This window comes from Oryctolagus cuniculus, chromosome 5, assembly GCF_964237555.1.
Source record: "Oryctolagus cuniculus chromosome 5, mOryCun1.1, whole genome shotgun sequence".
NCBI lineage: Eukaryota > Metazoa > Chordata > Mammalia > Lagomorpha > Leporidae > Oryctolagus > Oryctolagus cuniculus.
Window position 1 is genome coordinate 129,147,192 of NC_091436.1, and position 281,688 is coordinate 129,428,879.

A 281,688-nucleotide genomic window follows, 5' to 3' on the forward strand; every position below is an offset into this window, starting at 1 on the left:
CAGAGATGGGAGAAAGGTTCTCCATCCCTCCTTTAATGGATGGGTGAGTTCTCCTTGGTGGGATAAAAGACACTTCCTCCTTTAGGAAAGAATGAGGAACGGATGATTGTGAGAGCAGTTTTGTCGCTCCCCCTCTTCGTGGAGGAACGACACTAAACCCTGCCTAGGCTTCATATCCGAGTCACGGCACCATTATGTCGCTCCCCCTCTTCGTGGAGGAATGACACAGGACCCTGCACTGTTCTTTTGTCTGCTCGGCCCTCCCCGGGTTTGCTGCTGGTTCTTCCCGGGTTGGCTACTGTCCCTTCCACCTCTGTGGAAGGGCGGTTCCCCCTAGCCACTTTCCCCACTTCCGCGGGGGAGCGGCACACCGCCGGCCGGCTCTCTCGGGGGCTGCACAGGTGTTCCTTCAGATAGATGTTCCCCTTAGATGTTCCTGGTGCATGTTGTCTCTCTCCTCCTTTATAGTCCTCTTCCGCCAATCCCAACTCTGCTACCCACACGCCGAGTACGCTGCTCTCCTCCAATCAGGAGCAGGTCCTACAGTTTATTGGTTGAACTGGAGGCAGCTGTATAGAAGCTGTTTCCCTTCTCAGCGCCATATTGTGGGAGAGCAGATGCATAGAATAAGTCTTAATTCCAGTAACTTAGTCTAGTCCGGGTTGCTCCCCACAAGTTTGACTTTTGATGGGGTTGAGGGGATCTATGTCTGGTAAGTGGAGTCCTCAGCAGTAAAGAGAAGCTTTGGCATCTACAGGGAGGAAGCTGGGGTGATGCAATGGTATTGAGAGAAGTTGGGTGAGGGGTTAGCACAAACACTGTGGAGAGCAAGAAGAGGAGATTCCCAAGTCCCAGTCCCCAAGCTGGTAAAGAGCAGGAGGAGATGTGAGACCCCCAACTCCAGCTCTAGTTCAGTATTTGGCTTTTCTGCCTTGGGCTCAGCTGTAGAGGAGAGAGCACTGGAAAAAAGATGCATGGACCAAGGTGGAGGGTTCCAGGATGTGTGTGCCGGATGGACAGGAGGTAAGGACATTGGAGGTTACATAAAGTATAGTGGGTATGCCATTCCTTGGGAGCTCGATCTCAAAACAAGAGGGGAGAGAACACTGAAAATGGAGTGAAGGACATAATATTTGCTTAGATTAGTAGAGTGGCTTTGTAATCTGCTCCGTGGATATAGTCCACAGAGCAGCTTTAATTCTAGACTGGCCACTTCCTGTCTTTTCTGCACACTCCTCCATCTTCCTCTTAGTTGTCCTTTTTAGCAGGGCCCAATGTGATTGCCCAAGTACACCTGCAACCCCTTTCCTCCCCCCAAGTGGCTTCAAATTCAATCTACACTCAGAATAGAAATTATTTTGTATTACATGCTATTTGGAATTCTACAAGCTTCCTCTTCTCTCCCATTGACAGAGGCAATCAAACCCAAGTTATATTTGATCTTAAATAGCAGGTATAATCACATCAACTGAGCAAAACCATTTGCTCTCGCATCCCTCACATTAACATAAGGGGTGGTGGTGAAGTAAGTGATTCTAAAGTTCGTGTCCAACTCTGATGATGTTCTGAGCCTTCAAGTTCCAGCAACTGCTGTGGCTCAACCAAGTCCAGCCTAGCAGCCCACCCAAGTCAGGTTCAGCACCAAGGCCAGCACACAGCTGACTGAGCAGCCGCTAGAAAAGGGCATACGCTAGGGCAGCCTTCCAGGACGTGGATGCAAAACTTGTTTTAACCTCTCTGGACCCAAAGTCTCAGGAGAACTGTGTAATTAACCTGGGTCAGGCCTGCAGATTCTTGCTGCCCATAGCTGGCCAGATAGGCAGAGTGGTGTGAAATTGTTGACAGCCCAGGGAAAGAGGAGAATCATAATGAGATTTATGGACTGGGTTTTCCCTCCCTGCCCTGCTTATTCCACTCCTCAACCAGTTCCACCAATTCCTGGTGGTTTATTTCCAGTGATATGTGGCTGCCTGTCTCAGGAGGGAATGGCAGCTGAACTAAGAGTAGAGAGACATGTGTGGCTCCAGCCCAGCTCTGCCAGATGGGATGCTGTGCAGGTGACCTCTTTCCATGGGACATAATTTATTCAGGAGATGACTGAGCCATGTGAGTTCTAATGTTCCAGGTAGAGTTCCTTCCTAAAGCCGGACTTGAGATTAGGATTCACGAGCAAGTAGTTAATTTGGGAGGTGGGTCCAGCAAGCACCAGCAGGGGACTAGAGAAGCAAGGTGGGAGCAGAAGCCAACACTGGTGGGCAGATGACCAGTGCACCACGGTGAACAAATAGTGTTCCTTCCCACTGGGAGCTTCCAGGAGACCATGCGGTATTGTGTTCCAGAGTGATCACACGTGAAGGATGCTGAGATCACTAATCACCAAACTCCCATTCATCATGGGCTGGCAACTTCTCCAGCACTTGCAGCATTTTCTACATGTGAGCCAAGCAAGTCCTTACCACCAGAGAAAGCCCTCAGGCAGGGAGATGCAGGTGCTCGCAATAACAGACTCTGAGCAGGCACAGAACTGGTGAGTGCTAAGGGGATACAGGCAGGGCACTGAGAGCATCCGCCATGCATATTTAACATTCTCGAAAATTCTATGGTTTGCTATAGTCCAAAGAAGGTAAGGAGAATCATCTGCTTTGGAAAGGCGTGTGGGGAAAGACCAATCTTATTCTGAAGCCGAAAACCTACACATTCTGAAGATGTTTCCTAGACTAAAAAGGCAGAAAACTTGTATTATTGTCTCAGTTCCCTTATTACTAAGGACAAATGATTCAACCTCTGTGAACTTTGCTTTCCATACTGCAAAGAGTGAATACTAGTAGCACCTGGAAGAGGTGTTGTAATAGCTAAGTGTAGTGGACAAGTGTGAAAACGAAGGAAGCAGGGGCTGGAAGTATGGGAACAGTCTGATTTCTCCTGTAGGTTGGCCCTGGCCCATGTTACAGTATAGAAAGAGGAATAAGACACTGGAACTGGATCTGGATCAGCTTCTAGTGAGGTGACCAATGTGACTGAGGGACACACTAGAGGAAGTTTGTGATGCTGAGAGGACACTGCGTCCTTGGGGAGGGCAAACTCCTGGCTCTAGGTGAGGCCCCTGGCTTGAAAAATCAGACATTAAACTAGAAGGTGATCAGGGAAGGTAAGCAGACAGATCCACAGAAAAGGAATCAAGAAATTTGTATAGCACGCTCCATGAGAGTACCAGCAGGAAAACAAAAAATATGTCATGACCTATGGTGAAAAAAATGGAAATCTAATGGTCACGTGTGTAGGATCCATTTTAGAAACTTGACTCAGTCTGCAGCAGCAGCCCTCGCAGCAATATTCATTCCAAGGCATACTTGATGGAAGCAGCTCTGTGGTATGTAAACTAAGGCTATCCTTGGTGAAAACTGTCATTGCTTGGGAATCAGATTCATGCAGGAAGATGATTCATAATCACTCATAATCACCTCTTTCATTAGAAAATAATGTCAAGATAGGGAGAAGGGATTCCATGCCTTTCAATCACATGTATAGACTTGCAGAAACCCTAAGAAATTGGGGACTTGATGGAAAGACCTAGAAGAGATCCTCTATCAGGGTGATCTCTTGGATGAAAGGGAAGCATTTGGGGATTCACAAATAGATCTGTTTTCAGGGTGTACAGTATTGGGAATGAATGCCCAAAGCTTCAGATCCACAAGAACAGACAACAGAAGAGGAGTAATGGGATGCCAAGTGGTGAGTTGGCAGAGGAGAAAGAGTGAAACAAAGAACTAGGAGTGGAAAATGAAGAATTTTAGTATTGAACAAGAAATGAAGGAGTCTTGTGTGTAGACCTCTGGTCAGGAGGGAGCAGTGACCAGCGTTGAGCCAGTTTTGTTGCAATTACTGAAAATGATTCTGTTTGCAACCCAGGGCATGCTTTGTTGGTCCTGCCACCCCAGCAGCAAGCTAGCCCAAGTGTCTCTGTGCTGGAGTCAGACTTTATCCCACTCTCACCATAATGTGTTGTGATGAACAATCCAACTTCATCTCTTCCAGGATCTCTGTCACTAAGCAGCCACCCTCACCACAGATGGCAGCTGGGGACAAAGAATGAAGTTAAGAAGAGAGATTCTGTGTTGAGGGGGGTGAGGTTTGGGGGAGGCCACCAAAGTGGAGAGATGCCGAGAAGCGGGGAGAGAGGGAATATTTTGGGAAAGAAGGAAGTCAAGGATGAAAGGGGCATAAAAAGAAGGGTTATGATGCAGAATAGGAGGGGGAAGCTTTGCCAGTCAAGTGCCTCCTGTGGTCCCATGATGGATGAGCAGAGAGATTGTTGCTCTACTTGGTGATGTGCTATGTAGCACACAGACAGAGGACTGACCACAATACCAAGAAAACTGTGCATGAAAACCCACGTAGCTGGCCCAGGAGACTGACACCTGCCCAAGGTTGGCATCCATCTGCCCCACTGTATGAGAACACAAAATGAGCCCTCTCATCTGTCCTTCTCCCACATTCAGCCACACACCTTTATTGGGGCACTTACCACCATAGTATAGTTAGCTGCCTACCTGTCAGTCTTCCCAGTGAAACTAGAACTGCCTTGAAGGCAGCTGATTTATCCTATGTATTGTTTATCTTTGAGAAAACTAAGATCTCCTTGGAATGCAATGAATTCTTTGAAAGTTTAGGAGTAAACAAATTCTTTGTGGGGCAGGTGGTGTGGTACGTTGGGCTAAGTCTCTGCTTGCATTGCTGGTATCCCCTATCAAAAACCAGGTCTGAGTTCAGGATGCTCTGCTTCTAATCCAGCTTCCTGCTAAGGTACCTGGGAAGGCAGCAGATGATGGACCAAATGCTTGTACCACCGCCATCCATGTGGGAGAGCAGGATAGAGTTCCAGGTTCCTGGCTTTGGCCTGGCCCAGACTTGGCTGTTGTGACCATTTGGATAGTGAACATTGATGGAAGATCTCACTCTTTTCTCTCTCTCTTTCTCTCCCCTTCTCCTACCCCATACCTCATTCTCCTCCTCCTTCCTCTCTGTCACTGTACCTTTCAAGTAAATAAATCTTTAAAATGCCAGGTTCTAGTCCCGATTTTTCCTCTTCCAGTCCAGCTCTCTGCTGTGTCCTGGGAGGGCAGTGGAGGATGGCCCAAGTGCTTGTGCCCCTGCACCTGCATGGGAGACCAGGAAGAAGCACCTGGCTCCTGGCTTCAAATCGGTGCAGCGCTGGTTGTAGCGGCCATTTAGGGAATGAACCAACGGAAGGAAGACCTTTCTCTCTGTCTCTCTCTCTCACTGTCTACAACTCTACCTGTCAAATAAATTTTAAAAAATGATTTGTGTGCAAAGATGCTGGATGTATGTATTGCACAGATGTGAGGGGAGTGGTGCTGTAAGGGCAGAGAGGTCCTGGTAGAAAGAAGAGAAAATCCAGAAAGAGAGAGAGGTGTTAGATTTATGTCAGACTCCTGTGACTACTGCAAAATAGCCAGTGCAATGCATGTCAAAATGCATGTGTGTCCCAGGCCTATAGATCTAGAACTCCGCAAATAGACCTGGGAATACACATGTTCTGGCCCTGCACAGGTGGCTCTGCTAGTTTAGTGGGTCTGAGAACCACTGTCTAGGGGTTTGGGTACATCTGGAACAAGTTTTGGCTTTGCAATGGAAAAAAGCAGAGGTCCAGAGGGGAAACTGGCCTTCCCCAAGACCAAGCCCAATGAGAGCAGGATCCGCAGCTTGGGGGTTATCATTCAGGCTTTTCCCATTAGCAACCTGGGTGGCCCTGTCTCAATATTCCCCGGAGATATAATAAGGCTTCCGGGGGAGCGCCGGGCGCTGTCCAGCACCTCGCGCCCCTGAAGCTCGCCTGCCTGCAGCAGGGCCAGCCCCCGCGTGGCGCCGCGCGGCGGTAACTTGGGCGATGGTGGGCGGCCCGCAGTGCGGACTGCGGCAGTGCTCGCCTGCAGTGCCCCCCGCCCCGCCCTCTGCACCGCAGCTGGCGGATCCTGCAGCCGCTGCCGCGCAGGGCCATCTCCCGCGGCGGCGCCTTACCCAACTTGAGGCTGGTTATAAATGACTACAGCGTGGAGATGGTGACCCTGTCCCTGGCACATTAGTTCGCTGCTCGGTGATCGATTCCCTTGTTGAGGGACCGCACAGGCAGAGGAAGTGGATTAAAATATAATGTATTGCCCTGAAATGTAACACGAAGCCATACATAATATTCAGCCAAATCTGCATATCCACACACCCCGCCTTTTAATTTCTCCCAGAAGTTCCCACCGGGCCTCTCTCATTGTTAAGCGTCTATCTGCCGGACAAAGAAACTTAATGATTGAGAGGCTAGAAGGACCTTCCTCATGTCATCTAATCCAGCTCCCAAGAACAAGGAAATCCTGAGGGGCTAATTCTTCCACCCTTGAACTTGGTGTAGGGTATAGGAAGCAGGCTGATGAAGACCTGTGGTGTGGCTTGCATTTTTCTGTCTTGTGTTCTTCAGGCTCTCTCTCTGCTGCCCTCGACTCTACCCCACCCCCACCCCGCAGATTTTCGGGTCTCAGCAACAAACCCCGCCCACTCCTCTGTTGTCTCCAGCGTCCCTGTGGCTTGACAAGGAGCCCAGCTGGTAGGGGATAATGTGACATAAATCCAGAGGCTTGCAATGGTGGTGGGACAGGTACCCGGGAAAAGAACTCAGTGCCTTGAAAAGAATGACAGCCAACGAATCCTATTTAATTTGATGGCGCAATGAATATTTAAAGTTGTATAAAGACATACAGGAAAGCAATCAGGCTTATTCAGGCATGTGCTCCACAAAGCAGAGTAGGCTCCCCATACGCTGGCAAAGTGGGGATGGGAGATGGAGGATACTGGTGGAGGTGGGCGACACACATATAAATAGTCCCTAATCTTCCCAGCCTTTGTATTGAGGTGAAAAGAGCTTACTAATGCAATTCAAGAAGAAAGGTGGGGAGGAGGGTGTCCTCTCAGACAATTATCATAACGTGCTGACACCTTAAACAGTTCCTTTTAAACACTGAATTTCTAATATCATTGCTTTGGGGATTATAATACTGAGACATGAATCCCCTGGCAAATGATTCAGGAACCATATACGCTGTGTGATAAAGGCACCTGCCACAGAAACAAGAGGGGACATAGAGCTCCGGCTTGTGTGCAGAAAGCCTAACAGTGCCTCCACACCCTTGTGCAGAGTGGGGTCATTGGAAACCTCTCAAACTGCCACTTGGAAGGCAGTTCACCCATTATAAACACGGTTGGGATGTTTTCATTGTGTATCAACCGTTATGTCAGATCCTGGTGTCAGAACTGGGTGAGACACAACTTCTGCCTTCATAAAGCTTTCCATCTTCTTAGGGAGACAAGTATGTATGCACACAATACCAGGATGCTAGTCCAGCACAGGACAAAGACAAGAGAACAAGCTAAGGGCTCACGGGGCACAGGTCAGGGAATTTATTAGAGCCGCTTGTGAGGGTAGAGCAAGGCTTTGTATTAGTCATGGTGACAGTCGCTGGCATTGCATGGCTGCTGTCTCTTCAGCATCCACGCTTTTCCGCCTGAATTGTTACCCCGAATGCTTGAGACTTGACACCCGAGGGTTTTTCTTGGCCAAAGGAGCCAATTGTGCTGGAGAGTTAATGTCCCCAGAAGCCCTCAACCAGTGACAGATGGCAAATAGGCAGATAAATGCCTTGAGGAAGGCGACCGTGGGGGACAACCTGGGGAGCAGCTCTCACTGAAGCCACTGTGGGATGCCCCCCTCCTGGTAACACACCCCATCCTGGGTCACCTCCCAAAAAACACTGCTACTCGGATCCTTGTCTAAACATATGCTGCTGGAGGAACCCAAACCAGCTCACTACCAAAAGCCACTGTTTACTACGAGTCAACCATGACAAGGACTGAGCTCATTTTTACTCTATTTCTAATCTTTGCAACAGTCCAGCTCACAGGAAAAGTTAGAGCCCTCGAACAAATTACGTTCCTGAGATTCTATCAGTAATTGTTCTCTTCCTCTCCCCTGAGCCACTCCCACGGTGAAGGAAACAAGGACCCTTTGAAAGGGTGCTAACTATGACAGCCCGTCTCTCTCTTGGGAAGCAGTGCACTGACACACTCGCACGTGAGACTGGCTGCATGCTTTCAGGTGGTGCAAACCCCTCTTAGAGTCACCCATGGGGTCCAGATCAGGAAAGGCTTTTAAGAAGGAATAAGAATTTCAGAAACAGAGGTTGGTACCCATTTCTGGGGTTTGGGGAAGAGTAGGAAAACCATGAAAGGGAGAGGGCTCAGGAACAAGCAGCAGGGAGAGGGGGCGACAAACATGTCACAGGCTGAGCAGGGTCAGCAGAAGCAGTGGGAGGCAGAGGATGGACCCGCGTGACATGAGGGTGAGTAAGAGCATTTGCTCTGCCTGACAACCCTCACGCCCCAGGATGCTCCAGACCTGGCTCAGAGTGTGGAGTCCCTCTTTGGCCCCAGCCATACACTCGTGCTCTGAACCCTTGCTCCCCCTCCTCCTTTTCACCCAGTGCCCACCAGCTGCAAGACTTTCATCGGCACCTCTGCTTCAGGCGTTCCCACGTCCAATCACATCTCATGCTTTGCTCTCACGTGATGATGTCTTATCTGGAACACAGAAGCAACTTTAGATATTTCAGACAGAGATGTTCAGTACAAGGCATTTGTATCGAAGGTGTTGGTTGGATTTAAAAAAAAATCTATAAGGAAAAGACGGGTGACTTTAAAAAGTTGCCGCTGACCCTAGCGCTGAAGGAGCAGTAAGCAGAAAGCACTGTACTCCACATCTCAGAATCCAGCACCTGCTGCCCCAGGCAGATTCACTGTTGAAACTAAACAGAAGTCCAGGACCCTGAGCCCCTGCAGGTGCCACTCTCAGAAGCAGAGAATTACGGTCACCTTCTTTGTGCTTTCCAGTCTCGTGTAAGTGCTTCCTGTAAGTAGATCCTGTGAAGAATCCAGCCGGCATGGGAGTTTCAGAAGAGTTCTTGGGCATTCAAACCGATGTGGTACCAGGGAGAGGGGGAACAGGCAGGTGGGAGTCTCCTGCCAGCAGCCAGCATTCCACAAAACCTGGCCTCAAGTTCTCATTTGCTCTGGCCACGCAATTCTTTTTTTAAAAGAGTATTTATTTGGAAGGCAGAGTGATAGAGAGAGAAAGAGATCTTACAGCTACTGGTTCACTCCCCAAGTGGACACAACAGACAGGGCTGGGCCAGACCAAAGCCAGGAGCCTGGAATTCCATCTTGGTCTCCCACATGGGTAGCAGGGTCCCAAGCACTTGGCCATCTTCTGCTGCTTTCCCAGGTGCATCAGCAGGGAGCTGGAGCAGGAGAGCAGTTGGACTTGAACTGTTGGTTGAACTTGGGATGCCAGCATTGCAGGCAGAGGCTTCATCTGCTCTCCACAATCAATGCCAACCCCCCAGGGCCACTAATTCTTATCCTCCCATATTTTATTCTGTATCTACTGGTACCCCTTGTCCCCTTATGAACAAGACCACTGGCTTCCTGTCCAGTGACCTCTGCCAATCCTCACTCACCTGCTGACCCAGGACCCACAGGCCGTCTCTCAGGTCACTGCATACTGAGTGCATCCCCACTCCCTCCGCACGAGCCCTAAGTCCTGGAGCACAGACACTTGGTCATTTCTGTTACAGACAGCAAGACAAAGTCCCGTGAGGGCCTTGAGTTCCCACCACAACATGCCGAGAACAACAGGCCTCCCTCCACCTGGAGCATCTGTGCTCAGCCTTGCAGACTGCCCGTCTCACCCCAGCGGCTGCTGCACCCCCCCTCTGTCCTCCAATCCCACTTCCTCGCCCCCTGTGTCTCAGCTTACGAGATCCAGGCCACCACCAAGTACCTCTGTCCTCTCCTTTCCTTTTCTTCCTTTCTTCTAGTCTCTGAGAAAGATCTTTTTCTCCTCCAGGGCTCATGCCTGAGCTTCCCTGCCCACCTCTTTAAAGAACTGCTTCCCCCTCTCCCTCTCCCTCTCCCTCTCCCTCTCCCTCTCCCTCTCCCTCTCCCTCTCCCTCTCCCTCTCCCTCTCCCTCTCTCCACTGGCTGTCTTACTCTGGTGTACTCCCAGTATTTCCCACCCCCAAGAAAGTGTTCCCTTCACTCTGATTTCTTCTGAGTTTCCATCCCACCTTCCACCCTCCTTTCACAGCTAAACTTCTCAAAAAAGTATTATACACTCTCCGCCTCTACTTCCGCGCCTCCCACTCAGCCCCAACCACGAGCAATCTGGTTCCCACGCCCATAGCGCTGCAGAAATTGCTCTCTTAAAGGCCACCGATGACCTGCAAATTGCCAAACCCGGCAGCTCTGTCTACCAGTCATCATCATCCCCCCAGACCTGCTCCCCTGGCAGGTCAAGCACACTACGTAAGCACATTCTGAGCCAGGGGCCCAGCTGGTGTGCCGCGGCTCACGTGTGGGCTGTGGATTGGTCACAAGCTGGGCTGGGCTGCACCATTCAGACACATGGGCGATCAAAATACAGAAATACTCTGTGCCACTTCTCCAGCCCCCGTGTGTCCCAAACCCCCACCGTCGAGCCCCAAGATGGGGCTGCCTCATTTTGTGACAACGAGACAGAAACATGTGTGGTGTGGCAGCGATTTCTGCTGCAATGGTCGGCACCTGTGCCAGTTAGTATGTTCACTGTCACCGCTGCTTCTTGCTGTGCTGAAGTGGTGATCCCTTTAGTACTTGGAACAGCCACACGGAGTCACAGGAGCCTGGTGAAGATCCGCCTCTCTATTCACCCCCCACTACCATTCTCTATGTGAGCCTTGCCATGCAACACCTGGAAAGCAAAGTGGCAAGCACTCTCTCCTTCAACTCCCCTGTGTGTTCTTCTTTACCTCTTATGTATCGTCTTTAACTAACAGAGTGCCTGAACCCAGCCGAGCCACAATTCTCCCTGTCTGCACCATGGAGCTAACCAGTTTCTGCTTTGCAGGAAGGAGTGCAGGCAAGATGTGTGAAAGGGTTAGGGCAGGGCTATGCATGGAGAGAAGGCAAACGGATGTTCCTAATCCACACCTCCCTCTCAACCTACACTTTCTCCACTGGGGACTTCCTCTAAAACTTTTCTCTCTTGGGACTAGCACTGTGGTGTAGTAGGCTAAGCCTCTGCCTCTGGCACTGACATCTCACATGGGTGCCGGTTCAAGTCCCAGTTGCTCCACTTCCAATCCAGCTTCCTGCTGATGCACTTGGGAAAGAGGTGGAAGATGGCCTAAGTCCTTGGGCCCCTGCACTCACATGGCAGACCCGGAAGAAGCTCCTGGCTCCTAGTGAACCAGCAGATGGAAGACCTCTCTGTCTTCCTCTCTCTGCTTGTAGCTCTGCCTCTCAAATAAATAAGTAAATCTTCCAAAAAAAAAAAAAACACAACAACTTTCCTCTCCATCCTGCTCCTGACCACCTCTCCAGACTCATTGCTCGAAGTATGTCCTGGTCAAGAGGCCCTGGGTGCTCCTAGGCTCTCAAGCTGTACACACTCAGCGTGAAGCTCATCATTCCCCACTTCCCCTCCGACTTCTTCTTGTCTTCCTTGTCTCCCCCAAAGACAGCAACCACCCTCCTCATCTTCAACCCCCTCTTCGAGCCACCTCTGGGGTCCCCTCCCTTCTGCTCTCACATCCACCTCCGTCCACTGTTACCTGGCCACTGCTCTCCTCTTACACAGACTCTCCAAGAAGCTCAGGACGGCTTGCCGGCTCTTCAGTTCCTTCTCACAGCAGTTCAAGCAGCAACCCCCCACGCAGATCTGTCCAGAGCTCTGCAGTGCTGCCCAGTCACCCGCAGAAAGGGATCTGCACGTTATCTACCTCCTCTGCCTTCTTATTTTCCACTCCTCTAATCATCTAGAAACAACAACCCACGTTCTGAAGTCAGTTATGTCATTGAAACCTCCCCCCTTCCCTATGTAGTGCACCTGCAGGCACCTTACAGGTGAGCGACTTGGATGTCAACCCCGACGGCCCAGAGTCAGAGCCCCTGTTTCTAACCACTGTGTTTTCAGTGCTGTGTATTGGTCACACCAGAAAGCTCCCTTGTCCCCACACTGCTTTGCTATCCTGCCTCCTTGTCTTTACCTGTGCGCTCACCTCCCCCTGGACTGCCAGCTCTCCTGTCTCACTACTTGCCAGAATGCTATCCAACCTTGGGCCTATGCTGTGGCATAGTGGGTTAAGCCACTGTCTGTGAACCAGCATTCCATGTTGGAGTGTGAGTTTGAGTCCTGTCTCTCTGCCTCCAGTCCAGCTCCCTGCTAATGCACCTGGGAGTGCAGTGGAAGACAGCCGAGGTACTTAGGTCTCTGCCATCCAGGTGGGAGACTGGGATGGAGTTCCTGGCCCCTGGCTGTTGTGGCCATTTGGGGAGTTAACCAGCAGATGGAAGATCTCGCTCTCGTTCTCTCTTTCTCTGTATGTCACTCTGCCTTTCAAGTATATATATACACATATATATCCTTTAAAAAGATATATATGTATATTCTTTTTAAGAAAAGAATGGTTACCCATCCATCATGTGTTGGTCATCAATCAAGGCCTCCTTGAAGTCTTCTCTGATTTCTCTGCTCATAGGTGATCTCTCTGTTCTGGAAATTTCCCCTGACTTCTTATTTTTCCCTTGCTCTCCTGGACTTTAGCCATTTGGATACATGACCGGTCAGCTCTAGCAGAGCGTAGGATGGGATCACAGCTGATCTTTCCCTTAATCCTTCTCACAAAGGCACTTTTATTAGATGAAATTGAATTATCATCCTGCTTGGGACCAGGCTTTGGGTTGGTTTCTGCTCGGCTCTCCAAGTCCCTTTGAAAGAAAAGCCAAGGACTTGATTAAGGAACGGAAAGGACTCTGGAGTCAGTCAATTCTTGCTGCAATAAATCTCTTGGGTGAAGGGTGCTAAGGCAGGGACATAAATGACGCGAGCTGTGCCTCCACAGTTGACTGGATTATAAAACAAACCGCACACTTATGACTGTATGTTCCAAACAATACATAAAAGGAGGCCGAGATGGGGGAAGGAAGAGACTGAGAGCTGCGACGAAAGGGGAGGCGTTCGCTCTGCCCATTTCGGAGACGGAGACAGTAATTTTCCCTGTATTGATTCTCCTTGAATACATTTCCTCCCCAAGCAGTCCGTTCTAGCCAGGCTCCGGGGCTGGAGCATCAGGATTAGAACTAAGGCTGTGCTACCTGCCACCCACAGACCTCCTGGGTTCCCTAGGTCTTGATTCCCAGATCTGGCCAGCGTGGAGAAGAGCAGTACTCACCTCATAGGGTTTCCGTGAGCATCCAGGGCGATGATCCCGCTTCAGGGCGGAGAGGAGGGGCTGGCACAGAGTCCCGGGGCTCTGCTCTCCCTGTGACACGGCTGCTGGAGGAGCCGCTGGACTGGGCAAGCCCTGGGAGGCCTGTGGGGAGCGCCCCGCAGAGCTGAGAGCTGGGCTCCTTCCCACATTTGCATGGGCCCTGGTCATTGCCCTCTGTGTTCTCTGCTTCAAAGTCACCCTTAAAACTTGAGAGTAACCACAGGAGGCAGCAAGCCGGGGAAGCCGATGGACCCTGTTGTCTTAAGTCCTGCTTCAAACTCTTCTCTGTACTGTTTTTCATCGGATCTCAGAGACCATTTGGCTCCAATTGTCCTATCTTAGAGCTGGAGAAACTGAGGCCCAGGAAGAAGAGCTGCCCACAGCCACACTAAAGAACCCCAAACTGCTTGTTTGCTTGCTTTCTAGATTTATTTATTTATTTGAAAGTCAGGGTTACATAGAGAGAAGGAGAGCCAGAGAGAGAGATAGAGGGGGGGTGTCTTCCATCCTTTGGTTCACTCCCCAATTGGCTGCAACAGCTGGTACTGCCAGGAGCCAGGAGCTTCCTCCGGGTTTTCTCATGTGGGTGCAGGGGCCCAAGGACTTGGGCCATCTTCCACTGCTTTCCCAGGCTACAGCAGAGAGCTGGGTCGGAGTGGAGCAGCGGGGACTAGAACTGGGGCCCATATGGGATGCTGGCACTGCAGGCAGCGGCCTCACCCACTATACCACAGCGCTCTCCCCTCTTGCAGTGTTGCTATCACAGTGATGCCAACTCCCAGGTCTGTGCAGTGGTCGGTGTGGACGGTCTCCACAAAGCCAGTCTTAATGGCCTTGGCCTTCTCTTTCCCCGGGGGTTCGCGGCACTCCAGGCTGCACCAGGTCATTTTGCACTCACTGGCCTCGAGGCTCATGCTGGGAAGGATGCCTTGTTTGTGCACAGGAAGGGTCCTGGGACGTGGACTCAGAGATCTGGCTTGAAATCACGGTGCCTGCTTTGGACTCAGCATCTTTAACTGTAACGAATTGTAATGAACAAGGTCAAGGTCAGGGGAGGCACAGCACCAAGGCTGGTGAGCCTTTCTCTCCAGGAGGAGGCACTGCCCTCTGCCTCCTCTTCTCCCTTCCGGTCCTTAACAAAGCACTAGGTGGTTGGCTGGCGCCGCGGCTCACTAGGCTAATCCTCCACCTGCGGCACCGACACACCGGGTTCTAGTCCCGGTCGGAGCGCCGGATTCTGTCCCGGTTGCCCCTCTTCCAGTCCAGCCCTCTGCTGTGGCCAGGGAGTGCAGTGGAGGATGGCCCAAGTGCTTGGGCCCTGCACCCCATGGGAGACCAGGATAAGTACCTGGCTCCTGCCATCGGATCAGCGCAGTGTGCTGGCTGCAGTGCACCGGCCACAGCAGCCATTGGAGGGTGTGGCAAAGGAAGACCTTTCTCTCTGTCTCTCTCTCACTGTCCACTCTGCCTGTCAAAAAAAAAAAAAAAAAAAAAAAAGCACTAGGTGGTACACAGAGAGACTCAGTGAAGACTGCTCCATTGACGGATCATGATATCCCAGGATTAGCGGGTGCCTGGACACATAAGGAACCCACCCCGGACTGGGGTCTGGGCCAAGAGAATGAGGCTGGGAAGGGAGCCCATTGGGCTTGGGGGAGGGGATGAGGTAACAGAGGGCTTGGGGTGAAAGCAAAGTGCATTTAGAAAACAAAGCCGGGCTAATGGCTGTAGGTGGTGTTACTCCTGGGTTGAGGAATCTGGGAATACATGTGCATACTAATAGGAATTTATTTTGGCTGCTTGTTACCCTAGCATTCAGGGAGGGAGGAGGGGAAGAGGACCTGGCAGAATGATAAGATCTCACCTTGCACCTCCAGAAAGGGCACCCCAGGGCTAGCCTGTGCTCCCATGACACAGCTGTCCAAAGTTGGCAAGGCCTATGGGACAACCTGGGAGTAGGATGGCCTTGTGTCCCTGGGGAAGTTGAGTGACTGCAGCGCTAAGAATTTAGGACTCCCAGCTCCCAATCCAGGGGACAGAATCAGCGGGAGACCCTGAGGCCTACAAGACTGTGTCCTAGGGTCTCTTGTTTTTCATAGGCTTTAATTCATTTAGTTGAGAGACCAAAAGACAAAAGGAAAGAGAGATGGTTCGGTTTGTGTGTGTGTGTGGAAAGGGAGGGAGGGAGGAAGGGAGAGAGAGAGAGGGAGGAGAGAGAGAGAGAGAGAGAATGATATTTCATTCATTGGTTCACTTCCCAAATGCCTGCAATGTCCAGGGCTGGACCAGGCCAGGCCAGAAGCCAGGAACTCCATCCAGGTCTCCCATGTGTGTGGCAAAGACCCTAGCATTCGAGCCATCACTGCCTGTCTCAGGAAGCTGGAATCAAGAAACCAAACTGTGGCTCAAACCCAGGCACCCTGACATGGACGCAGACCTCCCCAGCAGCGTCTTAACTGCCAGGCTAAGTGCCTGTGCTCCAGGGTTTGTCTTGTTCTCCTGGTGCATGAAGCCAGTCTTGGGGCCAAGGGGGCTCCGAGAAGCCACTCGCACATCGCGGGGTCACAGAGAGCACCCCTTCTTTCATGAGCACTTTCTGCAGTCCTGGACCCCTCACTGATTTGTTTATTTATTTATTTACTTATATTTTTATTTTAAAGGCAGAGCAGTGTGTGTGTGTGCCTGTGCACACACACAGGGGGAGAGAGAGAGAGAGAGAGAGAGATCTTCCATCTGCTAGTTCACTCCCCGAATGCCCTCGACTTCTGGGGCTGGGGCAGGCCAAAGTCACAAGCTGTCCTGAACCAGGAAGCCCGCCCATATCTCCCAGGTCAGAGCTGCCATGTCAAGTGCTGCCTTCCTGGAAGTGGAGGCGACCCCTAACCCCAAGCATTCCAAAAGGGGAGCCACTGAGCATGCTGTGTCACCACTTTCCCCACCAGCGCTTTTCAACGAATCTCCTCTCTTTTCTACACTCAGTGGACTCGGACGAAAGTGGTTGCCCATCAGTTATCAAGGCCCAGGCCAAGTCTGCCTCTTGTCCCTCGGCTGAGACCCTGTCTCCCTCCAAACCCTCCTGGGAACTCTTTTTGGATACTCAGATGCTGCGATCTAATTCCTCTCTGCTGTATTCCCAGCAGAAAGCCAAGGGATACGGAAGGGGGAATGGGAGGAGGGGTGATGAGGAGGGTCCGGGAGAGCAGGTGTGGGCTTGGAGTGGGGGATGGGGAGACCTTGGACATTCTTCACATTGAATTCCTGGATTCACAATGGAGTATGGCGAGTGCCCTTCATGTTCAGCCTGAAGCACGAGGCAGCAGAGACCCGGGAGGGCATGTGAAAATATCCCTAAGCACCTGCTGGGAGCTCTCTGGGAATCATTTTTCTGCTCTGCACTTGAATGCCTCAGCTCTAAAATGGAAACAAAGAAGTCCATGCCCAGAGCATGGGGGAGTCCAGCCTGGGCACTGAGAGAGGCGAGAGAGGCACGGGCAAAGATTCAGGAAGTTCAGCACAGGGTCCTTAGATAAATGAAACTGGAGAAGACCTCCATGCCCACCATTACAATGGTGTGGGTGCAAATGCTTTCTCTCATATAGAGTGATGGGGTCACTTCTTCCTGGAGTCCTGGCTCTCCTCTGTGGTGCCAGCAGCCAGTACCACACCAGTGTGGGCCCTCTGGGCTTGCTCAAGGAGCCCAAACTCCCACGATCCGGGATCCAGGTGCAGACTATCTTCTGGGCAGTTTTCCGTGGTAAACGGTGACAGCAAACTGGTTTTCTCTTGGCCTCCCAAGATGCATTTGGGTCTTCACCCTTTTCCACCTGCTGTGGTTCCTCAGGGAGAAAGCACCCAGTCTGGCCCCCTAGAGGGGAAGGGGCTTGTTGCATTGCTCTCCAGCACAACGCCAGGTGAGCATTCAGGCCACCTGATACCCAGCCTGGGGCTGAGGCTGCTTGCATTGAGGCAAGTGTAATTAGAAAAATAGACCAGTGGTTTTCAGAAGTGCCCATGATCCAGGTGCTGGCTCCTCACTGCAATTTGGGAAAACTTCCTGGCCAGGGGAAACACATACCCCACGCGGATGCCTATGTCCCCCCTCCCCTCCCCCTTCCCTTCCCATCTTTTCACACCCCCCTCGTCTCTCAGTCTTCTTGTTTCTCTTCCCTTCTTTCAGCTCGCATTTGGCATCTGCCTCTCTTTGCTTGAGTAGGCTCCCTTCTTCCCAGGGAAGCCCACACCAGGACACCTGGAACTCCTTCCTGGAGGCATCTTTCTTCCCCTCAGGGGTTCAGGAGGGCCTGTCTTCAAGGATCTGCAGTTTTCCTGGAGAGGGCGCCAGCACAGGGGGACCAGCTGCCTGGACTTCTACACAGAGGCAGCACCCGTGTGAACGGAGAGGACACAGGGTCTGGTGCTAAGGATGTGTCCAGTGGAGCCTGGACTGCACATGCTGCCTGTGCCTCCCTGTGGGTGACCGGGGCAGGTGCTTGGGATGCAGTAGCAGAGGGGACCAGAGGGGGTCTGAGCCAGGCTCCCTGGCCCTGGATTTTCCAGCTGCACTGCCAGCAGCAGTCTTGAACATTCGGTTCCTGCAGCCGGAGAGGGGAAAGCGCTTCTCCGAGCACAGGAAGGCAAAGCTCCGGTCCACCTTTTCCCGGAGCTGGAGATGACCCCAGGGGGCAGAGGGGATAAGCCAGACAGGCGCGCCCTGGTGCAGACCCAGGACTCCCGATTCTAAGGCCACAGTCTGCTTCCAGGAGAGGCTCCACTGCCTACCACGTGCTTTGGACAAGTCACTTTGCTGGGCTGTAGTTTCCTTCCGTGTCAAATGGGAGCTCCGCGAAGAGCAGACAGCGCGAGTCCTGAGGGCGCTGTGCAAACACTCGGCGCCACTGCACATCTCCTGGGCTCTTGGAATATTCAGGACGAGTGAAAGTACGGGCGCCTCCCGCCGGCGCACCCTTTCGTGGGGGCCCCGGCTAGAGGGCAGGATCCGGAGCTGGGCTCCAGGGCTGGGTGGGCGCCATCCTCCCAGCCCCCACGCGCAGCCTGGGGCGGGCGCGGTCGGCTTTTCCTCCGGCAGGCGGCGGACTGACGGATGCGCGGCGCGCTCCGCACGTGAGGCAGCAGCACCCGCGCGGGCTGCGGCGGCGCAGCCCAGGCCGCCCGGCTCGCCTGGCGCAGGGCTGCCCGTGTCACCGGGCCGCAGAGCCCGGCCCTCCCGGTTCCCGGGGCTCACGACCCGTCTGCCGCCCTCCCTGCCCGCAGCCTCCACCCATCCCCGCCCCCACCCCGCCGGCCCCGCGCCACTGCTGCCAGCACCGCGGATCCCTCGGGCGCCGGCGGCCGCGGTGTGGGTGTCGGTCGGCGCGGAAGCGGGTGCGCTCGGCGGCGGGCCGGGTGGCGGGCGCGCGGCTGGCTCAGGGGTCCTGCAGCTCCGCGGGCCGCCGCTGGGGGCTGCCGCGCCGGGGAGCTCGGCGGGGACGGCGCGCACGGCCACCGGGCTCCTGGGCGCCTCCGGCCGGGGGCTTTCTCCACCGCTGGCCCTGCGCTGCCTCTTGCAGCCGGTGCGGCTCCCTCCAGGATCCTGGCGTGTGATCGCTCTGCGTGTGCGTGTGTGTGTGTGCGTGTGAGAGAGGGGAGAGAGAGCGGGAGAGCGCGCGCGCGTGTGTGCGCGCGCGGGGGGCAGCGTGCATGCAGCGAGTGCGGGGGAGTGTGTTTGTGTGTGTGCATGTGGGTGTGAGTGCCTGGCTCCTTCTCACTCCCTCTCCCTCTACACACACACACACACACACACACACCCCGCCAGGCTCGTCTGAACTTGAAGGCGCCCCACATTCTACGATGCCGGAGGTTCCCGGGAATGCCCGTGGGTCTTCGATCTGGTAGATCCTCTCGGCGTCTTCCTCGGGGAGAGATGATCTTTTCTTTCCTTTTTTAAAAATCTGGACGCGAAGAGAACAAGTTGTGCTTCCCCCTGCTCCTCGCTAAATGCCATGGATATAACTGAATAAGCCGCTCAGGGCTCTCCCCGCGTGGACGTCCGTGGCCACCATCTGCCTGCCTTCGCCGGAGCCGGAGGGCTTAGCTCCAGACTGTGGCGGGCGCGGAAGGATGCGCGGCCGAGCCGGGGAGCCCGGGCGCCCCGCCGAGCCGGCCTCGGAGCCCCGCAGCCGGGGGTAGATGCTGCCTCGCCCAGGTGAGTGGCCGCCGCCGCGGCTCCGCGATCCCGGGCAACCGCGCGAGCTGGGCGCGGGGCTGGACGCGCCCGAGGGAACGGGGAACTTTGCATCCCCTTTCTTTTTCACTTGACGACTCCCCTCGTCTTTGGGGGCTCCTGCCGACACCCGCTTGTCTTCTGGCCATTCGTATCACGAGAGGTTTCCTCTTGCTTTCTGATTTTTGATAGCGGGGGTGAAAAATCTGGCGGGGAGCGCGGGACGAGTGGGTCCGCGCGAGGCCGGGGAGCCGGCGGGAGAGGCGCGAGCCACGGGCGGATGGAGAACTTTGCTGCCAGACCACTCTGTTGCACCCGCGAGGCCTGCTGGAGCCATGGCTGGGGGCTCCCTGCGAGCTCTGCGCGCTGGGTGGGGTGCGCTAGCGCCAAGTGCGGCGGGGCCCACTCGGCACCGAGGGAGGGCAGGCCGGCAGGGTTGCAGTTTGGGGCGGCGGGCAAGGCAGGCTCAGGGAGCCGATCCTGGCCTCAGGCAGATCGCAGGGACATGGCGAGGAGGGTGGGTTGTGTGTGCAGCGTGGGGCATCAGAATGGCATGATGAAGCAATATGGAAACTGGCATCAGGCATGCCCGAGTTGATAGGTCTCCGTCTGCTACCCATCCCTGCCCTGGTTCTCAGGTTGGCCTGGGCAGGGAGGAGGGAGAGAGGCAAAGGCAGGCAGTGCCCGCCCGCCTGGCATGGACCTTCCCAGGCAGTACCCTGCCCACCTAGCCGGCAGCTCCGTACAAAGGACACAGCCAGTGAGTTTGAGGAGCAGGGGCAGAGCCTAGAGAGAGACAGTGAGGCTAGAGAGAGAGGAGGGAGCCTGCGCACAGACCGCAGAGGGAGTGAGCCAGTCGGATGCCAAGTGCACCCAGACAGCCTCACACAGACAGACAGACAGCCACCTGCAGGGAGAGGAAGCTAGTCCCAGCCTGCATTCTGAGCTGGAGTTACCGGCATGGCTGTAGATGCTGACCCTCTGCCCTGGCCACAGCAGAGTGTGTGTGTGTGTGTGTGTGCGTGCGTGAGCACGCGTGTGTTTCCCAGGGAGGAGGCAGCTGTGGTTTCCATGGCCTGATTGGCTTTGCCGGGCCTGGGGAGGGGGCGGCTTTAGAAAATTGACCCTCACGGCTGGGGAGGAGCTGAGCTAGGGAGGAAAATGCCATTCCCTGGGATGTGAAGTTCCTGGGAACAGTGGGCTGGGTTTTAGGTGGGCGGCTGCACAGAGTGGGGGCCGTCTTGGAATTCCTAGTGGGGTGCTGAGGTCGGGATGGTGGTGAAAGGAGAGAAGAGGAAACGGGGCGCTGGGGGTGTGCCCTTGGCTGGCCGCCGCCCTGGGTGAAGAACCATGCTGCCTCCGGACCCCAGGGCGTGGGTCTTGCTTGTGGGGTGTGATCGGAGGCCAAAGGGTGGTGCCGGGAGGACGAGGAGCCCCCGGAGGCCTACACGGGGAGCCCTCTGCCTCTGCAGACCAGGCCAGCTGCCCTGGGCTCTCCTGCTGACGCTGGCCTGTCGTCCCTCCCTAACGACTGAGGCTAGGAGTGCACAGTTCCACCTCCCGGCCTCCTCACTTGCTTCTTTTTGCTCCTTTGGAGTTTCTGGTCTAATTCCCACCCAGGAATGTAATTTCTTAGTGTCCTGGCCTCCCCCTGGGGAACGCAAACGGCAAACTCGGCATTTCCGTGAGCAGCCTTGGGCAGAGCGGCTCAGGAGGAGGTCGGCTCCCAGCTCTGTCTCTGTCCAGCGGCAGCGGCAGGTGCCTGCTGGTTGGTCGCAGGCTCAGACTCAGCCTCGCAGGCCCAGAAATGTGAGACACTGGGGAGGCAGCTGGGCAGGGAGCTCCTGGGAGGCCAGGCTAAGGGGGTGGGGGGGGTGAGGGAGGAGGATGGGGGAGGCTGGATGGGGTGAGAAATGCAGACCTGTGGGTGGGGCCACAGAGAACCCTGCAGCCTCTGGCCACCCAAACCCTGGTTTGGCTCCACTGCAGTTCCAAAGTAAAATCAAGGACCCAGGCACTCTGGCTTCCATCTGCCAGCTTGCCAAGGTCCTCCTGCCCGCGGGCTGGAGCAGGTTCTCTCTCCTCATTGCTGGTGGTGGCCAGCAGGGTACAGAAGCTTCCATGCGCCTGGCTTACTCGGAGACACTGGAGAAAAGAGTTGGAAATACGGTTGTTTTCGGAAAGTCTCCAGTCCTGAGTACAATTGTTGGCAACTGGAGATTTCACAGCCTGACGGGGAAGGTTGCTAGACTGAAAGCAGAGATACGGAGCAAAACACCGCCTGTGATGGCCAAGTGGAATTGGACCGTGAACAAGAGCAACAGGGATTTGTGTGTTTCACAATGTGTCTTTGGGCAGGGCTGGCGTTTCAGGGGCTGGTGCATTTGAAGGGCTGGTGTTGTCATATAACGGAGTAAAACTTGAACTTGGAGGGTCTGGGTTCAAATGCAGTCTTCCACATCTTTGTGGGTTATCTGCTCACAGCTTCACGTTCTTTTCTGGTGGAATGAAATAACAGTGTGTGCCCCACAGCAGTGATGTGACCTGGCCTTTCTCTGTCTCCAAGCCCCTTGGGGGAGTGGGAGAGGCCTCTGGAGACAGGGGGAACGGTACGCCCAGCTCCCCCGGCCCAGGGAGCTGCTGGGAGGGTGCGATGCCATGGTGTGTGTAAGCTGACCATGAAAAGACCCCAGGAAGCCCTCCAGGAAGTTTTGAGAATCGACAGTCAAGAAGCAAACTTCACCTCTGGGCCCTGGCACCTGCTCCTCCCCCCTTGTTTGCTCTGACTTTTTACAGCCTTGTACATTTGCTCAGGTCGGTTCTGTGTCACAGGTGTCACTTGTCACCCTTTCCAGCCTAGGGCTCGAGTGTGAAATCTCCCCCAAAATCCAGCCGGCCCTCTTTCTCACTCTTCCCCTTCCTCTTCTGAGAATGGAGTGACTGTGTACAGCCCCGCCTGGGGCCTGAACCTGGGCCTGTCAGTGGAGCTGGAGAGGGGCTCAGACCCCCTCCCTGGGTGTTTAACAGGTGCTGTAACCAGGGAACTAACTGCATCATGATGGACAGGCCTACCACAAGGTGTTTCTTAGGGAGCAGGGATTCAGGTCTGAGGATAAACAGGGAGGGTAGCCTCGTCCAGCCTGCTCAGGGTGAGGGTAGTCAGCAGGGCTTCTTGGAGGAAGTGGTGATTTTAGGATCAGTAAAAGCCCACTGAAACCAATTAAAAGTGAGTCTTATTTTCTCATAAATTTTCAGAGGACCATGGGGATTAGGGGAATTTAAGAGGTAGGCTGGATATTGTTTTCATTTTTTTTAAAAAGATTTATCTGTCTATTTATTTATTTGAAAGGCAGAATTACAGAGAGAAAAAGGACAGAGAGAAAGGTCTTCCATCCACTGGTTCACTCCCCAAATGGCCCAAACCGCTGGGACTGGGCCAGGCTAAAGCCAGGAGCCAGGAGCTTCTTATAGGTCTCATGTGGGCGCAGGGGCTCAGGCACTTGCACCATCTTCCACTGCTTTCCCAGGCACGTTAGCAGGGAGCTGTATTGGAAGTAGAGCAGCCGGGACTTGAACTGATGTCCATATGGGATGCCGGCATTGCCGGCAGCAGCTTTATCTGCTAAGCCATAGCACCAGCCCCAGACCGGAGAGTCTAAGGCATGTTTTCAGGGCCACTCCTTCAAGCAGTTTCTTGATTCTGATTGTGTGTAGGCATACTGCTAAGAGATCCACAGGAATATATCCGTGAGTTCTCCCACTGTTGTAAACTGGCCAGGGCCTCTCTTCACTTACAGACAAGGAAACTGGGGTTCAGGGCAGCTGGGTACTTGCCAGTAGCTCCCACATGGCCAATGTGTCACTGACCCTCGTGGCTGTCTCCCTTCAAAGCTCACACTTGTGGACTGCTGCTGGCCCCGAGGGGCTCACTGGCAGGTGTCTGAGATGGGCACCTCTCTCAGCCCCTTCTGGACCCTGGGCCTGGCTGGGGAGGCCACAGCAGAGCTTCTACCAGAGGTACCTTGCCCAACAATCCTTTCTTTGGGCAGCCCCACCCGCCCTGCTACTCATGACCACGAGCTTCAAAGCCCTGTTGAGTGGTCACACGCCCTCTCCAAACCAGCCTGAGAGTGGGATGATGGAGTGAGCACTGGACTTCGAGTCAGGGGAGCCAGCCCTGCCCCCTGTGTGATGGGAGCTGGAGCCAGCTGGCCAGTGCTTGGTTTCTTTAATGGAGCAGGACGCCAGTGTTTCTCCCAGGGTGGCATCCTCTGGGCAGGTGCCTCCTAGAGGGAGAGGCCTTTTAGCACTCAGGGTGACAAGTGTGACCCTTTCCTCACTTAAGACCAAGTCACTAAAACGTCACGGGGGATAGTCCCCAGGTGGGGGCTTCCGTGTGTCAGTTTTGTATGGGACTGCAGTGAACAGGGAACAGGCCTGACAGCCTGCCTGGGTGCTGAAGAACCTTCAGGGCTGTGGGTGTGAAGCGTGCTGGTTCAGCGGCTGCTTGGGATGCCCACACCCCGTCCGGGAGCTCTGGCTCCCTGTTCCAGCTTCCGGCTAACGCACACCCTGGGAGGCAGCAGGTGATGGCTCAGACGTGGGGGTCTCTGCTGCCCATGTGGGACTCCAGATTGACATGGGGCTCCTGGCATATGTGGGAGACCCAGAGGGAGTTCCTGGCTCCTGCCTTTGTGTTTGGGGAGTGAACCAGCAGCTGGGAGATCTCTCTCTATCTCTCCCTGTCTTTCATATGGAAAAAAGAGTGTTTCATTATATTAACAACAACAACAAAAAACTTGCAGGAGAGGGGCACGCCTTCCAACTGGCTGGGTAGGAAGGGGCACACCGGCACAGGTGGACTTTGCTGTTGTAAGCAGGTGGCTGTCACGGAAGGAAAGGGTGTAGGGGAGGGAGAGGGCGCTGTCCTTAGGCCAGTGCTTCCCGCCTTTTCTTCTCTGTTGCTCCTTTGGTTGAGGCTTGTTGGAGAATTTTTTCCCCCCTAATCACAGCCTGAAATTTTAATACCACAGAGAACCACTATCTCTCTATATACTGAATGTATATCTGCATTTTATACCAAAACGAAGGGGTGTGTGTATGTGTGTGTGTGTGTGGTCTCCACGAACAACTTTGAGCCCCTATTGGGGTCAGTATGGCCCCCGTTGGGAATGAGTGCCTTGGGGGTAACCTACTCGGGTTAGGAGAGGAGGAGTGAAGAGGGAGAATCAGGGAGAAGGTGAGGAAGGCAGATTCGCTCGCACCTGCTACCCCAGAGCTGTCCGTGGACCAGCAGGCTCGGCATCACTTGGGAGCAGGTTACTCCCGGGCCTGCTGGATAGGAATCTCTGTTTCATCAAGCTGGGCGGGGGGTAGGTTGGACACAAGGCCCGTCTCTGCATGGAAGGTCAAAGAAGAGGAGATAAGGAGCCAAGGACTGGAGATAACCGTGTTCTGGCTCACCTGGCGTGTGAAACTGTCAAGTTCAAATACAGCAGGCAAGTTAAAATCACAACACAGTCCCCCCGCATCCTAATTTATCAGTTTGCATTCTCTCTATGCTATTTCTGTGCATTGCAACTGGAGGTTGTATAGGAGGCGTGGGGGTCCTGCAGAGGACACCCAAGGCTGTGACAACAGAAAGCGGGACACCTAGATCTGGAAGGGCTGGGCCTGTACTTGCTTGAACATCCCCAAGGGTCAAGGGTAAAGGGGACTGGGCCAGCCACAGCTGTAGAGATAAGACATGGTGTTAGGCTGTGTCTAGCCACATGAACCAACCAAACCGTACACCTGTAATTCATCAGCCTTCCTGGGATGGTCTTCAGTGCCTCCCAGGTCTCCCTGGTGGCTGGCCAGTATTAATGGGGCAGCTGTGAAACCTAGGAGATGACGAAGCCCCCCAGCCTGGCTGTTCGGAGCTTAGTGCACTTACTCTGGGCTGGCAGGAGCTAAGGTGCGGTCCTTGGGCCCACACATGTCACAGCGGAGAGCCGAGCCTTGCTGTCAACCTCTCCCCTCTCTGTGTCGCTCCCAGGTCCTCTTCCCTCACATGTCTCTTCCTCCAGCCAGCTGGAGGGAGGTGCAGTCTCTCCCTCGTGCTTCAACCATGGTCTCTAAGACGCCTCCTTGGGAATTGAAACCTACTTGGTCTCCCTTTTCTCCTTCCCCGGGCCTCACTTCCCACCCCTTATCTCCAGTCCTGGTTCTCTGCTTCCCAGCCGGTCTGTCCGAGTCCGCTTCCCTAGCAAGGCCACTCTGCTTAGGCAAGGTGAGGAGAGGAGCTCACTGCATTCAGTCGGGGATGATCAGGGAGGCTGTGGCTTCAGGATGAATGAGACGCTGCTGTTACACAACTCTGTCTGGTCCCCCAGATGTGTCATTTGGTCATTCAGCCTGCAGGCCTTGGAGAAGGTTGGGGAGTGAGCCAGGCTCAAGCTAGGCCTTAGGGCTTGGTATCTGATGAGAGAGAGAGAGAGAGAGAGAGAGATATGTAGCGACCCCAAAAGGATGACGGCAGTGAGAATAAACTCTTGGAAGCCCCTAGAGAGGACCACCAAGGATCTCAAGATGAGGCCCCGTTATTCCGAAAAGGTATTGAGGAATCCTGGATGGACAAAGCTGATCCCTTGACTCCATACCCCTGTCGTGATGCCACTCAAATACCCAGAAAGGACCTGGGCAGAGGAGAGGGAAGACGGATGGGGCCCCCGGGTCATGGAGATCGAAGATTAGAGAGCCTGCTACCGCACAAGGCCCCCTGGCTGGGGTGCAGAGGAAGCTGGGGTGCACCCTCCTTGCAGCCCTGCCAGGATCTGCTCAGTGACTCTGAGCAGCCCCTGCCCCTCCCTGCTCTCACCTGTGGAGCAGGGCCTTTCCCAGCTCGGAGAGTTGACCCTTGGATTTGCCAGTTCACAGACCAGCCTCAGAGATGCTTCTGCTGAGTCATCTAGGCTTGGGAGTGACTTGGCTGGAGTCCCCCTACTGAACACCTACTGCGTGCCAGTGCTGTGAGGAGGCATTGTGTCTCCAGTCCATGTGTACACACAGCCTTCGGATGTACTGGTCATTGGATTTATTCTCCTGCATTTTTGGAACCCCTTCTGTGGACTCTAGGACTTGGTGGGGTCAGGGGGTGGTTGGTGTGTGTGTGTGTGTGTGTATGTGTGTGTGTGTGCACTCAGGTTCAGCAGGTCACATATGATTAAACCTTAAAGTAAAACTGACAGTGGTGATGGTAATGGGGGTGGTGGTGACAATGCTGATGGTAGTGGTGATGGTGATGGTGGTGATGGCAGTGGCAGTGATGGTGATGATGTATCATGATAGTGATGGTTGTGTTGTGATGATGTATCATGACAGTGGTGGTGGTGATGGTGGTGGTAGTGGTGATCATGGCAGTGGTGGTGACGATGCTGATGACAGTGGTGATGGTGATGGTGGAGGTGGTGACAATGATGATAGTGGTGGTGATGGTGGGGCAGTAGTGGTGATGATGCTGATGATAGTGATGATGGTGGTGATGGTGATGGTGGTGGTGATGGTGGTGGTGATGGTGATGATGGTGGTGGTGGTGGTGATGATGGTGGTGACAGTGGTGATGGTGGTGACAGTGGTGATGGTGGTGGTGGCGATGGTGATGGTTGTGGTGGTGATGATGGTGGTGATGGTGGTGGTGGTGGTGATGGTGATGGTGGTGGTGGCGATGGTGATGGTTGTGGTGGTGATGATGATGGTGGTGATGATGGTGGTGGTGGCGATGGTGATGGTAGTGATGGTGGTGGTGATGGTGGTAATGGTGATGGTGGTGATGGTGCTGATGGTGACGGTGGTGATGGTGGTGGTGGCGATGGTGATGGTGGTGATGATGATGATGGTGGTGATGGTGGCGATGGTGATGGTGGTGGTGGAGATGGTGATGATTGTGGTGGCGATGATGATGATGGTGGTGATAGTGGTGGTGGTGGCGATGGTGGTAGCAATGGTGATGGTGGTGGTGGCGATGGTGATGGTGATGGTGGTGATGATGATGATGGTGGTGATGGTGGTGGTGATGGTGATGGTGACAGTGGTGATGGTGGTGAAGCTCACTTGAGACAGACTCAGAAGTTGTCTCCTCTGATCCCTTCGCCTATCCTCCCCCTGCTAAGCTGATATTTTACCCTCTCACCCAAATGGAAACTGATGGGATGAAGAGATTGAGGTCATGGCCCCAACTTAAGGGCAGCTGGCCCTCAAGGGACCATTTAATCTTCCTCCTGGCTTGGGTACTTGCGTCACAAGGCTGATCTGGGGGGGAAGGGGCGTGGAGGGGAGAGACCCTAGAATAGACATAAGTCCTGGAGCCTCTGCCCAGAGCCACAGCCGCTAAGCCCTTGATGAATGAGGCCCTTTGCAGAGAGCACAATTCCTGAGGCCCACAGGAGTGACAGCCTGGGATGACACTGCTGGCAGGGGACTGTGATGGCAGGACAGAGCAGCTGACAGTGGACAGGGTCGTCTCCTATGCTTGAGAAGCCATTGTCTGATGAGGGATGGCCTGCCCTTGTCCCTGGGGAGCCTGCGTCTGAGGAGCAGGATGGAGCAGGCACACAGGGCACAGTCTTAGGGAACAGTGAGGCACTCACACGCGTGGATGGATGGACAGGGAGCGGGTGTGCCTGGGCCCCCGATGTCAGGCCTACACTGTGCTCTGTTTTCCTGGAGTGGAGAACCTGAGTAGGTTACGCTCTTTGAGCCTCAGTTTCCTCATCTGTAAAATGGGAATAGTGATGGTTGTTGGCGGAATTAAATGAATTAGCCTCTAAATGTGCTTGGAGCAGAACCCGAAGCACAGTGAACATGAGGTAAGTGTGGTCTGTTAGTAGTAGTGGAGGGAACTGCAGAATTTTCCTAACCCCAGTGAGGGATGGCCAGGGACCTGCCTTCCCAATGCGCCTTTCAAACAACGACCTCTTCAAGTGCCCCCCCCCCCCATCTGTGGGGACGTCGTGATTCCCTTGGGGTTGCATTTGACCTTTCCAGCCGTCCTCTTAGGCAGGCAGGGTGGCCCGTGGGACAGTAGCCTTTTTGCCTGAGGGTGAGCATGGGCACACAGAGGGTTGCTTTTATTGATTTGTTCATCTGTTTGCGTCATGCCTCCCAGCCACGCCGTGAGCTTACAGGGGCGCTGGAGCACAGGGTTTTGAGCGACCGCGGCTGACGATGGACTGGGGACTGGGCTTCCCTCCTGGGCCCTAGATATGTGGGGGTCAGATTGCTGAGGAAACAAGCCACGCATTGGGGCATTGGGGGAGAATCTACGTTGTGTTCCAGGCCCGCAGGCCGAGGCGGGGCCTCCTCAGAAGGCGGGCTGTGTGCATACAGCGGCCGGGCCGCAGGGCCTGGCTCACCTAGAGCTTTGAGACGTTGTCAGGATGCTCCTGGGTGAGGGGGGCTGGTAGTGCGCCCTGGGAGGCAAGGGTGCCACAGGGGCCACTCAGGAGGGGACAAAGAGATAGGCAGCCCGGACGGGAGCCTTCTGTCCAGGAACGGGGTGCAGGGAGAAGGCCGGAAACCTCCCCAGGGGCTTGAGTCCTGCCCCCAGCAGCCCTAACAGCCTTGTCCCAGGGCTGCTCTCCAAGGTTTGGGTTTGAAGGAGCTGGAAAAGCATTTGGTCCAGGACCCAGGAGAGGGATGAGGACCCCCAGCAGGGAGAACTCAGATGCAAAGGAGGCATGCGTGTGAAGTTGGAGCTTCCACTCAGGAGCTGGGGTGCAGGCGTGGATCCTGGGCCGGTGTCTGGCACAGGACGTGCAGTGATGAAGGGAGGCAGCTATGTGACCCTGGGAAGGAGACAGGAGTCAGGGAGGCAGTGAAGGCTGGAAGGAGGAAGCAGGAGGAGCCCCAGGAGGAGAGCTGGGGAGGGACTGGACGGGTGCCCAGGCCCCCTGGTTGTTCCCGGGACAGAGCCAGCCCAGCCCAGAATCCCTCTCTCCAGCGGGAGAAGTCAAGGCCCCAAGCTCATTGCAGAATCCATTCTGTAAATCTCAGGCCATGTAAATACAGCGCATAATTTGGAGGCACTGCAGGTACCTGCGGCTCTAGGCGAAAGCCCAGGCAGGAAGAGCGAGCCGAGGATCATGCGTTACAGGGAAGGCTGGCGAGGTGAGTGATCTGCGGCCCGGCCGCCCTGCTGCTCCCCGGCGCTGGGCTGATGGTTCCTGTATATTGGCTTTTAAAGCACAGCACAGCATTGATTCCCTGCTCCTTCACTTGAGCGTACCCCTCTCTGTCCTGTCTCTCTCGTCTGTTTGTCTTGTCGCTCACTCTCCGTTGGCTTTTGAGGCAAGCTGTTACCCATATCGTGGTCCCTATGGTGTTATGTTTACATTGCACCCCTTCCCCATCCGTGGCATTTCATGTACTTGATGGCCCTGCTTGTCACCACCCTCATCTGTGCGCCCAGGGCAGCGAGGACTTGTCTCTGTTCCAAGTGAGGGAGCTACAGCTGCAGAAGCCCAGGTAGTGACCAGGTGGTGCTTGGGTGACACCGTTTCTGACTGCGGGAGTGACTGCTCCCAGCTTCTGTTCTTTCATAAGCAGCTAGCTGGTGCTCACTTGTGATCCTGGGTGGTGGATGCTCTTAGTGGTTCCTTTTTTTTTTTTTTTTTTTGGACAGGCAGAGTGGACAGTGAGAGAGAGAGACAGAGAGAAAAACCTTCCTTTTTGCCATTGGTTCACCCCCCAATGGCTGCTGCAGCTGGCGCGCTGTGGCCGGCGCACCACGCTGATCCGAAGCCAGGAGCCAGGTGCTTCTCCTGGTCTCCCATGGGGTGCAGGGCCCAAGCACTTGGGCCATCCTCCACTGCACTCCCTGGCCACAGCAGAAAGCTGGCCTGGATGAGGGGCAACCGGGACAGAATCCGGCGCCCTAACCGAGACTAGAACCCGGTGTGCCGGTGCTGCAGGTGGAGGATTAGCCTAGTGAGCCGCAGCGCCGGCCAGTGGTTCCTTTACATTTGAGGAAATGGAGGCCCGAGTGGTGCTTGTCCATGGTCACTAGCTTGGGCTCAGGCCTGAGCAGCCAGTTTTGAGCCCGCACCCTTAACCACGTCCATGCTGTCACACGCTGTGACCCCTGAGCTGGGGCGGGATGGGGTGGCTTCCTGGATCTCTGTATAATTCCATTGCACTCAAGGGACGCTGTGGCAGTAGGAAGTCCCCCAGAGCAGGCAGCGGTGCTCCTCTGGGCCCAACAGCCTCTGTTGTGTCCCCGGAGTGAGGCTGAAGGGCAGGTGCAGGGTTGTGGTGGGAGCCCTGGCTGGGGGGTTCAGGTGCTGGCTGCCCTCCTTTCCCGTGTCTATGGAAGGAAGCTGCTGTCCCAGCTCCTGCGAGTCTCCCTCAGCTCTGCCTTTGTGTATTACCCATGCCCTTTGGTCAGAAGCAAAGTTGCTTGGGGTTCAGGCCCCTCTCTCAGCTGGCCTGGCTCCCAGGGCCTCTGCACGCTTTGTGGGGTGCAGCCCTGTCCTCCCTGGCGGCCGGTGGTGAGGAATCCCTGCTGAGTGCTGCCCTCTGTGGCCCCACCTGAGGCTCCTGAGCCCGAGCAGATGTTTGCGGGGGACACTGGTGCAGGCTGCATGGGCGTAAGGCACCCTGCCTCTCCTGGCTCACCTGCCCCCCGCCCCCCATTCTAAGAACGCGCTGCTGTGGCTTCAGTCCCAGCCATATTGTGCAGCTTGCCATGGCCTAGGTGCTCATGGCCCTGTCCCCAGGGCTAACTCATGGGGAAGGGGAGGTGGACAGTCTAGGGGACAGTCAGCGCTTGTATGTTGGCAGAAGCCTAGCACAATAAATGAAACCCAGGACCCAGACAGCCTGGGCTCAAATATCGGCCATTCCACTGAGGAGTTGTGTGACCCTGGGCAAGGTGTTTGCCTTTCTGAGCCTCAGTTTCCCCTTCTGTAAAGCAGGGCTTATGTCAGTACCTAATGGATAGGGTTGTTGTTTGTATCAAGGGAGCCAACATTCATAACATGCTGCCTGGGCCAGCATATGGTGTATATTACGCGAGTGTTTCCTGGTGCCGTAATTTATGTGCAATCCCTCATTTTGTCTCTTTGCAAAGTAGGTGCTCCCTCCCTTTATGGAGATGTGAACCTGAGCTCGAAACAGCCATGCACTCTGTCCCAGGTCTGCAGTGACCACCTGTCCTGGCACCGAGGGGGTTTCTGGGGTGCAAGACTTGTCATGTTAGGAAGATTCCAGGCCAACTGGATAAACTGTTCACTCTACCCAGGTCACCCAGCAAAGGCGTGGCTGAGCCAGGATCTGAGCCCTCTGGTGTCCGGGCCGTGGCCCTGCCCTCTCGGGACACTCCTCCGGGGTGGTGCTGCTCCTGGGCGCCCACACTTTGGGAGCAGGTTTCTGTCTTATCTCACTGGTCCATCAGGCACTCTTGTTCACATTATGCCCAGCAAGAAACTGAGACACAGAGGAAAAGTAACTCAGGGTCACTGCCCAGGCCACCTGACATCAGCGTCCCACACCCCTGTCCCCTCTGCTACAGGACCCCCAGCCCTGGCTTCCAGATCTCCTTACACAGGCGTGGTCTCATATCTTCAGCTCCTTGGCCCGTGGAGTAGTCAGGGCAGGTATTGTATCCTGGTTTTAAAAAGTTTTATTTTTTTAATTAAAAAAGATTTTAAGGGGTCAGGTGTTGTGGCTCAGTGGGTTAAACTGCAGCTCGGACGCCCCCGCCCATATGGAAGTGCTGGTTCAAGTGCCGGCTGCTCCACTTCTGACCCAGCTTCCTGCTAATGCACCCTGGGAGGCAGCAGATGACGGCTCAAGTGCTTGGGCTCCTGCCACTCATATGGGAGACCCAGATGGAGCTTCCAGTTCCTGGTTGTGGCCTTGCCCAGCCCTGGCTGTTGTGGGCATGGGCTTTTGGAGAGTGAACCAGCAGAGGAAGCTCTCTCTCTCTTTCTTTTTATTTATTTACTTATTTTTGAAGATTTATTTATTTATTTGAAAGAGTTACACACACACACACACACAGAGAGAGAGAGAGAGAGAGCGAGAGAGAGGTCTTCCATCCACTGGTTCATTTCCCAGATGGCCGCAACAGCCAGGAGCCAGAAGCCAGGAGCTTCTTCCAGGTCTCCCATGGGGGTGCAGGGGCCCAAGGACTTGGGTCATCTTCTACTGCTATCCCAGGCCATAGCAGAGAGCTGGATTGGAAGTGGAGCAGCCGGGTCTTGAACCAGCACCCATATGGGATGCCGGAACTTCAGGCCAGGGTGTTAACCCCCTGCGCCACAGCGCTGACCCCTCTCTCTTTCTATCTCTCTGTCACTCGTCTTTCAAGCAAACAAAAATGAATAATGAACATTAAAAAACTTATTAGAGAGACATACAGAAAGAGGAGAGAGAGAACTCCCATCTACAGGTTCACTCCCCTGTTGCCTGCAGTAGCCAGGGCTGGGAGACGGGAACACAATCACAATCCAGGCTTCGCGTGTGGGTGGCAGGGACCAAGGCACTTGAGCCATTACTGCTGCCTGCAGGGTGCACAGGAGCAGGGGGCTGGAGTGGGAAGTGGAGTCAGAGCTTGAACCAGGCACTGGGATATGGGATGTGGGTGTCCCGGGCAGCCACACGCCCGCCCCGTTATCCCTGAAGATCAGAGAGTCTGGCTTCCTCTGCTAACGCCACGCAGCTTGCGAGTGACAAGAACAGGATGGCGGCTCCTCAGGGACTCTCAGCCGGAGTTCTCTGGGTGTCCTTGTTTGACAAATGGGCAGCGCCTCTCCCCCGATCCTGTCCCAGTTCCTGTGCAGGCGTGAGGTCTCAGTCCACCTTCCCTGGGTCAGCTCTGCAGCAGGCAGGTATGGGGGGAGGGGGCGTGGCCCTCCCCGTGCTCAGGCCATATCAGCTGTCCTGACCGGGTCCCGCCTGCTCCCAACAGGGACCCCAGCTCCACACTAGCGCTGTCTGTGGCCATCCAGGGCTCCCTCCTCCCAGCGGCTGGAGACTAAATGCTGAACAGGCTGCATTTTCCTGGCCAGGCAGCCCAGACGCTATTAATGCCAGGCTTGCTTCTAAAGCAACTAAATAAAAGAATTGGAAAGGACACGGACAAGAGTCTATAAATTCTGAACAATGTTCAGGAAAGTGGCCTGGGCTCCAGGGCCTATAAAACCCAGGCTGCCTGCTGGGTCGGGGCGATTTACGGGCCCCTCCTCTGCTGCGGGGTCTCCTGTCCATCAAGCCCCCATCCAGAAGGTTCTTTTTCTCTTTAATTCCCACTTCCACAGTCCTTAGCATAGCAGGGTTGTCTTCGGGCCACTCCTAGGGAGGAGTCACTTTCCCATTGAACAGATGGGAAAATGGAGGCACAGGATGGGTTTGTGAATTGGATAGTGAGCCAGCTGCCCTGATGCTGGCCTGACAGCGCTCACTGATGTCTCGCTGTCCTGTGCTTTGATGCGTATCGATGCGTGTTCTCACCTCTGCAGCCCTTTTGCAGTGAGGACGCTGAGGGTCTTGGCGGCTTGCTCAGGAGCACACAGCTGGCAAGTGGCAGGGCAGGGATCTGCAGCCTGGTGCTACAGGTGAAACACCCACTGGCTGAGGGGAGCCCGTGGTGCGTCTCTTCCCAGGGGACTGAGGGCTCCTCGGTTGCAGGCGCTCTGTGCTCTGGGCAGCTGCAGTCCATCCGGAGAGGCAGCCCAGGGGCTGTGAAGGCCGGCTGAGTGGTGCCATGGGTGGAGAGAGCCCTGGCCTGAGGGTCTGGAAACCCAGATGCCCTGCCCAGCTCCACCACCCAGAGCCAGGTGACCTGGTGCCCTTTACGGTGTCCCCCACACCCCGCTTGGCCTCTGCCTTCCCCTGGTTTGGCGGGAGGTGGGCACCACGTGGCATCCGTGGGCACCACGTGGCTTCAGTGCCAGACCTGGCCCTATCTTCACTGTCAGAAGTCCAGAGCAGCGGCCAGTGCTGTACTGCCCTCTAAATACTGTTGCCACCTACAACAGCCAGCACCAGTGGGAATCCAGGGTTCCCGCCACGGCTCCCCGCTCCCTGTGTGTCGGCCTGATGAGGTTTGCTGTGGTGGAAGGCAGGCACGGGGCCTGGCTGTCATGAATTATTTGCAGCTCAGTGCTGCTTTCCCATTGGGGTGGGGCTGGGTGCCAAGTCTCCCTTTTCTGACCAAGTCTGTGAGGAACCCAGGTCTGTGAAGCCCTGGGTGCTCCCGGCCTGGCCAGCCTCGCCTGCCTCCATTCAGCTCCCTTGCAGTGAGTGGAGGTTTGCCGAGTGTCGGGGATCATTGCTTGACTGACAAGGACCTGTTAGACTGGGTTCTTGCCCTTAACGGGATTCCTGCATGATGGAGAGGCAGCGAGGTAGGCAGGTGACTGCAGTGTGCCGTGGAGGTGGTGCACAGCTGGAGGTGAGTGACATGGAGAGCTTCCGGGGGAGGCAGTTTCTCCCCGCCTCCATGCCTCTGGTTAAATATTGGCGGCAGCCTCCTGCAGGGCCTCTTGGGGTTCTGTGCCCCCTCTTACGCAGACACTTTGCTGGAGATGCGCTCAGCATGAACTCCGAACTCTTCGGGTAGCCTGCACCACGCTGGCCCCACCCCTCTGCTTGTCTGCTTCTGTCCCTCCTCTGTGCCCGCTCCTGGGGCTTTGGACGTTCTAGAACACACCACGCTCTTCCCCATCACCTGGCCTTTGCATTTTCTGGACCCTGGCCTGGCTCCTTCTCAGCCTCTGAGTGACACCCAGGCTAAGGTCGGCCTCCCTGCTGCTCTCAGGGCGGCTCGCCCCGCCGCAGGTCGCTTTTGGGACTCTGTGCTTGCTTGTCCGTTGGCTGTTCCTCTCTGGCAGTCAGTGAGCAGTGTGCAGGCTGTGCTGGGGAAGGGGCGGGGTGGGGGGCAGCAGGTGAAGGCGCAGACTCTGTTGCTTGCATTGCCTGCATGCAGGTCTCCTGGTACCACTCACCAGCTGTGTGTCTCTGTGGAGGTGGCTTTGCCTCTCTGTGTCCCTCTTTCCGGTGCCTGCCCCCTAGAAGTGTGGCTTGGTCACTTGAGCTAATACTCACATCTATTTTTTTGTAAATATTTATTTATTTGAAAGGCAGAGTTACAGAGTTGGGGGGGGGAGAGGGAGAGAGAGAGCGAGAGAGAATCTTCCATTTGCTGGTTCACTCCCCAAATGGCAACAGCCGGGGCTTGGTTAGGCTGAAGCCAGGAGCCAGGCGCTTCCTCTGGGTCTCCCACGTGGGTGCAGGGGCTCAAGCACTTGGGCTATCTTCCAATGCTTTCCCAGGCCATTAGCAGGGAGCTGGATCAGAAGCAGGACAGCCAGGACAGGAGCCAGTGCCCATATGGGATGCTGACACCGCAGGAGGCAGCTTCGCCCGCTACGCCACAGGGCCGGCCCTTACTTGTGTGTATTAAAACAGCGTCTGGTTTATGACAGGTATTCAGTCAATATCAGCTATCATTATTATTTTTATATCCAGTGCTTAGAAAGGTGCCTGACTCCATCAATATTTGATGATTGACAAAGACACCCGGTGGAAACTTCAAGATAGAGGGACAGGGCTGGTTAAAGAGAAAACAGTGGCTGTCAGCCCTGGCTTCCCCACAGAGTCCCCGGTGGCGGGGGTGGGGGGGGCTTTAGCGATGCCAGTCTCTGAGCCTCACCCCAACAGAGTCTGACTTAATGGATTGGGGTCGCCTGTTATTGGAGTGTGTTTTTTTTAAAAGGGAGAGAGAGAGAGAGAGAGAGAGAGAGAGATGTTTTCCATCCGCTGATTCATTCCCCAAATGGCTACAACAGCCAGGGCTGGGCCAGGCTGCAGCCAGGAGCCCAAAATTCCATCCAGGTCTCCCACATGGGTGGCAGGGCCCCAGTCCTCTGGCCCTCTTCCACTGACTTCCCAGGTGCATTAGCAGGAAGCTGGATCAGATGTAGAGCAGCCGGGAATCAAACCAGCACTCCAATATGAGAACGTGGCGGTGCAAGCAGTGGCTTAACCCACCAAGCCACAGCACTGGCCTCCAGATCAGTTTTCAAGCTCCCGCTGGATTCTGCTTCCAGGGTCAAGAAGCACAGGTGTGGGGAGGGCAGCCATTGCCAGTCAGGAGAACACCGTGTGGCTGGGAATACCCTCCTGGATGAAGTGGTTCTGAGTGGAGGGAGTGGAGGGTGGGGCTGGGGCAGAGGAGTTGAAGGGCAGCGCAGGGAGGCAGGTGCAGGCCAGGGTGGAGCCTGCGCGCCCTGTCAGGGAGCTTAGGCTTGGGGGGGAAGCCAGTGGGGAACCTGGAAGGTGCTTAAGCCGGGAATGACACGGTCCAGCGATTTGCCTTTAAGGAAATTGGCTGTGGCGGCTGAGTGGAGATGGATTCCTGTGAGTGAAATTGCAGGCGAGGAGCTCAGAGTGCAGAGGCCTCTGCACAGCGAGGGCAGAGCAGGGCCTGGCTTGTACGTGCAAGGCCCCTAGCAGGTCTGCAGCTGAGCAGCACAATCCGCCCCACGGCGTCTGAACAGAGCAACCCGAGCAGTGCGGCACCAGCCCGCGGGGCCCTGGGCTGACACAACCCCATCGCGGCCTGACCTCTGCCAGCCTGGGACTTGGGGAGCACGCTCCAGTCCATGGTCTTCTGCCCCCAGCTGGTGGTTTCAACCTAGAAATTGCACCCTGCACCCCAGGCGCACCAAGACCCAGTGCCTCGATTGTACCCACCGCTCCTGGGTGCAGGCTGCTCCTCCCTCCGGGGCTGCTGTTCCAGCAGTAGCAGCTGAGGCATTTGCTCCATCTCCTCCCGGATCCCAGGGGAGACCCGTGCTTCCTGGTGCTCCCCCCATTAGTCCCCTGCCACCAATCCTTTTCCCTCTGATTGTTCCCTTGCCCTCCCACGTGTGTGTGGGTCTCCCAGCTGCCTTCATGTGGCGGGGCTCTTGACAAGTGACCCGTGTCCTTCCTGCTGCACCCCACGGTGTGTGTGCTGTCCCTCTGAGAGAATATGCAGGGGTGCTCCAAGCTGGGTCTGCTGCCCCCGGCAGGGAGGTCTTGCGCAAGTCCTCTGTCTTAGTCTCCTTGTCAGTGAGCATGGGGGTGGCACCACAGAGACAATTCTTTCTGTATTTCTTTTTTTTTTTTTAAATATTTTATTTATTTATTTGAGAAGTACATTTAGAGACAGAGATAGGGAGAGGCAGAGAGAGGTCTTCTATCTGCTGGTTCACTCCCCAGATGGCCACAATGGCTGGAGTTGAGCCAATCTGAAGACAGGAGCCTGGAGCTTCTTCTGGGTCTCCCACATGGGTGCAGGGGCCCAAGGACTTGGGGCATCTTCTGCTGCTTTCCCAGGCCATAGCAGGGAGCTGGATTGGAAGTGAAGCAGCCAGGACTCGAACTGGTGCCCTTATGGGATGCTGGTGTTGCAGGCAGAGACTTAGCCTACCATGCCACAGTGCAGGCTGCAAGACAATTCTAGACCAGCGACACCAGCAGTGACAACAGGTTGAGTTGGCTGTCCAGTTGAGCGGACACAATAGGCTTTGATTTAACGCTGCTTCTTAGCGTTAGAGGAGGACGTGAGAGAGCCAGGACACAAGCTCACGCAGCATCTTCATCTTCGTCTTCATCTTGTGGGGAGGCCCAGAGCTCCCTGCCCGAGCCACGTGGGGCGTGTGGGCTGCTGTGGACAGCAGCAGAGATGTGTGGGTGTCTCCTGGTACAGAGAGGATGCAGCCTCATTCTTGGCTGCTCTGTCTCCTGGGAGAGATGCACACTGGCAGGGCAGGGGGTCCCAGTATGCAGAGCAAACGCCCCCATCTGCGGCTGTGAGTGTTGTGTGCGGTGTCGAAGGACGGCGGGGGCATTTTCTAGGGAGGCCTGGGCTTGGGCTGCTGCCTGTACACATTTCTCTAGCAGGAGCGCATTCAGTAGACTGCTGTCACCTAACAAAGGCAGGAACCGATTCACAAGAGAGGGGGGAGAGGAGGGAGAAACCGCAGACCACGTGCAAAGAGTGGATCTCATTTCCCCATTTGGGCTAAACGGGGCATCGGGCGGCTGGCAAGGCGGTGGGTCTGGACCTGGCGGTTCTTGAGCCCGCTGTCGGGGGCCTCCCAGGACATAGCACCAGCACTGGGTTTTCCAGAGAAGCCTCCGCAGCTCACCCGAGGTGGGGGCAGGGGATGTCCCTGCAAGGTGCCTGCCCCGGCCGGCCACCTCCCTGGCCCCTCCACTTCAGGAAGCCAAGCCCGCCCCTTCCCCCTTGGAGTTGCTGAAGGTGGGGCCGCCGTGGGACAGAGTGACTACAGACATGCACGGTGCAGATCAGCAGTGACATGCCCGAGTGCAGATGTGTTCCCGGTCAGTGCTCAGTGCATGTTCCGGCTGCCACCACTCTCCCCATCCCATGGCCCCGCCCCATCGCCTGGAGTCCTGCGTGTCTCCCGGAGCTGAGATTCCTAAGGGGCAGGAGGGGGATGGGGATGTGGAGGGGAAGCCAGGAATCAGGAGGGCTTCCGCATGCTGGGGTGGATGAAGTGAAGTGGTCAGGCTGCTCCTTTTGTGCCCCTGAAGGGCTGGAGTTGAGGGGCTTCTTTGTGCTTCATCTTCTGCCTGCAGCAACAGTTCGAAGCCCCTCTTCCCCAGGTATTTCATCCCATTGGCTGCGGGCCGGCTGTGCCCCCCAATTTTGCTTTCTTAGTTTTGCCTCCGTGCAAGAGCAAGGGCACCCTTTGTCCCTCCCCGCTGGACCTCAGGGAGGAGCACCTGTGCAGGACGCTACCTACCTCAGGGGGCTTCCCCCCACCCCCCTTTTCTCCAGGAAGCTGGGTGAGCTCAGGGAGGAGCCTCAGAGCCTGACCTGGGATCCTGGCTGTCCCAGGGTCTCACACTGTGACCTTGATCGAGCGTCTGTCTACTCTTCTGTTTGCTCACTTGAAAAATCAGAAGACAGGGGCTGGCACTGTGGTACAGCGGGTTAACACCCTGGCCTGAAGCGCCAGCATCCCATTTGGGCGCCGGTTTGAGATCCGGCTGCTCCACTTCCAATCCAGCTCTCTGCTATGGCCTGGGAAAACAGTAAGAGATGGCCCAAGTGTTTGGGCTCCTGCACCCATGTGAGAGACCCAGAAGAAGCTCCTGGCTCCTGGCTTCGGATTGGCGCAGTTCCAGCCATTGCGGCCAACTGGGGAGTGAACCAGTGGATGGAAGACCTCTCTTTCTGTCTCTACCTCTCTCTGTAACTCTTTCAAATAAATAAAAAAATAAATCTTAAAAAAAAATCAGAAGACATGGGAGCCTCAGACATAATATCCCAAGGGCTCTAAGGAAGCGGGCACCTCTTCCTACTGCAGACACCCTCTGTGTGTTTCTCTTTTGGGGCACTCTCAGAGTGGGGGAGGTGGGGGGAGGCCTACAGTGATTCTTCCCTGGCTCACAGGTGCCTCTCTCAGTGGTCCTGGCTGCCTTCAGGGCTGGAAGAGCAGTGCATCCCCTGACCCTGGGTCGAACACTCCGAGCTGGGGGGAGCCGAGGAACTCCAGGTCCGTCTTGGTGAGGCTTCTGTTTGCACTCTGTGTCCTGACCGTGTGCTCTGAGGCTGGGTCTCCAACAGCCGGCGGTCTGGTCCTGTCTGACTCCACCAGCGGGTCGTGTGTGCATGGGGATGCTTTGTGCACTTGTGCCCCGGGGACGGTGAGGACTGCAGCCGCGGGGGAGGCTGGGGCGCCCGATGGTGGGGTTAGGGCTGGGGCAATGAGACAGCGCAGGAGATTTGTGCTTTCCACATTTCTGAACACTCACGTGACTCGCACTGTGGAAAATGGATTGGATGATGCAAGAGCAGGTAGACAGAGACTGGTTGAGACTAGTCTGGACTAGTTCCGGAAAGAAGCAACCCTGGCTTGGATTGTGGCCATGGTGGAAATGGAGAGGTGTGGGCTGGTGCCGGAGCTACTTAGGTGGTCAGATGGACAGGCTGGATGAAGCCTGCATCCTGCTGGGGGAGCTGTGAATGAGATAAATCATCCACGGTGAGCCTCCGGTTTCTGTCTTGGGCAGCTGGTTGGAGGGTTCAAGTACGAGCTCCGCGAGGGCCGGCACCGCTCCCCAAGCAGCACCTGAACACACAGTAGGTCCTCAGTAAACCTTGGCTGTCTGATGGCTGGCTGTTGGTTGCAAGCATGGCAGAAGCTGCCTATGACAAGCGTTGGACTCCTCTGCCGGACGCTCAACGTGGTTGGGACCAGTCCACAGGTGGCTCAGGGCTGGGGGCTTGGACTCAGACCCAGACAACCTCAGTTTGAATCCCAAGGCTTTCCTTTCCTGGCTGCACAATTCGGGGGAAGTGACTGAACTTCCCTGAGCCTCAATATGTTTACCTCTAAAATGGGGATAAAAAGAATGGTTCCCTTACAGGGGCGCTATGCCGAGTCAATGAGAGAATGCCGTAGAGCACCCAACCCGGGGTCTGAGCACACTGGGTGGGTGCGCCCAGCAGTGGTCGCTTAAAACAATGCATCACTTGTATGTGGAATGCCAGCACCCGGGGCACCCTGAGGGTGGTCCTAGGAGTGCTGGGTGGGCGAGGACGAGAGTAAAGGGGCTGGTGTCCATGGCAACCGTGGTGCTCTCCAGGCAGAGACGCTATTGAAGTCTTTGGGGACAGGGCTGGAGACTGCCGGGAGACTGGCCCTCCTTGCACATCCTGATCTCTCTTCTTGTTTCTTGGTCGTCCAGGAGATGAGGCCGCTTGTGACACGGCCTCAGGCTCCTGGGCACCGAGGGAGAGGTGGATGACTGGGGATGCGGCTGTCTCCCGATCTACCTTCTCCTTGGCTCCGTCTCAGCTTAGTCACAAAGAAATGTGTTTTAAAAATAGCAACAGGTGAGGAGCATCCATATGGAACCCCCTGAACGCCACCGCTCCCCTAGTGGGCTTTGCACCGAGATGAGTGACAGGAAGCCCCGGCGGCGGCGGCGGCTGCTCCCTGTGCCTTTCCTACCTGTGACTGAAAGTGAAGACTCGGCAAGCTAAGCGCCCCAAGGCGGCTCGGAGGAAGAGGCGAGGGAGCCTGTGGGCCCAGCCGCTGTCTCCCTGCTGCCATCTGGATGTGGCCGGCCTGGAGTGAGCCGCGTAAGCCGCAGGCCTGGAGCAGTTGCCCGCGTGCAGAGAGGCGGATCTTCCCAGAGCAGCCCAGGGACAGGGGACGTCTGTGGATAGCACGCAGGTGTGCAGGCTGCACACACAGCCAGGCTCTCAACACCGCCCTTCAGCTCAGAGGCAACCTTCAGGAAGACAAAGGCGGGGCTGAAGCCAGGGAGTGGGCAGCCAGCTCGTCAGCGAAACCCAGATGTAGCTCTCAGGGAGAAGGCCCAGGACACGCTTGCACACACACACACACACATGCACACGCTGACTCTCCCGCCCTGCACGCTGGGGCGCATGCTCACCTGCAACAGCCAGGGGCCAGCCCCGACTGGGGCTCGTGTGCTTGGCTGCGTGTGCCTTTGTGTGTACAATGGAAGCTTACCAGTCAATTTCGAGGAATGTCTTCACTTCCAGGCGGTGACGGAAATAGACCAGGTTTCTTTTCAGGGCTCTCTCGTGCTGGTTAACACGTGCAATATGTGTGTGTGTGTGTGTGTGCTGGCTGCGCCAGGAGGCTCTATTCCTGCTGTGTCTCCTGTGGCTCGGGGTCCTTCCAGCTTCGGGGGCAAGCGGAGGGGCGCTCCTGTGTGCACCTGCTCTGGCTGCAATCACAGGGCCCTGGCCCTCTCTCCAGGCAGACCCCATCTCCTTTTGGGGATGTGAAAGTAGGACTCTCTCTTTTTTTCATAAAGATTTATTTTATTTATTTGGAATACAGAGTTACAGTTACAGTTATTTATTTAGAAGACAGAGAGAGGTAGAGACAGAGAGAGAGGTCTTCCATCCACTGGTTCACTCCCCAGATGGCTGCAAAGGCCAGAGCTGTGCCAATCTGAAGCCAGGAGCCAGGAGCTTCTTTTGGGACCCCCAAGCAGGTATAGGGGCCCAAGCACTTGGGCCATCTTCTACTGCTTTCCCAGGCCACAGCAGAGAGCTGGATCAGAAGAGGAGCAGCCAGGACTCAAACCGGCATCCATATGGGATGCCGGCGCTTCAGACCAGAGCTTTAACCTGCTGTGCCACAGTGCCGGCCCCATGAAAGTAGGACTCTTGTCTCTTCTCATCCCTGTCCCCCCACCCACTTGCATTCACCTGGCCGGTTCCTCAGCTCCTGCTCCTCCAACCCCAGAAGGCTTCCTGGGGCCCTTGAGGTGTACTTGTACTGCCCAGAGCCCTCCACTATGCAAACTGGCCTGCCCCTCACCACCACCTCCAGGAAGTCTTCTGTGATTATTCCAGCTCAGCCTTGCCCATAGCTTCCCATGTACCCATGAGCTGTACCCCTCATCTATCTCTTTTCACTGGTTATTGGAAAATATTTATTTATTTGAAAGAGTTATATAGAGAGAAACAGAAATGAGATTTTCCATCTGCTGGTTCACTCCCTAGATGGCTGCAACAGCCAGGGCTGAACCAAGCTGGAGCCGGGAGCTTCATCTGGGCCTCCCACGTGAATGTGGGGGCCCAGGCACTTGGGCCATCCTCTGCTGCTTTTCCCAGGCCATTAGCAGGGAGCTGGATAGGAGGTGGAGCAGCCAGGACACAAACAGGAGCCTGTCTGGGATGCCGGCATCTCAGGCGGCGGTTTTAGCTGCTATACCAGGACAGCGGCCTCTTATCTACTGATTTTAAAATAATCATTCTGTATCACTTTCCTGAGGCCGTAGCTGGACTGTCACCTTCAAGGGAACAGATGTATCCTCTCTGGTCCCAGCTGTGTTCATTGGCTCATTCATTCATTCTTCAGATGCTTCTTGAATAGCTGTTAGGTCCCCAGGGCCATGCAGGTGAGCAAGATGCATGGTTTCCCGCCGCGGGGCTCCTGGCTTCTAGGTGCCCATGGTGGAGGGCAGGTTCCTGGGGCCCCTGGGCGTGGAAGTCTGAGCTGGAGCTGGGCCTGCTGCCCCCCGTCCGTCTCCTGCAGCCCCTCAGTAGCACATCCCTGCGGGAACTCCCGCTCTGTTCCTTCCTCTCCCGCCACGGTTCCACGCGCGTTGAGCCGGAGCTCTTGTTTCTCTGCCATTTGAAAAGCAGCGTCCCTCGCCGTCTGTCAGCCTCTCCTTCTGAGTGGCGTCCTCACCACCCCTCCCCCGCAGAGCTGGAAGCCCAAGGAAGTCACTGGGGAAGCCCACGGCTTCCTAGTACTCCGAGAACTGGCGGGGCCTCCTGCGGCCAGTCCCAGGCGGAGGAGCATCAGCTGTCTCTGGGTCAGTCCCACACCAGCCATCGGCAAAATGAAGGCCACTGCAGAAAGCCCACAGGGTCCCCTCTGGCCTTGACCTTCCGTGTGAGGGCTAGGTCCAGGTCTGTCCTTTCCATTCTTCCACTGCCTGTGGTGCTGAGTGGAGGATGGTGCCACCCCGAGGCCAAGCGTCCCTTAGCCTGTGTGGGCACCCACGTCTCGGCTGCATCATTAGAGTGGGAGTGAGCATGAGGCAGTCGGGGTACGGTAGCTTCGAGGTGATCTGGAGCTCCCACATTCCTTGTTGTCAGACTTTTTCACCAGAAGTAGATTTTCACCAGACCGCCAGGTACACACGCAGGCGGGTGCAAGGCGTGAGTGGCGGGCCCCGCAGCCTTGCTCAGCGCCGTGGCCTCTCCCTAGTCTCGTTGGCACTGTTCTGTTCTGTGAAGCGTGCTGGTCTTGACCCACTCGTGGGTGGTGAGCTGCGGTTTGATCGGCACCATCCGGACGCGTGGCAGGTGCGGTTTGACGGCTGCGCAGAGCACGTGTGTTCCAGTGCAGGTTAGTTAGGGAAGCGACGCCTGCCGGAGCAGCTTCGGTATGAGCTGTGCAGGCAGAGCCTTTCCCAGGGCAGCGGGCCGGCACTGCCTGCCAAGGGGTCACGCTCTCCCCCTGCCTCCCCTGCCCGAGGACTTCCCTGAGGCTCCCTGGCTTCCCAGGCCCCCAGCTGGGCCAGGGATGATGTCTCACGTGTTGTAGCACCCTGTGCCTGGCCACAGGTGGGGCTCCTGGAGCCAGGAGTGTGGTTTCTGGTGTGTGTGGGGGATGTGAATGGTGGCCCATCCTGGTGGCCAGGGCGCTGTCCTGGACACCTGCAGGCATCATGGTGTACAGGCTGGGCCAGCGCGCGCCTCTCAGCCTGGGTCCTGTGGAGTCCACAGACACCTGTTTAGCACCTCTCGTACTGGGTGAGACGTGAAGGCCCCAGGAGTGAATATTCCTGAAAACCAATGCTCCCTGAGCAAGCCCTGCTCTCCAGGAGCTGGGGATCTGGGGCGAAGGAGTGAGGGTACGGACAGATGGTTAAAGCGCTCCTTGCCATGGGCAGGCCCACTCAGGGAAAACGTGGGAGGGGGAGGCGGCCGCTGCACGCCAGCTGCTCCCCTCCAGCGGGATTAGCTAGCAGAGCAGAGCAGGAGATTTGTCGATAGGCCTCGGGGAGCCCCTCCAGGCTGGGGAGCGCCAGGGGCAGACTCAGAGCCGTGAGCATGGGGAGGCGTGCAGGAAGGGCCGGAGGAGGAGCCACGTCCTGCCCTGGTTCTCCTAAGGAGCTCTGATCCCTCGCTGATCTCAGAAACTGGACAGACCCTCAGGGTTGAAAGTCCGGGGATTAGCCGGGTATTAGCACTGGGGTCCCAGGGCCTCCCCACCCCCACCTCCGCCCAACTCCCAACCTGGGCCAGGCCATGCTGAGGCCTGGGACAGTCCTGGGGCACTGCGGATTTCCAGGGGCAGGGGTCCAATCCAGGGAGGATTCATGGTGGCCACGGAGTCATCAGATGGTAGGCTGAGCGCCGTGGCACGGTAACGGCTTTCTGTAGGCAGCCTCACAGCCTGCTCCTCGAACATAGAGGAGGACCCTCCCCTCCAAGCCCTCCTGACAAATGCAGACACCCAGGATGGCAGCCTCCCACCCCCACCCCCACCCATTCCACTTGCCCCCGGCATCATCAGGGGCTTCATCTCTCGCGGACCTGACCCTCCACGCCCCAACATACACTCCCTTTCATGCCTCCCTTTGATCCAGGGGCGTGGGTGTGGGTCTCGCTGTGTTCACAGCTCACGCCCCAGGCCGCCTGGGCAGCCTCCCCTGTGGGCTCCCCTCCCTTCCATCCTACAGCCTGATCCTCCTGCAAGTAGGACGCCAGCATCCCTTGCTCCCTGCACAGTGCGGCAGGCGGGCGCATGGCGCTGTGGGTCCCGAGCTGCCTCTGCCGACTGTGACACCTTGGGCAGCTACATCTCTGTGCTGCTGTTTCCCCTTCTTAGGATGGAGGTGCCAACCATGCTACCCAGCCCACAGTGGTTTTGGGGGCACTTGAGTGACAGAATGCCACCAAGTGTGACAGCTGATGTGACCTCAGGACAACCCTCACCTCACGTGGTCAGGACGCCTCCTCCCGGTCCTCGCTGCCCGCCCTGCCTTCCTGTGACACTTGCGGGTCCCTCTCCCTCTCAGCTCACTGACTTCTCAGTTTTACTTGTTTATTTTCACCTGAGACAAACCCAGTGCGAGATGTCCCACCCAGCAGTTCGCTTCCCAAATGCACGCCAAAGCCAGGAGCTGGGAACTCAGTCCGGGTCTCCCATGCCGGGGGTATGCTCTGGAGTGCCTGGGCCACCATCTGCTGCCTCCCAGGGGTGTGCATTAGCAGGAAGCTGGACTGGAAGCAGAGCTGGCACTCGAACCCGGCTACACCTGAATGGGATGTGGGTGTCCAAAGAGGTGACTTAACTGCTGTGCCAAATGCCCGCTCGAGGTCCCTGACCTTAAAGCCCCAGGGCACGGTGTCCATGCCCCCTCCCCACCCCACATGCCTCGGCCAGGGGCAGCTCCTCTTTGCCAGACATGGCAGTGGTCAGGAGTGGGGCACAGGCCCTTATCAGGGCACAGGGACCCAGAACTTCCCGGATACAGCCAGGACATCTGGCTGCTCCGGCCCCTGCCGTGGCCTCTGGACTCCTGGTCTGGTGCTCACTGGAGGGGCTGGGCTGAAGGAGGAAGCACTGGACAGTACACACTCCCGGAGCAGCCTATAGAAAAAGGCTTCCATGAAGCAACGTTGTCAGCAATCGCTGTCCGTTACACAGAACTTCCTGCTCCCCGGCTCCCTAATGTCAACCCCTCCACAGTGCCGAGGAGGTAGGTATTAGAGGCGCTGCTTAACACACGAGGCACAGAAAGGCTGAGAAACCTGCCTGGGGTCACACAGCAGGGCCAAAACCTGCACACTCAGTAATCTCAGGTCTGTAGGAGCGTCTCTGAGCCTTTGCATGCGATGGCGTGGGTCCCGTGCGTGGTACCCCTGCTGCCTCACTTCCTTCCCTAGGTGGGTCTCACTTCCATCTTCTTGTTCTTTTCAGGATGTATTGTCCAAAATCGAGTTAGGAGCGTACTATTTTAGATGTTCAAAGAATTGTGCAATTAGCAAATAGAGAAGTTTTAAAAATACAATTATTTTAAAAATCTGTGCAATTAAATAGTCCCGTTACAAAGAAAAATAGCTGACATGTCTACCGAGGCTTCAGTGTGTGCAGAGGCCAGTCCTCTCTGGGGGAAGCTTGTGAAGGCATTGGTTCACAGCGAGGCCTCGGGAACTCGGGAAGCACAGACCCAGGTGCTGAGGTCAGGTGCACAGGCGAGATCCTTGCACTTGGGAAGATTAGTGTGATGGAGATGCAGTCGGCTTAATGAGCCAATGGACAAACAGTGCCTTCCTAGCTATGGAAAGGAATTTGTGAGTGTATCAAAGACCCCCCAAGGCAACCTGTGTGGACCGGGGCGGGGGGTGGGGGGCTCAGGGAAGACTGTCCTCTGAGAGGGACGCAGAGACGTCATGAGACGAAGTGAGTAGGAGAAGAAAATTCGGTGCCTCTAGTTCACTGCCTTCGTTTGTTTCTGCTTCTTTCATTCCAAGTTTGAAATGCAGTGAAAGGAATTTTCTCAAAGAAGTATCTGGAAATGTAGGAACTAAGCTCCAATAGCTCCAATACTGGGGGAAAAATGAGAGCATTTTTATCAACATCATCATGAAGTGGGCGTTGGGAGCATATGCACCCAGATCTTAGTCACTTTTCTACTTCTTAACTGACTGCCGTCAAGGATGTCTGTGTGTCTTCCCGCATCCTTGTCTCCCCGCCTCTTTGCTGAACACCGACATGCACCTGCTAGAATCATTGCAAGAATCCCAGGAAATCGTATATTTATCAAGTTTAGCTTTTGGCACATACCCAGTGCTCCGAGTGCCCACATAGCCCCTTCTGTTTACATAGTCCCTATCATTGGGAGTCATTTTATTAAAAAAAGATTAATTTATTTGAAAGGAAGAGTTACAGAGAGAGAGAGAGAGAGGTCTTCCATCTTCTGGTTCACTCTCCAAATGGCTGCAATGGCTGGAGCTGGGCCAATCCGAAGCCAGGAGCCCAGAGCTTCATCCAGGTCTCCCATGTGGGTGTAGGGGCCCAAGCACTTGGGCCATCTTCTGCTGATTTCCCAGGTTATTAGCAAGGAGCTGGATGAGAAGTGGAGCAGCCAGGACTTGAACTGGTGCCCATATGGGCTGCCGGCACTGCAAGTGATGGTTTAACCCACTGTACCCCATTAGGTAATCTTGACTAAAGAACATACAGCAACAGGCTTTCTAAAATTAGATGTGCAGTATCAATATCAATCAATGGAAAGGCTTTAAAAAATATAGATGCATAGGCCCCATCCCAGGAGATCTTAACTTGGAAGAAGCCCAGACTCTGCAGTTGTCAGGTTTTCCGAGTATTTCCGATCATGTGCTGAATTGCTCACTGACATCTTTCTTTGTTGATGGCCCTCTGGCCTCAAGGTCAAGGCCCATCTCTCAGCCGGGGCCTCTGGAGCCTCCCTGACGCTCACCCAGTGGGTCCATCCTCAGATCCCCAATGCCTTGCGTCTTCTCTCTTCCCGCGCTGTCCAGGCTGAAGACAGGCGGCGGCCACTTTGGCCCCTCTCGGACCCCCTGCCGCTCTGCCTCCTCAACTCACCTTGCTCTGCTGCCCTGCACGCATGATCTCTGAGCAGGCTGGGACAGCATCTCTGCTGCTCAAATGCCAGGCCCTTGGGGACAGGCTAATTCGTGCCCTGTGTTTCCTTGGAGCCTCCAAAGCAGGACATGTGCTAGACCCATGGAAGCCTCCTGAGCCTTGGTAGGTGACGGAGTCATCTCCCCTGCAGCACCTCTGTCCTGAGCTCACAGAGCCCTCAGGGTGCCAGGCTGGGGCCTTCACAGAGTGATGAGGCCTGCAGGTGGGGGTGGCTGGGAGCCCAGGCAGGCACCTGGCCGTGGAGTGTGGATTATGATCTTGGTTACTATTTGGTCTCTTGCTCTTACAAAGCTCATAGTCTGAAGAGGCATGGATTAGGCAAAATCAAAGGATGCTTTGGGCTGGATTTGTGTCTTGGGGGAGCCAAGCATTGGTGGCCGTAGGGGTGGGGAGAACTGGGTGGGGGGGGTCACTCGTGCAGGGAAACAGGTGTGGAAGAAATCACCCATTCAAAAGACGGTCCAGGGCATCCGCAGGTGCAGGAGTACATGTGTGTGAGTGTGTGTGTGTAAGAGAGAGAAAGAGAGAGAGGGCGGGAGGGGCCTGGTTCTAGTTCCCTGCACACTAACTAGCTGTGTGACCTGGTGCCCACCACCTGCACCCTCTTCTGTACTCACTCACCACCCCGGGGACCAGAAGTGTCGCCTGCTCAGAATAGTGCTCCAATGGTGGCGTCACCTGCAGAACCAGCTGTGGGTGGATCCTTCTGTGGCTGATCTCACAGTGGCGGCACCAGCGTCCCTTCCTCTACTATTCACAGAGGTGGGGCCCACACCCACCCTCAGCACAGCCAGGGTGCCAGGGCCTTCCCTTAGACACAGCTGGGTCCTGGTGGGCCGCGCAAGTGCCAGGTGGAAAAATTTCCCTGTGGTACGCGAGGGAACCTGGGAGGCCTCCTGATGCCCACGGTACCTCCCGGCTGCTCCAGACCCCAATTCAGAACCACAAAGGCCCATTCCAGACCCACCAGCCGGAGGGGCCCTTCCAGGTGGCTCAGGTGGGGTGACTGGGGTTTGAGGGGAGCAGGTGTGCTGACAGTGAGGGCCAAGGTGGCCAGAACGTGCCTGGAGCAGAGTGCATGCTGGGTGCGTTATTGTTATCATTGAGGTTATCCTGATCTTATTATGTCTCTGATTGGGAGCTTCCAGTCGGAAACGGACTTAGATGTTAGCAAAAAGACAGATGTAGAGCCAGTGCTGTGGCATGGCAGGTAAAGCCTCCACCTGCAGTGCCGGCATCCCATACGAGCACTAGTTTGCGTCCCGGCTGCTCCACTTCAGATCCAGCTCCCTGCTGCTGCACGTGAGAAAGCAGCCGAAGATGGCCCAGGTGCCCCTGCCACCCTCGGGGGAGACCTGGATGGAGTTCCAGCCTCCTGGCTTCAGCCTGGCCCAGCCTGGCTGTTGGGGCCATTTGGGGAGTTAAACAGCAGATGGAAGGTCTCTCTCTCTCTCTCTCTGTATGTGTGTGTGTCTCCCTCTCTCTGTAACTTTGCCTTTCAAATGAGTAAATAAATCTTAAGGAAAAAAGGAGAGAGAGAGAGGAAGGTTGGTGAATCTCAGCAAGCATCATCGGAGAAGGAACTGTACGGACGGAGCATGGGCTTGTCAGGGTCATGGGTGGGTGGAGGGGCTATGCACCAGCCCCATGGTTGGCTCACCTCTCCCCTGTGCAGGAGGGTTTCCTGGGGTGGGGCACGGGAGGTTCTTGGGCTCTTTGGGAGGATGGGAAAGCAGAGGCTGGGAGCTGGGCTCAGTTCAGACAGCTGCAGAAGGCGAGGATGCGCGGTGAGAATGGAGGCTCCTCTCAGCGCACAGCAAGGGGCTGTGACTGGCCACTGCTCTGGCTCTGACCTCCCGGATGGGGCTCAGACGGCCCACCAATGCCCGCCCCCGCCCCCAGCCCTCATGATCGATACTTCTGAGAAAGGTTTCCTGCCTGCTGCCGGCTCAGGTTCACATGTGGCCAGCAGAAGAGGAGGAGGAGGAGGAGGAGGGTCTCCCCACCTCCCACTCCCACTCCCACTCCCCAGGGAGCTGAGCTCATCTCCGGCCCAGCCCTGCCCTCACCCCAGCCCTTGGCCGCACCCTGGGGACCAAGCCTTCAGTCCTCACCAGGGTGACCTCATTGCTGTGGCTGCTTCTGGGTGGGGGGCGGGAAGAAGTTGCAGTGCCTCCCCCTGGCTCCGCAGCCTGCCCTTGCTGATTGCCAGGGCGCAGGCAGCATAGGGGCCCCCCATGGAGCCCTGAGAGTGCTTTTCCTTACACTGGCCTTTCTGAACCTGGGCAAGGGGGTCCAGCGAGCTGACGGAATCCACTGTAGAGGGAAGGATGGAGCTGTGTTCGATGCCAGGAGGAAGTTTCCACCAGCGGCCGCGTGCATGGCATAGGCCTTTTAAGAAAGTACATTATAATGAATTATACATCGTGGAAAGGCTTTGTTAGAAACCGAAGCCGCCCGTACCGCCCGCTTTGGCTCTGGAAACCAATGTGCTCGTAGCTTGTTTCGCCGTGGGTTGACTTTTCCACCGGTCGGGGCACAGACGCAACTCAGATGGGAGCTGTGTAGGCAAAACCGGGACCAGAGTGCTCTTTTGGAGTGGGAGAGCAGAGAGAGAGGGGGGATTAGAGAGCGGCCCTCCCTTTGTCTCCTTGGGCCTTGGCGGGCTGACCTGGGTAAGGGGTGGCGGTTTAGCTGGGGCCGTCAGTGGTTCGAGGAACAGAGTTCTGCAGAGGGATGGTGTGCAGGGCTGAGTGGCTCTGGGCCCCCCCTTGACCTTGATTCCTGGTTGCTCTTGGGAAACAAGCAAGCAAAGGATGAAAGCAGCTTTCTTCTTGGCCTCCTCCTGTGCCCGTGCGTCCGCGTATCTCTCGGCCCATCCACCACCCCTGCCCCCCAGCCGTGCAGCCATCCCTCCGTTCACCCACCCACCCCTCTATCCATGCCCCAGTCCAGTTGGCTTCCCACTCGCTCCTGGGTAGAACCAAAGCTGCAGAAGGCGGCTTTTTTGGGAGGTGCAGGGCAAGGCAGCCCCCAGCAGGGTGTGAGGTCTATGGGCAGAGGCCTCCAGGGTTGAGCGGGTCTCCACTGGCTGCCTATGGGTCCAGTTAGCACTGCTGTACTCAGAACGCCGGCAGCCCGGGCTCGGGCACACTCTGTTGCTGCCGTGCAGCCCACAGACCGTTCCTCTCCCCTTGCAGGAGCAGGAGCAGGAGCAGGAGCTTCTCCCCAGGCGGGGGTCATGGACGGCCAGTCGGGGAGGGGGATGCTGGGGGTGGAGTGAGGCCTCTCTCTGAAGTCTGTGAGAGTTGATGAGAAGAGAGGGCTGCCGGCAGCCACGGGAGACCCAGAGGCCGTTCTGTATCCGTGAGCCACAGGGCCAGAGGACATCAGTGACCCTGGGTGAGCAGCACAGGCTGTGGTCCTAGCATGCCCGAGCCTCTAGCTCCTGACCAGAAACGTGCCCTCCACCTATGCTGCTGGAATGAGACCCATGTTGCCACCTGTCAGGCTACTTACGGAGGTGCTGCACGAGCGTGCTCCATCTTCGGCACGTCACACGAGCTGACCGGTCTCACCTGTCGCTCACTTGTGTATGATTACTGAGCATTTGCAATGTGCTGGCTCTGATCGGAGAGCAGGATGCAGGATGACCTTGTTCTCTTAGGCCTCCCCAAGCAGGACACGGGGAGCGAATCCTCTCCTGGAGGTGCACAGAGTGTGAGAAGTCTGTCCCTTGTCCTCTGAGCATGGCGTTTCCCGGCTCCCTCGGCTGTGCAGTGTGGGACGTGGCTCCTCCCCGTGGAGAGCATCGGTCACTTCTGATGTGACTCTGTTTCCACTGCTGCTTTGGGTCCCTCGACTGTTGCTCTCTCTCTCTCTCTCTCTCTTTTTTTTTGGCCTGTGTAGGTTTTGTTGACTATTTTTTTTTCAAATCACAATTGTGTTGATCTCATCACCACCTTGTTTAATAATTCAGCATACACTGGTTGATATTTACCATAGGCAAATCTCTTTAAATAGTCAGGAAGCAGAGATGGGCCAAGCCATCTAGAGGTTTCTGTCTCTTAGGGATGTGAGTTAATTAGAAGCTAGAAATGGCTGCGTAAGCAACGGGTGAGGGAGAGCCGATGAGAAGGGCCATGATGGTTCCTGGTGTCGAGGCACACACCTGCACCGAGAACAGGAAACCATCAGACAGACTCCAGAAAGTGTAGTTCTCAACGACTCAGTGAATAGCTGAGTGTATTAACGCCGTGATTAAGCGTGCGATTTTTACTGATTAAGATAGATGAGAATAGGGTGAGAGCACTCCAGCCTAGAATTATGCTAGTCAAGACAACTCATAGCACATGATGGGAACTGTTTTTTTTTTTTTTAAAGGCTACTTACAAAGATTGGAAAGAATATGCAAATATAAAAAATAGTGGGTGATTAGAGTGTGAGTGTTTTTCCTTTCTTCCTTTTTAGAACCCTTTGAATGATATTTTGCTTTGGATTTTTTTTTAAAAAGTGGGAAAGGAAAGAGACATGAGTTTGAGTCGTCAGTCACCTGGGTTTCGGGTTGGAATGATCAGATCTTTTTAGCCCTGGACATGATTTGGCACCAGTCTACCCCTTTTGTTCATAGTCTGCTCGTTCCCTGGGACTTTCCTCTTTTTCCCTGCATGAAGTCCCCCGTGGCTCTCTGCTCAGCTACCTGTGTAAGAAGTCCTGGTTTCCACAGGCCACAGGTCACAGGTCACAGGGAGCAGACATGAAAACAGGTTTTAATATGGGCCGGGGGGAGCGTCCTTGGGCCAGCAGCACTGGCATCACCCAGGAGCTTCTTAGAAGGAGAAATCCCAGGGCCCTGCCCCAGGCCTACTAGGTCTATCCTGGCATTTTAACCAGATCCCCAGGCCATCTGTACGCACCCCAGGATTCCAAAACCACTGTTCTAGAACCGGAGTCTTCCAGCTCGAGACTGTGTCAGAACCACCTGGCAGACTTCGGAAAGCAAGGTCTGCCGGGTGTCCTTCAGTGTTTCTAATTCAGCGGTCCTGGGTGGGACCTGGGAAGTGGCAACCCTAACAGGTTTCCAGGCCGCAGGTTGGAGACCATGCTTGGAGAACCACTGCACTGGAAATTGGAGCAAAAAGCCCTGGGCTCCCGTGCGGGAACAGTGTGGGAGTCGTGTGTGCCCTCCTTGAGGAATCGGATTATTGCATATGAGTGGCTCATGTGGCTTTTTTTTTTTTTTAAGACTGACTTATTTATTTGAAAGGCAGAGGCGAGAGAGAGAGAGAGAGAGAGGTCTTCCATCCGCTGGTTCACTCCCCAGATGGCCTCAATGGTCGGGGCTGCGCTGATTTGAAGCCAGGAGCCAGGAGATTTTCCCAGGTCTCCCATGCAGGTGCAGGGGCCCAAGGCTTTAAGCCATCTTCTACTGCTTTCCTAGGCCATAGCAGAGAGCTGGATCGGAAGTGGAGCAGCCGGGACTCGAACCGGCACCCATAAGGGATGCCGGCACTGCAGATCGGGCTTTAATCTCTTGCGCCACAGCACCAGCCCCCTCACGGGGCTCTTTATTTTCTTTGGGCTTCAACTTCCTCATCAATAAAATGGGTCTGTTGATCTTGATAGAGGTGAATCCCTTTCCTTCCACCTGTGATCTTTCTTAACAGTCGGTTCTGTTGTGTTTGTACCCCCCCCTCCCGGGGATCAGAGTGATTGTGTGTCTAAGGTAGTCTAGAGAATGTTCTGTGAGTTCTCCAGTCACTGCACTGCTGGACCAGGTTCACTACCGTGTGGCGTGTTAGCATCACGGCCTTTGCAGCTGAGTCCTGGAATCAGTCCTCAGTGGCCACGCCTGCTCATCCATCCAAGGGGATCTTGTGCTTGCTTCTCTCAACACATTTATTAGTCACTGTCTCTGCTCGCGGGAGATAAACGACACAGAAAATAATGGGGTCATCAACTCAAACCAGCTCGAGCAATTGAGAGTGTCCCCTGGCCCGTGCGTTTGAAGAGCCTGGCAGTAATGTAGACTTTGGGTGTTGAGTGAGCAGGCCTGGGGCTCCTTTCCTCCTTGGCTGGCTGTGCCCCGTGCCCTGTACGATGGCTTTGTCCTTCTCTGGGGGACTTCCTTTCTGGCCTCGTGTCCACCTACCCTGCTTTCACGAAGAACGTCGTGAGTTCTCGGAACATGGGTTCTATTGTTCAGTGCGGTGCCCGCCATGGCCTAGGATAGACCCTGGCCTGTGGGCGGCCTTTGTAAATCGGGCACACTCTTACACCCCATAGGCACTCTCAGAAGTGCCTCACCAGCCTGCGAGGCACTCACCTACGCCTAAGGGAGACCTCGTGGAGTTTCACGTGGTCGCTGCATGAAGTTCCCAGCCCCGCATGTGTCAGTTCCGTGAGTCCTCGTCATCCTGTCCAGATACAACTCCGTATGTTTCAGACACTGATGTATTAAATGCTAAGTGTTTGACACCTCAATATACCCAGCATGCATTAGTGGAGATGGAATATGAGAATTGCAAAACCAAAGCAAAACAAACAAACAACAAAAACAAATAAAACCAGACCCTTCCCCCTTGGAAAATGGTGGTACAGGACAGCTGTGTGGTGGCTGCTGGTCTGGGGTCCGTAGCATTTTTTTTTCTGGCCATAGGAGGCTTTCCCTTGTCCATCATCCTTCCTGCACGCCTCCGAGATGGATGTTGGAGAGGACCTCTCCTCCGTGCTGTGTTGGCAGAGCCCTCTTGTTGGACGGGGCTGGGAACCCCATGCAGTTATCTCATCCAGTTGGGGACTGCCTCAAGGTTTGAGCAATCAAAGGCCATTGTCAGCCAGGCTTGACAATGTAACTCTCTGTAAAGACCTTAGATTTCCTGTCTGTTTACTTCTCAGTCAATACCATGTGCCAATAACTGCAGCCAAGACATATTGCTGAGTCAGTCTTAAGTCACGGGCTCGTATCCTAGCAACAGACCTCTGCTCATTCCCCATCCCCAGCCGAGCGTCAGAGCATCTGCCCCCATGTGGGGCTGTACTAGCGGCCTCTGCTTGGGGGCAGAGAGGCACCACCCATCCGCCCTTTGCTCCCTGGCTGCCCCCAGCGCTATCCTCCCAACAGAAGGCCTTGCCCTCCTTGTGGGAAGGAAGTCTATCTCAACAGATGTTTGCGTGGTCTGGGATTCACACCTCCCGCTATTCCCAAGCTTGTGTTCCACTGTGGTTCCCACCACGACCTTTTTGCGTGCAGGAAGCAGCGTCACTTTTCCATCCCTCCCAGGCACCGCGTTAACATAATCTCAGGGAATTTGGATCACAGGCGCTGGGAGGCAGTAATAGCCCCTCTCAGCACAGCCGTATTTCCTTATCTGTCTGCTCTCAATGGGCCACTTTTAACCCAAGGCTGTCTTTTTATGGTGAGACCTTCCATTTTATAGAAGACCATAGAAGCAATCAACTTACTTGACTGTGCCAAGTTTTCGTGCCTGCCATCCACTCATCCGTTGGGCGCGTGGCCTGAGACCTCAGGAGAGCAAGGCTGCGGCTGAGCCGCCTGCCTCGCTATTGTGGCATGAGTGTGGCCAATTTGCCAGATTGTGGGAGTGACAGCCTTGCTGCTAGTCTGGTCGACATTTTTGTACAAATAAGGAGAAGCCTAATTTGCAAGTCACTTTCCTGCCATTTGCTAGAAAATCGTCTTATAAATATACAAATCTGTAATGACTGTGCATGTCAGTGATGGCCCGGCGGCCCCGAGGAGCGGCCGCTGTGTGGTTTGCTGCCTAACCCTTTGGCTTGGTTGTATGGACCCCTGCCTGCCACCGTAGGAGCAGTTATATCAGCATCCCACTGCTGGTACCAGATTCCCAATCCACGGGATGCAATTGATTACAAATTGATGAAAATCTAATTTGTTCTGATTTTTTTCAATGCGTGCTACTGGCTTGTGTGACAAAGTGGCGTGGCTCTGTTTCCCTGCTCGCTGCAAGCTGGCTCTCCCTGGGCCGGCCTGCGTCATGGGAGTGAGATGCTGCAGCAGGGGCAGGCTGTGTGTCTAGGGCAGGCGTTCCACGGGAGAGGGAAGCCTTCTCCCAGCAGTCTTGGAAGGAGTCCTGAGTTTCATTCTGATTGCACCTGCTTGGGTCAGGGGCTCCTCTGTTAGCCAGGCACTGTGGCCTGCGGTGTTAAATGCACTGGTTAGATCTAGCCAAGGTGGAGTCAACTTCCCGGAAGTACTGAACTTGCCACAATGAAACCAGAGTGTTTGGGGAGATAGCCCCGTGTCCTCATGAGCTAGCACACTGATGGTTGCCGTTGGTTAAGGCCCGCTGTGTGCACTGACTCCGCACAATAGCCTATATGTAGGTATTGGCTTCAGCCCTCATGTTGCACCCATGTAAAAATAGGTGAGAAAACTGAGGTTCTTACCTAAGCCACATGGCTGGGAATCCTTAGTACAAGACTGGGCCCAGTGTCTGCCAGCCCTTAGCAAGAGCACTGCTTTCTGGCTTCCTCTCGTGGAACCTGTGTAGTGGTGAGGGTCGTGTCAGGAAGCAGATGGCATGCTCTGCTGAGTCATTTCATTATTATTATTATCATTATTTTAATTTCCATTTTATTTGGAAAAATCTTTGATCTGCTTGTTTACTCCTCAAATGCCCGCAACAACCAGGGCTGGGCTAGACCAAAAATGCACATGTGGAATTCCATCCAAGTCTCCCCCGTGAATGGCAGAGGGCCAAGTCCGTGACCCCTCATGCACATCTGCAGGAATCTGGCTCAGAAGTGCAGTACCTGGGAGTGAAACCCAGGCCCTCCTTTATGGAATGCAGGCGTCCCATGGGGTGACTGAAGTCACTGTGCCGAAAGTCTGCCTCACAGATGAGTTATTTTTAAAAAGAACAAATTAGGGCCGGTGCTGTGGCATAGCAGGTAAAACTGCAGCCTGCAGTGCCACCATCCCATATGGGCACCAGTTCAAGTCCTGGCTGCTGCACTTCCGATCCATCTCTCTGCTATGGCCTGGGATAGCAGTAGAAGATGACCCAAATCCTTGGGCCCCTGCACCCGCGTGGGAGACCTGGAGGAAGCTTCTGGTTCCTGACTTCGGATTGGCGCAGCCCCAGCCATTGCGGCCAGTTGGGGAGTGAACCAGCAGATGGAGGACTCCTCTCTCTCTCTTGCTGCCTCTCCTTCTCTCTGTGTGTAATTCTGACTTTCAAAATAAACAAATAAATCTTTAAAAAAATAAAAAGAACAAATTATGAAGGTGTGGGCATGGCATAGGGAAGCCACAGGGTGGGCAGTGGGATACCCCGGGGCAGTGGCACTGGGGAGCTGTTATCTCCCTTGACTTGTAGGGATGGAGGGACCAGCATGAGAGCATTCGGGCAGTAGCCAAACAGGAAGGCCAACAGGAAGGCCACCTTTGCTTGGAGCCTGGGAGAAAGACATAGCCCACACTCATTCTCCCTTCCTCCTCCCATCTCTTGCTGGTCTTCCCCGTCGGCCTCACTGACCGGCCTCGTTGGCTGTGGTCAGGGTGGGGAAGGGTGGGTGGTGGGTCTGGAAGGTGTGGTATGTGGAGGAGGTGCTAGGAGGTAGGAGCATCGATGTTGTTTTCGGCCACTTACTGACATTAATCAAGACTTGGTTTATTGCCATTTCTTAAATCAGAAAACTATGGTAGCCCATTGGGTCACCGCTTTACCAAGTAGCTTCTAGATTTACCTGTCCTTTGTAACCGCAGAAAGGCAGAACTGGTGCGAAGCTCATTTGACAAATGAAGAAACGCAGACCCAGGGCGGGGAAGCAGGTGTCGTGGGAGGGGTGGCCCAGGTTGCAGAGTCGGGGCTGCTCCAGTTCAACCGCTGACTCTGCCACGCGCTCTGGGGCTGCAGGCCTGGCCCCAGTTTCCAGCCCAAGAGTGGGGTGACCCTTGTGTCTGCCGTGCACAGATGGAGCGGCGGTGAGGTCAGCCGCTTAGTGGCTCCAGGTCACCAGGTGTGGAAGCTGCAGAGCTGCGGTTGCATCCTCGTCACCTGGCTCGGTGGCTGTCTCCTTCTCATCAGGCTGTGTCACACCATCAGGGCTTCTCTCGGGCTCCTCACCGGCGTTGGCGCCTCGCTGGGCTGCTCAGAGCAGGGCTCAGCAGAGCTTACGAGGCTGTAAGGGTACCAGGGGTCACTGGGATTACTCTTCCTCCTTGTTGCCAAGGAAGACGGAGCCCTTAGTTACAGCACAGAGGCTTTGCATGGACCTTTAAGAACGAGTGGACATGTCAGAGCTGCCCCCGCCTGTTTGTGCCGTGCCCCCTGTGCTGCTGGGAGTCAAGGCCACGGCATCGCCCCCGACCCTCAGATCGACCCCCTCTCCCTTCCCTCTCTCCTCCCTCGTCCCCTAGCGGAGCTGTGAGCCTCAGAGACAGCCACGGGGCCAGTTCCTCTCTCCGGAGCACCCTGCTGTGCAGACGCTGCTCAGCTGAGTATGTTCCTTGGTTGCCTGGGCTGAACTATTTTCGTTCAACAAAGAGTTATTGGCTGCTTCCCTGGGCAGGCACGATTCTTGGGGCTGAAGGTACAACCTGGGGAAGCAAAAAAGCAAAGAAAAAGGAAACAGTGGACAAGAGTTCCTTCCTCAGCGGCCCTAGATTTTAAGACACTGCTCTGCTCATGGGTCACGGCGGGCAGGCAGCACCCTTGAACTCTGCCTGGCTCCCCACGGCCGACCCTGGGCCTCGTCTTCGGCGCCTGCCCTCTGCCTCCCTTCTTCCTCTCTTTTCCTCTCCCCAGCTGCACAGCTGTGCATCCCTGCCTTCTTCTCCCTTCCGCCTCTCTCCCACCTTCCCATCACCCACCCGACCCCCTCCACCTGCCGCCTCCTCCTCCTCGGCCCATCCCTGTGTGTCCCTCCCTCTCCCAGCCCCTCCCATCCCCCCCAAGCCTGCCATGCCCCTGCCACAGACAGGAACCCACTTAACATGCTCCTGGGGCTGCTCCAATGCTGCGAGCAGGAGTTGGGGGAATACAGATCATTCAATCAATTCATTTTCAATAACGGGAGCTTGTGCGCTCACCCTTATTTGCCAATGACATGTTGTCGTTGTGGCTCAGCGAGCCTGCGGCTGCCTGCCTTGCATTGTGAGCGAGCGAGCGATCTTGCAAGGGGAGCCACAGCACTGCAGGGCCCTGCCCTGTCCGCCACTCTGCCTGCATCCTGTGTCAGGGGCCGGTAGGGTACGGCCCTCCAGACCCCCAGGGCCTCTCTCACTACTCGCTTCTCCAGCATGAGAGGACCAGGACCCGTGTTGCCTGGTCAGCTTCCAAAGGAAGGAAGTGCTAAGGGCCTCTGTGACTCTGCTTTGCACGCGTGAAGCAGCTCCCGTGCTCTCTCAAGGGTATGCTAGCTGCCTTCTGACCTTAAACAGTACAGACTGGCTTGGCGGGGGTGGGGCAGGTTCCCCGGGGTGTTACAGAGAAGATGGAAGAGCAGGATCTGAACGCAGGAGCTGTGCCTCTGCCCGTTACCCCACCCTGCCCCGCTGGCAGCATTGTGCACCTGGCCTTGTCCTCATCACCACTGCCCCTGTTTGCTGCCACCCCCGCTTTGCAGAGATGCAGGTTTGGAGTCCACTGAGGGAAGCAACTTGACATCCTGCATGGAGCTGGCCTCTCACTCTGCACCCTGAAAATGCGGGTTCCTCCGGCTGTGCTGGCCTGGGGGGCTGAGCCTGCCCCCTAAACCAGCAGGCTTGGAGGAGGGCGGGGGGAGGGGGCAGGCTGCTTGCTGCCGATCCTCCGTGGAGCACGCTTGGGCTGGTTTCCGTCCTCTCCTTTCATTGGCGGCTCTGAATTAATGCCTTCCAGGCTCTTTCTGGCTCCCATGTTCTGAATCTGGGGCCCAGGAGGGGAAGTGTGAACTTACCAACCTCTGGGGACAAGGGTGTGTAGCCACACAGGTGCCCAGTCCGGGCCCTGCTGGGGAAGGCAGGAACACACATGGCTGTCACCTCAAATCCCCTGGTAAAGGTTCAGCCACAGGAAACTCCAGGCCTGGGGCTCGGGGCGCCAGGCAGGCTTTTATCACAGCTTCACACTGATGCTGAGAGGCCGTGCGAAATCTAGAAACGAGGGAGGGTCTAAGCGGCGCCCTCTTGGGGTGGACAAGGCCCTCTGCTGACTGATGTAGGGGGTCAGGGCGGTCCCTGTGCTCAGGGAATGTGGATCTGAGCCCCGAGCTAGGGCTGCTGTGCACACATGTGCTCTGCCTCCCCTCCCCCTCTTCTCTTTTCCTCTCAGCTGTGCAGGTTGAATAGGCCTTTGCAGGCTTGGGGAGGGCTGGCTGAGTGTGTCCTGGCTGCAAGTCCCTGGCCAGGCCAGCATCCCAGAGTGGCTAGCACCGATCTGTGCCAGTCCCTCGAAGGAAGCTGGAGGCCAGCAGGGTGCTTCCCTAGGATGTGACAAGGACCGGGTGAGGAGCGTGCCAGGCCCAAGTTCCTTGTGCCTTGCCAGGTCTTTGAGAACCTGGCTGCAGGCACTGGCCACACCAAGGTCAAGGTCAGGAGACCCTCAACAGGGGCCCTGTGTTTCAGGAGGGCAGGGAATGGAGAGCCCGAGAGGAGGCAAGGACCCAGGGGGAGACCCTTTCCGGCCTGCTGCGGGGACGCTGGTCTCAGAGCAAAGGAAGCTCCTTGTCGCCTGCAGCTGCTTCCCGCCTGGGACGTGACCCATAATTCTAATCCCTTTCCTTTGATTCTCTCTGCAAAAAGCAGCAGCACTCCAGCTAGACTTGGAGCTGAATAGGAGCACCATGCCAAGCTTAAGAGATTTATAAACACGGTGAAAAATCACTGGCTTGCTTTCCGACAGCTTGCTTCCCTAGGTGCGTGGAGGGAGGAGGGAGGGGAGGACGGCGGAAGGAGGGTGGTGGGAGTCAGATTGGGGGTGGGGAGGATACAGATGTGCAGGACACCTGGGGTGTGTATGGACCTGGAGCCAGCTGGATATAAGCCAAGAATGACTCAGCTGCCAAAAAGCATCTGGTGACAGTGAGCCGGGGACATATGCATAGGTGTGCAGACATCATTTTCGTGTGTCCCAGGCTGCCTTCGGAAAGGGTTTATGGGACTGGTGTCAGCCGAGAAGCCAGAGTGAGAAGCGACGGTCCCCGTGGCTTCTGCACTGGTGAATCCGGGACCAAAGGCGCAGGGGAGGGGTCCTTGCCTTGGGGCGAGAACAGATGTGCGGCTTTGCAACGTGCCTGGTCCTGTCAGAAGGACTGCCGACAAGATGAATCCAGTACCAGTACGCTGCAGCTTCCACGGCTGGCCGGGGCTCCGGAAGTCGGCAGATCAGGCTCTTGCTTTGGGACTGGTTTACAGATGAAAAACATCTACGTGGTGAGACGAGGGACTGGCGATCGGGTGGCTGATCCTGAGCACCTGATCATTTTGCAACCCTGCATCTAACCGGAGGTGCTTTGGTGTTAGATGCCCTTGGATACGTGGCTCCGGGGAGTAGCTGCTCCTGCTGCGTGTGCAGGCTCCCAGGGCCTCCACCCAGCTGAGAGCAGCTAGGGAAAAGGCCCCCGAGGGAGACGCCCCCTTTGGGCAGAGCCAAGACCAGTCCAAGATCCAGCTCTACCTGTTGAGAGAGGAAGCAGGTCTGGGCGCAGAGAGGGAGATGCAGAATCTTCCTGTGTCACCCAGCCCGGCTCAGAGGCCGGGTGGCAGGGTCCCTGCTGGTGCGCCCTCTCCAGGGACAGCAGCAAGGAAGCCCAGTCCCCTTGGGCTGCTGGTGGGGATGCCGGGCCCCCGAGGGCTCGGTGGTCTGCAGATGTTCTCCAGCTCACTCGGGAAGCCTCTCCCATGTTTCACCGCAGCGCCTCCCACCCACCCATATGCTGGCCACCCCCAGCTCCTTCCTCCACCTCCTCGCCCAGCACTGCCTGGGCTGCATCCTTAATGACCTCCTGCAGCCAGCACTTCTCAGGGCGCAGGTCTCCTAATTGGAAAACTCACAGCCTGCATCCCGGGGAAAGGCACCCCCAGCCCCAGGGCCTTGGCTGTCCTCTCGGTTCGTGTTAGAAGCGACGCAAGTGCACCTGCAGTGTGCACCCAGCCCCAGGCAGCAGCCCACCCAGACATGGAGTGTGTGTGCATATGCTGTGTGTGCCAAGGTGTGTGTGTGTATGTGTGTGTGTGTGTGTGGTGGAAGCCCTGAGTGTGGCTGAGAGGATAGGCACAGGGGCCAAGCATGGGGGTGTGCACCTGTCCGTGGCATTGGTGTGTGTGTGTGTGTGTGTGTGCGGGTCCGTGCATGGCCTCAGCTGCACATTTGCATCATTTGTCGTTATGTGTATGCCCTCGGGCCCCTCTGGGCTCCAGGCACAGTTGGGTGCCTGTCTGCCGCTCGGCATGCTGCTACTGCAGGGTCTGATGGATGCATGGTTTGAATGACGTTGTCAGAAGCTCTGACCCGGAAGCCAAGTGTGGGCATGTGTCTCTGGGGGAGGGGCTGTTGCAGGACTGGGAGTGGGGGTGGCTGCTCTGACAGAGCCAAACTTCCCAGCCTCTTCTGAGAGTGAGGACAGGCACACTTGCAGCAGGTGGGACCTGTCATTCACACCTGTGCTTGGCCCTTCTGGGACCTTGCCAGTGGCCTCTGTGTCCCCCGGGCCCTGCCCCACACCACAGGCCTTCCCTCTGGCTTCTTCATTCTCGGGGCAGGCAGAGGAGGTTCCTGGGGTCCCTTCAGTGCCATCAGCATCCCAGTGTCTGCCTCCGGCATTCCCCCAGCCCCAGCCACTTTCTGTTTTGGATCTTGTGCACACTTACCCTCGGCCCCATCATCCCTGACCCCTGAGATTAGGGGGAGCAAAGGCATCAGGGAGCTCGCAGCTGTGCCCGAGGGGACACATTCTGCCTGGCACAGCTGTGAGATCCTGGCAACAGGGCCCTGGGTTAGCCTGCTCCGCCTCTGCCTCTTGTGGGCCAGGAGGTGAGTGCATAAATGGCCAGGTGTCCAGGCATACCCCTGCGATGGCCAGGGAGATGTCACAACACACAGCCTGTCGGGGAGAGTATTCGGGGTGCAGTCTGTGCGGCAGCATCACTCAGGGGGGTCTGGGCCAGGCCCAATGGGGCCACTTACCCCAGTGAGCCTGCAGTCTGTGGCTGTCTAGCCTGGGACAGGGGGCTGGGGCCTGTGGTTGCACTGGTGATGTGGGATGCCTGGCAGAGTGAGGGCCCACCCCGTGTCTGCTGTTGCAGACTCGGAAAGACGGTGGCCTGCAGGGCACAGCACAGCCAGGGCCCACAAGCCCCTGGCTTCCTTTCCTGGGGAGAAACCCCATTCCCTCCTGACCCCAGTGGCCTCCTGTGGCCCAGAAGCTTGTCTCCTGTGGGCTGGCGTTGTGGTGCATTGGGCTAAACCACAGCGTAGATGCCAGCATCCTCTATCAGGGAGCCGGTTTTGAGTCCCGGCTGCTCCACTTCCCATCCAGCTCTCTGCTATGGCCTGGGAAAGCAGTGGAAGATGGCCCAAGTCCTTGGGCCCCTGCACCCATGTGGGAGACTTAAACGAAGCTCCAGGCTCCTGGCTTCAGACTGGCTCAGCTCTGGTCATTGTAGCCATCTGGGGAGTGACCCAGTAGATGGAAGATTGATCTCTCTACCACTCTGCCTTTCAAATAAGCAAATATGTTATTTTTTTTTAAAGAAGTTTTCCTCCCTGGGCATCCTGCTGGGCTCCGGCCTCTGGGCAGTGTGTATGCACCTGTGTCCCCAGGACTGGCTCAGTCACCGGTGAGCTGCCCTCCCACCAGAAAGGAAAGGAAACCTGACATTCTGCAGAAGGTACTGCCCTGTGCTCCCCTCTCATGGTGAGAACACCAGCGTGTTTCTCTCCAAACAAGCCCGCGGCACACACATCCGGCGGCCCCTAGAGCTGACACCTCCCTTCCCCATGCTACTGCTTGTAGCAGATCCACAAAGAAAGCCACACAACCCCAAAGCTCTCCGGCTACCTCCTCCTGGCCAGCCAGGCTCCAGGTCCCTGTGTGAGGGGGAAAGGATGGGCAGATCCTGAGGGTCTGGGGCTAGGGGTACAGAGGGAAGGCACTGGATGCTCTATGACAGCCTGGGATCTGAGGGGAGCTTAGGTGCCACTGCTCATCTTACAGAAGGCACTTGGGGAGACCCCCAGAGGCCCGGGCTGACCCTGATACACCTGGCAGGCCCTAGTGGGCAATGTTTATGTAACACTGGGAAAGCACCTGGGACTATTCCATGCACTTCGCTTGTAGGGGCCCCATCAGATGCGTGCAGGACATGCATTCCCCTCATATACCCAATGAGGAAACTGAGGCACCGGGCCCTTGGGAGTCTTGCCCAAGCTCACACGGCTGGTGAGTGGTAGTTGGTGTCCAGACCCACACCAGACCCAGCTCCTGGTCTCTCTGTGACCTGTGGCCACGCCAGGACACGACCTGTCCCCTGACCTGCACTTTCTCCACTGAATGAGCTTGGCCACATTTCTTTTCTTTTTTCTTTTTCTTTTTGACAGGCAGAGTGGACAGTGAGAGAGAGAGAGAGACAGAGAGAAAAGTCTTCCTTTTTCTGTTGGTTCACCCCACAATGGCCGCTGCGGCCCGCGTACCACACTGATCCGAAGCCAGGAGCCAGGTGCTTCTCCTGGTCTCCCATGCGGGTGCAGGGCCCAAGGACTTGGGCCATCCTCCACTGCACTCCCAGGCCACAGCAGAGAGCTGGCCTGGAAGAGGAGCAACCGGGACAGAATTCGGTGCCCCGACCGGGACTAGAACCTGGGGTGCCAGTGCCACAGGCGGAGGATTAGCCTATTGAGGCGTGGCGCCGGCCAAGCTTGGCCACATTTCAAGCATTGCAGCCCCTGTTCCCTCCTGGCTGCTGTGAGAGCAGCCCACAGAGGTGCTGGACAAGGGCGAGGAGCCAGAGAAACCAAGTCAGGAATTGCTCCATCCATGACTCGCCCACGGTCCCGCAGTGAGGCCCAAGACTGACCTTGAACTGAAACCCTGGCTGCTCCCACCCACCTGAAGCCGCTGCACCCACATGGATGTCGGGAATCTCTGTTTGCCCTTTGCTCACTACATAGAGAGGTACCCGCCGTTGCTACTGGGCTACCCAGGGCCGGGGGCCCCTGAATCCTGCGTGTGTGTGTGTGTGTCTTAGGTCTTCCTCCCACCCTGAAACCAGATGGATGGGGTTCTGCTCTCTGCTGTGTCCACAGCTCTGGGGGCTGCACCTGGCCCACACTGGGTGCTCCAGAGGCTGTTTGTTGAGAAGAAAGGGATGAGTCTGAACCAGAGGCTTCCCAAGGCTGCTGGGTGGCGGTTTTCTCCGCCACCGAGAATGCCCTGTCTGTATTTATTCTGTATTCTCCAAACACTTCGTGCCGGCTTTCCCTGTGCCCTTGTCAGTGGCTGTCAGGGAAGAGACAGGAAGATGATGAAGCTGGGGAAACAGTGCCTCTGGGGCAGTGTCGGCAGGATGGGGGGCGGTGACCCCAAAAAGGGAAGGCAAGCGAGAAGTAGCCACGGCTGCGCCCCCTCTGATGTCTGGCCCCGGGGGAGTGGGCACGGGCCGGGGAGGGTAGGAGTTGGGGTGTGAACGAAGTGTGTCCTGAGAGACGGAGGAGCCTGCACTGAGCCGCAGGCTTCCAGGCCCAGGGCGGGGGGTGTGAACAGGGTCAGCCCCAAGCCCCAGCACTAAGGGAGCGCCACAGAAGTCACAGGCCGAGGAGATTTCTTCCTGCGATGTTGTGACCAGTAAGGCGGTGTGAGCGTGTCTGCTGGCCTGCAGCAGACAGCCTCTCCCCTCACCCTTGTCCCAGTCCTGACACAGATGGGGCAGACACAGGGGCCCAGGAACAGACAAGACGCCCCTTGGGAGGTGCCAGTGGAGCGCTGGGATTGGGCTTTGCTGTAGTTGGGGGTGGCTGTGCGTGCGAGAACTCAGAGGCCATTTGCTCGTTGCTGTGGGAAGGGGGACTGAGGCTGAGCAGTGAGGTTTTTTTTCCTCTGTTTAAATCGGCCGTCTCTGCCTCTGATTGCACCCAGTGAGCTTGTGATAATTCACATTGGGGTACGGGAATCCCAAGCTGGGTGGGGCGGCCTCCTCCCTTGGAGGGAGCTGTCGTAGGCATGGGTGGGTGGCCGGGGCCCTGCAGTAGGGGGTGCAGCAGAGTGGGAGGCCTGGGGCTTCCTGTCACCCACCCAGCCCCAGCCCCCCTCCTCCCTGCTGTCTCCCCGGGAGCCCCTCACTTCCTGCCCTTCCTCAGAGCATTTAATGTCCAGGGCCCACTGCGTCCTAAGGATGCTGAACAAGCCATGTGTCTCCGGGTACCCTTCCCAGGAATAGCAAAGAAGGGACTGGAAGAGGCAGTCCCCTCGGCATCCTGCGGCAGGGCCGAGAGGGGCGGTGGGGGGAGGGTCCTCAGACCTGAGCAGGCTGGGCTGGAGACCAGGAGAAGTGCAGGAGCTCCCTGGGCCCAGTGCACCCCACCTCCCGTCTCTGCCGGCTCCTCGGGCCTCGTAGCTGTGACTGGTCAGGGAGATGAAGGGGTGGGGGTGGGCAGTGGCCCAGCCCCTCCCCAGTGACCTCTGCTCTCCACCATCCCCAACACCAAGGGAGGCCCTTGGTTCCTACTCTGCCAAGGCCTTGGGGGTGGGGGTGGTGCCAGGCCAGCTCTTGGCCCCCGCAGTGGGGAGCCACCCACACACAGGGAACGAGCCATCTGGGGTGGCTCCTGATTGGAGTCAGGCAGAGATGGTAGAAGTGGTCAGGAGTGTTTCCTGGAGGAAGGCGCACTGGAGTTGGGCCGTCTGACACGTGCCCTTGACGCACTTTCTGGCCCGGGTTTCTGCAGTTGGGCCTGGTTCTGACCATGGTTGGTGTGACATGGTGGGGGCATACCCAGATCCTGTTATGGCCATGTGGCTATGCTCTGTTGTGGGCCCATGAGTGAGGGGCTGTGTGCACAGGGACCGCTCTCCTGGGAGAACATTCTTTCACAAATATTCGTTTTTTTTTAAAGATTTTTTTACTTATTTGAAAGGCAGAGTTATACAGAGAGAGGAGAGGCAGAGAGAGAGTGAGAGAAAGAAAGAGAGAGAGAGTTCTTCCATCCACTGGTTCACTCCCCAGATGGCCACAACGGCCGGAGCCGCGCCTATCCAAAGCCGGGAGCCAGGAGCTTCTTCTGGGTCTCCCACGTGGGTGCAGGGGCCCAAGGACTTGGGCCATCTTATACTGCTTTCCCAGGCCATAGCAGAGAGCTGGATGGGAAGTGGAGCAGCCGGGTCTCGAACCAGCACCCGTATGGGATGCCGGCACTTCAGGCCAGGGCGTTAACCTGATGTGCCACAGCACCGGCCCCTCCACAAATACTCCTGAGGGCCAGGCACTGTTCTCAGTGTCCCATGGCTGCCCTTAGGGAGGAGGACCTTGCCAGCCGCTGCGATAGCCATAGCAGTGTTCTGAGGTAGTGCAGTCCCCATCTCTGCGAGACGTCTGGGATACGGCATTGTAATAGCACCCACCTCGCAGTGCTATTGTGAGGTTTGCAGAAGTCGGCACACGAACCCCGGAGACAGAGGCCGGCACGGGGTGGCACTCAGCAAATAGTACTGTTGACATCACCGGGGCCCTGCCTGTGCCCTTCTCCCTGGGGGCTCCTGCCTCAGGGTCAGTCCAGGCCCTGCAGGTCCCACCCAGTCTGCCTGGAGGTTTGTGGCTGCCCTCCGTCGGGTCTCTAGGTCCCCTGGACGAAGCTGCTCCAGGGCAGCCCTCCTGTGGCTCCCAGGGCCGGGGCTCCAGTGCCCAGCCACAGCCCCTTGTGAGTCCTCCCCGGGAACAGGCCCCTCTCTTCTTCCTCATCCTCCACCTTCTCTGCGGGTGTCCCAGGCCCTCAGCCTCATCACGGATTCCTTCCATTACCTAACTCGACTCCTCTTAGGAAACTGCTGCCTTCCTTCTGTGGCTCCCCGAGGACGGGGCTGTGCCTCCCCCCTCAGACTGGGGCTCCCCGAGGACGGGGCTGTGCTTCCACCCTCAGACTGGGGCTCCCCGAGGACGGGGCTGTGCTTCCACCCTCAGACTGGGGCTCCCCGAGGATGGGGCTGTGCCTCTGCTCTCAGACTGCAGTTCCCCGAGGATGGGGCTGAGCCTCCTCCCTCAGACCAGAAGCTGGCGAGGCCCTGCCCGTCTCCCAGACTCTGGCCCAGGCCCTGCCACATAGGCTCCTGCGCCACCCCGAGAGTGGCCACAGCGGCCAGCCACTGACCTGAGCCTCCTGTGCTCCCACCCTCCCTGCGACTCCCCCCAGGGCCTGCGGTGTCTTCCTGAGAGCCCCAGTTAGGCCAGCCCATCTGCTGCTCCCGCATCGCTGAGCCAGCGGCAAAACCAGGTCACCTCCCTCTCCTTGTCTTTCTCCTCGGCCCCTTTCCCTAATTGAATTATTTTCCTCTGCATAGTGCACGGCAGCGGCCACAGACGGGGCTTCTCAGAGACCAGCGGGTGAGGAGATGGTGCCCGCCCACACCCGCCCTGCAGTAGGGTCCCGACCCGCAGAGCCGGAGGAGCTGACCGCGACGGGGGAGGACAGGCCTGCCTGTCCCGACCCCAGGCACTTCTTGTCCACCCAGGGGCCACCAGGGCAGCATGGGGGTGGTCCCAGCCCTGCTGCTGCCTCTGCTATGGAGCTTCGGGTCCGGGTCACAGCCGGCTGAGCGCTCGCTCTCCCTAGGTGTTCAGGATGCAGCTGCTTGCCTGCTGCCCGGGGGGAGCAGTCCTGAGCTTTGTGACCTTGACGCTGAGAGTCCCGCAGCCTCCCGAGGGCTTCCCGCAGTCAGGCAGCTGCCAGTCCCATCACAGCTCTGCTGCCCTCACTCTGGGCCTCAGGCACCCCGTCTGTGAAATGGGAGAGTGGTGCAGCCATTCGCTGGTTCCCACGAGGGTTGGCTCCAGGACCCACTAAAACCCCTGGGTGTTCTTGTCCCTTATATAAAATGCCATGCAGTTCACGTGTAACTGACACCCACTGTCTCATATATTTTATTATTTCTTAAGATTTATTTATTCCAAAAGCAGAGTTACAGAAAGAGAAAGGGAGAGAAAGAGTGAGATGGAGCATGGAAGAGACATAAAGAGAGCTCTTCCATTCCCTGGTTCACTTTCCAAATGGCTACAACAGCCAGGACTGGGCTAAGCCGAGCCAGGAGCCAGGAACTCCATCAGGTCTCCCACGTGGATGCAGGGGCCCAAGCACTTGAGTCATCCTCCGATGCTTTCCCAGAGGCATTAGCAGGAAGCCGGATGGCACGTGGCACAGCCGGGATTCAAACTGGTACTCTGCTATGGGATGCCGGCTTAACCCACTGGGCCGCCATGCCCCGTGTACTTTATGCTCCTCCTGTTTACTTTAAGTCATCTCTAGATCACTTACAACACTTTAAACGGAACTTGTTACACTGTACCCCTCAGCGAATAATTACAAGCAAAACCTCTGTAGGTGATACATACAGATGCATTTTTCCCCAGTCGCTCCCGTATGGGAGCCGTGGAAGCCCCAGAGGCAGACGGAGCAGGTATGGAGGCCCGGCTGTGCTTCCTGCCTGGGGAACACACCTGTTTCTAAGACAGCTGCAGGGTACCAGAGGTCTTGCCTCTGCTGGTCCTCTCCTCAGATGCCCACAGTACCCAGGACGGAAGCTGGAGCCGGGATCTCCATGTAGGTCTCTCACACAGGTGGCAGAGGTCCAAGTCCTTGAGCCATTGCTTGCTGCCACCCAGGGTGTGCAATAGCAGGAAGCTGGAATCAGAGCAGTGCAGGGACTCCAACCCAGGCACCCTGATATGAGATGCTGGCATCTTAACCACTGAGCCAAATGCCCATTCCCAGAACACTCTCAATCTCGCTCTCGCTCTCTCTCTCTCTGTGTGTGTGTGTGTTTTGAGTGACAGAGGGGTAAAGTAGAAAACATCCCACTCAGATACTTTTTAGAGCAGGGAACAGATTTTTTTTAAAAAAAATGCCATTGGTACAACAAGTAATAGAAAATGTATTTTCGTTCTGTATTTCATCCAGTTAAGGGAAAGAAAAAGGAAGGAGGTGGAGAAAAGAGGAGAGGGAAACAGGGAAACAAACAACATAAAATAGAGACTCGGAGGGTGCAGGAAGATGCCCGGGGAGGCCAGGGCCACCCCCTCGCCACATTGTCACAGCCTCCGCAGCCTTGCTCTCGGTCCTGGACCCGCAGGCCGGGCATCTAAGCTGAGCACGGAAGGAGCAAGCCGAGGCTGGGGACCCTCGAGGGGGCCTTGCTGGTGTCAGCACCGCGCCTGGGGCTCGAGGCCCAGGACTGACAGGGCTCCGCCCTTACCGAGCTCTCATCCCAGTGGGAGAGGCAGACGCGTAAATAATGATTCTAATAAAAGTCAGGCTGCTATAATTACTATAATAAAAGTTCAGATAAAGTGCACGGAGGAGAGATTAATTAATGCTGACGGGGAAATCCGCTACTGCTTTGTGGGGAATAAGCGAGGAGGCATGTTGGAACAGGTGCAGGATTTCCGAGGTGGGACTGGAGGCTTGGCTTTTGCATCCGACAAGTTGGATTTAATCTAACTGGGCCACTTCCTAGCTGTGTGTCTTTGTGCAGGTGACTTGACCTCTCTGAGCTGGTTTCTTGGTCTGTGAAGTGAGACTAACAGTATTCTGTTACATAGCTCATCAGGCTATTGCATTAAGAAAAACACGTGACACAGTCTTGCAAAAATATAAATTGTTGAACAAATGTAAAAAAATAGCAGTGGGTCATGGTTGTCATATGGTAACTGTGACCCTTGGACATATTACACTTATGCTTTTTAAAGATTTATTTTCTTTATTTGAAAGGCAGAGTGACAGAGAGAGGGAGAGAAAGATCTTCCATCTGCTGTTCACTCCCCCAAATGGCCACTATGGTCAGAGCTGAGCCAGCCTGAAGCTGGAGACCCAGAAGCTTTATCTGGGTCTCCCACATAGGTGGCAGGGGCCCAAGGACTTGGGCCATTGTCTGCTGCCTTCCCAGGAGCGTAAGTAGGGGGCTGGCTTGGAAGTGGAGCAGCCAGGACTTGAACCGGTGCCCATATGGGATGCTGGCACTGCAGGTGACAGCCTAACCCGCTGTGCACGTCCCACGCCGTCTGAGGATGTGAGCTGGAATGACCTGGAAGTCCAGCCCAGCCATCTCTGGGACCTGAGGGACCGGACTGCCACCTGCCTAAAACTTCCCACCAGGTGGGGCAGGGAAAGAATTCCCGGCAGAGGGGGGGGCCCACCACGTGCCTGGCACACAGGGCGCCCTGCAGCCATGCACCCTGCAGCAGTTTCACCAGGCAGGCTTGGGGCGGGGCGGGGTGAGACTGGAAAGGCAGGTGGCAGGTGGTGCTGGATGCAAACTGAGCATCAGTAGGTGCGGGGCGTGCAGGTGCTGTACGCAGGTGCAGGCACCTGTCAGCAAGCTGTTCACAAACTCCTGGGTGGAGACATGGTTTCAGCTGCAGGAGCAGGAGGTGGCCCTGGCAGAGGGTGCCTTCCGTGCTGGAGGCGGGGTCTGTGGGATGCACACTGGCAGGACTGCGGTGCAGCGGCGGTAGCTGGCTGTGCCTGCTCTGTGGCCCAAAGCTCCCTGCCAGAGGCAGCGCGCATGTGCAACCCGGCCAGCTGCGGGCTGCGGGTTCGAGCAGCAGTGAGCCGAGAGTGGTGGACAGAGAGCTCTGTCCTGGCGAGCCAGCGCTGTTGGCTGCATGCAGGGACGCTTTGCAGTGACACGGGGTGGCCAGTGAGGCTCTCCCAGGCCTCTGAAAACAGCCGGGAAGCTTTTACATTGGCAAAAGTAGAGGACTTGGCATTGGCTGGGGAAGTCAGAGGAGCCGTCCCCCACGCAGGGAGCGGATGGACTGGCATCTGACAGCTGCTCCCTCTCTGTTGTTCGACCTCTGTTTCTTGTGCAGATCCACCGAGCTTATGCCAGGTGTACTTAAAAATAATTTGTGAAAACACAAATACATTCTTTAAAATGCTTCCCTCTGGGGCAGCTGTGTGACATAGCAGGTTAAGCCACCACTGGGGATCCCAGCATCTCATATGGGAGTACCTGGGATCAGGTCTTACCTCTGCTTCTGATCCAGCTCCCTGCTAATGTGCCTGGGAGGCACTGGACGATGGCCCAAGTCCTTGGGTTCCTGCCAACCAACCTGCTTGGGAGACCAAGATGGAGTTCCTGGCTCCAAGCTTCAGCCGACCCAGCCCTGTCTGTTGCGGGCATTTGGGGAGTGAACCAGCAGATGGCGGGAAGTATACAAATATGTCTTTCAAATAAATGAACATAATGAACATTTTGGGGCCGGCGCTGTAGCGTAGTGGGCTAAGCCTCTGTCTGTGGTGCAGGCATTGCACGTGGGCACTGGTTCTGCTCCACCTCTGATCCAGCTCTGTGCTATGGCCTGGGAAAGCAGTAGAAGATGACCCAAGTGCTTGGGCTCCTGCACCCACATGGGAGACTCAGAAGAAGCCCCTGGCTCCTGCTGTTGTGGCCATTTGGGGAGTGAACCAGCGCATGGGAGACCTCTCTCTCTCCCTCTCTCTGTCTGTAACTCTACCTCTCAAGTAAATAAAATTTAAAAAAAATGTTTTTATAAAGAAGTTTCCAGGGCTAATGTTATGGCCTAGCAGGTAGAGCTACCACCTACAAAGCCAGCATCCCATATGGGCACTGGTTACAGACCTGGCCATTCCACTTCCCATCCAGCTCTCTGGTATGGGCTGGGAAAGCAGTCGAAGATGGCCCAAGTGCCTGGGCTCCTGCACCCATGTGGGAGACCCAGAAGAAGTTCCTGACTCCGGGCTTTGGCTTGGCCCAGCCATGGCTGTTGCAGCCATTTGGAAAGTGAACCAGTGGATGGTAGATACCTCTTTCTCTCTCTCTCCCCCTGCCCCCATCTCTTTCTCTCTCTGTGTAACTCTGACTTTGAAATAAATAAAAAAATCTTAAAAAAAAATAAAGTTTCCCTCTTCCCCTCCCCCACATTGGCTGCAGGACTGTGGTGGGAAGCAGCCAGGCGACAGTGTCAGCAGTCACCCAGGCAGGCACACCAAGGTGGCAGCAAGGTGTGGCGCTCAGTGCTCGCTGAGGACGGAGAGAGTTCCTGTGTCGGTCAGGGCAGCTGCGGACTGGGCACTTGGAAGTGTGTGTGGGGAGTGCAGGCCAGGCCAGGTGGGAAGGGGGTGCTCCAGAGTGGGGGACAGATCACCCGGGTGGAGTGTGCAGAGCGAGGAGACCAGCAAGCAGGGAGCGGTGATTCCCTAAGGAAGCAGGGGATGGGCTCGGAGTGGAGACGGTGGCCAGCAGGGCCGGGGGATTAGCAGACGCCAAACCCCGTCATTTTGACCATCACCATCTCATAGTCACTCTACATCCCAAGTGTCACTGCTGCCTCCCACCACCACCTGGCCCTGCAGGGGACTATCTTAACCTGGCTGCAGAACTTTGCCTTCACCCCATTTGATCACCTGCCACGTGTGTGGACCCCTGAGGCTGGTGAGCCAGGCCCTGGGCAGTGTGGGATTGCAGCGGGAGGGCCTGTCCCGGCTCCAACTCCTCCTCTCTGCCACCCTGGGCCTGTCGTGGTCCCTAACATAGTCACCCATAGGGGTACCTGGAACTTGTTCTTCTTAAAGATTTATCTATCTATGTATGCATGTATGTGTGTGTGTATTTAAATGGCAGAGTGGCAGACAGAGGGAGAGACAAAGAGAGAGATCCATCTTCCATCTGCTGGTTCACTCCCCCACATGCCCACAACAGCCAAGGCCGGGCCAGGCGAAAGCCAGGAGCTTGGAACTCAGCCTGAGTCTCCCACATGGGAGGCAAGGACCCAAGCACTTGAGCCCTCACCTGCTGCCTCCCAGGGTGTGCATTAGCCAGAAGCTCGGTGGGAAGCAGAGGTCCTGAAACTTGAACCACCATGCAGACACAGGTAGTGGGCATCCCTAGTAGCAGCTTAACCTGCTGGGCCATGCCCCCCCCCCCATCCTGTAACTTCTAGCCACGGGAAAGCACGTTCCCAAGCAAAAGCGCCTGTGTGCTTGTAGCTGGGTGTCTGCCCTAGCCAGGAGGAAGTTCATACACACCACCGTCTTCGCATCAGAGTGACAGAGTAACAGTGAGTGGTGCGTGTCGCTCCCCGTCTTCGTGGAGGAACGACACAGGATCCTGCGTTGTTCTTTTGTCTGCTCGGCCCTTCCCGGGTTTGCTGCTGGTTCTTCCCGGGTTGGCTACCGTCCCTTCCACCTCCGTGGAAGGGCGGTTCCCCCTGCCACTTTCCCCACTTCTGCGGGGGAGCGGCACACCGCCGGCCGGCTCTCTCGGGGGCTGCACAGGTGTTCCTTCAGATAGATGTTCCTGGTGCATGTTGTCTCTCTCCTCCTTTATAGTCCTCTTCCACCAATCCCAACTCTGCTGCCCACACGCCGAGTACACTGCTCTCCTCCAATCAGGAGCAGGTCCTGCTGTTTATTGGTTGAACTGGAGGCAGCTGTATAGAAGCTGTTTCCTCCTCTCCCAGCGCCATATTGTGGGAGAGCAGATGCATAAAATAAGTCTTAATTCCAGTAACTTAGTCTAGTCCGAGTTGCTCCCAGTTGCTCCCCACAGGTGCGTGCCTGTGTGCTAGGCGCTGGGCTGAGCCTGCACTCCTGTGATCTGCGATCGTCACGTCTTCCCTGACTCCCACCTTATAGATGGGGAAACTGAGGCCCCGCCAGGCTCAGCTGCTTGCTCAGAGTCTCCCCTGGCAGGCGGCGGAGCTGGGATTTGAACGCACAGAGCTCACACTCTCTGCCATGTTTCATGAAATATTGCTTTTTCTGTGCTGTGTATAACCCAAATCCACAGGCACCCCGAGGTCCTATCTTCTGGGCTTAAAACGCCCCACTCGATGGCTTGGCAGCCTATTTATTTCCTTTCCTGGTTCCATTTGGTCCAAGCAAATACTGAGCTGAGTTACGCTTCCCTTAGGCCCACAGTGACCAGCTGCCGGGATCCGCTGTGGATGGCATGGAGGCTGTTCAGTCCATAAATTTCGGTGGGTAATAAACATCACGTTTTCTTTATTTTATTTACACTGCCATAAAACTGACCCTGAACCCCCCACCTCCTACTGAGCTGATTGGAAAATTGGCATCTCCCTGGACTGGGACTTTCTGTTCCCACTTGGTTCCGGGTGATGCAAAGGTCCTGGGGCCCTTGAAGGTGCCACCTGCCACCCCCATCCCTCTTCTCAGTGACTTCAGAGTGTCTCTGTTCTCGCTGCTCCAGTCCCCTCACTGAGTTTGGTCTTGCCTAGGAGGCAGGAAGGGCAGCGACCCCAGGTGTCCATCTTTTCCTACTTGCAGAATATCCCTGAGGTCTGGGATGAGGAAAAGGAGGATGGGGAGAAGGGGCACACATTCACAGAGACCCTGATATAGCCAGGCAGTGCCTTCTCCCAGTTTGGCCACAGGAACCGATCCCAGGGCTCCGGGGGCTGCAGCAACAGGCCAGGGGTGTGGCTGCGGACAGTGAGCCATCTCCGAAGCTTCCGGGAGGGTGGGGCGACCTGGGGAAAGAGTCAGACGGTGCAGAGGGCCCTGGGCCCCTTGGCAGGGAGGAAGAAGGAGGATTGGTCTGAGGCTGGGGTCTGGGGACGGGGAGGGCCTGCTGTGGCTGGGCGGGGCAGACAGGAGGCAGAGCATCCGAGGGCGTTGTGGGGAGCTGGCCCAGCCTCTTCCTCTTGTCAGACAGGCATCCAGGTGTCCCTGTGTCCAGCCCGGCCTCAGCTGGGCCACCCTGCCTAGGCAGGCCACCTGCAGGGAGGAGGGCCCGGGACTGGGACTAAGAGTTGTACCATGTTGGAGCTCAAGGGTTGGAAATGGTTTCCTTGACGATACCTCTGACAAAGTAGGGTGTGCCTAGGGCTTAGAAGTATGTGAGCTCTGCCACCAAAGGTGCCTGGGTGTGCGTCCCAGCTCTGGCTGTGGCACCGCCTTGGGCAGGTGGCCTCGCCTGTAGGTGGGAGCAACGCGGGCTGCGCTGCAGACCTGGGCAGTCCTTTCTGGTGAAGCACTGGCATGCAGGAAGTGCACGTGGTGTCCCTGGGATACCCAGGACCGTGGTGGCTGCTGCCTGGGCTTCCTCGGGATCCTTTATCCAACCCAAACTTGGCCCCAAACGTAACTGTGTCCTTGCAAATGCCTTAAGGTGCTCTTGCTCTATTTTTTTTTTTTTTTTGACAGGCAGAGTGGACAGTGAGAGAGAGACAGAGAGAAAGGTCTTCCTTTGCCGTTGGTTCACCCTCCAATGGCCACCACGGCCGGCGTGCTGCAGCCGGCGCACCGCGCTGATCCAATGGCAGGAGCCAGGTGCTTCTCCTGGTCTCCCATGGGGTGCAGGGCCCAAGGACTTGGGCCATCCTCCACTGCACTCCCTGGCCACAGCAGAGAGCTGGCCTGGAAGAGGGGCAACCGGGACGGAATCCGGTGCCCAGACCGGGACTAGAACCTGGTGTGCCGGCGCCGCAAGGCGGAGGATTAGCCTAGTGAGCCGTGGCGCCGGCCCTCTTGCTCTATTTTTAAAACAGCATCATTAAGTAAGCGTCATTAATGAGTCAGAGAAGTTAACATGTTTTTCGAAGCCTGGGCGAGTACAGTTTGGCGCCTTTCTCCTTCGCCCACCCTCCTTGTGGCTTTGGCCAGACTGCTACAGTTTGGAATGATCTAGAACCTGGTAGCTACACTTTTGGCAGCCACACTGGCATTGCTGTTGTCTTTAGGCCTCTCCCTTCCACCACGGGAGACTTGGGGAACTGGACAGGGTCCAGGCTTTGTGTTGAGGCCGCCTGGGTTCTCATTCTCATTACCACTTGCTACCTGCGTGGCTGCAGGCACATCTCTGAGCCTCTGCCTCGCTGTGTGGATCTAACAGGACCAATGAACAAAATGAAACCTAGTGCGCTCTGGCGTAGAGCACACGTCACTGACCCTGCTCTCTCCCTCGTCTATTTTCCTTCTTCTTGCGGCTTCACTCCTTTGGCTGTTCTGAAATTTGATGGAGAAGGTTCCGGAAGAAGAACCTCACCTTGGCCCCACCCCTTGGCCTTCCTGGGGGACAGGAACAGGGCAGAGGACATCCGTGCCGTCTGTCTTGCTTTTCGCTCACTTTTAAGGGTGTATGACGTGCTTGTCTTCTGAAGAAACTTCCAGAAATGTTGCAAGCTATGTATAGCTGGGGCCACAGTGAGGGCTCTTTCCCTCAGCCACTGTTCTGTGTCCCAGCGCTGTCCCATGGAGCTGCCACTGACAAATCCGGGTTCACTCCCCCAGGGCAACCTTTGGAGACAACAATTTTTTTTAAAGATTATTTATTTGAAAGGGAGAGTTACAGAGAGAGGTAGAGACAGAGAGAGAGGTCTTCCATCCGCCGGTTCACTCCCCAGATGGCTACAATGGCTGGAGATGCACCGATCCGAAGCCAGGAGCCAGGAGCTTCTTCCAGGTCTCCTACGTGGGTGCAGGAGCCCAAGCACTTGGACCATCTTCTACTGCTCTCCCAGGCCATAGCAGAGAGCTGGATCAGAAGAGGAGCAGCTGGGACTAGAACTGGTGCCCATATGGGATGCCAGCGCTTCAGGCCAGGGCTTTAACCTGCTGTGCCACAACGCCAGCCCTAAGGGGACAAGGATGTTGAATGAAGATTTTGTTTTCTCCATGGATGGGGGATGTAGCATACTTCATCAAAACCCTATTTTCCCTACCTTCCCCAAGTCCCCAGCACAGGCGGCAAACATGTGAATTAGCGCTGGTGTTCCTAGACAAGGGACCACAGTGATCCACAGGTGCCTGGGCTGGGGTCTCACCTTTGGTCACCATTCTAGGGGTGTGTGGGCCCCGCAGGGGGCCCCTCTGGGACAGGTGCTCACATCTGTACTGGCAGGAGGGAATGCAGTGTCCCTTCACGCTGATGGGCAGGGGGATACTTGGGAGTGGCCCCTCTCATCCTCGTTCTGGTTGGCCAGTTCAGGCGTCACCTGGTCCCTGGTGCCAACCGTACTTGGCCCTGAACTTGGCTGCACCCTGTCCCGTGCTTGTGGTGCTAAGCGCTGGTTCACCTCCTTGGGTTTTCTTCCTGGAGCTTGGGTCCTTGAGGTGGGCAGTGTGCAGGGAGAGGAGGGGCTGCTGGCCACATCCGGGGTGGGGGGAAACTGACCACCGGGCTTGCTGCGGACTGCTGACCCGGGCAGAGCTGACCTCACCCTCAGCGTGGACAGCAGGGGTCAGACGTGGAGCAAAGGAAGTGCTGTGCTCATGGGGGGCCCCCGAGAGCTCAGCCAGTGTGCACAATGTGCGACAGACCCAGGCCCTATCATGCCTTCCTGGAAGACATTGCTCCAGGGGGAGGTGGCTGTCACTTCTGGTCCTCGCTGAGGTTTGTTCTGTGGTCCCTTCGAGGAGACTTGAGTCAGCGCCGTAAACAATAATGCGCTCGGTGGTGGGAACAGCCTCTGTGCTCCCTGGGGAAGCCACCCTGGGGTGCTGACACCAGCTCTGTCGCTGCAGCAGCTGGATTCCAACCCCACCTCTGTCTGCCTGCCGCGGTTCGCCCTACAGCAGCCTCGCTTTCTGCGAAATGGGGCTAAGAGCAGCATCGTCACGGACAGCTGGCTCTGAGGATGAAGCGGGCAGCCCGGCAGTGGTGCTCGGAACCTTGCCCTGCACCGTCGGAGAGGCAGCGCTGTGACCGAAACCAGGAGCCCAGGGCCCATGATCTCCCCTCTGCCCAGCACCGCTCCCACGCTGGCATGCTCAGTGGGTGTTGGTTACAGGTGGCGATGTTTACCTAGTCCCTAGAGAGATGTCCGGAGTGGCAGGGGAGGGCCTGGGGGCGAAGTTCAAGGGCCGTAAAGAAGCAGTCTGGGGCCCTTGGGAGGCAGTCTGGCAGTGTGGGAGGCTGGAGGAGTGGGTGGGCTTCCTGGAGGAGGTGAGATGAGGAAGGTGTGGCAAGAGGAAGGAGGCACGCAGAGGGAGCCCAGGGCAAGGGTGGGCACCCAGCACGTGTGCATCTCAGCTCCCTCTGCTCATAAAGTTCTGCAGACGCGTATTTCTGTCAGTTTTATATTAACATTTACATAACAAGTAGATTGAGAGATTGCGTTATTTACATATATATGGAGGCTGGCTGGAACTGGGGATCCTCGCGCCTGTACATGACGTTTTATTGATTAATAAATTAGACATTTACAGATCAGGCATAAATCAAATCCATCCATTTTAGACACCCATCAGGTGCAAATGAATGTAAATTGGTGGCTTCATTTGCATACGGAAAGCAAACCATTTAGCCATCATTTGTCATAGGCACCCTTGAGAGGCTGTAATTTGCCTAGCTAGGCGGCAGCCTGCAGCAGGGCCGCCCTGTGCTCTCTGGGGCTGATTTCTGAGTGCAGCTCCAGGCAGGGCCGCCACGGGGCTGCCCGTGGGACGCTCCAGGCTTCTCCTCCCCTCCCCCAGTGAAGCACGTGCCTGGCCCCGGAAGAGGAGAGTCCAGCCAGGGCCAGGGGGCCCCAGAATCCAGGTGGCCAGAACTGGAGGGAAACCAGAAGTCCGGCCCCTACTAATGCTACCTTCCGTGGAGGAGGATCCACAGCCCAGAGAGGGGAAGTGACTGGCTGAGGGTCACACAGCAAGACGCGCACAAGGCTAGGATTAGAACCCAGTTCTGCTGACCAGAGTTCAGTACTTCTTCCATGATGTTGTTGTGATCCTTTCTAACAGAAAAGGAGGGTGCAGAGGCTGGAGCTCCTAGAACCCCCGACCCCTGGCTTGGTTTCCCAGGGCAGGCATCGGAGGTATAGCAGAGCAAGGAGCTGCTCTTCCCGACATCCGGCTTTTCCAGAACCATGTCATGGCTGGTTCCAGGGCACGTGGAGGGCCGACCCCTCGGCCCTGGGAGGTACCTGTGCCACCACCTCTCCGAGCCCCCGAGCTCCTTGAAGGCCAGCGGGGGTTTCTCATTGCTGGGAAAAGACAGTTTCAAGGCTGCTTGGGCTGGGGAGGGAGAGAGAGCAGGAGACCCCCGAGCCTGAGTGAGCCAGGCCACTGAGTGAGATGGAGAAGGTGCAGGGGGCCAGCTTCATCTTCATCTACTTCCCACGCAAACAGAGAGGAGGCCTGCAAGCGTGTGCGTGTGTGTGTGTGTGTGTGTGTGTGAGAGAGAGAGAGAGAGAGAGAGAGAGTGGAGGGAGGTGGCTGGCCCACAAGATGGGTTACCAAGGCATGGGTGGACAGAGCAGGCCTCCATTGAACTGTTCTGGTTCCAGGTCAGCTATTGGAGGCCGGGGAATAGCTGAGTTGACCCCCGTGGGAGTTTTCTGTGTTTGTAACTTGCAAGTGTTTTGCTCAGGTTAGGATCATCAAACGTTAGATGTGGCTTTATTTTATTTCAGTTTTAAATCTTTCCCCCTCCTGTGTGCTAGGAAACAAGCTGGTGGGGACATCATGCCCCAGGCTTCCTGCACCCCCGTGGTTCACAATTAGAAGGAAAGCAGCGTGTGATTTTCCCGGAGCTGCTGGGAGGGGAACGCTGTTCGCACGGCTGGCTGGCCTCGCCCCTCCCTGCCCTGCCAGCACACACTCAGCTTGGGAAGACCCAGGTCTGAGCCCTGCCAGTGTCTCACCATCTCTCTGTGGTCTTGGGCTGGTTAGGGCAGCTCTCTGTGCTGCCACAGAAGACAGGGCTCCCACAGCACACATCAGACCCTGGGGCCCTGCTGAGGGGGGCTCAGCGCCCTCATGGGACTACCCGGTGGGCCAGGTGTCTGGCTGAACCTTTCACATGAGCCCCTTGGCTCATGGGGCCGGGGCTGGGGCTGACATACGTGGGTGTTTCGTGGGGGCTGAAGCTGGTTTTCCGGATGTCTCTGCTAGCATCAAGTCTTGTCATGCCCACTTCCGAGGGCAAGTGGCACTAAGGCGCCTGACGATGCAGAACACAAGTCTCTCCTCCTTTGCCACCTGGAGCCAGGGCGCCGAGGCTGCAGGTCAGGTTGCGGGCCGGGTGCTTTTGAAACCACTCGGTGGCTGCGGGGGTCGAGCCGAAGGTCAGAGTTCTCCATGGGCAGTAGGAGGGAAAATGGGAGAGGGGAAACTCACCATTCATGAGGGCTCCTTGGAACACTCATGGGGAAACAGGAGTTACAGGAAATTTCTTTTTTTTTTTTTTTTAAAGATTGATTTCTTTGAAAGGCAGAGTGACAAGGAGAGGGAGAGAGAGAGACAGAGCTTCCATCTGCTGGTTCACTCTCCATGTGGCTGCAACAGCTGGGACCAACTTGGGCCATCCTGTGCTGCTTCCCAGGCACATTAGCAAGAAGCTGGATTGGAAGCAGAGCAGCCAGGACTTGAACAGCCACTCTGATAGAGGTTGTGGACATCCCAAGCATTGGTTTAACCCACTGCCCCACAATGCCAGCCCTGATAAGTTTGTTTTGGGGCAAAACAGTTTGAAAATCAGATGCATGAGGGCTTTTCAAAAAGTTCATGGAAAAGGTGCACTTTGAGAAAACTATGCGTGCATTTCCAAAAAAATATTTTTAAGAGACTTATTTATTTATTTTGAAAGTCAAAGAGAGAAAGAGGGAGAGACAGATACAGGGAGAGATCTTCCATCTGCTGGATGGAAGCTGGGGCTGGGCCAGGCTGAAACCAGGAGCCAGGAGCTTCTTCCCAGTCTCTCACGTGGGTGGAGGGACCCAAGAACTTGGGCCATCCTCCACTGCTCTCCCAGGTGCATTAGCAGGGAGCTGGATGGGAAGTGGAGCAGCCGGGATTTGAAAGGTGTCCAAATGGGATGCTGGTGTTGCAGGTGACGACTTTACCTACTCTGTCACAGCGCCGTCCATCCCTTGCCCAAGGCCATCCCCCCCCCCCCCCAGTAAAATAAAAGAGAAGTTCATTTCCATCTCCGTGCATGGCCTTTTGAAGTGCATATGTGTTGCCCATTTAGTGAGCGCCTCCTGTGTGCTGGGTACCTTTGCAGTTACGACCACTTTGGGCTGGCGGGGGATCACACAGCCTTTGCTGCTTCTGAGCTTCCCACAGCCCCCTGGGCCTCTGCAGCTGCAAAGACCCTGTGACAGCAGTCAGAACTCTCCCCTGCCAACCTGGCCGGGTGGGGGAAGGGGCATAGCCTTACAGCAGCTCTCCTGTGGGCTGTGCGCGGCGCCCCACCCCTCCATCCTCATCAGTGCCTTTATTCATTCTGTTCCAGGATGTGAGAGGCGGCTAAGAGGAGGGGTCCAGCTCACCCCGACCTGGCCAGAAGCTCCCCCCACCTCCCTTCTCCCAATCCCTCCAGGGCAGAGCCTTGGAGCATCTTGTTGCTGTTTTGTGAATCTTCAGTGATAATTATATGTATAAAATTCGGCTGCTTAAACCGTTCAGGATTAATCGGCACCAACACACAGAAATACGCTTTGCCTGTAATTAGCGATTCCCTGGCAAATGCATTTTGCAAAATAGCACTTGATTTTAATAACAGGCTGTTAGTATTAGAACACCGTGCCCATTTCACTGCCAACTGTCAAAGAAGCCCCCTTCCTCTGGCCGGGCTGCCCAACCTTGATAACAATGATGGCTGATGGCCTGTGCTTTGGGATTGAGACCTGGGAGGGGGCCCTGGTGCCTCAATCCAGCTCTCCTTGGCTGGTGGCATATTCCTGGTCCTCTGTCTCCCCCCCTTTACCGCCCCCTGCCCCACACCAGCAGCAGGCTCCAGACACAACAGCCACCCTTGGCTGGCTCCTCCTCTCCTCCACTTCGGCCTCCCCAGTTGTCTCTCCAATGACACAGGCTCAGAGTCTTTGAAGGGCTCAGTATTGCCGCCCTCCTCTCTCTAATTGCTTCTCCCTCCTGGGGTCTTTGTGTCTGCCGTTCCCTAACTCCCTGCCTGCCTGGACCAGCGCTGAGAATATCCCTGCCCTGGCCCCACTCACGGCCAAACATCTGTCGTGAAGATCACAAGAGGCCAGCTGGCCTCAGGCCAGGGCAGAAGAGGGATGGCTCAGGTGTGGCCATCACCTGCCCCTCAGTCCCTCTGCTGTGCCCCCAGCCCTGCCCATAGAGGCCTTTGTCCTTGATAGCACCGCTGGCACAGCGCCAGCTGCCTGTCCCCCTGGGAGTGCATGGATACTGGGGCCATCAGAGGGGCCTTTCTGGCTGGGGAGGGTAGGAGGGGACCGAACAGGAATCAAGGTGCCTCTGGATGGGGGTAGGGCATAGGGCAGATGTCTGGGTGTTGGGGCCAGACCCAAGTCTGCAGGGCGTGGGCCCCCCTGCGACACAGGGAGCGTAAACCCCATGTTGCCTCTGCTCACCCCCACCCCGACCCCAGAACTGAGCCTGCTGTTTTCCCACCACCTCCCCCACCCCTAAGTTGTGCAGGTGAGGCCAGGGCGTGGCACCTGACACCTCCACCCCCTTAGGCTGCCACTGGCCAGGCTGAGCCCCTCTGCTTCCTGCCCCCACCCTGCACTGTGATGGCCTGGCTCTCTGCTTCCTGTTAGCTAGTTTTCACAACTGCCCAAGAGCTCCATCAAAGTCAATGCTGGGCTCATCACTGCACAGCACAGCTAAAATCCTTTATGGGGTCTCTATGACCTCAGAGTAAGGCCTCCGGGGCTGCAGCCTGGTTTCCTGCTCTGTCCGCACAGCCTTCACAGGGACCACACTGCCCTTGTATACGCTGTCCCCTCTGCCTGGAGTGCCCCTCCTCCTTGGAGGGGATACGGGTGCCCAGGTGGTGCAGCACTGCAGGCCCACCCCTGAATGGTGACTTTCACTCAGCAGTCCAGCCCCAGGTCAAGTGTCTCCTCTCCTTTTCCACCCCCCTGCCCTGGATCTGCCCGTGTCCTGTGAGTGGTAGGCGTGCCTTGGTCGCATCATCTTATCCACTCTGAAATGCAAGTGCACCTGCTGTGCTTGCCAGCCAGGGCCTGGTAGGACCCACAGCAGAACTCAGTGGTGGATGGCAGCAAGGCCACACTGGCCCAGGCCAGGGAGGCTGGGTGACAGGAGCTCTGCCCCCATCATTTCTGTCGTATTCCGGAGCCCAGTTGGCTTGCCCAGGTATCTTCTTGTCTGGGTAATGGCTGAGAGGCAAGAGGAAGCCCGTGCAACCCCTGGGGCCTCGGTTTGGGACTGGGACAGCACCACTTCCATTGTATTCTTTTTGGCCAAAGCAAGTCAGGTGGCCATGACCCAAGTCAAGGGGTGGGGAGATGGCCGCCCCCTCCATTGGCAAGTGAGGCAGCAGAGAGAGACCAGGCAGGCACCCAGCCTGGGTTCAGACCGGAGTTTTTCTGGCTGTGACTGTGGGCCCTCTGTTATTTCCCTTCCCCTGCCCTGGGATGTGGTGGGTGGGGGGCTTTCTGGGTATGGGGTTTCCTGAAATTTCCCCCTAGGGCTTTATCCCCCTGGGGCTTTATCAGCAGTACTATTGGACCTTGGCGCCCCCTGGTGCAGGGTGGGGAGATCCCCCTAAGCTACCGACTGCAGGTGGGGCAAAGTCTGGGAGAGTTAGGACAAGGTCATCAAACACGGGCCACTGGGGGTCTGCTTCTGGGCTTTCTTTTACATTTTCTCTCCCTCCGCTGCACAAAACAGTGCCATTTCCCACAGCCCCTCTTACACACATTGGCTAATGAGGAGTCAAATCTTCATTCATTCTCTTGGCTCATCATCTCTGAGCGCCCACTGTGTGAGACGCTGTTCCAAGGACCCAAAAGGTGGCAATGAATGCCGCTGATCCTGGCTAGCGCGATCTGACTTACATGGTGGGTCCTCTCCCTTTCCCCAGCCCTGCGGGTGCTGGGCTCCCTGCTACCCCCATCCTCGCTCCCTGCCTGAGCCCTCCTGCTGCCCTGGGGGCCACTCAAGGCCTTGTGCTGAGATGTAGGGGACTTGTGGGGACAGCAGCTGCATCCTGTTCATCTTTGGGCTTCAGTACCTGGAAGACAGTGGGCACTCGAGATGCACACTGGGTGAAGGACAACGGATGAGTGACCGGCTGGCTCTGGAGTGGTCTTACCATCGCAGGCTCCCCGAGGGGACAAGGACTTTAGAAACCCCTGCCGGCGGCGCTCCCTGAGCATTTACTGGGCGCCCACCCTGGACTGGGTTTTGGGGTGGGTGGGGATGAGACCCTGCCCTCTTTGAAATGAACCCTCCCTTGATCGTCTAGCAAGGGGGCAGCACGAGGGGCAAGCGTGCAGGTCTGGGGCCAGCCCCCAAGATTCCCTTCACTAGGCTGGGTGAGCTTGGCAACCTGCTTGACCCTCGCTGCCTCAGTTTCCCCCATGGACAGTGGATTACAGCAGTATTTACTCCTTAGGGGCATTTGGCCCCTGACTGTGTGCTAGGTACTGGAGAGAAAGCAGGAAACAAAATAATGTCGGCATTGGATGGAACAAGATGCTCCATGAACAGTTCTCAGTACAGTTCATAAATGTTCACAATGGCTCTTGTTGTCCTCTGGTCCACTCCTGTCGTTAGAGGAAGGAAGTGAGGCTCAGAGAGAGTTAGACAGTTGTGTGTGGTCACACAGCATGTTGGGAGCTGGTTGGATGTATTGATGTACAGGCAAGGCACAAAGCTCTTAAGTCTTCACCGTCTACTTCTGCTAAGAAAGGCGTCGACTGGGAGATGAAAGCTGAGCTGAAGCAGGCGGTGGGCAGACGAAGACAGACTCAGCTCCTGTGAACTTTGATGGAGGGAGTCAGTTTCTGTTGTCATCACCATTTGTCTGCATTAATTGAGCAGAGATAATCCCAAAGTGCTGCTAATCCCATAAGACCGTCTCCCTGGCTCTGCCACACACGCACGCACACGCACATACACACACGCATGCCCCTGGCAAGTGTGTGCTGGGCGGGGCTGCTGATCCAGGAGCCTGCCTCCTGCAGTGCAGGTGCCTGAGAGACGCAGAGGGATGGCTAATCCACAGGGAGAGCTGGCTGTGCAGGGAGAGGAAGCTGAGGAACCTGCCTGCCCTTGTCCAGAGCCCATGGCAGGGAGCAGGCCCCTGTGCCCTGCCCCGAGTCCAGCTCCCGGAGAGCAGGGTGGTTGTGCTGAGGGTGCATTGAAAGACAGGTGTGCATCTTCCCAGTGCTTTGCCTCACTCTCCCGAGAGTTCCATGTCTTGCACACCTGGGTCTTGCACCTGGGAACCATACCCCTACGTTACAAGGCAGGGCGGGTAGTTCTCGTTCCCTACCAATGCCTCCCCCCCCCCCCCGAGACCATGTGTTGATTCAATTGAATGGGTCGAGGCTGGGATTTCAGGCACTTGTAGTCTTTAATGAGGGATTCCGCCAGTTCTTCCGTCAGAACACTGGGCCTACCAAGTCCTTTGGCCACAACAGGGCTGCCCTTCCCAGCAGCAGCCACGTCATTTCTATGTGGACGGAGCTTCCTCCCCTGCTTCTTCACCCAGGTACCCCACAGGCACGCGGAGGCTGTCAGGGGACACAGCGGCCGTGCATGGGGAACGGCTGTGGCAGGGACGGAGAGCTCATCCCCGATGAGAATGAGACATTGCCAGCCTCTCCCTGCTCTTTTCTGGAGCTCCAGGGAGGGGGAGGGGTTTGCCCCAGGCGACAGAGGCTCAGGTTGGGGTGGGGGGTCCACTCTTCCCAGCCACTCAGGGCTGCTCCGTGTTATTCCAGAAACTCCGAGAGCTGAGTGGGGAAGGTATGGGAGGGTGATGGTGTGAGGGAGGCCAGGCTGGCGCCGCGGCAGGATGGTGTGCAGGTGCCGGGAGGGGAACACCTGTGGCCAGCGACTTCTGAGTTAGCCTAAGGGCTCTTCTCAATGGACTGGAAAGTGCTTTGATTGACAGCAGATAGAGCCACACACAGGCTACTCCTGCGGATTCACCAAGGCCCCCCCCCCTTCCTGCCCTCCCGTGGCGGCACGTGGGCTGCGTGGTGCTGGTTACCTCCAGCGGCTGCAAATGGCAGCTTTTCTCTCTCGGAGTGGTCTCCATCCTGTTCGTGTGTCCCCGTGAAGTCGACTTGGTGAACCTCCGGCCTGACTTGGGTGCAGATCTAATCACAATGGCTCAAGGTTGGCTCAGCTTCTGCTAGGACGCCTGTAACCCTGGAAGCACCCTGTGGAGCGGGGCCCTGCACCTTCCTTAATGGCTGGGAAGACTGAGGCTCCAGCCACACCAGATTCTCAGGCCCCCAGCCTGTAAGTGGCTACATGCGGTTTCTTAGCCCAGGCTCCTCCAGAAGCAGCCCCTGAGATGAGGATTTACGTGTGAGTATTTGATGTGGCAGACTGTCCCCGAGGATACTGGTAGATGATGGGACGAACAGGGACTGCATCGGTGAAGGGTGAGTTTCCAAGCCTCCTTCTCCCCCGACCCGCCCCACTTGGCATCAGCTGGGGCTCACTGCTGGGGGGACCCTGCGAGCTGGGAAGGAAAAGAACCTCAGAACTGCGCCTCCCGGCGGGCACGGGAGCAGCTGTCGGCTGGGAATGGGGACCGTGAATTCCCTGGTGCCTTGGGCTCCCTGTGCGGGCAGGTGAAGTGGCTTTGGGGAGAAGACCCAAGTGCTGGCAGCTGAGAGTCGGGCGCGGCCACGGAAGAGGCGGAGAGAGATGGGCAGGACACCCTGTCCCTTGTCTTCCTCCCATTTTCTTCCGGGGCTGTTGCTTTCAGGGGCCGGATCAGCACACAGCTTCCAACTTTGCAAAACTCCTGCTGGAGAAAGGAGACCGTGGCCGCAGCGCGTGTGCAGCTCCCCAGCCGGCTTCCTCCGGCGTCTCTCTGGGCCCCAGCCCTCTTCACTCAAATGAGTGTGTTCAGAAAAGAGTGAAATCCTTTCAGGGTGCGTCTGACAGAGGCCAAACTGGGAAAGTACGGCTGCAGTAAAAATACACTCACTTAAGCGCGCCAAAAATAAATGGCTTTTGGATAATCTGTTGCTTGGGATTATGCTCATCCCGTGAGGAGTGACCGCGACTTCTCAGGGAGTTGCCCCCCCCCCCCCGCCCCGGGGAGGGAAGTTGGGGGCAGGGGCTTCTGCTGGTGAGTTCTCGAAATGGGACCTCTAGCCAGGGGGCGGTGGCGGGGTGGGGGGGCACAGATGCTGCCTAGGTAAAATGAGAGCCACTGTGGGAATGCGGGACTCTCTGCCAGGATTCCCTGGCTGGCCACTTCTCCGGGAAGTTACAGGTGTTGGGGGGAGGGGGAGGGAGAGGGAGAGACAGAAGGGGTTTGAGAAAGATGGGGTTGGCAAATTCAGACATTTTTAAAAATTGAAGAACCCAACGTCAAAGGCTTATTTACTTCAGTTTTTCCCAGAATTTTGATCTCCTTTAGTTTATATATATATATATATAACATACCTATATATAAAAATATCCGTACTCTTTTGGAGGCAAATCCCAATGTTGATTTACACAGTGAGACAAGGATACTCAAACGTGTCTCAGCAGAATGTGGTGAAAAGACAAGTTTCTTTAAGTACAAAAAGTTTTCCCATTCATTCATTTTTAATACCCAATTCTGTGGCCTTTTTGAAGACTGCATATATAGTGCAATCATATGTGGATGTGTATGTAATATATACTTGAGTACAGACGCATGTGTACATAAGTGCATGTATCTGTGTGTGGCTTGTGTCTGTCTGTCCATATTTTTTTTCCTGTCCAAACTCTTTGGTTCGTGGAACCCTTTCCTGTCCAGCCCCGTGGGGCTGCTCAGATCCTCCCAGAGCTGTCTCACACCTGCGTCTCTTAGGACTACTGTGCTGTGTCACTTCTCAGCTTCAATCCTCCAGGGGCCCCCAGGCCTGTTGGGACTGCTCAGACTTTACCTGGCATGCGGGGTCCTGGTGACCTGGCTGCCGCCCACCTCTCCCATGGCCCCTATGGCCAGGCCTCTGCTGCCCGTGGCTCCTCAGAGTCAGCCAGGCCGCCGGGCCTTTGCATATGCTGCCCTCCTGACAAAAGTGTGTCCCTTGGATCCCTGTCTGCTTCCGTGAACTTGTTTGCTTTTCAAGACTCAGCCTTGGGACACTTCCCTTGAACTCATGTCTACCCTGTCTTGGGTAGACCCCACCCCCACCCTGACCCCTCTCAAAATCCCCATGCCTGCCCCCAGGGCTCCCTGCTCCCTCTCCGGCCTTGTTGACCTCCCTGCACAGACTACAGAAACTGGCTGCTGGTTCTGTTCTTGGTTGGTGATTGTTGGCACCATAAGGGCAGGCATCTTTGTCCATTCTACTCAGTGGTCCGTGCACCTCGCCCTCAAGAAGTGCTCAGAACTATTGGTTTAATGAGAAAGATGGCTCATGACTTCCGCAGCTGCTCTGCTGTGCTAGCTGAGATGAGTGATCCCTGAGCACCTGCCTCTGCCTCCCAGCTTGCTGGTCCCCTGGGCCCTTGCTCCAGACCCCACCTCTGTGACCCAGCCGCTAAGGATATGCTAAACAAATGCTGGCTACCAGCAACCATTTTGATTTGTTTTATAGGTGGAAAAGCCACCGCTCATCTTGGCCAAGCTGGGAGCGGGGAGACTGAACCTTGTGAGCCCCTGACTCTGCCCAGCCCAGAGGACTCTTGCTATTTCCCACTCATCTCCCATGCTGGCAGGTGTCCCACCACATGGGAATGCTTGCTGGAGCTGGTTCCTTCCTCCTTAGAAAGTGGCACTGAGTATCCCTCCCCAAGGGCTCAGCATAAAGGGTGTGGCAGAAGTTTCTCTGCCCTTGACCCTTGACATTTGCTTGGGAGGGAGAATCAAGAGCTATTCAGATTCAAAGAGTGGTCCGAGGTGCTGGCCACTGCACCTGTCATTCTGTGTCAATTATCAGGTCAAGTCTAGGTGGACGCCGGGGCTTAGAAGCAGGTAGCTGGTCCAAGGTGACAGCAGGGGAAGGGTCATCTTGCTCTGCCTCCTGAGTCTCTGCATTCAGCCGTGTGCTCCACTGCAAGCTACTGGCCCCCCTGCGCCTCAGTTTTCTCACCTTTGCAATGGGAGAGCGGCTCCCACTTTGAGGTCTGTTGTGACATGCATGTGGCGTCTGGCTCATGAAAAGGCACATATTTGTTAGTCATTATTCATCTCCCTGTCATCTGAATGCCTGCCTCTGAGTTTTGGCTTGAGGTTTAATCAGATTCACAGAGAAGCGAGACCTTGCAGGGCCTGAGCGCTTTCTGAGTAGGTGATAAAGGACCCGCTGGAGAAGTGCTCCCAGAACTCCAGAACAAACGCCACATGACCAGCATCTCTGTCCGGCGATTACACTATATCCCACATGTTCCCTCCTTTACCACCTCCTATCCGCTTTGCACAGGTTAGAAGCAACCTTCTTTCCAATTTTCAGATGAGAGACGGTCCCAAGAGAAGAGAAGGCGGTTCAGCAGTGAGGTCAAGGGTGGGAAGCTTTGGGGTCCCGCTGCCTCGCCCCCCCGCCCCAGCCCGGCTGCCCACTCTCCCAGCCCATGTTCCTTCGCTTCTTTGCATCTCAGTGTGCGAACGTGAGCCTGTCTCAGCAAGCCCTTGCGAAGGCAAAACGAGATGCTGTGTGTTCAGGGTTTAGCAGCGTGTCTGACACGGAACAAACACTTAGTAAACGGTAGTAATCAAAATCCCTTCTGTGCTTTGTTAAGGTACAGAAGACGAGGGGGGAAAAATCCCTTTTTAGATCAGGGACTAAAGCGAGGCAATGTTAGCCTGGCTCGGGGGAGAGCTTGACGTGTCGGCAGACGTCTGTTAAGAAGCTGGGAGTGCTGGATGAGTCAGGGCTCCTAGGGTCTGGCGGAGAGGCTGGGTTGCGTCCAATCCCAGGCTCCTGCCGCCAAAGCCAGCATGAGGACGTCACTGCACTCGGGCAGCGGAAGCCGAATCGATACCACGGCTGCACGGTTTCCTGACATCATCGCTGCACATTCTGCCTTAACAGCGGTCCTGGATCCCTCTGGTCCTTGACAGTTTGGAAACGGTGCTCCGGGCTAAAGCATAAACATCCCGCGGGCTTTTCCGTTCAGCTTTAGCTTTCCCAGTGGGGTAAATGCATTTGCAAGACCTCCGGCTCTGGGAGCAGAAGTGCGTGCCCAGCTTCTCACGGCTAGTTATAGGAAGTGCAGGGGTTGCGATGGCAAACTGCCCTCCCTCTACCCAGGAGGAGTTCCCAAGGCCCCCACCCTGGCCTCCTCCATCAGGGGAGGCATGGCTGATCCCAACTCTGGCATGAGTGACATCTTGGAAGAGGCCAACGAGAGTTGGTTTGGAACAGGCAGGTTCCACAGCTGGGCAAGTGTGCGTCGTTGGGTGTGCGGGTGCACGGTGCTCCCTACTACGCTGGAGGTTCCCATGAGATCAGGTGCTCCTCATTCGGGATCCCACATAGTTCAGGGCTCCACTCCTCCAGCGTCCTAATTCTAGAATATACAGGACGGAGGATGTGGTTTGGCTCCGGTACACATTGTTTCTTTTTAAAAGCAGTTTCATTTACGCTGAAGCCAGCCAGCGGGTCCACTCTGGACAGAGCTCTGCTTTCAGTGCAGGCTCCTGCACAAAAAGAGAGCGAAAATCTCTCTCCATGGTTTTTATCCCATCTGCCAAGCCACTGGGTGAGAGGGAGCTGGGGCCCCCTGGTTCCTCAGAAGAGAGCTTGCTCCAAGGGGCGGAGGGCCAGGCAGCCGCTGCATTCCGTGCCACTGGAGGGTGATGCTGTGTAAGGTGCCTGCCTTGGAAATGCTAGTGCTCTGGGCTCAGAGCTCGGGTCCAGCCTGCAGGGTCCTGGATGTCGAGATGAGAATGGCTTGAGTCCATGTGCCCCGGTGGCCACACTCCCTCAGGTCGGAGTCAGCTGGGCTCACAGCGCTGCACGGGTCCCTCACTGGCAGCTGGCAGGGCCCAACCTGGGGTGGGGGGCACAGCCGGATCCCCTAGTCTCTCCCATCCCCAGGAGGCATGGTCTCAAGACACAGGGGGAGACGGCCCGTCCCTGCGTGAGGAAGGCCCACGGCCACCCCCACGGAGAGCCACCCTGGATGCCACTTGCCTAGGCTCCCTGTCGCTCTGGCCCTGGGGGCTGCAGAGCCAGAGTCTCCTCCCTCTTCCCACCCAGTCAAGGGGAGGCTTTTGTGTGGCAACTTCCTGGGTTTCACCTCTTAATTTCCAAAAAGGAAATAAATTCTCTGCAGCCTTAGCTGTAATTGACTTTGGAGTTGTGACTTTATCATGCAAATGGTTATTTGTGGACTTTTAGCAACCTGCGTCATGGAGCGAAATTACATACTTAACGACTTCCGAAACCACGGATTACGGCCCCAGCAGATCCCAGGGATTCTCGAGGTGCCACCAGGGTATAACGTGAAAATGCATATTTAGAGGATGATTAAGAAGCAAAGGAGCAGGTGCAGTAAAATTCCTTGTGGAAAGTGGCGATTAGGTTCATTGTGAGGTTATTTTCTCCTGTTAGGGATCTCACTGACTGCCCCAGCACCCCCGCCTCCGCAGAACCCCAGGAAGCCCCCCTGACAGGTCATAAACACAGAGGCCAGCCCACCTGAACCGGCAGAGACCTGCCAGGCAGGCTCAAGGCAGACAGAGCCGGCTGGCGGCTTTGCCCAAGCCACTCAGGCCATCTTTCTGAAGCTTTAGCTTTAGGTAAGCAGAGACCCCAGGCCCGTCTCCTGCACCTGCCCTGTGCTATCATCACATCGCACACCCTGGCGGTGGTTCAGTGTGAGTCCTTGTAACAACACGGGAGGGTTCCCCCACCCAGGGAGGGAGGGCCGTTTGCAGGGACAGGGGCTTCTGCCTCCTGGAGGGAGGCTGGTGTTTCAGACCCAGCCAGTGGGGAACCGAAAATGCTCTGGTGTGCCTTTGGTCATTGAGATTCACACATGTGTGTGTGTGTGTGCAACAGAGGCGCTGTAGCTACCAAAAAGCTGTGACAACTGTGCAAGGCTGGAGAGTGAGGCCGGTCATGATTCCTCCATACCTGTTTCTTACTCTTGGCGAAAGCAAGGGCTTTCTGGTTAGGCTCCAAGTTCAGCCCCTCTGTATGGCATCTGATGTGAGTCAACATTTTGTGACTGCAATGAAATACCCCAAACTAACTTAATTGAGAGAAAAGTTTTGCGCAACCCATAGTTTTCGGGGTTGAAGTCCAAGGTTGGGTGGCCTCATTGTTTTGACCTCTGATGGGGAGGGCATTGATGGCAGTGACAGAGCAGGTACAGGAGAAGGTCACGTGACCAGCCGGGGAGCATTGAGAGTGGCTGGGCCCTATGCAGGGTTTTGTAGCAACCCTCTCATGGGAGAGGTTACAAGGGACCTGTCTTCTAAAAGCACGTGCCCAGGGGGCCTCAAGACCTCCCACCAGGACCCTTCTAAATAGCACAGCTGCACTAAGTCTCCACCCTCTTCGTGCTGTGGTGTCTTGGCTGTGGCTGGAGACACGGGATGGAGCCCCGGCTGTGTATTGTATCCCCTGTGGCATCTACAATAGCCCTGTGAGGATTGCAGCTGAAAGTGAAGTAACCGGAACTCAGAGAAGTTCAGGAACTTTCCCAAAGCTGCCAGCTGCTGAGAGGCTAAACCCAGGGCCCAGCACCAATCTCCAGGCCTGGGTGCTCTCTCATGGTCCGATGCAACAGCCAGCCTTGGCGGGTGGCTCTCTGCAGGTCTCTCATGCTGTGTGCACCCAGTGGTTTCAGAGGGAAGCCAGGACCGCAGCTCTAAGCGCATTCACCTTGGAACTCAGCTCCCTTAACCCCACACCCCCCCACCTGCTGTGACCTTCTTGCTTTTTCCCACCCTTGTACAGGCCTTCTAGAACCGGCCCCGCCCCTCCCCTCCTGGGCTCCCTTTGGATTGGTTTTCGCCCACCTTTCCAATACAGCTTCTCCTAGGGCCCCCGGTGCCCCACCCCCATGGTCTTTGATCCCAAGGGGCACTGTGGGGTCCCCTTACCTGAGCCCCCAGCAGCAGTGGCTCCGGCTGCCTATTTCCTCCTTCCTGCTCCTCTGTCCCTACCCCCAGTGATGTGCCCTGTCCACATCAGCCACGTCCCACAGCTGCCCCGGGTGAGGCCCCCACAGAGCCCAGGCTCAGCCATGTTTGTCCTCACTTTCTACCCACGCGGGGATTTATCTGCAAGGGCGTAGCTCCTGCTGAGGCTTCCCTGTGGAGCTCCCCAGCTGTTCATGCACCTGTCTGCTCAGCATCCCCTCTGGGACATCCCCAAAGTAGCCCAAACTGTGCCTGCCCACAACAGAACGCGGACTCTCTCCGACAGTCATGGTCTTCTTCTAGTGCTGTCTGAGATGGTGAATGCCCCACCCCCCAGCCAGTGCACCTGCCAGAAGCAGAGGGTCATGGTAGGCAGTCCCCCAACCCCGCCCCCACTGTGCGCAGGCAGTCCATCAGAGCAGCAGGTCAGCACCGCCTCCCAGGCCCCTGGATTACCTGCTGGATTCATGCACACCGTCTCTCCTGCTCTCCCAGCACCGCTCTTGTCCTGCTGAATCCTCACCGCAGCTCTGCGCATCGCTCACAGCCACATCCTTGTCCCCTGGCTTTCTGCTGAGATAGATGCACTATTCAGAGGGCAGGGCCACTTACCTGAACATGAGGCTGATGATGGGTTGCACTGAGGGACCAGGACCCTCTGCAACAGGGACAGCTAAGGGGACCCTCAGGGGCTACCAGAACTCATCCCATGCACAGGGAGCTGGAGACCACGGCTCAGAGAGCCCTGCTGTAGGTAAGGTTTAGATGCTGATGATGGCCAACGCTTCCTGACAGCTAACCGGGGCCTCTTCTGAGTGCAATACCTAAAAGGCAGACTTCCTTAAACCCCACAATAGCCCTGTGAAGCAGGTGCTACTGTTGGGCCCATTTTCCAGATGAGAAAACTGTGGCACAGGGAGGGATTTAAGCCAGTATGAGGCAGAGCTGGGGTCCAGTCCTGGGCCAGGGGACCCCCTGACTTCCCAGGGTTGGAGGGGCACCAGCCTCCTGGCAAGCTAGGCATCCCAACAACCCCCCTGTGCGCCGTCCAACAGGGGACAAAAGAGAAGCCATGCACACACTGTGACCTGACGAGGAGCCGGCGAAGCCCTCAATCCACTCCGATTGTACTTTTCTCTCCATCCTTTGGAAAATAAAAATTGCTGAGCGCCTGCTATTTTCCCTGAAACTCTGTAGCAGAAATCTTCTCCTGGGCTCTGACCCTGGGAGTCAGATTTCCACCCAAAGCACATTTTTACAGCCAAGTTATTTCTGATTCTTTAAAAGCAAAAGCAGAAGCAAAAAAAAAAAAATGTCTGGCTGGAGCAGGCTCTGTTGTAATGCAATGTCTCAGCAAAACCCCTGCCTGCTCACTCCTGTCCTGACAGCGGGGAGCCTGGGGGGCTCCCAGCAGCTGGGGAGGGGGCTCAAGGCTTCCGGCAGCCCCTGGCACTTTAATTATTCCAGGGAAGCTTGGAGAGGCGTGAGAGGGAGGGGCGCAGGTGACCTGATGTTGAAAGGAGAGGTGTGCACCGCCAGGTAGAGGGTAGAGTTTACAGGTCTGACTCTGAACTTGGAAGGGCCTCCTTGCTCATTTTAAGTGAGCTGCTTCCTAGGGACCTCATACACGTGCCTTGACTTGGGTGTGTATTTAAGATCGTGTGCGGGTGTGCACAATGTGTGTGCATGGTGTGTGTGTGTGTGGAGTTGCCGGGCTCTATCTGTGAGTGTGATGGGAGGCTGGGCACCATGTGGGTCCTGCTTACTTCTGTGTCTCCAGTACCCAGTATGCTTCCTGGCATGCAGTGGGGGCCTGGTACAGGCCTGCAGTCCCTGGAGCATTTGTTTAGGGTTCTCCTGTGGAGCCCCGGCACAAGTGCACCAAGTCTGTGTGCAGGGGGGTCAGAGGCAAGAGCCTGTGCCTCTTGGTGCATGGCACGCGAGGGCCGTGATGTGGCTTGTCCTTGTTCACCGTGCCACCCAATCTCTTAATGTGGTGATTGTGTACAGCTACAGACCGGTGTGGGTGCTGCCCAGCAGGCTGCGTGTGAGTGAGAGTGTATACGTGGTGCACCAGCTGGTGTGTGCCTTGGGGGAGCAGGCACACCTGCTTGTTTGTTAAGGTGTGGGAAAAGACGTGTGTGCAGTCAGCCGTAGGGCAGATGACCAGAAGCAGAAACATCAGAGAACTATCTAGAAATACCTTCATAAATACATCAGGTTCTTTTGCAGTGGGCTCTGGCCTCTCTGCCGATGGCCCTGGCGTATGTGAATGTGGGACTTAATTATAGATCCCTTCAGTCATGAATCCAGCTTGGCTTCCATTGTGAGGAAGGACTTGACGGCAGAAGACAGGAGTTTTCGGCACAGGGACTTGTTATTTATGTCCCTAACTGTGACACGGCCTCCCAGCTATTCCTCATCTCCTACTTACTCTTTCAATGGCATTTTCACCCTGCTAAGTCTCTCCCAGGCGCCCCGATGGGGGACAGAGCCTTTGGTGTGGACACAGGTGCATGGGCCCAAGGTCATCAGGGCCACATGCCCTTCAGGACAGACTAGACCTTATCCCCTTGTCCCCTTGGCCTGGCTCCCCCAGGTCTCCACTGGGCCCCCTCGAGCCCCCAGTGAGCACCTCCTCATCAATGATTCTCTCCTTCCTCAAGGTCATCTGTGTCTCAGGATGGCTCCCCAGCAGCAAGGATGATAAATGGCTGTGTGGCCCGAGACTGGGGAGGTGACATTTCTCCAGCCTTCTGAGAATCCCCAGTGTGCCAGCTGTTGATGTCCCGGTCTTGTGTTTTGTGATCATCCCTGCTTCCTGGGGGAGCCCACGGCCCTCTCTGCAAAGGCCAAGCATCAATCCCGGAGAAGACACGAAACGTGTAGGGAGGTGGTGTTATGGAAAAGCGAGGGCGTCTGCACCGCGCCGCCTCCTCTAGGCGGGCGGGGAAACCGAGGCACCGGCAGGCCCTCCGCTTCGTCTTCTCTGCCCAGCCCTGTCCTGTTGGGGGTGCATCCTCTGCTGCTCCCCACAGCTGTTGTCACCATGCAGTCTGTGTAGCCCTCGAGACGTCCTGGACGCTGATGGGTCATGGTGACTCTGAGAAAACAGAATGTGTGGTGACTCCTGCAGGTGAACAGAGGCGTGGGGCGGGTGCTGGGCAGAGGCGGGGCCCAGGGGAAGCCCCGAGGGCTGGAACTGAGGGCTGAGCAGGACAGAAGGAAGAGTCTGGATGAGCAGGGGTTGGTGAGGGTGACAAGTTAGGCCCATGTGTCCTGGAGGACATGCCAGGAGAGAGGGTGGCTGGGGTCCTCGGTGGGCGAGAACTGGAGAATGGCCTGCTGGGGACATGGGAGTGCAGGACAGGGGAGGAGCTACCAAGGGGACCTCTGAGACTGGGCCAGGGGCAGAGGCCAAGGTGGAAATGGCAGGCAGACAGCCATGAGCGAGACAAGCAGGTGGGAACAGCAGCAGAAGCGTGTCCCTTGGGTGCGCTCAGATTCCTGGCCGCTCTGCACCGGCAGGCTGGAGGCCAGCGCCTTTGCATGGTGCTTCCCAGACTGCCGCTGTGGTACAGCCCGTGACCTCACACCAGGCCCTGGACTCAGGCCAGGGGCTGGGACCCCGCGTTCGAGATTGGGAAGGTGCAGAGTGATGAACCGGCTTTTCAAGGCCAGTCGGCAAGGAACGGGGGAGATGCCGTTGTAGACCTCTTTAGCAAGCGCCTACTATGTGCCAGACACTCCTGAGATGCTGGAATGAGAAGAACCTCACAGCTCCTTGCCCTCAAGGGTTGTATCTTCCACCAGGAGGAAGCAGAGAAGGACACATGTGCCCATCAGCACGACGCTTCTAAGTACTGATAAAGAAGACAGAATCTGTTAGTATGGCGGCAGGTGGCGGGGACGCATGTCCAGGGAGGTGACACTGGAAGTGAACTTAGAGAGGGGAGGGGAGGGGAGGGGAGGGGAGGGGAGGGGAGAGGAGAGGAGGGGAGAGGAAAGGAGGGGAGGGGAGGCTTGAGTGGTATGTGCAGAACCCAAGACAGGCATGAGCAAGGGCAGGGCTGGGCGGGGTTGGGGAGAGCAGGCGGGAGCTGAATCCTGCAGGGCCCCGTGGGCTGCCACACGTCTGTGCTGTCATGGTCAGCACAGTGAGAGCCACACACAGGGAGGTCTGGAGCGGTTGTGTGACCCGCCCAAGTGCATGCTGGGTAGATCCTGCCGGCTGCTCTGCAGAGGGCCGGGAGGAGACCATGTCCCGGTCCAGGTGAGGGATGATGGTGACTGGCGGCAGTGGTGGCGATGGAGACAGCAGAGGGCTCAGACGGGAATGGACTGGGGATGCATTCTGGAGATGGAGCAGTGAGGCTTAGTGACGGGTGGGGTATTTAGTGTGAGAGAGACAGGGGCACTGAGGAGGCCTCTGCCGTTCGTCTGAGCACCTGGATGGTGGGAGGGCAGGCATTGATGGGGCAGGCATGGCGCCGAAGCGGGCAAAGCTTAGAGTGAGAGCACGGAAGTTGCTTTCTGGCCCCTGGATTCTCAAGTGGAGGTGGCAAGTTGGGAGTGGCATGTGCAAGACTGATGGAATTGGGGGGCAGGATCTATGGGGGTGACATGGGAAGAGTCTGAATCAGAGAGTAGATGCTGGACGCGGTCCCACTGCGCGTGAGCATCCGAGACAGGGCGTGTGGACACAGGAGAGGAGGAGGCTGCTAAGGAGCCACCCACCCCCGGCTGCTGGGGGTCAGTGAGGTACCCTGAGAGCAGCAGGTGTTTCCGGAAGGAGACTGGGCCACCTGTGTCGCGTGCCAAGAGGGAACCAGGGACGTGGGAAATGGGGCCTTGGCTCTCATGTTGAGAAGACGCTGGGAGGTCAGTGGTGACCTGGATCAAGGCCTTTTCCACATGGAGGAAGGCGTGAAAGCTGGAGTCGGGGGTGGGGAGAAGCAGCGGGGACTGCACGCACAAGCCAGCCTTCTTCTCCGAGTGGACTGGCAGGGTAACAGGGGGCTGGAAGGCAGCATGGGCTCAAGGCGGGGTCTTCTCCCAAAAGACATGGAGCAGCGGCATCTGTGGGTCTCTGGATGCTGCGAAGAATGAGGCAACCGTGGTGCGGGGAGCAGCTTTGAGATGAGGCCGGAGACGGTGCTGGCCACACGTGGTCCCAGGAAGATAGAGGCACATGGACGGCGCAGTAGGACTGCAGCAAGACACAGCTCTCCCATTTCATTGCTGTCATCCGGGGCAGAGAGAATGATGAATTGTGAGGAATGGCAGAGAAGTTTGGAAAGCGAATTTACTAAAAAAGTTAAAGAAACATTCCCCGGGAGGGTGCCTGTGCTGAAACGGGTGTGATGGAGGGTCATGGACAGCAGAGAGCTGGCGGGTGCAGGTGCCAGGTAAGAGGACGGCTGGGTATAAGCGGGGCTGGGGCTTGTTGTCAGGCAACTCTGCAGAGGGGGAGGGGCCAAGGGCATCAAGAGTGCTTGCAATAGGATGCTTGGGGCTGATCCCTGTGATCTGGGGGGAGGAATGGAGGAAAACGGGAGCCTGGTTCCACCAGCAGGGAACAAGATGAAGGCACTTGGAGTCTGCTCTTGGAGGAGAACTGTTGGTATAGGAGCGTGGAGTACGGCAGGGTGGCTGTGGGACACGGGGGGAGCTGGAAATAGGTTCCAAAGCTGCTGCCATCCCTGGTGCTGGTGGGGGCCCGAGGCGTGGCCATGGGCAGGGGGAGGTGAAGAAGCAGGGAGGGACAGCTGGGCAGGGGTGCTGGCCGGAGCGGGGCGGGGCGGTGAGGGTCAGCAAGGATGCAACATTGTCAGAATGGTGGCAGGGATGGCTGTGTGTGGAGGAGAAAGAGAACGAGAGAGAGAGAGAGAGAGAGCGAGAGCGAGCTGAGGTCATCACTTAGCGACTAATCTGTCATTCCTGGAGTTTCAACGTCATCTAGGAAAGTGGCCTCACATGTGTGTGCAAGACTCTCAACTCTGATGCAAAGGAGGCTTCGGGAGGCAACTTAAACACGTAGCGGAGGTGAAGCCAGACCTGGAAACGGCGTAGAGGGGCCCGAGCCAGATGCCCTCCCCTCCACCCTCAGGGGCCTGTGTGAGGGCTCCCTGGAACCCACCCACCATGGCACGCCATTAGAAATCCCTGCTCGGTTCCCATGTCCCTCATTTCAGCCCTGAGGAACAAGAGCTGCGTCTCTCCAAGGTCCCCCGAGGGAGCTGAGCCAGGTCTGGGGCCCAGGGGTCCCGTCTGCCAGTGGACCCAGTGTGTGTAACTACTGCAAGCTGCTTCCCTTCCAGTGTTTGCTTTGCGTTGGCGGCCCAGGACGGACGGCAGCATTAGCAGGACACTTGCTCTGCCCCAGCAGCCTTGGGAAGCTGGGCTTCCCTCTGCCTGGTGCTGTCTTTGCCCCTGGCCAGATCAGGGCGGAGGTAGGAGATGGGGACAGAGACAAACTTCCCCTGGGGTCCTCGCCTGGTTTCTAAGGGGTGAGGCCAGCTCCCAGCCAAAGGACATCATCATTCTTGCTGACAAGAGGAAGCCAGCGCAAGGCAGGGGGCAGAAGTCAGCTTCGGAGAGATGGTGGCCAGGAGTGGGGTGCGGAGACAGCTGTGGGGCTTCCACAGGTGCAGAAGGTTTGTGTGGGCTGGGCGGTTGGGCAGGACTCTGGGGGGTGGGGTGTGTCCAGTCCAGCAGGTGAAGCCCAGTGATGCTGGGTGTGGAGGCAGAGAGCAGCCAGCAGGGGACGCCTGCAGGACCCTGAGCCAGCCACCTGGCCTGTGTGGAGTGTGGGTCCTCGGCCCTGAGTAAGGGGCTGATGACACTCAACAGGTGTCGTTGGCTCCCCCAACTGAAGTCTGGGTTCCAGGTAGGGCTCCAGGTACAGGGGTGCCTGGCAAGGAACTGGAGTGCCACAGTCATGCAGGGAAACTGAGGCAGGAGGTGAGGATGGGCTGATGGGGCAGGGGTGTCCATCCCTGACACCCGGCCTCGGCTCGGGGCCCAGCACATGGAGGAGGACCGTGCTGGGAATGTCCTTCCCCCAGGAGGCGCCAGTGCCCCACTGTTTGCAGGGCGCCTCCCCTGAGAGGCCCTCCAGGGCTGTGCTGTGAGTGAACCCCTTGCCCCTCAATCCTCTGCATGGCTTTAACCTGCATCTTGTCTCCTCACTTGCTGTTTCTGTCTCAGGATAGAAACGCCCACCTGCTGCACGGCGCTCGAGCGGACACGTCCCGGGCACGGGGGCCCTGCGAGCCCTGGTGCTGAGAGGGATGCCCCGGCCCTGTTCCTCCCCCCAGTGCCTTCACCAGGCCTGCTCTGACCACTCAGGGGCTGACCCTGGCCCTGCCCCGCCCTGTGCTCCCTGGGACACCACCCCCTCCCCACCCAGTGCATGAGCTCCCCCTCCCCTGAGGACAGGGCCACTGCAGGCAGGAGGACGGCTCCGTGCGGAGCCCCAGAAACAGGTGGCGCGCACGGAGGCCGATAAGCCTTGGTAAGTGGCTCTAAAGATAATCAATTGTTTTTCATTCTGAGTGAAACACCCGGCTCCAAGGAACCTCTATTTAAAAACCACACACATACGCAGATCCATCTTTTGTTAAATTGTTGCACAGGCTGATCTGATTTAACCTGGCAGGTTCAATGTGCTTCCTGCTCAGTGCCAGGGAGGGGGTGCAGGGGAGCTGAACAGGAAAGGGAGGAGGGAACCTCAGCTCCCTGCCTGCTCCTCACCACCCTGGGGGTTCAGGGGAGGGTGCCTCTCCTTGTGGGACACCCTGCCCGCCTGTTGCCACAGCCCTAAACCCTCCTCTTCCTGCCTTGAGCAAGCATCAGTATCTTGAGGGGGCAGGACCTCAGACCCCGGGGACAGAGCCTGGAGCCTCCAGAGAGGGAAACGGAGACCCAGAGAGCATGCCCTGCTTGCCCAAGGTCACACAGTGAGACAGTACACAGCGGAACCGGCCCAGGAGACTCGAGGCATACCTGCCACCCTTCCTGGGGTCAGGGTCCTTCCTCCCGCCCCCACTACACACATCTGGGATGGGCAGGTGCCAGGTGAACCTTATTAAATGAGTGCAGAGAGGGGTACCAGCGGGAGGAGGGATTGCAGGAGGGTGGCGCAGCCCGAGCAGACAAGACCCCAGAGAAGAGGCGAGCACCCATCTTGGATCTTGGAAACAAGTAAGGTGCATCATGCCCCTCCTTTGCTCCACCGCCTGCGGTGGCTCCCAGGTGCATGCCAAAGAAAAGCCAAAGTTCTCCCAAGGCCTGCCAGGCCTACCGCCCCGACCTCCGCACGCCCCCTCCCTGTGCACCAGGCTGCAGCCACATTGAGCTTGCTCCCGCACGCGTGCACACCGGCCACCCCCATTTCATGGGGGAAGATCCCAGGCCTAAAGCACTGGAGATGTGAGGCCTCACTCAAGACTCCAAGAGAAGGCAGCTGGCCAGAAGCCGGGCAAGCTGGGAAATGAGGCAGGAACCAGGCTGGGGTGGGCCAGGAGCAGAGGCAGCCCGATGCGCCCAGGGGCAGGAGCGCCCCTCGGATCTTCCAGATCCGGCAGGGTCAGGCATGGTGAGCAGCCCCAGGCTGGATGTGAGGGCCGGCTTTGCATGCTGTGGCCTGTGCCAGCCATGGTGAGTGCTAGATGGGGTTGGGGGGCAGGGGGAGCTGAAGAGGGCCAGTGACCTGCCACGTGACAACCTAGAGGTTGGCTTGCAGGCACTGGTGTCCTGTGGGGGTGCCTGGGGTGACCCTGAGATGAGGGTGTTGAGCGCTAGCCCCGCTTCCCCACATGAGAGCCGCCCGCCCGCTCCTCCCCCAACACTCCACGCCGTTGGTGGCCCGAGGCACGGACGGCGCCATAAATAATAGTAATAACGAGAGAGTCTGTTCCAAGAGAGACGATTTTGTGAAATTACATTTTTGAAAAGGTTAATTCTCCCATCTCCCCGCTTGTACTCCAACCCGGAGAAGCAAATGTGGATTAATTGGGCCCATTTCCTCCTCAGCTTCCAGGGACCCCCGCAATGAGGGGTTTGCTTCCTCCGGGGCCTCACTTCTCTTCCAGGCCGGTGGGAAGCAGCAGGTGTCCAGCCCCTCTTCTCCCAGGGGCCCAGGCTCCTGCCAGCTCCCTGCTGCACACACACTCCTGGACGGAGAGGGTGGCATGAGGCTCGTTCTCCGGGCCAGAAACTGTTGGCAGGTGCAGGGGCAGGTGGAGCAGGGGCGAGGAGGTGGGAAAGGTGATGGGGAAGTGGATGTGAGGAGGTGTGGTGGGGGCCACCCGGGATCTAGGTGCAGAGGGCCAGATGTGGGTGAGTCCCACAGTGGCAGTGAATGGAGGCAGACACACAGACGGGAGGGAGGCGCCGTGGCTTAAGGAGGGAGGCGTTTTGCAGGGACAGGAGGCCGGGAAGGTGGGGGCAGAGTGTTTCCTGGCTCAGAGGGCGCCCTAGAGCTCCCCCTGCCGACACACATACCCCTGCCCCCAATGTGGCAGCCCTCACCTGTTCTGTCCGCCAGCCTGCTCCCTGGACTGGGCTGCCCTGGCCCTCCTCCTCCGGGGACTGCCTCCTGCCACCTGGCCCAGCTCTGGGAGGCTGAGCAGAGCCTCCGCCAGGCCCCGCCCCCGGCCTGGGGCCTCAGTTTCCCCATCGCTGCAGTTCCCTTCCAGCCCTAAAGCGTGAGGATGGTTTGGAGCTTCAGGGCATGAGGCATGAGCACTTCTGGTTTGGTTTTTTTTTTTTTTTTTTTTTTTTTTTTTTTTTTTTTTTTTGACAGGCAGAGTGGACAGTGAGAGACAGAGACAGAGAGAAAAGTCTTCCTTTGCCATTGGTTCACCCTCCAATGGCCGCCGCGGCCGGCGCGCTGCAGCCGGCACACCGCGCCTATCCGAAGGCAGGAGCCAGGTACTTATCCTGGTCTCCCATGGGGTGCAGGGCCCAAGGACTTGGACCATCCTCCACTGCCTTCCAGGGCCACAGCAGAGAGCTGGCCTGGAAGAGGGGCAACCGGGACAGAATCTGGCGCCCCGACCGGGACTAGAACCCAGTGTGCCCGTGCCGCAGGCGGAGGATTAGCCTAGTGAGCCGCGGCACCGGCCCTCTGTTTGTTTTGTTGCTGGGTGCTGGGTTTCCTGGAGTGCACTTGTCCTTGGTTTTCAGTACAGTGGAGTGGACAAAGGGACAGCAGGACTGCAAGATGGAGGTGTGGCCCGGGGGCCTGCCTGCCTGGCTCGGAAGCGCTGTGAGCCTACAGTGAACACGTGTGTGTGCACGTGTGGGGCTCTAGCCTTGACTGATGGCTGTAGAAGCAATGAGTTTGACACTGGGCTGTGTGCTGAGTGCTGTGGGAAATCTTTACTTCCACATTTTGGGATCAAAACAAACCGGACATAATCGGTTCAGCCCTCAGCCAGCAGGCCTGGGACCTTCCCCTCCTTGAGTTTGCTCCTAGCACCGCCTCCTCCCCTGGAATGATCCCTGATCCTAGGCTTCCCCTAACCCCACCAGTACAGAAGTGCACCTGCCCTAAGGGGCACAGAGGATGCGGAGACTGTTTGCTTCCTGATGAGGGCTGGAATTACCCCTAATCCACGAGGGGTACAGGGAGGAGGCATTCTGTCATTCTGAGGGTTCATGGAGGGCTTCCTGGAGGAGGAGACATTGACTTTGCAGAGTAAGACCGATTACACTCTGGGCTACAGAAGCCTGGGTTCCTTCTCCAGACAGAGTGGGAGGGAGCTCCCCAGGGTGGATGAGACAGGTGCAGACTTGATCTCTTGCACAGCTGGCACCCAGTGGGCGTCTGAGAAGACAGAGATCCAGGAGGGCTCCCCATAGGAGGTGAGGCTGAGAGGAGAGGTGGGTTTGTTTTGGGGGGGGCAGAGCACAGCTTCACAGAGGGGCTCTGGCATCAAGAAAGAGCAGGGAAGAGGGGACAGAGACAGAGCGTGGACCGGAGGAGGCAGGCAGGCGGCCCGTGGAGTGGCAGAAGCAAAGTGCTCCATGGCGCCCCCTCCTGGCAGCCCCTTGAGCATGCAGCTGCCTCTTGCCGGTGCAGCCCCTCCTGCCCGGAGGGCGCTCGCCTGTTTATTCCTGTTCAAAGAGCGGGGAAGACCGATTTCCCTCCCCAGAGCCTATTTGTTCTACTTTCTCATTTTCCAGTCCAGTGGCTTTATGGCTTTTCTTCGTTTGCCTTCGCCTTCCCAACCACCGGAACCCTTCCCTTTCCTGCTCGACCTCTAGCCTGGGAAGTGCTGGCGGGGGCTGCTGCTGGGGTCTGGGGGGCTGGGGCCTGCTGATCTGTGTACCAGCCAGACGGGACTGGTGGACCTGGCCGCTTCTTCCCACTGCCCTGGCCCAGGGGCGCCAGGAGGTGGCGGGGTGTGGGACACCCGCAGGGGCAGGCCCTGTGGTAGAGAGGAGAGAGTGGGGAGGGGGGGGGCTGCGTGTGGGCTCCCCTGGGGCTGTGCACCATGGGCCTGGGGCCTTGCTTTGGTTTGTTCTCTACAGGGGTGCGAGGGTGACCCCAGTCCCGACAGTTACCGAGTCCTACCCCCCTGGGGTTTGCTGATGAAACCCACCGGCTTCTCCTTGTCCATTTCACGGTCCCTTGGGCTTCCAATCATCCTTCCCTCAGGCATCTCTCCAAGAGTGAGAGGTCACGCACCCTCTCCCGGCCCGTGGACTTTCTCGGGACACATTCATTCTGCAGGCACCCAAGGACGTGTGGAGGGTGCGGGTGGAACGGACGAGAGGTTGTTCACGGCCCTGGGAGGCCTGGGGTACCTGTTGGCCCTGCCGGCGGCCATGCCACGGAGGGTCCCTGCTGTGGGTCCAGAGCTGAGGGCATGGCCAGGGCTGAGGATGTGGACTTGGGGCTCATCAGCATAGGGCAGTGTTGCAGCCAGAGAGCTGCCTGGCTCCTCCCCTGGGTCTTCTGCACTGGCTCCCCAATCCCCTCCCCGGGGGGGAGGGCGAGCTCTGGGTGCCCAGTCTGATAACTTGCTCCATAGCGTACCTTGCATTGGCTCTGGTTTCTGTCCCGTCTCACTTCCCCTGCCCCTCTGCCATGAAACAGAGTAGAGAAGGCAGAGCAAGGGCCAAGAGGGGCCTGGGGCCATTTGCTGGGGAAGCCAGTGGAAGTGCCCAGGACACTGCCCCAGCAGGACAGATCAGAGGGGAAGGGGAGCCGGGAGCCCGTGGCGTCGACAAGGGCCCCTCAGAAAAACGGGAAGTTTCGCTGATTTTGGTGCGATGCACGGTTTTGCCGTAATAAGCCTTTCCCGTGAACTCGTTGATGTCTCTGTGTGCTGTTTCCCGTGCATCCCTGATGTGGCTGGGCCGTCGGGTTCCTGTCCCCAGGGAGCAGACCAGAAAGAACACAGAGGGCATTAGTGCCCTGGTCCCAGTCCTTCTCAGCGTGCTGTGCCCCCAGAGCCCCACTGCCTCCCCGGGCATCCAGAAAGTTCACCGCAGCAGCCCAGGGAACACCTGGCGCCTAGCAGCCACCCCGTAAATGTCAGTTCCTCCTCTCTCCCGGCTCTGCCTAAAATAAATCCGCCGTGGCATGCATCATCTCAGGAGGACGTCCTGCAGCGCGCGCCGTGTCTTTAAATACACGATCTTGCACTTGCCCACGCCCAGCCGCATCTGCCACTGTCCCGCCCACTCGCACACACCCTTGTGGGAATCGGGAACGGAGCCCATTGGCTTGACATTTCGTTCCCCAGAAAATCCAGTGCCGTTTGCCCAGCTCCAGCTGTCCTCCCTTCCAGAGGATGTACGGAGACTTGCGGCACAACGCTCACATCCTCACCACAAGGCACCTCCGCTGGCCCCTCTCTGCCCAGCAAGTCCTCCAGCTTGCTGCCTGTTCCTAGTCCAGGGACTGTGCCCATGCTTGGCGGAAGTCCCCACAGAGTCCCCGTGCTCCAGGACTCAAGGGCCCTGCCCTCTCTCACAGAGGCCTCCCACCCTTCTTGCACAATGGGAGAGTGAACTCCCCGGGTCTCGCCTGGGGGCTTGTGCTCCTCCTGGGTCCTGCTCACCCTCCCAGGGCACCAGGCTGGGCTGCAGGAGGCAGGGGTAGCCCGGATGTGGGTGCTCTGTGCCGGCTCCCAGAGCTGCCCAGCCTCATGGGCTGACTCTCTTCTATCCCTCTCTTCTATCCCTTCCCAGTGGCTTTGTGTTCCCCCTCCTAGATACAAAAACATGCCTCCTGAAACCTCAGCTGGTCGGCCCGTGGTAACCAAATAACCTTGGCCTTGGCCTACAGCTCCCCAAGATTCAGCCAGGAGCTCCGTCAAGGTCTTAGGCATCATCTGCATGGAGAGTTCTGCCCGGCTCTGGCCAGCAGCCTGGCCTTGCCCAGGGCCTTGGGGGCACGGGGCCAGCAAGCAGTGTGATGTGTCAGGGCCTGTCCAGGCCTTCTGTCCAGGCCGGAGTTTATCTTGTCGCTGGCTGCATTGTCTGCTGATTTATCTCTGTCCAGGGGAGAGGGCCCAGCTGCAGGCAGCACACATATTGAGTCAATTCCTAATGAACTGATTACTCAGCTTAGCGTTTTAACTGCAGCATTAAGTGTCCTCTCGCCCTCATAAACACTGTGGGACTGCTGCAGGGATTATGGCTTCCAGGCTGGCCCCCGTCCCTGGGAAAAAATTAATCTTCACGTGCAATCAAAGTCAAGCCCACGGACCGTGGGAGGGAAGGGGCTTTTCCCTCTCTCTGATGCCTGGGAGGGGGCAGGGAGCTCGCAGGCTTTCCTGAAGCAGGGGTGCCCTTGTGAGGACATCTGGTCCACCGGGCTGCGCCTGGGGGCACGTGGACTCTTGGCCTGGTGGTGCAGACCCTTGACGGACGTGACTCGGCTGAGAAGTGCCCCTGCTGTGGACAGAGAGGCCCCTGATGGCCTTTCTTTCCATGCAAGAGAGGGAACGCGTGGTGGTGCATGTGACCCTCCGATCCTCTTCTGGGGGCTTCTGTAGGAGCCAGTGCTACCCTGTCCTCCCCTGGTCCTGCCTCAGCTCTCTCACCTCTCCTGGGCCTCTGCCGGCTTCTGTCAGAGCGGGCTGAGGCGTGAGTGTGGCCGGCAGAGCCTGCCCCGGTATTACTCGCCTGGACGTACTTGTCAGTGTGTGTGGGCAGACCGCTCCCCTCGGGCTGTGCTCCCCCGAGGGAGGGCCCACTGGTGCGTGTCATGGCTCTAGGCATGAATGTGCTCCTGGCTGGGGAGTGGGAGCGCAGGAGTGTGTGTGGACCCTCGCCCCATCCACATATGCCCTTTGGACGTGGTCCTGGGCCAGCCAGGCCCTCACTACTGCAGGTGTGGACGGAGTCCCGGCGGCACAGGTCCACCCGGACCTCCTGAGCCGGGGTCTCCCAGGGAAACGTGTGCCGGGTAGGCACCAGCCAAGCCTTGGAGAGCAGCTTCCAGAAGGTGGGGGCCAGCGCCCCAGGGAGCAGCAGAGTAGCCAATCAGCAGGCCCAGGAGAAAAACCAAGAGGAGCAGTAACCGGGCAGAAGGCCCTGGGACTCCGGGCCAGCCCAGGGCCTGCAGCACACTCTGTCTCCATCAAGGCTGCCCTAGCGCAAAGCCTTGCACCAGGAAAGAAATGGTTTCCTTTGCAGAGCGGAGGTGGTGGGCGTTGGGCCGAGGTGGGAAGGGGCAAGCCAGCCCTCTCACAGGCGGCAGGGAGCCCCCGGCTCTTCCCTTGGGGACTGGTTTGAATCCTGAGGCAGCCGAGAGGATACAGGAGGAGGGTGGCTGGAAGCCCTTGGGGCTGACCTTGAACTTGGAGCGGAGGACTCTGTCAGGGCTTCAGTGCCACTCCTCGGGGCATCTGGCATCCACTAGCAGGGTCTGTCTCTGAGGAGGGCACCGGGGAGGGCGGCCGAGCTGCCAGGTGCTCCCTTCCTCCCCGTGTTACAGAGGTAAGATCTCACGGGGATGGCAATCATGGGGCCTGCATGGAGGGGGCGGTGTACCAGTGAGCGAACCCATTTCTGACAAACTCCTCCAACAGAGTTGGGTGCACCGGAAGCGCTTGGTAAGCGGCGGGTGTCCACACCCCTTGTTCTAGCATGCTCTGTAGAGAGCTTCCCATCAGAGGTCAAGAGCTCCGTGACAGAGGCCGTGCCATGTCCGAGACATGAGCCCTGGAGTCCAGGCAGGAAGGGGCAGGTAGGAGACTTGGGAAGGGCTTGGAGCCTAGTGGGCCTGGGGAGAGAGAGGACGGACAGCAGGGGATGCAGAGAGGGGGGAGGGGCGTGGCGGTGGCGTCTCCGCTGCAGCTGCACCTGCGGCTTAGGGTTCTCCTGTTTATGCCCCACGGCGACCTTTAAGGCAGAGCTATGCTACCCATTTTGTGGTGGGGAAAGCTGAGGACCCAGGGTCAGGCGGTGGCAAGTGGCCCGCATCAGGTTCTTTCTTCTCAGCCACGCTGGTGCCCCCTTGGGCTTTGGTGGAAGAAGAGAGAACTCCAACGAACAGCAGGGACAGGGAGCTGGCAGGGGGTGGGGCGGGCACAGCCTCTGAGGTGGCCTGGTCGTGTCTGGGCGTCCCTGGCAGGCCTGTGCCACTCGGGAGCTCATTACTGTCACTCAGCGGCCTGCACTCCGGGGTCCTCTGAGGTCCCTGTCCGCCTTGGCCTGCACCATCCCTCCCCCCACCCGCATGGTGGCATCTGAGCCAGCCTGGTCAGGCAGAACGGGAGGCTGGGCCTGGGGTGCAGCCGAGAAGGCAGGGCGGGGGCCGGGGTGGGCAAGAGGAGGGTGTGGCAGGGGGAGGCTGCGGGGGCCACTGGTGGGAAGGAGTTGTCATGACAACCCAGAGAGCAACATCTTTGAAAAGAGGAAGGACAGTTTGGGGATTTTTATTGACTGTCCTTGCACCCTTTGGCTGGAGGAGGAGCGAGGATCTTGGGGCGCGACGGCCAAGGCTGGACAGCCAGGTGCCCTGAACGCAGGTGTGGTCTGCACCTCCGGGCCTGAGCGTTCCCTGAGGATACCTGTCCATCCACACGTGGCCTTCCACACCCGGCTTCAGAAACTGGCCTCGTGAGGCCAGGGCCTTGCCATCCAGGGCAGGGGCTGCGCAGGCCCTGCCACATGACCTGCAGGGAATGCCTCGCCACAGGTGGGCCACCTGGAGGCCAGGAAGAAGCTCCTTGGCCCATCTCCCCAGGCCCGCCTGAACGTGTCCCCTTCTCTGCAGGGGCACTTGTCTCTCAGGCCAGGGGTGCAGACTCCAGCCACCTGCCGGGCTCCACAACCCCAGCACTGCACCCAGCCGCCTGGGCAAGCTGGAGAGCAGCTCTGTGCCTCAGTTTCCCCGGTGAGAAGGGGGGCCGTGGGTTGTTGTTGGAGGGGGTAAACGAGCTCATGTCTGTGCCACGCATACAGGGTTGCTGCAGTCCCCAGCTTTAGGGCTATGGAGTGGAGACTGGGAGGGTGGGGTGTCTCCTGCCCCCGGGCCTTGGAGCCTCCCAGACTCGGGCCCTGTCCAGGGAACCTCCAGCATACTCACTGAGTCCCTGGGGAGGCAGGGCCGGGGGCCACCCCTCTCAGGTCTGTTTTCCAGGGTTGTCTCGGGGGACTGGATGCGCCCCAGACTCACTGGGCCTGTTTCTCAGGTGCGTTTTCCATCTTGGGCAGAAAGATAAGCCAATGCAAAGCAAACTGGACCCAGTCCTCCAGGGAGGACCTGTCTGCATGCCTGAGAGTCGGAAGCAGGGGCTGCTTCTCAATCCGCACTTGGACTTCAGAGCCTTCTTTCCATTGACTAGCTGTCTGTATTGACCCATTGGACTATAGCATTTCCGTGTTTCCAGGGCAGGGGCTGGCACGGATTCAGGCTAACACGTCTCGGGTGTTTGTGGGGACCTACTGTGTGACCAGCAGGACAGCTGGAACAGTGGCTTCTTCCAAATCCGACACCTCAATACCAAAGTTCAGAATGTGGCCTCTCACACACGGTGTGTATTTGTGCAGGTGCACACGCACACACACACATGCACCTGTGACAGGGGCTCCAGGGCGTGGTCAGTCAAGAAGCAGACTGAGTTCAGAATGCCAGGGCAGCCATGGCAGGCCCAGCAGCCCAACACACCTGTGCTATAAGGGACTGGGACTGTGTCTACACTGTTCACCTCGACTCCTCAGTTGTTATCAGCCTGCAGATAAATGGCTTCTGTCCTCACTGCTGCTTTGTACCTGTGTGACCATAACAAGTGACTCACCCTCTCTGTTGCTCAGTTTCCCCCAGATGTAGAATAAGGCTGCTCGCCGTACCTGCGTGAGGAGGAAACGCATCGGCATGCGCCACGGGCATAGAACCTGTGGCAGGGTCAAGATCAAGCCAATGGAGGTGATAAGGGTGGCAGCTACAAAGTAGTATTGCTTTCTGTCTGTGAAATGGGCCAGTACTAGCGTTTATCTCATAGGACCAGATAACAGTGCAGAATAAGGGCTCAGACCCCAGCTCCGGGGTCGGAGACAGGGGAAGGGGGTGTGTGCAGGGGACAGCCTGCTTTCCCTCCAGGAGGATGAGGTTGGTGGGCAGGGTGGGTACTGGCACAGTGGCAGACAGGGCAAGATGCCCCCTGGTACCAGCTTGTCCCCATGGCTTCCTGGCCCGATGATGCCACTTTGCATGAGGGACCCAGCCTGTAATTAACCCATAAAGAGGGAGGCGCCACCAACAGGTTTACCCCATGGGTGCTTTGCTGTGTCTATGTGATATCTTGTGGCACCGGCTGAAAAATGAAACCCTTCTTTCGCCAGGTCTCTGAAGAGGGGCCACGGAAGAGCTTTGCAAGGGGAGCACCTAGAGCAGATGGCTCGGGAGGAGCAGGGGTGCTGGGTGCATGGCTCCAGCTGGGCCCTCTCTGGGAGGGCAGCACAGCCTGTGCCCCGAGCGGCTGCCAGGGGAGGCTGCACACTTGTAACTGCGGGAGATGGAGCTGTCTGCCGCCCATGTGTACAGCTCCCCCAGGGAAGGCTGACAGAGCTGGAAGAACATGTGCCATGCGGGTGCCCGTTCATGTCCCGGCTGCTCTGCTTCCAATCCAGCTCCCTGCCGATGCAACTGGGAAAGCAGTGGAAGGTGGCCCGAGTGCTTGGGCCCCTGCTCCCGTGTGGGAGACCCAGAAGAAATTCCCAGCTCCTGGCTTCAGTCTGGCCCAGTCCTGGCAGTAGAGGTCACTTGGGGATTGAACTAGTGGATGGAAGACCTCTCTATGTCTGATCTCTCTCTCTCTGTAACTCTGCCGTTCAAATAAATACATAGATCTTTAAAAAAAGAAAAGAAAGAACTCATCTTGGCTGTCCTCTGACTGTGTGACCTTGGCTTAGACGCCTAACCTCTCTGGGCTGCAGCTTTCTTGTAGAAACACAGACCTGGAGATGCCATTGTTGAAGGCATTGGGCCACTGTGTCCCTTGAGAGGCCTCCTGGCCAAGTCTCTGCCCAGGCCACCCTTTCTCATGAGATGGGCTGAAGCAGAGACACTCTGTGACCAGAAAACCCACCCAGCATCCTCAACTTTGCCCCCAGTTCCGAGGGGAATCCCATTCCAGGAACCCCACCCAAACTATTGGTGGGATTTTGTAAAACTTCTGGTCCACCTGATGCGTGGCCGGGGCGGGGCTGTGGGCCACCGAGGACCCCTGGGAGAGGAAGGAGATTGTCCTAAGGCAGACTGGGGGAAGTGTGCATCTAGGCCATTGCATCAGGCCTGACATGTCCCCTGGGGTCCAGCGCAGCACAGCTGGAGAGAACATGCTGCTGCTGACCCCGCCTCCCCCTGGGCCTGCTGGGGCTGGGGTCCACCCTCCCCAGGCCTGCTCTGGGCCCTGCTGTCAGGGAGGCAAGTGCTCAGGGCCCAGGACAGAACCCTTGGCTCAGAGTCCAAATCCCCGGTCGCTCCTCCAGGTCCTCCCTGCGATCGGCTGTGTGTCCTTGGGCAGATCACTTCTCTCGGAGGCTCAGTCGGCCCTTCTGTGACCTGGGGGTAGCAGAGCCATCTCACGGCCATCTCACTGTCAGTGTGGATTCACCAAGCGTGCTGCCCTCTGGAACCGTGCAATGCGATGGATGGATGGGCTTGCAGGTGCGAGCCGTCACGCCAGGCTGCTTTAAGAGCAAGGGCGAGGAGAGAGCTGATTTCAGTACCTGGGGAGGGGGTCAGGCGTGGAACGTGGTTTCCAGGGCTGACGCCTGCCTACAGGAGCTCTGAGCGTGTGACCCTCACCCGCCCTGCACCTCCCCGCACACAGGGCTCGGCCTCATACAGCAGCCAGTGTGTGGTGCAGGCCTGGTCGGTGGCTCCGAGTCCTTTTTCTTCCACTTCCCCTCCAGCGTCCCTGCGCCCACATCCTTGTCTCTGTTTCCCATGATGCTCTGGGGCCCCCGGCTGCCATCTCCAGGAGGAGGGCTGCAGCAGCGGCCCCTGTGGTGCTCAAGTCCATCAGAGGCGGAGTCTCCCAGCCAGCACCGGCCCGCAGCTGTCTGCTTGCAGAGGGTGGGTCCCTCTGGGGACCCTGTGGCCCGCAGGCGGCTCCTCGTCCAGGCCTGTGTGCACGAGGCGGCTGTGCACTCACGAAGCTCATGAGAGTGCGTGCAGCTGGGCTGTGCCTGCAGGCCCTGGGGGCTGTGCAGCCTTGGGACAGTGCTTCGAAGCCTGCAGAGCCACAAGGGAGCCACAAGGGGTCCTGGACCAGAAGACGGGTCTGAGGCTGTGTGGTGGTTGAACGCTGACTCCAGATGATGGGCCCGCCCACAACCTCAGACTGGAATGAGGTCACCCTGGGTAAAAGTGAGCCCTGAACTCAATGATGATGGAGGAGACAGAAAGAGAGAAGGCGGAGAGGCCCAGAGAAGCTGGCCGTGCGGAGGGGGAAGGTGGGAGCCACCCGCTGGCCCAGACGAGGGCCACTGAGTGAGGCGCTCAGGGGATGCATGGCCATACAGGCGTGTGGAGCTCGTGCTCGTGGCCTCCAGGGCTCTGGGAGAGAAGTGTCTGCTGTCTCAGGGTGGCCGGCAGCCCCGGGAGACCACAGAAGGCTCGGGCTCATGGTTTTGCCCATCCTAGCTCTTTGCTCCTGTGGCTGCCTGGAAGCCCACGTCCTGAGCTGCGCTGCCAAAACCAGCCTGCATTTGCCGTGGAGAGCGGGGACATCTGGGTGCTTGCTCCTGGAGAGCAAGGAGCGGGTGCGTGTGTGTGAATGTGCGAGTGTGCGTGTGAGTGTGCACGTGTGTGAGTGTGTGAATGTGTGTGTGCATGTGTGAGTGTGTGTGTGAGTATGTGTGTGAGTATGTGCGAGTGCGTGTATGGGTGTGTGAGTGTGCGTGTGCGTGTGTGCGAGTGTGAGTGTGTGTGAGTGGCCGTGTGCAGTAGCCGTGGGGCAAGGCAGGTCTTGGCACAGGGCAGAGGATCTGGCTGTTCTGCACCTCGTTTCCTCCTTGGTAAGTGGGGGCGACCATACAATCGCCTGCTTCTGGGTTGAGAGGGGACATCCTGGGAGCCAGGCCCGGTGTTCTGTACAGATCAGCCGGAAGAGAACAGACAGGACAGGGGAGCTGTGTCACTTTCCCGGGCAACTCCCAGAGGGCGGGGTGGAGTGGAAGCGCAGGTTTCCCTGAGCTGGCAGCAGAGGCGCTTCCTGGGTGACGCGCACTGGCTCCTGTTCAGGAGCTTCCTGGGGACGCGGCATTTAAGCTGAGCGGCAGCATCACGCTACCTGCAACGCCTTCCAGGCAGGGCGGCTGGGGACCGCGTGTCAGTTTGTAACATCACTCCTGGCCGCCCCTGCAGCAGGAGAGTGGGCTCTGGAGCTTGGCAGGGGCACACAGGGTCACCTTGCCTGGGGAGAAAGAAGGTGGCAAAGAGGGGACCCAGAGGCAGGTGGCCTGAGCAGACAGGACGTGAGCTGGAGTGGCAGGGGCAGTGCGTGGACGTCCTCTGGCAGCACGGGGAGGGCTTCTGCCCCAGTGTCTCACCCAGGGCGACCCATTTCCGCAACAGCCAGAGAAACAGGTGCGTGAAGGAGCTGCAGGCGGAAGCAGCCTGCCGTGAATGGAGGGTGTGAAAGGCAAGGCGGGAGAGGCGAGTCCCAGCCAGGGAAACTTTAGAGCCCAAGGAAATGAGGCTTGGGGAATGACGTGCTGCCCAGGTGCCTGGGGGGTGGGAGCAGCAGCCACAGCAGGAGAGAGGGGAGGGGCAACGCAGCGCTGTTAATATGCCAGGGCTGCCCTTAGATCCCTGGGTGAGCTTTTGTCTTTTTTTTTTTTTTACATTTATATGTTTATTTGAAAGAGTCAGAGAGAGAGAGAGAAAGAGAGAGAGAGGAGAGAGAGAGAGAGAGAGAGAATCTTCCATCTGCTGGTTCACTCCCCAGATGGCCACACAGCTGGGGCTGCACCAGGCCAGAGCTGGGAGCTGGGGACTCCATCCGTGTTGCCCACCTGGGCGGCACTTGGCCCTCTTCTGCTGCGTTCCCCGGGTGCATTAGCAGGCAGCCGGCTGGAAGTGAAGCAGCCGGGACCCGAACTGGTGCTTTGACATGGGATGCTGAGGTTGCAACGGCAGTTTAACCTGTGCCACAATGCCAGTCCCCTCCTGCGACTCCAGCCGCCTGCATCTGAGTGGCGTGTAGCCCACCAGGGCCAGGCCAGGCGCAGGCGGCGTGGGTGTGCTGCCCCTGTTCCGGACGCCCCCTGAACACCCTCACTAGGCTCTCTGCCCCTGCCCCTCTCATCTGCCGGTTCCCCCCGTGGCGTTGCCGCTGTGGGCAGCAGCCCCCAACAGCAGCAGGCACGGAAGTTCAGGTCAGCTGTGGTTTGTTCTCGGGGGGCAAGGCTCTGGCTCCAGATCCCTGGTTTTCACCAAAGCCTGCCTGCTGTGGCCCTGAGCTGATGGAATCGACCAGTTGTTCTGACCTGGAGACACACGTCCAGCGCGGGGGAGGGAATCACGCACAAGCCGTAGCACCGGGGCTGGAGCGCAGGCAGGGCGCCGGCGGGGAGCAGACCCCGAGGGAGGGGGCCGCAGGGGCTGCTGGGAAAGCATTCAAGGTTGTAACCACAACCGGATCGCCTCTGTCTTCTGCACACACGTGGCTGGGGCCTGGGTCCCTGGGGCACGGGGTCCACACAACAAGGGCTCTCTCCCGGGCCGCCTGCTTCTGCTCCCGCCCGCTGTCCTCTGGCCGTGGGCGTCTCGCAGAGGGCGCATGACGACAGACTGCTGTGACAGATGCTCTGGAAGGCGTTCTCTCCCCCTCGCACGGGGAGTTCCCCGAGACCAGGGTCTGGGGGTGGGGGTCTCAGGATCTGCTGTCAGATTTTGACAGCCCCGCCTCACAGGCCGACTGGCCCTTTAAGCTGGGGCTGCCAGCCACAGGGGCCAGGTCCCTCCCATCCTCGTGGGAGACACCAGAAGTCATACCTGCCTCTCCTGTCCCGCCGTGGCTGCCTACGGCCCACATGTCCTTGGTGAGATGGATCTTGCTGAAGTCAGCCGCTGCTTCCCTCCCTGGCCCAAGCATCCCCTAAAGACGGGAAAATGCATGAGGCCAGCGTGCTTTTTCTCCCGTCAGACTCAGCGCTGTGTCTGCGCAAGGGATGTCCTTGGTCAGCGCCTGACCTTCCTGGGACATCTCGGTTTTCTCTGCTTATCATCCAGCCTGGGGGTGTCTTCCTGGGCCACCTCTGCCACATTAGCGCTCTAGAATTTGCCAGCGTCACTGACCGGGTGCCCAGACAGGGAGTCTTCTTGTCCAAGCAGCAAGACGTGCCGGAGGCCTGGCTGCAGGGGCCATGGCCCAGGCCTGGGGTCCTGTCCTGTAATCCAGGTCTCAGGAGGAGCTGCAGGCTGAATCGTGCCTGCCCCAGGCTGGGCTGGACAAAGCTCTTCTGCTCAGGGCCCTAGGAACGGGGACAAAGGGAAGGAGAGAGGACCTCACTCAGACACACACATATCCTCACTGTCATCCCCGCCTTCTCGTTTGACGTCCCAAAGCAGAGCAGTTTGCTAGGGCCGCCAAAGCAAGCATGGCGGCTGAAACAGTAGAAGCTTCTTCCCTGTTCGAGGGGCTCCAAGCCTGGATCCAGGGGGCTCTCCTTGGCTTGCGGCTGGCTTCCCCTGTCTCTTCACGCTCTTCTCTCAGCGTCCACCTGTTCTCTAAGGACACCAAGTGTCCTCACCCATATGACTTTTTTTTGCCCTAATGATTTCTTCTTCTTCATTGTTTTGAGATTTGATACTTTTTAAAAATAATTTTCTAAAAGATTTTATTTATTTATTTGAGAGGAAGAGTTACAGAGAGAAGGAGAGAGACAGAGAGGGGTCTTCCATCCACTGGTTCACTCTTCAATTGGCCGCAATGGCCAGAGCTGCGCCTATCTGAAGCTAGGAGCCAGGAGCTTCTTCCAGGTCTCCCACACGGGTGCAGGGGCCCAAGGACTTGGGCCATCTTCTACTGCTTTCCCAGGCCATAGCAGAGAGCTGGATCGGAAGAGGAGCAGCTGGGACATGAACCGGCGCCCATATGGGATGCGGGCACTGCAGGCAGAGGATGAACCTACTAAGGCATAGTGCTGGCCCCCTAACGATTTCTTTAAAGGCCCCATCTCCAAATAACCATTGCATTCTGAGGCACTGGGGATGATGGCTTCAACTTAGGACTTTGGCCATCTGTGGCCCTATGGCAACTTGGGAAACACGCTGTCTTCATTTTCCAGCTGGGAACACGGGCAGGAAGAGGCAGTGGCACGTGTGGGGGTGGGGAAGCAGAGAGGTCAGAGGGCATTTATTCTACCTGTGACTCTCGTGCCGCCTCCAGCCCGACACCTGTGGCTTTGTCCTCTAGGAGGAACTATCCTGGTAGACTCTTTCTCTTATAAGCTATTTATTTTTCATTTTATTACTCGAGAGAGAGGGAAATAGAAATATGCCAAATGCCTGAGGCAGCCAGGGCCGAACCAGGCCAAAGCCAGCAGCCCTTTAAGTCCATCCAAGTCTCCCGTGTGCTTGGTCTGCATCAACAGGAAACTGGAATCAGGAGCAGGGGCAAGATTTGAACCCAGGTGCTCCGATATGGGAGGAGGGCATCTCAACAGTTCTGCCGGTTGCCTGCTCCCTGGGGGAGTCTGAGGCGGGGCGCTCTCTGCCCATATCACCTCCTGGTGGAGACACCTGCTTACACCGGGCTCAGGCTGCATAGATGGTGAACGACTTTCAGGTGGGTGTCCTTAGGGGCTTCTTTAAGACAGGGTTGAAGCTTGTCCCTGCAAGGGGCAGATGCAGAGGACGGGCCCGCCCGCTAGGGGGCGCTGGGAAGACTTTGCCCAGCCTTCTGCTGCTGTGGCTGCTCTGGTGATCTGGGCTCAGGGTCCAGAGTGCTGGAAGCCTCAGATCTGAAAGCAAGCGCCTGGCTTCTGGGCGGAGAACGCCCCACTCTCCCAGCCCCACGGGGAGCGCTTGGCGGCTGAAGAGAGAGGCAGCACCCGCTCTCCTCTTGCTGTACTTTCCCTTCCCTGGCATCCTCTGACTGCCCCCCGCAGCCCCCAGCCCAGGAGGAGCCTGGCCTCACCACCGCCGCCCTGTCCTCCACGCCGCTGTCCCTCCCGAAGCGTTCTCCAGATGATGGCCTCCTGGCCCCCGGGGTGCACCTGCTGGGGACAGCGGGGGCGGGGCTGGGTGGAGGTCACGGCCGCTCTGTCTGACCCCCGTCCTCCCTGGTCCCTCTCAGCCCCTGGGCTACCAGGCTTTCCCGCCCTCACCCTTGGTGACTGGTGGGTAGCCCTCAGGTCTCTAAATTCCCGTGAATTTGCTCTTACCGGGAACTGGAGACCTCAGGGTCCCTGTGTGGCTCAGACCCTCTACGGGGCAGCGAGCCCAGGTCCTTGCGGCCTAACACCTCCCTCACTCTCCATCCCGTGAGCGCTTTCAGTCAGGTCCCCGGGGAGTAAGCGTGGCCAGGGATCTGGACGTGAGTGGCTTGTTTGGGGCTGATCTCTGGATGCGTGAGTAGAGAAAGGGGGGAGAGGGGGAGCAGGAAGGGCGGAGGAAATCCCTGATTGGAACAGCGAGGCCTCCGTCCCCCTGGAGGCTCCCAGGAGGGTGTCACTTCCCTAGTACTTCTGTAGCAAATTAGCACAACCTCAGTGGCTTCAAAGAAAAAAGAAAAAAACGAATTTATTTACTCTAAGTCAGGAGTCCAGGATGAGTTTCTCCGCTGAAATCATGGTCCGGGCAGAGCTGCACTTCCTCCTGGAGGCTCTCTCCCTTTCCAGCTGCTCTCGGCTGCCACAGCCCTCGGCTTAGGGCTTCATCGCCCAAGCCAGCTACGCGGATCGGGTTCCCACACTGCCTCACCCTGGCCTCCTCTCCTTCCCGCCTTGTCCGCAGGCAGGGTCCACCCAGCACAGGACCCAGCTCCAGGGCAGCTCCCTGGCACCCTTCGTTACTCCCACCTCTAATGCCCCCTGCTGTGTAACCCAACATCCCGGTAGGCTCTGGGCATCAGGAGTGGCCATCTTTGAGGGGCCGTTATTCTGCCCACTCAGGAAATTGTACTGAGCGCACCTTGGAGTTGTCCCCCCAAAGCGCGAGAGAGCTGGGTTTTTTTTTTCACTGGCTCTCATCCAGGGTGGACTTGGTGTGGGTCGATCCTCAGCATGTCCAACCTGCCTGCCTGCCCCAACCCACGGAGCTCCTGTGGCCAAAGGAAGCCTGTGGGCAGAGCAGGAGGGGACTGAGGGGGCACGGGCAGGGCGCCCACGGGGTCCGCTGCGGCCAACTCATCTCTGCTGGAATGAGTGGTTAGGCCGGGGTCTCTCCAGGTCCTGGTGAGAGAGTGATGACAAGGGCACTGCCCGCCCTTGCCCTGGAGGATTCCACAGGCTGCTGGATAGGGATCTGGGATCGTTAGACCGCTGTGTGGCAGGTGCAGCAGTGGACGCCGGAGCTGGGAGCCCTAGGCGCACAGTCTAGAGCGGGCATGGGGCATGCTGCAGAGAAGAACCTCCCCGGGGTGGGGGCGGCGCCGTGGCTCACTTGGTTAATCCTCCACCTGCAGCGCCGGTACCCCATATGGGCGCCTGGTTCTAGTCCCGGTTGCTCCTCTTCCAGTCCAGCTCTCTGCTGTGGCCCGGGAAGGCAGTGGAGGATGGCCCAAGTGCTTGGGCCCTGTACCCGCATGGGAGACCAGGAGAAGCACCTGGCTCCTGGCTTTGGATCGGCGCAGCTCCGGCTGTTGCAACCATTTGGGGAGTGAACCAACGGAAGGAAGACCTTTCTCTCTGTCTCTCCTTCTCACTGTCTGTAACTCTAACTCTCAAATAAATAAATAAATAAAAATCTTTAAATAAAAAAAAGAACCTCCTGGTGGAGGGGTGGTGTGAGCAGAGACACGGGGGTCAGAAATGAGGAGGTGCAGGCAGCAGGCACAGTGTGTAGCAAGGAGCCCCACTTTAAACACTGCCGGGGTGGGGGAGGGTGGAGCTACAGAGCTGTGCTGGTGCGATATGGGCGCCTGTGGGAGGAAGGTCAGTCACCATCTTACAGCCAATGGGAAGCCACTGGGAGTGAGAGCCGAGAAGGGGCAGAGCGGGATTAGTAAGGTTGGTAGCCTAGGTTCCGTCCACAGTGTGGAAATGGATGTGCAGTAGCGAGACTGGAAGTGGGCGGTGGGGAGGGGGCTGCAGTATCGGGAGCTGCTGTGCAGTGGTGCAGGGGAGAGAGGAAGAACCTACCTCCAAATTAGGATGCTCGGTGCCGAGGCCGAGAGGCCTCTGTCGGTTCTCTGATGCCAGCTCTGCTTGTAGAGAAAATGCTATGATGTCACTTAGGCTTTGAGTATTTCCAACCCCAGGTGGTTCTATTTATTGCCCTAATTGGTACATCCTCCATTCCCAAACTCGACTCACAGTTCAAGATGGCCACTGAAGCTCCATCCATCACATCCACCTTCTAGTCAGGTGGAAGAAGAGGGGAGGGCACTTCTCCTCTGAGGCACTTCCTGGAAGTCGTTCCGTACCTTTGCCACTTACAGCTCATTGGCCAGAACTTAGTCACAGGGCCATAAGGACCTGAGACGAATGGTCGTGGTGATGCCGTGGTGGACATGTGCCTTGCAGCCAGGCCAATCTGCCTCCGCTCCTTGTTACCTTGCCCCTCCTCTGAGCTTTGGTCCCCTCATCTGCAGATGGGAATTCAGGACAGGTGTGAGGGTTCTGGGAGCCAGCGGGCATGGAAGCGCTGGGCAGCCTGCAAAGCACTGTCTCTTGTGAGCCATCCTTGTGGTGGTCATGCTCACCGTGGCCCCACAAGGAGCCAGGACATCTTGGCCAGGACGGGATGCCAGCTGCACACCTGGAATGCCGGCGGGTCAGGGGGCTGAGCAAAGGGTCGACAGTGGCTGCGCTTAGGGGAGGGAGTCTGGAAATCAGCTACTGAGCAGACCATTGGGGCTCCCCCGGAACGTCCGTGTGCCTCTGGGGGAGCATCCTAGCGCAAGCCAGGAGCGGGTGCCTGAAATCCTGCAGGGGAACCTGCCGGGAAGTCTCCCAGCTTCCTTGGTTGCGCACTTGCTCCCCTGCCTCCCTCCCGGGGCTGCCCCTGCTCCTGCCTTCAGACGTAGCCAGGTCTGGAAACCCCAGCACAGAGCGGCCGTCCCCAGGCCCAGGGATTGGGTGCTCTTTTCCTCTTCGTTGGCAAAGGAGAGCATTTCTCGGATTTCACCGAGGTGCCCTGGGTTCCTGAGAGTAATTACTGCTCTCGGTAAATGGAAAGTTTTTAATTTCACAAGGGTATGTGCAAATTGCACACTTTGCATTTGTTCAGCTTTAATCAATACTGTAACAGAATTAAGAGGTCCCAATAAGACTTGAGATTTTCCCTAAGCTAATAAAAAACGAGCCTGCGTAACTGCCAACAGGACCTCCCTAACGCGTTTGTAAGGAGCGGATGACCACATGTTTTGGCCTTGGATCAAGTTTCTCCAGTTCATTCAGGTAGCGACTAAGAGAGTGGGTACTTTTTCTGAGGGGAGCATAATCTTTCACTGCTATTACAGATGAAGACTTTGTTTTCAGATGTGCTCATTTATTTGAAAGGCAGAGTTACAGTGAGAGAGGGAGAGGGAGAGGGAGAGAGAGAGAGGAGAGAGAGGAGAGAGAGGAGAGATCTTCCGTCCACTGGTTCACTCCCCAAATGGCTGCAATGGCCAGGGCCGGGCCAGGCTGAAACCACGAGCCTAGAGCTCCCTCCAGCTCTCCCACATGGGTGCAGGGACCCACACACTTCGGCCATCTTCCGCTGCTTTCCCAGGCGCATTAGCAGGGAACTGGGACAGCAGCAAGGTGGCAGGGACAAGAACTCGTGCTCATATGGAATGCTGGCATCACAGGCGACGCTCAACCCGCAGCACCACAATGCCCCCCTTGCCCCAGATGGAGGGTCTTGTCATGTCATGCGAACAATGCTGACATTCCGCGTCAGGTCTGGCACTTGCCAACCCCTCTGCACTCTCATTTCTCTCTTCGGCACTTGGCCCCTTCGCACGCTGTGTGCTTCTCTCTTTATTCTCAGTGTCGCCAGACTAGGATAGCGGCTGTCGTGTAGGCAGGGGTTGTTTTTAAAGCTTTCTTCACTGCTGTAACCTGTATTCTTAGTGCCCGATGCACGCTAAAAACTCCGTGGATTATTGCTATGGGAGAGAATGCAATGGCCTGTTCCATGGCATATCATGTTCAGCAGCACTGCTCCGCTCTAAGTTTCTGTGTTTCCAGGGGCTTGGTTGATACTGTTTGCTTCCTGAATGCTTGGCTTGTTAATTAAATAAGGGGACGAATCCAATGTTACATTCCAATAATGGAAAATAATGTTTCCTTCAACCGTCTCTCCTCTGCCTCTCTGCCTCAGCTCTCCCACAAACCCAGCTGGCCAGAGGGCGGAGGCAGGCAGGGAGAATGAGCCTGTCTCCCCCCCCCCCCACACACATACTCTCTTATCTCTCCAGCACATGGCCCATTTGAAAAATCACATTTAATGACCATTGCATGAAGATGTCAGTGTCTCAGCGGCTGGGAAGGCGTGAAGCCCCCTCGTCGTTCCACAGTGATCCATCCCAGGGGCCTGGGGCGGTGGGCACCCTGGGCCAGCTCACCTGCTTACCTGTCATCCAGCCCCCTGGATAGAATATGCTGCTGAAGACACCCTCTCTGTTACCAGCCTCGCCTATGGTAATGCTCTTGCTCCAGAAGCCAGACAATTAGAGGTAATTGGGATAATCGGCATTTATTATGGTAATTTCCATTTGTACAGCAGGCTGCATGGAATTCACTACCCAGCTTGGGAATGCGCTTTTCCGATGATCATGGCCGATGGGGACTCGCATTCTGATGCAACCGTGCACACTGCACAGCCCACACGACTTGCCCTCCCCTGCCCCCCCCCCATCCTTAGGACAGGCTAAGGTGTGAGTCTCCCCAGCCAATCAGAGGGCAGCATGCAAATTAGGGCCCGGGAATTCCGGAAGCTTCTCCTCCCTCACCAGGGGCCTGGGGGGAGTGTGTGCTGTCTGGAAAGGAGTCCGGAGTCTGTGGCCAGACCCCTGGTGACTGATTTTTCGCTACATTGAGCAGATGTTTGACTTAATTGACAGAATCGTCCCAGTGTCTCGGCTGAGCAGCTCAAAGCTCAGGCCTGCTGTTGGTGGGAGGCTTGGCAAAGGAGCCCCGGCGGAGACTCCGCCCACGCGCACCTGCAGGGGCTGCAAGGCTTGCGACCACCCCCTCTTCATGTCCATCTTCCCTGGCCTGGACCCTTCCCTTGGACTCAGCCTCCTGGCGCCCCCTTGTCTCTCTCACGAGCGGGGACAGAGTTGCCCAGTGGTTATAAACGTTGGCTCCTGACTGTAGCGTCCAGGGTCTCAATCCCTTCTCTGCCAGTTGTTACTGAATGGCCCTGAGAAAGTGACTTAACCTCTCTGTGTTCTTTGTGGAGTAGAGATCATAATAACGCCTCCTGGAGCTGACGTAGAATCAGATGAGACAGGAACACAGCACTATCAACCCGCGGGACTGGTAAGGTAGTTATTTTGGGGGACAAAAGGACTGAACCCGCCTTGTGGGATGCTGGTGTTTTTTCCAGAACAGGCAGCTTACCGGTATTTTACATCCCCAAATCCGCATAATTAGGATCCCTCCATCAGACCGAAACTGAGATAATGCACAGCTCTCTCTTTGTTTGGAGATGGGTGTAGCACCGCCGTCCCATCCATGCTCCCTACGGTGGTGAGCTGAGAGTGGAGAGAACAGGTGTGTTCTGATGGGGGAAGGGAGGATGAAGAGGGACAGGTGGAGGGAGGCAGTGCAGTGGAGATGACTGGAGGAGACTGGGTGGTGGCTGAGCTAACCCCTCACTGAGCAAGGAGCTGAATTGCTATTGGGGGACCTGTTGCTGGTTGGAGAGAAGCGTGGACAGGTGGCTGGGGCAATGCCGATTCCCCCAGGTGCCACAATGACCATAACTAAGTGTGAGTTGGTTGCCTTTGATGCCTGTGCTGGTGGTCTTGACCGGAAGGCACAGCTCCTTTTCATTGCCGTCCCCCTTGGAGGGGACCGTGAGGCTGAGGTCCGGGTCTTCATAGCCTTTAGTAACAGTGTGGCCATGGAGAGCTCCCAATGACCTGTCTTCATGGTCCTTACTTGCAAAGTAGAGATAAACATACTAAATACTCCCTCGAGGCTCTCTGGGCGAATCCAGCAAGTCAACAAATAGGGCGGTTTTGTTAACTGTAAGGGACTGACCAGTGCATTACCATTGTACTCATGTCACGACCGTATTCATTGCTATTCTGTGGTCTTGACCGTACGTGGGAGTCTGGACACAAAGACATCAGCAGTGGTGAGTGCCCAGAGCAGCCACAGAGCCAGGCTTAGGAAGCAAATCTCACAGAGAGCCCCGGGTCTAGTTTCTCCCGGTCTCGGAGTTCGGTGGCTTTCTGAGCTGCTGGCTGTCTCCCCGTTTTAGCCCGTAATGAATTCATGCTTCTGGACAGCTGGGTTTGCTTTTTACTGCTTCTAACAAATGACCACAAACTTAGTCGCTTCCAGCCTGCAGATTTACTACCCCGCCGTCTCGGCTCACGTGGCTGGAATCCAGGCTTCCGGGTTTGGAGGCTCAGCTAAGGAAGCTGCAGCCCTGCAGCTCTGTCGGTCGGATTGCCGGCAGGATTCGGTTCCCGGTGGCGGGGGGGGGTGGGGTGGGGGGTGCTGTAGGACTGAGGTCCCCTTTCCCTGGCTCATTGTCACCAGCGGCCCCGCCCCCTCAACAGTGTGTGTTCGGGGGGGTTTGTAGATTCAGGTGCAGCAGGCGAAACCTCCCTCATGCCTGGAATCTCTGTGATTTCAGGAGCGCTGAGCCCTCTCCAAGAGCTCATCTGATTGGGCCAGGCCCGTCAGGACACTCTCCCTCCTGATGAGCCCGGGGTCACTGGTCAGTAACAGCACCCGCCAATTCCCTCCCGCTATGGCTAGGTCGCGCTTTGTGATCCCAGCAGCGCCTTCCCATCAGATTTGCAAGCCTCACCCCCTTAACCTCAGGGCGAGGGGATGATACACAGGATGGGAAGCTGGGGCTGGGCTGGGGGGCCCTTGCCATTCTGTCTGCCGTGGCCTCCGAGAGACCTGTCCTCCAGAGCTCTGGATCTTAACTCTTCTCTCAGATCAGGGTGGACGCGTCCTCTGCTACTCTCAATTTGGGAGATAGATGTATCAGGAGAGAGCTTAGAGATACAAAGATTACACACACACACACACACACACACACACACAGAGACGGGTTCATTATGGGGAGTTGGCTCATGTAGTTATGGTGGCTGATGAGCAGTCCCTCAATCTGCCATCTGCCAGCTGGAGACCTGGGAAGGCCAGCGCTGTGGTTCAGTCTGGGTCCAAAGACAGAGACCCAGGGAAGCTAGTGATGTAAATCCCAGCCCTGGGGCAGGAGAAGAGGAGATGAAGTCCCAGCTCAAGCAGGCAGGCAGGCAAACACACACACACACGCACACACGCACACACACAGCTCTTTCCTCTGCCTTTCGCCCTTTTTCCTATTCAGCCCCTTAAAGGACTGACCGGCGCCCACCGGCATTGGGGAGGGTCAGGTTCTGTACTGAGGGCATCGGCCCTAAGGCTGATCTCATCAGAACGCACCCTCACCAGCTCACCCAGAGGTATGCTTAACCCAGGCAAACTGACAAGCAACTCTAACCATCCCTGACACTAGAAGTAATTGCCTGAGTGGTGGGCTCAGCCTGAGGTCCCTGCAGCAGAGCCTGGGGGCGGGGTTTAGCGCTGACTCTCACCTGGGAGGCGTGACCCAGGGCAGTGGGAAGGGATGCAAGGAGAAGGGCTGCTGTGCTGGCTTCTGCTTCTCAATGAGGAGGCGGAGCTGATCCCTTAGGAGATGCACCTGTTCTGCCAAGCAAACCCTATCCTGACAGGCAGAGTGCGGGTCCCCGCCTTGGGGAGAGAGCTGGTGGAAGTCGACTGGCTGACACTCTCCTCCAGCTTCCTGTTTCCATTGGCCATTGTCCCCCAGGGAGTTTAGTGCCCTGCACTTCCAGGGGTAGGAGCCCGTGCCCTGGGGTGTGAGGGCTCACTCCCACCCCCGATATGAGACGCCTCTCCATGTACGCAGTGTTCCGCTGAGGCTGGGTGAGTGGCTGATGGGCTGGGAGGCAGGGGAGGCCTAGAGATTGGGATGTGTTTGGGAGAGGGATGCCCGGGAGCCCTACACCAAGGTGATCTCCTTATATGAAGGGACTCCAAAACGTTTATGGAAAACGGAAATAAAAGAAAAGCTCATTTCGGTGCTAAAGAATGTCGAAATATAATGCGGAGTTTTTTTCATGAAATGCATTTTCCATGAACTTGTTGAAGCCCTCCCAGAAAATCCTTGGCTAGTATGAATCGTGCTGTAATGGAGTCCCCGTGTCTCCGTGTTTGTGTGAGAGTTCAGTGCTGGTGTAGAACCTATTCCTGAACATGGACTTGCTGTCTCTCAGAGAGGGCGGCATTGGGATCGCTATGCACATTCTTGACCATTCTATAGGTCCTCATTCCCAAATTGTCTCCCAGCAAGTCTGTCCGAATCGGCCCTCTTCCCTCAACCCTGACAGCGTCCAGTTGTGTGTGTGTGTTTGTCTGCAGTCTCACCAGCACTGGCTATTATCAAGCAATTCTTTACCAAACTTTTAGTAAAAAAAAAAAAGTAAATGCTTTTTTTCCTGTGAATCTCCTTCATTATGCATCAGGTTGAGCAGCTTAGACGTGGGAGTTTGCAATGCATTACAGCATGTGTCAGTCTGTCCCCCTGCTCTGGCGTGTCCCAGGGTGGCAGGGGCCCCTACCTGGAGGAGCTCCTAGCAGGATGTTGTGGGGAAGAGAGACAGTCCAGCAGCACAAGCCATACAGGGACTGAAGGGTTAAGCAGAGGCAATAAGAGCCGGGGAGAGGCCGGTAGGTGCTCTGAATCTGAGGACATGATGGACAGGGGCTGGACATTTATGGGAACATTTTGCTTTGAGCTTCGGCACATCTGAGAGAACCTTGAAATTGGTTTGCTGAAGAGGATAGGGTGGGCGGTCTCAGTGCCTTCCTGAGCCTGGGCACGGAATGTGCACCCAGCAAATGAGAGTCGGGTGGGTGATGGGGTCGCGCTCCACACGCTGCACGCCACCCATCCGGGCCACGCTTCCCTCTGGGAAAACGCCTTTGGTGAAGGCAGCGTGACTTTTTAACTGAGAGGAAAGAAATGTGTGGATACTTACAGCCAACTCAGAGTGTGTGCACGCACATACACATATGTGTGTGTGAGGGTGGAGGGCGGGAATGAAGATGGCGCTGCCACTGTTTGCAGAGCTGCAATGGGAGTCGCACAGCTGAGGGTGGTGACAGTGGTAGGTGTGTGTGTGGGGGTGACACTGGGTCGAGGGACGCTCAGGTCTTAGAGAGCCCCAGGAGACCTCGGAGGTGGTACCCATCCCCTAGCAAAGCCACAGTGAGCTCCCCTCTCCCTCCTACTCCATTGCAGCCTCATCACTCTCCAACTCTCCTCTTCCTCTTCTTTCCCTGTTGACAAGACCAACGACACTTGCAGGGTGACCATTCCTTGTAGGACTTACTTTTGTTGCTGCCTGGAGAGGGCTGGGGTCTCTTCCTGCAGTGGTGGTCAAGACCCTTCTCTGGAACCTTCCCAAAGAGGCAGAGTCACCTGCACCTGCTCTCTCGGTGTGGCCCGCCGGGGGCCCCTGTCCTCCATCGGTCAAGAGAGCCTTCGCACCTGGCACAAGTAAGCCCACGGCTACTTCCTTTATCCTCTCTGTTTCCCACACCACCCCACCCCACATGCTAAGGATGTGTTAGGGACAAGATAATTCAATAATGCTCAAGTATTAGCTTCATGGTAACCACCTCCTCCCCACGTTGTCAATCATGTCTCTCCCATCCGTGGTCTGTGCAGCTCTTCTCAGAGCAACAGGACCATCAGCAAGATTTTTCTGGACTTCCTGGATGAATCAGGTGGGTCTCCCATCCTCAGTTCTGCCTTGCAGCCTAGTGGCGAGCTTAGGCAGTGTCACTCACACCTCACAGACTGGAATGCATTTCTCTCTCCTACACATCAGGAGGCCCTGGGATAGGAACACCACCAAGCTCAGGACACACCAGTGCAAGTGGTGGGACTGTCACCCTGACCAGTGACAATATTGCCTATCGTGATTTTGCCAGCTGAGGTGGTCCGTTCTGGGCCATTGTCCCCCCTTAGAATGTCAACAGTGTCAAAGGAGCAAACCGAGGGTGCAGTTGATTTTGGGGGTTGCTTGGTCATGACCAGCCTTGAGGCCAGCTGGCACCACGGATATTGGTTGGGGCATCCCAGAGAGCCTTGGCTGTGTGTTGTCACGTCACACAGCAATTCTGGTCTGGCCTTGGCCTTCATTCTTGGGTGACTTTCACTGGGGAGATGATTGGACACTTAGGAACTCCTCCGAGAGTCCTCGACTGATGCCCCTGGCCCTTGGTCTCTGCCTTTGCTTCTCTTGCGCAGGAGGGGAGCTAGCAGTGGTCTCCATGGTGACCATGGATGTTGTTTTAGCTGGGGGAGTTTCCCTGGGGAGTGACAAGATGCAGGGGATCTGCCAGGCTGTGCCCCAGAAGCCTGCAGAGTGCCTTCCATTCCTAATGTGGATGGGAGCCAGGCTGTGCCCTCCCATCACCTCCCATCACCTCACTGCAGCCAGGCACCCCTCTTGCATCCCTTTGGGATACTTTACAAGGGGCTCCTTGCCTTCCCTGGTCTCACAGGATGGATGACGTGCGTGACTAGGGAGTGAACGAGAGCATGCCTTATCTGTAATGCAGTAAAGCTCACACAGGAATGCAGTGTGGCCCTCCGGCTCCCACTCCTAATTGTCGGGAGACCAGGACCAACACGGCATCTCTGAATCCTGCTGATGAAATGGCTGCTTGCCCCAACACAGGTGCATGGCCACTCCATAGAGATGCTCAGTAAGTGCAAGGGCTGAGAATCCAACCCCTGCAGGCCCAGGACTAAGCAGGTGCTTCCCCCAGGGGAAGAGCTCGCCTTCTCCTTCCCCGTTTTGTTACCTCCTGCCCCAGCCCTTTGAGCTGGGGCTGACTTAGCTTCTCCTCATATTGTGCAAGCAACCAAGGTTTAGGGGGTTAGAGCATGCATGGGAAGGACCCCGCCTGGAACTAACCCCGCTTCAGGGACTGGATTGTGTCAGATAAGTAATGGCACAAGATCCACTGAGACTGTGCTGGCCAGCCTCTGGGAGAGCAGTTGAACTTTGGGAGCAATCACTTCCCACCACAGAGACTCTGATAAAGGTTCTGGGAACTCTTCCTGGAAGAATGCCTGATCCGTAAGTTCAGGGGCCCCAGGTAGCCCGACGTGAGCTAAGGAGTCACACAAACCAACCAGAACTTGTCGCTAGAGGATGTCACCCATGCCTAGCGCCCTTAGGGCACAGCTCTTCCATGTGGGAGGAGCTAGCAGTAGCGTGCATGTCAGCTGTCTTTGAGATGGCTCATACCTGTGCAAGTCTGAACGCTGCTACCCGCAGGCCCTAGGGCGAAGCCTCTAGGATTCTTGCCTTCTCCTCCGCCCTCCGCTGCACATTCCCAGAACTGCGCATCCTTAGTGATGAGGTTCCTTTCCTTCATACAATCTCTCCTGGTACCCTTCGCGCCCTTTCTAAAGGAGAGCCATCCCAGGGGACCAGCCACGTGTGTTTCACCATAGGTTTCCCTTAAGATTACAGAATCCTTTGCATGTAGCTTGTAGTACACAGTCAATGTTCTCTGGACAAATGGGTGGGGAGTGCGTGACTGGTTTCACCTAGGCTGCCCACACCTGAGGGGACTTCCAAAAGTTTATGGAAAATGGAATTAAAAGATAAGTTTATTTTAGTGCAAAATATTTTTGAAACCATGCATATAAATGGACTTCAAACACTTCATAGGAAATGCATATTATTAAAAAAAGCAGGCATGGATTTTGAGCTAAAATAATGGTATCATTTAATTGCATTCTCCCATGAACTTGCTGAGGTCCCCTCCGACACCCAGTCTCCCCACAAGGAGACGAAGCTGGGGGCGGCAAACATCCTGCACTTGACCTTCCTCGAAGGCGTGCAGCATGGCCACAGTCCCCGTGCGCACCCACTTCAGGGACGCAGAGAAGGCCGTCCCCGAGAAAGGGTGCCTCTCCCCCCGACTCCCTCCTTGGTAATATGCTCAGGGGCCTTTGACATTTCGCTCCAGTGCAATTTGTTTGTTTTTGCCCAAGTTGAAAATACCAACAAATGTCACCCGCCTTCACTATTCTCTCCAAGATGGGCCGAGAGCCGCCAAGACTAATAAGCATCTCAGGTCTCCGGGAATTAGCAGGGAGATGCGGGGCTCTCGGGGGGCAAGGTGTGGGCATGCAGGTGGTTCCAGCAGGAGAAAGGTGAGCCTGAGCTAGAGATGCTGGGGTCACAGTGAGGGTAAGGGGGCAGGAGGGGGCGGTTCTCCTGTCAGCTCCGTCGGAGGGAGGGATGACGGCAGAGTCCACACCTCCCACTGTGCTGAAGGACTTTTCCACGCTGCCCGAAGGTCTCCTTGGCTCGTGGGTCTGCTGTAGCTCTTTCTGCCTGCTGTGCACGCTTCTCGGGGATGGAGCCGGGATGTCCCCTTGGGCTTTTTTAGAAATTATGTCGGTTAGAAATATGTTTCATTGTGAGTGATAAAAATAGCGCAAACCAAAACAATGCACAGGAGCCTAAATGAGATAGGATTTTATTTCTCTTCATGCAACACATACAGAGAGGGAGGTCTATATTTAAGTAAAGGACATTGTGCCAATGTCAGTTGTGCGATGGTTATGTAAGATGTTATCGTAGGAAAGTAGGTTAAATGCTATACGCAAGCTCCGTACTATTTCCAACTCCTAAGGAGTCTTAAATTACTTAAAAAAAAAGTTGTAATAAGGAAAACTTCAGTGGGTCCAGGGCTATCCTAGGGTGGTACTCAGGTCCCCTCTGTCTCATTGTTGCATATCCTCAGTGCCCAGCCACCCCACCTCATGGTCTAAGATGACTGCTGAATCCTACCCAGCCATCAACAGTTCAGTCGGTAGGAAGTGGGGAGGACCATGAAGGCTGTACCTTTCCTTTAAGGATGCCTCGAGTGAGGGCACCGTCCTGCGTGATTACGTGGGACCCCTGGACAGACCTTAGTCACCTGACCAGAGCTAGGGGCAGGAGCCACCGGCCAATGTTGTTTATATGGGATGGACTTCCGGCCGAGGCCACTGGGGGATTCTTACTGCGGGAGAAGGGGGAATGGGTATCAGGGGATGAGCAGGGGCTCTGCGCAGTCACCCCCTGGGGGAAGCACACAGCCCTGGCATGAAGGAATTGCTGGCTACTTCCTTTGCCTCCAGCCCTCCATCCTGACTTGCCCCTCTGCCCTGCCCAGCTCCAGCAGGAAGTGGCCTTGGCTCCCATCTTTGCCAAAGAGCCCCTCTCCTCTTGCCTGGGTCTGCACAGCCTCCAGCCAGTCTCCTCGGCTCCACAGAGAGCTCAAGCCAGAGGCGTTGGCTTCCTTAGCTCTGCTGTACGTCAAAGGGGGAGAGGAGTGGGAGAAATGAGGAGACTCTGTCCAGCCGTGCAGAGTGCCCAAGTCAGAGAGCAGTGCGTCAGAATTCTCCAGCGACGCGGTGTGTTCTCACTGAACGCAATCAACCCCTCGTGTTTCAGCCATCTGCCTAGGTGATCTTTGCAATCAAATAACCGCAGTAAGGTAAGGATCCGAAAGGGCTGGAAGAGATTCCAGGATCCTGCGGTCGCCAGTTGTGCACTGGAAGCAACCCAGGGAACCAGGCTGTGGTCAGACCCAGCAGGGGTGGGGCTCTCAGGGCTTCAAGCTTTCTCCGCCCTGCTGCTTCTCAGAGCCCTGAATCTTCACCCTATGCTGTGGGCTCTGCCGGGGAGCGCACGAAGCTCGCAGCCCCACCTGAGCCTTGATCTTCTTCTCTGGTTGCTTGGAAGAGGGAAGGTATCAACTCTTCTCCAAATCAGCAGGCACCGCCCACCCCAATCCTCAGGCCAACATCGGGGGGGGGGGGAGGCGGAGTGCAGGCCAGAGTGGCGCTTGCTCCCCGTTAGGGGCCTGTGGACTGACTGCGCCCCGCTCTGCTCAGTGGCACTGACCTTCTGATCCCTGGTGGCGTGTTCTGTAAGGCTGGGAGCACGCATGGTGGCCTTTGACACCACCCACCTGGAAACTCAGGGGCCCACTCCCCATTCTCCGTCCATCAGTTCTCAGGTATCATCAGTATGTGGGAACAGAGTGCTTCCTGCTGGGCTAGAGCCTTGTGCCCATTTTGTGGGCTATTTCCAGTGGAGGAGAATGTAGGGGAGTCCCGGGGGACCCTGATGTCGCCTACAGGGCTCTGTGACAGCCCAGAGGGACCAGAGGCCCCTGGGCCACCTGGGAAAGCCACCCAAAGGCCCCTCTGGGCCTCCCTTCCTTCACGTGTCGGGTGGGGATAAGTACCAGCGCCACTTCCTAGGGCAGACGGTAAATGAGCCGCATTCCACATAGAACGTGTATCCTGTGACTGACACTCATGAAGGGCTCAGGGTAGATGACAAGGAGGCTGCCGCTGCTGAGTCACTGGCATTTGAAGTGGGGAAGAGCGAGACTTCCTGAACCTTGAGATGTTCATGGAAAAAAAATGAAGGTTTGGGGACAAACTTGAAAGATTCTAATCTCAGATCCCCAGGTAGTTTAAGCAGAAGAAGGTGTCACCGGATGGTGACAGCTCTGTCTATGGGGATGCCAAAGGCAACCAAATTGACAGACAGAAATGGAGAGAGACCCAGGCCCTGGCTAAGGGCATAATGTCATGGCAACTTTAAAGATAGTGTCTAGGAGCCGATGCTGTGACAGAGTGGGTAAAGCCACTGCCAGTGACTCTGGCATCCCATGGGGGTGCCAGTTCACCTCCTGGCTGCTCCTCTTCAGATCCAGCTCCCTGCTAATGCTCCTGGGAAAGCAGCAAAAGATGGCCCAAGTGCTTGGGCCCCTACACCCATGCTGGAGACCAGGATGAAGCTTCTGGCTCCTGGTTGTGGTCAACCCAGCCTTGGTCATTGGAGTCACCGAGGAATGAATGAGAGGATGGAAGATTTTCTCTCTCTCTCTCTAGCTCTGACTTTCAAATAAATAAACACACACACACACACAAATAAATAAATCTTTTTTTATATAAGAGAAGCTGAGGCAGGAGGTGAGGACATGCTTTGCCTGAGGTTAATGAGAAAGTTGTTTTGTTTTGTTTTGTTGTTTTGCCTTGCATGAAGGCTGTAGCAATGCACTATCTTCGATAACTTTTTTCTTGGTGAGGGAGTACAGGGCATGTAGGGAGCCCCAGTCCCCCAGGGGGACACAGCCCCCATTCTCTGAGAGTCCTTTTATAAAGGAGACACAGGGCAGATTCTGTGGTCTGCCCCCTGCCCTGCAGACCTCTTGTTCCCTTGGAAAGAAGACAAGAAGAGAATTGCACATCTTCCCCCTCACCCCTACCCCTGTGCAACCCCTCTCTGCATCCCCTTTCATCGATGGCAGTCCCCTAGAATCCACCCAGGAAGTGCTCACTCAGCCTCAGGGTGGCACCCAGCACAGCAGGTGCGCCATCGGTATTCACAGCCCCTCATGACTCAGCACAACCAGCGCTCATGACTCAGCATAACCATAACCGGCACGGGTAACCTGGGTGACTCACAGCACACAGCAGCCCTGAGGGCAGGGCCCCTGGGGTTAGGTACCGGCTGGAGGGGGAGTTACCAAGAAGCCCGCAGAGACAGAGTGCCCCTGAACTACCTGCAACAAGAGTTTCAAGGGCCTGAGGCGCTTTTACCTTGGAAGTCTCCTTCATTTAAAAAAAAAAAAAATCCAAGTCCCCTCGTGGCTGCCTTGCTCCTGGGCCCAGAGGCATTCTACACACACTACGCCCCAGCTAGCCCTGGGATCCAGAGCGTCCGGGTGCGGGGAGGACTCGGTTAGCACCCCCAGTCACAGCTTGCATTGTCTCCCTCCCAACCCTGCACCAGCGGCCAAGGGCCCCTGGGTGCTGAGTTCTGTGGCTACGTTTCTCACGTTAGCTTTTTCACTGGAGTGACAATCCGAACGCCGCTGGTTACCCAAGCTGCTCTCCGAGAAGAGCCAGTGGGGACTTAGAAAACACGCACAGGATGAGGATGGCAGCGGGCGATGCCGTTGTGCGCTTGCGCGGTGTGCAGGGTCCTGCTAGTGTGTTGGGAGTGGCTGACCCGATCAAAGCTCTCACCGATCAAAGCTGGCAACTTCACCGACAGGGAAGACAAGGTTCTGAGAGCTCCAGCAGCTTGCCCAAGGTCACACAGCCAGGGGCCAGGCTGAGGTCTGCCATCCAAGGCCACCAGCAGTGCCACCTTTTCCAACAAGTGTTTCTTTGCCGTGGCTGGGGGAACTTCTGCAGAGTTTCTGTACCATTCCATCACCTTCTTTCCCTGCAACCCTGATAATATCATCCACGATGGGGTAGGGCCTGGGTCATGGAGCGAGTTTTGTAAACTTCCCGGGCCTCAGTTTCTCCACCTGTCACGTGGGCCGACCACAGGGTGTAACTGGATGCTTTAAATGCAGGGGCACGTGGGAAGTGCCAGCCATACCGTGCACGCTGTCCCCTCCCCTGGGCTGCAGCTGAGCCAACATGCACAGTTTCCCAGTTATCCAGAGAAGAGGGGGAGGTGGCCATCTCAGCCCGCCTTCCCCATGTCCTGCACACCTGTGGAGAAGCAGTTGATAGGAGCCGGAGGGCGGGAGGGTGGCACCATTGGTGCTAGGCACGGCGGCTCCCGTGTCTGTAGGGGAGGGGTGCAGGGGGGGCGGCTGGATGCAGTGCCCCAGATTTGACTCCAGATGTAGCCTCCAGGCAGGAGAAAAAAAAGCCGACAGAAGCAGAGGGACACAGAGAGGCGGCACATTGAAAAAAAGGGCAGAAGCAGCCATGTGCAGGCTTGAGGCTGGGCAGGAAGAAAGGGGAGGGTGACGGGGCTGAGCTGGTCTGAGGCTCCATTGCTCCTTGCTCATATCTCATGAAACCAGGGCTGGAAGTGGGCTGAACCTGATGGCCACCCCCAGTCAGCCCAACTGTGCAGGTGGGGGGAAACTGAGGTACAAGAGGGAGGAGAGGCCAACGGATGGCTCAGGGACCCAGCTCTCAGGGCTGCTCCTGCTGTGGCAGAGTGGGGCAGGGAGGCAGGGCGCCCCCCCACGGCCACAGCCATGGCCACGGCCACGTGCAGACAGGCAGTGTTTAGGGATGCAGAGAGCGCATCCCAGGGTAATGGAGCCTGGTGTTTGCAATAAAAATTTAAATGTGCCGTCCTGGTGGCAAAGGCGGCTTTTATCTGATCGGCCTGTCAGCGCTCCGGAGGGCTGGCTCCGTAAACGGCGACACCAAATTGAATTCATATTTACTGCCCCGGAGTCTGCGGGGCTGATTGTCTCCAAAGCGTTCATCTCCCACTTCCCCTCTTCCTCCTGCTCCTCCTCCCACCGCTTCTTCTTCCCCTTGTGCTCCCCAGGGCTTCCTTAGCCAGCAAGTCAAGGGGACAGTTGGCCAGAGAGCAGGGCCCGCTTGTCCTCTCTCTTTCCCTGACTCTGACCCTGGTTGTTTGCCACGTGTTCCTCCAAATAACTCCTCCACCTGTCATGGCCCACCTGTGTGCCTGGGTGGGCTGTGGGGCAGAGAGAGCCGCAGGGGGTCCTGGCCTCTGGCTTCTGCCTGGGTTTTGGCAGCCAGGGGAAGCATCACAAGAGGTGAGCGGGCAGGGAGGGAGCCAGCCAAGGTCTCCTGGCTGGAGGGCTCCAGTGGCCAAGCTGCGTCTGCTTTTTGGGGACGGATTTGGAGCAGGTGCACGGCAGGTGGAGGCAGCCCTTTCTCCCTTTCTCCCTCCAGGGCCCTGGGCATCCTCTGCAGACCCCATCTTGCCCCTTTACTGGCCTGGCCCCGCTGAGGCCCAGCTCTGCCCTCACAGGGGGATGTGAGCAGGGAGACCCTGGCCCTTTTCAAAGCCCCATGCAGGGAGAAGAGAGGGCTGCAAGGTGAACAGGAAGACATTGCTAGAATCAGAATCGGGCCTAGAAGGTGGACATTTGGGCTAATGCTCAGAGTGTAAAGACACAGCCCTGCCCCCAGGGAGTCCCAGTCTAAGGGGGGAGGCATAACCCCCATTCCCCAGGGAGCCTCAGTCTGAGAAGGGAGACACAGCCCTGTCCTCAAGGAGCCCCATTCTGAGGAGGGAGACACAGTCCCGTCCTCAGGGAGCCCCAGTCTGAGGGGGGAGGCACACCCCTGTCCTCAGGGAGCCCCAGTCTGGGGGGGCACAACATCATCCTTAGGGAGCCCTAATCTGAGGGAGGAGACACAGCCCCATCCCCAGGCTGCTGAGGTAGATACAGCTCCCGCCTACCGAGGCGCGCATCTGCTGTCCTGTCTGACACCATCCCGTATGATTCTCTCGTGCAGCCAAAGTGAACTTGAACGCTGTTAGCCTATGGGTGGCCTCTAGCCTAGGTGGCTTGAAAAAAAGAAAGTGAATGTCAATCTTAGCCTGAACCAAACATAAGGAAGAGAGTAAATCGTGGAGTGGGCGTGACATTGCCAAATGGAAGTGAGTTTTGGATGCTCTGCTTCTTTGAATTATCCACCCCACTGCTCCCTGCTCCCTGCTTCAGCCCAGGCCTGGAGAGAGCAGGGCCCCTGGTCCTGGGGAGATCCAGAGGGTGCCGGGGGCCAGGGGCGCAGGTGTCAGCGAGCCGGGGTATCTTTGTTTAGAGGTGGGTGGAGACTGCATGGGCTGGGCATTGGAGAGAGGCCTAGAGAGGCCCCAGGGTGTCCCAGAGGATCAGTATTGTCCACTGCACCCTCCCAGGTGAGGAGGAAATGGCCAACCAGGGCCCAGAGCAAAGCCTCGTGTGAGATGGAGATGCCTGAAATAGCGACGGGTGGTTCAAGAGGCTGAGTCCTGGCCGCATCCAAGCACGGTGGAGGGCTCCCCGGGGCTGCTGGGCACCAGCAGGGGAGCTCCAAGGCCTGGATGGATGCCCACAGCTGCCTGCCCAAGGGCTGTGCATCCCGGACACGGGGCAGACCACAGGCAACCAGGGGGCTGAGCACGGCAGCATGACGGCCTTGGCTTCCATCAGAGCTGAGCCAGCACGCTTCCTCCCGCACGTGGGGGCCTGCACGACCTGCTTCCCTCTCAGTGGCCCGCGTTCATAGGTCACCCCCTCCCTGAGCCACAGGCGGTGTCCCCTGTCCACAGGCTGAACTCTCCCCGCCCCCATGCCTGGGCCGCCCTCCACCCCACCCTCATTCACACATTGGCTCGTGTGTGTCTCCAGACGGTAGACACAGCCTCCCCAGCCCACGGCTTGGGCCGGGCCTACCCCCGGTAGGAATTTTTCTATTAAACTATTGCTACCGATCGCTGCTGTGCCAGCCGGGGCTGCCAATTTGGGCTCGCCATGGACGAGAGCATGCGTGGTTTTCATATCAGTTTCTGTTTCCCTGCATCTTGCATTCCCCAGTAGCTCAGGCACAGTCGATCGCTTATAAAATGACAGTTATAATTAAGAAGTCTGCCCGGGGCTGGATTCCCCAGAAGTGGAGCGATCGTTGGGAACAAGGGTTTGAGCGGAAGTGGTTTATTTGGGTCGTGATAGCAAGAAACAGGAGGCGAAGTGGGGAGACGAGGCAGGGAAGGGAGGGGGGCCAGTGTGGTGAGGAGCAGGGAATAGATGTGGGCAGCTGAGGCTCAGCCCTACTCTGGTCCTCTGGGAGACGTCCACGGGAGCATGTCTCAGAGTGGAGCTGCCCCAGGCAGGAGGGAGCTGAGGTACTGATCCTCCATCGTCTCCCTAACGCTGATTGAGGATCACTCCCTGGGGGCCCTCTTTTCCCCGGAGGAGCAGGCAGGCTTCGGGCAGTGAGTCAGAGTGCCAGAGGTGCCAGGGGAAATGCCTGTTCCATGCGAGTCGCCCCAACTCATTCATTCATCCATTCACTCATTCATTTGCTTATCAAACGTATCCCCGGTGACTACTCGGTGCCAGGTTCTGGGTTTGCTACTGTGGATTCAGAGCTGAACAATACACAGTCCCTGCCAAGAAGGGGTTCCCAGGTGAAGACAGGCAAACACATCATTACCTCCAACACAATAAAAGCTATCGCGGACTAACACGGAGGTATAGTGCTGTCATTGAGGACAGAGAGGAAGCAGTTTTGAGCTTAATAACTCACTTACGATAACAACTGCTTATCTCGCACGGGAGAAGTTTAAACAGAGCCTGAAAGGGCTCCTGCTGCCCTTCTGCTGCTTTAGGGCTGTCCATCCCCCACCGCTCGCTGTCTGGGATACCCGAGACTGCTCTTTCTCCTGGTTTATGAAGGCAGTCTGGGGGTTCTGGGTGTGGCTCCTGCCCCAGGGTCTTGTCTGGGTGTCCTGCAGCCACCAAGCTGGGACTGCAGGGGCAGGGGCTCTCTCTCTCGCTCTTACAGGTCCCTCTCTCTCTCTTCTTTTTGTGTGGGAAGCTGGGGCTTCCACGTCAAAATAGGAGGCCCCCTGGGGTCAAAGGGTATGCCTCCCCTGTCGGACTGGGAGCTCCCTGGGAGCTCAGCCTCCTTCCTTCCTCAGCGCTCACTCACAGAGCTTGCATTGCCCCCTTCTCGGGGCTCTAGAAGGGTCCCTACATGGGCTCCCCCTAGAAGGGGCCCCAGCATGCCCAGGGCCTGCTCTTCCTCCCCGAGGGGGTGCCTACAGGGCTTGTCTTGTGCGCTGTGATTTATGGGGCGAGGCAGTTGGGCAAGAAGGCGAGGTGGCAGAGCCTGCTCCTCCCACTCTCATTAATTCACACTTCCCCGGCCCCAGCACCCCGGAGGAGCCTCTTCCTTCCTCCTGAAGCTGGCGACAGGCATCTTGCTTGATTTACAGGCTGGAGGGGCGGGCGGCTCCTCTGCTGGTTGCCAGGGTGTCTTTTAAATGGAAATCAGGGTGGCAAGATATCACATATATCGTGCCAGCCATCTGCTAAGTGTTGCCTGCACTTGGGAACAGCTCGAGATGCCTCTGACCAGGACCCAGAGGCAGCCGAGAGGGGCGGGGGGCCTGGGGCTGGAGGGCAGACGGCCTGGGGCTGGAGGGCAGACGGTCTGGGGGGGTCTCCAGGTCCTTTTCTTGCCTGCCTCCTTGTCCGTTATTTTCCCACTCCCTATCCTCATCTCTCGCTTTTCTTCTGCTTTGAACATAAAATCCCATCTGGAAGCTCGGATTACAAACCGGCAGCCTAGTTCCACAACTCTGTGTTTGTTGCCAGTGTGCATCTGTCGCTGTGCGTGCGTGCGTGCGTGCGTGTGTGACTCACCACCATCAGGGCCTGACAGGCCGTCTTTCGGAGCCAATTAGGCCTCTGCTTCTGAACACATCAGCGTTCCTTCCAGGCCCATCCCTAAGCAGGAAGCACAAATGCTCCTATGTAGCGGAGCAGCTGGGCTGTCACCAGTGACTAAGCCGCCCTCTAGTGCTAGTAGCCCGGTTTCACTGTACAGCCGGTGCATGGAAGCTTCGGGAGGTGCCTCCTCTACTCTGAGCAGGGACAGGAGCCAGACAATCCTCGATTTAACTTGTGGGTCTTCCCAGGGCAGAAGGGAAGTTGGGGCCCAAATCATTTCGAACCTTGCTTCCTAAGGGTTAAAATGGGGATGGCAGTACTCTGGGTGACAAGGTATGGTGGGGCAGGTTGCTCACTGCACAAGGTTTCTTAGTTAAAGGGTGCTGGAAATACTGGTGGGGACACCTCTTTCTTTCTCTTAAAGATTTATTTGTTTGAAAGGCAGAATGATGGGGGCAGGGGCAGAGAGAGAGAGAGATCTTCCATCTGCTGATTCACTACCCAAATGACCACAACAGCCAGGGCTGAGCCAGGCCAAAACCATGAGCCTGGAACCCCATCTGAGTCTCTGACAAGGGTAGCAGGGACCCAAGTACTTAGGCCATCTTCCACAACTTTCCCAGGCGCATTGGCAGGGAGTGGGTCAGCCAGGACTTGAACCAGCACTCCTCTGGGATGTGGGTGTTTCAAGCCTCAGCAGTACCTGCTGCACCACAAAGCTGGCCTCGGGGGGATGCCTCTTTGCAACTGCACAAGGGCGTCTTGTGTCTTAGAGACACAGCCACCTGGTGGAGTTGTCAAGTCTGGATTCCACCAAGTGCAGGAGGAGACTCTGCTCCTGGCCCTCCCAGGTTCAGCTCCCAGGGGTGTGGCCTTGGGGGGAGGGGCGGCAGTGGTTACCCCACCCCTCCCCCACCCTGTCCCCAGCTCTGGTTTCTGCCTCTGTCTCCTCTCCCTGAGAGCCCTCTCCCCAGCGCTGGCTCATAGACATTCCAAGCAGAGCAGCGGGCTCTGCAGATGGCTCCCTGCTCTGCAGCCTGATTCTGACGTTTGATACCAGCATGCATTTCACAGCCTCTCTTTGATCCCTGCGCAGCGCTCAGCTTTGCCCACAAATAATCCTGCGTCCTCTCCCACCCGCTTTCACTTCCTTTCCACTCCTGGCCCCAGCCCTGTCCTCCTAATCACCAGCTCTGTGTAACCCTCCACTGCCTGCATCACTTGGGGATGCTGCCAGGGACCTAGGTCCTGGCTCCCTCCTCCCCACCTTTATCCAAATCCTGCCGGAAAGAGTGAGCCATATCCCGGATATGCACTAAATACCCTGGGTGGTCCTGCGCCCATCCCCTCCCAACCTGGAGGCTAAGCAGCCTTTGGTTTGGCTGTTAGCATCATATATGAAGTGACAGCTCTCAGAATACAATTTTAATTAAGATTCAATAGTCACTTCTCAGTCAGCAAGCTTCCATGCTGATCACTTAAAATATATTTACCCAGTGCTATTATGTCACAGATTTGAATTCATTAGACATTTGTTAATCCTCAACAAACTTTTTTTTTCCAATGTGGTTTGTTTAGCATAATTGATAAGGACAGAGTGATGGGAAACCACAGACCCTGCGCCCGCCAGTGAGGCTGTGGCATCTCCAAGATTCAGGCTGCCCCTCTCTGCAGGGAGGCCTGGGGGATGCCAGAGGTGACCCTCTGTGTATTGTCAACATGGTCCACATGGCCAGCCTCCCGAGACTCAGGGTGGGATCAGGAAGGGCAAATGGATGAGATTAGGTCATGAATAGCCTTGGCCTTGGCCCCAGGTGCACCTGACAGATACCTTCATTTCTCATGCACACTGGGCAATGCACCTCAGCCTTGGAGCACTGCAGTGCTTCCTGGGCCAGGGCACAGCGGAAGACGGCCTTTCTCACAGTGTGCTGGGACACTAACCCCCCGCCCTCCTCCCACAGCCTTCAAAACATTTCTTTTTTAATTTTATTTATAAAAATTATTTATTTATTTGAAAATCAGAGCAACAGAGAGAGAGAGAGACAGAGAGAGAGAGAGAGAGAGAGAGAGAGAGATATCTTCCATCTGCTGGTTCACTCCCCAAATGGCTGCAACAGTTGGGGCTGGGCCAGTCCAAAGCCAGGTGTGCAGAACTCCATCCAGGATTCCCATGTGGATGGCAGGGCCCAAGCACTTAGACCATCATGCACTGCCTTCCCAGGAGCGTTAGCAGGAGCTGGATTGGTCACAGAGTAGGCAGGAGGCCAGCTGGCAATGGGCTAGAGGATGCCAGCAATGCAAGTAGCAGCTTAACTTACTGTACCATGGCCTCAGCCACACACGCAGCCTCAAGGGACATCCGTGAGTGTGGCTGCCCTATGCCCTCAGTGGGTGCCAAGGGTGCCTCTCACTTCCACGGAAGTGGAAGCCATGTCTAAGAAAGTGTTGCCCTCTCTGCCATGCAGCCACCAGGAGACACGGGGAGGTAGGGCTAGCGAGCCCAAGAGGGCTGGGAAGGGATGGAGAAGATCCACGCTTGCTCTGGCCCCAGCTAAGCAGGGACCCAAAAGGCCAGGACCCACTTGAAGGAAAGGTGGAGAGCTTCCGTAGCGCAAGCCCCGGGGGATGGGTGTATCTGCTGCGCCTGGTGCAGCTCAGGCAGCTTCCGGAGAAGAGGCAGAGGCAGGGTGAGCAGGTGCCGTGGGGAGCCTGAAGCAGAGCTGTGCGGACCTGGGCATTTGGTCCCAGGCACCATTTGGGTGCCCACAATAAAAAAGGTAAAGGAGAAAAAGGAAAAAAAATCCCTCTAGAATATTCCATAAAGGACAAACGGTAAATACTTTGGGCTTTTCTGGCCACATGTTACCTACTGGAGTGACTCACCTCTGCCACTGTAGCAGGGAAGAAACTGTAGGTAATAGGTAAAGAAACCTGTCCATGTTCTAATAAAACTTTATTGACAAAAACAGACAGCAGGTTAGGTCTGGGCTGTGAGCTATAGTTTGTAGTACTGTCCAGTATGGTAGCCAAAAGCTACATGGGCTATTGAGCATTGGAAATGTGCTCTGAGTGTAAAACACACACCAAATCTTGAAGACTCTTTACCAATAAAAGAATGCTAAACATCTTGTTAATAATTGAATTGATGACATTGAAACCATATTTTGTATGTAGTAGTTAAATAAAATAGATAATCAAAATTATTTCACCTATGTCTTTTTTCCCCCAAAGAAACCTTTTATTTAATGAGTACAAATTTCATAACTATAACTTTAGGAATATAGTGATTCTTCCACCATACCCACCCTCCCACCTGCACTCCCACTCCTCCTCCTTCCTCCCCCACTCTCAGTCCCATTCTCCATTAAGAAAAAAAAAAAACAAAAACAGTTCCTTGACAGTCAACACAAGCGCTGTTCAAGTCATTGTTTCTCGAAGTGTCAATTTCACTTCTACAGATTTCCTTTTATGTGCTCTGTTAATTATCACAGATCAGGGAGAGCATATGGTATTTGTCCCTTTGTGACTGTCTTATTTCACTAAGTATGATGTTTTCCAGATTCATCATTTTGTTGCAAATGATCACATTTCATTTATTATTTTTACCACTGTGTAGTATTCCATAGAGTACATATCCCATAATTTCTTTATCCAATCTTCGGTGGATAGGCATTTAGGTTGATTCCATGTATTAGCCATTCCATTGTGAATTGAGCTGCAATAAACATGGGGTGCAGATAATTCTTTTATTTGCTGATTTAATTTCCCTGGGTAAATTCTTATTAGTGAGATGGCTGGGTCATAAGTTAGGGCTATATTCAGATTTCTGAAGTATCTCCAACTCCCTTCCATAGTGGTTTTACCAGTTTACATTCCTACCAACAGTGGATTAGTGTTTCTTTTTGCCCACATCCTCACCAGCATTTGTTATTTGTTGATTTCTGTATGAAAGCCATTCTAACTGGGGTGAGGTAGAACCTCATTGTGGTTTTGATTAGCATTTCCCTGATGGCTAGTGATCCTGAACATTTTTTCATGTGTCTGTTGGTCATTTGGATTTCCTCTTTTGAAAAATGTCTGTTCCTTTGCACGTTTTGTAACTGGATTGTTTGCTTTGTTGTTGTGGAGTTTCTTGATCACTTTATATATTTTGGTTATTAATCTTTTATCAGTTGTGATGCTTGCAAATAATTTCTCCCATTCTGTCAGTTTCCTCTTCACTTTCCTGTTTCTTTTGCAGTGCAGAAGCTTCTCAATTTGATGTAATCCCATTTGTGAGTTTTGACTTTGATTGCCTGTGCCTCTGGGGTATTTTCTAAGAACTCTCTGCCTGTGTCAATGTCTTGCAGGGTTTCCCAAATGTTTTCTAGTAATTTGATGGTATCAGGTCATAGATTTAGGTCCTCAATCCATTTTGAAAGGATTTTAGTGTAAGATGTAAGGTAGGGGTCCTACTGCATACTTTTGCATGTGGAAGTCCTGTTTTCCTAGCACCATTTGTTGAAGAGATTGTTCTTGCTCCAGGGATTGGTTTTAGCTCCTTGGTCAAATATAAGTTGGTTGTAGATGCTTAGATTGATTTCTGGCATTTCTATTCTGTCCCATTGGTCTACCCATCTGTTATTGTATGAGTACCAGGATGTTTTGATTATAACTGCCCTGTAGTGTGTCTGGAAATCTGGTATTGTGCTGCCTCTAACTTTTTTTTTTTAAGATTTATTTATTTGAAAGACAGAGTTACACAGAAATAGAAGGAGAGACAGAGAGAGAGAGAGAGAGAGAGAGAGGTCTTCCATCTGCTAGTTTATCCCCCCCAATTGGCCGCAATGGCTGGAGCTGCGCCGATCCGAAACCAGGAGCCAGGAGCTTCTTCCAGGTCTCCCACGTGGGTTCAGGGGCCCAAGGACTTGGGAAATCGTCTACTGCTTTCCTAGGCCATAGCACAGAGCAGTATTGGAAATGGAGCAGTCAGGACTAAAACCTGCGCTCATATGGGATGCCGGCACTGCAGGTGGCAGCTTTTCCTGCTACATCACAGTACTGGCCCCTGGCTTTGTTTTTGTTGTATAAGATAGCTTTAGCTATTCGAGGTATCCTGTACCTCCATCTGAATTTCAGAATTATTTTTTCTATATCTAAGAAGGATGTCTTTGTTATTTTGATTGGTATCTCATTGAATCTATAAGTTGCTTTCAGAAGAATGGACATTTTGATGATATTGATTCCTCCACCCCATGAACATGGAAGTTTTTTTTTTTTTATTTTTTTGTATCTTCTTCTATTTCTTTCTTTTTATGTTTTGTAATTCTCATCATAAGGGTATCTGACGTCCTTGATTAAATTTATTCCAAGGTATTTGATTTTTTTTTTTTTGCAGCTATTGTGAATGGGATTGATTTTAGTTCTTTCTCAGTCATGGCATTGGCTAAGTATACAAAGGTTGTTCTGTGTGTGTGTGTGTGTGTGTGTTGATTTTATATCCTGCTGCTTTACTGAGCTCTTCTAGGAGTTCCAATAGTCTCTTGGTGGAGTCTTTTAGATTGTCTATATATAGAATCATGTCATCTGTATATAGGGATGGTTTGACTTCCTCTTCCCAATTTGAATCCCCTTGATTTCTTTTTCTTGCCTAATGGCTCTGGCTAAAATTTCCAGGACTGTATTGAATAGCAATGGTGAGAGTGGGCATCCATGTCTTATATTGGGTCTCAGAAATGCTTCCAACTTTTCCCCATTCAATAGGATGCCTGCCATTTGTTTGTCATAGATTGCCTTGATTGTGTTCAAGAATGTTCCTTCTATACCCAATTTGCTTAGAGTTTCATTATTTTATTAAATCCTTTCTCCGCATCTATTGAGATAATTATATGGTTTTTGTTCTGCAGTTTGTTAATGTGATGTATCACATTAATTGATTTGTGAATGTTGAACCATCTATGCATACAAGGGATAAATCCCACTTGGTCTGGATGAATGATCTTCCTGATGTGTTGTTGGATTCGATTGGCCAGGATTTTGTTGAGGATTTTTGCATCTATGTTCATCAGAGAAATTGGTTTGTAGTTCTATTTGTTGCATCTTTTCGGAGTTTAGGAATAAAGGTGATGCTGGCTTCATAGAAAGAATTTGGGAGGATTCCCTCTTTCAATTGTTTAGAAAAGCTTGATAAGAATTGGAGTAAGTTCTTCTTTAAACATCTGGTAGAATTCAACAGTGAAGCCACCTGGTCCTGGGATTTTCTTTATTGGGAAGGCCTTTATTACTGATTCAATATCCGTCTTGGTTGTTGGTCTGTTTAGGTTTTCTATGTCTTCATGGCTCAATTTAGGTAGATTGTATGTGTCCAGGAATCTATCCATTTCTTCTAGGTTTCCAAGTTTGTTGGCATACAGTTCTTTGTAGTAATTTATGATGATTCTTTTTTATTTTGATTGATTTTATTTTGATTGATAGGATTCTTATTTATTTTTAGTATGTCTGTTGTTACATTTTCTTTTTTATCTCTAATTTTATTGATTTGGGTCTTCTGTCTCCTTTTTTTGGTTAGTTGGGCCCATGGTGTGTCAATTTTGTTCATTTTTTCAAAAAAACAGCTCTTCGTTTTGCTGATTTTTTTTTTTTGACAGGCAGAGTGGACAGGGAGAGAGAGAGAGAGAGAGAGAGAGAGAGAGAGAAGGTCTTCCTTTGCCGTTGGTTCAACCTCCAATGGCTGCTGCAGTCGGCGGCGCACTGCGGCTGGTGCACCACGCTAATGCGAAGCCAGGAGCCAGGTGCTTCTCCTGGTCTCCCATGTGGGTGCAGGGCCCAAGCACTTGGGCCATCCTCCACTGCACTCCTGGGCCACAACAGAGAGCTGGCCTGGAAGAAGGGCAACCAGGACAGAATCCGGTGCCCCAACAGGGACTAGAACCCGGGGTGCCAGCACCGCAGGTAGAGGATTAGCCAAGTGAGCTGCGGCGCTGGTCAGTTTTTTTTTCTTAATACCGGGAATATGTCTCGCCATTCTCTCCTAGCCTGTAGGGTTTCTGATGAGAAGGCCACTGTGAGTTTAATTGGAGATCCTCTGAAAGTAATCTGGCGTTTCTCTTGCACATACTTTAGAATATTTTCTTTATGTTTTACTGCGGAGCATTTCATTATAATGTGTCATGGTGAAAATCTTTTCTGGTCATGTCTATTAGGAGGTCTATGTGTTTCCCATACTTGGATGCCCATTTCTTTCTCCAAATTGGGGGAATTTTCTCTTATTATTTCACTAAAAAGGTCTTCTTAATCCTTTCTCTTTTTCCACACCTACAGGTACTCTTAGAACCTGCATGCTGGGTTGTTTGATAGCATCCTGTAGATTCGCAACAGTGTTTTTTTGGTTTTCTAATTTCTTCTTCTTGTGTTTGGTCTGACTATAATTTCCTGTGTTTTGTCTTCTAAGTCAGATATTCTTTCTTTACCGATTCTTTTGGTAAGGTTTTCCACTGCATTTTTCATTTGTTCTATTGAATTCTTAATTTCTAAGATTTCATTTTGCTTTCTCTTTAAGATCTCAATTCCTGACAAATTTTCTATCATTTCATATATGGATTTCATTAGTTCGTGCAGTTGCTTCTGGTTACTTCTAAGTAATCCTATGATCATTTCTTTGAATGCCATTTCTGCCAATTCTTCAATCTCATTATCTTCACAATCTAGTATTGAAGTGTTGTGTTCTTTTGGGGATGTCATGTTATCTTCCTAATTGTTGTTTCTTGAATTGGTGCATTTGTTATTTGGCATTTGTGGGGATACTCATTGGTTTCTATGTTTTTTCGCTGTGGCGGTTTTTATCTTTGAATTATGAGTGAATTAGTGGAATGTCTGCTTTCAGAGAATAACTAGAGCTGTGTGGTGGGTGTGGCCATGGAGCTCTGCTCAGTGTTGCAGGGTGGAAGGTGTATCTGAGGTGACACACCCAGGCTTGGCGTAGTAATTCTTTTTTTGTTGTTGTTGTTTTAACCAAAGTGTAGGTATTTTCTTGTTTGATGGCATAGACTCAGCTGATTTTCTCTCCTCGAGGGAGTCCAGTGCCTGGGCACTAGCCCTAGTGAGTATATTATCCATCCGCTCTGCTACAAGGACTACACAAAGGTTCTGTGAAGTCCTCAATGTAAGCTCAGATTCCCCCGCAAAGTCCCTCACCAGGTAACCAGGAGCCCTGAGTGCATGGAGGCTCCCACAGTGACTGCCCAGTGTCCCAGCCACACCCTGAGTCGTCCCATGCAGCCTCAGTGTTTTCACAGTCCCAGCACACAAGCCCCCCGCAGTCCTGAGTGCATGGAGGCTCCCACAGTGACTGCCCAGTGTCCCAGCCACACCCTGAGTCGTCCCATGCAGCCTCAGTGTTTTCACAGTCCCAGCACACCAGCCTCCTGCAGTCCTGAGCTCCCAGCCCCGTCTGTTCTCCCTACCAGAGTCAGGAGTCTCTGCTTGGCTTGTTGCTGGGTGCAGACACAGGCTGGCACAGCTGTTACGTATGTCCAAAACGGTGCCTGCTATCTGTCAGCTTGTTACAGGGCGCCTTTGCAGGATGATTGGAGACAAGAAACCTTCCTCTCCCCTTTGTTTTTTCTCCTCTAGTTTGGCAGGTTTACTATCCCCTGCTGGGCTCCAAGCTGGATCCCCTCTAGGTTCTTTCTGCTGCTTTTCTGCCAGTGGCTTGGGCTGCTGCAGTCTGGTCTCACCTCCCTCTCCAAGCTGGTGTGAGGCTCCCGGCTGCTGGGGTCCTAAGTTGTACACATCCTTGCCCTCCACCTAGGTCCACTGTGTTCCTCCAATTTGTGTAGCGTTTCCTCTGTTTTCTCCCTAACTCTTCCCTGAGACTGTACTCTTTCCACTTTTTTAAAAACTATCTTCTCCTAGACTCGGGCAGCAAGCTCCCTCCCAACTCCACCATCTCCTTTTTATTATTCCTTTTTAATATGGCCACGTGAATATTTGATGACGGTTACGGCTCACAGGATATTTCTACCAGACCACAGTCACTCCAGGTGAAATGTAGGATAAGTCCCAGGCCCTCGCAGGGTCTCAGGTAGGGGATTTACCCTTAAAGGGATGCAATCATGCAATTCAAGTCTGCAGAATGGAGTATGTGATTGGAATGGGTTTTTAAATTCACCACAGCCTGTAAATTGTTTTGTGTGTGTCTGTGTCCTTCAGACTGGGACTGTTGGAACTCTACTTCCTGTATCTTAATAACAAAAAATGGGCACTCTATGGTTAGGGGAAAATGTGAGTGATGCCAAGCTCTAGTCTGGCATGTTCCCTGCGGTGGCGATGGGGTACCCAGCACTGCCCCTGCTGATCAGCCTCAGAAGCCCTCTGGGCAGGACCCTGGATGGCGCTAGGATGTGGTCTGAGAAGTGTGGTCTGCATGAGGCTCCACGGCCAGCGTGCTCACTGCTCCTGAGTCCAGCTCAATGGGTGGTGCATAGCACCAGGTGAATAAGTCACGCTTAGCACAGCGTGGACCGGAGAAAACTCAGAGTTGGTGTCAACCTTCTGCCAAATTCCTGTTCCTTCCAACGCTAGCCATTCATGGGCACATGGTGGGGAGTGAAAGCCAGTCCTGCTTCTCATGTTGTGTTGTCAGAGCAGAAGACAAATGATAAGACAAGAAGATAAAATAGCAAGTTAGGTGGAGAAGGGTGAGCTCTGGAGAGAAAATAGGAAGTGGAGGAGGGGGTGGGGGCTGCAGAGTAGGGGGTGGTTGGAGAGGGGTTTCGGGGAAGGCTTTGATGCGAAGGTGACTTTTGAGTTGTGAAGCCCTGGGCCAGCCCTGATCTCTATACACAGGTGCTCCTGAGGCCTGACAGGGGTGGCACATGTAGGGGTGTACAGAGAGCACCCTGCACCTCTGAAGAGCTCAGAAGCTCTGTTCCCGACTTCCTGTTCACCGGCTTCTTCACTTCCTCAAACTCTCAAACGTTTATGAACTAGGTGGATTGTCCTTGGTGTAGAACTTATCCAAAGCCATTTCCACTTAGCCTTCCTGGCATCTCTCAGGGATGAGCCTTGTCTGGCACACATTCCTGTTCTCCGAGAAAGGGAGAGAGGGAGAGAGAGAGAGAGAGAGAGGTGTCTTCTATCCACTGGTTTATCCCCACATGAAGACCTCAGCCCAGAGCTGGGCCAGGCTAAAGCCAGGAGCCAGGAACTCCATCTGGGTCTTCCACATGGGTGACAGAAACTCAAGTACTTGGGCCATCATTTGCTGCTTCCCAGTACACTAGCAGGGAGCAGGGTCAGAAGCAACAAAGCTGGGACTTGAACCCGTGTCCTGACATGCGCTGTGGGTGTCCCACACTGCAGCTTAACCCACTGCTCCGCCACGCCCACCCTCGCCTCCTGTGCTCAAGGAGTGCCGCTTCAGCTTCATTCACAGCTGAGTCTACACCGTATAAGAAGGGAACATCCACTTCAAAAGATAGCCATCCCAGACTTCCCAAACCCAGTGAGTACGGGATGTCCCACCTGCAGGCTCTCACCCATCCCCTCCTCTATCCAGCACACATGTATTGAGCACCTACTGTGTGCTTGGCATCGTGCCGTGTGCTTGGAAGAGAGCACTTACTAGATCAGACAAGTGTCTGCTCTCCAGGCTCGTATGGTAGCAAGGGAGGTGGGAAACGATCGATAAAGGTAATAAGCGAGTAAATGAAATCGTATATTAGCTGCTAAGAACTCAGGAAGGAAGGAAAAGAGGAGCTGCATCCGAGGGACTGGCGTGAGGGAGGAGCGTGGGCTGCTCCCCTGGGCAGGGGCAGGGCTGGAGGGATGGAGGGAAGGAACTGGGTGGGGGGGGCGGGTTGCCTTCTGACCCCTGCCTTGTGTCCCTGCCTTGCAGGCGCCGTGGCCTGAGTGACCAGACCATGGAGACCCTGCTTGGTGGCCTGCTGGCGTTTGGCATGGCGTTTGCCGTGGTCGACGCCTGCCCCAAGTATTGCGTCTGCCAGAACCTGTCTGAGTCACTGGGGACCCTGTGCCCCTCTAAGGGGCTCCTCTTCGTGCCCCCCGACATCGACCGGCGGACGGTGGAGCTGCGCCTGGGCGGCAACTTCATCATCCACATCGGCCGCCAGGACTTCGCCAACATGACCGGGCTGGTGGACCTGACCCTGTCCAGGAACACCATCAGCCACATCCAGCCCTTCTCCTTCCTGGACCTCGAGAGCCTGCGCTCCCTGCACCTCGACAGCAACCGGCTGCCGGGCCTCGGCGAGGACACGCTGCGCGGGCTCGTCAACCTGCAGCACCTCATCGTCAACAACAACCAGCTGGGCGCCATCGCCGACGACGCCTTCGAGGACTTCCTGCTCACGCTGGAGGACCTGGACCTGTCCTACAACAACCTGCATGGCCTGCCCTGGGGCTCCGTGCGGCGCATGCTCAACCTCCACCAGCTCAGCCTGGACCACAACCTGCTGGACCACATCGCCGAGGGCACCTTCGCCGACCTGCAGAAACTGGCTCGCCTGGATCTCACCTCCAACAGGCTGCACAAGCTGCCCCCGGACGCCATCTTCGCCCGCTCCCAGGCCTCCGCCCTGACCGCCACGCCCTTCGCCCCGCCCCTGTCCTTTAGCTTCGGTGGGAACCCGCTGCATTGCAACTGCGAGCTTCTCTGGCTGCGGAGACTGGAGCGTGAGGACGACCTGGAGACCTGCGGCTCACCGGGGGGCCTCAAGGGGCGCTACTTCTGGCACGTGCGGGAGGAGGAGTTCGTGTGCGAGCCGCCCCTCGTCACCCAGCACACGCACAAGCTGCTGGTTCTGGAGGGCCAGGCGGCCACGCTCAAGTGCAAGGCCATCGGGGACCCCAGCCCCCTCATCCACTGGGTGGCCCCCGATGACCGCCTGGTGGGGAACTCGTCCAGGACCGCCGTGTATGACAACGGCACGCTGGACATCCTCATCACCACGTCTCAGGACAGCGGCGCCTTCACCTGCATCGCGGCCAACGCCGCCGGGGAGGCCACCGCCACGGTGGAGGTCTCGGTGGTCCAGCTACCGCACCTCAGCAACAGCACCAGCCGCTCCGCACCCCCTAAGTCCCGCCTTTCGGACATCACCGGCTCCAGCAAGACGGGCCGGGGAGGCGGAGGCAGCGGGGGCGGGGAGCCTCCCAAAAGCCCCCCTGAACGAGCTGTGCTCGTGTCTGACGTGACCACCACCTCGGCCCTGGTCAAGTGGTCGGTCAGCAAGTCGGCACCGCGGGTGAAGATGTACCAGCTGCAGTACAACTGCTCGGACGACGAGGTACTGATCTACAGGTGAGCGGGGGCTGCGGCGGGGGCGGCAGGGGGAGGGCCCGGGGCTGTCCGAGCTGCCCCATCCGTGTCCCTCCTCCCAGTGGAGCCTGTAGGGGTCCCGGGGCAAACGGTGCCCGTGGTGCCAGGTAAGGAGGCATAGAAAGACATCACCTACCATTTCGAGGGGGGGGGGGGCGGCGGCAGGGTGTGTACGTGGGAGGGCCGCTCTCCCCGTGGGTGGCTGGGGTAGGTGGCCCCTGGGCTGTGAGCCTCTGAACTTCCTGTCTGGAGCCCAGCTGGGGGCTATGCAAGAACAGTTAGATCTCTTGGCCAAGGGATCTGACTTCTCCAAAGGCGAGCGCCCTTGGCCTTCCCCTGCGCTCCTATGCAGTCACAGGGAGGTCAAGGAGAGTGAGTTTCCTATCATGGCTCTGCCATTGGCTAGTCATTTAATTCTCCTGCCTCAGCTGCCTCATTTGGGCAAATGGGGGTAATCCGCCAGCCTTAGCGTGGACATCTGGTTACAGGGAGTTATATCAAACTGGGTTTTAAAAGACAGGCAGGAAAAGAAAAAGGGAGGAGCCAGTGTTGGCTCATGTAATTGAGAAGTCAGGAGCTTGCTTCAGGCCCAGCTGGATCAAAGGCCCCCACGGACGTGCTGCATTCGTGGTTTCTTGGGTCCCTTAAGTCCCGTTTTCCTCTGTGTTGGATTCACCCTGGGTCTGTCCTCCAGCGGCCCCGGGGAGGTGAGGGGAGGAGCTTCGCTTTCCCAGTGCGCTCGGAAGGGGTCAGGGCAGCTCCTGTGAGTGGGGAGGGCGTCATCCTGGCCACCTGTGCTGATCCCCGGCCTTGGTCTCCTTGCCACTGGTGGGTGACAATCATGTCACCGCTGTGAGGGTCAAGGGGGCATTTCCTGGGCCGGGGTGGGGGAGAGGGAGGGAGGTTGTGAGGAAGCTGCAGGAGACTTGCTTAAGCCGTTCAGAGGGAGGGAAGAAGTCGCAGGGTGGCGACAGAGGCCCCACGGCTGGGACTGCTGCCTGCAGACGCCCACCTGTCCGCGCCAGCCTCGGTTCCTGTGGAACGTGAGGGACCTGGCCTGTGGTCTTCCTCTCAGGGACTGTGAGGTGTCCTTTGAAGCTGCAACGTTTGGCTTCATGCACTTGAAATGACCGTGCTGAGGACGGGGCCCGTGGGCCTCACCAGACAGCCGAAGGGCTCACGGTGCAAGAGAGGTCATAAACCCCTGGTCCACCATTGGGCTTTCCTCCAGCCCGGTCTTCCTTAGCGGGTGGGTCTCTGGGCAGAGAGTACATGGGGGGAGGAACAGAGACCTGGGACTGAGTGGGGGGCGCCATGGATGCCCTAGTGGAGCTAGGGAGCCTCTAGTGTGCACCTGCTCGGCTTGTCCAGAGGGCGGATGCGTGTCTCAGGGTGGAGAGAAGGCAGTGTGAGAATGTAACCGCAGCACACGGGCGTGTGCACATACAGCATACAGAGAGGCGTGCCGCGGGCATGTGCACATACAGCATACAGAGAGACGTGCCACGGGCGTGTGCACATACAGCATACAGAGAGACGTGCCGCGGGCGTGTGCACATACAGCAAACAGAGAGACGTGCCACGGGCATGCGCACATACAGCATACAGAGAGACGTGCCACGGGCGTGTGCACATACAGCATACAGAGAGACGTGCCGCGGGCGTGTGCACATACAGCAAACAGAGAGACGTGCCACGGGCATGCGCACATACAGCATACAGAGAGACGTGCCACGGGCGTGTGCACATACAGCATACAGAGAGACGTGCCGCGGGCGTGTGCACATACAGCATACAGAGAGACGTGCCGTGGGCGTGCGCACATACAACATACAGGGAGACGTGCCGCGGGCGTGCGCACATACAGCATACAGGGAGACGTGCCGCGGGCGTGCGCACATACAGCATACAGGGAGACGTGCCGCAGGTGTGTGCGCATACAGCATATGGAGAGACGTGCCGCGGGCATGTGCATATACAGCATACAGGGAGACGTGCCGCGGGCGTGCGCACATACAGCATACAGAGAGATGTGCTGAGGGCGTGCGCACATACAGCAAACAGAGAGACGTGCCACGGGCGTGCGCACTTACAGCATACAGAGAGACATGCCGCGGGCGTGCACGCATACAGCATACAAAGAGACGTGCCGCGGGCGTGTGCACATACAGCATACAGAGAGACGTGCCGCGGGCGTGTGCACATACAGCAAACAGAGAGACATGCCGCGGGCGTGCACACTTACAGCATACAGAGAGACGTGCCGCGGGCGTGCGCACATACAGCATACGGAGACATGCCGCGGGCGTGCACGCATACAGCATACAGAGAGACGTGCCGCGGGCATGTGCGCATACAGCATACAGAGAGACGTGCTGCGGGCGTGCACACATACAGCATACGGAGAGGCGTGCCGCGGGCGTGTGCACATACAGCATACAGGGAGACGTGCCGCGGGCGTGTGCGCATACAGCATACGGAGAGGCGTGCCGCGGGCGTGTGCACATACAGCATACAGGGAGACGTGCTGCGGGCGTGCGCACATACAGCATACGGAGAGACGTGCCGTGGGCGTGTGCGCATACAGCATTCGGAGAGACGTGCCGCGGGCGTGTGCACATACAGCATACAGAGAGACGTGCCGCGGGTGTGCGCGCATACAGCATTCAGAGAGACATGCCAGAGGGGTACGGTGCAACTTAGAGCTGTGGTTTTCCAATTATCTGAGTGGTAATCTTTGTAGAAACTTTAGAAAGTAGAGAAAGATTATAAAGAGGGACATGGAAAAGACCTGTATTCCTGCCCTCTGAAGCTAACCAGAGAGACTCGGAAAGAAGTGCCTGTCAGTTTTCTATCAACACCACATGATATTTATGATCAATCTCGGGTACTCTATTGCACCTTCATCCCTCGCTCTCAGCGTTATAGCTTGCTCAGTTCCCCTGCTGTTAAAATACATTTGAGTTCTGTAATTTATTTTACCGGTATTCTACTGTTGGACATTCAGATTGTTGTCCATTTTTCAATATTAAAACAGTGATGGATATTTTTGTGCAGAAATACATTTGTGCAGCTTCACTGATTCCCTAAACATATTTTCCGAGGACATGAATTATTAGTTTAACAAATGCATTATAATCTTTACACATTCCCTAGAAATATTTATCTACCCTCTCACCAGGGGAAGGTGACAGTACTCATTTTGGCCACGACTTCCCCAATATTGAATGTATAATAACTTTTATCTTTGCCAATTCTAGAGGTGAAAAATGGAACTTGTTTTAATTTGCATTTCTTTGATAACTGGTGAGGTTGACCTTTTGAAAATCAGTATGTTTCTTCACTTTTGAATTTATCATGTGGTCTTGGCTTTGATAAAAAGTGTAAAGGTGAGGAACTACCAGCACAGAGTCTTGCTTGGGTACAAGGGGAGGGCACACGCAGCATCCAACAGGCCAGAGAAGAGGTGGGCAACAGACTGGCCCTGCTCCATGGGGTCCCAGAAATGCTGGGGTGGGGCATGCCCTTGGCACAGTAGTTAGGAGGCCCCTCGGGACATCCACATCCCATGCTGCAATGCCTGTGTTCCCAGCTCTGCTCCCGATTCTAGCTTTCTTATGTGCATCCTGGTGGGAGGACCCTGCCACCCATGGGTGAGACCCGGATGAAGTTCTGAGCTGCTGGCTGTGGCAGGCATTTGGGGAGTGAACTAGAGGATGGACGATCTTACTCTCTCTCTCTCTCTCTCTGTGTCTGCCTTCCAAAATAGATAAAATAAACTAATAGAAACACCATTAAAGGGGAGCTTCCTAAATGAAGGCCCCAGAGACTGTGTGCACTTAAAAAAAATTAATAAAAACCCAGCAGGAGGGGCAGGGGTGGGCTTAGGGCTGTGCTCCTGCAGTCACTTGGGAGGGAATGCGAGTCGCTTGCATTTTGGGATTGAGAACCTGGAGACACTAGGTTATAAAGACTTTATAGTAGATATGAAACAGAAGCATCAGAAATGTTGGGATACACAGATGCAGGTAGCAAAGAGGACTTCCTCCCAGGGTGCCCACAACAATGAGAAGTGACCCAGCAGATGGTACGAACTCACAGAAGCACTCCAGAAACACATATCATTATTAGCGGGAGGAGTCATCCCTGTGAGAGTGACACGGTGCAAGGGGGATCGCTCGCCTGACTGCGGGGGCGGGGTGGGAAATGGGAGAGGCAGAGCAGATGCACCATCCAGTCTTCTCTCTAACAGCTGTCCGAGTGTTGGAGGAGACGGTGAGTGCGGGTCTCTGGGTCACGCACGGTAACAGAACCCCCTCCTTCACATCCTTGCAAGCTTCCTGTGTGTTTGGTCCTGAGCCTTGTGGGCAGTCCCTCACTGAACCCTCCTGGACAGCCTGAGAAGTATGAAAGACCAAGGGAGCTCTACAAAAACACTCCCAAGATCACCCAGCCAGAAAGAGGCAGGATCGTGATTTGAACCCAGGCCTCTGGTTAAGTCCTCTCCAGGGACACTGGACAGGCGGCCTGACTGGCAGGCAAAGGTGGAAAGATTTTAACTTAAGGGATCACAGTCTTCATGGTCTAATCCATTTAAGATTCTCATAATCCAATGATCAAGACAGTGTGGCTTCCACTGGTCTAGATCCACTTGTTTTGGCCTGTTGGGTCCACCATGTCCTCCACCTCCCAGGGTTAGAGTGCCCTGTCCCATAGGCATGTGAGGGCAGAGATGGGAACTTTGGTAGAAACTCAGAGTCCAATCAGCCCAGGACACAGGTCAGTGACAAGTCGCCAGGGCCCTACCCCAAGGTGCACTGCAGACCTGGGGAGCAGCGGAGGAAAACCTCGGGTTCTTGTCTGCATGGCAGGAAGGCAGAGTGGCGGCGGCGGTGACCCCAAGGCGTGGACGCTCAGACAGGATTTGCATTTGGCTGTGGAATGGCATCTTGCTCTTTGCTGGGATAATAAGCTCCCTCATTATCTCAAGGTTCTGGCTGGCCTCCTGAGACACCCGCATGCACAGCTCAGCCTTGCAGGGTCACCCTGGGCTCAGGAGTCCACAAGTAGGGCCTGGCCTGCTTCCCATGCGACAGGTGCATCTCGCAAAGCCGAGGCCTTTCAGCAAGGGGACAGTGCTAATAGGGAGCGAATTAGAGAAAAGGGCTGGCCTGCCCTGTCCCTCTGGAGAGAGCAGCAACCCATCTCAGCCTGGCCTCTTCCCTGCCACGACATGGAAAGTTAAGTGCCCCACATGTCATTATCGGCCTAAGTGACATCGTAAACACTTGTCTCTGAGAGTCGTCAGAACATCTGTCACGGGTGAGACACAGCAAAGGTCCCTGGGAGCGCCAGGGGAACAGCCAGTATGCTTCCCGCGCACAGGGCCAAATTGGTCGGGATGTGGCCTTGCCTGCATGGTGCTGATGCAGCTGCTGTCGCCTCCATGCAAGGAACACGGGGAACTGCAAGGAGGGGGGCCCTGACAGGCCCCCTTCCCATGCCCTAGGCTGCTGTGGGTGTCAGACATGCCTCCCCCAACCCCGTGCACCCTGGGGAGAGGGGACCACCCTGCCCAGTCTGCAGACTGGGGGCGAGGGGAACACCTTTCACTGCGGCTCTGCCTGCCAAGGGGAAAGGACCAGGGGGCAAATTCAGCCGGGTTCCACCCCATCAGGCTCTTACCAGTCAGCACCGCTGTGGAGCTCATCCCCCTCCCCAGGAAGGGACAGCTACACAGCACCCTGCACCAGCAGCCGACAGAAATCTGCGGCTCAGCTCGGTGCCCCAGGTTCTGGGGATTGGCGGGGAGTCGGCAGAGGCCGGTATTCCCTCAAGGGGGAGGGGCAAGCCCTGCCCTCTGTGCCAAGGGAAGGTTCCTTGACGTGCCCATTTACCCAGACAGCCGGAGCCCCCTTAGCAGAGAGGAAGTTAGAAGGAAAGGCAGCTCCTTGGCCGGAGCCCAAATCAAAATCAGCCAGCCCTGGATTTTTATATTGTTCTGCATTTCTGTCACTTGGTTCAAGTCTTTTTATTTTATTTATTTATTTTTTTTGCCAGGCAGTTAGACAATGAGAGAAAGACAGAGAGAGAGTTATAGACAGAGAGAGACAGAAAGAAAAGTCTTCCTTCCATTGGTTCACTCCCCTAATGGCTACTACGGCTGGCGTGCTGTGCCAATCCAAAGCCAGGAGCCAGGTGCTTCCTCCTGGTCCCATTCAGGTGCAGGGCCCAAGGACTTGGGCCATCCTCCTCTGCCCTCCTGGGCCACAGCAGAGAGCTGGACTGGAAGAGGCGCAAACGGGACTAGTATCCAGTGCCCCAACAGGGAGTAGAACCCGGGGTGCCAACACTGCAGGCGGAAGATTAGCCAAGTGAGCCATGGTGCCGGCCTTCGTTCAAGTCTTGAAACCTGACATCTGTGAATGGGGACAGTCAGGACAAATATTATCATGCCCATTTCATAGATGGTAAAACCAAGACTCAAGTGAACGGAGTTGTGTGAAGCAGAGACTGAGCAGTGTAGTCTCCCCCATGTGCCGTGTGCTGTGGGGCCTATCACACTAATGTCCCCAAACACTTCTCCTTAAGGCTGGAGGCCTGGGGTGGGCACACGCACAGGAGTGTCTCTTTCTGGGAGGAACGGGGACACACTCTGGGCGTCCGTGGGGTTTTCTCGGTCAGCTCTAGTTGCTGACATCTAGTGCCCTCCATTCCTAAAAAGTCCTAGAAGGGTTGGAGCAAAGGCGTGCGTACCGTACCGTACCACGGGTGCAGGGAGAACCCTGACTCCGCCCAGAAGCAGCCACGTGGGACAGCAAGCAGAAAACACGGGCGAGAGGAGGATTTCTGGGTGCCATATCATGCCCGATGAGCCATTGTGAAGTGACAAAATTACTGGTGGCATCAGAGAGAAAAATGGATGAGCAGAAACCCCAGCCTAACGTGACCTAAACTCGTACCAGCTGTGTGCCCCTTATTAAGTAAAAGAAACTCTTGGAGAAAGTGTTCCGGTCTGGTTTTCTGGGCAGCAGGGTCACTAGGAGCCCAGCCGCTTCTAGCTTTCTGCCCTGCTAGCCTCAGCCCATGTGTCTTTAAGGTCACCTCATGGTACAAAATAGCTTCTGGAACTCTGGCTATCATGTTTCCTTTGTCAAGAAGCTGGACAGGAGACATGCAAAGAGGGCAAAGTGTGTGGGAGAGGCCCCACCCAACTACTTCCCATTGTAGTTCAGTGACCCAAGGGAGTCTGGGAAATGTAGTTTTTTTAAAGCTAGGTGCAATGCTCCCCCAGTGTTATAAAGGTGGGGAGGCCGCTAGCACTTTCACAGCCTCTTGTTTGTTCCCCTACTCAATAGTTGACTAGTCCTGGGGCCACGGGCAACCATGTCCGTGCTTTCAGTCTGTTTTGTCCTCTGTGGAATGGGATCAGAAGTTCCCTTCCGGGTGTCGCAGGGCTGCCTGAGATGGTGTACATGAAAGAGTACCCGTACAGGCAGTGGGAGTGTGTTAAGAGACCAGGCAGCCCTGCGCCTGGCAGGCTTCTGGTCTCCTCTTCTCCCTGCTCCCCAGCCTGCCTCCCCCGTCTCCGTGTTTTTAAAACCAGGAGAGCAATAAACCCGGAGATCAGTCTGCTGAGGTTTTAAGGGACCGCGGTATTTAGGGACTGCCTGCAACTCTGGAAGACCCAAAGGAGTGAATGTGTAAGGGTGGAATTTCAAAGCCCACGGCAGGCCTGCACATTTCTCGGGTGCCTTCCAAGAGTGTCAGAGATCCTGTCTGTGTCTCCTCGCCCTGCTCGGGAAAGGGGCTCCCAGGCAGATGCAGAGCCCTTCGGGGCTCCTTTTCCCAGGAGACTCATTTCTCCCCGTCACTCTGAGACTCTGAGCGCTCTCCCAGCGCTCCGGCTGCAGGCTTGTCTGAAGCGCGAAATACTTAGCAGGGGGAAAGGGGCTGCAGACTGTGGCTGGTCCCTTCCCTCCAGTAAGAAAACCAGAGAACCAGCTGTCTGTTGCCATCTTCAAGTTACTTCTTTACTTGAAAGACAGAGAGACAGAGAGACAGAGAGAGAGAGAGACAGAGAGAGAGAGAGAGAGAGAGAGAGAAAGAGAGAGAGAGAGACGGAGGGAGGGAGGGAGGGAGGGAGAGAGCTCTTCCATCCACTGCTCACTCTCCAGATGCTTTCAAAGGCCGGGGCTGGGCCAGGCCAAAGTCTGGAGCCAGGACTGCACGCCAGGTGTCCCACTCGGGTGGCAGAGACCTGAGTTGTTGCGCCATCATCCGCCGCCTCCCAGGCTGCACGTAAGCTGGAAGCTGGCATGGAGAGCAGAGTTGAGGTTGCAACCCGAAGACCCGGATATGGGATGTAGCCATTGCACCCAACCCCACCCTCTGTTAATTTTCTACAGCATATGTTTGGTTGGCTCGGAGGTGGGGACAGAAATCTTTATTTCATACCAGGAGGAAACATGGAGGAGGGTTTCCCGAGTGGGGGGGGGTAGGGAGGAGTGTCTGGAGCTTGGGGGATGGTGTTGGTGTCAGGGTGACCATCGGAACACCAGCAAATGCCCCTCTGGCCAGCAGCCTTCCCAGGTGTGCTCACAGGACCAGGTCCTGGGCAGGGTGGCGGTGGGGACAGTGTGGGGCTCAGGCCCCGTTTTCCCACCAGCCCTGGACATGCTTCGGAATCCCTGGAGGAGTTGCCTCCTCCCCCGAGAGCATCGGGGTCAGCCTGGGCTGGGCCTGAACGCCAGTGCTGGGCTGGCACGGGTAGGCGGAGCTTCTGTGCATCCACAGCTGAGCCCTGTGTCTCTAAACCTCCAGCGAGGGAGGAAGCCAGGAGCCTCGGGTTCCTATCCCAGTTCAGCCATACCCTTCTCACCTCACCTGAGCCTCTGCTGGATTTTTTTTAAATTTTAAATATTTATTTATTTATTTGGAAGGCAGAGTTACAGAGAGGCAGAGACAGAGAGAGAGAGAGGTCTTCTATCCTCTGGTTCACTCCCCAGATGGCTGCAATGGTCGGAGCTGCGCTGATCTGAAGCCAGGAGCCAGGAGCTTCTTCCGGGTCTCCCACGTGGGTGCAGGGGCCCTGGGACTTGGGCCATCTTCTACTGCTTTCCCAGGCCATAGCAGATAGCTGAATCGGAAGTGGAGCAGTCGGGACTCGAACCAGTGCCCATATGGGATGCCAGCACTGCAGGCTGCGGCTTTACCCGCTAAACCACAGCGCTGGCCCTCTGATGGATTTTTAACATGGGAATAAAATTCCCTGCCATTGGGCCGTATCTCTCAAGAGCAGCCATCCAGGAAAACACCTGGGGAACACAGCGTGTTGTGAGACATAATCGCTGAAGCCCCTTTGATAACCCACAGCTGAGTGATTGCAACCAGGAACACGGGAATGGGGCTGCCCCTCTCTTCCCGCGCGTGAGCCTCAGGCCTCTCCTCTGTGAGGCAAGTGTGGATCTAGCAGGCAATGATGGGCATGGAGGCGGAGCAGAGGAGCGGCTGGCCCAGCTTGTCCAGATTTGGGGCTTGTCTCTGTCATGGACGAGCATCCCAGAAGGGGGTGGTCCTGTGCAGGGACGGGAGTTCAGTGGACTCTGGGGGCCGAGCAGGTCATTTGCTCAGTGCTCCTGCACTGTCTGGCGCTCTCCACCTGGGGGCTTTGTCAGGCATGGCCCAGTTCAGGGGGTGTTGGCATCCCCAGGAGAAGCCGTCAGCCTGTAGCTGGGTGGCCAGGGGGATTCATATCCCAGCTCCCTCACCCTTGGGGAAGGAGGAGGAGGACCAAGAGGCACGACCTGTGCTCTCTCCCAGAGAGGCAGTAGGATGGCGCTCCAGGTGCCCATGGTGGTCGCCTGCTTAGCCGAATACCCCACATGGACATCCTTCCCGCCTCCCGGGCCCACCTCCCACTTAAATACCTGCCGCTGCAGTGGTCATCCCAGAGTCTGCATCCGGGTGGCCCAAGCCACGACGGGCACCCGCCTTCCGGATGTTTCTTCCTTTTGAAAGAGCTGCCCACCCAGAAATCCTCCCCAGCCCCCACTGGCTTCTGTGGATGGCTCCCTGCATGTCCCCGGGGCCACACTCGGGGCTGAGGCCCCCATCTCTGAACAAGTCAGCCAAGGGGACAGAAGGCAGAGTGGCACGGGCGAAGGCAGCCGCCCACATGGTCCCAGAACTGGGAGCCAGCCGGGGAGAGCCACTGAGCATGGCAGCTGTTCTGTCCCCTGCGCCTGCTCTCTCCTCTGCTCCGGAGACATGGAGTGCAGAGAGCAGCAGAGGGGAATGTCTCAGTTGCTGCCAATTAGGCTGATGGTCTGGCTTGTGCGTGCCTCGCAGGAGTGGACACCCCGTGGGCAGCAGGCAGGCTTGGGACGAGCAGTCAAATTAATGCCCATCATCTTCAGAGTCTCAGAGGTGGGGGGAGCCGGAAGAGTCGCTCAGAACTACAAAATGAGCCATGCCAGCCCTGGGTGAAGGCACAGCCTTGGAGATGTGCAGTAAGGGTGACTGGGCTCACTAGCCATGTGTAAGGGAGCCGCTATAGCTGGCGGGGTGCAGGGGGCTCCAGACGTGGGCTCCGGGCTTGGGCTGTAGCTGTGCGGCTGACACCCGGGGTGGAAGAACTGACCGAGGTGGGGTGACAGGCCTTGCTCTGTAGAGAAGATTTGGGCAGGAAATGCAACACCGGAGAGCTCTGGCTGACCCAGAGCCTTTTAACCGGGCAATGAGCAGTGGTCTTAAGTTAAGGGGCTCGTCAGCTTGGTAATGAGCCCCAGATCAGGTTAAACCATGAATGTGTCTCAGCAAAATGTGTCTGCCCGAGCTTTCCTGTGAGCTACCTGGGCTGGGGTGGGTGCACTCTGGGGGGCTGGCGGCTGTTTCTTTGGGGCTGGGACTCTAGAACGAGACTGTATAGGTGGACTGATGAAGAAAGGGGCGGAGACAGAAGCATCAGGCCTGGCTGAGGGGTGGGAGGAGCCCTGGGATCTGAGTCAGCTGCAGACCCCGCAATGGGTGGCTCTGATCCCCTTGGTCATGGGCATGCAGGGGGCTGGAGTTGGCCTGGGCTGTGCGGGGCCCGAGCTCTGGGTCAGCTTTGGATCTTCCCCGTGCGTCTCTTTCTGGAGCCCGGGCCGGCGCTTCTCACGGTGATGGCAGAAGCTCAAGAGGCGGGCCCAGCTGCAGGGGCAAATGTCGAGGCCCCTGGCTGTCCTCTCTGCTGTAGCCCATGGCCAAAGCACATGATGCAGCCACACCCCAGGTGGAGGGGGTCCGGGCCTGGAGGCGTGACTGAGCAGAAGCTACGCCTACAGGGAGCAAAGCAGCACCATGCAGGCTTCTGGGAGAACTGTCGAGCCGGAGTCTGCCTGGCCCAGGCATCTCGCTGGCGCCCAGCTCCCAGCCTTGTGCAGAGAGAAGCTTCTGGTCTTTGTGCGCAGGGCAGAGCACCCCACCAGGTCCCTGCCCCAGCTCCTCCGGCCGTACCCAGCCCCCATCCTTCCCCTCCACCCCCACCCCCGGCCATGAGCATTTACGTTTGGGTTCGGTTCAGTGAGCTCATGTGGCACATGCCACAGGACTACTGGCCGCCGCTCACCTCCTCCCGTGGCGCCTGAGTGTGCATTTTTGCTGGTGCCCGGCTGTGGTGACGAAGGCTGCAGCCACAGCTTGTGCTGGCGGTGCAGGGGCTGGGGCTGGGCTACCCGAGCTCTTTGTCCTGAGGCCTGGGTGGCCAGGCGGGGCTTCTGCCATGGCACCAGGCCTGGCCATGGGCTCTTGGAAGCTAGGCTGGTGGTGGTGGTGGTGGCAGCTGGCTCTGCACACCAGAGGGATATTTTTACCGCCCATCAGAATGCCGCCGCAGAGAGCCAGCGCCAGGGGCTGCTTCCCAAGACGGCTTGGCGCTCCTCCCCCCAGCTTGGATTTCTCTCTCCAGGGAGGTCTGAGTGGAACAGGGAGGCTCTAAAAATGCCCAGGGCAGCTTGCTGGTCCTCAGCGGGCCTGTCCCCTCGAGGGCAGGTGATGGAGGGAAACTTGAGTCTTGCTGCTGAAGCGGGGAGGTGGGCTGCCTCCCCCGGCACCCAGGTTCAGACTCGAGCCCTGCTCTTGGCCACTGTGTTTAGAACGGGCTTAGGGATGGGACCCTATCCCCAGACACTTCCTTCACAGATCAGAAAGCCGGAGAGTCCACCCTTAGAGATGCATCTCTCTGGATCTATGATGGAGATGCAGAAATGGTTTCCTCTGGGCCCAGCCAACAGGGATACTGACCTTCGTGGAGGGCACAGTGGAAGCCCGGGCAGCAAGAAGAGGGCGGGGTCCCCAAGGACCGCAAGGCCTCCTCGAAGCCCCTTTGCCCTGTGTGGGCATCTTCCCAAGGGCTGGAGCCAGTTCAGGGAGAGGAAAGGGACAGCTGCGCTCCTCGCGACCTGTCGGCTGCTTCTTCTTCACAATGATCTTGGGACAGCTTCGTCCTTCTTTAAAACAAGCCTGAGTTCTTGCATAGACTGAAAAACAAACAAACAAAACCCGACGTGAGAAAGGCATGATTCAAGGCCACGCAGGCGGCCCTCTCCTTTCTCCATGAACCCTTGTGGCCCTTGCCACTCGCCCCACTCATTGCCCCTGTTCCCACCGCCCAGGTGCAGGTGCGGTGCAGAGCGTACCCAGGCAGGGCGGGAGACAGGGGTCCTGGTTGTTCCTGGCCACTTCTCAGACATGCCCTCCCCTGCTGGGTCCTTCACCCCTCTCCATCCACCTCCTACCCTGGGATTCCATCTTCGTCTTCATCAAAGCAAACAAAGCCTTCCACGGTGGCTCCATTCAGCTCCTGCAGAGAATCCCCATGGCTCCCCCAATGCTAGTTTTCCATATGCACCATCCTCCACCTTCCTCCGTTCTTGGTCTTCCCCTTTAGTCATCTGAGAGGAGTTATTTAATGTCAGGTCTGGGTGAGATCAAGTCGTGGGGGAACTACCTAGCCCAGAGAGGTCAGGGAAGCTTCCTGGAGGAGGTGACTCAGAAGGTCAAATTGGAACTCACTGAGTGAGGAGCACAGGAGGCAGTGCAGGTAAAGGCTGCTCCATTTGTCTGTGGAGCACGACGGGGCCTCAGGTGAGCAGGTGTGTGGTGTCCCTGTGCACGTGTGTGGTCCAACAGTGGATGGTACACTGGATGTGGGCTGGCCAGAGCACAGCGGACTGCAACAGCTCTCCCTGGCTAGGGGCACCCCCCAGCCTGGAGGCAGCCTCGGTCCACTGCACCAAGTCCCACATAGACAGGGGGCCCCTAGGAAGGGCGGTCCCCTCCAGTCATGGAGTTTGTCTCACCTGCTCCCCGAGACAGAGTGGCTGGGGGCAGTGTGGCAGCTGGGTGACCATGTCTTCGTGCTGGCTCTCTTGGCAACGAAACAGCAAAACGGTTTACTTGTATCATCTTCTGTTTCTATGTGGTAGCCATTGCCCGTGCCTGGTTGGAAGGACTGGGATTACTATCACGGACGGGAGGTAGGAATGAGGTCAGAGTGCCCAGGACAGGCAGGTGGCTCCCCCGCAATCACGGTGGGGCAGGGGGGACAGCCAGAGACAGGAGCACATACCAGGGACCACAGTCCGTGGCTTCTGTGTACTTGCTCGTGTAGTTCCTCCAACATCCCGACACAAGGCACTGTGCATCTGGATTTCAGATGAGAAAACCGAGGCACCAACTGGTGATGAAGCTCGCCTGAGGTCTCAGAGCGGGGACTGGAACCCTGGCAGGCTGGCTCCAGGGTCTGCAAATGAGGCCCTGACCATGCCCGGCCGGCAGCACGGGGGCAGGCCGTGTGCTCCCTGCCTGCCCTGTGTGCTCCCTCCTGCCTGCCGTGTGCTCCCTCCCGGCCGGCAGCACAGGGAGGCAGGGACCCTGGTCAGCCCGCTTTGTAGTCAGAGAGGATGAGCCAGCTGCACGAGGCCTCCCCGCCAGGCTTGGGCAAGCCAGGCAGGATTCAAACCCCCAGCTGAAGCTCCTGGCCTCTCCTCTTCCCCCGTGAGTTCAGGCGGAGAGGAGTGGGACAGGTGTTGAGGGGTCACAGGGAATGGTTTTAAACAGAGACCGGGGACACTGTTCCCTTCTCCACCATCTCCTTCCAGTCTCCCAACCCTTCAACTCCAGAACAGCGAGCCCAGCTCACTCAGAGCCTCCAGGCGGAAACAGGACCAGCACCTAAGGGGGAAACAGGTAGACGCTTCAGGAAGGCTGTGAGTTAGACAAGTGGAAGAACTTCCGGGCAGTGCTGGTGCCCAGTGCCTAACAAAGCCGTGGCTTCTTTGAAGGCAGCAGGAGGCTTTGTTCACTGAAGGGGCTGGAGAGTCTCCCGACCCTGACCCCCCCACCCCAGGCAGGCAAGCTGGGGCAGGTCTCCCGCTCCTTCACATGATGGCCATGGTCATGGCTGAACCCTGACACCTCTGCCTCCCTGTCACTGTCTCCTCCCGGGTGGATGTGAAACCCAGGCCAAGGTCAACCCTAATGACAGGGTGGGCTTAGGGGAGGCAGGCAGATTTATGGCCTGGTCTGTGCCATCAGCCCCTGGAGCCACAGGCTGGAGGACAGCTCCGTGGATCTCTGATGGACCCGGGACTGCCTGGCGGAGGGGGCAGTGCCTAGATCCCAGCTGAGCTGCTGACCTTGTGCCTTCAACACAGTGAGGGCGAGAAGGTCGCCTTTCCTCTGTGGGAGCCACGTGTGAACAAAGGTGGTGCTGGATCATTCAGCACCCTTGGGAGTGGTGGCCCCCGGCCCTGCCCCCAGGGGCAGCTGGGCAGTGCTGTGTGCCCAGCAGGAGCAGCAGAGGCCGGGTGCTCACCCTGCAATGCAAGGGGGCTTCCAGAAGCTCCCAGGGAGGTGTAATTAAAAGGTATGTTTATTTCGATACCAAAACATTTTTGAAATCCAGGTGCGGTTTTTTGCGTGATAGGAACGATCCACGAATTTTGCAAAGATCCCTGCTATGGCAGCACCAAGAACCAGTAAGGCTCATGGGTTCCTGTGGTGTAGGGTCTCCCGCCCCTCAGATGCTGCCTTCCCAGGGAGGCTGTCCCCTCCCTTCACCCACCGCATCCTCCTCTCCTCACCTGCCTTAGCTTTTTCTTCTTTTCATAGCGCGTTCACTTTCTGACATATAAATACATTACCAGTTAGGTTTACTGCCTACCCCTGCCCCGCCCAGTATGTCACCTGTGGGGGGCAGGGCCTCGTGCCCCTGGTGGTCACCACTGCACCCCCAGTGCCTGATGCAGAGAAGGTGCTCTGTGAGCATCCCACGGACGAGTCTGGAAACTACCCACGACACAGACACCGTCTAATCCCAACCCAGCGAGAGACTGGGACCGGCCCTGCCCCTGGCCTGGTGGGGGTTGCAGAGCTGGGAGAAGAATCGGGGCTCCCGTCCTGGGCCAGGGCTCCGGGTCCCGCAGTGTCTGAGCTGCTCTGGGCTCCGCTGGGAGATGTGCATGTTGGCCAATCCATGAACCACTCACAGGGCTGGGACCTGGCAGGGACAGGGGCTGGCTTGCTTCCTCCCTTGGTTAAAGTAAAAGAGACTCTTTAATCCAAGAGGGCCCCCAAGTGTGGCTTCCCGGATGGGGCACGCTGGGGGGCTTTCCTTCCTGAGGATTGCTGGGCAGGGGCGAGTCAGGTTTATTTAGCTCCTTTATCCCCTGCTGCAATGCCCACCGTGTGCTGGATCCTTGCTGTGGGTGGTGCGCCCAACCCGTGCACGCTGCAGTGGGATGTGGAGCACTAGCGCACGCCCACGGGACCATGTGCCAAGCACTGAGCTCGCTGCTCGTAGGGGCTCCTGCCATCTCCCCAGCCATGCTGCGAAGTGGATGCTTCTCGGAACACCACCCTGCTACAAATGACAAACCTGGAGCAAAGGCACCACGAGATGATGGCTGCCACCCTGGGGATTTGGGCGACACAGGTGCAAGCAGAGTCCTGGGGCTCATGGGGGCAGTGCAGCAGGTCGGATGGTGGTGTTTGTAGCGTGGCCCAGCCAGGCCTCCCTGAGAAGCAGGAGAAGAAGCATATGTGAGAGGAGAAGCTCAAAGGAGCTGAGCTGAGCAGAGGTGTGCAGGAAGGACACGCCCAGTGGAGGGGACGCGCAGGGCAAAGCTCCAAGGCTGCGGTGCCTCTGCGGGGTAACGGGGAGCTCAGCACAGTGGAGCAGCCAGAGTGCGGGAGCGATGGGCAGAGGGCAGGAGATGGGGCAGAGGGCACGGAGCCGGGCCAGGGCCCTGGAGGCCCCTGTCGGGATGTTGTCTCAAATGCTCACCTGTCACAGAGACACTCACAGACTCCGCCTGCAGTGCCGGCATCCCATATGGGCACCGGTTCGAGTCCAGGCTGCTCCTCTTCTGATCCAGCTCTCTACTAATGGCCTGGGAAGGCAGTGGAAGATGGCCCAAGTCCTCGGGCCCCTGCACCCACGTGGGAGACCCGGAAGAAGCTCCTGGCTCCTGGCTTTGGATCGGCCTAGCTCTGGCCGTTGCAGCCAGCTAGAGAGTGCATCAGCAGATGGAAGACCTCTCTCATTGTCTGTAACTCTGTCTCTCAAATAAATAAATAAATAAAAAGTCTGCCATGCCGTCAGATCTCTCATGCCTCCCATCAGGGAGCAGAAGTAGGGTCCCCAGCCCAGTTAAGCCCCTTCCTCGGGGGGACGAGCACTGAGGCTGTCCATGGGGCTCGGCTCACTTGGGCATCATTTTCATGAATCTCCGGTGGCTCAGCCAAAGCTTTGCAGAACGAGTCAGGTGGGGTGGGGGTGCATCCTGCCGTGAGTGTGGAGCTCAGGCCTCTCCCTGCCTGAGCCCTCCTCCAGCTCCCAGTACACGCAAGGCCTGGATTCCTAGCATCGGAGACACGTTTGCTTTGTGTTTATGTGGGTCGAGTGACAGCTGCTGCCAGGCACTGAGCCAGACCCTCCGTGGACCACGTGTTGGCTGCTGGAGCGACCCAGGCGGGCCGAGAGCCTGAATGCTCCATGTGACAGAGTGAGCAGGGCTCTGGCAGAGTAAGGCATCAGGAGGTTAAGACATGGCCCAAGCGTAGGTCCCGTGGCTGGTGAGTGGCAGAGCCGGGATTTGAACCCACGTCCGGCTATAACCACTGCACTGTGCAGCTGCAACTTCCTTATCTAATGGTCGGTGGTGTTCCTGGGGGCCTTGTCATTGGTTGATCGGGGGCTTTTCTTTTCTTTTCTTTTTTTTATTTGACAGGTAGAGTTATAGACAGTGAGAAAGAGAGACAGAAAGATCTTCCATTGGTTCACCCCCCAAATGGCCACTACAGCCAGCGCTGCACTGATCCAAAGCCAGGTGCTTCTCCTGGTCTCCCATGTGGGTGTAGGGCCCAAGGACTTGGGCCATCCTCCACTGCACTCCTGGGCCACAGCAGAGAGCTGGCCTGGAAGAGGGGCAACCAGGACAGAATCCGGCGCCCCGACCGGGACTAGAACCTGGTGTGCCGGCGCTGCAGGTGGAGGATTAGCCTAGTGAGCCGCGGCACCAGCCCGAGAGGCTTTTCTTGATGAGACTTAGGCAACTGAGGCGTAGGGGGCAGCTTGCAGATGGGAAGCAGGGCCTGGAGCTAAACAAGGGTCAGCCCTGTGCAGACAGCGGGGAGGGGAGGCACCGCCCGGGCCTTTAAGAGGCCTCTGATCCTTGCAGCCCCCGCTGGGTCACGGCAGTGCCATGTTGACCCCGTCCTGAAGAGCAGCCACGCCCCTGCCCTGGTGCCTCTCGGGGCCACGTGTTTAGGAAAGGCCCACGTTTGGCCCCGGATGCCGATGCCAGAGGAGTCTGCAGCTTATGATTCTGATGATCCTCACTACACTGGCCTCCGGACCAGAGACGGCAAACACGAGCCCTGGTCCTTCCAGACTCAGGGCACAGCCTCAGAATCCTTCTCAACACTGGCTCCCAGCAAATGCAACAGTGAGCGTATCTGCAGGGCATTCAGAACCTACTCCTCTCTAGCTCTGTTCCAGCCATACTTTGCCTGCTCACTGTTCCTGCCTCAGGGCCTTTGCACTGGCAGCTCCTTTTGCCTAGAAATTATGATGTCCACGTGCTGTCAACACTTCCTTCAGACCTCCCAGAGTATGCGTTCCTGGCTAAGGAAACTGCCTTTGTCCCTGGTTGGCTGGTGGCCTCCATTAACCATTGCCCCCAACATGGGAGCAGGAGCACAGGTATTCAGTGTGCTGCCCAGGGTTATCGCGAGCTTTCACTGAGGAGAGGTGAAGGTACCGTGTTCAAATCAAACCTCTTCTCAGTGAGTCCTTGGGCAGGGCACTTACCGTCTAGCCTCAGTCTCCCCATCTGTACAATGGGAGTCATACCAGCTCCTCCTTCATGAGGTTGCTCCAAGGGTTGCGTTAGCTCACCCTGTCCAGCACTCAGGACAGAACTGTGTACACAGTAAGTGCTTGGGGAATATTACCTGCCCGTGTAAAAGTGATGCATTCCTTTTGTTTCTTTTTCAATTGCTGTCAAACAGCGGGTGTGACTCTAAGACTTGCTTCCTGATCCAACACGATTCTGCTCAGCACGAGGTCACCCGGGGTGGGGACACTGTGCTTCGTGGCCTGGCCGGCCCTGCTGTCAGCACTCAGACACTTCCCAGCGATGCCAGCTCAGCCAGGTGCCTACCTGCCCGAGCCTCGGTTCCTCCATCTGTGATATGGGGGGTGATTATGATCTCAGTGGAGTGAGTGTGCAGTCAGAGACCTGGAAGGTCGCCAGTGCTCCCTAAACCGCACATGCGATAGAACCGGCTGTGGCTCCCCTGCACCCCTGCAGAGTGCAGAGAAGCAGCCACAAGCCCCTTCAGGACCTGCAGGGTGAGGCAGGGCGGGAAGGCAGGCCCCTGTTAGGCGTAATGAGGGCATTCCATAGAGTCTGCGATCCCCTGGCCAGTGGGAGAGGGGCACGGGTGGGGCTTCTCTGGAGAGCTGGTAATGAGGGTGCAGGGCTGGGAAGCCAGGCGGGTGGGCTTGGTGTGGCGTCTCCAGGTTAGCACCGGGTCTCAGCAGGCACCCGTGTGCATCTGATGGATATGAGGTGAGCGCAGCACCTGCAGGTACTGTGAAATCAAGGTGAGGAGTTCTTTTATTTTAATCTTTATTCATTTTGAAAGAGTTAGAGAGAGAGAGGTCTTCCATATGCTGGTTCATCCCTACATGGCCACAATGGCCAGTACTGGGCCAGGCCAAAGCCAGGAGCCAGGAGCTTCTTCCAGGTCTCCCACGTCGGGACAGGGGCCCAAGCACTTGGGCCATCTTCTACTGCTTTCCCAGGCGCATTTGCAGGGAGCTGGGTGGGATGTAGAGCAGCCGGGACTCAAACTCATGGTCTGGATATGGGATGCCCGGTGCTGCAGGCAGCAGCTTTAGCTGCTACGCCACAAAGCCAAGCCCCAAAGAGGGGGTTCTGTTGACTCCAGGAGGGCGAGGGTTTTATTGCTAGTGTCACACCAGCCCTGGTCTCCTCCACCTTGAGCAGGAACACAAGCATGTAGACACAGTGGCCCAGGAACGTCCAGGCTCCAACACGACAGGACTGTGTTTCACTCTGCCAGTGGTCCCGGGTAGTGTATCACGTGTCAGCTGGGCACCTGTGCCCGCCCCCTCAGCCCTGCTGTCATCGCTTGGTCAAGGCCAGGTCACCAGTCAGGGTCCAGCTGGGAGAGTAGGGGAGATACTTCTTCCTCCTCCATTTGCCAGGTGTTACTGTGTGGACACGCCCACCCGCCAGGGGGCTGGGGAAGGGGCCTGGCCCAGAGGCTGGGGACAAGGTGCGAGGAGGTGCTGGTCAGTCTGTGGACTTTGCCACAGGCTCCCTGAGAAAGCAAAGCCCACACCTGCTCCCCGAGGCCCGGCATCCTGAGCGAGTGGCACACTGCTTGCGTTAGGCAGGAGCAAGCTGCATGTTGAACACACTCTGTCGCACACACACACATACTCACAAATAGCCCCATTCAGCTCCCCGATGACACCTGTTGAACACCGAGGCATACCCCACACATCTTGCACACGCACCCGTTCCCTCACTCTCCCCATATATACGCAGCTACATGCACATCCAGGGCGGGGCTTCGGTAGCTCAGGAAGACGGCGCACATCTCCGTGGAGAGGGCTAGGGACCAGCCAGGGCCCCAGGCCACCGGCACCCAGCGATGCGTTTCAGTAAAAACCCCTCACATTTGGGGGGCCTCCACGTTTCACAGAGCACTTTTACTCTCCCTTCTCAACCATTGGGGTGCTGGGAGGAATCTTCACGGGAAAGGCGTAGTGTGAAAAAAATCACGCGTGGACTTCAAAACATTTTTTTTGCACGCAAATAAATTTACTGTTGGATTCCACTTTTCCATGAACTTTTTGAAGGCCCCTAATGGCTACTCAGCATTGACCCTAGGCCAGATCCCAGGCCTGGAAAGTGCACTGTGTAGATGGGGGTAGCACAGCCCTGTTCTCCAGGGAGAGGCGGACACAGTCTGACAGAGGAGACTAGGGAGGCTGTGCAGGCGGAGCGAGGGATGCACCCATCTCAGGCAGCCATGATGTGGGCAAGAGGAACCCCTATGTGCCGTGGGCTCAGTGGGGGGCCATGGGTGGTGCAGGGAGCGAGCTAAGCACATCCTGAAGCTGGAGCCCTGCTCAGTCCTGATGTGAAGGCAGAATCGTCTTTGCCCCGGTGCAAAGCAAGCATGACGAGTTCAGAGAGAGCATACTCTCATCAGTGCAGAGGTTAGCTCCTTGTGTCACTCAGGGCTTGAGTCAGAGGGAAGGATTGGGTTCTGTGGAGGCTGGAGCTGCTGTCGGGTCAACCAGAGGGCATCGTGGGGATTAGCAACAGTAGGGAACTGCCACCAGTCACCTGTGCCCGCTGGGGTTGGAAGGACGCCGGGCAGGGCGTGGCCAGAGATGTGTGGCCGGGGCTAGAACACTGGGAACTGGAATCGGAAGAGACTTGCAGGTTGACAAGGAGAAACTTGGAGAAGGAAGGAGGAAGAAATACGGGATCTGGCTTCTGCCCTCTTCCCACATTCCCGGCTCCCGATGCTTCCACTGGCCATCTGTACCTGGTGGCCCGAGGCAGGGAGCCTGCGGACAGGCACGGGAGCCTGGGAAGTGTGGTTTCCAGCCCCGCAGAACAGGGCGGGTGACAAGTGGAAAGCAGTCTGGAAGCAACCGTGAGATGACAGGGATGCTCCTACGACTTCGTCCCCCTCTCTGCTCTCCGCAGCAGATTTGTTGAAATGAAGGAGAAAAATGCCTAATGAATATTAACAAAGGGAGCAAGGAGAAGCACGCAGAAGCAGCAAGCACGCAAAAGGATGCTTGTGCTGGTTTTTCCTGGGTAGGGACTCGGGGTTGCAGTTTCACAATGTGTTTTGGAGCGTGTGCGTTTAATTAAATTTAACGCGTTGGAGCAACTTCACTTAAAATAGCAATTCGTGTTTTCTGCTAACAGAGATGTCGCTGGTTTATATCATGGAAAGCAATGTCTCGGGCTTTGGGGAATGTTTTTCACAGAGGGCTGTGACTGCTGGTCGCCTTCTTTTGACCCTTCTGATGCAGTCTCCCCTCCTCCACCCTGCCCTCTGCCCAGGACCTGTGTGCACCTGTGAACTTGGGCTTGTGGTTGGGTTCAGCCATGGAAAGTAGCCGCAGAAGCTCGGGGCAAGGAAGACGGTGATATTTGCCTGGTGCCGACCCTGTGAGGTTGCCCCTAGCAGCTTCTGCTTCTCCACAGTGGCTCTCGAGGGGGGCGGGTTTTGTCCCCAGTGGACATTCAGCAGTGTCTGGGTATGTTCTGGAATTGAGGGGGAGAGCCAGGATGCTGCTAAACACCCTGCAATGTCCCTCACGTCCGCGACTTAGCCAGGCGCATGAGTCCACAGAGCCGAGGCCGGGAAATGCTGCTCTTGACAGGTGCTTCTCAAGCTATACATGGTGGAGGAGCAACTTCTTTTTTTCCCCTAGTCTGTTGCAAAGGGATGCTTTTGTAAGAATGTAACAGAAGGAACACGAGGCGCAGTGAGTTAAGTCACTGCCTGCAGTGCCAGCATCCTATACTAGAATGCTGGTTCAAGATTTTTTGTCCCAGCCTCTGCTTCCCACCCAGCTCCCTGCTAATGCACCTGGGAAGACAGTGGGAGATGGTCCAAGTATCTGGGCCCCTGCACTCACAGGGGAGATCTGGATGGAGCCTCGGGTTCCTGGCTTTGGCATAGCCCCACCCTGACAATTGCAGTCATTTGGGGAGTGAATCAGTGTGTGGAAGATCTCTCTGTCTTTCTCTGCCTTTCACATAAATAAATCATTTTTTAAAAGAATAGAATAGAAATAAATTATCAGAAGAAAATCACTGTGTACTTGGAAATGACAACCAATGTCAAGTAGCTACCACACTTTAATATGTACTCTGAATTTTTGTTCCGTGGATCTGGGAGAAGGGGCAAACAAACAGTCCATGTGCCAGCATCCATCGGAGGCCACCTTGAGTCAGAGTGACCTAGGTGATGCTCTCCCCTTCCTGAGTCAAGAGGGTGGGGACAGCTTAGCAGCTTCCAGCCCTGGGTTACTGCATATCCTCTCGAGGTCTCCCATACCCTATCCATCTCTTTTCGATTTGTCCATTAATAAATACCGTCTTTTTTAAAAAAGATTTATTTATTTGAAAGAGTTACTCAGAAGAGAAGGAGAGGCAGAGAGAGAGAGAGGTCTTCCATCTGCTGGTTCACTCCCCAGATGGCCACAATGGCTGGAGCTGAGCTGATCTGAGGGCAGGAGCCAGGAGCTTCTTTTGGGTCTCCCACGTGGGTGCAGGGCCCAAGTACTTGGGACATCTTCTACTGCTTTCCCAGGCCATAGCAGAGCTGGATGGGAAGTGGAGTAGCCAGGACTCGAACTGGTGCCCAAATGGGATGCCGGCATTGCAGGTGGAGGCTTTTCCCACTACACCACAGTGCCAGCCTGATAAATACCATCTTTATTGTTGTGAACACATCTTCTGCCCCTGGAGGACCACACTGATTCCAAGAATTCTCCTATGAGAGCAAGGTTTAAAAATGTGAGAAAAGTTCAAGGGAGAGGAACTGGGAGCACAAGAACAGGGTGGGCAGCCTGGTTTGGGAGCCCAGCTCAGGAGAGATTATGGCCAGCCCTTGAAGGCTGTCCAGTGCACAAGGGGCTTGGGTGGGGCTGTGTGTTAGTGGAACACGGCAGGGGGCGCTGCTGAGAACGGACTTGTAGGGAAGCATAGGCAGAGACAGAGAGCCTGTTTGGAGGCTGCTACTTCCATCAGGGTCAGCAATGGGCAGGTGCCCGCAAAAGCCCATGAGTGGAGCTGAGGGCAGGGAGGGGTTGGGGAGGCAGAAGCTCCCAGCGGGAGAACTGGGCTGTGGGCAGGAGCGAAGGGCCAGGGCGGGCTCCCAGGATCCAGCCTGGGGGATTGATGGGTGGTGTGTGCACAGGGGCACACCGATGGGACTGGAGTTCCATTTCAGTCGCTGGTGTTTGCATAGTGCTCTTTGCACGTGAGTTTAATGCAGTTTGTCTGTTGGCCGCTCGGAGGTGGGTGTGGTCTTGCTTTTTTATAAAAAATATTTAAAGGGCTGTCTTTTATTTTTTATTTTATTTTTTGGAAAAGAAGAGTGTGAGCAAGAGAGAGAAAGTAGGGTGGGGAGAGAGATCTGTAATCCCCTGGTTCACTCTTCAAATGTCCATGATAACCAGGGTAGGACCAGACCAAAGCCAGGAGCCAGGAGCTTCTTCTGGGCCACCCATGTGGGTGGCAGGGACCCAAGTACTTGAGCCATCTGCTCCTGCCTCCCAGGGTGCGTGCACATCAGCAGGAAGCTGGAATTGGGGGTGCAGCTGGGGCTCCAGCCCAGCAGCTTGAGTGGCGATCTTGCTTTCCTGTGGTCTTGCTTTTGATGAGCCAGTGAGGGCTCTGGATCCCAATGAATCCAATCTGCTCTCAGCCCTGTCATCCCGCCAGGGGACACGCAGTCGGTTTCTCTTCCTCCCTCCGTAAACAGGAATAGGAACTTGCTTGGGGGCTTGTCGGGAGGTTGAATGAGATATTGCCTGTGAGCCTCCTGGCACAAGGTCAGTGCTCTGCTCTGAGTGTCAGGGGCTGCTTGGGGGCGGTGGGCTCTGCCTGCCCTCAAGTCTCCCCAGTGCCTGCTGCCCCAACACACACACACACATGCACACACATGCACGCATGCACACACACATGCATGCACACACTCACAGCCCTGGGACGGGGGACCCAGGAGCTGCCTTCCCCCTCTTCTTCCTGATCCTAGGACGTCCCTGTTAGCAGCACAGCCCACATGCAGCTCCATCACATTATGACTTTTTTCAACCCAGGAGGCAAGAGGGAGGGAAGCAGGATCCCCACAAAGTGGCCCAGGGAAGGCAGGAAGATGAGGCGCGTCTGAGAAGCAGCATGGCCCTGGAGCCACCTTTCTGGGTTTGGGTCCCATCTCTGTCACCTACTAGCTGGGCATCCTTGGGAAGGTGGCTTGACCTTTCTGTACCTTAGTTTCCTAACTGTAAAGTGGAGAAGGTAATAATCCTAATTACAGAGGATTAAATGAGAATTGATCCCTCTAAGGATCTCAGGATGGTGCCCAGCACAGGGTAAAGCCTCAGGTTAACTGCACTTTTTTTAAAAAAATTATTTATCTAAAGGTAGAGTTACAGAGAGAGAGAGGGTGAGTGAGAGTGAGAGAGAAATCTTCCATCTGCTGGTTCAATCCCCAGATGGCTGCAACAACCAGGGATGGAGCAGGCTGAAGCCAGGAGCTTCATCCAGGTCTCCCACATAGGTGCAGGGGCCCAAGCACTTGGGCCATCTCCCACTGCTTTCTCAGGTGCATCAGCAGGGAGCTGGATTAGAAGTGGGGCTGATAGGACATGAACCGGTGCCTGTATGGGTTGTTGGTGTCGCAGGTTGCAGCTTTACCCGCTACTCCGCAGCGCCAGCCCTGTAACTGCTCTTCTTCTTTCTTTGTTAGCAGTGGGGTCTGCTTCCCAGGAGAAGGTGGCTAACCACTGAGTTGACAGGGCTCAGGGTCCATTCCCCATGTCATGGGGTCGTTGAGAGGGCGAAGTACAAGACTGTGGAGCCCCAGGGTGCCTCACACCATGGCTGCCTGTGCTCTTCTCTGTCCACGCCCGGGGAAGGGGCTGCAGCGCCCCCTGCAGACTGAGGCCACTCTGCTGGTTCCTCTTTGTCTCACTTGCAAAATGCCGGACCTCAGGGAATTGCTGGGGACTGAGTGGGTTGAGCGGCACATGGTGGCCTTTTGGGGTTTGCTCTTGCGACAGTCACTGCTCTCGGCGTGCTGGGCTTCTGCCTCTCCAGTTCCTTCTTAGCCCTGAGGGGGCAGGAGCCAGGCTTTGGAGAACACGTGTGTCCCTGAAGATCCAGCCATACAGGGCTCCTGGGGCCCTGTCCAGCCGGTGGCCCACGCACAGAGGAGCACAAGCTGTGGTGCTGTGCCACAGGATGGGCCAAGGCAGACCCATCAGTGAACTGAGGAAAACTACCCCCATACCTGTCACGCAGGGAGTACCAGGCCCAGACTGTGGACCCAGAAACTAGTGTTAAGTCCCTGCTGCCTGGTCCTAGCAGTCCCAGCTGTGTGACTTCAGACAAGTTGGCATCTCTGAGCCACAGCCGTTTCTCCTCTGTGAGCCGGGAGCGCCGAGGACTTCCACGAAGCCCGTGGCAAACGTGGCTGGGGAGGCCGCCAACAAACGGGGAGGTCCTGCCTGCGGGGTCCTTTCTGGGTCCTCCTTGTGGCCTGGCCTGCTGCCAGCGGGTGCTAGGGGCAGCGGGGCAGGGAGCATGGGGGCAGGGTCTGCTCCGGTCTGGCCTCCCCCGCAGCACAGCGGGTGGCCTCCCGGGCTCCGTTGTGATGGCTGTCGATATCTGTCTGTCAGGTCTCATCCTGCACTCTAGGGTCCTCCCAGACGGAAGTCTCCAGGCTTCAGGCTTCGGATTTCCTATTTGAGGTCTTAATTACATTGTCTGGCTCAGGTTTGAGGGGTTGATGGGAGCTGATGGGAGCAGGGGAAGCGAGCGGAGGGAGGGGCTCCAGGCCCCGGGGCCGTGTTTCTGCACATGTGTCTTTGAGAGCGACCAGACGGCAGAAGGCATGGTAAGGACGGTGGCGATGGGGCTTCTGTCCGAACAGGAACCCCCGGCTGCCATGGATGGGCCCCAGTGTGGGGAGACAGAGCTAAGGTGAAGGGGCCGGCCCACCTCTTCCTGACTGCCATGCCTGTGGCAGAGGGTTCGTCCCTTCTCCCCTGCCTCCAGGTCCTGTCTGCTTGGACCCCCCTGCGCCAAGGGGGAGCCCTCTTTGGAGAGGAGGTGGTGTTGAATGCTCGGGGCTGGGCCTTGTGCCTGGCACAGTGCCCGGCCCTGGGAGCGGGCTCCGTGTCACAGGTGGTCCTGATGCACCTTGGGGCACTGGGGTGGGCTAAGGGGCTGGGGCTGCCTGGCACTCACCACCGGCTTCCCACAGACCCAGGGAAGAGTTGCAGCTGCTGAGGGGAGGGGCAGGGGTCGCTGCTCTTCACTCCTTAATCTCTCTGCCTCTGTCCCTCCCCCCTCCCCTCCCTGTGTGTCCTCTCCCAACTCTGCATGAGTCTCCCCCTCCTCCCCCTCTTGCCCCCTTCCTCTAAACGCCTCCCCTGTCTCTCTATCCACTGTGCCCCCTCTCCTGCCCTGCTCATCACACCTGCCACCTTTTTGTCTCTGGGTCCCCCCCCCCGCCACTCCCCCTACCTCCATCTGGCACCCGTCTGTCCACGTGGCTCCCTTGTTACCTCCACCTGCCTGCTTGTTCCCTTACCTGGGTCGGAATGGTTCATCTCTCTCCTCCTCACTGTTCCCTGTGTTCCATCCTCGTTGCCTGCCCCTCTCCTCTCCCTACCACTGCTCACCCTCTGTGTACCCCTGGCCCCACCCCAGGATGATCCCAGCCTCCAACAAGGCCTTCTTGGTCAACAACCTGGTGTCGGGGACTGGCTATGACTTGTGCGTGCTGGCCATGTGGGACGACACGGCCACAACGCTCACAGCCACCAACATCGTGGGATGCGCCCAGTTCTTCACCAAGGCCGACTACACACAGTGCCAGTCTATGCACAGCCAGATCCTGGGAGGCACCATGATCCTGGTCATCGGGGGCATCATTGTGGCCACACTGCTCGTCTTCATCGTCATCCTCATGGTGCGCTACAAGGTCTGCAACCAGGATGTCCCCGGCAAGATGGCTGCTGCCGCCGTGAGCAACACATACTCACAGACCAATGGGTCGCAGCCGCCACCTCTGTCCGGTGCACCTGCTGCGCAGCTGCTCCAGGGGCCGCCCAAGGTGGTGGTGCGGAATGAGCTCGCCGACTTCACCGCCAGCCTGGTTCGAGGCACGGACTCTTCTTCCTCCAGCTCCCTGGGCAGCGGGGAGGCGGCGGGGCTGGGCCGGGGCCCCTGGAGGCTCCCTCCTCCTGCCACCCGCCCCAAGCCCAACATTGATCGGCTGATGGGAGCTTTTGCCTCCCTGGACCTCAAGAGTCAGAGAAAGGAGGAGCTGCTTGACTCTAGGACTCCAGCCGGGAGAGGGTCTGGGACACCGGCCAGGGGCCACCACTCAGACCGAGAGCCACTGCTGGGGCCACCGGCAGCCCGCGCCAGGAGCCTGCTGCCTCTGCCCCTGGAGGGCAAGACCAAGCGCAGCCACTCCTTTGACATGGGGGACTTTGCAGCTGCCGCCGTGGCTGCGGGAGGGGGCGCCCCCGGTGGCTACAGTCCCCCTCGGAGGGTCTCGAACATCTGGACCAAGCGCAGCCTCTCCGTCAATGGCATGCTGCTGCCCTTTGAGGAGAGTGACCTCCTGGGGGCCCGGGGCACTTTTGGCAGCTCCGAGTGGGTGATGGAGAGCACAGTGTAGACCAGGGGTGCGTGGGGGGGTGCTCCCTCCCCGTCACAGCCCCTACAGGGTGGGAGAAGAAAGGGGAAGAATCCTTACTGGCAAGTCTTTGTGGGGTTTCCATGGTGATGTTTACATCCAGGGCCTCTCGTCCCTCCCTCCCCAACCACCACGTCCCGCCTCACTGCCCCAGGCCCGTCCCCGAGCCAGCCGGGGTGCTCAGGGAATGCGGACTCGCGTGGACGCTGAGCGCCGAGTGGCTGGAAAGGCGAGACTCCGCCTTTCTCATCACAGATGTAGCGTGCCAGCAAGTGGCTTCGGATTGCTGTGGGTCCCAGTGTGGTTTTTTTTTTTTTTTAATTTCTGAATTTATGTTTTCCATTTCCCAGACTCCTTCTCTTCATTTGCTATGTGTTCCCAGCAGCCTCGGGGGTGGGCAGGCGTCGCCAGAGGACACAAGACGGGAAGGACCCTGCTTCCACACTTGCTTGGGGGGAGACTGGAGGCCACTTTCCAGAGCCCTCATGGGTCCCAGCCACCCTCCCACCCCGCACTGGGAGGCCTGGGCAACCCCGAGGCCTGACTGTCACCAGAGCTTTGCAAACATGACACCCCAGAGCCATCACAGCGGCTTACACACAAAGGGCCACTTCCAACATTGCAGGGTGACAAGGAGAAGGGCTGTGGGCTGCAGGGCAGATGGGAGTCTCTGGACCCACTTGGGAGTTTTTGTCTCCTTCCTGTGCAGCCAGAGCAGGAAGCCCCCAGGAGCGTGCATGAGGTCAGGGGGCTTCTCTTAAGGAGGGCCCTTTGGGACAGGGCTCCAGAGCCACTGACTAATCCGCTGAAGAACCTAGCTGGCTTTGGACCCCCGTTTCCTAAGTGGCCAGATGCAGGGATTGTGTGCACAGGCTCTCAGAGGGAAAATTCTAGAAGTGCTGCAAGAAAGCCCGGGCTTTTCAGAATAGCAGAGGTGTCTGTGGTCATCCTGCCCTTAATGCTCTCTCCTCCTCCCCCAGAGCAGAGGGACTTGCCCAAGTCCCTGATGTTAATCAGCAGGAGGGTCGGACCCGCCTCCCAGGATGCGGTGTGGTACCCGTGGCCCTGGCTTAATGCCGTTGTGTGCCCCGAGTCAGCCCCGTGTTTGTTTCTGAAGGAGGCGGCTCAGCGTGGCACATGGCAGGTGCCTCCTCTGGGTTCCCGGAGGAGGGAGGGGTCACCCACAGAAATGACAGGTGGGGAATGAGAGGCTCGCGTGGACTCCTATCTGCTGGGAGGCTAGCTCCGCACTCCCAGATGGCCAGGGAGAAGTGACCTCGGACAAATGTCAGCACTGGCCCCCGCACCTGTGCCCCCCGGCCTCTGTTCACATCTAGGTCTCCCCTCCTTGCTGACTCACTGCCTCCCCCTCCTTTCCCTCTGTCCCCACCTCATTCTTCCCTTTCCCAAGGCTCCTCTTTAAACTGCTATGCCCTCTCTCTCTCTCTCTCTCTCTCTCTCATTCCTCTCCTTCCTTCTCCCACTGGCCAGCCACACAGCCCACCCAGCATGTTGGTGAGATCATTCTGGGCCTGAAAGTCCTGATGGGCTCAGGCCTGGAGGTGAGCTGCACCCCCCAACCCCAGCACGGGGAGGGGGGGAGGGCGGAGCTCGGGGACTGTCTGTAGGCTCAGGACTGCCTTCCAGCCCCGCCCTGCAGCCTCCCGCGCCAGGCCTGAGCCCATCCTCGCTCTCCTCCCTTTCCTCTTGACCCCTTTTCCCATCTCACCTTCCTGCCACTCTCTCCACGTCATTCTTCCTTGTTACTCTCTGTCTTCCCCGGTCATTGTCTGCTCCCGCCAAGGTCATTAACACACCAGGTCAGCCTCTCCTGAGAAGCAAATCGATTTGCCAGGCCAGTGCCAGGGCTGGAGCACATTCCTTCCCGAGTCGGAGCGGCTCCCCCAGAACCAGGCCACTTGGAAGGAGGCCTCCCCCGGCCCCTCCCCGCGCCCCCTCTTTTTCACTCTGCGTTTCTCCCGTCACCTTTCAGGATGCAGCTGTTGTGGACAAGGTCTCCAACACCACATTCCTTTTCCCCTTTGGGTTCCAACACACAGAGGAAGGGGCTGGGGTCGACTCCCTGTTCTCATCAGCGGCTCTGAGCTCTTGCTGTGACACTATAGGTCCCTGCCCTGGTATTTGTCATGTTCCTGACTTGGAGTTTTGGGAAGTAGCATCCCTGTGGTCAGATGATCGGTGCCGATCTTCTCCTTTGCCAAGAAGAAGAAACTACAGTACAACGTACGGTTTCAAAACCCACCACCACCAACGCTTCTTGGGAGGGAGACCACTGTACCAAGTCTGTGAATATCTGCTTCATTTCCCTGGAAACTGGGGCTTTCTGAAGATGACTTGGAAGCGGTATTTTCTGTTGCACCTGTGTTTGTTTCTGCCAGGTGGGAGCCTGCCCCTGCCAAGTTCATGAATAAGCTGGGGAGTCTGAAACAGGAGTGGGTGGGGACATCCATTCAAGGTACAGAGAGGGGCAGGAGGCTGGAGGGAAACTCTGGACTGAGAAGGGGAGAGGCCAGCTGCCCACACTGTCCCAAGTGACCTCTCTGGTCTCTGGTATACCAGCCGGAACCTGCTGTCTCCTGGGCTGTGGCTACCACTGCACCTGGCCACTAGGGGCGTATGCCTATCTTCCATCCATGTTGGTTATGTGCAGGAGGCAGTTTTTTTTCAAAAGTGTCTTTTACTGGGCAACAGCGAGAGAACAAACCCCAAACCAAGGCATAGAAATAAATGAGCTTCTGGAACACAGCTTCCCAAGTCTTGCTGATGCCCAGACCAGCGCTGCCGGTGGGATGGAAGAGAAGATGAGCCGCACCGCCCTTTTCAGTGCTCAGGTAGTCACATGAAAGCACTCACTAGGAAACAGGTGAAATTCATTTTAATAACACTTAACCCAACATATCCCAAACATTGGTCCAACATGTAATCCTTATAAAATCAGTAGTAAGACATTTTATGATCTTTTTTTTTTTCCCTGTACCAAGGTTTGGAAACCTGGTGCACATGCCACACTTAGGGCCACACCAATGCAACCTGGCCAGCTTGAAAGGGCTTAAGAGCCATGTGTGTGTGGCAGGTGCTGGCCACGGCAGTGGGCAGCAGGGCTCTGGCATGGCCAGTGACTGATGTCAAGGCGCGGTGTTTGGAAGGGGAGAGGAGCCAGCCCTCGCAGGGGCCTGCGGCCTCCAGGCCCTGTGTCTGGTGCTGCACGTGCGTTCCCCTCTGAATCCTCACCCCAGACTTTCAAGGTGGATGTTATTATGATGCCGCCTGGACAGATGAAAAGACCGAGGCGCAGAGGCTTCAGTAACTTGCCCACAGTCACACAGCCGGTCTGGCTGCACAGCCAGCGCCTACTCCCTGCCATCACACTGTCCCCTTCTCCTTGCTGCCTTCTTCAGTTTGCAATAGATTGTATTTTGCACTGAGTGAACTTCTCAGACTTACAGTTTGGAAACCCTTGCTCTGACCTCAAGGCCTGGTAGAATCCCCCGAGTGCTGAGTGCAGGTAGGAGCCCCCCCAATTCTGTGGCCCCTTCCAATCTCACCCGGGCCTTTCTGGCCCTTCTCTGTCCTGGCCACGAAGACCCCTTCAGGATTCAGATGGCCTTGCCCAGCCTGTGCTCTGCTGTCCCTCTCCCCTCTTGTGACCGCCAGGAGGGCCCTTGTTTACTGAGCTCCTTCCCTGCTCAGTGCCATTTACGAGCCCCGACTTCTTCCTCTTAGGTAAGAGGCCTCACAGACGCGTGTTGCTACGACCCAGCCCTGCTCCTCGCCTTTTCCTAGTCCCTGCCCACCACCCCCCGCTCCAGGTCCTGAGAGAGGGCAGCACTCAGCTCTCTGATCTTTGGCAGAAGAGATGGCTGACACAATACGAGGGGTCTTCAAAAGAATTTATCAGAAATGCATATTATGACAAAACTACGCACGGATTCCAAATTTTTTTTTTTGACCAAAACAATTTCAGTTCCATTTCCCATGGGTTTTCGGGAGCCTGCTTGATTATTAAGTTTTTGGCAAATGTCTACCTCTTTCCCCATAGTCTTGATAATGACACATCTGTTGGGTTCCCCTCTAAGGAAACAGCTACTGTTTTTCCATCATTACAGTGTTGAAAACCGAAAAGACGTTAGGCACACACTCTTTTTTTTTTTTTTTTTTAAGGGAGATAATTTTCAGGCAAGTAAGAGGGAGGTCACTGTCCCATTTCCCCTTTCTCCTGAAAAGCCGCAGGCATTGATTTCTCCTAAGCACAGCCCGTGCGCTTTCCTGTCCCCCGACCTCCGTGTCAGCAGCGAAGGTCTGAGGGCTGCAGCCGTCTGGGTGGAGCGTCCTCTGTTCTTGCCGCTTTGGGGATTTCCGCGAAGCGCGTCAGAGAAAAGAGACACACTGATTCACAGGGAAGCCTGCTTGCAGGCAGTGGGCGGAACCTGAGCGCGCACTTTGGAATATCGCACCTCAGTTCCCAAGCCCAGCCATCGCATGTGACGTGCTTGGTGGTGAGGGACGCGGGTTGTGACACGATGGCTTCTCACAGGTGAATACCCGAGGGGTCTACTTTTGCATAATAAAATCAGCCCCAACTGGCTTGTTCTCCCAACATCTAACAGGAACACCCTGTTTAACAACACCTATTTGTGCTTTCAGCCTTGATGGCAAAGATTCTAGTTTGTCAGCTTCTGCCATCTCACAGCCAGCCAGTCAGTGATTACCATAAGGCCAGCAGGTGCCCCTTCCTTGGAGCTTTTAGTAGAGGGAAGTCCACAGGCTTCCTCCAGACCAGAGAGAGGAGCTGGTGCTTACCCAAAAAGCCATACTGGGGGCCCCATCTTAGCCATTCAGGGCCTTCTGACAGGTCAGCGTGCTCATCTTCCTTCTGCTCATCAATTCTAGACACGCAAGCCCAGACTGAAGGTTCTTTGCTGTTCTTGTTGGGACAGTGCATGTCCTGGTCCCTTTAGCCAATAGCTGCGGGCGCGCTTGGCAATACAGAGCCAGCCTTTTTCTCTACCATCTCACTCTGCAGGGTGAGGGGTAAAGGAGATCTCCGACGGAGTCCGTTCTGAGACGCAGCGGCATGCTTCCCTCTCCATGAGGGGGCGGGGCTGGGATTTCCCCCATCTCCATGGATTCCCCAAGCCCATCTGGCCCACACCGCCAGCAGCTCACTGCCCAGCCCCCCAGAGCCTGGGTGCCTCCGTCCAGGCCGTCCACTGGCCAGTTGGTGATGAACGCATCCCTTCTACTGCACGTCCTCTGTAGCAGGTGTTCATCGGTACTCCCTGGGAACACCCAGCAGTGACCCTAACATTTACGTACATTGTAATGTAAGGGTGATTTCTTTCCCTTTACTGCCCTGGGCTATGTCCAAGATGTCCCCTGTTCCCCAAACCATGGTTTCCTCTGTTGGCTGGCCTGCCTGCCACTCTTTCCACCTTCTCATGAAAGCAAAACTTCAGAACCCTTCACCTGGTTCCCCATGAGAGTCAGCACACACAGCAACAAGCAAGTGTGATGCTCTCCACTTGAGAAGAGAGACGATCAAGAAGGGATTTGTCTCTGGTTACATCCATCAGTCCTGTGGTGCTGTCTTGAGGACAAGGTTCTGCCTGTCTACCAAAGATGGCTGGATGTCTTCCCTGTGCAGACAAATGACGGGAATTTCTCATCCCCGCATTAGTGAGTTGTGAGGCTGGCATTTTTCAGGTGGCTATTGGACTGCTCATGCAATGGATCATCATAGCTGACATTTATTTAGGGTTTCATTCTTCTGAGAGTCGTGTATGGATTTTCTCACTTTATCATCAGAACACCACAATGAAGTCAGGGTTGTTATTATTGTCATCGCCCCCATTGGGGAAGCCAAGGTGGAGAAGGGTTGAACAGCTTGCCCAAGGTCATGCAGCTAGTGAAGGGATGAACAATGCATTCGATTGCAGAGCTGGGTGAACAATGCATTTGACCTGCAGTTACCTGCAGATTTGCCGGGGAGATTCAAAAGGCAGAACTATCTGGGTTTTATGTGAATCTTGGCATGTGAACTTTAACTTGCAGCAGAGCCCAGCATAAAAAAGAGATGGGGAGAACTTGGCCTGCACTCACTCAGCCTGCCCGGCACAGCGCCTGGTCCAGAGAGAAATAAAAGTGGAGGGCACTGTGCATCCCTTGAGGGCTTCAGTTTCCCTGAGAGGGAGGACAGCAGTTGGCGTCTAGATCCCTGGTTATACACAGATGTGTCTGCTCTCACTCATCTCCAGGTAACCTCCAGCTCTGGGGAAGCGACTCTCCAAGAGGTGGACAGATTGGATAGGGCCACACAGCCCAAGAGAGCATCCCTGTCCTGGAGGAATTTGCTAGATTTTTAAGTTCTGCCATCTTGACTCAAAGGAGGCAATTAAGCCTGGCTTCAGGAAGTTATTGGCTTTGAGTGAAACAGGGACCCATTCCAGACTGGATGCCTGTAGCAGACAAACAGGGGCTGAAGGAGTAACTGTAGCTATCCCAGGAGTTTTTGAAGGGGACAGGGAAGGGGTGGAGGGAGCAAAGCAGGCCCGGAGGAGAGGCGGGTGCAGAGAACTGGAAGTCCTCGTAACCCAAGGCAGACACGGTTGTGGTGGTGGATGCTGTTTAGTGGGCGGAGCTAGCTGAGGGCTTGTTTCTTGGCCTCTGTGTCCTTTTTGGTAAAGTGTCAATGGTAAGTATGGACTTGAGTAAGTACATCTGTGGTTATGTAGCTTACAGATCGGATTGGAAAAGGCAGAGTGTAACAGTCATTATTATTAATGATATGCATCACTGAAAACATTATCATAAATGTAGCATATTAATGAAGGTATTAGGTATGTCAGGCTCACAGAATCTCAGGGCAGACAAATGCTGTCAGAGGCCATCCACTCCAGCCTCCTCTGATGGCTGTGAGAACCTCATTATTATGTCTAATAATTTCAGTATCTATGAAAATGCTTATTAATCTTCTCACAAGAAAAATCATGCAAGATGAATTTCAGAATTCTCCTGGGGCAGGGAGTGGCCCTCTGTTCACCAGACACACCAAGGCCTGATGAAAAAGCACAGTGTCTGTGACACTGAGAGAGGCAGGACAGAGTGAGGGCGTGTAGCCTCTGCAGCTCCTTCCTCTAAATGCAGACAGCAAGTGAGCTGGGCCCTCACCCTGCCACTGGACACCTGTGTGCTCCCAGGGAGCGTCTCCTGACCCTGCCCCCGCATCCCCCACTACTACCCTCACCCGCCCCCTCACCCCTTCTTCCTGCTTAGCTCACAGTGGATGCTATTGTGTCTGACCCCTGTCCAGCTAGAGAAAGTGGCCCTGGACAGCTGAGAGGGCCTCAGGTCTATGCAGGATTCTGGCAAGATTGCCCTCTTTTCAGCCATGATCTCAGTAGCATCTAGAAGGATCTAGAAAATTCCAGACCTCACTCCTGGGTAGAAGATGGCCATTCTGCCTTCCCCCACCCACACATCTTACTCAGCCTTTATCTGTATTCTCAGGAACCAGCATAACCCCCAAAATCTACTCACCAGGGCCCTGGAATGACACAAACACTGCCACCTAAAACCTCCTACTGGTGTTCCTCCATCCTTTGGGTTAGCAGTTTTCCCCTTCTGGGATGAGAAGTCACCCAGTAAGAGCCTGCTTCTGTTCAGAGTTGAAAGTAGGCCAGAGGTTCCTCACTCGAGATAGGAGTCGAGCATCTGCCACGGGGTGATACGACTTGACACCTGGGAGGCCACTGACCAACCCCTTCAGCCTCCACTTAATACCCAAAGCCCCTCCAGCTCAAGCGCTAGTCATGGGCTTCTTGTGGGAAGATTAAAATTGGTTCCCAATTTGTTCTTTACTTTGCAAACATCATACCAATCCCAAGAACACTGGAGAAGTGATTTCATCCGACCTCAAGGTCAGAGGGGGTTGGCTGAAGTCTGCCTGGTAGAGCTGACACTTCCCAGCTTGCTTTAAGGAGAGCTGGGGTACGACAGGACATGATGCTGGGATGGGGTGACTGACACACATGGAAGGCCCGGCTTCCATACTGAGGGCAGTTGGAGAAGACTGGGGGACAACCCGAAGCTCTCCGAGGAGGTACGGAGACCTCAACAGCGACGAAGCAGAGGAGCTCAGCTCCTCCTTGGTCTTCAGCCCGTTCTAAGCCTCCTGGTTTGATTCCACCTTCTGAGGAATCGTGCAAGCAGCCTCGACCTATAGGGAAGCAGAGGCAAGAACATTTCTTGGGACTTTTCACTTGGCAATCTTGCCAGAATCCTGCATGGACCTGAGGCCCTCTCAGCTGTCCAGGGCCACTTTCTCTAGCTGGACAGGGGTGAGACACATCATAGCATCCACTGTGGGCTAAGCAGGAAGAAAGGGTGAGGGGGCAGGTGAAGGCAGTAGGGGGGGAGGAGGGGACAGAATCAGGAGATGCTCCCTGGGAGGACACAGGTGTCCAGCTGCAGGGTGTGGGCCCAGCTCCCCTGCCATCTGCATTTAGAGGAAGGGGAAAGGAGCAGAGTGCGGGAGTGGGTGCAGCTGGAATATTCTCATGGGCCCTCTACCTAAGAAGGCAGGAGACACGTAGGGCCCGTCTAGGACTTGGGGTCACTTGAGATTCCAGTGTTTGTTCTGTGTGCTTCAAGACACTAGCTTCTCCCCATGAGGAGGCAAAGACTCCTGATCTATTCCTGGAGAACCAGAGACCCGCTGGGAAATCCAGGCTGTGCCTACTACTGTGTCTCCAGGCCTCATGGAGAAGAAAGAGTTTGCTTCTCCATGAACACTGGAGGTTCCAGGGCCCAGGCCCACTCACCAGATCCACTTGTCTAAGTCTTCATGTGGGGGTGGCTTGAGACTGGCTGGGTGGAGCACAGGGAGGGGTGACAGCCCCAGGCCTTCCAGACTGTGCCCGTCATACGGAGTCCAAGCTGTTGCCAGGAGGCTGGAGGCTGTCAGACTTTGCCATGGAATCTGGAGTGGCCTTGAAACAGCCAGGGAAGGGGGAGCCGCCCACACAGGACCCAGGACTCATCCCCGTTTCATCCTGCGGCCACTCGAATGGGAAAGCTCTCAACACAAACACCTCCCCCAACAGAAGAGAAGGATTTACATGAGCTGCTGAACGCTGTGATCTGTCTCTCCTGTTTGTCTCTGTTCCTCATGAGCCTCTCCCAACTCTGTGACATGGTGGTTAGGTCCCCCATGTTACAGCTAAGAAGCCTGAGGCACAGAGCTTAAACAGCCTACTGAAGGCCACACACTGGTAAGGGAAGGGCTGGATATTCACTCAGTAACCAGAGCTGCTCCTGTGTCGCCTAAGGAACAGCAAAAGGACATGAGCATTTTAGCAACTTTTCTGGAAGCAAATCATGTGAGTAGTGAAGTTCAAAGAACGAGCCCAATATTAAGACGGCCATGGAGAAACACACTGAGCAAATATCTAGTGACTTCTCTGTGTCTATCCTGCTGCATTCTGTAAGAAAAGGCTCCCTGTAAGGTCCTTAAAATCTGCAAGGACAATCAATGCATTAATTCCAGGGGCATTGTAGATATTTTGCTTCTAAAGTGTGGGGGTTGGGTGGGGGGAAGGGTAGGATGGCCCGCCCTGAGCAGACACAGCTGCAGAGAACAGATGAACCCGCCCCACCCAGGGGACTGCACTGAACCCACCCCCTCCAAGGGAAGCTGTGTCCTGGCCTCAGTATCTCCAAATGTAACAGGGCCGTGGTATTCACCTGCGAAGATTTCTGTGTTGTAAATTACAGGGCTCTGTAGAGTTATACAAATAAGCCTAGGATTTGAGAAGTCACCAGCTCACAATGATTAATGTAACGGATCGATGATAACACTGTGATAAATTACAAGACATTAATGATCATTATATGCATATTAGGCCCAGAGTCTGGGGGCCGGAAAAGATCAGAAGTCCCCAAATAAGCCCGCCTCTGTTCATCAATATCCCTGCCAGGTGGTTACAAACGGCTCTGAAGTTCTAAATCATTCAGTTGTCCAAGGAAGAGAAGGCAGACGCTCCAAAGAGCTCAGGGCTTCTGACTCCCAGGTTGTGCAGACTCCACCATTCTCGTTCCTTAAAAGACCCCAGAGCCACGACAGAAGACACCCCAGATTCTTCCACGGTGGCCAGCCAGGGCCCCTGCCAAGGAATCTCAGCGATTCTTGAGTTCATGCACCAGGTCAGCTGTGGGCCCCAGGTCATGGAGGAAAGGAAATAAAAGGGGGTAGGGGCCCTGGGCAACTCTGAGGCACAGTGGGTGTCTGTTTAGATGCTTTCGTTACCAGCCAATGGCCTTAGGAACATCGCCTACCTCCTTCCAAGCGCACAGCACGGGCCAGTGTTGGGGCAGCAGCAACTCTGTCCGCACACTGAAGACAGCGCCTCCCTCCCACAAGGGATGGATCCTTTGCTCTCCCTTGACTCTCACTGGAGGCCTAGAACAGTCATTTAAAAATAGTAATCGCACCCCAGGGCCCCAGAGAGGAATCACTGTTCATGGGCTCCCACAACCGTCTGCATGACCCGGCGAGCTGGTGGGTGGACGCGTCCCTTTAGATCTCACTCTATCACAAGGTAAATGCTCAGGGAAGGCTCCCCCACGTGTCCACTAGCCCCAGTGTGGTCAGGTCCCTACTCAACACGGTGGGAGGGCCACAATGCCCCTTCTATTGCACCCCCTCATTGCCCAGCCAGTGCCCTTGAACGTGCCTGTGTGCACATGTGTTGGGACAAGCACGCGCGCGTGCGCAAGCACACACACACATACACACACACACACACAGGATCCAAGTCTTCAGTTCTGAATCAGGACGCCGACCTCACATTCATGCAGTCAAGGCGACTCGGGGCCTTTATTAAGCTTTTCCACTTCATACTGAGTTGTGAGGGGGCTTCACTGAGGCCTGGGTGACTGGCCAGGCTCTCTGAGCCCCTGCTCCAGACAAGGGAAGTTAGGAGGAATAAGATAATGCACAAAAGAGGGGTCTACCCCTGAGGGAAGGGGCTGAGTTTCCATGTTGATGGTAAGTGGGAGGGCCTTTGGGTGCGCCCTGGGACGCAAAGGGGAAGAAGAGCGATGAAGGGAGGGCTCGGCTCGCTCTCCTGGCTGCTCCGCTCTGCTCCGAGAGCTCCCACCGGGTCCACAGCCAGCCCTCTTTATTATGCGCGGGCCGGCAACCTTGGCCTCCAAGGGAACCACGACATGGAAACCTGGACTTCGCTGTCGCCCACAGTGGAGCACGGGCTATTCTGAGGTGGGAACAAGAGGCGGGGCGTGCGTGCAGGCGCCCAAGAGCCAGTCCTACAAGCAGATCCTTTTCCAGATAGCTAACGCTCAGCCCTGCTAAGGTCCCGCTAGAATAGGTAGGTCCTCTTCCCGCCGCCGCCGGGGGCCGCTTCCAGTTCCAGGCCTGCGCTCCCGGGCTTCCACCACAGCCGGCCTGCGCACCGCGGGCCAGTGCCTGTGAAAGGGAGAACGCATCAATCAGACCCTGCCCAGCCGCCCAGGGTGACTGCCCCTCCTCGGCCTCCGAGAACCGGCCACTGGGTCAGCGCCCACACACTCACACGGCGGGGCCCTGAGGCCGGGGCGCCGGGCCTTGCACTCCAAAACTGACTTCAGCTTCCACAAGCCAGAAACCAGCGAGGTCACCGCAGCGCACCGAGCAGGAGTGCGGCCCCCAACCCGGACAGCGGGGCAGTGGCGACCATCGATAGATAGACGGGGGCGCATCTTCAGGAGCCCGCGTGCGGTAAGTGGCCGCCCCCATCGCGGGCGTTAGGGGTCTTCTTGCATCCTTGGAGCAGCGCCAACATTCCCCGCCCAGCAGCGGGGAAGTCACTGAGCTCGCCTCTCGCCAGCCAGCGCTGCCAGACTGAAAATAACCGCCAACGGCCAAGCCTCCGACCGTTAGCCACGCCCAGCACCACGGGCCTCCTCCAGCCAGAGGCTCGGCTGGGAGGGGCGGCACCCCGGGCTTCTAGAAAGTTCCACAGCCTCTGATTGGTCCTAGGCCAGCCTCCTTGGGCAGGAACCTGGCAGGAAAATTCTCCCCGAGGGCTTGTCGGGGAACAGCTGCCCATTGCGGAAACTGGTGGGGGCCTGGGAGCAGCTCCGGGGCGTGGACCAGCCTATGGAAGATCTCTCCTCTCCTCTCCTCTCCTCTCCTCTCCTCTCCTCTCCTCTCCTCTCCTCTCCTCTCCTCTCCTCTCCTCTCCTCTCCTCTCCTCTCCTCTCCTCTCCCCTCCCCTCCCCTCCCCTCCCCTCCCCTGCTCTCCTCTCCCCTCCTCCTCCCCTCCCCCTCTCCTCCCTTCTCTCTCTGTGTGTGTGTGTTTTCTCACCTTTCACATAAATGAAAATTTTCGATTGGCTGAAACTCACATAACATGAAATTTACTTTGAAAGTGTACAATGTAGTGACATTTTTCACACTCCTATTGTGTAGTCATTAGTTCTAATTCCAAAATCCTATAAACATTAAGCAGTCAGCTACTCCTCATTGGGCCATCCCCTCCACCTGAGGCAACTACTAGTCCACTTTCTGTTTCGAGGCATGTGCCTGTTGTGGACAGTTCCTGTACATGGACTCACGCAGTGGGGAACCTTTTGTGGCTGTCTTCTCTGACTTACCAGGTTTGCAAAGTTCCTCTATGTGGGTGCATCTAACAGTACTTTATTTTCAAGACAAAATATTCCGCTGCATGGGTGTGACGTGTACTATCTGTGCATTTATCACTTACTGGACATTTGGCTTGCTTCCACTTTTTGTCGGTTAGGAATAATCCTATGGACCTTGTGTACCATGGTTTTATTTGGACATGTTTTCAATTTTCATGGATATGTATCTAGGATTGAAATTGCTGGTTCATATGGTAATCCCCATACTTATTTTTTAAAAAAAGATTTGTTTATTTGAAAGGCAGAGTTTACACACACACACACACACAGAGAGAGAGAGAGAGAGAAAGAGAGAGAGAGAGAGAGAGAGAGAGAGAGAGAGAGAGAGATCTTCCATCCACTGGTCCATTCTCCAAACGACAGCAATGGCCAGGGCTGGGTCTGGCCAAAAACAGGAGCCAGGAGCCTCATCTGAGTCCTCTGCATGGAATCAGGGGCCCAAGTACTTAGGCCATGTTCAGCTGCTTTTCCAGGTGTGTTCGTAGCGACCTGGATTGAAATGAAGCAGTGGGGACTTGAAGCAGTGCCCATATGGGATGCTGCCATCAGAGGTGGGGGCTTAGCCGGCTGCACCACAAAGCCGCCCCCTCTATGTCTAAATTTTTGATGAACTGCCAAAATGCTTTCTGCAGCAGCTGTACCATTTTACATTCCTGCCAGGATTGTGTAAGGGTTCCGATCTTTCCACATCCTTGTCAAGCCTTATTCTTTTCTTTTTTTAATTTATAGCTATCTTAGAAGTTATAAAGTGGCCTCGTGATTTTGATTTGTACTTCCCTACTCATGGAAGATTTTGAGGCTTTTTAATGTCTTTATTGGTCACATCTTTTTAAAAATATTTATTTATTTACTTATTTGAGAAAGAGAGAGAGAGACAGAAGAGAAAGAGATCTTCCATCTAATGGTTCACTTCCTAAATGGTGGCAACAACCAGGACTTGGCCAGCCAAAGCCAGTAGCTAGAAACTCCATGCTGGTCTCCAGTTTGGGTGGCCAGGGACTCAAGTAGTTGAGCCATCTTCTGCCTCTTTCCCAGGTGCATTGGCAGGAAGTCGGACTGAAAGCAGGGCAGCCTGGACTTGGACTGGCTCTCTGATATGGGATGTCAGCATCACAAATGGTGGCTTCACCCACCGTGCCATATCTTGCTGTATCTTTGGAGAAATGTCTGTCCTATCCCTTTGCCTGCTTAAATCAGTTCTCTTTGTGTTGTTGAATCTTGACAGCTCTTTATATATTGTAGATATTACACCCACCTTAGTATGTGTGAGCTGCTATCACCCCGTGGCATGGGGAGGCCGATAAGTAGTGGAAATGGACTACTTATGATTCTCCAGGCTGGGAAGCCCAGGATCAGGGAGGTGCCAGCGGCTTTGGTGTCTGGTCAGGGCCTGCTTCATAGAAGGCCATCTTCTCACTGCGTCTCCCCGTGATGAGGCAACAAGGGGAGCTCTTGAAGTTGTCTCAAGCCTCTTTATAGAGGTGCTAATCCCATTTATGAGGGCCCCTGTAAATCAGCTCACCAAGGCCCTGCCTCCCACTGTTACCACAGGGGGAGGATTTCAACACATGAATTTTGGGAGAAAAATGTTCAGTCCATAGCAAGTTCCTTACAGGATATATGATTTGCAAATTTTTTTTTTCCTGGGACTGGTGCTGTGGTGTTGTGGGTAAAGCCGCTGCCTGCCGTGCTGGCATCCCATATGGGCGCCAGTTCAAGTCCCTGCTGCTCCACTTCTGATCCAGCTCTCTGCTGTGGCCTGGGAAAGCAGTAGAAGATGGATCAAGTCCTTGGTCCCCTGCACCCGCGGAGGAGACCTGGAAGAAGCTCCTGGCTTCAGATCAGCGCAGCTCTGGCCGTTGCGGCCATCTGGGGAGTGAACCAGAGGTGGAAGACCTCTATCTCTCTCTGCCTTTCCTTTTCTCTGTGTAATTCTGATTTTCAAATAAATAAATAAATCTTTAAATATATTTTTTCCCAGTTTGTTGGTTGTTTTCCCACTTTCTTGATAGTGTCCTCTGATGTACAAAATTTTTAATTTGGATGAAGTCCAATGTATCTTTTTAAAAAATTTTCTCCTATTTGTGCTTTTCATGTGGTATCTAAGAGTCCATTTCCAAATCCAAGGTCATGATGATTTATACCTTCTTTTAAAGTTAGCTTTTTGCATTTATAGTTGGTCTTTTAGCATTTAAAAATAGTCTGTATATGATTTGAATAAGGGGACCAGTTTAATTCTCTTGCATGTGGATAACCAGTTGCTACTGCACCATTTAATGAAAATACTATTATTTCCCCACAAAATGGTCTTAAAACCTTTACAGAAACTCAGTTACTCATAGGTGTGTGAGTTATTTCTGGGCGTTATACTTTAATTCACTGATCTTTTATTTTTATTACGCTTTTATTTTTTCATAAGTCAGTTTCTGTAGTTTCTAGTCTAGGAATTTGTCCATTTCATTTATCTATTGTGTTAGCATACAATGAGTTACCGATTGTGAAAAGCTTGCCCCAGCAAGCTTTGTGGGTTCTTTCTCTCAGCTTAGTATAGAAACAAAAAGCCGGGAAACAATTAGCAAAGCAGAAACTTTTATTTGATTGGCAAGTGACAGAATGGCGTCTGGACCAAGAGGAGAGCAGGCGTGTGCCCAGGGTTTTGCGTGCCCAGGGTTTTTAAGGCATTCCTGTCTGTTCATTGGGTCATTCTGTTGGGGGTGCCCCTTGGACAGGGCGGGAGGGTGTTTCACATATGGTATGTTGATCAGCTTGGGGCTCATGGAGACAGCCAGATTCTCCTTAGGGGCTCAGCTCCCTCCTCTGCTAGCTCTGGGTAGAAGATTGTAGCTAAATTGAAGTTGTGATTTAAAACCACTGGTCACACATGCAGCACATGATGCTGGAGTCGATGCCTGCAGGTCTGGAGACAAGATTTCCAGCCACAGGTGGTGGCCTATTTGTGGAAGATACTCTACCTATGTCTGAGAGGCCCATGGACCCCTAAGCCCACTGCACGGCTTCACAGTGGATCACAATATTCCCTTAAAAATCCTTTTATTTCTGTAAGGTCAATAGTAATAGTCCCCTCTTTCATTACCGATTTTAGTAATTTAAGCTCATCTGAATTCTCTTCATTTTCTTGATCATTTAAAAAATTTTTTAAATTTTGTCACTCTTTTCAAATAGCAAAATTTTGGATTTGCTCATTATCCCAATTATTTTTCTTTTTTCTTTCTTTCTTCTTCTTTTTTTTTTTTTTTTTTGACAGGCAGAGTTAGACAGTGAGAGAGAGAGAGACAGAGAGAAAGGTCTTCCTTCTGTTGGTTCACCCGCCAAATGGCCACTACAGCCGGCGCACTGCACGGATCCAAAGCCAGGAGTTTCCTCCTAGTCTCCCATGCGGGTGCAGGGCCTAAGCACTTGGGCCATCCTCTACTGCCTTCCCAGGCCACAGCAGAGTGGGACTGGAAGAGGAGCAACCGGGACAAAACCAGCGCCCTAACCGGTACTAGAACCTGGAGTACTGGTGCCACAGGTGGAGGATTAGCCTAGTGAGCCATGGCGCTGGCCATCCCAATTATTTTTCTATACTCTTTCATTTTCCTCTTCTCTAATCTTTATTATTTTCTTTCTTCTGCTTGCTTGAGGTGTAGTTTCCTTTGAAATCATATAGGAAAAAAAAAGAGGAGTCACAAACCAGAAATATAGTAATACGGACTTTTGTATTTCCCTTTACTAGTGTTAGTTATGTTTTTCATGTGGATTTCTGTTGCCGTATCGTCTCCTAGCATTTCAACTTCAAGGTCTTCTTCCAAATCTACCAGCCACACACTCTCTTGAAATTCTGTTTATCTGGAAATATCTTAATTTCTCCTGTTTCAAGGATAATTTTTCCAGATAGATCATCCTTGATTGACAGGGTTTTTTTTGTTTGTTTGTTTCTTTCAGCACTTTGACTATATCAGTTCATTTCCTTTTTGCCTCCATGGTTTCTAGTGAAAAACCAGCTCTTAATTGGATTTTGAGGGTCTCTTTTTGTCTTTGTCTTTCAACCGCTTGACAAAATAAGCTTTGCTGTGGATCTGTTTGAACTTATCCTATTTGGAGTTCATTGAGCTTCTTGGATGTGTAGATTTGTGTCTTTCACAAAATTTGGGAGGTTTTAAACTATTTCTTGGAACATAGGTAAAATTGTTGCTTTAAAGCCCCAATGCCTGAACTTCCTTAAGGATAGTTTGTCTCAACTTCCTTTTCCCTATTCACGGGCCGTATTTTCATGTTCATTTGCATGCCTCGTAGTATTTTGTTGAATCTTGAACATTTTGAATGTTATAATGTGGCAGCTCTGGAAATTAGATGCACACACCCACCCACCACCCACTCACTTCCAGGATATGCTGTTGCTGCTGGTTGCATTGGTTGTTTGGTGGTGTGCTTTACTGCTTTTTCTGAACCAATGTTGTAGAGTTGATGCATTTTGTCAGGTATGGTTACTGAAGCCTTTGTTCCATTAGAACAGTGATCAGCTAGTGAGGGAACAAGAAACTTCCTTAAACATTCAGACTCAAGAGGGAAAAAGTCCCAGTTGTTGCAGATGTACTGTGTGTGCATGTGTGTGTGTGCATGTGTGTATGTATGCGCATATGTGTGTGTGTATGTGTATTAGGGCATGCCTTCAGCTCTCGGCTGTGCCTTATCTCCATCTCCCGCTGTGTAGAGCCTCAAGCCCAGCCAGAAGTAAGAACTTAGGTCTTTCCCATATATTTCACAAGCACATGCTCACCCTGGTCAGGTGCACGGTCTTGGTGATTGCCAGGAGCGTGTGGGACTTTTCAAAGGGTTTTTTTTTTTTTTTCTAACGCACCTCATTGCTGCACACTTCTTCCCTGCTTTTAGGTTAGTCTGTTGTTTTCCCTGAATGGGATCTGTTTGCTTGGGCTGCAAGAGCTAACTGCTTGCCTTCAAACACTTTCAACAAATTCTCTGCAGGTAGGCATCTTGACCCTGAGCGTGTTGCTGGCTGTGTATTAGTGCCACCGTTTGAGACAGCTCTTGAAGGCTTCCTCAGAAAGGTCAAGACAAAACCCACAGCTGGTTGAGAATAAGGTCTCTTCTGCTCCTGCTCAGTCTGCAGCCTGCTGAGATGGGGGATGGTGCCAGGATAAGTAAAAAAAAAAAAAAAAAAAAAAAAAAGTCACAAAGTTGTACTATCAAAATTTGCCTTTTTTCCCTTGATTAAATATTCTGCTTGCTGTAAGCTTTTGATTAGATTCCAGAATTCTGAAAAGGTCAATTCTCACAGCATTTGCCAGTTTATTCTGTGTGTGTGTGTGTGAAAGAACAGGCTTTGGCGGTGTCCTACTTTACCACTTCTGCTGACATCACCCTCCCCACGTCCTTTGGAAGCCGAGTTCTGGAGAAGTTGAGTAGCTTGCCCAAGCGTCGTGTGGGGGCACAGAAGAGCAAGACCCCACACACAGGCAATCTCGCTCTAGAGTCTGCTCTCCCCAGCGGTAACACTGCTCCGTTCACACAGGGGTCTCTCTTCCATCCACGAGCTTCTAGGTACAGTTCTAGTCGTTCGGGATCACCTCGTACAACGCAGCCAGAATTCCTGTTCCTGAGCACCTCGACACAATAAAAGCAGCCGATAAATAACTGGGGTTGAAGAGGTCCTACCGAGTAAATAGAGTGGGATGCACGTTGGGCATCAGGATTGTTATGGGAGTGGTGCAATTATAACTTTATTTTTTTATTTTTTGACAGGCAGAGTGGACAGTGAGAGAGAGAGACAGAGAGAAAGGTCTTCCGTTGCCGTTGGTTCACCCTCCAATGGCCGCCACAGCAGGAGCGCTGCTGCTGGCGCACCACACTGATCCGAAGGCAGGAGCCAGGTGCTTCTCCTGGTCTCCCATGGGGTGCAGGAACCAAGCACTTGGGCCATCCTCCACTGCACTCCCTGGCCACAGCAGAGAGCTGGCCTGGAAGAGGGGCAACCAGGACAGAATCCGGTGCCCCGACCGGGACTAGAACCCGGTGTGCTGGCACCGCAAGGCGGAGGATTAGCCTAGTGAGCCTCGGCGCCGGTGCAATTATAACTTTTTAAGCATTTGTTTTGTCATAGTTTCCAAATTATAAAAAAGATGCAGAAATATATGAATTTCAACATATGGTTGCTCGGATCTACTCATGGCTAAAATTTTGCTTCATATTTTATCTATCAATCTCTCTCTCTCTCTCTCTCTGTCTCTCTCATTTGACAGCAAGTTGCATTATGCCTGCTCACTCCTTCATAGTTATTTACTAAGAACAAAGGCATTTTCTCACATAAGTACAGGACAGTTGTCAGTCTGGGACGAGACCCGGTACGCACTGCACTCTCCCGTCAGCAACGTCTGCTCTGACTCCTCTAGCACTCCGGTAATGGCCTTCACAGCAGCTCCGTCCTGCAGCCCAGGTTTCGATTCAGCAACATCTCAGCATTCATCTGCCCTGTTTTGAATCTGGAACACCGACCGCTCTCTTTCTCTGCGTTACATAGCACTGGCAGTTTATAGACCACAGACCGGTTAGCTTTAGTCTCCTGCACAATGTGAGCTGGCCTGGGGTCTCCTGTGGGTTCGAGTCAGCCCGTGCGCTCTTGGCAGAAGCACTACTTAAGTGATCTTTGTCTGTATCAATGAAACATAATGGAGGCTGTGTCATTGCCTGGCCTTTTAATTGATGATGACGACTTTGATCATTTTACTGAGAGATTTTAAGCTAGATGTCTCTATTGCAAAATAATTTTTCTTTTGTGATTAGTAAGTAATAAGATACTTACAGATGATGTAAATATGCTCTCCCTCAGGTCAATTCAATTTTATTCTTAGAATGTGTAAAATATTAACATGATTCCAAATGCTAAATCATGTACAAATTTATAATTAGTAAAATTCCATCAGGCCCTGATTCCTTTCACTCAATTTATTTGTAAAGATGCGTGGAAAGTAATCTTTCAGTTTTTTTTTAAACTTCCCTTCTACATCAGTGGATATTTCTTCCTTAGCAATTCGTATATATTCAACTATATGTGTATTTAGATTTTTTTGCTTTCTTTTACTTTTTGAGAAGCAATTTTTTAAATAATTATTTTCATTATTTGGTGTTTAGAGATACATGTTGATGGCCAGGAATTATTCTCTGATCACTGCTTTAAATATATCTTATAGATGGAATAGTTAGTGGTTTGATTATCCTTTTTTTCCATAATTTTCAAATTTCTCTTTGTATTTTAATTGTCACTCAAGAGTTGCTGGATAATAGGTTGTTTTAAAATTCCAGTTGGAAGGGCATCTTCAAAGTACTTTTGATGTGCAAATCTTTTCTTAACAGCTATATTGAAATGTAGTTGACATACAATAAACTATATCTTTCTCCAAGACACATTATGTGTTAGGTAACAAAAAGTGTTTAAATTTTTAAAAAGGTTTAAGTCATATGTAGTAACTTTTCTAATAAGAATAAAATGAAACTAGAAATCAATAATAGCAGAAGGAAAACTGGAAAATTCACAAATAAGTAGAAATTAAATATCATATTCTTGAATAGCCATCGAGTCAGAGATGAAATCAAAAAGGAAATTATAAAATACCTTGAGGGGCCGGAGCTGTGGCGTAGCAGGTAGACACTGCCTGCAGTGCTGGCATCCCATATGGCTACAGTTCAAGTCCCAGCTGCTCCTCTTCTGATCCAGCTCTCTGCTATGGCCTGGGAAAGCAGTAGAAGATGTCCAAATCCTTGGGCCCCTGCACCCGCATGGGAGACCCAGAAGAAGCTCCTGGTTCCTGGCTTTGGATCAGCCTAGCTCCTACCGATGTGGCCATTATGGGGCGTGAACCAACAGATGGAAGACTTTCTCTCTCTCTCTCTCTGCCTCTGACTCTCTGTAACTCTGCCTTTCAAATAAATAAATAAAAAAGTTTAAAATGTTTGAGATGGAAATGCTGACTAACCTGATTTGATCATCATGAATTAAGTACATGCATCAACTTATCACACTGTACATGTAAAATTAAAATAATAATAAAAATAAGAAAAAAAGATTTCTCCATGTTGTAGTATATACATCAATAATTCGTGCTTCTTTATTGCTGAGTAAGTGACACCATGTGAGTATACCATAGTTGCTTATCCACTAACCTCTTGAAGGATATTTAGGCTGTTTCATTTTTTCCCCATTACTGGTAAACTGCTGTGAGCATTCATATTTTAAAACTAGAACTGGGCCGGCACCGTGGCACAGTAGGTTAATCCTCCGCCTGTGGCGCTGGCATCCCAAATGGGTGCCAGTTCTAGTCCTGGCTACTCCACTTCCAATCCAGCTCTTTGCTGTCCAGAGAGAGAGGTCTTCCATTTCCACCATGATTTTGCCTATTTTATATTATTTCATACGAATGGAATTGTGCAGTATTTGTCATTCTGTGACTGGCTGATTTCATTCATCATAATCTCCCCAAGGTTGGTCTATATTGTCACATATTGCAAAATGTCCTTCTTCTTTAAGGCTAAGTATTCTATTGTATGCATCTTCTACATGTCTCTATCCACCCACCTGTCAATGGACATGTAAGCTGCTTCCACATCTTGGCTGTTGTGAATGGCACTGCAATGAACGGATCCTAATTTCAATTAAGGTCAGAAGTGGGATTGCTGATCACATAGTAGTTACAGTTTTTTTTTTTTAAGATTTTATTTATTTATTTGAAAGGTAGAGTTACAAACAGTGAGAGGGAGAGACAGAGAGAAAGGTCTACCTTATGTTGGTTCACTCCCCAAATGGCCGCAACGGCTGGAGCTGCACCGATCCAAAGCCAGGAGCCAGGAGCTTCTTCCACGTCTCCCACGCAGGTGCAGGGGCCCAAGGACTTGATCCATCTTCTACTGCTTTCCCAGGCCATAGCAGAGAGCTGGATAGGAAGTGGAGTCCCTGGGTCTCAAACCAGCATCCATATGGGATGCCGGCACTGCAGACGGTGGCTTTACCTGCTATGCCTTAGTGCCGGCCCCAGTTTTTTATGGATTTATCCTTTTATGAAACAGTATTCAAATAAATGATAGATTATATACAGTTAGAATACATATGTTTATATATATATGTCAGATTTATTAATTTATTTGAAAGGCATAGTTGTTGCAGTTGATTTCTTAACAATGTTGCAGTGGATTCATTTCTGAGAGGAGGAGCGTGGTGGGGGCAAGAGGCACGGAGTCACCACACAGACCCCGGGAGTCTGGTGAAAGCGGGGTTGAGGCAAGCAGCCTGCAGACTCATTTATTTCAGTTAGCACAACAGCTTATATAGTCAAGACCAGCCAATCTGGTCAAGGGGCGGTTTATGCCCCTACCAATCACAGCCTGTTGCCAGGCAGTTTCCAAAGCCATCCAATCACAGTCTGTTGCCAGGCAGGCTCTGTTGCCAGGTAGGTTTCAAAGCCATTCCTGAGTAACTGATGCTGCTTGCCAGTGGCCATCTTGGCATGGCCTTCTAATTCCACCACACATAATTTCATAATACATTTCAAATGAACAATGACAAGTAATCACTTAAGAGGACATAAATCCTCACTGTCCATGTACCTATAGCAGAGTTTCAAAACACATGAAGCCAAAACTAGATCAGCAAATCTATAATTATACTTGAAAGTTTCCGCATCCATCTCTCCTCTCTCAAAAACAAATAGACAGAAAATCGGTGATGATACAGCAGATTTAAACAACACAATCAGCCAACTCCAACTAATTGTCATTTATTGAATACTGCATGCAACAACTGAATATGCATTCATCCCAAGTGAAACCAAGATTTTCTGAGCCCTAAAATGAGCCCCAAAACATTTCCAGGAATTCACATCATAGAATAATGTTTTTTAAACACAAAGAAATTAAAGTAGAAATCAATAACAGAAAGATCCACGTTTTTAAAACTAATTAGCAATGGATCTAAAAAGAGAAAACAAAGGAAGTTGGAAATTACATTCGGTCTTCCATGTCCGTGGGTTCTGTATCCACATATTCAAACAGCCATGGGTGGAAAATGTAGTTAGGCTTGTGGTGGTCGTATCCCTACCAAACATGCACCGAAGTGTTTTTATTCTTGTTCCTCAACAATACAATACAACAATTTAAGAGGCATTCACTGGCCAGCGTCATGGCTCACTAGGCTAATCCTCCGCCTTGCGGTGCCGGCACACCAGGTTCTAGTCCCCGTCGGGGCGCCGGATTCTGTCCCAGTTGCCCCTCTTCCAGGCCAGCTCTCTGCTGTGGCCAGGGAGTACAGTGGAGGATGGCCCAAGTGCTTGGGCCCTGCACCCCATGGGAGACCAGGAGAAGCACCTGGCTGCTGCCATTGGATCAGCGTGGTGCGCCGGCCGCAGCACGCTGGCCGCGGCAGCCATTGGAGGGTGAACCAACGGCAAAGGAAGACCTTTCTCTCTGTCTCTCTCTCTCACTGTCCACTCTGCCTGTCCAAAAAAAAAAAAAAAAAAAAAAAAAAAAAAGCATTCACTTTGTATTAGGTATTATAAGTAATCAAGAACATTATCAATTTTTATTATAAATGTAATTTTTAAAAAAATTCAGATAATAAGAAACATGTTTGAATATATTTATCCATATGGTTACCTTTTCTGTGCTTTTCACTTGGTTGTGCAGTGTAAAGGCAAAGGGAGAGAGACAGATAAAGAGTGCCCATTTGGGCTGGTGCCACGGCTCACTAGGCTAATCCTCTGCCTTGAGGCGCTGGCACACCGGGTTCTGGTCCCGGTTGGGGCACCGGATTCTGTCCCGGTTGCCCCTCTTCCAGTCCAGCTCTCTGCTGTGGCCTGGGAGTGCAGTGGAGGATGGCCCAAGTACTTGGGCCTTGCACCCCATGGGAGACCAGGATAAGTCCCTAGCTCCTGCCATCGGATCAGCGTGGTGCGCCGGCCGCAGCAGCCATTGGAGGGTGAACCATCGGCAAAGGAAGACCTTTCTCTCTGTCTCTGTCTCTCTCTCACTGTCTACTCTGCCTGTCAAAAAAAAAAAAAGAGTGCCCATTTGATGGTTCACTCCCCAGATGCCCACAACTGCTGGGGTAGGGCCAGGGCTGAAGGCAGGAGCCCTGAGTACAAGCCAGGTCTTCCATACAGGTGGCAGGAATGCAGTTACCTGAGCCATCACCACTTGCTCCTAGGGTCTGCGTTAGCAGGAAGCTGGAGTCAGGAGATGGAGCCAGGAATCAAACCCAGTCATTTTAATTGCTTGGCTAAACACCCACTCTTTCCTGTAGCCTTGTGTTTCAAGCTGGTATTGCTTTCTCCTGTGTCTGAAGGACTTCTTTCAACATATGTTGTAGTGTGCTTCTGTGGAGGTGTGAAGTCTTTCAGCTTTTGTGTGTCTGATGAATTCTTTATTTGCCTTCATTTTTGAAGTCTTGGTTAACATTTAACTTCTTTAGTACTTCAAAGATATTCTATTGTCCTCTTGCTTGCATTGTTTTGAAAACAAAATCTGCTATCATCCTTATCTTTGTTTCTTTTTACATAAATTGTCTTTCTCTTTGTTGCTTTTAACTCTTTATTACTGGTTTTGAGTAATTTCATTAGAGTTTTGCTTAATGTAATTTCCTAATTTCCTTTGTGTATCTTGTGCTTGGAATTTTGTGAGCTTCTTGGGCCTGTGGATCAATAGTTTTCATCAAATTTGTAATATTTTAGGCCACTGTCTAAGTTTTTTCTGACTCTCGCTTTCTCCTCTCTCCTTTGAGGATTCCAGTTATCATAGGCAGCATGAAGTTGCCCTCCAGATCACTGGCACTCTTTCAATCTTTTTAAAAAGAATATTTTAGACAATAAAATCTTCTGCATTTCATTTTAGATTGATTCAATCACTGTCTTTAAATTCACCAATTATTTCTTCTCTAGCTTCTAATCTGCTGTTAATCCTGTCCAATGTGTTTTCATGTCAAACATCATAGTTTCCATCTCTGGAGGTTGAGTTTGGCTCTTTCATGCATCATCTGTGTCTCTTTTGAACATATGTGTTACAATTATATCCATGTTGATATCCTTGTCTGCTAATTATAGCACTGTGTCCAGTTATGGTTGGTTTTAATTGACTGAATTTTCTCCTCATTATGGGTCCTATTTTCCTGCTTCTTTGAATGTCTGGTAATGTTTTCATTGGATGCCAGACACTACGAATTTTAACTTAATGGGTATTGGATATTTATATCTTTCCTATAAATACCTTGCTCTTTGTTCTGGAATGCAGTGATTTGGAAACAGTTAATCCTTTCGAGTCTTGCTTTTAAGGTTTGTTCGATGGAAGGACAGCAGCATTCGGTCCAGGACTTTCTGAGTGCTTTCTACGTGAATTACGAGATTTTTCAGTTCAGCCGGTTGGAAGGGGGATCTTGGCCCTGCAGTGCCCCTGGGAGTGTTTCCTCTATTGTTTTTGTGGGTGTGGGTAGTTCTCCACCTTTAGTACAGGTCAGTACTGTGGTGAATCCTGGAGGGAGACCCTCTATAGCTCTACCGCCAGCACTCTGTCCACAAACTAGCCATTTTGACCTCCTTAGACTCTGTTTCTCAAATGACACAGTCCGCTGGGCTCTGCCTGTTCCCCTTTGCTGCAGCGAGGCCAGGACATTTTCTCAAGCCACCAAGCTGGGGGAATTGTGGAACTTCTCTCCTTTGTTCCACGCTTCTTCAGATTCGCCGTCCTTCAGGACTTAGTCTCCAGTATCTTGAAAAAACAAATGTTTTCGTTTTTTTCCCAATGTTTTCATTGTTTTAGACGGGAGAGTAGAGTCAGTCTCTTTTCCTCCAGCTTCAGAAGCACCTTTACAATTGTTTCTTTTTATTTCTGCGTTTACTGCATTGAGATCAGATGATGCCTCTTTAATAACCCCCTCATGGAATTTGCTTATTTTGTGTGTGATGTAATGAATTTCATGAATGTTTCATGTGTGCCTGAGAAGAAGGCAGACTCATTAGTAAAGAACACAGCATTCGCTACGTATTTAAGACATCTACTTGATCACTCTGACTTGGCTAAACTTTCTCTTTCCATACTTATTTTTTGCTCATGTGACCTCTCTCATCCTAAGAGAAATGTGTGAAAAACTTTCTTATCATTTTTTTCTGTTTCTCCTTACACTGCTATAATTTCTATTTTATATTTAAACAGTTGTGTAGTCCTTTGCAGGGGTATTCATACTAATATAGTTACATTGTAGATTGAAACTTTTTGCATTTATAATTTTGTCTTATTTCATACTTTTTGTTCTGAATTTTGCATTAATATCGGAATTGCTTATTTTTGCTTTAGAATTGTTCCTATTTAGTTGGCATAACTTTTTGTACCCTTTTTATTTTCCCATTCTCTTCTTCAGAAAAAGTATTTTAATCACCTTGTTTTACAATTTTTTCCTGTATGTGGAATGAAACAGAGTATATTGCTTTTATAAGGTATTTTTTAAAATTCCATTTCTTTCACTAAGCAACGTAAGCTTATTTTTTTGTTTACTTGTCAACTACTTTTGCCAGTGTATCTTATAATTATTCTATGTATCACTCTTGGTGTGTTTCTTCTCTTTATGAATTGCCTTTGTTCTTTTAAAAAATATTTTCCCTTGAAACTTACAAAAGTGGATGTTTTGCTGTAGTAATTTTTCTTGCATTGATACCTTCTGAAATAACCTTATTTATCTTTTTTCTTACCTATCCTTGTTCCATACAGATTATTTATTCTCAATGGTCTAATCTGGTGCCTGCCTGTTTCTTTGCAACCCCATGCTCCTTTCCCCATTTTGTCTTTCTCCTCAGATTTTAAGTCACATTCTTTCTAGCTTGCTGGAACATAGGATTTTTACAAATCATTTTCCACGCTTTCCTCTGATGCCTGCTGAAATCTCAGCTCTACACTCAATTTTTACATCCCATGTTCACCATCATTCTTGTGACCAGGTCTCCCTCCAGCCATCCCTTGGTTGGATAGAATTCGTAATTCTCTAGCAAATTATCTGAGAAGCATTTGGATGGACAGAGCTCTATGACTCCTGGAGTATGTCATTGGCGTGTCTGTAGGTGTGATGATTGAATGATGGCTTTGCTGTATCTGAAGTCCTTCCCTTTGATTATTGAAGACAATGCTCTGCTCTTGCCTTGCTTTGCGGGATTCTTGAATAGCCTGACGCCAATATAATTCCCATATTTTTGTAGGTAGTATGGTGTTGTGTCTGGAGGCCTCAAGTACTATTTCTTTGTCTTCAAAGTCTGATAGTTTTATAGGCTGTGTCTCAGAGTTGGTTATTCTCAATTTTCCCAGGCACATTAGCTCTCATATAAATTTAAATTCAGGTTTTTTATGATTTCTATAAAGGGTTTTTGAGTTATATATATATATTTTAAAGATTTATTAATTTATTTGAAAGAATTACACAGAGCAAGAAGGAGAGGGAGAGAGAGAGAGAAAGAGAGAGAGGTCCTCCATCTGTTGGTTCACTCCCCAACTGGCCACAACAGCTGGAGCTGTGCCGATCTGAAGCCAGGAGCCAGGAGCTTCTTCCGTGTCTCCCATGTGGGTGCAGGTGCCCAAGGACTTGGACATCTTCTACTACTTTCCCAGGCCACAGCAGAGAGCTGGATCAGAAGTAGAACAGCCAGGTCTTGAACTGTGCCCACATGGTATGCTGGCACTGCAGGTGGTGGCCCAATCCACTATGCCACATTGCCAGCCCCTATATTTTTAAAATATTAGCTCTATTCCATGTTTCCTCCTACTTTTCAGGGACAGCAATGTCTTGAATATGCAAGAAGGGACGGGATGTAGCCTAACCACAGAGGAGCTTTGAGACAGGAGCGCACTGTTCCATTTACAGAATGGGTGTGGATGCAGAGAGCTGGAGAGGTGAGGGGATGAGCATCTAGGAAAGATGCATTTCCCGCGGTAGGGAAGCACAAGCAGTCCCACCCTGGGAACAGGACGGAGGTGAGCACCTTTGGCTTTGTGAGCTGAGAGGGATCATGCACCGCCGGCTCTGAGTGCTGTCGTGGAAGGAGCTCAGAGGGCAGTCAGTCGCTGGTGCTTCTGCAAGAACCCCCAGGGCCATGTCCTCCTGGGGTCTCCATGTCCAGAGGCACTGCCAGCCACAAGGGCAGACATAGGACATGTGGAGAGGCCAGGCCCAGGCAGAACCTCAGAGACCTATCTCTGGTGGGAGTCTGGAGGACTGTCCCAGGGAGAGCTGGCAGGGACCAGCCCTGTGTTGCTGTGGGGACAGTGAGGGAAAGACACAGGGACATGGACTTCGGGAGCATAGGAACCCACGTAGAAGGACTGGGTGGGGCCGCTGGGGGAGGCGGTGAGTTCTACTCTCTCTCCCAGGAAGTATCTGTCGAGTGGCTGGCTGTCTGGATGGCAGGGGCGCTGTGGAGGAGACTCCTAGGGCAGTGGAGGGACCGCCAGATGGCCTCTGGCGGTGCCAAGTTGACCGTCCATCTTCCCCCACCAACCAAACTCTGTCAACAAGTCCATCCTCTCTGCCCTTAGCTTACATCGCGAGCCCAGCCCTTCCCAGCATCCTCCACTGCATACCCTGGCCCTTGCACAGCTTTCTCTCTCCCAGCTTATTTCAGTAGCCTTCTAGATGGCTTCTCTGCTTCCCCTGTCCAAGTCTGTTTTCAATGGCAAAAGGATTGGTGCAGCCGGGCTGTGAGTCAGATGGAGCCACACGCTGCTGCTCCATCTCACGGAGTGATAGCCCAGGCCCTAACAGCGGCCTCCAAGCTCACATGTGACGTGCCCTACCTCTGCCACCTCCACCTCCATGCTCAAGTCCCTTCCTCCTTGCCCTGCCCTCGCTGCTGTCCCTCAGCCCTGCCAGGCGTGCCCTCTCCCCCACCCCCAGATGACCTCAGCAACTCCCTCTTCTTCTCCATTGGAGAATGCGCCTTTCTCCAAATTTTTCTTCAGATGCCATTACCTGGTCAGAGAGGTTCAGCTTGTCCACCCCCTAAAAACTCACTCCTACTTTTTACTTTTAGCTTTCTCGATAGCACAGTCTCCTAATAGTCAGTCTTTGTTTGTCTAGATTCTGACTGCCCTGACTGTGCCTTTGTCTTTTGTATTTTATTTTATTTTTAATTTCTGCACTCAGTGTCTAGAAGGTGCCTAGCACAGGGCCAGTGCTCAAGAAATGTTCACTGAGGCTGGCGTTGTGGTACAGCCGGCTAAGCTGTTACTTGGAATGCTGCCATTCCATATCATAATCCGCTTCCAATCCAGCTCCCTGCGGAGGTACCTGGGAAGGCAGTGGATGATGGCTCAACTGCTGGGGTCTCCATGTGGAAGATCGGGGGGGAGCGCCTGACTCCTGGTTTTGGCCTGGCCCAGTTCTGGCTGTTGCGGCCATTTGGAGAATGAATCAGAAGATAGAAGACCATTCCCTCTCTCTCCAATATTCTGCCTTTCAAATAAACAAATCTTTTTAAAAAGAGAGAGAGAGAGAGAAATATTTGTTAGATGCATGAATAAGTAACTATGTGTGGCTGGTTCCTGTTGCGGGAGTAGAGGACAAGGAGCCAGGGTTGGGCTCCCTCCTCTGAGAGGGAGGAGAGGGACTAAGGATTTTGGCAAATGGTGGTTCCAGATGCACAGAAAGAAAGACACAAACTGGACCCATGGACAGAATGTGGGCTATAACTGTCCAAAGCCTCTGACCACAAGCACCAGCAAGTGGACTGGGGAAACCCAGGATTCCAAGTTGTGTGTCCTGTGGGTGGAATTCTCACAAGCATGAAATCCAGAAGTGAGTGGCTGTGGCATAGACGGGGATGGAGAAGAGGCTTGGGCAGTGGAAAAGGGGGCTCCCCGAACTCAGAGCTTGGGAGAATCATCCAACTATTTCCTTTCCTTTGTCTCAGTCCCCCAGGGAGCCTGTGATCAGCAGTGTAGCAAGGGCTTGGGAGAAGCTGGTATCTCTGTACACAGCTCCCGCTGGGCACTGCAGGTGGGCTGTATGCCAGGGAACCCCCACGTAGCCCACAGCGGACACCCGTGTTTCTGGTGAGCAAGCTGAGGCCCAACGTGTCCAAGGCCACAGCCCAGGAAAGTGACTGCCAGTCCCAGTGAAATTGGCAGAAAACCCAGAGGGTTGCCTCATTTTCCCAAGGGCATGAATCCTAACTCCTGGGGCAGGAACCTCAGAGGGCAGGAACCTCAGAAGGGATGAGAGGGAGATGATAATGCCCATGAGGGGCTCCCCTTCGCTAACTCACAGGGTGCCGGATGTATTTCCCAAGGGAGAAATGACAGCATGCAGGCCTGGGCGCCTGAGTTCTTAGAGGCCTTGCTGAGGGCTTCTCTGGGTTTTTGCACCTCTTCCCTGAGGCCTGGGTCTTGAGAAGCATGCTACCCAGCCAGGAAGCAGCGGCCGGGTTCACCCCATGTGCAGTGGCCCTGACAGTTGGCACAGCCCCTGGTACCTGGAGCCGCGCACCTGCAGGAGGGGACGAGCTCTGAGTCCCACCAGGTGGCCGTGGAGACTCCTGGTTGTTTCTCAGGGTGGAGCGGGCTGGAGGGAGCCAACTCCAGCTGTGGGCTTTGGGGGTTAGCAGAGTGGGCTCAAGGGCCGTGGGCCAGGGAGAGTGGGCAGCTCAAGTTCCTTCAGCCTCCCAGGTCGGGGGAAGCTGCCCCTCTCTCTCCTCATGAGCGAGGGCTGTGGGGTTTTGCTTGGCCACTGCAGTTCCTCCATTTGTAAGAAGGTCCTGCAGAAAGGTCTAGCTCAGGGAATTGGCTGTTTACAAACTGAGAAGTCCCAGTGATTAAATGCATTACGCACGGTTCTGCAGCAGGGAAGTGCTAACCATCTCCAGTATATTAATCATAGGCATCACTGGGCACATTGTAATCAATTGCGGCTCATTAATGCTGATATTGGGCACGTTGGGTTCCAGAATCAGCCTGCTCTGCCTTGTCCAGTGTAGGGCATTGGAGCTGGGGGCCTCTTTGAGGACCAGGAGCCCTGGGTTTGCAGCAGCCATGGGGATGGAGAGGGAGAGGGCATCTGTGGTCTTCACTAGCCAGAGGCCCACCCTGTGACCAGAGCCCCTTGGTGTGTAGCCGGGCAGGACTTCCCTCTGACAAGTTCTGCATCTTTCCAGACACCCACATAGCTCTGCAGTGTGTGGCTTCTGAGGATTCACGGGAAAATCACATTTCTGTAAATCAAATTCTATTTTCAATGCACTTTGGTTTATTGCTGTTTAAAGAAGCCCTGTTGCAAATCCTTTTGTGAAGCAAATCTCTCTCCCCCGTAAATATCAGTGTTCATGTTCAGGCATTCAAAGCGGGATCCTGTGTGTGCGTGTGTGTGTGTGTGTGAGAGAGAGAGAGATAGAGAGAGCAAGAGAGAGAGAGAGAGCAAGAGAGAGAGAGAAAGAGAGCGAGAGAGAGAGAGCGAGAGAGAGAGAGAGAGAGCAAGAGAGAGATAGAGAGAGCAAGAGAGAGAGCAAGAGAGAGAGAGAGAGCGAGAGAACGCATTTGCATTCCCTTTGGCCCAGCAAAGGCTTCCCGAGTGCATCTTTTCCCTTTGTCCGCAGGCTTTGCTGGGATGCACTGCCAAGAAGACAGTGTTGAAGCTAAGGGAAGACCCCAAGTGGCCCCAATCTCTACCTGAGCGTGGTGCCCGGTCTTCCTGGCATCTGACGGCTGCTGCTGCCCATGGTCATTGTCCCCAGGGGCCACCACAGAGGAAATTCTGCCCGAGGCTTGGGTTGAGGCAGGGAGGAGGAGGCCCATGTGAGGTCGTGGAAGGGAAGGAGTGGGGATCCCCAGGAATTCCTTCACAAGGAAGCACTCATTGGAGAACGTGCAGGGACCACCCTCGCTTGCTTTCTGCTTATTTGAAGTATGCAGTGACAGCCCTAACAGGAGGGTGGCTTGACCTCCCCCAGGAAATCAGCAGCCTCTGGCCGGCACCAGTGCACACCTCAGAACTCTGCCCTGGGCAGCTTCTCCTCCCTCCCCATCCTCCCTCACGCTGGCACAGGGGCCGGCGAGTGGCCTCTGCAGACTCTCTGTCATTTATGAATGGTCTCTGGCCTGGTCCCTGCAATAATCAGGGTTGGGATATTTTCAGATCATGCAGTTAATTGCCATCTGCACTGCTGAACAAGCCAGGGCGCTTGCTAGTGATCCGGAGGCCCACTGAGGGTTGCGGAAGGAACGTGAGTCACCGTGTCGGCTGCCACGGCCTGGGGTGGGAGGCATGGCGTGGGAGGTGCCAGTGCTCGGCGGCGACAGCCCTCATGTTGGGCTTCTCCCCTGGGAGGCAGGGAGCCGAGAGGAGATCCTGGCAGGAAGCCAGGTTCTCACAACAGACACCCACAGGATGGCCCGGCACCATCTAAGGAGCACCAGATTTGAGCTCTGAAGCCCTGTGTCCCAGCCTTGAGCTTCCTGGGAGCAGGGTCTGAGCCAGGGCTTCCGGCAGGGGCTGGGATGAGGAGGGGCTGGCAGAAGGCACAGGGGGAAGGAGGGAGGGGCAGGCTGCAGCAGGAGGAGGATCCAGCCTGGGCCCTGCCCACGGGGTCTCTGGAGCTTGCAGGGCAGTGGGGTCCTGGCTGAGGATAAGGGCTGGCTTTTGTGTCCCTCCAACAGTCAGTGGGGAGTCAGGGACTTCACTTCGTAAGCACCGCCCAGCAAAGCGGGCCCTGCACCAGCAGAGGGGGAGTGCGGTAATGAACCGGGAACAGTCAACCCTGTGGCAGTGTGGGTAGGTGCCCAGCTGGTGGAAGTCTGCAGGCAGCCTCTGGTGCCCCCTCGAGTTAACCTGGCCCCTCCCGAGTCGTACAGAAGGGTCACAAAGGGAGAGTCTGGAGAGCGCCCCGATAGCCCCACCACGTAAACACCTGCTGTGCAGTGGGGAAAATGCCCACACTCAGCTCTGCCTGTGGGTGGAGGATCGCAAACCAGCGCCCCGGCCGGCTGGGTTTTAAGACTTTTCTCTCCAGGCCCGGGTTCCCTCCGTAAGACGAGTGGACTCCCTGGGATGGTTTGAAAAGTGAGCCAAGAGGGGTTCACTTTCGGGATCATCAAGGCTGGTGTGAGGGTCCTTTTCAGGGAGGGAGGAGGGTGCGGCCTCGGGCTCCTCTGGGACAGAGGAGAGAGTGGGTCCTTTCTGCCTGGCTGCCCTTGGAGGCTAGGAAGGGAACAGCCCCCTCTCTCCCCGGCCCCCGCCGAGCCCCCTCCTTCCCTGCTCCTGCTGCCAGGGAAAAGGGGCTCCCTCAGGATGAGCGATGGGGTCCCATGCAGGGCACAGCCAGGAGCCAGGGGAGCACTGTCCATGGTGGTAGCAGCCTGGGGGTGGGGCGAGGGGGCCTGTGGGGAGGAGGCCAGGGGAGCGGCTGCAGTGTTGGCAAAGCCCTCTGGGGAGTGGGGGTAGAGGGTGGGGACTGAGTGTGGCGGGGGATGGGCTCGGTGTTAGCAGCCCCGGGGTCTGCTGTCTGTCGGGCCTTCAGCACAGGGAAGCCGATGGTACTCAGGAGTCAGGCTGCTGGGCTTCACCTGGATCACCTGTTCTTTGCCCTTTCTTAGGGGCGGGGATGCTCTGGGTGCACCCCAGGACACAGCTGTGCCTGGCCTTCAGGGTGAGCCCCACCTCCTGCAGGGCGGGCAGGAGGCCCTCTGGCCTAGTCCTGTCTTGAGCCAAGAAAATCCAGAAAATGGCTGGGCTTAGGGAAGAGGCATTTTGGTTGCCCTTGGTGGGAAGGTGCTACCATTTCTGGGGAAACCGCTAGGACCTGCGTTATGGGGCAGAAATGTGTGTGTGTGTGTCAGCTGGCCACATGACACAGCACCGCAGCCCAGGAGTCCAGACCGTGCCAAAGCAGGGGGTAGACACTCAGCCAGGGCAGCTTTCATCCAGAAAACCTTTGAGCTCCAGCATGGGGCAGGAAGGGGGAGCAGGAAGGGGGCAGGAAGGGGGAGCAGGTTCCGCAGAACATTTGCCTTCCAAGTCTGGAGCCTAAGGGAACCCGGGAAAGGGAGGCAGTGCAAAGCTCACCAGAGTGGTCAGGGAGGGCTGCATGGAGGAGGAAGGGCTTGAGAGCAGTGGAGCATCTGAGCTGGGGGGGAGAAAAACTGAGTCAGCTCAAGTGTGGAGGCAGGGATCAGACGCTCAGGATCAGGACTAATTGAACGCGCACCATCTTTAGAACTTGATGTATTAACCCAGCTAATCGTCACAAGAACTCCAAGAGTCTAGTTAGGCCCTAGGGTTCCTCCTCCTTTGGCAGAGGAAGAAACTAAGACCCAGAGAGGTCCGATCGTGGGCAACCATGTCTACCCAGGAGACTGAGATGCAGAGGTCACACAAGGTCAGAGAGAGGGCAGTGGGGCCAGCGCCTGGTCTGAGCATCCCATGTCCCACACGGCCTGGAAAGAGGTCACACAAGGTCAGAGAGAGGGCAGTGGAGCCAGCGCCTGGTCTGAGCATCCCATGTCCCACACGGCGTGGAGGGGGAGAGGGTGATCGGTGAAGGCCCTGGCACTGTTCCCACACGCCCTGGGAGCTCAGGTGGGACTTGATTGCTGTGGGGAGGACACACGCAGCTGGAGCAGGGGCCCACAGGCCATTGAGAGCTGCCGGTGGCTGGGCTGGGCTGGGCAGGGGGAGGGCCCGCCTCTGCTGTGGCTCCTCTGGCCTAGATTCCAGGCAGCCGCCAGGTAGTGGGGCCTGGCAGCAGGTTATAAATATCCCGCGGTGACAGCAAGGCCTTCGCTCTGACGCTGATATGGATTAAGCTGGATGTGCAGCCTCAAGGTCACTGGTGTGGCTGTGGCATCGACTGCTGTGGGAGGGGTCTAGCTGAGAGGGGAGCTAAGGAGTGGGCAGCAGAGGGGCTGGGCCAGAACCCTGAGGTCCAGCTGAGCGCGGGCAGTGGCCTTCTCTCCCAGGGAGTCTTAGCATGTCACCCCCTTCTCCTCCCACCACACCCCACCTGCTCTGTCCTCTCCCAGCCTGCCCTCTGCAGGTTTTCTTAGCCCAGTCGGGCCCCAAAGGCCCTCGAGCTGCAAGTCCAGGGGAGGGGAAAGTTCCAGGCCCATCCTCTCCCAGAATCCATTTTTAACAACTCCAGGTTGACCCAGCAATGCTGTACAGGCTCCCTAGGGCCCTGAAGGGAGTCTGCGTGTGTGTTTGTGCTGTGTGCATGTATGTGTCCATGCATGTGTGTGTATGTGACATGTATGTGCATGTGTTTGTGCGCATGTTTGGGTATGTGCATGTGTGTTCATGTGTGTGCACATGTATGTATGCATGTGTCCATACCCACTCTGCTTATTAATAAAAATATTTAGAAATTTCAGGACCTCATGATTGGGCGAGCCCTAGGAGTGAATGTACTCTGAGAATGAGGCTCAGGGCAGGGTGTGCGACGTGTTTATAGCTTACACCCAGGTTTCCTGAGCTTTCTGAGTCCCAGGCCCGCGACCTCTAGGGATCCATCTCAAAGGAGCCCCAGGAAGGCTAGCAGGGGAAAGGAGCTATCTGGGGGTTCAGAGGACCTCGTTCTTGGGGCTCAGTCTGGCTGAAGGCAGAGACAGGAGGCTGGGCAGTGCCTGTAGGCCTGGGTTGGGCCCAGCCCAGGCTGGGGCTGCAGGCCCAGGGGGCCTGAATGAGCTCCAGGGGTGCTGGGTGTTGTCTGCCAGCACTTGGCATCCTTTGCCTCTGCCACACGGGCTAGAAAGATAGAAACACCTTTCCCAGAGTCCCTTGCTGTGGGGACTGGGTCCCCTGGGCTTCCAGGGTGGGACTCTGAGCTGGGCCCTGGCTACAGTTTGGGTTCTGCCCATGGAGTGTCCCTGTGAGATGTGGAGGTGGCAGAAAGACAGAGGCCGTACCCTCTGCGCTGAGCGGCTCTGCTGGCACGAAGATCTGTGCCACTGGCGCATCTGTGGTCTTGACTCCTGCTGTGTGGGTGCAGAGTGGCTGGGCCAGGACCGTCTGACTCAGGATCACAGCTGTTGGCAATGACTCAAGCCAAAAGCTAAAAGCGCACCCTTTTTCTAGGCCCTGTGATCACTTTTTAAGACCTTACTTCCTTCATTATTTTATTAAAAGACTTATTTATTTATTTATTTGAAAAGGAGCATTACAGAGAGAGGAGAATCTTCCATGTGCTGGTTTAGTCCGCAAATGGACACAATAGTCAGGGCTGGGCCAGGCTGAAGCCAAGAGCCTGGGACTCCTATGTGTGGCAGGGTCTCAGGCACTTGGGCCACCTTTCTGAGGTCATTAGCAGGGGGCTGGATCAGAAGCATAGCAGCTGGGACTCGAACCAGCACAACTATGGGATGCTGTGTCACAGGCGGCAGCTTAACCTGCTATGCCACGTCACCAGGCCCTCACGTCCCTTATTAAGTCCCTTTCTATTTGCAGCATCGCAGGTGCTTCTGTTTTCTACAGGAACAATTTCTGGTTGATGCAGGGGGTGCAGCTGGGACAGGCGGTTCCTGGGCCAAACAGGGTGGGGGCAGGACTGGGCCTCAATTAGTAACCAAGGAAGACGCTGAGCCTGGCGTACGAGACAAGGATGTGGTGGAGAAGAATTGTCAGCAGCAGGTGTTTGGAGAGCCAGGGTCATGGGCTCTTGGGGCTTCCAGGGATGGACCCTGAGCTGGACCTCTGTGCCCCCGTGTGGACGCTGGTGAAGGGCAGGGCAGAAACTCCAGGAGGTTCTTTCAAAGGAACCCTAGGCTGCCCTCATGTGGGAGCTCAGGGCTGCTCTCCTGCCGATGATGGAAGGGAATGGAAGGCAGACGCAGGCCACAACTCACCCAGAGCCCGCGGCCCAGCTGGGCTTGCCTGTGGAGACAGTTCTAGTCCATTCGCAGGTGGGCAGATGAAGGTCTCCTCCCTGAGCCTGGCTGGGAAAATGCAGACGGTCAAGGGCATTTCCTGGGGGAACCGTCCTAGCTCTGCGGCCCCTGGAGCAGTCTCCCCTGGAAGGAGGAGGACCCCAGGGGAACCAGAGGCTCAGGCTCACCTGAGGGCAGGCAGGGGCAGGGGAGGCAACTCCTGGTCAGATCTACGGAAAAACAAAAATATAAGTGACTGTCAGATACAGAAATGAGCCTGGCAGAGGAGCTGGGCATGAGCCATGTGCACTTCTGGCTCCGGACTGCCTGTGACTGGCACAGCCTCTGATGCTGAGTGTTGCTCCCCTCCTAGGAGGAGCCCCCATCAGCCTGGTGCACAGGTGAAGACGTGGCGGCTCAGGGAGGTTGAGAAGTCTGCCACTTGCCCCAAGCTGGGTAGTGCCTGAACCTAGCCGCCTAGTCTGGAGCCCTGCACCTCGAGAGTCTGGAGTCCCCTCAGCAGCACCTGCCATCACACCGTAGCCTCCAACCCTCCTCCCCTCCCTGCTCCCTCCCCGACCATCGTCAGACCAGGGCATAGCAAGTGAGGGGTGATAGAGGGCTTTGCTCTCTTCTGGCCTGGCTGGATGAGTGCTGAGTGCATTTTTTATTTTAAAAAATGTTTTAAATCCTCCTTTCAGAGTAAGCTGGCAACTGTCATGCTGCTCTGATCTCATCCATTGACATTTAAGCCCCCAACTAACTCTGCCTAAATAGAGGGAGGATTGGCCTCAGCTGGCATCCTGGGCTTGGAGGCAGCAGGTCTCCCAGGCTGCCCCAGTGGTGCTGTCCGTGGTGCTTAGCCTCCCTTGGAGAGGCATAGGGTGGGGGTTGGGCTGGGAGTGGAGGACGCAGGCCTGGTGGATAGCATCCCTGGCCCCTAGCAATGAGGTCAGTCTTCTACCCCATCCCATTACTGAAGGAGGGGGCTGAGGCTGAGAGTTCCATTCCTGTGATCACAGGTGGGCCCCCCCTAACACCCAGTCTCCATCCTGACATGATCCAGGATCTGCCAGCCACCGGTCAACTCATTAACATACAAGACAACACTGATCACTTCAGAGATCCCGAGAGTTTAGCACCATGTGCCAAGAAAGCAGGTGGAAGACTGAGCTGGGAGAGGAGCCCTCTCTTGGCCAGGATCTCCCATTGGGGAAGAGGCTGGGGTGGGGATGCCTGGCTGGTCTGCAGAGCCACTGCACAGCAATGGTGGTGGCCTCATTCCTTGCTAGGATCCAGACTGGATACAAACCTGGCCCTGGACCTGTTCCCTGGCTGATAGGAGAGTCAGGTACTGGAATATGCCCACACTACCACCACCACCACCAAAAGCAGCCACCACCCATTCCTGGGGGCTCCCCGTGCCCCAGGCTCTGGGGACTGTCACCATCCCCAATTTACTCTGGCATGAACTTAGGACTCAGTGAAGCCAGGAAGTCTGTCCAGCGCCACACAGCTAGCAGTGCAGGACCCTGCTGGCCTTCTTAGTCACAGCCTTGCCTGATAGTTAGGAGCCAGGAGCTCTTGGAGTGTATGAGCTGGAAAAGCCTTGTAGAGCATCCCACTGTCCGTGGACAACAGCCCATGGGCACAATGAGGTCCCTGGGATCGGCCCCTGGCTTGCCCAGGGACTCTCAGCTGGTGGACGATGGAGCTGGGTGCTCTGGTTCTGAGACTTTGCTCATCCCGTCACCCTCACTGCCTGGGAATGATTTGTTAGCCATCAGGGAGCAGGCAGTGTGTTTGCAAAGTGTCAGAAAGCAGGTGCCTTCGAAACCTTCAGCTGTGCTCTCCTAATAGGGTTTATGAGGTGCCGGGCCTGCTGGCCCTGTCTGGCAGAGGGGCTGTGCTGGCGGCCTGCGTCCCCAGTCTGTCTGACGGATGCCATCCAAGCCTCTCAATCCCCCAGAGTGATTCTGTCTCATGGATGAGCGCCTCCGACATCGGTACCTGTCGGGCGACAAATCCACACGCACGCTCCCTGTCTCGTTAGAGATGCATCAGGCCCGATTAGGCCCGTGCACCTGCCTGCTGCTCTCACAGCCCTTCAGCTGAAAGCACCAAGAGAAAAGGAAATCAAGAGTACTTCACAGCGGGTGGCTACCTGGTGATGTGTGGTGAGCGGGCCTTGGGCTACCGCGGGGGCAGGGGGACATCACTCATAGGATGCCAGGGTGGGATGACCGACTGCTTGGTGATCCCTAACCCCCAGTCCCGATCAGGGGCTTGAGGTCCCAGTAGGAGCACCTCCTACCCTTGGAGAGTTTGGCAGGGAGGGTCCTGGGCTTTATGGCCTTGCTCCCTGGCTTGGCGGGGTGGGGGGAGGTGGGGCGGGACCCAGGGAGCCAGAGGAGCAGACGTGGCCTCGGAGAAAGTCAGTAACACGTGCACAGCCAGACCACCCAGGGCTCGAGATCTGGATTCCGTTTCCTCCCATTGGGTCCCTGGGGAGTCATGGGTCACATTTGAGAAGGGGCAGCCCTGCTGGCCCCACCCCCTGTTCTCCAGCAGGCCTGGACAGCTCCCTGGCAGACGGTGGGCAGCACAGGGAAGGATGCTAAGGGCATCTCCTACCGGCTTCCCTAAGGGCTCGTCCTCATTGCATACCCCTGCCTATCTGGTTGTAGGGAGCACCTCCCACTGATCCACACCACCTGCCTAGTGCAGTCCTGTTCTGAGTGCGAGAAGCAAGTCTGCGACAGTCATTTCATGCCCCCTCCCCCCGACACACACACACATACACACAGGGACTGGCTTTGTGGGTGAGAGCATGGTGGTGCTGCTCCTGGTCGCTTCCTGCACTTGACTGCAGGCAGGTGGCCCTCATGGCCCTCGGGGATGTCCAGCAGGCATCCTGGCAGCCCACTGCTCTTGAACACCTTTCACTGTTGGCGAAGAGCCCACTCTGGAATGAGAGACCTGTATCTCTTCCCCAGCACATGTTGTAGCTGGGGCAGAGACATGGACATGGGCTCTGTGAATGGAACCCAGCTGTAGGAGGCTTTGGCCTGAAACAGGCACACAAGAGCATGCCCCATGCATGCAGGTGTGTGTCCTGTTAAGAGTGGGGGCAGAGGTAACTAACTGGCTGTGGCAGCAGCAGAGGTGGAATCACTGGGCCCGGAACTCCATCAACAGGTGCAAGCTGTGATGTGTGGACCAACCCGGCAGCAGTGGTTCCCCTGTGGGAAGAGGGCCGAGGGCTGGTCTGACCAACATTCCTGGTGGCGCAGCTGCTCTCAGAGTCTGAACCTGGCTTCATTGTCTGCTTGAGCTAGCCAGAGCAGCTTTGCAAACAGCCTGATGGGTACAGCACTCTGCTGGAGTGCGCCCAGGGTCTTTGCCAGTGGTCAGGGTGTGTGTGTGTGTGTGTGTGTGTGTACACACAGAACTGAACCAGCTGTGCCTCTTGTCCTCAAGGAGCTTATAAGCTACTGAGAGGTAATGGTGATAAGCTTGACGATGAAAATGGTAAGGCCAGCGGGGCTGTGTGTGCCCTGGAAGGAAGAGAAGCTGGCACAGGAGGAGGGCTGGAGCACGAAATGCCATCAGAGGAAGGACTCAGCAGGGCTCAGCCCAGCAAGCTGGGCGGCTGCTGGGCTGGACACGAAAGACAGCCGAGAGATAGACCACGGTACATTCCCAAGTGTGCTGGCTGCCCTCCCAGGCTTGCTCCCCCACCCCTGGCAGGGAGGGCAGTGGGCGCTGATGGACTGCATCATGCAGGAGTCCAGGACGCAGGGCCTGGGGCCATCTGGAAATTTGGTGGCCATTGTCCTGGCAGTGCTCAACTCAGTAAGGGCTGCGGTGGGGGGAGGGCACCACTGCTGCACGGGCACCACGAATGCCGGCGCCGACTCCCTCCGCTCTTAAGCCCTCTTGCTTCTCTGCCCTTGGCTCTCCCCCACTGCCTCCCTTTTCTGGCTCCTACTTCCTCTCCCACCTCCCCACACTTCTCCCGTCTCAAGGTCTTCAGCCTTTCGTCTCCCTCCTTGCGTTCTCTCTTCTCCCCTCTCGGCTGTTTCTCTGCCACCTGCTTTCCTCATGGCTTCCACCACCAGACCTTGCCTCCACCTCCTCCCTGAATGGGTCTTTCCCGAGAGCCCCTGCCGGGACACACCGCCTACCTCCCTCTCCTGTCCGCTGGTCCCTGAACTTGGAGTTGAAGAGCAGGTGGCTTCTGGGCCCTCGTTCCCCTCACGGGCATGGTCTGGGGTCCTCAGTGGAAGGAGCCAGTCTCTCTCATGCCCCAGGGAACAATGCAAGATGCGAGGGCAGCAGTGGAACCTGGAAGAGCCAACTCAGAGTCCCAGGGAGTCAGGAGCAGGGTCCCAGGGCTCCCCACAGTGGGAGAGGCTGTGTGGGAAGAGCGTCTCTGTGCTCAGGGTAGACCTGTCTTCCTCTTTTCTCTCTCCAGTTCTCAAGTCACAGCTTGCGCCTCTCTGTCCATCTCCAAGTGTCTCTGTCTGACCCCACTTCTTGGTCTCTCAATACTGTCCCCCAGCTCTGCGCCAGGAAGGAGGGGACTGGAGTAACATCTCAGCATTAACCACCGCTTCTGTGCAGGGAACATTATCTTAATTGAGTCTCAGCTTGTTCACAGCCACACAGGGCCATAAATAATGGATGTCCAAACGGACTGTAAACCCCAAGGCTGAACAGTGCCACACGAATAGATGGCCGCTGGCTTTGGCCTTCGCCAAGGAGCTGGGTTTCCCTCTAAATAATGCACGGGCCAGGCTCGCCCCAGCTAGATGCACAGGGCCTCTTGATGAGCAGTCTGGCCGTGCTGTGCTATGGGGCGGCATGGGGAGCTCGCTCGGCCACTGTCCTGTCCGCTGGTGTGAGGGCAGCGAGAGCTACCCAGAGAGGTGTCAGTACTGCACGTTTTCTTGGTAGGTGCCACTGCCGGCCACATCATAGCATAGGAAACTGACCCATTCTCCCTCTGTGTGCACTGCCAGATGGTCTTCTAGTCTGTGGCTTTAATCCTGGGACGTGAATCCCGCGGCCGTCTGCTCACTGCGTCCCTGATGGCCGCACTGCTCTGTGTGTGCACTCAGCTGCTGTGTGGAGAGCAGGAAGTTGCTGTCCACACCGGTGCTGTTTGCATAGCCTCCCTGTGTGGCTGCGGGACCAGGGCTGTTTGCAGACGATAATAAGGCTGTTGGCTGCTTCTGGCCCTGAGACTCACTCAGTGCCTTTGCTAACACACACAGGGGGCTCCTCCCACTTTGTCCTCATATCCCACCTGCCACTCAGTGCTCCCCTCTGGGTCTGCCTGCCCCAGGCTCTTCCACTCTGAACCATGCCTGCGCCCTGCCCCATGTCAAAGGTGGCCATGCCCCCACTGTCCTGTGTCATGGCTGTGCCTGGACATCTCCAGAGAGCAGACCCTGAGAATTAGCCTTGGATGGAGAGGTTCCGGGGAGGGGCCCTGCGCAGCCCTGCAGTGCCGCTGGCTGGTGTTTTCAATGCCCAGGGCTCTGCTGTTACAGATCTGGGCAAGCGCAAGGTATTAATAGGCCTCCGAGCCGTGTTATTCTTGTTGGTTTTGTTTTGGATGCCTGTGGGGCAGATGATGGGAAGCAAGCTGTGGTTGTTTAGTGGTTTTTAACTTTAATGGCTTTGGTAATGTAGCTAAAGCCTGTTCAACTTCTTTTGTTGCTGGCATCCGAATGCCTGCAGCAAATCCTCCCCGGGGTCACCTGGTTACTTCTCTTCCAGGCCAGGCTCTGTGCTCATAGATTCTTGGGACAGTTGAAGCCCTCAGAGGGGCAGGAGGAGGAGGGGTGGGGAGGAAGATGGCCAGAGTGGCTGGAGCCAAAAATGACAGCTTTCGCTCAAAGATGATGAGCTGTGCCCCGTGACAGGGGGGCATCACCTTGGCTTCCCCTTGGTGTCCATGGGCTCGTGTTGACCTGTGCAGGTTACAGGTTGTTGCCTGGCAACGCTACTAATGGCTGCTAGCAGGTGATGCAGAGTTTCCACGAAACAGGCAAAGAAAACGAACTTTCAGAGCCGGCGCTCCAGTGTCCCAGCGCCCACATGCAGCAGTCAGTCTCTGGGCGGCCAGGCACCCTCCGCCCGCCCTCCTGCCACCTCCACTCCCTCAGCCAGGACACTGCCCTCCCACCCGCCGGCCCCGTGCTTAGCGAGTTCCAGCCGCCCGGCCCATTTCCCCCTCACTGCTGAGCGTGTAACCAACATTGGCTGTTGTAATGGCAAACTAAACGATGCTCTAATACCCAGATCAATCTTCCTGTGAAATAACTCATTATTCAGGCTCCAATTGCAGGGGAGGGAATTAAGACAAGTCCAACAAGGAACTGCAGCACCAGGTAGCATTCAGGGGACGCATGGGGAGAGGCGGGGAGCAGGGATAGCCAGAGAGGGGCCTGGGGCCTGCACGGGGAGCCCCAGCCTCGGCTTCGGGGGGGCCGGGGCGGTGGCGGATGGGTCAGGGCAAGACAGCTGCCCCTTTGCTTGAGATGAGAGGAGGCCGGGAGCAGGCACCACCTTTCCTATAAAAAGCAGGCAGAGCCAGCGACCAGCTCCAGGGCCGCAACAGGAGTTGCTTTGTTTGGGGGAGAGCATGCAGCTCTGAGCTGACAGAGAGCCTCAAAGGCCGGGGCCTGCACGGCACAGCTCCCAGGAGGTGGCTTCTGTCTCTAAAGAACACTGCTCAGAGAACAAGGACAGTGGCCTTCCCACATGCAGGGGTGAGAGGAGGGAGGGGGAGCCCTGGCTCCCCAGGTGCATGCGGGGCAGCGGTCACAGACATGGCCAACAGCGCTGATGCGCATGGTGTGGAGTGGACCTCTTCTGGGGGCACCAGGGCATGCCAGGGGCACAGCAGGTCAAGGGGGCTCCAGGAAAAGAAGGGGTGTTGTTCGAGCCCGTCTCCCCTCCCAAGCTGACCCATTCATTCCTGCATCAGTCGTTTGTCCATTCAACAAGCACCCCACGGTCTGCTCCCATGTTTCTGCCATCCTGCCTCAGGGCCGACAGAAGAACACTGGGCAGAGCTGAGGAACCCCGGGAGCCAGTCCTAGCTAGCTGTGTGACAACTGGCTGCGGGACTGCGAGACCATCACCGGCACTCGGGGTGCAGCCTCATGTGAAACCCAGGAGGCAGGGAGAGGGCAGGCAGCCAGCCCTGCGGCTCGAGGCACCTCAAGATGGAGTCGAGGGTGGCTTCCTGGGAGGAAAAGGGCCTGGAATGAGTGTGGGGCAGAGGCTGGGCAGCCAGGGCCAAGGGTGCAGGGGGGAGGGGAGCAGAGCTGGAGAAATGGCTGGGAAGAGCAAGGGAAGAGCAAGAGAGAGTTCATGGAGGGGAGAGGAGGAGCGGAGGAGGGAGGGGAGAGAAGAGAGGAGATCGTCCTCTAAAGAGTAAGAGAGAAAGTCCGTTCTCCCCAGACTTTTCCGCACGTGTGTTGGGGCATATCCCACGGGGCAAGCACCATTCTCAGTCCTAGGGAACAAAGACTGACAAGACAGTTGCTCCCTGCCTCCCTGGGAACTCACGCTCATAGGAGAATTTGGGAAATGAGCAAAATAACCAATTATCAGCCAAGCCAGTGTCCCCCTCGCAAGGGACTCTGATCTGCGTCATGGAAAATAGTATTAGCTGACACCCTGTGTGCTTCCGAATTTGATCTGTACAGCCACCCAGGAAGTCGGGCTAATTCCATAGGTGAGGAAGCCGTGGCCAGCAGGCACCAGCGAGCACATGTTCCAAGGTCTCCATCAGCCCGAGGTAGAGCCAGGATTCGAATTAGAGCAGCCTGGCTCAGAGGCTGTGCTGAGTGACCCTCCATGTCCCGGCCTGGAGCCCGGGTGTGCAAACCCAGGTGTGCACTACCCTGCAGCCACAGGCCGGCAGAGCAGCCGCCTCCCACCAGGCACCCCACCCCACCGAGGCCTTACGTCTTCCCCTGCCTTTGCTTTGTGTGGCCGGCAGGAGAAGGGAAGCTCCTTACAGCAGGAGGAGGACGGCCAGTGCTCACCCACAGAGCGAGGTCCGGCCTCTCGAGGATTGGAGAGAGCACGCCACGTTTTCTGATGCGCTCCCAAGCTCCCAGAAGGAGCAGTGGTGTCACGGAGTGAGTCAGAAGAATCAGGGGTCACACCTGGGTTTGCTATGTGTTACTAGCTCCGTGACGCGCTCTGAAACTCAACGGTCTTGCCTGCAGAGTGAGCAGACAGAATTTTATCTGCACGCTCCTGGTTCTGGGTTCCAGGCTCCCTTCTCCTTCCGGTGCGCGTCTCCCCCGCCTCACCCCATCAGGCGCCGCATCCACAAGTGTGTATGAGAAACTGATTCAGGCAGTGGCCTTAGCAGGCAAAAATGATCAAGAAAGAGATAAGTGACTGTGTCTCATTGGGTTAGGCGTCAGCTTGGCTACCTTGATCCAAAAGACACAAAGTAACAGTGGCTACACAAGAGAGAAGCTTATTGTAGAAGAAACTCAGGAGCCAGCCACACAGAAGGGGGACCCCTCAGTGCCAGGGACCTGAACCCTGTCTCTCTTATACCGCCTTCGCCTCTGCATGTGCCTTCTACCTCCTGGTCTCAAATGGCCCAAGCTCCAGTCTTTGCACGCACATTCCAGCTAGCAGGATAAGAGAGACTAAGAAAGTTCTAGCTTCTTCCTTTCAGAAAGGCACGCAGACGTCACCCGCAACACTTCCCAGTGGCCGCAGCCTAGTCACAGGCATAGTTACAAGGGAGCATGAGAGTGCAGTTGTGTGTGTCTGTGTGTGTGTGTGTGTGTGTGTCTGCTGTGTCCCAAGCCCTGTGCAGGGCTAAGCCTCCTGTTGCTATCAATGAGGGAGAATGGATACTTGGTGCACACTGAGCATTTTCTCTGGACTTGAAATACGCTGAGATCCAGAACAATGGAATAGATCCTCCAGGAGGTCAAGTGCCTGAAGCTGGGGTCTGGGCTCAGCATTCAGGGGTCAGAGTCCAGGGTGCTGGACCTGTCTAGATGGGGTGAGCTGCAGATGTCGTCAGTGGTGTCGCTCCCCCTCTTCGTGGAGGAATGACACAGGACCCTGCGCTGTTCTTTTGTCTGCTCGGCCCTCCCCGGGTTTGCTGCTGGTTCTTCCCCGGGTTGGCTACCGTCCCTTCCACCTCCGTGGAAGGGCGGTTCCCCCTGCCACTTTCCCCACTTCCGCGGGGGAGCGGCACACTGCCGGCCGGCTCTCTCGGGGGCTGCACAGATGTTATCCGGATGTTCCCCTTAGATGTTCCTGGTGCATGTTGTCTCTCTCCTCCTTTATAGTCCTCTTCCACCAATCCCAACTCTGCTACCCACACGCCGAGTATGCTGCTCTCCTCCAATCAGGAGCAGGTCCTACAGTTTATTGGTTGAACTGGAGGCAGCTGCGTAGAAGCTGTTTCTCCCTTCTCAGCGCCATATTGTGGGAGAGCAGATGCATAGAATAAGTCTTAATTCCAGTAACTTAGTCTAGTCCGAGTTGCTCCCCACAAGTGGCATAAGGCAAGGACGCTAAGTGTGAAGACAACAGCTGCGCTGGCTGCCCAGACCCTGCCAACCTCCTGCATCCTGGGCTGTGGGGCCTGAGGCAGGTCCCAGCCTGTAGGGGTGCTACGTTTTGCAGCTGTGAGGTGTGGGGGCCAGGGGACATGAAGCCAGGCAGCTCGTTAGTCCAGACCCAGGACCCTGAAGAAGGCACTGGTGGACAACGTCAGGTGCATAGACCAAAAACAGAAAACTTGGGCCCTTCCCATCTGGAGCAGGAGCTGTGCCAAGAACAGAGCTGCGCCACCCCCAGAGAGTGGAGTGGGAGGGCAGGGGCCAGGAAGCCGGCTGATAGCAAGCCCCCTCTGCCATGGGACCGGGATTCCAACAGGAGAATAAAGCTTGGGAGGCAAAACAAAGCTATTCTTCTGAATAAATGCCCTGTATTAAGGCAGCCAGAATAGCGATGAATTAAACATCAGGTCTGAATGAAGGGAAAACGCTGTGATTTATAATTGCTTAGGCAGGAGGCAGCCGAGGAGAGAGTCGGAGGCCCCGCCAGGAGCCTGCCTTCCCCATACAGCCGCGGAAGCCCCAGGAGAAGATGTGGGCTGTGTTCAGAGTGTGGAGACAGCCATGGAGTCTTCTAGAAAAGGAGGCAGCCCAGAGGGGAAGGAAAGGGCCCAGCTGCTCGGCTCAGCTCTGTGTGACCTTGGCTAAGTCCCCCAGCGTCGCTGGGCTCCTTGGCCTGTCGCCTGGCGGGGACCAACACCTGCCTCATCTCACGTGGCTCTGGGGAGGGTAAAGGGATAGAACAGATGACAGAGGGTTTGGCAAATGCAAAGTGTCGCTGTTGCTTTCTGGGCTCAGCCTCCCTGCAGAAGCAAGGCTTCTCCGAGGCCATCACTCTTCAGCACTGGAGAAGGCAGTGGGGGAGAAAAGCGAGATGTATGGGCAAGTCCCCCCCTCGGAAGTGGCACTCGGAGACCATGCGGGAACAGCACCGTGCCAGGCAGCTGTGTCTTCTTGCAGGGCGGTTGCTGCAGTGAGCGGGGAGGGCTCCATCCTCGTCCCAGCCTGCCGCGGCTTGGCATGAGCACCCAAGCAAGGCTGGGTAACTTTTCAGGCTCCTCAGTTCTTGTGTGTGAGCCCAGCATGGCAATAGCATCCCACCTTGGATGTCCTCATGAGGAACAAGGAGCAGGCGCAAGGGTGACATGTGCATGCTGGCCTGGCACATGCAAAGTGCCTGCAATCGCCAGCTCTCAGGAGGTTTCAGACCCCCAGGGGCTGGTGTCACAGGCTCCCGGGTATTGCCCAAGCCTGGAGATTCCTCCCTGTTCACAGGCAGATTCCCATTCAGTGGGTGGCAACCTCGGGCAGGAACCCTGCAGGTCTAACCAGCTCGCTCCCAGGGTGCGCTGATGCTGCTGGCCCCGGGACCCCCTGTCAAGAAGCAGGAGGTGAAAGGATGCTTGGGCTGAATGTGATGGCACCTGCCTCACCCAAGGCGGATGTTTGGCTATTTCCGGAGGTTGCTGGGTCAGCAGGTCTGTGCGGCTCCACTCTGGCCTTGCCTCCTCCCAACACCCACACTATCCAAAGCCTCCGGCCAAGAGGGACCAGCCTTGGTTTTTAACAGGCAGGACCTTCTCAGCTTACGGAGAGCCATGCAGGAGGCTCAGGCTCCTAGGAGTCTGGCCATGGTCTTCTTGATCTATTAGAAATGACACTGAAATCTATTCCTAAAAATTCCGAGCAGTTCTGCCTGGGAGGAGGCCGCTGGGAGAAAGGGTGAGTGGGTGGCCGTGGCTCCCTGCTGACTGCCCCAGGCCTGCCAGCCTGGTGAGTCTGTCCCCTGTGGGCCGGGTAGCCTGGGGCGGCCTCGCTGTCCTGAACCTGTCTTCCTCAGCGGTAAGCAGGATCAGAGAAACCTGGCTCGTGGCCCAGCAGAGAGGCCTCTGCAAAGCAGTGCACAGTGGACGGAGCAGAAGCTCGGTTCTATTTCCTAAGATGTACTGGCCCATGTGGGTACTTGAAAAAGCCCGGGGGAGTGGCAGGCACCTGGTGCAGCGGTTAACTCACCGCCTGGGGATGCAGGCATCCCCTACTGGAGTGCCTGGTTCGAATCCCGCGTACTCTGCTTCCAACCCAGCTTCCTGACATTGTGCACCCCGGGGAGCAGTAGGTGATGTCACTCATGTGGGAGACCCAGATGGAGCTCCTGGCTCCTGGCGTCAGCCTGGGCCATCCCTGGCTGTTGCAGGCATTTGGAGAATGAATCAGTGGATGGAAGAGTTTTCTCTCCATCTGTCTGTTTTTCAAATAAAATGAAAGTAAATTTTAAAATACTTTAAGTGCATGGGAAATTACTTGTGGGGAGCAACTCGGACTAGACTAAGTTACTGGAATTAAGACTTATTCTATGCATCTGCTCTCCCACAATATGGCGCTGGGAGAGGAGTAAACAACTTTTACGCAGCTGCCTCTCGCCAGCTTGAGTGATGACCTCCAGGAGCTGATCCTGCTCCTGATTGGAGGAGAGCAGTGTACTTGGCGTGTGGGTAGCAGAGTTGGGATGGTGGAAGAGGACTATAAAGGAGGAGAGAGACAACATGCACCAGGAACATCTAAGGGGAACATCCGGATAACATCTGAGCAGCCCCCGAGAGAGCCGGCCGGCGGTGTTCTGCTCCCCCGCGGAAGTGGGGAAAGTGGCAGGGGGAACCGCCCTTCCACGGAGGTGGAAGGATCGGCAGCCAACCCGGGAAGGACCAGCAGCAAACCCGGGAAGGGCTGAGCAGACAAAAGAACAGCGCAGGGTCCTGTGTCGTTCCCCCGTGAAGAGGGGGAGTGACAATTACTGTTATGAAGAAACTTTGCATTGATCTCAAAACTTTTTGCATCAGAGTAAACTGAATGTTTAATTCTATTTTCTGCAAACTTTATGAAGAACCTTCATATAGTCACAAACTCAAGGGCAAGTGGAGAAATAGACATTAATTGTTAGTAGCAGTTATTTTGGGGGGAGAGGGAGGATGAGCAGGACTCAATACTGGGAATTTCTAGATTTTTTTACTTAAAAAAATAATGAGCAGGCACTAATAGCATAATAAGAAAAAGCTCCATTTCAAAAAAATCTGCTTTAAAACCATGTGGTGCCCAGCCTGGGGAGAGAGAGCTTTCGGCCTGGCCCCTCCTGGCCAGCAGAGAACACGGGATGTGGCCGGGCCTGGACGAGAGGCTGCTCGCTAAGCGAGGCAACCATGGGCAAGTCCCTAGAGCTCGCTGATCCCCTGGTTCCTCATCCGTGAAAGGGGAATGGTTTCCCAGGACCCAGGAGGCCAGCACCCAGACAGCACCATGAGGACTGAGTGACCCTACCCCAGAGAGGAGAAGGAGGGCAGTGTGAGGGGGGGAGGGATCTGGGGGCCCTACCTGGCTGCCGAGGGTAACACGGAATGCTCCCCCAGCGGACACTCCTCCAGTCCACAGAAGACAGGAGCAGCCCTTTGCCGGGTGGAGACCCAGCCCTGGTTACCCTGCACGCCACACTGCCAACGTGCAGGTCTCTGAGCTCCTGCTCACACTGTTCCCGCCTCCATCACACGGCCACTTCCTACTCACCTGGAAGGAACCCCCCAGAAACCCACCCTGCGTCCCCCACCGCAGCCGAGGGCAGGAGCCGCCGCTGGGCGCTCCATCCGCTGGGCGCTCCATCCGCTGGGCGCTCCATCCGCTGGGCGCTCCGCCCGCTGCACCCTCCAGCATCCCTGGACTCCTCCGCGCACCTGCACAGCGGTTGTCCACCTCCCCTCAGAGAGTGTGAAGTGAGCAGATCCGAGTTTTACTCGCCTGTCCATCTCCAGCGCCTGGCACGGTGCTGAGCACGCATTTTGAAGCTGCCTTTTTTTCTGGTATACCTTTTGGCAAGAAGCCCTTAAATGTCCTCGTGGTTTCCTGGTCTACAAAGAGGGAGAGGGCTGGAGAGCCACCCACCGGGGTGGCGGTGAGGGCCTGGTGCCCTCTAGCGGCCAGGTGCAGAGGCGGCGGCCACATCTCTGTGGGAGGAAGCGGGGAGGGCCAGGTGGGAATCAGCACCGCAGTAAGGTGGATGGGCGGTCCCAGGAACGAGCAGGTGAGGGGTTGTACTGGCCGTTTTCCCTAGATCAGCCGGGCGTGGTCTTCTCCCCTGCGTCTCCCTGGGAGTGTGGGGCTTGGCTTGGAAGCACAGGCAAAGCTGGAGGAAGCCCAGAGGGTGCCCTCTAGTGGCGAGCAGCAGCAGCCACGTGGAGGTGTGGCAGCCGTGCTGGGGACTTTGACAGAGAGCTGAGAGCCAAGAGGCCCTACAGCTAGGGGCCAGGGACCAGTTTTCTCCTGTTGTCTCTGAGTGCCAGACCCCGGTCAGGCCTCTCTTCTTGCTGGCCAGTGACGCCAGCGAAGCTCTCGGGTGCCTCTGCACTGTAGGCCCCTCCAGGGCTTCATATTCCCCAGGCTCCCTTGGACCTGACCCTTTGTGGGATGGGGGAGGGGACCCACCGAGGCGCTAAGAGGAGGGGCTGTGAAGGCCAGATCAGCCACCTCCCCTCTATCACTCTTCAGCCAAGCCTCACTTCCTGGCTGCTAGCTTCAACCTTTCATGCTGCTGATGTCCCCTCCCCGGGACCAGGGAGCTGCTGTTAGTGGCCCCCTGCCTCGCTCCCCCACAGTGGACTCCTAACTCCCCCAGGCTTTTCCTACAGGTTCTATTTTTTTCAACTTTCCATCATTGCTCCAATGGCTCTGGCTCCTGTCCAGAACCTCCAAATCCTTCTTAAATGTGACAGCTAAAATTAGACGCCTGGAGAAGGCCAAGTGCAGTGGGCTGATCACACCCTGCCTTGCACCTGCTGCTTCCTCCTCTCCAGGCCCCATCCCAGCCTGGAGCAGGCTGGCCGTCCACTCAGGACCTTGTTAGGCCCCTGGGTGTCCTCCCCTCCCCCTGCATGGATGAGGCTCCTGTTGAACTTCATGAGTGTCTTGCCTGGTGTTTTCCCCACCCTGAATTTTTCGGGTCTGTCAATGTCTCCTGCTTCATGCTCCCAGCGAGTTTTCCTTCCAGGTCCCCAGCGTCAGCCAGGGTCTGGTTCTAAGATGTGCTTAACCGGTCTCCGTGTTTTGTTTCTTGTGGGGAGCAATCCGGACTAGACTAAGTTACTCGAATTAGGACTTATTCTATGCATCTGCTCTCCCACAATATGGCGCTGGGAGAGAAGTAAACAGCTTCCGCACAGCTGCCTCCAGTTCAACCAATTAACTGTAGGACTTGCTCCTGATTGGAGAGCAGCGTACTCAGCCGAGTTGGGATTGGCGGAGGAGGACTATAAAGGAGGAGAGAGACGGCATGCACCAGGAACATCTATGGGGAACATCTAAGGGAACCCGTGCAGCCCCCGAGAGAGCCGGCCGGCGGTGTGCCGCTCCCCTGCGGAAGTGGGGAATGCGGCCAGGGGGAACTGCCCTTCCACGGAGGTGGAAGGGATAGTAGCCAACCCGGGAAGAACCAGCAGCAAACCCGGGGAGGGCCGAGCAGACAAAAGAACAGCGCAGGGTCCTGTGTTGCTCCTCCACGAAGAGGGGGAGCGACATAATGGTGCCGTGACTCGGATATGAAGCCTAGGCAGGGTCCTGTGTCGTTCCTCCACGAAGAGGGGGAGCGACATAATGGTGCCGTGACTCGGATAGGAAACCTAGCTCGGATAGGAAACCTAGAACGGATAGCAAACTTAGGAGGGAAGAAACGGGAAGAATTGGGAAAATACCGGAGAGAGAGACTAGCAAACAGCCTAGGGAAAAGCCGGACGAAAAAGGTGCCGGAAGAAGCTATCAAAAGCCTAGGCATAGACTCGGATACGGACTACGGGGGGAAGCTGGGAGAAATCTCTAAGGTCGAAAGCGAAAGTGAAAGCTAGAACAAACAGACTCGGATGCAGACTGTGGGGAGAGGCCAGGAGAAATGAGGGAGGAGTATTGTTGGAAGAAAGCTTGGGGAAACATACCAGGTAGAGAAAAATGTTAGGGAAATTGAAGCCGCGGGGGGCAGGCCGAGGCGGAAACGAAAGCCACTTTGGGATTCTCAAGTTAGCCCGGGAATAGGGGGCGAAAAGTTGAAACTAGAAGCTGAGACGCAAGCCAGGTTGGGATCCGTCTGATTAGCCCGGGGAGCAAAGGACGGGAAGCCAAACCGTGGGGCGGAGACGTACGCTGGGTTGAATTCGCCAGGCTAGCCCGGGGAACTTAGATTGAATCCTAGTGGCGGAGACGCAAGCTACGCTGTGTTACTCGCGGAAGCCGCCGCGTGCAGAGAGAGCACGGGGCGTGAATAGATAGGGAACGCTGGCGTAGGCCGTGGTTCAGACGCGAAAGGGTTAAGCGTGGAGACCGCGGAGCGCGCGAACCCGAGCCGCGCAAAGCCGGGAAGCTGCGCAGATGAGAGAGGCGCGCGGGCTGAAGCGGCGCAGAGCCGGGAACCCGCCGGCCGGGCGAGGTGCCGGAAAGCCGCAGGGATAAGAGAAACAGAAGTTTGGAAGTGAAGTAAAAGAGAAATGGGAATGCTGGAAGATAGAAGTGAAATGGGAGAGGTAGGAATGCCCGGAGATAGAGAAATAGAGAAAAATAAGGCCTCCCCTCAACATGCCAATTAGAAGGCTTGGATTCGGTCTGCCCGATTAGTGAGGCGATGAGCACCTGGGCGGCTAGCCGCAGGTCATCGAAGACAAGCACGAATTAACATCAGTAAAGCTTCCCCACAATGCAACAATTAGGAGGCTTGGATTCGGTCTGCCTGATTTAAGGCGGTAAGCGCCAGCAAAGCTCGACCAGAGTATGAGCTGCAGGTCACCGAAGATAGGCACGAACCAACACTAATAAGTCTCCCCCACAATACGGCAATGAGAAGGCTTGGATTCGGTTTGCCTGATAGGTTTTGTAAACACCTGCAGGCAGTTCTAGCAGAGCAGAGTATGCGCTGCAGGGCACCGAACACAGGCACGCATCAGCGCCTAAAAACCTCCTCACAACATGGCGAAGAGAGGACCCGGATTCGGTTTGCCTGATGGATAGGACTTGTAAGAGCCTGTGGCAACTCTAGTGTGTGCCGCGGGACACCGAAGACAGGCGCGTATCAACGCCAAAAATAAAAAGAAAGGGGGATCTGTGGGGAGCAATCCGGACTAGACTAAGTTACTCGAATTAGGACTTATTCTATGCATCTGCTCTCCCACAATATGGCGCTGGGAGAGAAGTAAACAGCTTCCGCACAGCTGCCTCCAGTTCAACCAATTAACTGTAGGACTTGCTCCTGATTGGAGAGCAGCGTACTCAGCCGAGTTGGGATTGGCGGAGGAGGACTATAAAGGAGGAGAGAGACGGCATGCACCAGGAACATCTATGGGGAACATCTAAGGGAACCCGTGCAGCCCCCGAGAGAGCCGGCCGGCGGTGTGCCGCTCCCCTGCGGAAGTGGGGAATGCGGCCAGGGGGAACTGCCCTTCCACGGAGGTGGAAGGGATAGTAGCCAACCCGGGAAGAACCAGCAGCAAACCCGGGGAGGGCCGAGCAGACAAAAGAACAGCGCAGGGTCCTGTGTTGCTCCTCCACGAAGAGGGGGAGCGACATAATGGTGCCGTGACTCGGATATGAAGCCTAGGCAGGGTCCTGTGTCGTTCCTCCACGAAGAGGGGGAGCGACAGTTTCTTTGCTTGATCACGCGCTGAATGTCCGCTGCGCTTCATGCCGGCCGCCATGCAAAGAGCAGTCCCTGGGATCCATGAAGACCTCAGTCTTAGGAAAATTGAAATGGGACGAGGGCTGCCCAGGGACCCATAGGAGAATATAAGAGGGACTCTTGCTGGCTCTCTGGGAGAAATCATTATGGCAGACGGCAACTGTTTCAGTAATTCAGGCTTTGCTGTGCCTGAAAATAATTAACTTCCAAATCTTCATAGCTCAACGCAATAGTTTTCTCTCTTGCACAGACGATTCCAGTGCAGGCTGCGTGTCTCCCCCGGGCAGCCCTCCTCTCTTTCTCTCACTTTCTCTCTCTTGGGATCCCTGTCTTGTGTGCTGTATCACCAGGCTTCCAGGCCACTGTGGTGGGGAAAGGAGGACTTGGAGTACCCCTCCCTGTGAGAGCCTTGGCCCAGGAAAGACCCCTGTTGGTCTGCTCACATCCCATTGGCCGGAAGGGGTCGCATGGTCCCCAGGGAACCACAGGGGCGGCTGGGAGACGGAACTTTGCCTGCTGCTCCGGGAGAGGATGAGGGTGGTAGACGTGGAGTGCTTATTCTGCTACGCATTCACCCTTCCCTTGCTCTGCGTCTGCGGGCTGTGGGGTGCCAATCCCTGCAGGCTGCCCACCGCACACTTCGAGTCAGTCCATCCTGACTCCTGCGGGGGTGGGGGGTTGCAGGTGAGAGAAGCAGCAGTAGGGTCTGCCCCCTTCCCGACCAGGGCCAGCTTCTCTGACAGTGCCCCAGCCTCCACACGATGCAAACGCCCTACCCTCTCTCTCTTCCTCCCTCTCCACCCACCCCCTCCCCCAGCCTTAGAGCTGACAGTGGCTTCCTGGGCTTGCCAATTTCTAAGTCTTGCCCCCCCTCTAGACTCCTCCCACACCTGTATAACCAGGCCAGTGCCTTGCCTTCCCTCCTTCGCATCCTTGATTCTGTTTTGCTGTTGAGACCCTGACCGATGGACCTGCTGCAGGGCGGGGGCTCCTGGGCAGGGAGTGGGTGCTGATTGACATGGAGAATGTGAAGAATCATGGTTCTTCCTTGATCCTTCCTTGTGGTCTCGAACACGCACGTTCACCCTCCTGAGGGCTGGCTCCTCCCAGTGGGTCCTTGGCAGTGCCAGAGGGCTGGGCACACACTGGGATGAGGTTTAGCTGCTGCCTTCTAGGCTGGTCCTGGGGCAGTGAGGGGAGGCAAGTCCTCCCAGTTAGAATCCCCAGGAGGCTCCTGCAGGCTGGGCCTGTGCGGGCCCCTCTGTGGCTGAGCCCCATGTCGGGATGCCTGCAGGGGATGTGTTCCGGTGCAGCAGGGCCTTGCAGGGTCACATCCATCACCCCCAGGAAGGCGCCCAGCTCCTCAGCCCCGGCGGCTGCCTCGCTCGGCCCATTCATCCCCGCCCAGTGCCCAGCCGGCCGCCCCAGCAGTGCAGGCAGCAGAACAGCTCTGAGGCGGGGAAATAAATAAAATCAGGAGCCATAAATAAACCCTCCAGCCTCATGCAGGGTGAACAAGCAGGCCCCTGGGGAACTGGGCTCTGCTTCCGAACAGGTGATTCAATCCCACATCAACCTGGCCAGGACTGGGGGCCCAGGAAGAAGGAGAGGACCAGAAAATTATGGCAATCCAAGGGTCTCAGAGGAGAATCAGGGGGCTTTCCTAGTGCCTGGCCCCCAGTCCTGTCTCCTGTGGTAGGTTTTCCAAAATTCTTGAAGCCAGACCCCTGGCCTCCCCAGCCGGGCCCAGGGCCGACTCGGTGATGCTGGGTGGGGCTGGGCTCCTTACAGATGCCCAAAGCAGCCTCCGTTCAGAAGTGCCACGCTGCACTGCTAAGGAGCCAGGGTTTCTAAGAGCAGGGCCCAGGGGTTCCTCCACAAAAAGCAAATCCCAGAGCTCTTTTCCCAATGCACAAAGCAAAGGCAGTTAATGAATGGCACCTTTTGTACCGTCAGCCACCCGCGCCGTATGTTTCCTTTCCCTTTTGACACCTGCTGCCGCAGGCCTGCCCGTGATGGGAAGAAAGCAAGAAGAACCGAGCCTCTCCCCCTCCCCCCGCAACCAAGGCTCTTGTCTGCTTGAATGGCTATTTCTTTTGGGTTTTGGTGAGCCCAAGACTTGGAGCCAGCGTTTCTGTGTTGTGTTTCTAGCACGAATTTCCTTGAAGGTGACATTTCAAGGCAGTCCGAGCTGTGGTGGACTGGATCAGCACTCCCCTCCAATCCCCTTTAGAGCAAAGTGGGTCAGGTGGCGGTGAATGAGATTCTGTCTCTGCTTGAGCTTCATCTTGTGGGTGGTGCCACCCCACTGGAGGTCAAGGCCTTAGGTCACAGAGTGAGCCTGCCCAGGGGTGAGCGAAGGCCGGTGCCACTGCTCATGAGACAGTGAGCTTGAGCTTCAGTTTCGCCACGACCCCAAGAGTCTGGCCTTTCCCTAGGAGATGTGCCTCAACCCCTGCCCGTGCTTAAGGACTGCATCCCTGCAAACTGCTCACCCAAGGACACATGCGCCGGCCAGAATGGATGAGCCCATTTCCTGTGCAACTCAGGCAGGAGCCCGGGCACGTCCGCCCCGGGGTTGGCACTGAAGTCCAGCTTGGGTGTGGCTGCGAGATCAACTTGGGAAGGCAGGGCCCCTCTGCCCAGCTCTGTTGGATGCGGTGTGGGAGGGAGCAGGAGGCTGCTCCTTGGGAAGAACGTGTGTTGTGTGTGCATGTGCCTGGGTTCATCACGTGTGTGTGTGTGTGTGTGTGTGTGTGTGTGTATTTTGGGGTAGGCGTTTTTAGCAGAGAAACAAGAACACAAATGCCTTGTTCCAGAGCCAGAGACCCCCAGATCCTGGCTGGGACCCTTGGGCCTCTTGCCTTCTGTACCTGCCCCACCCAGGATCCAGTGCTGCCCCACCCCCACTCCAGCCTTTCTCAACACCCACAGGCAGGAACAGCTGCTGCTTTCAGAGGTCTCCCATTCCTGGCTCTCATGTGTCCAGGTCACTTCACGCCATCCTCCATTAAACCAGCATGGTCCCAAAGGGCCCCAGCAGGAGGGGAGGTGGGGCCAGGGGCCCTGAACTTCTCCCGGTTGTCCCCAGGGGGCCATCCTGTATGACTTGGCTCGTGTGGCCTCCGGGGCTTCTCCCTGAGCACCACCCAGAGGGGTCCCTGCAGCAATCCTAGTGTCCCTGTTTCTTCTACAGCATGTCTCTTAAAGGTGATGTATTTGAAAGGCAGAGTTACAGAGAGAGGGGGAGGGACAGAGAGAGAGCTTCTATCCACTGATTCACCCACCCCAAATGCCTGCAACAGCTGGGGCTGCACCAGGCCAAAGCCAGGATCCGGCAACTCCATCTGGGTCTCCCACGTGGGTGGTGGGGGCCCACATGCTGGGGCCATCATCCACTGCCTCCCAGGTGTGTTAATGCAGGGAGCTGGATTGGAAGCTGAGTGGTCGGGACGCCAGTCAATCACTGAGATGAGCTGCAGCTGAGCCCGCCCCACCCACAGGGCTCCCCACAGCCCTTGGCACAGGTTTGTCCCTGAGTTGGGCTCCCACAGTGGCTGCGTGCGTCTTTGCCCAGTGCCCACACAGTGGACAAGGTGAGCGAGGAACCCATGTGGCTTGGGAGAGTGGACTACTCGGGGACCCAGCACCCCGCAAAGACGGCCACCTCTAGGTCCTAGCGAGATGCAGTTCATCCCCAGAATGCCTCTCCGCCCCCAACAGTGCTGGCACACAACGTGGGGGGAGGCAGCTTTCCGTGCTGTCTCTGAGCCGGCGCCCCTGGAGGGGTCAGGGCCCGCTCTCCACGCCTCCCACCCACCAGCTGGCTCCTGAGACACAGGCACGGCTAATTTTACAGCCGGAGTGGGGCTGCCAGGATGGAGCCCTCCTGCTCTGGGGATGCTGTGTTCTGTAGGATGCAGGGCCCCTGTCTGCGGGGTGGCAGAGGCATGGTGCGGTGAGCAAGGGGCCCCCCTTCCTGCACCACGTCTGTCCCCACTGCCGCGATGCCATTCCCAGGCTCAGCATCAGCGCTTCATTCTCTGGGGTTTTGGGTTTGGGAGACCCTAGAATTTCAATGTCCCTGAGAGCAAGCCAGCGAGCGAGCGAGCAATTTCAGTAATTACTGGTACATTTCTTCAGGGAAAATGACTAGGACAGAAGATGATAAGTGTCTTCGTCAGCACGGGCAGCCATCACAAGAGGCTAGGGACTGGGCAGTCTGAATCAGGCAGCTCCTGGGGGCTGGGGAGTGCTCTGGTTCCGCCTTGCAGTCAGTCTTGTTGCTGTGACCTCACACAGCACACAGAGAACCCCCCCTCCCTTGCTTCTTGCTCTCCCTGTGAGCCCAGCCATCCCATCACCAGGGACCTCATGTCTGAGCCTCCTTCTCCAAGGCCCCCTCTGCAGTGCCATCCCACAGGGCGGGGGGGGGGGGTGTCCAGGGGGAACACAGGGCTTCTGGCAGGGCAGGGTGGGGTCACAATTCAGTCCACAGCGGGAATGACGCCCTGCTAACCTGAGGCTCCTGGCCAGAACAATCAGACAAACCACATGTTTGCAAAGTGCCTCGTATCCTCTAAAGGGCACCATGTGTATGGTTGTTCAGGTTGTGTACTGCATAACCCTCTGGGTTGTCAGTCATATCAGAGACCTTATAGGCCTGCAAGCTTCACACGACCATTTTATGTCAGATGGCCATGCTGTGTCTTGTTCTAGGAAAACTAGCTTATTAGGATAATGAGCGAATAGATCGCAATAGGACATGTTGAGGGAAGGTTCCTTTGTCTAGTCCACCTCAAGGCAACATGTGCACTACACCAATCCTTCTGCCAAGTCGTCGTCTTCTTCTTCTTCTTCTTCTTCTTCTTCTTCTTCTTCTTCTTCTTCTTCTTCTTCTTCTTCTTCTTCTTTTTTAACAGGTAGAGTGGACAGTGAGAGAGAGAGACAGAGAGAAAGGTCTTCCTTTGCCGTTGGTTCACCCTCCAATGGCCGCCGCAGCCGGCGCACCACGCTGATCCGATGGCAGGAGCCAGGTGCTTCTCCTGGTCTCCCATGGGGTGCAGGGCCCAAGCACTTGAGCCATCCTCCACTGCACACCCTGGCCATGGCAGAGAGCTGGCCTGGAAGAGGGGCAACCTTCTTTAAAGGTTCTCCTGCAAGATAATTCTGTGGTTGCTCTGGGCCCACTTGCCTGGCAAGGAAGCCGAGATGGGTGGTCCCGAGGTAATCCAGTGCATCGCTAAGGAACCAGCGATGTGTGAGGCAAGGCCCAGCTCCAGCCACGTTCCCTCGGTGCCCTGGCTGCTGTAGGCATGGGCCTGTGTCTGGTTCCATCACCTTCTGTGAAATGTTTCCACTGGGGCGCTCTGCTGAGTGCCCACTTCTCAGCTCAGTCCTGGGAGCCCCGGTCCTGTCTGGCCACACGGAGCTCCCTGGCGTAGGAGCTGAGAGCAGCCACCCCTGGGCACATCTCACCTTGAGGGTCAAGGCCGGACAACAGTGGCAGAGGCCACTCTGGAGCCCGGGGGTTGACTTGGTTGGAATTTAGGAGGCAGGATGGGGGAGGGGAGGCCCCCGAGTGTCTCCTAAGTGGGGTCTCAATCCTGCACCTGTATGGGGGCCCACTGGGAGATGAGTAGGCAACCCTGCCTCGAGCCTAGGTGGGGCGTCCTCAGGTTCTCCTTTGCATTAATTAAAGGATTCCTTACAGAACAGCATGGGTGGGAAGGGTTTTGAACTTCTCTTAGGTGAATTTGTGAATGAGTGCTTTCTGGTGGAGGTATGATGTACAGAGAAGAAAGCTTACACACCTTGATTGTCCAGCTGGGGGAATTCTTACTCTTGCACACACCTGTGTGACTACCTCTCTGGTTGGGATGGAGGGTTTGAGCCTCGCCCCTCCCGGTCAGCAGCCAGTGTCCCGATTCCAGCCACCCAGAGTCACTCTCCTTCCCCTGAGCTGTGCGTCTCTGGGCCTGGTGCAAAGATGGAATAGCGGGTAAGGTGCCTGGTGAGATGTAGCCGCGCTGGCAGTGTGCAGTTTAGTCTGGGTGACTGTGCCACCAGTTACCCACCCATGCAGTATGCAGGAGCTTGGCTTGCTGCAAGTCCAGTAGTTGTGAAGCCTCGTAAGCCTGCGTCTAGGTGGGCACTGCCCTCGTTTCTCCAGAGTAAACACCCAGCAGTGGCAGCAGGGGCTTAGCGGGGGTTTCGCAGGGTCCTGAGTGCACTGACCTCCTCTGGTCTCGGAAGCTGGGCAGGGCCGGGCCTGGTGAGTACTTGGGAGGGAGAGGGTTTGCAGAGTGGTCAGTTTTTTGGTGGGGATGGGGGATGGGAGAAAGTCAGAGAGACATGTTTCTAGGGTCTGTTGCACCACTAGTGACCTTGGGTTTCCCACGTGCCCCACCTCTGAGTCTGTTTTCTTTATCTATGAAATGGGGCTAAGGCTGTGTCCCTCACATGGACAGTGGGCAAGACAGTGCTTGCTGAGCACCTGTCAAGTCCCAGGAACACTCAAGACACTCAGAGTTCCGTCCGCCATGCCTCCCTACTCTCAGCCCAGCCTCTCTCTGGGGAAAGGGTGTCCTGACATCTATGAGAGTGCTCAGGGCCCCCAATCTGGCGTGGCACCAGGGGAGAGCCGCTGCCATCAGAGCTGGCCCTCCACGGTAGATGCATGTGGTGCATTCCCCATCTTTGGAAACGTTCCTGTGAGCTGTGCTGCTCTGCAGGGGCTGCTTGTGCCAGCGTCGCATTCCTGTCCCCGAACCCAGCTCCGGCTCCAGCCTAGGATGCCTTGCACAGCGCAGGCCTGGCCACGTGCAACCTTTCCCGAGGATTATGAGCCCAGAAGAGAGGGGCTCTTGCCTCTCTGGAAGGGTTCCAGGTGGAGGGGAGTTCAGAGTCCCCAGCCCTGGATCTCTGACATGAAGGTCACAGGTGAGTGACAAGTGGCCTGTGTCCTGAGTTCCGATCCAAGCCATGCTAGGTCTTCCCCTCCCCTCTCCTGGGCTGCATCTACCCAGCCCTTGCACCCAAATTTCCCAAAGGATGCTCCCTGCTGCTGCAGCTGAGGCCGGGGACCACGGAGGCAGCTCCCAGCTCTGTGTGGGCTTCGGGGAGCTGGAAGGCTCATCATCGCTCTGGGATGTATGCCCCTTTCTTTGGCACAGTGTTGAGGTTGATAGATTCTCTGCTGGTCCTCAGTTTAACACAGGGAAGAGAACACATTCACTCCATTCGCTCTGTAGGTGATCCAACTCCAGCCACGGTTTGTCTCCAGCAGCCCGTGGATGGCGTGGACTTGTGGCTGCAGGGGGATCAGCCCTGCTTGGCTGCTGCCTGCCTAGGTGGTCTCTGAAAGCTCTTAAAAGACATGCCCAGCGCGGTTGCCCAGGGGTAGGTGGGTGGGGAGAGAGAGAGTTTCACACCAGACAGGACGGGGCACAGGAGGAGGAGGGTTCTGTTCGTTCCTGCTCTGTCCCTGAGGGACACCTGGTGGCCCCCAAATCAGCTGTGGGACCTGCCCGCTGGGAGAGGGCTGTCTGAACACCAGCCACAGAGTCCTTCCCCTCTCCCTGTGTGCGTGTCCATTGCCATGGAGCCTTGTGTGCGCTCACTGGCGGCGGGAGGGGAGGATGTGCTTTGTCTCTTGACCCTGGGCTTGCTCGTGAGATATTTGTGGGTAAGACCTAACTGACACTCCACTTGAACCTGCGCCCTTGCTGTGAGGCCGTGAAGAGGCCAGCTTGCAGGACGGCTGACCCCTGGAGCAGAGCCGAGCCTCTGGAGACCAGAAGAACCGCCTAGGGGAGTCCCGCCTCCTTCTCTGCCCCACCCCCCAAATGTGTAGGACTCCCAGCTTCTGCATTTGGGGCTGGCTTGGTAGGTAGCTGAGAGCAAATACCCCTGCTGCAGGTGCAGGCCAACCAGGTGGAGAGAATGCTGACATGACTAGGGAGAGTCGAGTCCATCCGCATGGCTCCAGGGAAGAGCCTTAACCTCAGTGGAACATCTGAGGACCCACGCTAACAGTCAGAGAGAGCTCCTGTCTTCTGGCTTACTCCCCAGGGCTTGGCCAGTCTGAAGCCGGGAGCCAGTAATTCAATCCAGACCCTCCACGTGGGAAGCAGGGACCAAGTGCTTAAGCCATCACCACTGCCTCTCAGGATCTGTGTTAGCAGGAAGCCGGAGCCGGAGCCAGAGCCGGGTACTGAGCTCACTCTGTTGTGGGCTGCAGTTGTCCCAGCTGCTGACTACATACCCGCCCTACACACGATTCGCTCTACTCCAGTAAACCCACCTGAAATGGTTCAGTGACTGCACTAGCGGTGTCAGCGGGAGCCTTGCAGAAGCAAACACAAAACTCTTTTTATTTAGAATTATTTTTATGTATTTGAATACAGAGAGAAAGGGGATCGGGGAGAAATCTTCCACCCACTGGTTCACCCTCCACATGGCTGCAATGGCTGAGGCTGGGCCAGGCTGATGCCGGGAGCCAGGAGCTTCTTCCGGGTCTCCCATGCAGGTGCAGGGGCCCAAGCACTTGGGCCATCATTTACTGCTTTTCCCAGGCTGAAGAGGAGCAGCCACGACTTGAACCAGTGCCCACAGGGGATACCAGCACGGCACGTGGTGGCTTTACCTGCTACACCACAGCGCTGCCCCTACCCTCAACTTCTCTGAGAAGCATACTTTAGACACAGATCTCAAAGCACTCCCATGGGTGACACAGTAAAGAACGTGAGCTCACAGCCTAAAAACACCAGATCCAGAAGGAAACCAGCCAGAATGCACAAGAGTTATGAGAAGCAAAGCTAAGGATCAGGTCTTCAAAGGTGGCAGTGTTATCGGCAGTCCCCCAGGCTGTGTGTGTGTGGACCTGTAGAGGTCCAGTGTGGGAACCCACTCCCGTGATCACAGGGCCCAGGTGAAGCCTGCACACTGCAGGACCACGAGAGCAGCCGAGGGGACTCAGTGCATCCGGGTGAGGCAGAAGACCTGGGATGGGGAGGTGCAGCCTCTGCTGTAAGGGCCAAAGGCCCAAGATCGAGGAGCTCCAGTGTCCAAGGGCAGGGGAAGATGATGTCCCAGCTCAGAGAGGGGGAGAGGAGAGAGAAAGAGAAAGAGAGAGAGAGAGAGAGAGAGAGAGAGAGAGATCGTCCAGCTGCTGGTTCACTCCCCAGATGCCTACAACAGCCAGGCTGGGCCAGGCCAAAGCCAGTGGCCTGGAAATCCCTTGGCGGGGGGGACCCAAATACTTGAGCTTCCCAGTTTGCACATTAGCAGGAAGCTGGAATCCGAAGCTGACCAGGACTCAAACCAGGCACTCTGATGTGGGGTATGGGCGTCCCGGGGCCATCCTAGCCACAGACTCAGACACCTATCCTGGTATCCACTCACTCAGACACCTGTCCCAGATCCATCCTTCCTTCCTTCCTTCCTTCCTCCCTCCCTCCCTCCCTCCCTCCCTCCCTCCCTTCCTTCCTTTCTTCCTTTCTTTTCATTTATTTGAAAGGGAGAGAGACAGAGAGATTGCCTTCTCCTCTGCTTTCTTTTTTAAAAAGATTTATTTATTTGAAAGGCAGAGTTTCAGAGAGGCAGAGGCAAAGAGAAAGAGAGAGAGAGGTCTTCCATCTGCTGGTTCACTCCCCAGATAGCCATAATGACTGGAGCTACACTGATCCAAAGCCAGGAGCCAGGAGGAGCTTCTTCCAGGTCTTCCACATGGGTGCAGGGGCCCAGGGACTTGGGCCATCTTCTACTGCTTTCCCAGGCCATAGCAGAGAGATGGATCAGAAATAGAGCAGCTGGGACTTGAACCGGCGCCCATATGGGATGATGGCACTGCAGGCGGTAGCTTTACCAGCTACGCCACAGCGCCGGCCCTGTCCTCTACTTTCTTATCCCCTCTACCACTGCCCACGTTGGTGACGGTGGTCATCACTCCATCTACCGACTCAGACGCCAACCTCTTCCTGGAACGCCCCCTGGACACAGGAAGAAGAGTCCCACCCACGGCGGAGCGTCTCCAACCCAGTTGAGCCCACACCCAGGAAAGAGGAGTAGGTCTCCTGTGGTGTAGGAGTCAAAGGGGACTGAAGGCGTGGCACAGCTCTGGACAGCAGCCAGCACAGAAGAAATCAGTGTAACTTCCACACGCGCAAAGCCTAAATGCAGCAACACTCGAAAGCATCAGGAAGCACGAGGCTTCTTCCTGAGAAGTGGAGAAAGCTGGGTTTCTCTGAATGCACATTTTTTGAAATCCACAGGTTCTTATTTTCAGGAACTTCCTGACGGCCCAGTGCAGCCGACACAGACACTGCCAAAGCAAGCGTTTGTGAACCGGACGATGGCTCGGAACCGGCCCACGGCCGCAAGTACCTCGGGGAAGCTGAGTGGCAGCCGGGCTCCAGCCAACAGCGCCCAGTTATCTGCAGCGAGACGGGTGGATGGAGAAGCACTGGCCGGTCCATCCCACTGGGCTGGGACTCGGTGGCAAAGCCCCAGTCCTCGAGAGGCGGCTGGGAAGGCGCAAGGCTGGGCCTGGGCGTCAGGGTGTTAGCAGACAGCAGTGCAACTCTGGGGGCAGGTGCTGTGTCACAGCTGGTTAAGCAGCCCCGTGGGCACACTCGTCCCCTGTCGGAGCGCTGGCGATCGGGCCCTGCCTCTGCTTCAGATCTACTGATGCACCTGCGAGGCGGCAGAGGGTGACCCAAGCTCTCGGGCCTCTGCCACCCACGTGGGAGATCCACATGGAGTCGCTGGCTCCCCGCTTCAGCCTGGCCCCACTCTGGCTGTTGCAGGCATTTGTGTAGTGAACCAGCAGTTGCAAGATCTCTCTCTCTGTGTCACTCTGCCTTTCAAATACTTAAATAAAATAAATCTTTAAAAACAAAAGAACAGAGATTCTAGAATCAGAATGACTGCCTTATGACCAGGCTTTACCAGCTAGTAATTCATAATATCAGTCAAGACATCACACCACTGCTTGCCTCAGTTTTCCCATCCAGGAAATGGGCTAACAATAGGACTTATATGACTATCCTGAGGATTCTGCAAATTAGTGTAGGTAAAAGGGCTCAGTGAGGGCCAGCTCACGGCAGCGATCAGTTGTTTCATACAAAAGAGCAGGAACCAAACAGGGAACCAGGGAGCGGAATAGTGGGGGTGGGAGGGAGGTCTCAGGAGGAAGATCACTCGCCAGTGGTGGGACTGGAGCACACAGCCTCCTGCGCCAGGCCTTGCTCATGCTGTCCACAGGGACCTGCCCCTCCCTGGGTGGCCGTCCCTGGCAATGCATGCAGAGACTGTGTCCCCGCCCGCAGAGCCAATAGTCTCTCAGCCCTGGCCTGCCCACGGGTGCTCCAATGCCCCAAGGCCACAGCCAAGTTCAAACTCTGGAAAATCTCGGCAGTGTTGTCGGAGCAGTAAAACTAGCGAGGCATCCCGCAGCTGCTTAGACCCGCGAAGAGAGTTTCCCCCGCCCTGAGCCGCCACACGCAGCGTTTAATTAAAACCTCAGGAAAAACACGCGCTGGAGAGCACAGGGTTGCGGGGGGCGGGGGGTTGCGGAGACAGCCGCTGGCTTGTCAGCGCGGGGCCCAGCAGTGCGGGTCCTCTCCCCTGCGCCTGCCTCCCGCCTCCCAGCTTCCTGGGTCGCCGCCTCCCACTCCCTCTAGCTTCAGAGAATGGCTCACGGTCTCCAGCCAAGGAATGGAGTTCTCTGAGCCCCAGGGTCCTCCTGGGAAACAGGAAGATGGGGATTCCTCCTTAGCTGAGCCACTGTGAGGATGGAAGGAGACGCAGCAGAGACCCCCGGGGCTCCCACCTGTTGAGGGTTCCCGGCAGGGCCACTGAGCGGATCTTGCAGCCTGGAGGGGTTGCCTGAAGCCGCCTCCCGCGATGGTTGGGGGGCGGTGCTTCTCAGATATGTTCTGCCGGCCACTGCAGGGCTCCGAGGTGCACAGGGGCTTACAGGGTTAACCCGGGGTCCTCTTGGTTTCCTGGACACTTTTCTTGGTTCTGCTTCACCCCTCAGCATCCTTAGGGCACTCTCTGGAAGACACTGAGGTGTCGTAAGATTGCTTACTCTCTCCCAGGATATTTCTCGCCTGAAAAGCAGGGCTCATGCGAGGGTGCGGCCGCCTGGCAGTGGGCTGTGAAGCTTAAGAGGTTCTGGGCATCAAATGGCTCGAGTCGGGTCCAGCAAGACTCGGAGGCTTCTGTGATCTGGGGAGGAGCACTGAGAATACACCAATGAGCAAAACAAAGCCCCAGCCTGTGTGGAGCAGACACTATCAGCAGAACCACAGGTTAATCTTTAAATGAAAAGTACAACCAAAGAAACCCCAGTGTGGTTAAGGGGCAGGCAGTGATGAGTAGGGTTTCAAACAGTTCGGTCCAGAGAAGCCCTTTTAAGGAGGTGATGTGAGGAGGTGAATGGGACGAGTGATTGCAAACTCACAGGCCCCTGGCCACCGTCCTCAACAACATATTCATCTCTGGCCCATCTTCATCCTCTGGGCTAAAACACCTCTCAGGACCTACTCTCCCAGAGTGCAGTTCCAAAGACGGCCACAGGGTGGAGTAGTAACTCTAACCCCGGGCCAGGGGCTGAATCCAGGAAACTGAATCCTAAACTCGGACCCTCTCCCCAGACCACGGATCGGCCTACCTCTGGCTGGCCACAGCCACAGGAGTCCTGTGGAACTGGGTTAAAGACCTGAGTGTGTGACGGGGGTCCTTGGCTCTCTACCCTCCCCTACCCCCAGAGGCTTAGGGGTGGGAAGAGGAGAGGGAGAGCCCTGAGGAACTCCCAGGAAGCCAGGTGGGGGAGGGGTGGACATGGCCCCAGAGCAGGAGCCAGGGGTCCCTGAGCTGGCGTGGGCACGGCCACCAGGAGAGCAGCTCCAGGCCAATCCTGGACTTGCAGCCTCTCTGCCTGGGGTTCCTGCTACACTGTGGCACCTGTTGATTCATTCCAATATGAGGAGAGAGCAGCCATGAGCCAAGGGATCAGGGGAGAGGCGCCCCCATCAGGCCCTGGACAGGGGCTGCAGGACAAGCCCTGTGGCAAGAACACCCGAGACCCCCTTGTCTGGGGTCTTCCCCAGACAGGGCCCAGCCGGACCCCTCCCCTACAGCAAGGCTGAGCCGCAAGACCACCAGTTCTCTTGGCGTTTTGCTACCCAGTAGCAAGCGAGCAGATGCTGCAGGTGCCCTCCTACCTGTCCCAGGGAGGGCAGACAGAGCTGTGTCCCCAGGGAGGAGAAAATCCACTTCCCATTGCTCTTGGATCTTGCTGGCCTGGAAATGCGGGGCTGACAGTGACAGTGGGGTTCCGCCCTGCCCTCTTCTGTGGGTGGCAGGCGTGACCCCAGAATCTGGAGGGAGGTGTGTGCTGCCCACACACCTGCCACCTAGTCAGCTCAGTAAACCACTTCTCTCCTGGCAGGGACTGGTAACTGTTCCTATCTAGGATGGGACTGGTTCTACCTAACAACCCTATTTTAGTGCACTCTTTTATAAAAATTCATATATATTATCTTCAGATGAAAATCTGAAACATATAACAAACCCAAGCACTGCGTCAGGATTTGCAGTAAAACACGAATGCTGGGCGGTTGTTAGATGTCGGATACAGAGGTCAAGATGCTGGTCAAGACACCGGTGTCGGAATGCCTGGGTCCAGCTCGCGGCTCGGCTTCCTATTCCAGCTCCCTGTAGACGCCTACCCTGGGAGGCAGTGTGGTGGCTCAGTGACAGGGATCCTGCCTCCCACGGGGAACGGATTGCGTCCACCGCTCCCAGCCTTGGCCCCAGCCAGGGTTACTGCAGCAATGTCGGGAGCTCATCGGGTTGGGAACCCTGTCTGTCTCTCAAATAAAATAATAGCTTTACCATGCTCAGTACACCCCCCCCCCCGCCCCCAGCCTCCAGCGGTAACACACTGCAGCCCTGACTCAGGGCTGTGTGGTGTCCAGGACATTCCTAACGCACGTGTTCAGCCAATGTGGGTGCATCCACGCCTTTCCTTCCATGCTATTCTCTAGCCAAGGTCCTCCTGGGGCAGTGGAGCTCAGCTCCATGTGACAGCGGTTGGGGCAGTCTTCCCAGCGTGTGGGGGCCCAGGTCCCAGCGTCCTGGCAGGTGAGCCTTATTAGACCCTCAAGCTGCTGTCCACCATGAACGTGCAGCCCTGGAGAGCCCCCGAGGAGCATACCTGGGGTTCTCACAGCTCCCTTTCTCCCACAGGGCAGGGACCGCTCCTCCAAGCCCCAGTCACAGTCCACGGCTACAGATCCCCTATAAGATGCTTCAGGCCATTTCCTGCCCACGGGAAACCCAGAGGGCAGCCCTGCCACACAGATATCAGGTCTCAAGCCTGCGTGGACTGGACACTAGCAAGGGCTACCAGGCCACAAGGGGGTGCTGTGGCACACTCCTCCCCCCACCCCCGCAAGCCTGCAGGGGGCTGAGCCAGCTACCCCCTCTCTCTCCCACCTACTGCTCATACCGCACAGTGCTTACTGTGGCGCTCCCCCTGCACCTGTGCCTGTCCCTTTCCAATCTCCTTTGTGGTGGCCTCCACCTTGGCTCTCTCTCCCCTGTGCTGGGGGCGGGAGGGCAGTTCTAAGACCCTAGCCCTGTTACCACCATCTGCACACTTCTGCCTCCCAAACTTGTCTCTCCAGGCCTTTCTTTTCCACTGGGCCCCAGACCCCAAAGTAGAAGCACCTGGGGTCTGAGGGCACCTCCAGCTTAGCATGAGCTGAAGCAGAAATCTCGATTTTCCCAGCTCAGGCCTGTTCTCTCCATGTCCTTTGTCTCTCCTCCATGTCCTTTGTCTCTCCATGGCGCTGTCTGCCATCGGCTTCGCAAGCCCTGCTCTGGTTGGACGTGAGCTGGGATATGGGTCCCCCATTGGCGTATGTGTTAAAGGCTGGCTCCCCGCAGTGGTTCTAATGGGAGGTGGTGCAATCTTTGGGGCCTGATGGGAGGTCCATGGGACATTGGGGTGCACCAATGGGAAGCCTGTCACAGAGGTTTGGCCCAGACTCTCTCCCCTTTCTGGCTCGCCGCTTGCCCTTTCTCTGCAAATGCTCTGTTATCCACTGTGTGTCCCTGGCCAAAGCCAAAGCCTGTGCCATACCCTTTCCACGTGGACTCTCCAAAAACTGTGGGCCAAGGAGGCTGACTTGGCTTTCCCTCAGAAGTAACTGGTCTCAGGTATTTCATCGTAGTAACCAAAAAGTGACTAAAACCAAGTCCCCAAGCTAGTGTTTCCCTCCGCCCCTTAGCACTCACCTCCACGTAAACAAGAACTTGGGTCAGCTCCAATTCAAAGCAGACACCAGATCAGTCCTGGTGCTGACTCCCCAGTCCTCCTCTGCTCCAAGACACATTGCTCGGGTAAGGGGCTGCAGTAACATCCTAACGGGGCTCCTGCTTCTCTCTGAAGCACCTCGGGGGGTTTATGTAGGGCATTCTCCTGCAGTAGTACCCCAGTGGCTACCCCTGCACCACAACAGTACCCACCCGTGCCATGCCCAGCTCTCTGCCCCAACCTGCACTCCAGGTCTACTGGCCTGTGCTCTTGCTACCACACGTGGCACTAACTGTCCCCTCTGTGGACACTCTTCCCCGGGTATCCCACAGCTGGACCCTTCTCGTCACTCCTGTCTGCAGCCAGAGGTGTCTCCTCAGTAGGTCTCCCAGGTGCACCTATGCTAGAAGACTCTCCCTGGATTGCTACCCTAGCCCACACTCAGCTTCTCCATAGCAGCTATCACGACCTGAAACTACAAGGTTCACTGAAGTGTAGACAGGTGGAGGGCACAGGCTCTGCAACTTAGCTCCCGGGGTCCAAGTCACAACACCCAGGCAAACGTGACCCCAACAACACACGTGGGGTCTCTGTGCCTTACATTATGCACCTGTGAAGTGAGAGTGTTGTGAAGCAGGGGTTAGAAAATGATGGCCCTGTGACCAAATCCAGCCTGCTGCCTGGTTTTCTAAAACTTTGATTTATTTTACTTATTGGAAAGGCAGAGAGAAAGAGAGAAAGAGTGAGGTCTTCCATCTACTGGCTCACTCCCCAAATGGCCGCAATAGTCAAAGATAGCCCAGGATGAAGCCAGCAGCCAGAAGTTCCCTCTGGGTCTCCCAGGTGGGTGCAGGGGCCCAAGCACTTGGGCCATCTTCCACTGCCCTCCCAGGCCATAGCAGAGAGCTGGATCAGAAATGAAGCAGCCGGGACTTGAACCAGCACCCACATGGGATGCCGGCACTGCAGGTAGCAGCTTTACCCATGACACCACAGTGCCATTCCCTCATATATATATTTTTTTGCATGAAAATAAACTTGCTTTCCAGTTCCATTTCCAACACACTTTTTAAAGCCTGTCGTACGGAGGCAAGCAGTGAGGAAGTATCAGCGGCTGCTTTGTCACAGCCACCTTCCCTCTTCAGCCCCTTCCGAGCACTCTCTGGGGTGATGGGTTCCATGCCTGCGCCACCCAGTGCAGGAGCCTTAGCTATGTATGACCTGAAACGTGGCTGTGGGACTGAGGGCCCGAGGCTCTAACTGTGAGTCACCTGAATGTCATGTGCTGCACGCGGCCGCCCTATCGGGCATCGCCACGCTGTAAAGCACAAGCCCCGTGGCACCTGTATGCCTGGCATATGCTAAGGGCTCAGGGAATGCTGGCGACACTCCCTTCCTCCCTCCTTCCGGCCGCTACTCTCCCACTCCCCTCTCCTCTCCTGGCCCGGGGCTTTCCCTTCGCTCACCGCCCACTTCCTGTGCTTGGGTCACCTGTCCCTGCCATGCCCCAGCCTTGACCCCTGCAGGCCCCCCCTTCGGTGCCCTCTGCCAACTTGGCTGTCTGGGTAGGTCAGCCCCCTGAACTCTCCATCTGGTCCCCACTTCTAGCGGAGAACACAGGGAGCCAGGTGGGTTCTGGCTGGAGGTGGGTCAGGTAACCAGCCCCCCACCCACCGCCCCGGGTGGTGGCCAAGGATGCTCCCTCATTTCCAAAGCTGGCACAGCTCTGACACAGTGCCCAGTGCCAGGAGTCTGTGCCAGGCTTGAGCCGGCCGCCAATCACAGAAAAGCCAGGGTCCTGGAGACTGGAGAGGAACCGGCCGCAGATGGGTGCGGCAAGAGGGCTGCGGGGCTGCGTCTCCGGGAGCTTTCTGTGCAGGACTTAGGACCTTGTTCCTATCACTATGGCTGCCGGGCCTTGGTGGGCTTTAGGGAGGGACACCGGGGAAAGTGACAGCTTGCACCAGGCCAGCTTGAGCTGGGAGCCCTGCCCTGACTCAGAGCCCAGCAGCAACAGGGCACAGCTGTTCCCGCAGCCCGTGGCACAGGAAGGTGCAGGGTTAGGCTGGGACCAGGTTAGACGCTAGTGAGGGGACGCCATGGCCTGGAGCTCACAGGGACATTTGGACACGTTTCAGAAATGAATGACAGAGCGAGTGCCAGACGGCTCCGGTCTTGCTTTGGAACAAGCAAGTGTAGTGACCCAGGAAAGCTGAGGTCCAGCGTGGCCCAGCTGTCTGCTCTGGCTGTCTGTGGCTGCACAAGTCCTTGACCTTCAGCCAGGCAATAAAGGGGCTGGACTGGATCAGGGCCAGGTGAGCTGGGGGAAGGGAGGCCCCTTTGGCTGACACAGCAGCCCAGCAGTGTAGAGGGCGTCGAGTGGGTGGGGCCGGGATGCCAACACCCTGCGGAGGGTGATGGCTGTGCAGAGCGGAAGTCACTCCTCCAGCAGGGACGTCCATGGGCCTGGAGCGGCTCCTGCCACTGCCCCTCCTGCATGCCCCTGGGTGGGACACTTCAGCCACCTCCAGAGGATCTCTCAGCTGGCAGCACCTGCATTTCTGGGCCTGAGGCCCCGCTCTGGCAGCTGCGTCCTGCTCTGCAGCCTGTGTGGCTTTGCCTGCCCTGGTGGCAGCCAGAACGCTGGGGAATTAACAGCCCCCGGGGGCCGCGCTCGGCTGGTGGATCGACACCTGGTCGCCGAAGGCCCTGCTGGGACTCAGCCTCAGTTGTCCACAGCTGATCCTCTCACCCATAAACTTCCTGCTGTTCCCTGTCTCATTTTCCCAGCAACCCCACGGGCACCTTCCCTGGCATCTTTGATTCAGGCCTGGATTTTCAAGGAGCCAAACTGAGACGGTGACCTTAAGATTTTCTAGCCATGCAGAGGGGCTGGGGAGATGAGCACCCATCCCCACCCAGCCCGGCCTGGAGTTTGCCGAGAGCTTGAACTTAACCAAAGCTCTGGATGGGTGGCGGCTGGGCCAAAGGTGCAGAGGGTAGGGACTTCTGGGCTCCCAGGCTTCCAAGTGCCTCAAGCAGACAGAGTACGTATCTTATGATGGAAGAAAAATCGGCCTCTCTCTGGGGGCAGTGGAGCGGGTTCTGACGGTGGCTACCGAACACATCCACACGCCCGTGGGTTTCTGCCTTTCCACAGCTCAGTCCTGCACCTGCGTCTCCCGTGCCTCGAATCATTGCTCCCCAGCCCAGTGTCCGCTCGCAGCCGTTGCATCGATGTCGGCGGCTGCACGTGGGGTCCTTTGCTGGCACCTCCCACTGGCTGCACCACCTCGGCACAGGCTGCCCACAGGAACCTGTCCAGCCCTGCAGATGCAGGCTCAACCCCCAAAGAACGAGGAAGGCAACAACCCAACAGCATGGGGACAGCTACTCGTCCCCTCCCCCCACCTTGGGAGGACACCTCCAAAGCTCTCACAGCCCCTGGAGTGACAGAGCCTGAGTGGCCGCAGCAGTGGCCCGCGTGGTGCAGCCCACATGCGAAGGCTTGTTTCCATCCTGTCCCCTCCCAAAATACACCACCCACTTCCACGACCCTGCCTCAGACATTGCTTTGGGGGGCACGCAGGGCACCGCAGTTTAGATCACTGGGTGGTCCCAGACAGCCCGCCTGCCCTCTCTAGGACTCAGTCTCCCACTTTGTGCAATGGGGACCACATGATTCCTGGGGTCCCTCCTGCACACCGCCAGGCCCTGTTCATGCCTCTCCATGTCAGCGAGTGGGTCCTGACTGCAGACTCCCCCAGGGCAGGGCCCACGTTTGCCTGGGTCACGTGCAGGTGCGCCAGTCCCATGTCATAGGTACAGTCGTGGGGGGAGGGAGAACAGCCAGGAGAAAAGCACTAATAACCAAGTGCAGCAAGCCAGAAAGAAAGAGCGAGCCCTCAGGTTCCAAGCTAAGTCAGGTGCAGGGAGGCAGCATGGAGGTTGCTAGGCACGCATGTGCTGAGCCCATTACATGAGAATGAGTGAGAGTGGGGGGGGAGGGGCAGGGGAGCTAGCCATCACTCACCCATAGGGGAGGTTTCCAGGGAGAAACCCGGGAGAAAAGATCCAGCAAGACAGAAGAGGGGCAGCTGGGGAGAGGGGAGAACATGGCAGGCGGAGGGCACAGCTTGTGCAAAGGCCAAGAGGCACAGGAGGCTGTGGCAGGTGGAGGAGCTGCAAGTCGTCCTGGGTAGCTCCGTCAGCCAATTGCAGCAGCCCCTCTGCAGTCTGGGACCACTTCCCAAGCACACTGCCACCAAGGGCCAGCGTCAGTCACAGACCCTGCGTACAGGGCAGGATGGTGCGGGGGTGGGAAGGGGGCTCGCCCGCTCTGTTCCACTCCCCTTCATGGAACAGGAACTGCCCAAGGCACTCTTGGCCCGAGTTCTGCAAACCTGGGTTCAAATCCTGGTTCCCAGTTGGCAGTCGTGGGGCCCAGCCTTCTGTGCTCCCATGGTTGTGTCTGGAAGTCTGGGGTGGCCGTGCATACCTAGACGCCTTTAGGGGTGCCACCCCCACAGTGTCCCTGCATCCGAGTAGGTGCTCCTCCATCACACTGTGCGCTGCTGTGGGCGGAAACCACACAGGGGCGTGCAGAGGCCCGGGGGCGGCGCTCTTCTCAGACCGCAGCTTGCTGAGGATGGGGCGGGTCTCCTCCCTCGGACCTGGGGCTCCCTGAGGAGCTCCTGTGGTCTGTTCTCCTGGTCTCTGCCTAGAACCTGCCAGGGCTGACTCAGAACCTGCTCCTCCCACCCGTGCGCAGGATGTGAGCAGGCTGCATTTCGCTCACTGCGAGCTCACCCTTTGGTGATGACAAGGAACATCGTGCTGTAGGCAAAGTAACCCTAACTACCAGGAGGGAAGCACTGCTTCTTTCCAGGGGACAAACAGAGATGTTCGGTGCCATTTCCGAGTGCAGCAGAGGCGTGCAAAGCCAGCAAGGCTTCTCGGGGGGCCAGGGCGGGTGGCCTGAGGATTCGCCTGGTCCCCCTGCTCCCTTTGCAGCTGACAGAGCAGCCCAGAGGAGGGCAATGACCTTTATAGGGTGGAAATGCAATTCCTCTGCAGGTCAGGTTCATGAACAGTTAGAGATCCACAGCCACAGCCCTTTTCCCTGGGAGAACACAGAGGTGGGGCAGGAGAGGCCGCCCCGGCTGGGTGCAGGAACAGGGAGTGTTCACAGAGCCACAGGCTCTGTAGCAGATCAGCGCCGCACGGTAGCCCCTGAGTCCAAGCCAAAGACCCCGCCTTCCCATCACCCCGGAAACCAGACACATGTGGGACTGGGAGTTGTGCCCTGAGGACACCACCCCACTCTGCATTCACCTGCCTCTTCCCTCCTCACCCCTGCCTCCCCATCTTTCTGCCCCTTTTGCTTTCTACCGATTTTTTTTTATTTTATTTTTTTTCTGAGATTGCAGAGACATAAGGAGAGAGACATAGAGCTGCTACCCACTGATTCATTCCCAGAATGACCACAGTGGCCGGTGCTAGGGCTGAATCTGGTAGCTGGGAACTTAACTGGGGGCCAGTGACCCAGCTGCTTGGTCACCGTCTGCTGCTTCCTGGGCGTGCCCTAGCAGGAAGCTGGGCTTGGAAGCTCCATGTTCCACTTTCATTTCCCAATACTTAGCCAACAGCATGGCCCAGGGACACGAATCTCAAGCAAACAAGGATACACATGTCCATGGCCACCATCTCTGCGTTCCTTGGGTGGGGATGCCACCCCAGCCCAGGAGGGCCCAGTCCCCGGAGCAAGCACCTGTTGGCAGAGTGCTTGTGGTGGCTCCTTGTCCTCAAGTCTGCTAGTCACGGGGGAAGAGGGAGAAGGTAGGGATGTGTCTCTACTCACAGGTGTCTGTCGGGGCCACTGAGGCAGGCGAGGGCTGTCTCATCCTTGAACTTGCATCACTCATGTTCAGGCCTGCCAGAGGGTGTCAGGATGTGGAAAGTGCCTAGAATGAAGCTGCGGGGGTTGGTCTGTGAGCTGGGGGGTTGGGGAGGAAGGCGGTGCATCACCTGGGCCGTGCCAGATACTGTAGGTGTCTAGCCGCCACCTCTGTGGGTCTGCTCTTGATATTTCTGAGCTGGAAGTACGGATCCCAGTGCTCATCTCTCATCTGGGATGGGTGGTCAATCAGTGCCCTAACCATGTTTCCCCGGGTGCCTGCCAGCCGCTTTCAAATGTCTGCTGCACCTGCTTTGTCGGGGGGGAGGGGGAGAGTCTTTCCTTGGCCTCTAACGCCTCCGCTGCCTGTTCATAGCAGGCTGGAAGGGCTGGGCCAAGAGCAGTCCTCAACCCGCGGAGGGAGTGGGTGTATAAACAGCGCAGCTCCTTCACCCCCAGGGGCACGTACATCCAGGGTGTATGTTCTGGGCTGGCTCCTCTCCCCGCCCTGAACCTGCTCCTTAGCGCACACTGGATTGGTTCCTTCTCTTTCCTGTCCCACTTCCACACTGCCCGTCCTGTGTCCTGGGATCACCTCCTAAGCGAGCTGCTTGCACACGGCGGTCTAACCCAGGCTTGTGAAAGACTGGACATGAGGTCTCAGTGTTAGCCATGGCAATGCCAGTCCCATTCCAGCCACTTGCATCTCAGACGGTGACTTGAGATTTCTCTGCCTGTTTTCTCTGTGTGGCAACAGGCCCCGCCTCACAGCTACTCTGCAGATTAGTTCAGTGTCACTCAACAGGTGGCACCCCCTGGGCTCAGGTGCTTCCTGCCTCCACACCCCGGGCAGAGCGGGGCCATATTCCCTGAGCTCAGGCATGACTCCACGTGCTGCTGCTGTCTGTACTTCTGGTTTCCAGTTCCCAGCCTGGCCTGGCTGCTGCCCCTCTGTGCACCACTTCCTTCCTTACGTCAGTGCCTCTTGCTATGCAGAGGTCCCGGGACCCTGCCTCCTAAAGGCACACGTCTGGCAGGGAGGCCAGACTGGGGGTGACACTTCATATCACAGATGGCCTCTCCTGGCTTCTAGTCTCTCCCCTGAGTGCAGGTGCCAACAAGAGGCCCAAGGCCGCCTCTGTTTCGACCACAATTTCTAATAGGCCTCTGTTCTGTGCAAAGAGTAAAGTGCTACATGAATGCAAGTTGTTAATAAAAGCAATCAGTCTTGCTGAGGTCAGGGCTGGGACCTGGCTCTCCTTAATGGTGGCAGTGCAACAGAAATCAAAATTCAAAGAACCAGACCAAGAGTCTTGTCCCAGCCTGCCGCTAACCTGCTCAGTGACCCTGGATAAGGTACGCCGTCCCCCTGGGCCTTGGCTGTTCCCTGAGCAAATGCAGAGACAGATAGAGAGGGGTCTTCCATCTGCTGGTTCACTTCCCAAATGCCTGCAAGAGTTTGGGAAGAGCTAGAGTTTGGCCAGGTCAAAGCTGGGAGCCGAGAACTCAATCCAGGTCTCACGTGTGGGTGGTACAAATACTTGAGCCATGGCCCACTGCCTCCCATGAGGCAGATTAGCAGGGAGCTGGTGGCTGGAGCCCAGCTGGGATCTAAAAGAGGGCACTCACGTATGGGTGTGCGGCCAAGGGGCAGCTTCAGCACTGAGCCAAATGCCCACCTCTCATGCTCTGCCTGAAACACACTCTAGGGGTCACTAAGAGTGAACGTGTGTGTTTGTGTGAGAGTGCACATGTATGAGTGTGGCTGTGTCTTTGTGTGTGCGCATGAGCATGTGTGTATGGGTGCATTTGTGCTTGTGTGTGCACATGGTGGTGTGTTCATGTGTGTGAGTACACATGAGCACGTGTGTTTCTGAGGGTTGGCTGGTGTGTGTGCCTGCTTGTGTGTGTAGAGACTTGTGTGGCTGCACACGTGTGGTCTCTGATCACCATCCAGATTCCTCTGAGATGCCCTGGATGGCAGGCACCCCTGTTGGCTCCTCTGCCTCTGACTCTCTCCCTTCCTCCTTCCTGCCATTCCTTCCTCTGGTCTCCAGGCACTGCCAGAATGGGTGTTCTTTTGTAAAGAAAACAAAGCCTTCACTTTCCAAACTCTGAGTGCTTTTACCTGCTGGAAAATCCATAACAATTAACCAGATCTGCCTGGGGGAAAAGGGTGCAGAGATGGCTCCAGCAAGGCAGAATGTGCTCAGTGCTGGTTAAAAATGCAGCAGGAGCTCTGGCATATGATATGAGGCGAAGTCTTTTACTAAAGAGATTTAATGACCCACAATTCAATTTGAGCTGGAAGAATCCCCCGGATGACTCCTTATAAAGTCTTCCCGAGCCTCGAGTCGATATCTGTGGGTTGGTGAGGAGCGGCCATCGATTAGCTGTCCTTGACAATGAGCATGAAAAGGCAAGGAGGTTGCTGGAGGAGTCCTGTGCACAGTTACTCAGTGGCACCTGATAAAACTGGCATCTGTCCACTGTGCTACCCTGGCCAGGACAAAGGATGGTGCATGAGGGCTTGGTGGCTAATCAAGTCCCTGAGAGCCCACCGAACCCAGTCCTTCTTCTTACCAGGGCCCACAACACATGGGACCTCGGAGCCACATTTCCAATCATCTCAAGCCAGAAGGCCCCTGGCATACAAAGTAAGGAGGCCTGATCTTCCAGGACTTTGATGTGGGCAAGGAGGAGCCAAGGCTGCCAGCCCCACCCATGCGGCAGCCCCACTCAGGCCACTCCCGCCATGCTTCCAAAGTGTTGGCACCAGCCAAAAATAACCATGGGACTGCTGGCTGCGATCCCCGTGCTGACCTGTAGCTCAGCATCAAGTCATTATGATAAATTTACCACGGCTGACATGCCTATTCCCATCATACACCTGATCCCACAATGGGCAAGGAAACCAGTGGTATTCAAGTCCCCAAGCCCCACCCTGTGGGGAGCAACTCGGACTAGACTGTTACTCAAATTAAGACTTATTCTATGCATCTGCTCTCCCACAATATGGCACTGGGAGAGGAGGAAACAGCTTCTACCCAGCTGCCTCTCACCAACTTGACAAGCTGCAGGAGCTGCTCCTGATTGGAGTAGAGCAGCGTACTCGGCGTGTGGGTAGCAGAGTTGGGATTGGTGGAAGAGGACTATAAAGGAGGAGAGAGACAACATGCACCAGGAACATCTATCTGAAGGAACACCTGAGCAGCCCCCGAGAGAGCCGGCCGGCGGTGTGCCGCTCCCCCGCGGAAGTGGGGAATGTGGCTAGGGGGAACCGCCCTTCCACGGAGGTGGAAGGGTCGGTAGCCAACCCGGGAAGAACCAGCAGCAAACCCGGGGAGGGCCGAGCAGACAAAAGAACAGCGCAGGGTCCTGTGTCGTTCCTCCGTGAAGAGGGGGAGCGACACCACCCCTTGTGAATATTGAGTCCCACCCCAGATACCACCCCTATGCCTCCAGCTCATATAGAGATGGCCAGAACCTTGCTCCGTGCAGCTGTCTCTTGAGCTTGCTCACATGCCTTCTGGAGAGTGCACTTTCCCATTTCCAGTGCAAATAAATCCTGCCTCTCTGTGGACCTTCCCCTACATCTCACCCTGGAATTCCTTCCTGTGTTGGGACAAGAACCTGGACCCAGCCACCCCGCTGACAACTTGAGAACCCCTCCACCTATGGCGCCAGCATCCCATATGGGCATCTGCTCGTGTCCCAGCTGCTCCTCTTCAGATCCAGCTCTCTGCTATGGCCTGGGAAAGCAGTGGAAGATGGTCCAAGTGCTTGGGTCCCTGCACCCCTGTGGGAGACCCAAAAGAAACTCCTGTCTTTGGATTGGCCCAGCTCTGGCCATTGTGGCCATTTAGGGAATGAACCAGCAGATGGGAGATCTATCGCTCACTGTCTGTCTGTAACTCTACATTTTAAATAAATAAATAAAATTTTTTTAAAAATATTTATTTATTTGAAATTCAGAGTTACATAGAGAGAGGAGAGGGAGAGGGAGAGGGAGAGGGAGAGGGAGAGAGAGAGAGAGAGAGAGAGAGAGAAAGTCTTCCATCTGCTGGTTCACTCCCCAATTGGCTGCAATGGCCAGAGCTGTGCTGATCCAGAGCTGGGAGCCAGGAGCTTCTTCTAGGTCTCCTGCATGGAGTCAGGGGCCCAAGGACTTGGGCCATCTTCTACTGCTTTCCCAGGCCACAGCAGAGAGCTGGATCAGAAGTGGGGCAGCTGGGGCTCAAACTGGTGCCCATATGGGATGCTGGCACTTCAGGCCAGGGCATTAACTCACTGTACCACAGCACCGGCCCCAATAAATGAAATCTTTAAAAAAAAAAAAAAAAGGAAAAAAGCAAAGCTCTGTGCACCGGTTGAGGGTCAGCAGTGCAAGACACTTGCTCAAAACCTTTTCACTCTTGCTTTGTACACAATTCTAATAAACTAGACTTTTTGGATTTCATGTGTCATTTAGGACCAGTAAGCAACCAGTAAGGTATAAGTCAGCAAGATTTGGCTCTGCTAAAGACAGCAACCCTGTTGGCAGGAAAAGATAAGGACTGAACAGGGAGCTAAGACAAAGGCACTCAAACTGGGGTGGGGAGCATATTTGGGGGCTGGGGCAACCAGCTGTATACGTTTGAGCCCCCACTTGAGTCTGCTTGGGCTGACATCAACTGCCACAGGCTGGGTGGCTTAAACAAGATACATCTGTTTTCCCACTGCTGCGAAGGCTGAAAGTTCATGATCAAGGTGCCAGCAACAGGGCCAGTGCTGTGGCAGAGCAGATAGAACTGCTGCCTACCATACCGGCATCCCATCTGGGCAGCGGTTCCTGTCCTGGCTGCTCCACTTCTGATCCAGCTCCCTGCTAATGGCCTGGGAAAAGCACTGGAAGATGGCCCAAGTGCTTGGACCCCTGCCACCCACATGGGAGACCTGGCTTCTGGCTTTAGCCAGGCACAACTCTGGCTATTGAGGCCATCTGGGGCATGACCCAGCTCTGGCTTTCAACTAAATACAGAAATATTAAAAGAACAAAGTGCCGGCAAGGTTGGTTTCTGTAGAGGGTGCTCTTTGCGGGTAGAATCTCTGGCTGCCTCTGCACATGGCCTTTCCTGGGTGCAGGGATGCATGAGCACACGCGTGTGCGGGCACACACACATGCATAGTTCCAGCTTCTCTTCCTGCTCTTCTAAGGACATGAGTGGTCTCAGGCTGGGGCCCTGCTCTTGTGACCACACTGGGCCTTGATGACCTCCCTCAATATCCCCTCTGCGAACATAGCCACACTGGAAGCGAGGGTTTCCCCAGGTGAATTTCAAGGGGATGTACTTCAGTCTCCAACAGCTCCCACGGTCTCCAGCCATGGTCTCAACGCTCAGGACGGGTTATGGAGAGCAGCTTTTATACCATGTGTAGTTACATGTTTAAGATGGTAGGGAAATAAGGCGTGCATGTTATTATAAAGATCTCCCTTTGGAACTAGAGACTATTTGCCAAGATGTTGGCTTTTAAGGGAGAGAGCCCCGGTGAAATAGAAAGTCAGTCTTGTGTTTGGCTGTCTCCATCGGGGTCCTGACAGAGCTGTTAAGAGACGTGAGCCTCAGACTGGGCCCACTGGAAGACAGTTTATTAAAGGGGCTGGCATTGGTCGGCGCCACGGCTCACTAGGCTAATCCTCCACCTAGCGGCGCCGGCACACCGGGTTCTAGTCCCGGTCGGGGCGCCGGATTCTGTCCCGGTTGCCCCTCTTCCAGGCCAGCTCTCTGCTGTGGCCAGGGAGTGAGGTGGAGGATGGCCCAAGTCCTTGGGCCCTGCACCCCATGGGAGACCAGGAGGAGCACCTGGCTCCTGGCTTCGGATCAGCGTGGAGCACCGGCCAAAGCGGCCATTGGAGGGTGAACTAACGACAAAGGAAGACCTTTCTCTCTGTCTCTCTCTCACTGTCCACTCTGCCTGTCTAAAATAAAATAAAATATTAAAAAAAAATAAAGGGGCTGGCAGGCTGGGGAGCCCCAAGGCAGAGTAGGCTAGCCCAGGCTGGGAGGGCCCAGGCCACTAAGACTCCCGGAGAGTCGCCCAACAGGGACTGGAGTCTTAGCTCTAGGGAGGGGGCAGCCCACGGCGAGTCCTCACAAAGGAAGCTGGAAAAGAAATTAAGCTCCGCTCTCTCTCCTTCTGGGGCTCCCCATGTGCTAATTTCGACCGTAAGTGAGACATCAAGGGAGCCCTGGGTTGAGTGCATGGCTTCAACCCCTAGGGAGAGAGGGCAGGGTGGAGGAGGGCGGCACAGGGGCCTGGACAACTGAATGTTGACTTAGCTTTCCTAGGTGCACCCGGCTCTGGTCATCTTGCCCATCCCACCGCGTGCTGGGGCAGGTGCTGGAGGTGGCTGGCTCCTCTGCAACTCTCCTCCTCCTCCAAGCTCTGGCCCTGTTCTGTTCTCTTCTGCTTCCACAGCAGGGGAGAACTCACCTACAGTGCTACCCGAGCTCCAGCCTGCTGTGTCCCAGGATCAAACACACGCGTACACGCCCATATCTTCTGAAGGAGGAGAAACTCCTTTTGCACCTTGAGCTGATTCAGAACTGAGCCCCATTATTGGCGCAAGCCCTGACCTAGCCCAAGAGATTCCCACGCTGCTACCACCACTGTTGCTGCTGCCGCCGCCACAGGTGCTAAAGGAAACAGAGGCTGCTTTCCCACACCTGCGCAAGCCGATTTGCACCAAACCGCTCTAATTAGCACCTTCCCCTCCGTGATTAGACTTCCAGGGGCTGCATGCCAAATGCCATTAATTATGGATGTGATCTTCAATGATTCACGTGGAATGCTTTCTCCCTTAGTATGCCCCTTTCATTTTCCACTTTTTGTCATGTTCAAGAATAGATCCAATTAAGCCTCAAAAAAATGGATGTTTGCTATGTTAAAGAAAAGGTAAACCGACAACGAACCCCGTTTTCCGCTGGCGGTGGTGTTGATGGTGATCAGGAAGCAGCCCACAGAGGCGGGAGACAGATTTCCTCCTGCGGGGCTGGCTGCTGCCGGGCTCAACTGCAATGCCTTCCTCGTTTCCGATGGGAGCCTCAGTAGTGACTTTCAGGCCAGTTCCCAGAAGCGTTTGCAGATGACGTGCAGCCCTGGGTCACAGAAATGCATTGTTCTTAGGTCTTCCTGGCGTGAGCATCAGAGAGCCACTCACACAAACCTAGACAGGCATGTGGGTCAATCATTCCATGTGACCTTTTTTTTTTTTTTTGACCGGCAGAGTGGACAGTGAGAGAGACAGAGAGAAAGGTCTTCCTTTGCCATTGGTTCACCCTCCAATGGCCGCCGCGGCCGGTGCACTGCGCTGATCCGAAGCCAGGAGCCAGGTGCTTCTCCTGGTCTCCCATGGGGTCAGGGCCCAAGCACTTGGGCCATCCTCCACTGCACTCCCTGGCCACAGCAGAGAGCTGGCCTGGAAGAGGGGCAACCGGGACAGAATCCGGCGCCCCGACCGGGACTAGAACCCGGTGTGCCGGCGCCGCTAGGCGGAGGATTAGCCTAGTGAGCCGTGGTGCCAGCCCATGTGACTTATTTTTTAAACATTTATTTTATTTATTTGAAAGGCAAAGTTAGAGAGAGAGAGAGAGACAGACAGACAGACATGGGGGGGGAGGGAGGAGGAGGGAAAGGGACACATGGGGCCGGTGCCATGGTGTAGTAGGTTAATCCTCTGCCTGCGGCGCCAGCATCCCATATGGGCACCAGTTCTAGTGCTGGCTGTGCCTCTTCCTGTCCAGCTCTCTGCTGTGGCCTGGGAAAGCAGTAGAAGATGGCCCAAGTCCTTGGACCCCTGCACCCATGTGGAGACCAGAAGAAGCTCCTGGCTCCTGGCTTCAGATCGGTGCAGCTCCGGCTGTTGTGGCCATTTGGGAAGTGAACCAATGGAAGGAAGACCTCTCTCTCTGTCTCTACCTCTCACTGTCTGTAATTCTAACTCTCAAATAAAATCTTTAAAAGAGAGAGAGAGAGGGAGAGGGAGAGACACAGAGAAAGGAAGTTTCCATCTGCTTTCATCAAATGGCTTCAATAGCTAGGGCTGGGCCAGACTGAAACCAGGAGCCAGGCGCTTCTTCTGGTCTCCCACATGTGTGGCAGGGGACCGAGTACTCAGGCCATCTTCCACTGTTCTCCCAAGCATATTAGCAGGGAGCTGGATTGGAAGTGGATCAGCTGGGAATTGAATGGTGCCCAAATGTGATGCAGGCGGCGGCTTTGAACCAGGGTCCAAGGTGGCCGCTGTATCTCCTGTGCCCTCTCAGCTCCTGAGTGGTGTCAGGTAAGATGGGCTATCCATACAGCATGCCAGGCTCCTACTGCAGCCTGCACACTGGTGTGGAGGACAGAGAGGAGAGCATGGGCACAGGGCCCCCCTCCAGAGGCCCCGTCTTTGTCCACAGTGCAAGACAGCCAGCACGTTGTAGGGACGGATGCTCAAGCTACCTTGGAAGAAGCAGATGTGGTGCCGGGAGGACTGTAGCATCCCACCAACTGCCAACGTCCAGTTCACCTGCCGTGTCCATGTCTTGAGCCCTGGGCAAGCCTCCAGCTGACCGTAGCCTTGAGCGACATCTTGGCTGCATCCTCATGGGAGACCTGAGCTAAAGCCACTCAGCTAAGCTGAGTCCAAAAGCCCAGTCCAGAACCCACAGGAGAGAATACGTACTGCTGTGTCAAGCCACCAAGTTTTAAGGCAACTTGTTAGGCAGTGATAGATGCCTAACTCTGTGACCCAGCAAGGTCCCAGGGCCCCAGCGAAAACACACCACTTGGTTCCACCTGGATACGGACCAGCAGTCACAGCGGGAATCGGAGAATCCCAACTCTCAAAGCTTCCAGAAATGATAGGCTGCTTTGCTAAAGGTTCTCTGGAGGGGGGAGAAAGAAGTGGGAATTGCATTTCACAGCAGAGAGCAAAACGCCTTAAGAACTTTATGCTCAGGCTAGCATTGTGGCATTGCTGGTAAAGTCACTACCTGTGACGCCAGCATCCCATATGGACACCAATTCCTGTCCCAGCTGCTCCACTTCCTTTCCAGCTCCCTGCTAACGGCCTGGGGAAAGCAGCACAGGATGGTCCAAGTGTTTGGGTCCCTGCACCTACGTGGGAAACTCAGATGAATCTCCTGGCTTCAACATGGCCCAGCCCTGGCTGTTGTAACCATCTGGGGAGTGAACCAGCAGATGGAAGATCTCTCTCTCCTGAATTTCAAATGAATAAATAAATCTTTAACAAATTAAAAAAAACCCTTTATGTTCTTCCTTCTGGAAAATGTCTGGTTGTATCTGCTTTATCCAGGACTCAGGCCATGTGGCTCTCCACCACCTGCTTCTGTAATGCATCCATGGGTTCCACCTGTAGCAATATCTTCCCCCCACCTGCTACCCAAGTCCAGTGCAGCAGAGGTGAGTCACCAAGCCTCGCCAACACCCTTGGCGTCCTTGAACACTTTGATAAGTGTCCTTGTCACAGCAGCAAACATGGAAGTGGACAAACGGACCGGGTCAGTGAGAGTCCAGAGGAGGGTGTACCTGCCCACAGGGGACCTCAGGGGCTTTGCAGAGGGATGTGCACATGTCAGGGTGTGACCCCCCCCCTGGCGAGGAGAGGGCAGGCAGAAGGCTGTGTGTGCACAGCTGCCACCACGCAAGGGAGGGCAGCCCGTCCTGGGCATGGTACCCCGAGGCCCCTGAATAGGAAAAGGGGGCTCCAGGGTTCAGAGGTGTTGGCTAACCCGCCAGGCTGGCTTTGAGATTCTCAGAGCAACTTGAGCTTCAATTCTGCGGCTATTAACAGTGAGGCCTCTACTAGCAAGCTCGCCTCTCAGGCCTCGGTCTACTCCCTTGTAAAATAGGGGGTTATGTACAGCTGTGGCTGTCAGACTGGGATTAGCTTAGCAGCACCTGGGGAACTGATTAACTAATTAGGTCTATTTTTTGGGAGGCCCAGGGAGAGAGAGAGAGAGAGAGAGAGAGAGAGAGAGAGAGAGAGAGAGAAAGTCCCATCTGTTGGTTCATTCCCCCAGTGCCAGCCAATGGCCAGGACCGGGGTCGAGGTTGAAGTTGGGAGCAGCAGTTAGAGATGTGGAGGCTTTGCTGTAAATGCAAATTCTCAGGCCCAGGCTAGACCCACTCAGGCCCAGGCTAGACCCACTGAGCCAGAACCCCTAGGAACAGGGCCAACTTTCTTTTAGCCTTCCAAGGGGTTAGTTCTCCATTAAGCAAGAGAACAACTGGCCCGGAGATGGTGCTGTTTACCGATGATAGGAGCAGGCATTTGGTGTAGCAGTTAAGATGCTTGGGATGCCCACAAACCATACTGGAGTGCCTGTTTTGGGTTCCCAGCTCCACTCCCAACCCCAGCTTCCTGCTAATGCACACCCTGGGCGTCAGCAGCTGATGCCTCCAGGCGCTGGGTTCCTGCCACTCATGTGTGAGACCTGCATTGAGATCCTGGCTCCTGCCTTCAGCCTGGCGCAGCTTTGGCTGTTGTGGGCATTTGGGGAGTGCACTAGGCGAGGAGAGCAGGCTCAGTCCGTAGCTCACTCTGCCTTTCAAATACATAACAATTTAAGATACAATCGTATAGGTGATTCTCAGACTGGGGAAAGGTTGAGTGTGGGGAAATTAGGCACAGGAGGCAATTCAAAGATGGTGGCTGAAGGGAAATTAGGCACATGTGGCAATTCAAAGATGGTGCCCAAAGTCATTTACCACCAAAGCTGATTGGCTGCGCAGCATCAAGGAGGTGACGACAACTGATGACGAGTGTACAGACATATGGCTGGTCCTGTAAAAAGTCGCCCTGTAAAATGACCTTTTAAGTAATTGGTTGGTCCTTAAGCCCTGCCCCAGTAATCATGTGGTCTTGTGCTTTAAAAGGCTTTGCCATGTGCCAATAAACGGAGTTCTTGCTTGCTTGACTTGACTCCCCGCTGCGTCTGATTGTCTCCGGGATCGGGAGGCTGGGGAACGGGCGAGCGGCGCACTTACCTTTCTTTGGACCCAGTCCATCCTCGTTTGGGTGGACTAAGACCCTGCGGTTGAGAAACCTTGCAAATATCCAGGAGCCTCCTAGGGACTGGTGCCTAAGTTCCAAAAGGCCGCACCAACCTCAACTTACCTCTGGGCCTCTCCAGGAAAAGGGGTCTGAGAGCCAGCCAGGATCTCCCCTGGAAAGTGAGTAACATTGAGAAAAGACAGGGAGCAGGTAATTCAAGTGCACTGCGCCACTGCCTCCCCAGGTTCACACGGCCTCCCCAGGTGCACACGGCCCCAGTCCTCCGCACCTGGCCTCTAGGTGCTCCCCTGAGAAGAGTGGAGATGTTGAGAAAACTTCCCCGAACCTGGACCTCTGAAAATGAGGCCGGGCCAGCAGGCTGCGCTTCCTCTATTTTTTTTTTTTTTTTAAGTTGACAGGTAGAGTTATAGACAGGAGAGAGTGAAAGAGAAAGAAAGGTCTTCCTTCTGTTGGTTCACCCCCGAAATGGCCGCTACGGCCGGTGCTATGCTGATCTTAAGCCAGGTGCTTCCTCCTGGTCTCCTATGTGGGTGCAGGCGCCCAAGCACTTGGGCCATTCTCCACTGCCTTCCCGGGCCACAGCAGAGAGCTGGACTGGAAGAGGAGCAACCGGGACTAGAACCTGGCACCCATATGGGATGCCAGAGCTACAGGTGGAGGATTAACCAAGTGAGCCATGTTGCCGGCCACCCACGTTTCCTCTATTAATTCACTCCCTCCAGCTGGTGTCTCCTTTTCTCCAAGGCACTCGTGGAGCCTGGCTTTCTGCCCCACCAGCTCCCCACTCCTCCTCCTCACCAGGCAAGAGTCCCCCTCTAGGAATACCAAGGAGATGAGAGCAGACTGTTGGGCCTATAGGTCACCGAGAAAATGCACCGCTCCCTCTGCCACCCTCCAGACACAGGTTTCATTCGGGGCGGACCCAGCCACCCTCTTGAGGCCGTGGTGGGGAAGGGGGTGCCTGGGCTCCCACTCCTGTGCCTGGCAGTGCCGTGGCTCAAGGGGTCCCCCTTTCACTGTCCTTTCTTATGGGGTGCCCAAAGTGTCATAGTCCATGTAGTATTGCTTCCATCCTCCCCGACACACACACACACACATGCACACACCCATGCACACATACATACACGCTTCAATTTTTCTACTCAGTCATTCCATTTTTTTCCCCCTGGGCTCCAGGTGTTGCAGTAAGGAATTGACGATACTTGCAATTGCATGTGACCTGAATAATTAGTACAGGTTATTTATCTATTTCCACTTTATTTGAAATAGGGAGAGAGAGAGAGAGAGAGAGAGAGAGAGAGAGAGAGATCTCCCACTTGCTGGTGCTGGCTCACCTCCAAATGCCTCCAACAGCTGGGGTGGGGCCAGGCCAGAAGAGCCCAGAACTCCACCTGGGGGTCTCCCCCAGGGCAGGCAGGGACGCAGCCACTTGAGCTGTCCCTGCTGCCTCCCAGAGTGACGTGAGCAGGAGCACTGGAGCCCTGAGCCAGGACCGGCCTCAAGCCCAGGCGCTTCAATATTGGCTTCTTAACTGGTGTGCCAAACCCTCACCAAGAAGCCCAGCCTCGGCCTCTGTAGCTTCGTCAGCACCTCCCAGGAGCTAAGAGGCAAACTTGCAGGTGGAAGGGAGGGTGTGCTGGCGGAGGAGGGAGACAGAGAGGGCTCTGGAGAAACACTTGTCTGACCTGAACCCGGCAACATTGTTATTGAGCAGCTAATGTGTGCTAGGGGGCTCCGGAGAGGCCACGCACAGGGTCCCACTCACATTCCAGGGCCTTCCGGAATACCCTGGGGGTAGACATGGAGGGCAGGGTGTCTCACCATGCAGGGTAAGTGGGGTCAGCCTGGAGCTGGTCAGCCTGGGGGCTCCCAGACCTCTGACTGCACACAGGAGCAGAGACGGCCCTGGGCTGCCAGCTGGGCTGCCCTCACCGCTCTTGTCGGGGCTTAGCTGTGCCCACGCTTCTCTGTCTTCCAGTAACAGTGCTTACCTTTCAACGGCTTGCGGGGGGAGAGGCGTAGTATGCGCAGCACCCCCTGGCCCAGAAGGTGCCCGAGGAGGGAGGTTTCTCAGGTGGTAGGTGCAGCTGTGCTGGGGACCAAGTCAGGCCCTGGACATAGATTGCCTTCTTTAATCCTGATTGTGTTGGAGGGTGGAGGGTGGAGGGTGGAGGGTGAGGGGTGAGGACTCTTTCATCCCCTTTTATAGTTGAGCAAACCCAGGCTGCACAAGCCACGCCATGCTTTAAGCTGAGGGACTACGTCCCAGACATTCAATGTCCCTGAGTCTCTGAGCAACTATGCATAGCTACACAGGTCGTGCACTGCACAACTCCAGGGAGGGCTACTCACAGACTGCAGTGTAGGTTGTACACTGCCATAGCCTGAGATTCTACAAAGGGGATGTGGTTGGAGGGGTTGGGGAGGAAGAACAGGAGAGGGTTGCGAAGAGGGGTGGGTTTCAACCCGAGGGATCAGTCGCCTGAACTCACTCTTCTCCCCAGGCAGAGGGAGGTAAGAATTTGTCTCGCCCCGGGGAGGAGCAGGCATGGAGGCGTGGCTGTGGAGGGAGAGCTGCAAGTCCATTGCTGATTACACACGTGAGCCTTCTCAGTGAGCTCGGGGCTGACCTGGGTGGGGGCAGTGGTGATCCACTGGGGACAGACCCCTTCATGGCGAGGCTGCTTCCTATGGGCATCGTCACCCCTGAGCCCCATAAGCCAGTTGTCCCTCAGCCACACCTCCTTCAGGGCTGATGCACACTGCTTTTACAGGAGGGGGAGGGGAGGGGGAGGGGAGGGGAGGGGGAGGGGGAGGGGAGGAGGCTTCCTGGCAAATGCACTTCCCTGGGCAAGCTGTGGCTCCCGCAGTGTGCAGACCCCCCTGTGTTGGGGAGCACCCTGGCGTTGAGAGGCACTAATTCCAAACAATTCGCATTAACCAGATAAAGTGCCTGGTGCAGGCGGGGCTGGTCCATCAGGGCGGAGCTAGCACCAGAGCCCAGGCCTTGCCTTGACCTCCAGCACCTTCACCACGTGCAGCCCGTGCTGGGGAATCTGAAGACCCGCCAGGGAGCGGCTGGCTGGCAGCACCAGGCTGGGAAGCTCCCTGTGACTCCCCTAGTACCCTCCCCCCGCCCTGCCCACTGCAGGGATGAGCTGGGCTCTCTTTGATTGGGTTCTCAGGTTTCCATCACCCCACAGCGCCCTCCCACAAAGGGAAGGTGCCCACGGTCACGTGTCTGACTCTGTACCTGTAATTCAGAACCACGAGGGATCCATCGCACTCAGCCAGATCACAGGGGCCCTAACTGGCTGCCCGGCCCGGTCCCGTTCCATGGGGACATCTGTGCTCCTGGCAGGGCTGCCGTGGCTGCCTGGTGCCTCCGGGACAACCCGCCTGATGCTTCAGGAGGCAAGGCTGAGCAAAGGCGTGGGGGAGCTGGGCCTGTGAGTTGGGGTCTGAGGACAAAAGTGAGGAGACCCTGGTCCTGGGCAAGGCAGAGATAGGCAAAGACTTGTTTAACCCTTGCCTCGCCGTGATCAGATCAGGGGATCATTCGGGCCCCCTCCTTTCATGTTGGGTGTGGGAGAGGTGCCAGGCGAGGGGCACTGCCGAGGGAAGGGGGCTTTTGCCAGCTGGTGGGAACTCTGCCTTTGTAACCCCGGCTCCACTGTTAAGAGCTCTGGGGTGGGGCTGGGGGACCAGGTTGCAGGGGAAAAATGAAATCTTCCACCGCTGCCTTCATTGCATTGGCTGGGGTCCAAAACTGAGGCTGACAAAAAGCAGACAAGCCAGAGAAGAGTAAGCAGGAGTTTGTTCACATGTGCATTGAGCGCACACACAGGACACGAGGGCCTCCAAGCGGAGGCTGGAACCCGGGCTCGGGCAGCGTCAGCATGAGCAGTGATCTTGCAGACAAAGGAAAAGAACTTCATGTTTCTCAGGGTGATGAGTTGTGTGAAAACAAATATGCGAGCTACTATCAGAAGATGAGAACTGGTTGGTACGGCCTGTGTGTAGACGGTCCCCTGGTGCCACTGGTCTCTGGTGAGGAAGTGGTAAGTACAGGAAGTGCGTGCTGGCTGGGGAGGGAGGGGAGCCTCGGCCCTAATCCAGGTACAGAGCGGGGTGGGGGGGCCAGAGAACTCAGCCTATGTCTGCCTTTACTCAAGTGCTTCAGCTCAAAATAATCCTTAGGCCAGAGAGGCATATTCCAAGCTTCAAGAGGAACCACCCGTCCTCAGCCATCCTCCTGAGGCTTCTTCGCCATCCCCATTCACATACCTGGAATTCTACCATAGCAGATTGATTTCTCTGGGTGGTGGGGGGTGTCCCTTTTTTCTGAGTTCCTAAATCAGTTAGGAACCTGTTTATTATAAAGGATGGACCACTTAGTTTGTTCTTAAATGACATGATAGTTTGTTGGCTCCATCAGTGAAAAGTCCAGAGTAATCCTGGCTTCAGGTATGGTTGGATCCAGGTGTTCCCATAATCATCACGGCCTGGTCCCATTTCTCGGTGAGTCCCTCGGTACTGGCTGTACTCTCAGGTCAGTCATCTCTTCTGGCCACGCCCATGCTCCACCACCAATATGGCACTGTTTAAGGCATACAGCTTCTCTCTGAGATGTTCCAACAGAAGAAGTAGCTGTGTCTCCCAGCAAATATCTCCCAACTCATTGACCCGGCTGGGATTCTGCACTCCCCTCACTTTTCTCCCCCAGCAAAGCACAACGGTCCAGGCCATTAGATACGCTGACCCTCTCAGTCTCCACAGACTCCACCCAAGGGTCCAGCACCCCCAAGCCACATGGCAGGCACTGGGGAAGCAACAGGGACTCGTGAAAAGTCCGGGTGCTCCTGGGAGGGCAGGGTGCACCGGAAAAGCCACCAGGGAACGTCCACTCGGCGCCTGGAAACTCCTTCCCCCCGGCAGTGCCAGCGTGGGGGCCAGCGGACCCCAGCCCTCGGGCCACAGCAGGTGTTTCTGTGTGCAGCTTTATGGGAACGCAGCTTGCTCGTGTTCTGTGTATCATCTGCAGCTGCTTTCCCGCTACCACAGCAGAGTTGAGTTGCCGTGACAGAAATCCTGGGGCCTGTAAAATGGAAACTATCCACCGTGGAGCCCTTTAGGAAAGGAGTTCGGGGCCCTCAGGTGGAATGGCGGAGCTGGGCGGGCAGGACACGGGGTCTGCCCTGTGCCTTCCTGCACACAGGCCGAGACCACATCGGGGCTCGAACTCTCTGGCTCTTGCCTGAGTCAGCATCTTTTGCAAAATGATTAATTAATTAGTTTGAAAGGCACAGACAGACGGACAGACAAGAGAGATCTTCCATCTGCTGGCTCACTACTCAAATGCCTGCCACAGTCCGAGCTAAACCAGGTTGAAGCCAGGAGGCTGGATTTCAGTCTGGGTCTCCCAGCCAGATGGCAGCGATGCAACTAACTGAACCATAACTACGGCCTTCTGGGATGCACTCAGCAGGAGCTTGGGCTCAGAAACAGAGTCAGACCTGAAAGAGGTGAGCACACCAAGCAGCCGAGCCTGGTCCCAAAGCCAACATCTCAGCCGTAGCTACAAGGTCACTCAGGACGGCTGAGAGCCCAGACTGGGACTGAGCAGTGGCTGAGGGTGCCTGGGGTCAGGAACGGGCTCCCCCAGAGGAGAGACAGCCCAGTGTCCTGTGGCTCCGCAGCTGCACCGCAGCCGCACCGCAGCCCCCGCCCCGGGGTTCGCTCCCCAGTGGCTGCCTGGCAGACGAGAGCAGCAGAGGCATTTTTGCAAGCTTACTCCGCGGGCATCCAGCGGTGTGTGGGGGCTGATCGGGGGCCCTAGCCCTGCTGCTGTTCCTTTCCCGGGTGCAGGATTCCATGCAATGGAAATCAATGGGCAAGGCAGCAGCTCTGGTTCTCACACGGACTGACGCACAGGCCGCGTTTTCCCGAGCCAGGGGCTGTTGCAACACTTCACCTGTGTTCCCTTACTCTTCCCAACCACACTGGGAGACAGGTCCAGGCCCAGCGGCCAGAGAACAGGAGTGAAGGCCAGAGGGGTGAAGCGACTTGTGCCAGGCCACACAGCTTGTGCAGAGGTGGTGCTGAGACGTCTCAGGGTTTACTGGAAGTGTGCCCGTGAGAGAGAGAGAGAAAAGGAGGGAGAAGGGGCGTGGGCAGGCAGAACTGCACAGCTAAAAGCTGGGGAAGGCCTGGGGCAGGGGGAGCCTCAGGCAGCCCCCTGGAGAGCTCTGGGATGAAGATTGCCCACTAGATGGTCCATCCCGGGCAGAAAGGGCCTGGCCCTAACAACCTTGTAGGGCAAAGTGGCCGGATGGGGCTGACCTGGAGGAACTGGCCTCGACTCCAGAGCTGACCTGGAGCCTCAGTGCACTCTGCTGTCTCTGAATCGGAGCAGCCAGTTCCTCCATGGAGGTGGGTCTGTGAAGCAGGCAGCTGACACACCCACATCTGTACTCCTGCCATCGGGGGGCCAGGTGCCAGTGTACTTAACCCCTCTGCTTCACCCCTTGGCCAAGCACTAGTCCTGGGGGTCCTGGATCTGCCACCACTGCCAACCACCTGACTCTGGGCAAGTTACGGCATTCATCCACTCCCGGAGCACCTGCTGTGCCACACACTGAGGCCATAGCCTCATGGAGCCTTCCACATGGGGGTGGGGCACCACGGCAAAGCTGAGTACCCCATCAGGGCCGGGATGGAGGGCTCTCGGTCACCCCAAGTACAGAGTCGTGGGTGCTCTCATGGCCTCAGCTTCTCCATCTGAAAAAGGAGGGACTGGATTCAAGGACTTCCAAGGCCCTTTCTGCTCCATGCAATCAGCTGGACACAGCGCAGGGTCAGCTCCAGCCCCTGACCAGAGACCTCCACCTTGGCTGTCCCCGTCCTGCCAAGCTGAGACCAGGGAGTGCTCACTGAAGGGTTGGGCTCGTGCTCCTGGGGCCTAGACACCAAGGCTTTGCTGCTCCAGCCCCTGCACAAGTTCTCCGTCTTTGCCTCCATCCGGATAGCATTGGTGCCGGAGTCCAGGCTGAGAGCCAGGCCAGTCACACAGGAACCATCATGGAACAACAGATGCTCCTCGGCTGACGGATGAGTCCTGGAGAAAGCCAGTGACCCAGAACGCCCAGAGCCCTTTGTCCTGCCCAGCCGGCCCAGCACCACGACCTTGCCCGGGCCCTTTGCTTGCTGCAGGTTCTTAACTGAGTCTACGGGTGATTACACAAGCAAATATTCCTCCTGCACTTTGCACGTTTGTTCTCCTAGATGAGCTCAGGCCTGGTTGTGGGGGAAGGCACTGGACTCTCCTTCAGACTGAGCTCCCCCACCCCCAGCACAGACTCCACAGCTGGGTTGTTAAATCAGCAAAGCCCAAACCCTCCCGGGATAAGCACCTGGTGATGCCATAACCACCATTACCCTGGAGAGTTCCCGTTGGTGCAAATCACAGGGGCCGTGTCAGAGGCAGCGCACACCCAGGCTACCACCGCCAGGCTTGCAATTTGCACCTTCACTGCTCTAACTCGAGTGCAACAGGGCCTGGGGATGCTCCAGGGAAGGTTCCAGAAACTCTGGGCATCCCTGGTCTGTGGATTTCTCCCCTCTCTCACTGGTGATTTTTGGCCGGTATAAAGGTGCACTGTTGTGCCCTTGACCTTCGGTCCCACAACTGCAGACCCACCCAAGTGCAGATGGAGAGTGTCCCGGGGACACCACACGCCTGTAGGACACACAGCTCTTCTCCTTGTCGTTATTCCCGAGGCAGTACGGGGACAGCAGCCATCGTTGTAGCAGCGCCATGGTGCTGTGCGCTGTCCGTCATCTTGAGATGCTTTAAAGTACCTGGGAGGATGTGTGCAGACTGTCGGCAAGTCTATGCCGTTCTCCAAGGGTGCATTTCAGTACCTGCTGGGTGAGGGGCAGACATCTTTGTCCCTGCATGAGCCAGGCCCGCCACTCACCCCTACCCTACCTTTTGCCATAGGGCAGGCCTGCTGCACCACCGGCTCCTCACTGCACCCCTGTACCCCCATCCTGTTCCCCTCCCTCCCCTGAAGCCTGTTCTCTGCTGCTCTGTGCTCCCCCCACCCCTGCCGTGTGCCCCGCCGGGAAGCTCTGCCCGAGCCCAAGCCTTCTGAAGGGGTCCCTCAACCTCGGCCAGTCTCATGGAGGTCTCTGTCCCATCTCCACCAAGGTTGTGTCCCTGCTCTGGGGATCCCAGGCTGGCTGCAGACTGAGTTAATAACGTGGAGCAGCCCAGAGGTGCTGCCAGCCCTCCTGGCCACTTGGTGAGAATTAGCGCCAGGCTAACTCCCCGGGCAGCTGCAGGCAGCTGCAGCCCCGCTCCCCCCTGGGCCAGGCAGCCTTGTGTATGGTGCAGGGAAGACGGGCTAGCAGAGCCGATTTCTCCGACAGAGGGGATGGCTGTGGGCCAAACAGGCTTTCCCAACGGCTGCAGAGGCTGGGCCCGAGTGATGTCCCCAAACATAAGTGGGCAGAGACTTAGACACCCCTGCCCCCAAACAAAGGAATTTATAACTTCAATGCATGCAATACTGAGAGCATTTTTAATAACGAAGGGAAATTTTTTAATAAAGATAAAACAAAATGCAAATGGAAACAACATCTTTTTCCTGCCTCCTAAGTTCTGTTTCAGCTCTTAGGGTAGGTGCTCCCAACCTTGGGGGCCATGGTTGAGAACCGGGAGAGCAGCTTCAGGCATTGAGAATACGAGGCCAACCTCCCTGAACTGCTGCCCTGTCCTGCCTGCTTCCACCCTCCCCTCCCCAGTGGTCCTCGCCCAGGGACCTGGCCCACGCCATCATGGGGAGACCTGAAGGCTTCCTTTCTCTCTACCGTGTCTTCTCATGCTTTAATTTCCTTCTGAGGCCGAGGGGGAGCTATGGTGGGTCACGGCGGGGCGCCTCCTGGCTTCTGGTGTGTGTTCTGCGAACGACTCCATCCCACGCTCCAAGCTTCCGTCTTCTGCTATAGGAGCGTTTGGATGCTGCTCCCTGTGATGCTCAGGCTCACAGGGAGCTGGGACCCAGGCCTGCGCTGACTGCATGGTGCACATGCCCCCTCCCCTGTGAAACAAGAGGGCTGGGCTGGGGGATTGCCCAGCCCCTCCCAGCTCTGGCAAGCAAGGCTCCCATCAGCCCTGCAGCCGCGCTCCTGTGTGGAGGAGTAAAGAGGCAGCCTTGGACGAGGCCGAGGAAATGGGTGGGAGAGCTGGGCTCCAGTTCCTTCTGCCCCCGGGGAAGGCCTGGGAGCCACAGGTCCCCACACAGGGCAGTGTCATTTTCAGCCTGAACCCCTTGGGCAGCACCCACACTCATGGAGCTGGGTTCCAAGCAGGACAACACCTAGAGCCAAGTGTCCTTGAGTGATGATTTCTTTAAACTCAGTCGCTTTTGTGCAGAAAGACAGAATTCGCAGCAGGATCTCTGTGGCAGCTGTGGTCGGTGGAATCAAGAACGCTGATTTTTAAAACGAGGGCCAGGAATGCATTTTAATTGTGTATTGGGGCAGGGTAGAGGCACAAAAGAACACGACATATTTTTTTTTTTTGGACAGGCAGAGTTAGACAGTGAGAGAGACAGAGAGAAAGGTCTTCCTTCCGTTGGTTCACCCCCACAAATGGCCGCTATGGCCAGCTCACTGTGCCGATCCAAAGCCAGGAGCCAGGTGCCTCCTCCTGGTCTCCCATGTGGGTGCAGGGCCCAAGCACTTGGGCCATCCTCCACTGTTGTCCCGGGCCAAAGCAGAGAGCTGGATTGGAAGAGGAGCAACTGGGACAGTATCAGGCGCACCAACTGGGACTAGAACCCGGGGTACGAGTGTCGCAGGCGGAGGATTAGCCTAGTGAGCCGCGGCGCTGGCACAACATTTTCTTTAAGCTTTTCCTTCAGGTGTGTGTGTGTGTGTGTGTGTGTGTGTGTGTTAGGAGTCAGGGTTCCGAGAGGAAGCAGAGGTCGCATTTGGATCCAGGAGGGCAAACAGGGTTCCCAGGGAGAAAATTGGCCCAGGTGGGGAACAGGGAGCCACAGAGGCTGGATCCAGGGGCCCACAGCAGCAGAGCTGTTGCCACCCCAAGGCACGGGGGTCTTAGGAACCCAGCAAGGGAATCCTATAAAAAAGTTTACCTCGAGAGGGGAGAGGAATGGGGACTGCAAGTGGGGGACAGCTTGCTTGCCTCGACAGAGCAGGAAGGAGGCAAGGGGGGAGTAGCCCCCACCTCCCTCCTTCCTGCCTACTACTGGAGCTCACCTGGGCAGGGACTCCCAGAAGCCACAGTGCCTTGCGGTTCCCGGGGCAGAGAATGGTGCCTAGTGAGGGGCCAAGGGACAGTTCTGGGGGAGTTGGGGGGGGGGGAGAGAGAGAGAAGTTATTTCTCATCAAACATGATTACAAGTCATCATGGGGGTGGGGGAGGTCATCTGGTCTCGCTGACCATGTCCCACGTCAGAGCACCCACGATCAAGCCCTGGCTCTGCTCCCTCCTAATGCCAACCTAGGGAGGCAGCGAGGACAGCTCGAGTAGCTGGGGCCCTAGCACCCGGGTGGGAGACCTGGAGTGGATTTCTGGCTCACAGCTTTAGCCTGACCCAGTCCTGGCTGCTGTGGGTATGCAGGTGGGAGTTCTGTGTCTTATAAACAAACAGATAGCCATCGCCCATAGAGAGACCTGGTGGCGCTTGGAGCCAGCGTGGCCTGAGAGTCAGCCAGAAGGAGGCTGGAATCCTGGCTCTGCTACCTGCAGACTGGGGGACCTTGGCTTCTGCTCATGTCAGAAGAGAGAGAATACGGAAATCCGACGGCAGGGGCTTGTCGTGGGGCTTGAGAGAGGGCTGGCGCAAATCGTGGGCCGTAAGTGTCACGGCAGGTGCGGGTCACTGAGGACAGGCAGGCCCCTTGGCGCAGGGCTGGGGAGGAGCGGGGCCGGCCTGTGAGTCTCACTGTGCCACTGGCTGGCCCTTCCCTCTTCCCCGTCCTCTCCCCCGGCCTTGGTTAGCTGTTCCTTCTGTGGGCAGTTATGGATGGAGTGATTTATAAATCACGAGGTCTTTATTGCTCCTGGGGAAGGCACTGGCCAGTTGCTGACAGAATCTACGGAGAAATTCAGCAGTAACAAGGATTGAAGCCCATGGAGGGAGGAGAGGGGAGGGAAGGGGAGAGGGAGCAGCCTGGCAGGGGCGTGCTTTCCCTGTGACTCCCATGTGCGGTGACAGTTCCTGGAAGCAAGTGGGGAGGGCCGAGGGCCAGGCAGCTTTCTGTGTGTCTGTGTTCCTGGACTGAACCCATGTCTGGCTCCCTTGGCCCTTAGCTTCCTATGCAGGATCCCAGCTGCCCTTCCTCATCTGCCGGGTTGTGCTCCAAGACCCCCGTGGATCCTGGATACCACAGGATGCTGCCCTGCCCTCTGCACGCTGGGATTTTCCCTGTGTGCCTTGCATCGTTGCCTCGTGCTGCCAGAGTCAACCCGATCGTCCATATTTGACACCCGGCTGCCACCTCGGCGTCACTACCTGTGCGCCTGGAACCATTACTGATGAAAAGCAGGGTCCCTAGAACACAAGCCCTGAGACACGGCCACTCTGGTGACCGGCAGGCGGCGAGCAGCTACAGCGCAGGAGCACTGGGCCAGGGCAAGGCTCACATCTCGGGGTTCCATCACACTGCTCAGAACAGCAAACAACTTCAGACTTCTGCTGCTTTCTGGAATTTTCCACTTGACATTTTTGGACTGCATTTGACCACAAGTCAACTGAACCCCTGAAGAGCAAAACAGCTGATAAGGGGGAGACCTCCTCTCCTTAACAAACACTGGGGCTCCCTTTGCCCTCATAAATCAAGCCACACAGCCCAGGCTGCCAATCGTCGGCCACATCTTACCCGGAGCCTCAGTTTTCTCATCTGGAAAATGGTAGCAGTAATTGGTGCCTCCAGGGACAGCCAGGAAGCATGGACACAGTGATGTGTGAAGACTGGGCTGGGCTGGGTATGTCTTCTGCAGGAGGGGCTCTGCCACCCTCCCGCGGAGACACAGTTCTTCCTGTAACAGGTCAGCCCCATGGCCTGGCTTCTCCCTCGCCAGCCAAAGCACTGACAGCTGCCTGTGGCTCTGCTCAAAGGCACTGATAATTACACCTGGTGCTTCGCCTTGGAGAAAGCCCGGGAAGAAGACGGCTCTGCAGGAGCCTTCAGCCCTGTGTTCATTTGCATTAAAATCAAGAGCTTCGCATGCCCACAAGTCCAGTGTGCACACACACAGGCTGCAGAGCAGGCCTCTCACTGGGGCTGTGGGGACAGATGAAGGCCTCGGGGCAGCAAGCTGGGAGTACCGCCTTGAAAGGAGTGATGATCCGGTGTCTTGGGGTGACAGCGCTGCGTGCTGGCTGACGCGGGTTTCTAGAACCACATTTCTCAGGCTGGATGATAATCCAAGTGGCAGCATTTCCCAGCTGGGATGGCCTCCTGCAAGCTCTTTAGGCTCTCTGGGCTTTCATTTCTTTTTTTTTTAAGATTTATTTATTTACTTGAAATTCAGAGTTATAGAGAGAAGAAGAGGCAGAGAGAGAGAGAGAGAGAGAGAGAGAGAGGTCTTCCATCCACTGGGTCACTCCCCAGTCGGCCGTAACAGCCGGAGGGAGCTGAGCTGATCCGAAGCCAGGAGCCAGGACCCAGGAGCTTATTCCGGGTCACCCACACGGGTACAGGGGCCCAAGGACTTGGGCCATCTTCCACTGTTTTTCTAGGTCACAGCAGAGAGCGGGATCGGAAGTGGAGCAGCCGGGACTCAAACCGGCACCCATATGGGATGCCGGCACCACAGGCAGCAGCTTTACCCCTTATGCCACAGCATGAGTCCTGTGCTTTTATTTCTTTAACTAAAAATGGGATAGCAATATGTGGCAATGAAGCTGTCATGAGCCAGTGTAGACGAGGAGGCCAGAGGAAGGCCAGGGTCATCGTAGCAGGGTGCCACAGACGAGGGGTTCAAACACTTCACGAAAAAGGCATATATGGAAAAAGTAGACATGGACTACAAAAATGTTTCACACCAAGATAAACTGTCTTCTTTTTTATTTAAAGACTTATTTATTTATTTGAAAGTCAGAGTTATAGAGAAAGAGAGGGAGAGACAGAGAGAGAGAGAGAGAGAGAGAGAGAGAGAGAGAGAGAGAGAGAATCTTCCATCTGCTGGCCCCAAATGGCTACGTAAGCTGGGACTGGTCCAAGTTGAAGCCAAGAGCCAGGAGCCAGGAGCTTCCTCCAGGTCTCCCATGTGGAGGCAAGGGCCCAAGTGCCTGGTCCATTTTCCACTGCTTTTCCCAGGCCATTAGCAGAGAGCTGGATCAGAAGACGAGCAGCTGGGACGTAAACCATTGCCCATATGGGAATCGGTTATCACAGGTGGCAGCTTCACCCACTACGCCACAGCACGGGCCCCCAATCATTTGATTTCCTTTTCCCATGAGCAGTTTGCAGTCCCCTAGTATGTTAGCTCTCATCACTTCTGCACCTCCAGCCACATTCACTTGTTCAGGGCATGCGCGGCCTCATCTCTGTCACCTGCCCCCACGGAGCAGGAGGGAGCAGGACCCTGGCCCAGGGAAAGGACTAACAACACATTTGTTGGTGGTAGTGGTTTTCCAAACGTCTCATTGCAAATGGGAATTGAGAAAGGTTCTAAACATCCTTGTACTTTACCACAACAAGCAGAGTCAAGTCCATGGGCAGAACACCTCTTTGTATGGTCCTGCGGGTGGGGGGTGGCGAGTAGGGGGCTTGTGCACAAGCAGGCAGACCACCTCTTTGTGTGGTCCTGTGGGTGGTTGGGGGGTTTGCAGGATGGGGCTGTCATTTTGGCTCTGAGCTCACTTCTTAAAAACACGGTCAGGTGCAGAACACACTGCCCAGTGTGAAGTCAGTTGCAAAACAGATGCACCTGCCAGGCAAAGGCTGAATGAAAGCAGGCAGAAACAGGAGTGCAAGCTGTGCCGTTCCATCTCCACTAGGCACAGAAACAGG

At 55.8% G+C, this 281,688-nt stretch overlaps 1 protein-coding gene and 2 long non-coding RNA genes across 3 annotated transcripts; 1 reads left to right on the top strand and 2 right to left on the bottom strand.

The window, feature by feature from the left end:
• Window positions 1-18,855: 18,855 nt before the first annotated feature.
• LRFN2 (leucine rich repeat and fibronectin type III domain containing 2) lies at window positions 18,856-183,056 on the top strand. Its single transcript, XM_017345105.3, has 3 exons — window positions 18,856-19,569; window positions 151,930-153,354; window positions 180,432-183,056. The coding sequence occupies exons 2-3, from the start codon at window positions 151,955-151,957 to the stop codon at window positions 181,408-181,410; spliced, it is 2,379 nt and encodes a 792-aa protein (XP_017200594.3). The 5' UTR covers window positions 18,856-19,569; window positions 151,930-151,954; the 3' UTR covers window positions 181,411-183,056.
• Window positions 162,275-176,088, bottom strand: LOC138849665 (uncharacterized). The gene is made up of 4 exons (XR_011388685.1): window positions 166,985-176,088; window positions 166,716-166,854; window positions 164,984-165,893; window positions 162,275-162,689 (listed from the first exon to the last, which is right to left on the bottom strand). It is a non-coding gene; the product is annotated as an uncharacterized lncRNA (long non-coding RNA).
• Window positions 183,057-192,298: 9,242 nt separating the features above from the next.
• LOC103349756 (uncharacterized) lies at window positions 192,299-193,610 on the bottom strand. The gene is made up of 2 exons (XR_517894.4): window positions 193,038-193,610; window positions 192,299-192,931 (listed from the first exon to the last, which is right to left on the bottom strand). It is a non-coding gene; the product is annotated as an uncharacterized lncRNA (long non-coding RNA).
• Window positions 193,611-281,688: the final 88,078 nt, after the last annotated feature.

Bases quoted from the DNA above. Each gene is read 5' to 3' on its own strand.
- LRFN2 (XM_017345105.3), top strand. From the start codon at position 151,955: ATGGAGACCCTGCTTGGTGGCCTGCTGGCGTTTGGCATGGCGTTTGCC. The intron at 153,355-180,431 runs GTGAGCGGGGGC...GCCCCACCCCAG, and splicing joins GACGAGGTACTGATCTACAG to GATGATCCCAGCCTCCAACA.